At 44.3% G+C, this 261,150-nt stretch overlaps 14 protein-coding genes across 17 annotated transcripts; 7 read left to right on the plus strand and 7 right to left on the minus strand.

The window, feature by feature from the left end:
- Window positions 1-36,728: 36,728 nt before the first annotated feature.
- FERMT1 (FERM domain containing kindlin 1) lies at window positions 36,729-54,972 on the plus strand (the record flags this gene model as incomplete). Its single annotated transcript, XM_079532680.1, has 14 exons — window positions 36,729-36,888; window positions 38,092-38,325; window positions 40,090-40,236; window positions 40,814-41,027; window positions 42,039-42,141; window positions 43,687-43,794; window positions 44,700-44,831; window positions 44,978-45,027; window positions 47,540-47,664; window positions 48,975-49,081; window positions 49,707-49,928; window positions 51,455-51,579; window positions 53,505-53,646; window positions 54,799-54,972. The coding sequence occupies exons 1-14, from the start codon at window positions 36,738-36,740 to the stop codon at window positions 54,970-54,972; spliced, it is 2,034 nt and encodes a 677-aa protein (XP_079388806.1). The 5' UTR covers window positions 36,729-36,737.
- A 6,281-nt stretch (window positions 54,973-61,253) lies between these two features.
- On the plus strand, window positions 61,254-67,276 carry LRRN4 (leucine rich repeat neuronal 4; the record flags this gene model as incomplete). Its single annotated transcript, XM_079550427.1, has 4 exons — window positions 61,254-61,968; window positions 63,478-63,679; window positions 64,744-64,878; window positions 65,950-67,276. Exons 1-4 carry the CDS (start codon window positions 61,281-61,283, stop codon window positions 67,274-67,276), a joined length of 2,352 nt encoding a protein of 783 aa, XP_079406553.1. The 5' UTR covers window positions 61,254-61,280.
- Window positions 67,277-76,867: 9,591 nt separating this feature from the next.
- CCT4 (chaperonin containing TCP1 subunit 4) lies at window positions 76,868-83,472 on the plus strand (the record flags this gene model as incomplete). Its single annotated transcript, XM_079550120.1, has 14 exons — window positions 76,868-76,985; window positions 77,360-77,412; window positions 77,685-77,774; window positions 78,515-78,623; window positions 79,056-79,198; window positions 80,068-80,189; window positions 80,277-80,409; window positions 80,772-80,911; window positions 81,191-81,287; window positions 81,615-81,725; window positions 81,963-82,093; window positions 82,192-82,426; window positions 83,030-83,143; window positions 83,447-83,472. The coding sequence occupies 14 exons, from the start codon at window positions 76,868-76,870 to the stop codon at window positions 83,459-83,461; spliced, it is 1,611 nt and encodes a 536-aa protein (XP_079406246.1). The 3' UTR covers window positions 83,462-83,472.
- A 451-nt stretch (window positions 83,473-83,923) lies between these two features.
- Window positions 83,924-90,663, plus strand: FAM161A (FAM161 centrosomal protein A; the record flags this gene model as incomplete). The annotated part of the gene is made up of 8 exons (XM_079532794.1): window positions 83,924-83,968; window positions 84,029-84,334; window positions 84,818-85,068; window positions 85,487-86,668; window positions 87,100-87,267; window positions 88,441-88,540; window positions 89,465-89,607; window positions 90,183-90,663. The coding sequence occupies 8 exons, from the start codon at window positions 83,924-83,926 to the stop codon at window positions 90,661-90,663; spliced, it is 2,676 nt and encodes an 891-aa protein (XP_079388920.1).
- A 7,118-nt stretch (window positions 90,664-97,781) lies between these two features.
- DTD1 (D-aminoacyl-tRNA deacylase 1) lies at window positions 97,782-108,505 on the minus strand (the record flags this gene model as incomplete). Its single annotated transcript, XM_079550834.1, has 5 exons — window positions 97,782-97,937; window positions 102,333-102,430; window positions 104,494-104,729; window positions 106,879-106,969; window positions 108,463-108,505. 5 exons carry the CDS (start codon window positions 108,503-108,505, stop codon window positions 97,782-97,784), a joined length of 624 nt encoding a protein of 207 aa, XP_079406960.1.
- A 2,420-nt stretch (window positions 108,506-110,925) lies between these two features.
- Window positions 110,926-126,272, minus strand: SEC23B (SEC23 homolog B, COPII coat complex component; the record flags this gene model as incomplete). 2 transcript variants are annotated; one of them, XM_079532807.1, is made up of 19 exons in its annotated part: window positions 110,926-111,015; window positions 112,140-112,205; window positions 113,448-113,603; window positions 114,905-114,991; window positions 115,807-115,968; window positions 116,229-116,306; window positions 117,388-117,541; window positions 117,720-117,826; window positions 118,198-118,287; window positions 118,578-118,658; window positions 119,041-119,164; window positions 119,973-120,088; window positions 120,922-121,080; window positions 121,631-121,775; window positions 122,566-122,651; window positions 123,033-123,212; window positions 123,471-123,557; window positions 124,185-124,242; window positions 126,052-126,272. In XM_079532807.1, 19 exons carry the CDS (start codon window positions 126,270-126,272, stop codon window positions 110,926-110,928), a joined length of 2,247 nt encoding a protein of 748 aa, XP_079388933.1. The 2 variants fall into 2 exon arrangements, with proteins under 2 accessions (XP_079388933.1, XP_079388932.1); XM_079532806.1 differs by having other exon boundaries at window positions 123,033-123,269.
- A 4,370-nt stretch (window positions 126,273-130,642) lies between these two features.
- POLR3F (RNA polymerase III subunit F) lies at window positions 130,643-137,673 on the minus strand (the record flags this gene model as incomplete). Of its 2 annotated transcripts, XM_079550038.1 has the most annotated exons (9): window positions 130,643-130,720; window positions 131,353-131,544; window positions 132,132-132,239; window positions 133,038-133,181; window positions 134,439-134,551; window positions 135,250-135,317; window positions 136,308-136,375; window positions 137,146-137,263; window positions 137,618-137,673. In XM_079550038.1, 9 exons carry the CDS (start codon window positions 137,671-137,673, stop codon window positions 130,643-130,645), a joined length of 945 nt encoding a protein of 314 aa, XP_079406164.1. The 2 variants fall into 2 exon arrangements, with proteins under 2 accessions (XP_079406164.1, XP_079406165.1); XM_079550039.1 differs by lacking the exon at window positions 133,038-133,181.
- A 223-nt stretch (window positions 137,674-137,896) lies between these two features.
- Window positions 137,897-156,808, plus strand: DZANK1 (double zinc ribbon and ankyrin repeat domains 1; the record flags this gene model as incomplete). The annotated part of the gene is made up of 20 exons (XM_079550488.1): window positions 137,897-138,005; window positions 138,615-138,735; window positions 138,923-139,040; window positions 139,410-139,506; window positions 140,231-140,352; window positions 140,857-140,939; window positions 141,333-141,450; window positions 142,365-142,478; window positions 143,602-143,694; window positions 145,420-145,542; window positions 147,315-147,479; window positions 148,035-148,263; window positions 149,940-150,043; window positions 152,086-152,160; window positions 153,047-153,140; window positions 154,055-154,143; window positions 155,311-155,391; window positions 155,938-156,065; window positions 156,333-156,407; window positions 156,643-156,808. The coding sequence occupies 20 exons, from the start codon at window positions 137,897-137,899 to the stop codon at window positions 156,806-156,808; spliced, it is 2,304 nt and encodes a 767-aa protein (XP_079406614.1).
- Window positions 156,809-157,701: 893 nt separating this feature from the next.
- Window positions 157,702-158,484, minus strand: BIRC5 (baculoviral IAP repeat containing 5; the record flags this gene model as incomplete). The annotated part of the gene is made up of 4 exons (XM_079532430.1): window positions 157,702-157,785; window positions 157,966-158,083; window positions 158,168-158,277; window positions 158,368-158,484. 4 exons carry the CDS (start codon window positions 158,482-158,484, stop codon window positions 157,702-157,704), a joined length of 429 nt encoding a protein of 142 aa, XP_079388556.1.
- Window positions 158,485-161,584: 3,100 nt separating this feature from the next.
- Window positions 161,585-177,005, minus strand: KAT14 (lysine acetyltransferase 14; the record flags this gene model as incomplete). Of its 2 annotated transcripts, none has more annotated exons than XM_079550496.1 (10): window positions 161,585-161,758; window positions 164,343-164,533; window positions 167,325-167,500; window positions 168,016-168,152; window positions 168,679-169,247; window positions 170,140-170,556; window positions 171,037-171,218; window positions 172,772-172,893; window positions 174,882-175,000; window positions 176,750-177,005. In XM_079550496.1, 10 exons carry the CDS (start codon window positions 177,003-177,005, stop codon window positions 161,585-161,587), a joined length of 2,343 nt encoding a protein of 780 aa, XP_079406622.1. The 2 variants fall into 2 exon arrangements, with proteins under 2 accessions (XP_079406622.1, XP_079406621.1); XM_079550495.1 differs by having other exon boundaries at window positions 170,140-170,559.
- Window positions 177,006-177,281: 276 nt separating this feature from the next.
- On the minus strand, window positions 177,282-178,576 carry PET117 (PET117 cytochrome c oxidase chaperone; the record flags this gene model as incomplete). The annotated part of the gene is made up of 2 exons (XM_079532438.1): window positions 177,282-177,431; window positions 178,481-178,576. The coding sequence occupies 2 exons, from the start codon at window positions 178,574-178,576 to the stop codon at window positions 177,282-177,284; spliced, it is 246 nt and encodes an 81-aa protein (XP_079388564.1).
- Window positions 178,577-188,461: 9,885 nt separating this feature from the next.
- OVOL2 (ovo like zinc finger 2) lies at window positions 188,462-194,136 on the plus strand (the record flags this gene model as incomplete). Its single annotated transcript, XM_079550828.1, is given in 6 exon segments — window positions 188,462-188,627; window positions 188,630-188,661; window positions 188,663-188,804; window positions 189,199-189,386; window positions 190,947-191,136; window positions 193,826-194,136. Coding segments are annotated over 6 exon segments (1,029 nt in total).
- A 4,564-nt stretch (window positions 194,137-198,700) lies between these two features.
- On the minus strand, window positions 198,701-202,279 carry MGME1 (mitochondrial genome maintenance exonuclease 1; the record flags this gene model as incomplete). Its single annotated transcript, XM_079532525.1, has 4 exons — window positions 198,701-198,835; window positions 199,759-199,891; window positions 200,325-200,547; window positions 201,742-202,279. 4 exons carry the CDS (start codon window positions 202,277-202,279, stop codon window positions 198,701-198,703), a joined length of 1,029 nt encoding a protein of 342 aa, XP_079388651.1.
- Window positions 202,280-204,312: 2,033 nt separating this feature from the next.
- SNX5 (sorting nexin 5) lies at window positions 204,313-220,442 on the plus strand (the record flags this gene model as incomplete). The annotated part of the gene is made up of 13 exons (XM_079550468.1): window positions 204,313-204,345; window positions 212,827-212,931; window positions 213,434-213,544; window positions 214,081-214,202; window positions 214,516-214,639; window positions 215,221-215,316; window positions 216,125-216,230; window positions 216,321-216,396; window positions 217,081-217,120; window positions 217,216-217,302; window positions 218,464-218,623; window positions 219,338-219,423; window positions 220,395-220,442. 13 exons carry the CDS (start codon window positions 204,313-204,315, stop codon window positions 220,440-220,442), a joined length of 1,194 nt encoding a protein of 397 aa, XP_079406594.1.
- Window positions 220,443-261,150: the final 40,708 nt, after the last annotated feature.

Genomic DNA, 261,150 nt, shown 5'->3' on the forward strand with positions numbered 1-261,150 from the left:
AGGGACTGCTGGAGAATAAACAGAACCTTTTGAGCCTGATTTTTTTTTTTTTTTTAAAAAAAAAGTACTGCATACCTATTGCAGTTTCTAACACCCTTGCTTAGAAATGAAGGTGCCCTATAGGTCTAATAGGGTCACCCCGTATGGAGAATATTTAGATTCCACAATTACTCACACTGCCAAGTCGGAAGTTTTTTCAGGATGCAGCATCTCTGATTGCTTATGTTTTCAGTCTTAGGATAACTTCCTACAACTTCTTTTTCTCCACAGCACTGATCCACTTGCTGAACTCTAACGTTTGACTGGGTAGTTTCTGTACACGGAATACAGATTCTTTTTCGTATAAACCTTCAAAAACAAGTCTTAAGTTTCAGCTTGGCCTTTAGAGATGTATAAAAGCTTTCATGGACCAAGGGTGTATTTTTAAAGGGAGGCAATAGAAAGGATTGGGTTTTTTTCCCCATCTTAACTGACCACAGACTCTAACGTTACTCAAGCTGATAATTGAGAAAGTAAACTAATTAGCATGCACGTCCAGAACCTGCTCTCAGCATTACTACCCAATATCATCACATTGCAACTTCTTTTCCACATTTTCCCAAAACTCAGTTCTGTGAATCAAAGATGCTCCCAAATCTGCCACATTTAGCCATGGCAAAAATCAGCCTGACACCTGGGTAGTGCTTTCAGAGCATCTGTTGTCTTTGCTAAAAAGCATTTTCATCACAAAAGTCAAGAAATAACAATTTCAAGAAGTTCCTGAAACCTCTATTCTAAGTCCCTTAAGTTGTAGGCTCAAGGAAGGAAACGCTTTTGTGACAGCACAGCTGTAGATTAAAAAGATTCCCAGGGCCTCCTGGCTATTCTGACTCTTGGTCTTTAGAATTATATGAATATAGGCTTAAGACCACCCAAACTCCTTCTCCCCCCCCCCCACCCCCTTTTTTTTCCCCCCCTTTTTTGTGGAGCAGAAGGAGAACACACAAGCATGTGAAAGAGGGACCATCACCCTCACAGTGAACAACTGGAATTTTACAGTAACAAAGATCTGACAGACATATCGACCTGTGACAGCAGCTGTATTTATGTTATAGTCTAAAAGGGAAAGCGTGCTTAAGGGGAAGGTACACATACTGTGTGACACAGCAGCCTCTGCTGAGATGCTTTAACTCACACGTACAGAATGACGTTGTGGGAACCTAAGCTCCCCTCCAAAGCCCACCCAGGGGGGCAACTGACTTCTGCCTCCTGCTTAGTAAGCAAGGGGATGATTTTGCACCTAAATCTCAGAAGAGAAATATTTCAAATGCTGCAATTTAGTACCTTATTCAAGATAGTCTTCCTAGGCAGTTCTGGAAGTGAGGAATTCCTCTGAAGATGATTCAGAGCTGGAGCCCCCCACCTATCCACTGATGGTACAGCAAGTAAAGGGGCACAAGAGGGCACCTGAGGGCCAGGGGCTGCACCTTTCATCCAGGCTGAAAGTAATCTGCTGGTACTGAGCCTATTCCAAACCAAAATTCACTACAACCTTTTGACAATATTTCTAATTGATTTAGGCTTTTTAGCCTGATGTCATGATACAGAACCTAAATAAAGAGAAACAATCAAATACCCACTTTTTTAACAGGAAAAAAAAATCATGACATGACTCCATTTCTTGCCCTATAGCTCAGCTGTGTTGCTCCCTCAAAGATGAACTGTACTTCCTTCCCATCATGGGCTCTAGGACAGCAAAGAAAACCAGCCCATTTGAAGATCAAAGGTTGGCTGAGAAATCAAATTAAAACCAGTGATTGTATTTGCAGCAGTACATTCAACTAAAATAATAATCACCAGTATCATTATTTATATTGTGGCTTCACATCAGGTATCAAGTAGCTCACAGCCCTGCTAAGCCAGCACATCAAATGGAAAGGAAACGGCTATCATGGGCATATGGAAAGCATACCTGGCCAGTATATTCAGGTGCTGAAGCTTTAAGCATATGCACATGTCCCACTGGTTCCTTTATTACCAGCTGCTTCTAATCACCTGCCCAAAGCAGGTGCTTACATAAATCCCCAAATAACAGATGTATTACGTGCATGCTGAACCAGGGTGCAAGAGTCAAGGTGTGATGGGCAGATGGGACAGGATGACAGAAAAGATGCAAGGCCAAAGTTCAAAGTTAGAGGAAGATCAAGTATACACTTGTCACATGGAAGACTCCAGCCAACAATTCTCAGTAGCAGCAGCTCCGAATCACAACACGTGGACATAACATTTTCAACAAAATTCCAGTCTGTAGGACTTGAGTAAAGTCATCAGTGGTCAGAGGAAGAACGCGTGACAACCTTGGTTCATGGTTGTTTTTTTTTTTTTTTTTTTTTTTTTTTTTTTTTTTTTTTTTTTTTATTTTATTTGCCACAAGCTTTCCTCCAGCTTGGCTCTAATCACTTAGCCTCTCACTGCCTCAACCCCACAACACTGAGATCAGGCTACCAACACCAACTCCTTGCTCATGGGCTTGCAGCAGTACAGGCATGGATGGTCAGCAGTACTCAGGTCACCTGGCACTTGAGGTTAAGGCTCACTCAGAAGGAAACAGCTACCACTGTAAGCCCCTGGGAAAGAGAATAATTAATCCAAAACCCTATGAAAGCCCTTTTCTGCTTATTCAAATGCAATCACAGATTTATTTCATAAATCAAAGATGCTCATTTTTGAATATGGAAGGATAACCTGTGCTAATTATGAAATTATTCTTTAAAACTGCATGCTTCATAGTCCAGCATCTTATTTTCCTAAAAAAAAAATAAATACAGAATATATTTGTTCACTAAACTCTTATGCAAAAACTCAAATATTTATTAGTGCAAAATTTGAGGTTTTGGCTAACACCATTTGTTTCTACAGTGTATGGAAAAGTATGTCATCCTCATTGTTACAGGAGCTTTTCTTTGCTTCTGAAACAGTCGAGGCCAGCCCTACAGAGTCGGCTATGCACCAAGTTGTCACACATACAATTTAAAGAATGACTTCATGCTACATCTGCCCATCTTCCACAGCACTCACCTCAAAGAACCTATGGAATTTTTTTCCCCTTATCCAACACTATACAGCTCCATTGCACTGGTCCCTCTACAGATACCTGTCACAAAATCAAATTGTGCAATTCTAGTAAAAGTAAAACAAAAGCATAGGTTAAAATGGCAGTAATGATTTATGAGCTCAAAGGCCAAATTCTTGTTTCAAGTCTACTAGCAAAAGCCACCAAGTTAGTATGCACTGATTCACAACAACTCTTCCTCCCATATCTGCACTCTCCTCTCACACATACAAGAGGCTGGTTACACAGACGAGACCAAGAGAACTCAAGCTTGCATCTGAACAACAATAAAAGCAGTCTTCCAGCAAGGTTCTATCAATCTTCATCTGGAGAAACACAGGCTGCATTCTGTAAACTCAGAGAAAGCTTAAAGAAGAGAAACAGGGTGCAGCTCTGTCACTGATGTAGGTCAACATCAGAAAGATGCTGCCAGAAAGAACTATTTCAGGGACCCCTTTCCACGATACTGGAAATTCCTTCAAAACTCCTATCTCTGACGTGCTGCCCTTGTGTGAAATATCCACAGTGTTTGCAAAGAAGTGAGTATGAATAACTGACCGGCCATATGTATATTTCAAGAAAACTTGGGAACAACTTTGTTGGATTTGAAAACGCGTTGACAAGCTGAGGGTAAGCTGGCAGGGAAGATTCACTGTGCAAAGTTCCCTAATAACAGAGGGTCTGTAGTGCCACCTACTGTTTCACTGTTGACTTTAACTTCTGAGTTTAAGAAAATAAATAAATAAAGATGAGACACGCCACCATGGAGCAAAGCCAAACTCAGACACTCACCTCCAACCTGACAACAATTCACAACAGGTCCCTCAAAAGATACACGAACACTACCAAACAACGACCAAATAGCTAATCCCATCTCAGCAGCACAAGATCTTGTCAGGTATTGTGTGTGAACTGTCACTAGGTTTACAGCTTCCCATTTGCAAAGAATTTAAAAAGAAGCTAAGAAATCTAAAAGCAAACTTGTCTTGTATTTATCTTGAACTGCCTACTCAAACATGACTGATTCTTGAATACATTTCAATTTTCCTAAAGACAAACTCACAGAATTTGTTTTCTATATAGCATCATCTATTTCTCCTGGATTACAAGTCACAGACCAGAAAACAAAATATCAAAATATACAAAGGGAAGGTTGCTCTTCTCTGGTTAACAGTAAGTGTCAAAAGTAGAATTTGCTACAGCACGTTATCAAAATCACCATAGAAAATATATTCATATGCTTATGAATTTGGTCTCAATTATATATACAAGTATGATTATGCCTGTATGCATGTCTAGTCCAGTATGGAATCCATTAGTTTGGTCCTTGATATATCAGTTCCTTAAAGGCAAATTAAGCATGCCCATTAAACATTAAATACAGGTGCCCAAAGGAATATATAGTTAAACAACTGCAAGTGGTTATCACTGAAAGTTTAAACAAGTGATTATTCCTCCTCTTCAAAGATGAAGTTAAAGGTTGGACTAGATGACCTACAGAGACCCTTTTCAACCTAAACTGCTCTATGTTCAGGCACTTACAGGCTCAGAGATAGACAACCCTGTTCTGACTAGGACTTGACAGAGTTCATACTAAGAATGCTTAATGCAACAGGTATTAGGAGACCTTGGTCAACAGCCTGAGAAGCATTTAAGCGAGCAACTGCAACAACATCAGCAGGACCTGAGTTCCTACATAGTGAGAGAAGGCAGGAATTGGATGAGGTCTCGTACAAGCTTCCAAACTGTAGACCTATCAACTAAGTTCAGAGGCACCAAATTGACTGCAGCCTCAGTGTAATGAGTTGGAGCTCCCAGTCACCTAGTGCATGGAACACCAGAAATGACATAACCTCATGATGCCTGGCAAGCTCCTAGCTGCCACAACACACTTTTCACCAATGATGGATTAACTCTACTGGAGGGAATTTTAACAGCTAGTTTACAGAAAGTCACTAGCTTGATTACAGCATAACTATACTCTGTAAATCTGACCCAATTCCCCCTCGCACCGAATACAAGAGTCCTCCTACACAGATTAAAGGGATTTTACTCTGGCTGATAGGAAGTGTTCTCCAGAAAAGGTTCACAGGAATCTTACAAGCTGGTACAAATACCTGACAGGAAACGATAAATAAGAGAGACAGGCTCTTCGCACTGTTGTCCAGTGACAGGACAAGAAGCAATGGACACAGATTGAATCACATGAAACTCTATCTGATCAGAAAAAAATAGTTTCGTACAATGAGAATGTTAAAACCTCTCTGCCAAAACAATCATGTCGTACTAAATGACCAAGACCTCCCTTTCCAATGAGTGTGATGGGAAATCCCTGATGAGGGTGTCTAAAACATGTTCATGCTTTCTTCGTAAATTCATTCAGTGGAACAGCAATACTCAGACATAACTTGTACTGCAAAATAGTTTTGAAGAAAGAAAAAGAAATGTTTGTAGTTATCTATTTTAAAAGATTATTTTTAAATGTAAATTCATAGTAAGAAATTATATACTTAGTACATACAGAATAAACTTCTCAAAAGAAGAGATCCAAATTGAATAATCCCCAACTAAAATGTCACTGCAGAAACTGGACATACCTATTTCAATTGCAGGTACTCAGACAAACAGATATTGTAGGCTTAAAAATAAATTAAAAAAAAAATCAAATACATGAACTTCTCCATTTAATTCCCTTCATATAATTCTTTCGTGCAAAATGCCTGAATTTTACAGCAAAGTTTCTAGAGCAGAACATTTAATATACGTAAAAGCATCTTACTGCTGTGCAACAACTAAATTTGATTCTACATCTATTTAAGAAATTGGCAGGATATAGTAATTATTTCCTCAAGAACAAGGTTTGGTCAACTGTCTTCACTACCTCTGTATAACCAAGCTGTAAGCAAGTCTGCACTATGTAGGCAACAGCACACGTAAGTCAGCAAGTAATACTTAAAAAGTGCAGCATCAATTCACAGTACTTAGCAAACTGCCATGGTTTCTGTGGTAGTTATAAGGAATTTGCTTTTGAATCTGCATTAAATAGCAAATTTTCCACATCCTGTTAGATGCAGTTTAGAAAGCATCTGTTTTGTTTAACTTGAAATCAGCACAGCACGTTAACATTTGAGAGGAAATTAGGTTCACTTAATATGGATTTTAAGGGTACGTTCCCCTTGCTCTACTGATATCAGAAAGAGCTTTGTATTTAGAAGTTGTGCTTCTACAGTGCCTAGCAATGGCAGAAGCAGAGTTATCTGAGACTAGAGCAAGATATGCTGAGCCAAGATATGCCTTGATTTGATTGCCTGAGTGGATAATAAATAATTCAAGGGAGAAATTGGTCAGATGAAAATGTGTGACCAGTGGATTAAATCCTGCAGGATAGAGAAGGGAATTCTAAATAGAATCCTAAGTGGTGCAGTTACTTCTTTCCTAGTTTCCTTTACAAAAGCACAGAACAGTAGGAAACTTCACAAACTGCTGCTCATGAGCTCAGGGAAAGGCATGATCCAAGACAGTTCTGAGAAGAAAAAGAAACAAGGAAGCTTCTTGGACTCTGTAAAAATCTCTAAATTAGACAGCTTTTCAAATACATCCACTGGAATGCAACAAGCTGAAAGCTGTGTCATTTCCACAGAAAAGCTTTTTTTTTTTTTTTTTTTTTTTATTACTGGATGAGGAAAAAAGATGACGACTAAAACTAGCACCAAACCCATCTGAAAACACTGCTTCAGTATTCCAGGTCTTGTAATTCACTTCCTTGCATTCTTATACTCCCTTATATGCAGCTATCTCTGGTTTGATGATAGTTCAAGAGGTTCCACCACTTTCTCCCCAGAGTACAGGACAGTCAACTTTGGAGATCTTCAAGCCTGGCTCACTACAAACATTTGGTTAGGCAAACTTGCCCAATAGGGGATTGAAACAAATTCTTAAGGTGCTTAAGACAATTAGCAAAAATCTAAATAGTATAGATGCACCAGTGTCCACATTTACACAAAATCTTCAGAAGGTTTTGATTATATAAAGAAAATACAGTACAGAGAGTATTGCAAGCACAGCTTAGAAGGTAGGGTCTAAAGCAAATGCTCAGTAACACACATCTGCATCAAAATTACGCTTTGATCCCCCATTTTCTCAGACTGTTCTCATTTTTACCTATTGGATGGTAGCAAACTTCTGCTGTTAAGATTTTTCAGAGCAGCTTAAAATTATGAAAGCGTTCCAATAAAATTTGTGGCAGAGTTCCCTGAGGTTGTTTTTAAAAAAAAAAAAATAAAAAAAAAAACCCTCTTCCATCTTTGTTCAGTTTCCTGCCAGGAGGACTAACAGATCACGTGCTTCTCCACACAAGGTCCAGCTCCAGCTCAGCAGACAGCACTTTGTGTTGCTGTACATGTTGCTGCAGTAATGATGGCCTGTCTGAGTTCTCTGATGAAGCTTAGCAGTTGGTGACATTTCTAGGGCTTGAGCTTCTTACTGTTGCAATCATAGTGAGGCAATTTTGCAAACCTCAGTTTCATATTTCCCCACTTATTTAAAAAAAAAAAAAAAAAAAAAAAAAAACACACATCTAGTTTTCAACACAGCTCTAATGATATCTTCAAAAACTCTGCGGCTTCTCTTTGTAGATCACTTAAGTATTTTGTCTCAAGTTGCTCTGCAGCTCTACTACGTCAGGTCCAGATGAATCCAAGAAATCTCAAAGCAAAAGCTGTTTGAAACTGGTAACACTTTTCTGGATCTCAGAGGAGCCACCAATTTTGCCTGACGAGGTTCACTCACAGGACTTCATTGACTTCAGCAATTCTTTCAACATGAAGGCCAGGAGTTTAAAGTTCCTAATGAGCCATGAAACCAGGCAACTTTCACACGAGCTTTCTGAGAATTCTTTCCTTAATTCTAGCTTCACATCATATAACAATTTTGCCACCAAGCTCATGATGCACAACACCCAAGGGAGAGCTGTACAAGCTGTTGACAAAAGCTACATATAGTAGAATATACAGCAGGCCCAAAGAGTCCAGAAGTTGTTCTCCATCTTGTAAACCTGAGCCACAAGTGCAACACAGGGAGCAAGACGGGTACTGTTCAGAGCAACACTTCATCTCCTGTAACAAATAAGAACTTTTTTCTATTTTAAACCGTTTTTTTGTTGCATATTGATGATTCATTATTACTAACAACCATGAGCCTTTTTTAGATTCAGAATAGGATGCTCTGGGTGAAGAGAGGGACTCAAAGTTGTCATGTATTCTCCATCATGCTTCTAAACTAGCTTTTAAGCTCACCTATTTCAGAAGAATTGAAGGTGATAAAAAAAAAATAATTCAGCTATTGAAATAGAGGATCACTGTGCACTCTCATATTGTTCCTACACAACTTAGTCTCCCCAAGCTTGATTTTTTTTTCGTTTTCAAAGCAGCTGACACCTTCTATATTGAAGAGACACTATAAAATCCAAATGAGTCTAACCAAGGCTATCAAAAAACATACTGCTGGCTACCGGTCATCACTTGTACTTTGGGAGAAGTTGGAGGCTTGATCAGTTTGAAATCAGGCTTCAGTTTATTCCTGTGCTCCATCCTATAAAGATGGGAAGTAAGAGCAGAGTAAAGATAGCCTTATGTTCATTTTGACTCCAGAATACACATCAGCTACTTGTGGAAGCTACATCCCAGCAGTGAAAGAGCAATCATTTCCGTTTCAAAGTAAACAAAAAGAACTGAATAGATACTTCTGCAATCGAGCTTGGAGAGGTCAGTTTGGCTGAAGACCTGCTAAAGAAATGTTACTCACCATTTGCCTTGTGTGCAAATAAAAATTTGCTGTAGCTCTCAACAGTAACAGCATTAGCTTAGCTCTTCTGCTTATTGATACAGCAACTCCAAAGCCCAGTTCCTCCTCACTACTCAGATCAGGACTGATCTTATGCTCTCTTTTTAGATCAAACAATCTAACCTGCATTCTTTTCTAGAAGAATTTTTAAAGAAACAGCCATCTATATAACAGATACATAGAAAAGTGAAGTCTTACCTTGGTGTACGTTAAAAGGAATAGAGAGGACAAAGATTAGAAGTATCTCAGTGAAGCAGACTGGAGTCAATTAAGACAAAATATTCTGTGTGCATTCTCTGCTCAAGGCAATGTCCGCAGCTAGTATGTAATGCAAACCGTGCCAAGCAGCTACGTCTAGCCTGATCTTTGTCCAGCTACCAAGCATTCTAACTGAATTTCACTAGACAGAAGTGTGCAGGTTTGGTTGTGTTTTTTTTTTTTTTTTGTCATTATAAAACACCCAGGGAAGTAGCAAACAAAATGCTTCCTGCTGTTGTTAAATGCAGGAGGTTGTGACTGCAGCTCATTCATCTGCACTCCACAAGTATTTGAGTGTTCTGGTAGCATAAACCCCCCCAACAGTAGCAGAGGCTTTTTCTCTAAATGGTCCAAGGCATTTTCATGTTTGCATTTGGCAGCTATTGACAATAAACTGTACGAGAGGGCATCTCTAATGCCTCTCCTGATTAATGAAAACATCTAGAAGGCTTAAATATAGACTTTCCTGCTTCAGTTTTTAGGGAGGTTAATTGAGATCAGATACTTAAAACTGAACTTAACAGCAGAGTAAACACAGCTATGGGGAAAAAAAGCATGTTACAAAATACTTGGAATAGTTAGATGCATCTACATGATAACTTCAGTGCACTTAAACAAAATGAAGGATCAAACCAATTCTAATTGCTATTAGAGTGCTCACCAAAGACACACATGGCATTTAGGAAGCCAGAGAAGAGCAAGCATAATTTTACTTCATTTTTAATATACCGAGAACATTCAGAAACATTTAGCCCATCCTATATAACTGATGATAACCCCTACAGTACAAAATAACTTATATATGTGCAGCTGAACAAACAACAATCCTCCCTTTACATGAGTAGCAGTGCACAGTATGTAAAGAGATGTCACAGCCAAGCAAGGCATTAAGTACTGCCCTCACAACACAGCTCCTCAAAAAAAAAAAAAAAAAAAAAAAAAGGAAAAACATGGTCTTTGTGAACCATGTTAATCCTTCTGTGACAACAAGAGACAGTATTCACCAGGATCTGCATCTTCCCACATCTACAGTGGGTGCAACGGTATCCTGAATTTTAAGTGCTTTTGGCAGACATTTGGAGAACAATAAATCAACAGGAATAACAGCAAATTTTAGCAAATAAGAACATTCAGATAGCAGAGAGAAGGAAAAAAGGACATCCTTCGGGATACCAAATATGGATAAGACAGAGATAAATGGTTTTTTCCTCATCAGGATAGGAGTAAGGGACTTAAAAAGAAGTAGAATTAAGTTGAGAAGTCAAAAAGATTTTCTTCCTTTTAAAAAAGATAAAGTTTCTCAGAGAGACTGTGAAATCACCCATCAGGGATTTACAGAAATTCAGGTACAGTAGTTTAGGTTGTTTATTTGTTTACCCTCTAGCCCTAGTACATCCACATGCTTTATAGTATATCCATGTGCTTTAGCATCTCTTCTTACCCCTACTGCCCCTGACATCCCTGACATTTTTGTTTCCTCCTTGCCCCACAGCCTCCACTTCACTCCATTGCCTCCCCCTATTCTACAACAGAGAAATCAGATGATGGGTCTTCCTTCCACACATATCTGTGACTCTAAAATAAAAGGCACATTTATAGTAAGTGCAAATGCTTACTTGAAATTGTTAAAGGAACTAAAATTCCCAATAGAATTTCAGTGAGATATCTGTAAACATTCTCCAAAATTCCTGCTTAGGAAAATAATTAGACAAACCGCACAGAAGTCATAGCAGGAACTGGATACATAGTGGAAAAGGTTTCTGCAAACATCCCAAAATGTAGCAAGCACTCAGAAGAAAACAGGTACTGCTTATTGACACTAGAAATAACTTCAAACATTACCCCACTGGATCAAATTTTTCACCATTAAAGACCTACTAATAATCATTTTTGTTGCCGTATTTCCACTATGATCTCACTTTGTTTTAAGGCAAAACAGACCATACAGATTTCAGTAGCATGTGCATTTGCTGGCTGCTAATAAGTTCATCTGATATTAGGTTTTCCAAAAGTTTGTGATTTTTTCAGTTCTAACACCTGCAGTACAACCAGCCCTTTTTAAACACCATGTTCTCGCCTCACCTGGGCAAAGCCATGCAAAACAGTAAGGACTTAGCCTAAAATCCCAGCAAAGGTAATGCCATTCCACTGCCACTGGTTTTGCTTCCTTATGTCCACAAAACTCACTTGCTAGTCCAAATGCAGCACAAGTCTCTTGCATTCAGCACCTCACAGTAGCATGGAATAAGCAGACCCTTACCACCCTAAGCAGCCGAGAGCTCTGAAGCCAACGGAAGATTCCCACCGACTTCACATATCTCAGACTTCATGTTTTTCAGTTTTTATCTGTACAGTGGTGATCTCCTGCACTAGGGTTATTTATTTGGCTTCCATTCCAACATCTGTTTTCAAGAGTCATGAATACCTTAAAAAAGCATACATTTTGTCTGTAACTTCCTAGGCATACGGTAGAATTCTTAGGGACATAACAGCACCTGCACTGTGCAGTTTCCATGCTTTGTTTCCATTTGGGTCAAAAAACAGCATCACTGATATGATCCTATACTTAGAACCTATATGATAATAATGTATGTGCACAAGGCAGGAGAATAAAGCGTAGGTCTGAATGTGGCATTTCTTACCTCACAGTGCCTAGCCATATCTCTAATGCTCTATTACCATCAGCTCTTGTTATGATATTTTTTTTCAAAACAAACCTACAAACAGCATGTGTAACAAATGATATCTATTGCATTTTATTATTCATCTTTATCCACATATTGACATCTGAGATGTAACCTGGGACTTTATGTAGAGTATGTCTGGCAGAAGTGGTGTGTACTGATTAATGTCCTCTCAGTGCTGATATGAAACACATGGGTTATATTAGCAAAGCAATGTATGAAATGATACATTGAAAATTACTTACCTATTCCATGAACATGACTTACCAAAGTCAAGAATGTTCTACAGATTAACTCTTACAAATGCATGTGAATTAAACCACTTCTTTCTGGGAATATGGCAGCACTATCAAATACCAATGGGCTGTAATGAGTCAACCCTGAAATCTAATATAAGTAAATGGCAGTGATGGTACAGTAACAAAACTGCACACTCTGACAACTAATAAACTTTAAAAATAAAAAAAAAAAGAGGTGGCATTATTATTCCTGCCCACATCCACAATTTGAAGTTTCTTCTTCAAATTTAGGCTAGGACTGAAAAAAGAATCCCTGTAAGAGTTCTTAGGCATATGCCTAACTCCTATTAAAATCAACAGCCCACTGAAACCGGTTAAGCACATGCTCAAATGTTTTACTGAATCCGGCCAGTGGGTCCTTACTTGCCAAGGTTCTATTTTCTTTATTGATAAAGTATTAACTTCACTATGCTGTGGACACAAATATTAGCCAAAATTATTAACAACTTCTGGATTTCTTGACCTTTTTAAAAAGACTGGTCTGGCTAGAAGATTGTCTTATCATTAAACCAACATATTAAATTTCTCTGACAGTAAAATTTATCTATAGACATACAGTAACAACAAATTAACCTCAATCTGACATGAATGAAAACAGTTCTTAAGTGGTTATAGTTCCTAAAACAGAATCTATATGCAATAAATATAATTATTTCACTGAAATTGTTAGCACATGTCTGTTGCAGAAGACAGACATGTTTGCCGTACCATCTTTGTTGTACTGATATGTTTTTTAGTAGCCTATTCTGTGCCTTTACCCTTGATTTAAATTTATCATGACACATTTTTAAACAATAGCAGGAAACCTCACTTATGACTTTAATTATAAAATGGTGTTATAAAATTATAACCACATTTTACTTCTGGCAGTTGGCAATCCCCATTTAACATAAATAACCCTTCTTGGCCTCAACAGTTCTCTTTGGTAGATTTCAATGCTTACTGTATGTAATTGATATAAAAACACAAGGTTTAGGAAGCAGTTATTGGAACTTGTTAAAAGAAGTAGTCAAGTTCATAAACGCAGTCATTTTGCTATGTTACATGCCAACAGAATTAATAATATACCTTTGGGAATAAGGCAGAAATTCTGGCTTTTTAAAGAAAGACTGATGTAACTACAGTATTCCACTCCTATGTTAATTGTTTGGCTCTCAAATCCACAGCTTTGTTTCTCTTCCACCCACAGCTGCTTCCAATAACCTTCTGAAAGCCGACACATCCACACACATCCACACACATTCACATTTTATGCAGGCACACTTTTTTTTTTTTTTTTTTTTACTACGCATACACACAAATACCCAAATAATTCTGTTGTTCTGTTTTAAAGAGCAAGAGCAAACACATTAACTTTGCTGTGTAAAGAAAATAAGACAACAACCACGTTAGAAGAAAGCGTCCTCAGGAGACCGAAGTTTAGCAGTACTGGAGGTGAAGCTACTTCAAGTCATTTCCTGAAGGGAATTCCCAAGCAGTTTGCACAAAGGGGCTGATTTTCAAGCAATGATTCCTGAAGTTGTACAAAGTCATTTTTGTCTCTCTTACTTTTGCAGTATGACAGCACTGGCACATAAACAGATGAGTTATCAGTTCACACGCGCAATGTAGCAACTCCAAAATCAAATCCTCTAACACACGATGGCCACACAGGAGTAGGAAAAAATCACCTGTACGTAATTCAGAGATAGAATGCCATTGGAAAAACTGCAGCTTAACATTAACACACAACATTTTCTCCACTTCTATTTGAAGATCACATATCGTTACCAACAGGATTAAAGATAAGCATATATTTAAAAGACCTTGATGAACCAGAATCAAAACCAACAGTGCTGAGCTCTCCACAATTTTCACTGAGCTGATGGAAGCCACTACTAGTCCTTCGCTTTTTGCATACAAATCACTTCAGTTAGGCTCCATTTCAAGTTTTGCGATCTGCCATTTAAGGACCCAACCTCTACAGTTTTACATAACTTAAATTTATGAGAAAGAACTCCAAAACATTGTTTTCTTAAGCTTCCATTTGGCTGGTTTACTTCACATCCAAAACAAATGTAACAGCAAAAGTAGGCATTGAGCTTTTTGCATTAGGATCCAGCACCTTAGACCATATCAGTAGTGCACCCTGCAAGCAAAATCACACAATAGGACATAGCTGTAGCACAAGACAATATTAGGGGAGAGCTCAAGATCTATGATGGCATAGCTTGCACTAACAAATGCCAGATGTGGCTGGCTGGAGGATGCAGCAGCTGGGGAATTCTGAGGAAAGCTGAGATGCTTCAAATGTATGTGCTGCCAGTATGGACAGAAGGGCCACATGTGCAAGTCTCACACAAAAAGACTACATAAACCTGCAAGAGAAAGCTAAAGAAAATAAACAATCATTCAGTTATGAGCCACTGTCTTGAGATACACACCCAGAAATATGAAAGGAGTGAATATTTTTCCTGCCTCCTCTGCAGCTGTTTTTAGATATCTGAAATACAGCATAGCTAGTACTTGCTTACTCAGGGCATAAGTACCTAAGTACCTATCCATCAGTCATATATAAGCCAGGCTCTTTGGTTCTATCAATAACCAAAGTGTCTCCTACCTCCTTCTAGTGAACAGGGCAAATACACCCTGACCACAACTCAATTTTTGTGACATAATAAAATTCACTAAGAAAATGAATCCCTGGATTTTTGATTAGTCATCAATGAATTATAACATCCTTTTCAACCTCTTAAACTTAATAGAATCACTTAAGTTGGAAGAGACCTTAAAGATCACCAAGCTTCAACCCCCAGCCATGGGCAGGGCTGCCCCCCACCAGCTCAGGCTGCCCAGGACCTCATCCAACCTGGCCTGGAGCACCTCCAGGGATCGCACATCACAACTCTGGGCAGCTGCGCCAGAGCCTCACCACCCTCTGAGTAAAGAGCTTCCTCCAACATCTAACCTTAATTTCCCCCTCCTTTATTTTAAAGCTATTCCCCCTTGTCCAATTACTATCAGACCATGTAGAAAGTCAGTCACCCTCCTGTTCAGAAGCTCCCTTCAAGTACTGAAAGGTCGCAGTGAGGTCTCCTCTCCTCCAGATTGAGGAAGCCCAGCTCTCTCAACCTGCCTTCATAGGAGAGATGCTGCAACCTTTTGATGATTTTTGTGATACTCCTCTGGTTCTGCTCCAAGAGCTCCCACAGATTTCTCGTGCTTGGAGGCCTTGGATTCAGTACTCCAGATGGGGCATCAAAAGGTCAGAAAAGAGGGACAATCCCCTTCCTCTCCCTCCTGGCCACCCCTCTTTTGACACAGCCCAGGATAACGTTGGCCTTCTGGGCTGCAAGCACACACTGCTGGCTCATGTCCAGCTTTTCATCAACCAAGACCCAAACTTGTCCCTAGTCACCTGAGATCTCATGGGAGTCAACAGGGTGCTGCTCAAGAGACAGATCAGCCCTGCTACCCATAGAACGCATGAAGTCATGAACCCAGCAGCTCCCACCTTAAAAATCAGAAAGCAGCAACTGCCAGTTCTTGGCTTTAAGTAATCTTGACTGCCTTCTTTATTCCTTGAGCATCATCAGGTTTGTGCATGTCAGCTACACTCCTCATTTAAAAGCAGATTCCATGCAAATTGAGGAGAAAAACAAAGAAAGTAGCATTACAGCCGAGAAATGTAGGTTTCCTGACTTCACCAGCAACTGAAATCAAAACCTTAAGTCACATCCTCAGCTAACACAAGTATGGCACAACTAAGGCTGGATAGAGCAAGGCCTGTTGAATACTTCCCAGTCCCACTGTAATCCTTTTCAACAGCACTGACGCAAATCTACTTTCCAAATGTACCAAAGAAAAGCACCGCTCTGTTTGCACACATGGGACAGGAGGCCACAGTTCAGGAGCTGCAGTGGCAGCAGGGTGTGCTTGCATTTGAGTACTCATCATAAAGTAACAGTGGATGGTAGGCATTAGAAGTGCTGAGAGAGAAGCAGCACAAGCAGTATGCTCCTTGGCACACAATCAGAGAGCTCAGTTCTCACTGTTAGTCCAACACAGTCTCAGAAAGTAAGCATTTCAACTGAAGTCAACTTAAATCCTTCCCCCATCATAACTTTGCAACTTAAGAGCAACTCAAAGAATTGTTCAACTACAGCGTGCATTAGAAATGTATGAAACATCAAGTATTTGTCATTTTCAGTGTAATTTTTAGAAAATAAGGTGAACAACAATAAAAATTTGTATAACCACACAGAAGGGCTGCTCTGAAAGTAACGCCTCTTCTTTCGTAATGTTGGCCCACAGTGTCAGGTGCAGTGATGGTACGGCAGCAGAGGTTGAACCTTCCCACCAATATCCCGTTACATGTTGCTGTACAACAGATGGCAGCACAGGGACAGTCTGACTAAATAGCATCTGACACAGAAGTGTGTGTACATATATATTATATAAGTCGCTCCATGTTTACCCTCAGAAGTGGCTTGGGGTTCTAAGCATTTGCTTTACTTTTGAGAAATAAGAGACTTATGCCCTTTAAGTGCTTCCCAAATTGAAGTGAACCACCTCCTAGAGAAGACACTTCACTGGTCAGATGTTACCAGTTCAGAGCACAGCTACCTGAGCATCATTAAGGACTACCCTCCAGGCTCATCAACACTTTGGAGCTCCCACACTACCGTATGCATGACTTAAAGCTACTCAGTCTATCAGGACTCCCATTTCTGCTGCTGGCCCAAAAAAGAAGGATTCCTTCACATTAAAAGGCTGATTCTCTTTAAATGTTCCCTAGATTGTGCCTCCACACCACATATAGGCGAATGGCTGAACAAATGCAAACTTTCTGAACTTTGTGGCAGCATTTGTGCAGTGCTGCCATTGGGCAGTAGCCTCAGACAAAGGTACATATTAATTCATCTTTCTTGAAAGCCATCAGTTTTAAATTCCTCCTTAATTTCAATTCCTGCCAAAATTTGTTTGCCCCTATTGTCTCCCTTATGTTGAGCAGAGGGCAAAAACCTCTCCAATTTGACTTCGGCTGCCACAGCCCAGTCAAATTTTGTTACACCCCCTTCCTCCCCACAAACTGACTGGGCATTTATTCTTCTGTAAACTTTCCTAAGTAGCCTTTATCAGCTGCTTGCAGAACACATACACCAGGGCTGTCCTCTACAACACCAGCACAGGTTATCCGCAGAAGTGCTCAAATAAAGGAGGTAAGGCCACCCCATCCTCAACCACTGCATGCATACACGCAGAAAACAGCCAGGCCTGCATCACCTACCCTATAGTACCTTGCTGCCACTTGATATGAAGTCTTCTCCACTTTTCTCAATCTGGCCACTCCACAAGCCAGCTCCTAACAAAATACGGCTACTGCTATCAGCTCCATCTTAGTAATTAGTGCAGCTGGGTGGCTAAGATTTATGCTTAATGCTTTTCCTAAATCTTTCTCCCATTTTTCTCATCCATTTATGTTTCTGGGGATTTAGACTGCAAAGCCAAATTTCTTGAGCAGCAGTGTCCTCTGCTGGTAAGAATCGGACTCAATTTATAACACTGACTGAATTACATCTTCCATGACTGCAGGGACATGATCACGAATAAGTCATTAAATTGTTTTAAAGGGAAGTCAAAAATAGAAGAAAAATCAATCAACATTGTTCCCCTCAGCCTTACCACTAGTCCTCTGTATGTTCTCAGGAAAATGATGTTTCCTCCACCTATTGAAACTCAGAAGCATCAGAAGAGTAAACGTGTGTCCAACTAGATCTTACCACAGGAAGAAAAAAAAAAAAAAAAAAAAAAAAAAAAAATCAGAGGTTCAGGCTGATTCAATAGTTCCCATACACTTGCATACAGGAACTACTGACTCACAGCCTGAACCTCCGATTGATCACCTGAGGCAAGCAATGAGTCAGCCACGGGAGCAAGGTGAAGACAATTCACCTGTGTGACCAGAAGGTGTGGAGCCTGGCTGCATCTCTCTTAGACCCCATTTAAGGGCTGACTGAGCAATCTGGAGATCGCTCCTCTTGCAGTCTTTTTCCATCGGCCCAGGACACAGGTAAGCTTTTTCATTCGTTTCTGATTATCCCTTTTCAACGTGATAATCTTTCCAGCTATATGCTCTCTACAGACCAGCCTAACTTCTCTGTATACCTGTTGATTAAACATCTATACACTCGTTGAATACACAGCAAGCGACTGGGGAATGCAAGATTTATTTACAGGAGTTAACACATGCTAAAGACTCAATTTTCAGAGCATCCAGGTTCCAAGAGAGCCCCTTCTGATCTGGGTTATCCCCCAGAGCTCTAGTAACAACACAACTCCAATTAATCCTCAAGGAGCTGACAGTTAATTTGTTGGGCTCCACCATGCCCCTAAATGCTGATTAGGAGGAGCATGTGTTTCAGTAACACTTCCCTAAACACCTGCTCAATTCTTAACATGAAGACCAGTGTGACCAAGTTCATATCTACCATACTAGACTGCTTCTGGAAAGCGTCTGTTTCCATCCTTAGCAAACAGCTGATTGCTGTCCCTTATACTCCTTTTATGCCTCAGAAGTGCAGTCACACCTATCATGTATGAAACAAACCTCTTGCATCCTAATTGCCATCATAAGAGAAAATAAGCAGTGTTTTTTCATTCTAGTTAGTTACAGGATTCATCCGTAATCTTAACAGCACACCACACACTTTCGCCATTCATGGAGCTTAACAATTCTGTTGAAATCAGGAAAGATTAAAAAAAATCCAACATATTTAGAATGACTAAGAAGGCTTTTGGGTTCAGGCTCACTTTGTCACATCCCTTGAAATTCTACATTTGTTTGCTCTTTCTTCCCAGCAATGCAAGCTGGTCTAAGAAAAAGCCATTACCTCTCCCAGTAAATTTTGTTTCCTTGATACCCTTGGAGTACTGCATTTACAGCACCACTACTGCAAAGGTTTTTCCAACTTACTTCAGCAGCCAATGGAAGAAACCAGTGAAAGGAACCTCCAACACCTGCAAAATGACTACTTTGTTACTTAAGAAAACTGGGCTTAGGATAAGAGGACTGTGAATCAGTGCAATGCTTCAGAATTGGAAGATTTTAAGTGTCACAATGACACTATCTTGGCGAGGAACAGAAAACCATGCTGTAAGTTTGATCTCCTTGTCTCATACAAAATAAAGTGAGCAAGTTTCATAGAAAATAAAAGCAGAGCTGTTTCTAATGATCCTTTACCTTTCTATTTATATGCTTTAAGGGACTGCAAATATTTGTTATCCTCTCTCAGGACACAAACACACACAAAAAAAGAGTTTTTTCAGTTTCTATATAAAGAAGTCATTTTGGACAGATCAAAACCATAAAGGCACAAAACTCCTGGATGACAGATGCCAGGATGTTAGTAACCATAAATGGTTTTCAAATATGGCCCCATCACCATCCCCCACAGTAGCCCTTTCAAGTGGGAATTACAAATTGCTTACTCGGAGAGGAAATTTCAAACAGGCCACTTATCAAAAAGTGCCAAATAAACCTGTCATTGGGATAGAAGTTACAAACCATTCCTAAACTCTGCAGACATTTCCTGAGCCTGTGAACTCTGATCTTGGCTTCTAATAAACATGACATCAGTTCCCCAGTACTGCAGACACAAGACACATGACCCACCACTATGTTATCGCTTCCTCTGCAGTTTCTTCTAGGATCTGTTCTAAAACACAACATCAATGGAAGACTTTCCACTTATTTCAAAATTGGTTTTGGATCAGGTCCTTAAAAGGGAGGACAGAACAAGCACAGCATGGTATCAGTATGTGAGGTACAAATATTATTGCAAGTATCCACTTAAAAGCAATACTGATTCTGAGTCATTTGAGTTTTCCAGGTACTGAATTAGTAAGTGGGTTAAGATAAGACTTCTGTCGCTATCTAAGATTTATTAACTGTTAACTCCTCATCCTAGAAATGTAACTGAGCCCTTAAAAACTCTGACTAAGTGTTTATATACTAGATGGCTACCAAGCAGCTTCTCAAAACATGTTAAGAATCATTTTGATATGCCAAAAGATTTCAAGCACTGGAATGACAGTCACCTTACTTTCCAGAAAAATAAGAGGGGAGCTAAAGCACCACAGTGTACTTTATCCATGTAGGTACCTTCTTTGTATCTATGGCGGGGGAGTAGGGAGGTCGCTTTTTCATGTTGGGGGTTTTGCTTTTTATTATTATTAAAGTTGAAAAAACAGTTCATAAAAGTTCCTCTTCATCTCTGGACTGGAAAATTGCCTAAGACCCTTACCTCACACACCAAGCAAAATGGGCCACCAGCTCAATAAGCTAAGGTGTCAGTCTGCATAGAACTAGAGCTCTTGGGAATGTAACACAATATATATGGATAGAACAAAGTAAGACATTCATAAAGACTACTGAACACTGACTTAGAAATGGAGCCTCTACTCCTGCCTAAAGATCAGAAGCCTCCCTTATGCTTGGATATTCCTAAAACAACTCTAGATCAAACACAGGTCATAGCTGACAAGTTGCTACATGCAGTGAGTAAGAAATTCTCATTGAAAAGCTTCAGGATTAACACATGAGTTTTGCTGCAGAGAACATCCACGACCTACAAAGAATCCACATCAAGTTAAAATGGACAAATACAGAAAGCTCTCCAGAGTCCTGAGAGCATCAGCCATTTCTACATTTTCCTCTTCCATCCTCATCCAGTCTCTAAAACAAGGAAAACCCAATTGATCACAAACATCTCTAGCTAAGCTTATAGTAGTTTTGTGCAAATAGTATTTCAGCATTAAGCTGCTAAGCCATCTCCAAGTCATGGCAGCCTTGATACACAGCTGCTGGCTACATCACAAATATTTCATTCTCCTCTTAGGTAGGATACCAGCTGTCTTTCACTGGGACATTAAGAGGAGGTCACAGTGCAACAGATACACAAGGAAACATACGCATGTGCTGCTACCACAGGATCGAGCAGGTCCACAAGAAACTGCAAAGCCCTACTGCAGGAAAAAAGAAGCTTGTACTGGCTTCTGAAATGGACAAGAAATATTTCTGTTCCAGGTCTATGGATGTCACTCCAAGGATCTTCACTATGAATGGAAAAGAAACCCAAGATTCCTGGCCTGTTTCTGTACACTAACAATCAAAATTATCCAGTTTATATTACCTGAGGATTTAGCCTTCTAGATTCAAAGATGTAGAAATACATGGATGTGCTCAGAAATATCAAGGATAGGCTATTTTATACCAAATCAACAAAGCTGCAGCAAAAATGCAAGGAGAAACCAATGAAACCAAATTGCCAGGGAGTAGACTAGATGGGGCAGAAGCATACTGGAGACAAGGGTTAGTCAGAACAGCCAGGCAAAGCCATGCTCTTGCTAAGGGAGCCAAGTGATCTGTAACAACCAGGAAAAGTTCAATGCTTTGGTTTTAATGACTCATGGAGCAGTGCAGCACCTCCTACCAACATGCTGCAGCATTCATACCCCGAAGGAAGTGTGTCAGCTACTGAGTCATGCAGCTCTGAAGGACTGGCTCCTGCCAACCTAAATACAAACTATGCCCTGCCCTGTTCAGTCCTGACATTACTGTAGCCCAAGGTTAAGCTCATCTCCCAAGAGCTTTCTAAAATAAAAACCTTTCTGGTTATAAACGAAACGCGATTTCCAAACCCGGGCTACAGGGACCACGTTTGAAAGCCCAGCAACTTTCCTGCACACACATTCAATCTTCTGACATCAAGAGCCAGCAACAACCTGCTGAAGGGACTAAAAGCAAAGCTGATTGGCCACTTCGGAGCAAGCTTTAATATACAAATGAGACTTGTGTTTTTTACACTACTGATCTACCTTTGCAAATCACTGGCGGTAATTTAGACCAGCCCATAGAAAGGAAGAGCTATAAAGCCAGTTATATTGTTATGCAATAGAAAGCACAGCTGCACTGAACACCAATCCACAAAAAGAAGAGCAAACAAAAGCCATGAAGTTCCATGCAGGCAAAGCTAATACATTTCAACTAACAAAAGGTGACTTTTAATTAACTTGTTCACATTGAGTGCAGACATAATTAAATTACAGAAACCACCACATTAGCGTAATCAGTTTAGAAGAACCCACAAACACAGACAAAGGAAAAAAAAACCACTTCATTCAAATTGCTTTCATTCTTTCTTTTTCACATGTGCTCATGCTTCTTTTTAAAGGAAAGAAGATCCTAACTCCAGTTCAGTTTAATCAAATCCTTGAAAGGCTACCACAACTTCTGACCCAATCTTCAGATATTTTCTCAGATCACTGTTGTTATATTTATGCAATTACTCAGGAATCTCACCTTTCACTTCTGCCAGGTATGTCTCCTATCCATTTGGCTGTTCAGCTAGGCCATAAAGACTAACAATATGACCTGAATGCATAACAAGGGCTCAAAATGTCAAATAAGCAAGCAAACCAAATAACAAACTAGCTCTGCCTAGTTTTGTTACAGCCAGGATAATGGTGTGCAAGTTAATTTTCGGAAGGATGCAATTCATGAGTTGAGATCTTCAGGGCTTTATAACAGGTGCTTTCCCAATCACTTGAAAAGTTCACGTATTTATTAAGATTAGCTTATCTTTATCAAATCAGGACAGATCTGCACAGCATGAATTGCAGTGCCAGCCCAGTAAAAACTCATGGTTTGATTAGTGAATTTCCAGCAAAGAGTTCCTATCAAAGTACAACAGAACACTTTCAATGGGACAGTTCATATCGTTAAGTATTTGCTGAAGTGCTTCACAAAACTGACCCCAAATACCTCGATCATACCCTTCAGAAAAATAAACTTTGCATCAGGAGGAGCTCATGCAAGGAAAAGTGCATCCACTGATGGTGTCCTCCTCAAGGTCTACCCAAACACCAGCTACAGGTGCTCACAGCACCTCTAAGAGCAGCCAGAAAAGCTCTGCACACCCCTGCATGGATGGGTGACAGGACACAACAGGAAGGAGGTACTTTCCATTTACAGCAATAGAATTACTTTGGATTGCTAGACTAGCATTTGCAAGCTTGTAATAGCCCTTAATGAACTCCACACAACAACACATATGACATAGATGCGACACCACCACATCCTTCCTGCACCCACATCTTTCAGCCCTCAAGTTCTCCTGCCATCTGTAATACGCAGCTGCACTGGTTCTTATTTCAGACACCCTCACTGCATGGCCTTCTCCCAGCAACCAAAGGTCTGTCCTGGGGATAGGTTTTGTAGAACTTTCTGCTGATGCATTTCAACTTCAGAGATACTTTTTAAATAGATAATGGCCCATACAAATTTCACAGTCAAGTGGATTTTATACACGTACATACATATGTAAAATGGAGCTACGACAAAAGCCACGCAGCTTCCACTATTTGCTTTTCTTTAAAGATAAGCAAAGCAAACAAGAATGCAAAAATATTATTGTATATAACCTACTTTCAATTAAATGTTTCAACGTCAGATCTTTTCTCCCTAATACAATTCAATTTTTAAAAAAAGCTAAATAGAGCTTTGTAGGTTTCTGAAGAATAAGGTTCTTCTCCCCCATGCATGTTTTACTTCCTCAGCTCATGTTATTTCACAAACACGTACTAGCCAGTGTTTACCAAATCCTGAAAGTCACGTCAAGTAGAAACATTCTGTGCTTGCTGAGCACAAAGCTGTAGTTATCTGGAAAGCATTATCATCATTTGTACTTCTCTGGTGGGGGGGAAGCAGACATACCATCATGGATTTCACTTCCAGCAGAGGGCAAGTGCAAGCAGGAAACCCGAACAGGACAAGCAAGCTTTCTACAGAATCCAAAACTAGGAAGCATGCTATCTGCCTTAAGAATTAATCACACACGCATATACCTAAGGCTGTTTTACCCCATGCCTGTCCCACACTCCTTTAGCATCAAGAGGCATGGCACGTGCTGTCATCAGCGAACACGACCAAGGCAGCCATTTGATGTCCCCTTCGGATGCTGACCTCAGCTCTCTCCACGCTGCAGTTACGTTCCCCACCGCGGTGCCCCCTGTTACTAAGCCTGCAGTGGCATCTACTGGTCAGAGCCCAGCGAGGCAGGTGGTACTTTCCTCAGCTTGAGAAGTTTTTCTGTATGACATAAGAGCATGAATTGTACAGGATTCTTTCACAGTTTTCCTTATTTATCCTTGCTGCTCTTAAGTTGCTTTGGAGATTTTTTTTAAAGTACAGATAAGCAACCAAGTGCAGTGTCACAATAATTCACATGAACATATTTTGATGCTTATCCAAAGTGACTTTAATTCCTAAAAGCCTCCATTAGAATAAAAAAAGTCACCGGCTTACCCTCAGTTCTTCCATCCTCCACAGAAGAGACAATTCCAAGTATATTCAGCCCTGAATAGCAAATTTGGCAGAAACTTAAAAAAAAAAAAAAAAAAAAAAAAAAAAAAAAAAAAAAAAACCACCCTCATTGAAATTCTTTAGTCATCAAGTAGTCAGTCCCTGCTCCCCCCAAGTCAAAGGTTTAACAGTTTGTTTCTGGCTTGTCAAAGTGCATGCACTTTTATATGGCCACAGAAATACAGACACCTAGCTTTTCCACCGACAAATTACTTTGACTCTTATACCAACCTTTCTGCTGGGAAGCATGGCTGTAGTATGACTCTCCACTGTTCTCCTTGCTTTCTACAAACCTCAGTTCCCTAGGCAAGGCACACGTACAGTGCTGCACCACAACCAGTACTCACTTGATCCAATCACACTTTCTCACGTTGAGCACAGAATATTAGTGGAGATATGGCACCAACCTCCTACCAAAGAGCACCCCCATATTTAAAATACGTACACCATATGAATGGTCCAACCCATACAACACAACACTGTAAGGCACGTATTTAGAAAAGTTAGAGTTGAGCTCCAATCAGTGTGAAAAACCTTCCTGGACTTTCTACGAAAGGGGGAAAAAAAAGCCAGTTCAACAAACTGAGTCAAGTTCTGTGGATCTGCAAGATGGGGGAAGAGTCAGCACACAGCTGTTTTCCTGCTGACTGTTGCTGATAAGGAGAGAAACTCCACATGAATGTACCACCCCAACCAACCCACAGTTAGCGTGCATCCCACTAGCAGTACAACAGGGGTCAGTGCTGTTCAGCGTCCAGGTTAGCAGGGCAGCTGAGGCCAACAGGGCCAATCATTTTCAGCACCTGAACTGGGACATTTGGACCTCCCTTAGCATTTACCTTTAACAAACTGCAATATTTGCATTTCTTCAGGTACTAAGAACGATCAGCACGAGAGAGAGAGGATGAGATGTGGCTACAGGTAATATGAAAAGCAGAACTCGGGCTGGAATGAGTGATGAAATGAGATTGTGTACAAGCATGACTGGTGCACGTGTCCAAAAGAGCAGTTCACCATTACAGAGTTTCTTTTCAATCAGTACCCACTCTACCTGCAGAGAGAAACTGAATAAGGGCCAAGTTTTAAGAATGTGGTTACATACTGTACCATAGCTCTCTGTTTGGAAATTCAATTATCCAACACTCACTTGATCTTACAAAGAAATCAGTTTTCTTCTGTCACCTGGAATAAAAATAATAACTGGTCCAACCCCAAGCACAAGCACAGGCAAGAAAGTAAACTTTGGGTTAGGGCCAGAAAACAGAAGAGCTGCAAGTAACCCAGCCATCATGACAATCTCTGCTTTAGTCATCTTCAAAGAAATGAAAGAAATACTCAAAGCAGCACTTTGAGGTTTGAAAACTTTGCCAGTTTTTAAGACAGCCATACCCCCAGTGAGATATTTTCTTAATCAGTTTTTAAATAAGCAATACACTTCTTGCTCTTTAGTTTTAAACGTGCTTGAATTATCTTTTCAAGTTTTCTCTACTGTTCTTTAAGTCTAGCTTGCTCTCCCAGATGGAGCTCTGAGAAACATGAATTAACACAAGGGTAACAGTGAAATCAATGAGTTGGTAATTCAGACAGACTGGGAGGATGTGGTTATATATATTATACATATGTATCTTCCTCCTCAGGTGAATAAACCCATGGTATGAATTTCAAAGAGTTTTAACTAAAACATGTTTTCAAGGGTCCATCATAACCCTGTATGTTGCTCAGCCCTCTGGAAAATCCCAATGCTTATTTAGATGCCAGAATATAGAAAGGTAAATCTTAATTAAACCTCCTGTTTTTAAAGTCCGGGTTTAGTATTAAAAAAAAAGTTGCACATTTAGATGGGAAAACCAAGTAAAGCAACACGGTATTCACAATGCCTTCATCAGGAATTATTTGTCCAAGTTGCACAGCTCCCTTTCACAGAAGCACTATTCCATGCCAAGTAGTATGGCCCAGGGAAAAGTCTCGTGACTTGAAACCCTCCAGTGACGGCCTGTGAGCCTAAGCCAGCCAAGTGAGCACATCTCTGTGGCCCCAAGAAGAGGCTGAGTTGGTACAGTTTTACTCTCTCCAGAGACTTGGCCAGGCAATAAACAGGAGCAGCTCACAGGACAGGAGCTCCTTGGCATCTTATCACGAGACTCTGGTGCCTGAGCCAGCAGTGCTCCCACAAGCATGACCTGAAGCCGAAGCTCTATGAGACCTCCCAGACTGCAGCCAGGAAACACATGTACAACCCTGCCTCTACCACCTGTTGCTCAGAAACCTGATTTACAGCTGAACCACTCCACATCCTCCAGGCATTTTTTTTCTTTGTAGAAATGAAGCAAATGAAGCAAGGACAACTGAGGTCCCCCTGTTGCAGCTCCGGTCTCCTTGGGGCAAAAGACAGTCTTTACTCAATCTGGATAGACATATAAAGTTCAATTTCATTCTGATCTTGTAAGTACAGCTGTAATATTTAGTGTTTAGAAAGAATGAAGAATGACTCAAGGTAGTATTAATATGAACAATTTTAAAATAAAGGTCAAACAAAGGTAAGCCTATTTATCTTAAAAGCCTTCATCCAAACAGCCCTAATGCAGCTCCTGATAATATCTCAGAATGTCACTCCAACTGAGCAACAGTACCCTAAAGAAAACAGTTATAACAAGACTATGCAACCAAACAATTATTTTGAACCCAGTCTTTCATGTTTTCCCTTTGGTAGGAGTAGTACCAACTCCTGTGTTTGCCTTCAGAACTGTTTCTTCACCTGCTCCTAGAGCTAAGAGTAGAACAGCAGACATGAGACAGTACATTGACAACACAGTCCAGCAGCACACCACGGGATGATACAGCATGGTTTTGCTTACCCTAGGATCTCAAAATAATTTTTAGACATTAATGAACACTATAATCAAAAACTGCAGGATGGAAGGAAGTTATTTGTTTGGTAAGCCATAGTCCCCAAACCAGCACATGTAAACCAATCCCACGCACAGCTCTGTAGGATACAGCCCATTTTTACTGCAAACAGCCATGTTACTGAATGGCCATTACAAACAGAAGGCCTTGAAGTATTAGCTTTGTATACAAGTACTAAAGACTGTAGCCTATCAGCTAAAGCTCTGAACTTGACATCAGCATTTTAGCTTTAGTTCTATTCTCTAAAAGCCATATAATTTAGTACAGACTTGTAACTGTTAAAAGCTGATATGAAATCTACAAGAAACACAACACAGTTGGAATGCAGACTAAGTCCTCTGGCCAACATCTCGTACAACGCTCTATCCCATAACCTACAGTATCTATGTACACATAGTCAGGCACAGTAACTTTTAACTTTAACAACTCTACAGTAGTTCTCCAGACTCTAAGGATGGAGGAGGAGGTATTTCTTTTTCATTAACCATGCAGATAAGTATTTTAAAGGCAAAACTGTGAAAAATCAATCCACATTTACTAGGCACCATCTCTTCACAGCCCTGACTTCATTAAGGCACAAAAAAGGCAACACCAAGAATTTCTGGAAGCCTGACAACACCTAGCACATTTGAAAACCAGGCCATCTATAATTGGCAGGGGGTGCTGAGAGGCAAGGGAGTGTGAGGTAAAAGACTGAATGGTTGGCTTAAAGGATTAGCTCAATTTCAGTCACCAAAAAGTCCTACATGTGACTAAAGCTTTGTAAATCTTCACAGCTTCAGCTAAAAGCAGTATGACACAGGTCTGACTCATTAAATCAGCTGCCTGGGGAAAATACGCGTTGTTATGGTCCACTTCAGACTTTGTCATCCTTGATCTGTTCTGTGTAACAACTGCCCCCGCTCACCCCTCACTGTTCCTTATATTCAAGGATATTCTAATAGCACTGTTCAATGACTCAGCTTTTGTGCTAGACATGCCAGTGCTCTATCACCATCTGCTTTTCAAGCATGAGACAGTCAGAGATAGAGACAACTTTAAACCCATCAGAAACACCTGTGCCCAGAGGGTAGCAAGCTTGATTCATTATGGATCATGGCTGTCTGCTCTGCACCCTAGGAAACCCAAGTCACATCAACTTCAGATCCCAGTTCAGATCTGCAATAGAAGCTTGAACTCTTCTAAACAGAGAACAAGACAAGCAATTTATATATATTTTTTTCCTCCTTTTTAAACTCAGCATAGCAAGCATCCATAGCAATCTTACCTTCAAGACTTCATGAAGACCAAAAGGTGCCAGATACCTACAAGGCCATCTGTCAGTATTTTACAGAAGTTTTATGCAACTTCTACCTCAAAGGCTACATTCAGCATTCATCTCCTGCCCTTCAAACTCAGGGAACTCTGTCATGACTTGAGAAAAGCTGAAGTGAGTAAGCATCTAAGAAGAAGTGAGGAAAATCCACGCTTGCAATGAGTTGACAATTTCCCACACCCTGCCCCCTGTGGTTCTCCGGATCCACATTTGACTCAGCCTGACACAATTCTGTTGGGAAAGTTTGTTTACAGAGAGGAAGGAAGTATTTGATCCATGGCATCACTGCAGTCTAAACTTTTCTTGACTAAAGCAGGTGCAGTGAGCATGTCAATGAGAAAGAGATGCTATTTTCCCTTCACCTGCAAGTCATGCTTCTGCTATTCACGACTTTCTCCTGCAGTGTATTCACTTGGTACTCATCCACATACCTACCAGTAACAAACTGCAGCATTAGCTGTGATCACTCACTCACAGCACTGCACATTCATGCTAACATATTAACATCAACCTCAAACAGCTAACATAGCTTAGACTACATTACAATTATATAGTCACAGTGGGGAAAAAAACTGACCTTCTTGCAGCTAACAGAAGCTCTGCCTTCATTAGCTTCAATTGCACAAAGTCGCACTACTGAAGTTAATCACAGGTCACTAACACTGACTGGAAAACAGATCCCACACCAGCTGTATGCAAACACTGCCACCACACACACAGCCTACTACACAAAGCTTCATGTAATTACAGAGATTCACAAGAGGAACAACACAGAAAACTAACTGAGCTCCAAGTACTTTTGGAAGCATCAGGCAACATGCTAGCTCACCTACCTCCACAACAACCAATTCTTTTGTATCCTTAGGCACTTAAATGGAGGATGCAATAATGATTTAAAGTACGGCTGGCTGGAACGTAACATGAATTTGAAGACCAGATGCATCCGTGAACTGAAGTGGCCCGAACTGTGTTTGAAGCTTGATACTGAGCAAGTTTTCTTCCCATAATTAAGATAAAAGCATGATGAATATACAGAGACCCACCAAGAGAAAAGGTTATTCCGTGCCTTGTGTTCGTTAAGGGGAACATAAACACAAGAAATAATGATTCCAGGAGACTAAAGAGCAAGTCTTATATGTCTGCTTGGTGGTAACTTAAAACATTGGCCTAATAAAAGTAAAAAGGATCTGTAAAAAGTGTACCAAAAGAAATACATTTAGAAAAGCTATAATACACATTTTTCTGTTTGTCTCACGTTACCTTCCCATGCTTTCAAAATACACATTTATCCACTAAGAGACTTTACTACAGACATTAATAGATCCTAAAGGAAGAGAGTTCAAACTTGGAACTAAATGAGCTGACTCTAAATCAACAGGTGAAGATACAGGTACTGCCTCTAGTAAGCCCCATTATTGGCTGCTGGGGATTTTAGCATGTAAACTGATAAAGAAGGTAGAGGATGCAAACCGAGGCTTCCTATGATTTTCTACAAGAACTACAGTAGAGAACAGCTGTTGCTCAATTACAGTCTTCCCCATTCACTATTCTGAAAGGACAAATCGCACTTCTCCAAAACTGATTTACTCAGCCTCCTGTGAGATAGCTGAAAATGAGCACTCTGCCCCCAAAACATACTTTAACTCTGCAACTTTTCAGAAGTAAAGCATCACTGCCTTTTGTAGTGCAGGTATTGTTCAATGCTGACTGAAAAAAAAGAAAAAAAAAAAAAAAACTTTTTTCCTGATACCTACATCTTGTAAAAGTTCATATTAGACTCAAGAACTTACCCAGACTTCGTTGTCTTCTGGCTTTTTCCAGATCTCTTCTTCATCCAGCTTCTCCAGTGTACAGTAAATGCATTTTCTTTTTAATCTGATCTGGTGGATGGGTTACAGAATTATCTCCAGCAATCTTACAGCACTCCAGGAAGAACATGCCTCATAGCACCTTGCACAGCAGAACATTGATATCAGCCTCTACATTCTCTTCCCTCAGCTCAGTTATTCATAAAGAACTGAAAAACAAACAAACAAAATAAATAGCACTTGAACTTAGGAGACATCAAGACTCACACCGGCTTGGAGATTAAATTCAGTGTTCATTTATACTCTGGGCTTAGCAGTCACCATTGTTTATATCTCATTAATTATCAGCTGAGGTTTTTTTGTTTGTTTGTTTTGCCTTCTTTAATCAAGGGCTTGCAGTTTTACCCCCCAAGAGAAAAACTTGGTGTTTTTTTTTTTTTTAAACAATACAACATATTTCTTCCAAGCCAGTCACAACCCAGCACCTTACAAGTTTCTTTAGATCTCTGCATCTTACCTCTTTGTAGTCACCATTGGTGACACCACACCTTGAATGTTGCATTCAGGGCTGAGCCCCTCATTACAGAGACTGAGGCCCTAGAGCAAGTCCAAAGAAGGGCAATGAAGCTACAAAGGGTCTGCAGCACAAGTCTTATGGGGAGCAACCACCAAGGGAACCAGGATGTTTCAGTCTAACTACTGAAAATAACTTAGCTCTGAGTTTCAAATCTCTCAAAGGCATTTTCTGGGAAAAGTTATTTGCTCAACCGTATACATATCCATACTCAAAAAACAAATAGATAACTTACCCAACTGCACTGTGAAGATCTAACAGCCAGCCAACTGCTGAATTAAGCCACTCCTAAGAAGCAACAGGAGTGCAAGGAAGAACAAAGCAAAGTAGCCCCTTCAGTGCCACAATCACCTAAGGCACCACCACCAGTGTCACTCACACAGAGACTGAAAACCTAAATCCAAGCTCAACAGTTGCTACTGGGTTCATAAGCAGGAGCCAGGAGGGCTCAGGTGAGGCTGGTTAGGGCAATTAAAGGTCCATCAGTGCTTCCAAGTGACTGAATCTAGAAAGGCATTTGTTTTCAAGTTTTTGAGTTAAAGGATGTTTGATGTTTACATGTTTCTGGTGTGCTTGCAATCTAAAAAGATCAGTGTTGCCTGAGCAGTTCAGTGGCTGAATCTATGGCAGCAATAAAGGGACCAAAGGTCGTGTGATTTTATCTGTGGTTCAGTTACTTCACATCTGCTTTTTCTAATGAGAGTAACTGTTTGCTCCCAATGAAGTTTCAGAGATGCATCCCTTCTACCTCTCCAGCCTCTGGGGACTCATTTTCCAGGATAAGAGTTCAATAAGAAAGAACATTTTCCTTGATTTTCTCTGTTTTCCTTCTGTCGATTTTTCTTCCTTGTTCTGTTGTACCCAGTCACTACACACGCTACGCAGGTCAAAAGTTTGCGGGGAGAAAGGTTTTCTGTGGGAATTTGCCTTTTAGAGAAGCACTTATCCTCTTCCAGTCAATCAAACTCACTTTGCTCATCATAATGCATCCCTACACTGCAAATGCGTTTCTACTCTCTGGCATTTTACCCTCAGAACTGAACTCTCCAATGACCACTGATGTCAAGCTCCTCAACAGCATCCTGAAAGCAGTAACTCTGTATTTCCCCACGCATACAGGCCCCGGGTTTGGCCCTGGGGACGTTGGGCTGTCCCACCTCCCAGCTCCACACCCGACATCCAGCTCACACAGGAAGCCTTCCAGGACAAAAGGAAAGCCTTTATCTGCAGTCACTTCAAAGCAGCTTTTATCTGCGTAGCTACGTTCGCAAACAGTAACTGGATATGGAGTCAAAGCTTTTTAAAAGTTACTCTGACGTTAAATATTAACTTCTACATCATATTTATGGTTTCTTCGCAGCAGCCTTCACTTCCTAATGGTGAGATAGGGAGCATTCCCGACATGGCTTCCAGCTCCGCGCTCACGAGGGCGGCTCTCAACTTCCCCGCGGCAGCCTTCCTCACGGCCCAGCCACCTCGACCGCAACAGCCAACCTCCCCCGGACACCGACAGTACAATAAGCAGAGCCAGGTTCCGTCCCCGGCTGTCACTCGGACTTGTCGGTGCTCCGTATTTTGAAGAGCAAAGAGTTAACGTGGGCACGTCGGTTGCTTGCCAGGCGTTCTCTGGACACCTGCAAACGAGAGGCGGCCCCTCGGCACTCACGGCGCGAGGAGACGCGAGCAGGGCACAGCCCCGCGCGGAGCACAGCGGCCCCCCGCCGGGGCAGCACGAGAGCCGCGCTCCGGCTTGTCGCTGCCCGCCGGGCGCCGGGACGGGGGCGGAGGGCAGGGCAGGCCGGGGCAGGGACGCGTTGCCCGGCCCCGGGGTGCCGCCGGCTGGCTGTCGCGGAGAGAGGGGGCGGGAGCGGGGCCGCTCCCTAAGCGGTGCAGCCCCCGGGGCCCCGCCGCGGCGCGGGTAGGGCCGGGCAGGGCGCCGCTCCTCCTCCCGGCGCTGAGACGCCAGGTGCGGGCGAAGGGAGCAGGAGCCGGGCGGGGAAGCGAGGGACGGCCGGGCCGGGCCCGAGTGAGTGAGCGAGCGAGCGAGAGCGGGGAGCGGCGCGGGCTGGGGGCGGCGGGGCAATCCTTGCCGGGCGAGGGGCGCGGAGCGGCGGCGAGCGTGGGGTCGGCTGAGTTTGTTGCTGTTATCTGGGGAGCTGTTTTAATCGCTGCGGTGCGAGTCGAGCCCACCCGAGGCCCGTCCAGGAAATCTCCTCGCTGGGGTGTCAGCAGCCGGGCACTTCCTCAAAGGCCTGCGCTCCGTGAGGAATGCGCTCCTCGCCGTCGCCTTCTGAGGACGGCTGCCCGGCCCGCGAGCGCGCGGGGCGATCGGCGGCACGCTGCGCGTTTTCCCCGCTTAACCTGAAGGTGAACGCGTGCCTGCGCAGACAAGGTCACGTCCTTCTGTATTTCCACACGAAGTTCGAAGCTTGGGGCTAAAATCTGCGCCGAGCTCCGTGCGGGTGTAACGGCTGCACTGGAGGTTTGCGTTGGCCAACAGGCTGTGCCGTGACGCTGCCCCAGCGGCACATGCAGAGCCCACCTGAAGTTTAAGGCACGGGACGTGCGCGGCCCCTCTTGGCAGTTCGGGCCGTTTCTTTTGTTTTCCGTGCTCAACAGTCAGTTGTCCACGTTGCGTGGTTTGCCGCTTTTTTGAGACCGGGCTTTGTTCTGTGATGGATTTACTGGTGGTTGTGTTTTCTTATCATCAAACTAAAACCTCTCGAGGAGGAAGTGGGGAGGAGAGCAGCTTCAGGGAATGACAGAGTGCCAGAATTAGCTGCTCTCAGGCCATGGTTTTCCAGCTGGGCCCTGCAAGCCGCAGTGCGAGTGAGGCTCTCCCAGCCCTCGGGCTGCTCGTTTTCACCCACATCAGCACAAGCGTTTGTACACAGAATTGGATTGGCAAGCTAACGTGCATTTAAAAAGAAGTTACCTATACGGTTTTGCTGGATGGATGATAATAATTCAGTAATAATACTGCCTCACGATAGACAGAAGTGTAGGCAGAAGTTACGGCTCTGCCAGATTTCATACCTGCACTTGAACTGAAATCACATGTTCCTCATGCTTAGTCAGCTGTCGATTTTTATGTATTTTGATGCTGTTATGGATGCTCAGGAGTGTGATTGGTGGCGTTCTGACTTTCCTGTTGCTGTGAATAAAGTGCAATGGTAACAACTGATCTCCTGCATGCTGTATTCCCCTTCTGCTGAATTCTGATGCGCCGGGATTCAGGAGCTCTTGAACACTGCCTCCACGAGAGGCACAGTGCCCTGTTCTAAAGCATACTAAGCTAGTAAATCCGTATAGTGCACAGCAGCACAAATGCAAAATCCCAGCTCTATCCCAGAAGCAGTACAGCTGTAGTGTTGTCCAGTGTACAGCGTGATGCCTTTATCTACCAAGACAAAACAGACTTCTTGGTTAAGTACCAGCCCTTGTTAGTTTTTAGTTCAGTAACTATTTGGTGAAAAGGTGTAGGCTGACACATGCAGGAACATAACAGCATTTGTTCCTCCGTGTAAATTGGCCTTTTGGTGTTCTGAGTTAGAGCTCTCTGTTCTAAGTCACGATTTTAGCCATTCAGGGCAGACTCCCAGCACTGTTCCAATGAAACTCCTTTTAGGGGAAAACCACTGCATCAATGATGGCTTTGAGCCGGACAGGTCGTTTCCTTTATGTTATCATTCATTTTCTTTTGGCATAAATCAAATCTTAACACATACATTTTCATTGCCTTTACATTTGGAATCATTCTTTCTTAGTAGTAGATTTGTCATTGCCACCATATTTGTATTATCCCTTAGATATCCAATTTTATATCAGTAGGATTGCCACAAAGTATGGCCTCAACCCAAAGGAGTTAGAAACCAAGAAACCAGAAACAGTGGTATTCTGAGAACAGATTTTCAAAGAACTTGACTGAAATGCTTAGACGACTTTATACTATACTCCATAGTACAAATACTACATATTATTGTAATGTAAATTACATGTAACATTACATGTACATTACATAAAATGTAAATTACATGTAATTTAACAAAAAATCAGAAGTCTTCCTATTGAAATTTTTAAGCTGTAAGAAGTTAGGAAGAACATTTGAAAGTCTGGAGAAGATTAAGCAGTAACAGGTTGGCTGTTGAGCCTCTTTGTGCCTCTGGAAAGGAACCTCTGAACATTGAACTCGGCTCTGCCTTCAAATAGTATCTTTTGGCACATAAACCCTCCTTTGTTATCTAATCAGTAACATAAAGCTGTATTATTATGAATTTGGTGCATAGGTGGAATAAAAACTAGAAAACCCTGTTTCTAGGCATGAAGTGCTTAACCCTTAGCTTCATTTTACATTCATATAACCTAAACAAGTCTGCTTTTGTCCTGTGATCAGTCCTGTGTTCATTCCTTCTGCCACTCCTCACCTGTGAGAATGGGCCTTGATCTTATATTTTGACCTAACTTAGGCTAAATGATTTAACTGCTAAATGTTGTTTTTTTTAAGGATCTACAGAAGTCTGTTAGCATTGCTGTGTCCCTTCTAGCCTTCTTTGTAAACAAGTACTAGTTGATTTATATGTTCAAGCAGTCTGTGTACAGCACCATAGGCAAAGTCTTTGTGACTTGAATTCTCAGATGTCGCTGAATGTCTGCGTTAAATGGAAGTCATCCACTCTATGGCCTACACTTCCACTGTAAAGGTTTGTTTCTTAGGGTTCAGTTTGATGGGACCCTGAGTGATAATCTGCTGTCTTCTTTCACTGGGTAAATATCCCAAATGCTTCATGGAGCGTCAGGCACTGTGTGCCTACAAGCTCCTTCTTCACTAATTATCAAAACTCTACTGATGATGACCTGCTTTGCTTCTACTGTGAGCATCTCTTCTAGTCTGGCTTGGCATGATTACTATGTACCTGTCCTGGCAGGAGCCTGGTGGAATCTCAGGTGATTCACCGTGCTGAGACAGGATACATGCTTTCATCCCTGCAGAAGCAGACAGTCAGCTGGAACTGCTGCTACGTGCCTTGATGTTGCTGGCAAAGAGCCACTAAAGTTGTTTGTACACTCCCACACACACATACCCTAATAGGTAAAATACTCTGGTAGAACTCTTCTGCCTTTTGCTCTAAATGTAAACTTTTATTTGCAGTGAAAATTACAGCCGTGAGTGTAAAAGTCAACAAAATTCCTCTCTTCACTGGATAGACTGCCAGAACAGATTCCACCTACAACTATTTGCAGTGTCCCTGGCATTGGGGAAACCGGAATGAAATTGGGCTCTTTCTACCCTATGAGTGACACTTGAGTTAGGGAAAAAAAATAGAATTTAAAAAAATCCCACTCTGTCTTGCAAGAGTAATCACAAGAACAGAGTTTAGTTCAGGGGTAACAAGATAACAAATCTGAATTTCCTACTAAGGCTACTCTGAAATCTTGGCAGTATGGATATGTTTTGAGACTGTGAAGATATCCATTAGTTTCAAAGAGTAGAGGAAAAAATAAGGAAAAAATACCCTTTTTGTTTGGTTTTTGCAGAGCTTGCACAGATCTTTGGAAAATGATTTCCTCAAGTGCTTACGGGTCTAACACCTGGGAGCTCTTGGTGATAGTTGATCATCAGTGTGAAGAAGAGCAAAAGGAATTTACACTGCGGGTCACAGGGGACCTTCATATTGGAGGAGTGATGCTGAAATTAGTGGAACAAATCAGTGAGTAAAGACCGTTTCATTTGTATGGTGTTATTAAAATAATATGTGAAGCTTTCCTTTAATCCATTTAATTGCAGAAGTCCCATGGAATTAAGAGCAGCAGTGTTTGGTCTCTTTCCTTAATCAATGTATGTGCTTTTCAATCTCATTTAGTCAAGGTTTTGTCATCTTTCATGTCAGGATAGCTAAGGGCTCAAAACTAATCAGACTAAAGCTATTGTTCACCCTTCCAAAATCCTCCATGGAACTCACAAAGTCTTCTATCTCCTATCTCGATTCAGAGCTTTTCTTCGTCTGCATAGTTTTCAAAGTAGAAAGGACCCCAACATTTTTATTTAATCAAAACACATGCAAGTCCATATTAGTGAAACAAGACAGTTATCTTTTGGCAGCTGTCTTTTCACTGAGATGCTTTTGTAGTCAACCGTTGGCTGTCCTCGGTCAGCCTCATCAGTCTGCTCTTCTGCAGAGACCATTGAAAGATTTATTTGTACCACATCACAGCATATTGACTCTACCTCCCTTACAAGTTTGTACTTCTCTTGTAAGTTTCTTTATCCTGTGTGGTAGAGGCCATCTTATTTGTTAGAGCTTGTTAACGCTCTCCTGATTGGTACAGGGCTTACTGCCAACACAGTAAATCTTGTTCTTGTGAGCATCCTGATTAACTTTAACTGTGCAGTCAACGAGGAAAACTGAATGACTGAAAGAGACTTTTGCTGCATGTCACCAAAACCTCGAGGAACTCACTGCTGGTTCTTAAGGCTAAAGAGATGATCTGTTCAGCAGTGCTTTGCAGGAGACCATGGAACAACTTGTGCCCATCTGCGTGTGCACGAGGTATTTTGAGCTCACGCTGTTGAGTTGCAAAGTGGGTCCCCTTATTATTATTCCACATCCCAGCACAATCCAAGTGGTGTTGGACCATGCACAGCACCATATTCAGATGTGCTTTCCCTGTGGATATCTGCAAGATTAAGACAGTGCCACAGTCAGCATCTAGCTTAATTCTTCAAGGAAAACAAAGTTAAATCCCAGCACCTGTAACAAGTATTCAGCAAATGAGGTCTAGGTCTGAGGAACTGGAACTATAATTTTAATGTAAATTCTCCCATATGCAGAGTACTGTTTCCAAAGCCGATTTGTCAGTATGTTAGTTACTGGACTTATTAAGAACCATATTGTTTTTGTTTTTTTTTCTAGAGGTGTCACAAGATTGGTCAGACTATGCCCTTTGGTGGGAGCAAAAAAAGTGCTGGCTACTGAAAACCCACTGGACTCTTGATAAATGCGGGGTACAGGCAGATGCTAAGCTGCTCTTTACTACTCAGCACAAAATGCTGCGGCTTCGCTTGCCAAACATGAAGACGGTGAGACTGAAAGTCAGCTTTTCTTCTGTGGTATTCAAAGCTGTCAGTGACATCTGCAAAATTCTCAGTAAGTAAAGCTAAATCTCATCTGGCAGCTAAACTGGAGCATTTTATTGAGCAACTTTATTTTCAGGTAAAATCCTTACTCCCTGCTAGCTCAAGAAGTTGTTTCATTGAGTTGAGGTAGGATTGAGTTTCATTGAGGTTTCATTGAGTTGAGAAAAGACAGTTGTTCTGGTTTTTGTGCATGCCAGTGGTTCCCATTGTGCTGAAAACAGTGTCAGAAATGAGCTGCAAGAGTACTGGATGGTTGAAGTCCTGCTGATGGTGCGCTCAAGAAAGTGGGCACACGAAAACCTAATGAGGTTTAACTAGGCCAAACGCATGGTGTTGAACTTGGGTCGAGGCAGTCCCAAATACAAGTGTAGACTGGGAGAAGAACTCATTGAAAGCAGCCCTGCAGAAAGAACTTGGGGATCCTGATGGACAAAAAGCTGTACGTGAGTCAGCAGCACGGGCTTGCAGCCTGGAGGACCAGCAGTATCCTGGGCTGCATCAACAGAGGGGTGGCAGCAGGGAGAGGGAGAGGATTGGTCACCCTCTGCTCTCCTCTTGCGAGGCCCCACCTGGAGTACTGCATCCAGGTCTGGGGCCCTGAGTACAAGAAGGATGCAGAGCTGTTGGAGTGGGTCCAGAGGAGGCAACAAAGGGCTGGAGCACCTCAGAAAGGCTCTGGGGAGACCTCTTTGTAGCCTTCCAGTACTTGAAGGAGCTTATAAGCAGGAGGGGATCTGAGTTTTTACACGATCTGACAGTGATAGGACAGTGGGGGATGGCTTTAAACTAAAAGAGGGGAGATTTAGGTTGGATGTTAGAAAGAAGTTTTTTACTTGGAGGATGGTGAAGTACTGGAACAGCAGATTGCCCAGAGAGGTTGTGGATATGCCAACCCAGCAGACTCAGGGCGGGGTTGGATGGGGCCCTGAGCAGCCTGATCTAGCAGCTGGCAACGCTGGCAGGGGTTTGGAACTAGATGATCTCGAAGGTCCCCTCCAACCTAAGCTATTCTATGATACACTGACCACAATATAGCTTTCAATTTCTTCTAGCAGTGGACTGTGCATTTATTACATCTAACAACTCTGATAAAAGTGCCATAATTGCTCAACTGACATTTGGCCTAATTAAATATTTCTATCCGTGTTTTTCGCTCAGATTAAATCTTCTAACTCTTCTCATACGTGAACAGAGCTTAAAATGTCTTTGCTTACCCAACATGGAAGTATTTTGCACGTTTTTTAGATTTGCAACTGATAATACATGTCTGAATCAGTACTGCAGTAGGGAACAATATCAACAAGACGGGTATAGAATAGAACAGAATATCAACAAGGTAAAATAAGAAATTTTTAAGCAAAAAAAAAAAAAAACAAAGGAGTGAATTTCAAATACAGCATTTCCATTTCCGTTCTTGCTTATTCTTAAATCATACATTTAATTGAGTTTGTGCTCACAGGTTACTGCGGAGCCTTTAGGGACAGAGTTTTTATCCTCATATTCTAAGGCATAGTGACACTTGCTAGGAAAGCAGGACTAGATGCTTGCAAAACTCACCCTCACTGCCCATCCTCTGGCCTTGTCGCTGAATTACTAGATTTTCTATTTTTCTATTTCTATTACTAGATTTTCTTTTCAAACTGCTGAAATTCAGGTTCAGAGAGAAATATGGAGCTTCCCCAGACGTTGTTACTAATCATGGGGCTTTTTTTGGATGTAGTCTTCTAAGTTTCCTATGTTTCATGTTCCTTCATTTCCCAAATTGCCATTGTAGATATCAGACGGTCAGAAGAGCTCTCTTTGTTGAAACAGTCAGAAGATACACTCAGAAAGAAGAAGAAAAAAGATAAGAATAGCAAAGAAGTGGTTACAGAGGACATTTTAAACTTGTGCAACTCTCCGACAAGTTCTGGATTGTCAGGTAATGAGAAGCTAGTAAGATTTTCTTCTTCTGACTGAAAGAAAAAAGAGGAAGGAATTCTGTTATGCAATTAAACCCAAGGAGAGCAGTTCAGTGTAGGGTTGTAGTTAGAGACATAGCTGAGTTTATATTAGTAGCTTCAAAAAATCCCCAGTATATTTATATTCTTCTATTGTGTAAATGTTTTACTTTCCATTGTTGTTTGAAAGGCAGTAGCACAAAACAGGTGATCAGCTGTGGCCCTGCACACAGGATGTGCTGCTGCTCTTTAAAAATGTGAGATCAGACTTTTAAAAAAATGGACAGTTTTGGCAATCTGCAAGGAAAAAGTGAAATGAAAAAATGAGAAAGCGTTTCCTGTATCTAACACAAATGAGATATACCTCACAGAAGAAGGAAAAGCACTTTTATCCCTTAAGGCACTTGGTCTGTAAAAAGACAAGGGTTCTGCAAACAGCAGAGATAGTAGTGTCTCAAAAGACAGAGGTTAGCTAGTCTTTTGCAATGGGAAATGGTAGACTACCTAAGTCTGAAGGCAGTTTTCCTTGGAATAATACTTTACTGCTTTAACTTGCAGCGAGTCCAGGTTTATACAGTAAAACCATGACGCCCACTTACGATCCCATCAGTGGGACACCAGCTTCTTCTACAATCACCTGGTTCAGTGATAGTCCCTTGACTGAGCAGAACTGCAGCATCCTTGCCTTCAGTCATCCCAACTGTTCTCCAGAAGCACTAGCAGAGATGTACCAGCCTCGGACTTTAGCTGACAAAGCCAAACTCAATGCAGGGTAAGACGGCTCTCTGACTTCTTTAAAAGCTGGCTGAACAGAGATGGCATTAATGGCCAAAAATTCAAAATTCAGCTTACTAAAGGCAAAGTAGACCTTGAAAATAAAACCTTGATAAATGGCTGTATTTATACTTACAAATGTGCTTTGATCGAGGGTTTGTTTTGAAAATACTTAAGACTATTTTTGACGTTCTTTCCTTCTTCAAGATCAGATGATCTTGTTTTAGAGTGATGAATGATACAACTGTGCAGGTTTCGGACTAAATTCTGTTAGATGAAAGTAAATCCAGTAAAGTGAGTAGCACTGAGTATAGCAAAAGACTGGTTAGCAAACTCTGAAGACTTTAAAGGAACAGTAGAGATACACATGTGGATAAATTCAGTAAGTTCTGATGAATTAAGACTATGTGAGTTCTTGCATTTTGCAAAAGCAAGCACTGCTTACTGGACAGCACAGAAGAATACAGCGTGCTAGGGGGTTTAGGTATGCAAGTGTGTGAGAAGATTGTCTCTCTAGCCTTAGATTGTCCTGTTTGAGATCTGTGGGGCATTTAACAGTAACTTTAATATGTCCCTGGATTTTACGAAAGGACAAAAGTAGCTGGAATTATAAAACAGCAAATACTGAAATTAAAAGCAAGAGTTCTAAAGATAACATGGCCTGAATTAAATTCTCATTTCTGGAGGTCAGTTAACAACAATTTTACTGGCATAGCCAAGTCAATGATTACTTACTGCCCAGTTTCTGGCATCTAGTCCTGATGTTTTGAGTAGTAGCTGAGAAAAAAAAAAAAAGAGGAAGATTTTAGGTACTGTGTTCATACAATGAGAATTGGAAATCTATATGAATATTCCACTTACTCAAGTTATGACTTGAAACGTGAATTTTTCCCTGACTTGCAAGACTTAGAGCTGTTCATTACCATTTCTGTTTCATAACAACACTGCAGCTTTGCAGGTGTGACAGTTTTCCCATACAAATGAATTTGAGAGTTGTTTTCTTCCACAGCTGGCTAGATTCATCTCGATCACTTATGGAACAAGGCATTCTGGAGGATGACCAGCTTCTTCTACGCTTTAAATATTACACTTTCTTTGATTTGAATCCAAAAGTAAGAACTTTGTCTTTATTGTTGCTCACTATTTGGCTGCTTTCATGTCAAGAAGCTGTAGCACAAAGATACTGAATTTTAGCTAGGATTTGTCACAGACCTTTAAGAGATCAAAATCTAATTCTTCCCCTCAGCTATAGCTGCACTTTTCCCCTCTAGACACAGAATTACCATTGTGATAAGATCTTGAGTGTAAAGATGAGATCTGAAGAGCACCAGAAACAGTATCTGTAGAGGACAGTTTACTTTCCATTTCACTTCTAACAAGAAAAATTAAGGGAAAAACTGAACCTAAATGATCTAGAAGTATAAGCCCTATTTTTAAAAATAGGAGAGAAAGTGACATTAATGTTCTGCTGCCCTTCAAGGAATATTCAGCTTTTCTGGACTCAAGCCTTCTGAAGCTCCAAGGCATTTAAATTAATTTCAATGTATCTGGATGATTAAAAACTTCTGGAAAGCTCAGTAAAAGTATTTGAGTCCCATTTGAAAGCAAGACTTAGTCTTCTCAGTCTTATGTGGTTTTTTGCCTCTTACTGTGTTTAATTCCAATAAAAGTCAGTCAGACACTGTGGTTTCATTAAGCCAAAGTTTTTAAGGGCCTGGCTGGTACACTGAAAGAAATTAAACTCTGATTATTGACCAGCATAAATCAAGAGTTAAATGTGAAAGGGGTTTGGCTTTCATATCATTATTTTCCGTAAATTCTGTGAACCTGTTTTCTTTCAGGCACCTCAGCTAAATAGAAGGGCATTTTTTAGTTCAGGTCATAATGTTTTAGGTGAAATACCATTCCCACTAAAAATCAAATAGGAGCCTCAGCTTCAGCAGCCCTGACATTTCCACTCTTTGCCATAGCCATGAAATAAGCTAAGATAGCAATGAGCTATTAGGTAGCCTGAAGCTATTGAAAGACAGAGGTCATGCTCCCAGCTTCATCATCCCGTCAGCTGCCTTCCACCAGCTCTGGAGCTTGCGTATCCATGACTCACTTCAGCTTACTAACCAAACAAATTTAAACTAATCCACACTGAAAAAATGGAGAGTGAATTAAAGCGGTTCACAGCAGGATCTGACAAACGTCAAGCCAGTGAAAGAGGAGAGCAAAAACCAAAAAAGCCAAAAGCAAAAGAGAGGAAGTAAGGTCTAAGAATTTCTGTCTTTTGGCGGTGGCAAGCTATTGAATATCATATTCCTGTCAGCCATGTGGTGTTATTTTCACTTTCAGTGTGGTTCCACATTTGGTGAAAGCCAGTCCAAAACCTGCTACCACAAAAAGGGAAGTCTCAGACTTTCCTTCTACTTCAGCCACAAAGTCCTCATTAATTTTCTGTTGGATCAGCAAGTCACTGTGCGATTGCAGTCATGCGAGCTTGTATAAGAGAAGGATGGGAACATACAGCAGGGCAGAAGTTGGGGAGAGGAAGGAAACAACTTTTATGGCTTCAGTCCAATGTTGGATCATCAATTAGATTAGCTGCAGCTGATCGTGAATCTGTACCTTGATTGCCATCAATGACCAGTGTTGTTCTTTTTCTGCTACAGTATGATGCCGTGCGAATAAACCAAATATATGAGCAAGCCCGTTGGGCCATCCTCTTAGAAGAAATTGACTGTACAGAGGAAGAAATGTTGATCTTTGCTGCGCTACAGGCATGTACTTGATCCAAGCTGCAAAACCTGTTTTCTTGAAGCAGGCACAAGCTAGGACAGAAACTCAACAGAGCCCAGGCCAATAGGTCTCCTTGGTCTGGGGGCCTCCTATTTGAGTGAGAAACAGTAAGGAGCATCAACTAACTAAAACAAATAAATTTGGTGGCAGCATATCATTACTCAGATTGACACATACACTTCATGGAACCATTTACTAGCACTACCTAAAGCTAACCATACACAAGATATTACTTTGATACCAGTCTATTCTGAAGGGGATTACTATGAAGTGTTGCTTCTCATACCAGCTACCACCCTTTCATTTGTTCTTCATGGAAATCTAATACACGAATGAATACGTTCACAACAGCCAAAAATAAAGAAACCTTATAATACAGTGTGAAGACTGAAATGCAATGGAGTACATATAAATTTAACGTGATTTATCGTGGCCTGGTCCCTTACTGTGCGTAATAAGGCAGAACAATTCATTAGTAATAAATTCCTTGTAAATTTAAATGAAGTTGCCAAAAATTCACAGCCTGCCACTATAGAATACCACAGAACTCATCTGTCAAATTTCCACCTTGTGTGGATGGCACTTACAAGTCACAGTGCTACGAATGTAAATGTTAGCAGAGTCAACCTCACAGAATGCAGAATGGATACACAGTGAAGTAATACAAATCTTGACATTAAAGTGGGAAACTTTTGTCAGCAGTTGCAGTGGAAATGACACAGGACTTACAGTTTCCCTTTAAGAGGTTCTGCATTGCAGTACTTTACACAGTTCACCAAGACCCAGAAAACCAAAGGGCATTTTCATATGTTGTGATTCTATGTTGCTAATCACTATTTGAAATAAATTTGCCCATTCAAATCTGATTCTTGATGATTTATTTTAGTATCACGTAAGCAAGTTGTCATCATCATCAGAGACACAAGATTTCACCAATGAATCAGAAGTAGATGAAGTAGAAGCTGCACTTTCTAATCTGGAGGTGACACTGGAAGGTGGAAAATCAAGTAACATTTTGGTATGTCTTTTTGCATCCCAGAATTGCTTTCACCAAATCAAATGTATTGGCTCTGATGAGCCTTCCCGGTTCCCAGTTTCTTAACAGAATTAACAGACAATAACAAAGTGTATTGTACTAAAATTATTCCTGATTATTCCTGATAGGAGGACATCACAGACATCCCGAAACTTGCTGATTATCTCAGGCTAGTTAGGTGAGTTATTAAAACTAATAATAACAAAAAGCTTACCATACAAGAGATCCCTTGAATATTGCATTCTAATCTTACAGTAGATCCTAAGGTTATAAGTGAGCAAATACACCAGCTAGCTCTAACTAGCCTAATGTTGCCCTATTCAAATCTTTCTTTTACTGCTTCTGAGCCAGATTCTCATCAAATCTTTCTAACTTCTGGAGCGCTGTGGCATCTGTATTTATGCTTGTTAAAAGTCTAGGCTCTTTATATTTCTCTGTAATTTCCTAGCATTCATCAGTCATTGTCTCTAAATAATTTACAGTTTTGTTCTCAATCACACTTCACTGTGATTCATTTCTGCCAATGAGAAACATGGAAAAGAACTTTTGGCTTTCCCTGAGAAGGGTTTCTGAAGGCAACCTTGCAGATTTTTTCCTTTTCAAACAAAACAAACATATTACCCCTTTCTCACCAGATGTGGAATCTGTTTTTTCTAACATCAAAATGAATTTCAAGTTGGAGTAAAAGTAAAAGTAAACCAACTCAGTAATACCTCACCTGAACAAGAAAACTGAGGAAAGTACAGTTCTGAAGTCCCATTATAATATCTTGATTTAAAGGTTATACAAATGACTACGCTGACCTCAAGTCTACAGTATCTTTCATCAAAGCAGTCTTTAGGTTTTAGAAGGATAAAGATTTCTGTTACAGGAATATCTGTTAGATTCATTCTGTTTACAGGTCATATTTTTAATCAGCAAACTGAAAATTACACTTGAAAATGCTTAACTGTTGTTAACTGCTAAATATTATTAATTTCCAATTAAGAAATTGTGTTTGACATGCACATTACAAAGGTGGCTTAGGATTAAAGGGAATTTAAGAATTTGAAGGGCCATCAGCTACTTGCCTCTAACAATACATTGTTTATTTTTTCTCAGCAGTTGAATGGTTTGCTTTAAAAACATTCAGTGGTTATTTTTCATCATCAAACATTTCCTGTGGACATGGTTAATTGCTTACTAAATCTAAGGCATTGTAGAAATTTGTTTAAGTTGTAGAACATTTTTTCAAGGAACAACAGCATTTTGGGAGTAAAATTATGTGCTCAGTTATAAATCTAAATGCAAACTTCTGCATGTCATATACATATGTATTCACATAAATGTAACTATAATAAATACATAATTTTTTTTTTTATAATGTATAATCTATAATAAAGTAGAAGTAAACTTTTACTCAAAATTATGTTAGCACACTAGTAAATATAGCTTTCAGGTGGGTGATGATATTATGGAGAAGTATAGTTTTGTTTCAAAAAGAAAAATGGTAACAAGCTTTGAAAAAAGTGCTCATTAACTTCTTGTGATAGAATTCTGTCAGTCTAAGAAAATGTCAGAGCCTTAGTCCTGGGGGGGCGAAAAAAATTGACCCTGTATTGGAAAACTGAAAGCCAAAGCAGTTGGCAGTTTTGAAAATTATGTTTGGAATTGAAACCTAAAGATCTGAATTTTCTAGAAAGGACTGAAGTAGGACTTTTAGAAAGGTGCTAGAGAAGGCAAGAGTAGGTAACAAATCACTGTTGTGCAGCTGTGTAGCATTTATGCCATCATCTCAGATGTAAAGGCGAGTACTAAAGAGAGCAGAATTCCACAAAGACAGCGCAAAGACTTCTGTTTTTCTCTCTTGCACTGTACTGAATCTGAGGTTTTTTTCCCCATGGTTTTGCTGGAGTATTCATAGTGGGATTATGATTTTTAGTGGGATTATGATTCCTGGAACTGGCACAACCATTAAGTTTAATTGTTAGTATCCATCAGTTAATTCACAGTTCCAAAGTTGATATTTTTCTGCCTACTGTTAGAAAGAAATTAGTTTGCTTTAGCAAAGCACCAAAATGAAGGAAGTAAAATAATTTATAATGAGGATTAACTCATGTATATACATGTGTGAAGAGTTGAGTAAGATGGTTTCAACTATTACCACTTCTTGGAGTGCTACAGAACCTCTGAAACTTAGACAAGGATTAAAATTTTGTTGTGCTAGATATTATTCAGATAAAGCCAAAAAGATGGTCTCTACTCCATTACAATTCAGTGCACACAGGTTAGTTTGATGGGTGCAAATTTCCTAGCTAAGGAAAAGCTGGAAAGTTTCTCTTGCATAAGAACAAACTATACATACATGCACACATATATATTCTTTGTTGGAAGAGAATGGCTACACAAGAAAGGAAGAAAAAAAAAAGAGAAATAACATAGGAGTGGGGGGAATAAAAGGAGGGAAAGAAATTACAGATAAGATTCAGCTGGAGTCTAGGATAAAAAACACATACACAGCTGGGACAACCTGGGTGTTGTGCTGGTTCCAGGAATGTGCTATCCCCCTCAATGACACAAGTGTGAGTTCCCCAACTGAAGCCATGTGTAGGTAACCTCTAGGCAGTCTGAGCTGTACAGTAGTAGTGGTGAGTGAACTAGCACTTTGTACCTTTCAGTATCAACAAATGTAATTGCTTTTTTTCTTCTAGGCCTAGGAGACTGTCAATCAAAACTATCAAGCCATATTGGTTTGTCTTTAAAGACACTTCCATATCTTATTTTAAAAACAAAGAATCTGGACAGGGAGAACCTATAGAGAAACTAAACCTAAAAGGTAGGGATTTTCTTCTCATTTCTTTCCTCTTTTATATTGCATTAATGAACTGAAAACATCAAGAGATCTCTGCAAGACTCAAGGCATGCACAGTTTAGTCCTGAAACTACTTGTTCAGTTACTGACACTCCTGAGCAGGCAGGCTGAATCTTCAGAAGGCTGAACAGAAAGCATTCAGTAATTTAGCACAAGATTATCTGGACCTGGCTTGTAAAATTGCACATACCCCTGAGTTCACTTAAAGATGAATCAGAGAGAGAATGTGATCTCTGAGTGATACTTTTATTACCAAATAGTTCTCTTCTCTGTTAGGTGGCAGTACTCACCTCTGTAGTAGTAGAGGTATGGACGATGCGATGATCCAGAATGCTGTACCTGTACACCTCTGTGCAGCAACACCTCCAAGAAGTTCTCTGTGCCTTGTTTGTTTCACACAAGGGGATTTCCATAGCTGCAGCCAGCTTTAGGTGCTTCTGGAAGAGAAACGTTGCATGTACACGGCACACACCAACATTTTATGTAGCTTCCACCTACATGTACTCCTGCAGGAACACCATATATTCAGCAGCAGGGAATGGGTGATGCCCAGGATTCCTCCTAAAAGAAACTTTTGAAAAAGAAAGCAGATTGACACCTGTGAACAGATGGCTCTGCATACCGATCTGCACATCCTCAGTAGGTCAGATAAATGGATGGTTAAACTAGTCAGGGTGACTGGAACCTCACCAAGTAGCTCACAGCTCTGGTGTCCCTTGACACAAAGGTAACTCTAGTCATTCTTGACACCTGCTGGGTCCACAAAGCCTTTAGTAGCACCATCAACATGAAATACTGAGTTCTAGAGATCGCTGGGATCCTTGGAATGACCAGCTCTGTTGCAGATGTCACCTGTGTCCCATTTGCACTATTAAGTTGCTTCTGAAAATAAGTTGCTTAGGGTAAAATAGAGGAAAAAAAGTCTTTTCAGGTAAAATGCTCTGTCTCATCAACTCCACTCCATTTTAAATGTTGAGCATTTCCTAAGAGCAGGCTGAAGCTTGAAAGCACCACATCTGGTCTCTTCCATAGTGAATACATGCTCTCTGAGCTCAGAGCATTCATATCCGTGGCAAGCCAGGCCAGGCAGTGAACTAGAACAGAAAGCTTTCATTAGGCTTAATCTTTGAAAGTCTTGGACCTCAATTTTAAAGCAAAGCAACAATTAAGTGCAGTTTTTCAGTATTTAAGTACTAATTAATACTGAAAAACTGCACTTAAGTTAGCGAGATAGTAATCAAATAAATCCATTTTTCTCATTTTCTGTGATCTAGGGTGTGAAGTTGTACCAGATGTAAATGTTGCAGCAAAGAAGTTTGGAATCAAGTTGCTAATTCCTGTTGCTGCTGGCATGAATGAAGTATACTTAAGATGTGACAACGTGAGTAACACAACAAGGGAAAGTTCATATTCTTGATTTATTAGCAGATGTCTAGAAGACCCACAGTCCAGTTCTAGAATTTGTGTAGAGAAATAGGAATGCTGTGGGGAGTTCATTATTTACATGTTCAGTAAATTTAAGACTGATGTGGTGGTCTAACAAAAATCTAATGGCTGATGGGAGGAAAGGACATTAATTCTGCCTTTATCATCCATTTCCAAGTAGACTTGCTGGGAAAAATAAAATACTGTGCTATCAAAAATATCAAAGAAGTTACAAAATTCTGTACAGTTTTTTTAGAACAAGTTCTTGTTTTTGTTCTCTTTCTTAATTAGAACTCCCTACGTACGGATAAAGATTGGGATCTCACATTTGCTTTCAATTTAAATGTATTTGGTTTGCATTGGAATGCATCAATGCAAGACAAAGGGTTTTCAAACTTTAAAACCTAACTGTTGTGCAGGTTGATTCTGTAGACAGAACTCACCCAGTCAGGGAAGAACAGCAGTACTATTGTAACTACATATCCATATGTACTAAGTACAGTGGCTTTACTGTACAAAGATGTGTGAGCCATCTTCATAAATGCTTTGTCCAGAAATACCAACATGTGTATTTGTTGCAGGAGAATCAGTATGCCCGCTGGATGGCTGCTTCTGTTTTAGCCTCAAAAGGCAAAACAATGGCTGACAGCTCTTATCATCCTGAGGTTCACAAGATCCTTTCATTTCTCAAGATGAAGAACTGGACTATGTCTCCCCAGGCTGCCTCTGATCCAGAAAGCATAGATATGAAACCAGAATGCTTTGTCTCACTACGTTACACAAAAAAATACAAGTCTAAGCAGGTATACTGAGCATGGCTTTACAGTTGGAAATGGGTTGTTCCAAACACCAAGCAGACGACTGCTTAAGGATGAGACTGGTTCCAAGCAGCATTTGGAAACCAGGTGGCTATGCACTAGAATCATCTTGCATTGCTCATTTGTCCCTTTGACACTCAGTGAGAGGTCTCTTTTTTTTAAAATTGAGCCTGGGACAGCTCTCTCAGCTCCTCTTCCAAGTAGAAGAAGTAGCTCTTCTTCCAATCTGCCTGCCTCCTCAGTCACTCATCGCATACTCCTGATGGTGCTGTCCCTGAAAGTCTCTTCAGAGTGAGAAAGGAAGGGAAGATTCTGCCTGCATTTTAAACCGAGTACCCCTCCTCCTTCCTCTCCATTTAATTATTTGTGCCTTTGAGTCAAGAGTTCAGCCCACCTGAGCACAGGATGCGGTCTCCAAGCAGAGTAATAGCGTACGTGCTACTCAGCATTGTCCATAAAATCCCGTCACCTAATCAGAGGGGCTGACTGCACATTTCAGTCTGCTTTCAGGTCTAGATAAACGGCACAGTAATTAGAGCAGCTACATAAGGAAGGGGACTTCTGTTGCTGTGAATATATTTGTATTTAGCCTGTGCATGGCAGCTTAAGCTTATAAGATGCCTAAATGAGTAACAAATGGTACACTAGTAAGAAATCCCGAGGGGTTTGCTGAGCTCCTTCCTTCCCTCATTGCCTTCAGTTGCGAGCGTGTCCCAGGCACCTGGAGAGTGGTGAGAGTTCATTGCCAGGTGTGTGGAACTGCTCCTTAACAGTGCATTTAACATTCTAGCAAGACTGCTTTCCAGAGGTATTCCATCTATTCCATCAATTCCTGGATTGATGGAGTCAATCCAGAGCAAGTACACTAAGGCCCATGTTGCCAGAGAAGAAATACAAGGCAAGAATAATGAAAAAATTGGCTAAAAAAAGTTCTGGCATGGGACACTGCAGGTTCTGAATGAGAACAAACTGTTACTCCAGGATAGTTGAATTTGGAGAACCTATTAAAAATGAACATGCAATTCAGATGTTTGCCTTCTGCAACTGCCTTGGCCAGCAGGGAGCCCTGGGCCAGAATTTCACTAGTAATGCAAGCTACCCTGTAGCAGTCTGTTTTGGCAGTGCTATAACACTATGAATCACTAATAATACCATCTCATACTTTTGCCCAGTGGAGAAGACACAGACAGCAGAGGGAACTGAACGGAGGCTTCCTCCCTGTTTGCCAGCAGGCTCCCAGTACAGAACGGGCCTGTGGGCAGCAAACAAGGGCAAGATCATTTTGTGGCATGCTGGAAGTAGTCTGAGTGCAGCACAAACCCAAATACTGAGACCTTCCTGTGCTGTTCTGCCCTTATAGCTCTAAGTCTATCCCCAGGTTCTCTCTGCAGTATGACTGCATGAACAGTGACCACTAAATAACTTGACATCAGAGCTAATGCTGTTTGATTTAGTGAAAACATGTATATTTTTGTTCAATTGAAATCTTTCTCTCTTGCTGTGTTTCCCAGTTGGCAGCTCGTATTCTGGAAGCTCACCAGAATGTATCCCAGATGCCCTTAGTGGAAGCAAAGCTGCGTTTTATCCAAGCATGGCAGTCCCTCCCCGAGTTTGGCTTATCCTACTACATTGTGAGGTAATCGCACTGCTGCAGCGATGTCAGGCTGTTCACAGTCACTGATTTTCAGGAATTTATTTGATTCCTTGTTATAGAAACTTTCTCTTAGTATTTTTTTTTCCCCACAGACCTTTATTAATTGTAGTAACTTCCATGCTGCTGATTTTTCTATAGCTGTAGCACTCAGTAATTCCACTCCTGGAATGAGAGTCTCCACTATGCTCTTATACTTGCTTTTATACAAACCTGCTGGGTTTTGCCTGAAATAACATCAGTAAGATTAAACCCTTCCTGGCATAAAATCTCTACAATTAAAAAAAAAAATTAAAAAAAAAAACAAAACAAAAAAAAACAGGGAAATCTTGTTGATGTTCTCAGGTTTGCCTTATATTTTTTTCATTCCATTTCTCAGTTGTTAGAATACAAAAGCATGCTTTTTGCTGAGCATAATTTCTTTGGCATTTCTTTAAGAAAATAGCAAACAAAATCCCACTTTTAGGTTAGTTTGGAAGAGCAGTGAGCACAAGAAAGGTCCTGCTGTCTTCGCAGCAATTTCCCCAGGTGCTTCCCTTGAATATGGCATAGCTCTGCAAAAGTATCTGACCTGCATCCTCTTCTCTTGACAAAACAGCAAAAGAATGAAGAGTACTGACACAGTCATACTCGGAGGCACACTCCTTAATTTCTTACTACCTCCCCTAGTGCTACTTAAGAATCATCTGCAGTATAAACTGAGCAAGCTGGTAACCGTACTCTAGCATAGAGGCCAGCTGGCATAGAAGAGCAAACATCCATACTATTAAACTCTCCTGTTTCCCCAACCCCAGTAGTTGGGTGTGAACCACCAGTACAGCATGAGCTAGTAGTGAACACAGAGCTGGTAAACACAAGCTAAGCCTGGACGTTCCAGCTCCTCAGCCATCCCTGGGAGCCACATGGGAGAGTGCTGCTTGCTTGCAGCCAGAACTGTGCCCGGGGCTCCTCTAGCAGTTGAACAGAACAGACACTTGAGTTCAGTGCCCAGGAATGTTCCCTGTCAGTATTTAATTAACTAACATAGAGATGTTTTGCCCCATCTGTCAACACTAATTCTGTAACAACAACAACAAGAACCTTAAATTTTATAGGATGGGCAAAACATCTTGTGCCTTATTTCTGCAAGCTGATGGACAGTATCTCAGTGGAAGAGTTAATTAAGATGCTATTTGTGGTCCAGGTCACGTTACCTCCCTCAGACCTGTTTAAACAAAAGACAGAAAATTCAAAAGCAGAATGAAAATCATAGAAAATATAGCAGCAGCCAGGTTAGACTTTTTCCAGCTTTTGTGAATGGTATTTTTTTATCTGCTTAGTCTTTCCCTTGTTTTGTTCAGCTCAGAAACTTCTGTTTGCAAGAAATTCTGATACCATTGTATTTCATTTTCGCCTCAAGTTAGAAGACAGATGAGACATCTCAATATTTTGTGATGTTATCACTACTCGGAGATGTGCATATTTTGCTAACTCAGTTGTTTTGATAAGTTAATGGTTATACACAAAATAGTTTCTTTTATATGTTTATATAATTTAAATGAGAATATGTGCAAGAATATATTTCAGCAATGTTGAAACAAGGAAAAATAATATCGACACTTTTCCAATACAAATGCAATCAAATTCATGCATTTTGGCAGAACAGTGCTTTTTAAACAGACAACAACAAATCGGAAAGACTTCAGCCACATCTACCTGCCCTGTTGTTTTACCTGGTTCACCAGGCCACATCTTTGCTTTCTTACAAATGCTGTCTTAAAGAAGAATCCAAGCTCTAGTCCAGCCCAGGCTGTTGTGCATTTTCCCACCCTTTTTTTGCACTTTTGCAGAAGGGCACATTAAATGCATCTTTAGACAAGAATTATTGCAGACTAAATCTGCTCAAAAGTTGGCTGTGGTTTTCTTTTCAGGTTTAAAGGAAGCAAGAAGGAAGATGTGCTTGGGGTGTCCTACAACAGGCTGATAAGAATAGATATAGCCACAGGAGACCCTATTACAACATGGAGGTTCTCCACCATGAAGCAGTGGAATGTGAACTGGGAAATACGCCAGGTAAAACAGGAACAGCTCACAGCATTCAGCCATTACATTTCAGGCAATGGAAATCTTTTTAAACTTCATAGTGAGGTTTAAAAAAGGAAATTTTAAACGTGTTCTGATGTGTTATTAAATAACATAGGGCTTTTTCTTAATTGAGTCTGTAGTGAAAGTTCAGGAAACTATAAGGTCTCCAAGTTTAAAATCTACCTACCAAGATTATTCAAGTTGCTTTTGATTTTAGTGGGATGAAGTACAGAGACTTGAAGGTAAATTTCTCCTCATTATCTTTGTAAGAACGCCTCCTATTCATGTGTCATCCTCTAAATTGCAGTAGTTCAGTCTCTGTTACAGGCTGAGGATGCAAGGACCCAATGTGTTTTTCAAACCCCAGTCTGAGGTTGCAAACTCTCCTATGCCCGTACAGATGCTCCGTTGTGCATTTTATAGCAAGGTGCTTCTGCTCCTGGATGCCCTGTGCAACCATCTGTTGCCCAGCAGCCTACTAGATTTCAAACTTTGAAGCCACCTTTGAAATTGCACATTATTGGTGTGGAACTAGTGTAAGCTGATATAAATACAAGCAGCCTTGAAATTGTTCCTGCTTATACCATTTTCCATATCCATCTGAAAGAGCCAGGAGAGATCAAATTCAATACCTGTTGCTCTCCCCCCGTCGCTGCACACCCTCTCAGGCAAAAGCCAGTTACTAACTAACACCACTTTGCTGGATTCTAGAACTGACAGTTGGAAATCAAAACCTGGCCCCCAGAGCAGATTTTAAAGTCAGCACATAACAACAAATGGTATTAAACATAGTTGGTTAAACGTGCAAAGAGTCAGGAGTGCCACTTCTGCTCTTCTCAGTGTTCTCACTTAATACACCGCTAGAAAAAAAATCATTGGAAACTTTTTGTTGCCTGCCAAAAAGGCCTTTGACCACAAGAGGGCCCTGAAGAACAGAACAGTTACAAACAAGAAGCCAGAGACCTGCAACGTACTGCAGACCTAGAAATCAAATCTACAGCTCTTGGTTAGCAGAGACAGGTGCTGCTTTGTCACAGTATTTCTGGTCCAGCTGTGCTCTCACACTCACTCTTGACGCTGAAGCAGAAAAATGATGCAGTTTATCTCCATTCCTTCTTTTTCTGTATGCATTTTCTCTAGGTTGGAATTGAGTTTGATCAGAACGTGTCTATTGCTTTCACATGTCTGAGCGCAGACTGCAAAATCATCCATGAGCATATTGGGGGCTACATCTTCTTGTCAACCCGCTCCAAAGACCACAATGAATCTCTGGATGAAGAACTGTTCCACAAACTAACTGGAGGTCAGGAATGAGGTGAAGTAAGCTCTGCCTGCTTCTCCCCACTGCTTAAGAGAACAAGAGATAAAGAAAAATACATCTCTGATGGTTAATTACTGAATAATAAATAAATTGTACAGGAACTCGAGGACATTGTACAGTGAATTTCCTCTGTTACAGCTGTGTAATTCCCACTGTCAAACCAGCCCCTGTTAAACAGGCCATCCTTTAATAGAATGAGTGCTGAATAAATATGTTTTAAAGCTATATCACCTGTCTAACACTTGTGCTGGGAACAGAAAACATTCAGGCAGTGTTCCAAAGCCCTAGAGGCTGAGCTGTCATGACTCAAGCAGTGATTACACAGCTCAAAACTACCATGGTGCTGTGTCTACCTTCACCCATATAAATAGCTCCCATAAGGCCAGTGGAGCTACTGCATACCAAGAACAAAGCATTTATCTCGACAGAATTGGAGTCGGGATGTTAATGTTTTGAGGAACTCTGCCAGTTTCCAGATTGAAAAAATGCGTTAGGTATTATTTTAAATTATTTACTTGTTAAAAAGGCCTTTGAGCATGGGCCTTCTTTTTGTCTTCTGTCCTTGTTACTCTGTTTTGTGCTAACATCTAACTCTAAGCTTGTTCAGGAGTTCCGAGCTGAAGTGCCAGTAGAAATTATCTTGCTCATGCACGTAATGCAGAATAGAAAAAGCTTACTCTAAAACATTGTGCCTAAGGAGCTGCAACTGTAGCAGCCCGCTGGAGAGAGCCACACACATCCACTTTTCTGAAAGAACTGTGGTTCTGCCCTACAATGTGTAGAAAGGCACAGGAGAAGAGAGTTAGGAGGATTCATAAAACTGCTGGACAAACCAAAACTGGTTTCAGGTATCTAAAGAAATTGAAGGGACAAGTGTTACCATATCACCAGGAGATGTTGCAGAAATGACTATATGATTTCCAAATGTCACAGGCTGGACAGCCCTCATTCTTCTGTCACATCCTGTGCTTTTCTGCTGTGCCCGCAAGAAGGCTGTTGAAGAATGACTCAATTTAAAGAAACTGTGACTTTATATTTTGCAAAAGACTGAGCAGATACAGCCTACTTCCCAGCCCACTGTGACTCTTTCTCCTCAGCACGTTCTACACAGGGGCCAAGGCACCATCCAGTTTTACTTCAACTGAGGACTGACTTGTTTCTCATTTGCTTGACACAAGCCAGGTATTTTCCTCGGAGTCTCAGAACCACAGATAGTAACAGACAGTCCAAGTCCAGACACTTGCAGGATTTACAACCTGCCCTGGGGAGCTACAAGAGAGCTGAACACAGATGTCAGTGCCACAGGTGCCCTCTGCCAGGCAGCCTCCATGTCAGCTACTGACTTCCAGTCAGGATCATGGCCATGTCTGTGCTGAAGCCCTGCATTTGGCGACAGCAGGCTCCTTCACATTGATCACCAGGAAGCACAGCTCTGTGCTTGTCACTCAGCACACAGCTTGTCACACAGCCATCGCATGGAACACCTGCAGTTGCCACCTGTTGTTTAAATTATCTGAATATGAAAATCCAGACACTTTGAACACAGTTCCCACTAGCACAGCACGTGACTCCAACAGTGCTTAGCTAACACGCGTTCTTCCAGTCAAGGATGCCTTGGCTGAAATTCCAGTGAAACTACCAAATCTTTCCGTTCTTTACCACCCCTCCCTCCGTCTTACGCTGGTGCGTCACTGCCTTTCTCAGAAAGCCTTCCTGCTGCTACACAAGCAGCTTTGCCAGCTCATTCAGGCTGGCACGTAAGCCCCACCATCTGCCATGCTTCCTTGCCCCTGCCCTGTCCCCATGGTTTTTGAGATCACTGTTTCTTCTTGTACCACCCAACATACAAGGCTCTTGGATGAGAAGTAAAGAACACAGAGAGGAATCTGTTCTTATCCATTTGCCTTCAGTGCTGCATGGGGCAGTGGCTGCAGGTCCTGTAGGCAGCCTAGGGGTAGCACAGGGCACTCTGCACCTCACAACCGCAGGCTGAGCAGCCTGCTCTGCCTGGGCCTGCACACAGCCCTGCTCAGGGCCAGCTGCTCAACTTCCATCCCACCCATGGCACCAAGCATGTCACAGCCAGACTCAGACCTTCCTCTTCATGCACACCAGATACCACACCCTTACTCATGCAATAACCTGATTTAACTTTGCTTTTGCTGTTTGTACCACCAATGCAGCAATCTATAGTAACAAAGTTACTAACTGCACAGTCCCAGGACTACCTGAGGAATACTTCACAGGGAAAGTAGCTTCCCTTCACAGGGAAAGTAGCTGCAGAAATAGAGCATCTTCTGTCTGTGCAATGCACAAAGTCCCAGACAGGATCGTTGTTTAAATTAAATCAAAAACCTTTAGCAAACTAATACATTGGCCCAACCGTGACCGTATTCTATGTCGAGCTTAATTAAACCGATGTCAGGTCAGGGTAAAATGCTACCAATGTCAGATGGCTGCTGTCTGTCCTTACCCACAAGATTCCGTAGGGCGTTTCACAGCTGCCTTCAGACTGCACTACTGTAACAGACAACACACACACCCCACAGTTTTCTGAAACCTTGGGCTAGATAATCCTCTCCCCCTAATGGCTGTAGGAAAACATCTTGCTAGTGCTTGCTCTGTGGAGTGACCAATAAAGTATTTCTTCTGTTGGCTTTAAAAGCCATTCTCCAAATTTTTCAGGATACTTTCATTCTTAGCCATCACTTGGACCAAAGCCAGTAAGAAACACTCATCTCTTAAACTTTACAGCCTGGTACCATTCTCACCTTCTCCTTTTCTCCCCGTGGCTCTGCTTATCGCTGTGTCACTGAGGAATGCAGGGCCCATCCCCAGCATTCCTGCAGGCAAGGAGGTTTTGTGCAGCACTGAATCAGCCCTAAGGAGGGGGTGTCTGGTTTAGCTCTTTGTGCCTCATAGATCATCCGTGTGAAAAAGAAGCTAACAAAAATGCCTGCCTTGACTGAGCATTCCCTCAGATTGACACCAAAACTCCCAGAAAAGCAGAATAAGGAGATCAATAACCTGAAGAAACAGCAACTTGAGACCAGGTCGAAGTGACACACCGGGAGAAAGGAAATCTGCCTGCTGCCATCAGATGATTTCCAAGAAACTGGTGAGAGAAGGCTGCTGTCTGCCTTGGGAAATCTCCACCACACCTGGGCACTCTCTGAGATATACCAGAGCTATAATACTCCAAATGATTAGAGAATTTGCAGCTTGGCTAAAGAATGGGGAAAATGTAATGCCTGCCCCAAAACCGTGCATCCAAAAACCAGAGACAAACGTGAAAAAGAAATGTAACAAAAGCTCATTTTCCTTGGCTTCTCTACTTTGTGTAAGAGCTTCTCACAGCCACTCAGAATCAAGCTTCTCAAAAAGGAGCTTTACAGCTAAGAAGCTGCAAAGGCAAAGAGAAGGTAAGGTTCCCACTAGTCTGGTTGAGACCAGACTTTGCTCCTACCACTCCTGTAGCAAATGCTTCAGAATCTTTTTTACCTGCTCCAATTTGCCCTTTGAACCTGGCAGATCCCCAGAGCTACCTGTAGGCATATGAGCACCTGGCCTGTGTGCTCCCCTAAGCACAGGCCTGACAGCTGCTCCACCAACATTAATCCATGGGATTAGCCCTTCATTTAGGAAACTATTTGTCTTGCCCGACAGCCGTTCCGTGCAGAACAACATGTACGTTGCACCCAGCCTCCAAAAGAACCACAAGGGCTCCAGAGAGTCCTACTCAAAGCCAGTATCTCGACCCGGGGATGTTCTGGTGTTTTTCAAGGTCCTCTCCCCACATAGATAATGAATGACATAGAAGATAAGGTCTGCATACATGCAGAGTCAAGGATTTTGTGAAAGCAAGACCTTTATCTGCACTTTAGCACCAAAGCCCACAGGCCTGTTCTGCCTTCCACGTCATAATCTCTTTTGTCACCTTGACAAATGAAAAGCACTGACTACTGTTCTCCCTGAAAATGTTAACAACTGTCTTATAGCAGCAACTGAGCAGCCACATTCTTGCTTTAGCTTTGGAACCACCTCTTTTAATACATTCCTTTCAAGTTCCTGCTCTTCATCTTAGCCCTTGACCTGATGGTTTCAACTGTGACACAGCCAATAGCCCTAGCTCAGAGCAGTCCCTTGGCTTTACACCACTGCTCTTACACCAGCAAAGAAAGAACAAAGGAGCAGGAAGGGAACCTTCCCCAGCTGCACACCACAGCAGATGCAGCACATAGATGAGAAGCCCCACACAGCAGGCTTGGGAGCCGGTCACGCGGCCATGTGATGCTGCAGGCCTCTCCCCAGCTGAAGGGATTCTGCAGGAGCAGCAGGTGGGTGGAAGCTTTCCTGCGGTATGTCCCAGGGGCCTCCTCGGCTCTGAGAGATGCCATCTGTCCTGGGAGAGCAGTCCTGAGAGTTACTCCCAAGTGCAAGTGTCTTACAGAGAAATGTAAATACTTTAAGCCTTTTATTGGTGCGCAGAGTTATCAACACCCTTGTCAGCAGATGGAGCAGAGCTCCACATCGTTACAGTCCGTCCACAGAAAAAAATCCAGAAGAATTCCTCTCCCCTCCCAAGCTCCCTCCGTCCGCGGAAGATGCGATGGGTGGGACTGGAGGCACCTCTCCGTCGCCTTTACGCCCGTGCTCAGCAGAAGACGGAGGCAGCAGGCCTGCCTGGGGAACGGCGCTGAGAAACGGCAGCCCTCCCACCCTGCGAGGGGGGAACGCTGCGGAGCCAGCCCCTCTCCAGGCAGGGGGAGCGAGCCTGGAACAAACGTCGCCTGCGTCGTGGGCAGAGCCGCGAGCAGGGGAAGCCGGGAACAGAACACAGACCTTACACGCTCCTCGGCTGAGTCACCAGAGTGTATAAAACAGAGCCCGGCAGCTCGCGCTGCGCGAAAGGGGAGGCACGAGGCATCGGGACTCTCGGGCAGGTACGTGCGAGCGGCCGCGGTTTAGATCTGGGGGCTACGGGTGAATGTAAGAGCAGGATCCAGCCGTCCCGCTGCTCCCTTCCTCCCGCTGCCATGTGCCGCGGAGCAGGGAAGCCAGCAGCCCCGGGGACCGGGAGATCGTGAGGCTGCTCTGCTCTAGTGCGGCTCCAGACGCCGGAAAGGACTCAGGTGACCAAAGCACACTGGCTGGTCCCTACCTCAAACCTGAGATGGGAGCAATAGACGATGGTCTGTCCAATACCTAGCACTTCTCAGGGAACAGCAAGTAGCTAATAAGATGAAGAGAGAGCCCGAAACAACAGATTAATAAGTAAAGCACTAGTTCAGGGCTATGGTTAATTCATTCCTCTGACACAGAACTACTTGCACAGCCTTGGGCAAGTCACTTAGGACTTGTATTTTTCAAAGGGGTCTTCAGGTTCCTGCTGAGCTTTTGAATTTCTCAGAGGAGTGATGCAGAAACTTTGGTAGGAGTCTCATGGATGTTGTGTATTTTTCAAAGTGTTTGTCTATCAAAAATGTCTCTCATCACCCATCTCATAGAGGACTGGGATGAATGAACCAGAGGCTGTGATACCCACACAAACCTAGCTGGGGCTGGACAAGGACGGAGCACAGAGGGAACCATAACACTGAATAAAGTGCATCTCAGAACCCAAGCTTTTGAGGCCCTGATCCAGGAGCACACACTCAGACCTGCCCACTTGAACAAAAACACGGATCAGCAGCTACATTACCAGCAGCTCCCTTTGCCTTTGGAACTGGAGCACATAATATCTCTCCCACAGCAGAGCCACAGCCACACCTGCCCCCAGCCCCATTGCCTGAGTACCTCCCCAGCAGGCAGCTCTTCCCAGAAAAGACACTGCGCTCTGTGGGGTTGTCCTGCTGCAATACACAACCAGGCACAAAAGGAAAGTCATATAACATGGCAAGATCCCTCTCCTGCAGGTTGTGCTGTCCCAGCACATGTTGCTGCAATGTCAACCAGTCAAGCAGCTCACCTCCCATGCAGCTGCTGCTCCAATGTGCAATACTGCTCGGTTGCTTTCTGCATGAAAAACTGTTGGCAAACTTGTACTAAGATCACATGATAATTCAGACAGAATGTCCCAAGGGGCTCCTTTTTGCTTAGGCTTAATTATAGAAGAGACGTTAATTATCCCTTACACTGTCTGGATGCAACAGGAAAACAATTGTATGTGTTTCACTTTTAAATACCTTGTAGCTACCTGGACATATTTTAATTTGGTTTGTAATGCTGATTTATGTTTTCCTTTCCCTGAAACAAAAAACAAACAGATCTTGCAACTAACTGCAAGCCATCTAGCAGGAAGATGCTCTCCTTCTTGCTCATCATTTGTCTGCTGGCAAGAATCACAGCATCAGGCCTGGTGAGCAGAGCAGAGCCTGCAGCATCCAGGGATGTCACCACCTTATTCCAGCTGGCTCTGGGAAACCGCTGGGAGAATGTTAATTTCACCAGCATGTCCTGCGAGGATTGGAAGAACAGGACATGGATCACCCTGCAGCTGACCAACAGCAGCCTGACGGCTTTCCCCATCTGCCTGCCAGAGGCCCTGCAGACCTTGGATCTCAGCAACAACCTCTTAGAAGAGGTGAATGGCACAGAAATAGCAAATCTCCCACAGCTGCGCATCCTTGTACTGAGGCAGAACCTTCTCCAGGCAGTCAGGTGGGGGTCGGAAACCTTCAGCAGCCTTCATTTACTGGACTTAAGCTTTAACAAGCTGTCCTCTGTGCCATCGTGCCACACCTCTTCCATGCCTAACCTGAGGTGGCTGTCCTTGGCTGGAAATCCACTGATTGAAATCCAGCCACTGGCTTTTTCCTGTTACCCCCAGCTACAGTTCCTGAACCTCTCCACAACTCTGCTTGGGCAGGAAGGCAGAAGGGGAATTCAGGAGTCTGCTTTTGCCATCAGTCTCTCCCCTGGCGATGCTCTGCACAGTCCCAAGAACACCATCAGCGTGCTTGATCTGAGCGGGACCTTTCTCGAGAGAAGTAAGTTTATGGATTTCTCATGGTAAACATGGGGCCTGACCTTATTTACAGCCAACGTGAGCGTGTGAGGCACTCTCCAGCATCACATAATCCTGGAGAGAGGCCCTGGCACAGAGCAGCCTCCTCGAGGGAGGGCAAGGACAGCACTAAGCATGACTGCCCATCGCTGCAGCACCTTGCCTCCCTCCTAATCCCGCAGCATGCCACTGCCAGCCCCAGGATTAGCTTTGGGAAGCACAGAAGGAAATTCATTTCTCTTTCCAGATAAATGGCCAAAATCTTTCACTGTCTATCCCCATGCTTATACCCTGCTTTACACTGCTGCATTGAAGTAGCACAGAGAATATGGCAACTAAAACCAGCCCAACACTTCTGCACAGTGAGACTTCCCAGCTTGGAGCGACTGGCGGCACAACTTTTCTTTTTGTACATCTCCTGTCAGCCTACTTGTAACTGAGGTGCTGAGGCGGGGAGATGCTGAACGCTTTGCCCAGCTGGGGCAGAGCCAAGGCTTGGCTCCAGTTCTCCCACACACCACGCCACTGCTTCCCTGGCCTCCCTACGCATTTCCGTCTCGCTTCATAGCAGTTTTATTCATCTAAAACAATCCTACTCTCACAGGGGCTCTCAGTGAGGCGTCACCATGCATTATTGGTCAGCACTGGTACAAGAAGCACAGCATGGAGTCACAGCAGTGATTCTCTCCAGAACAGGGCAGCAGTAGCTCTAGCCCACGGCAGGGAGCAAAAGGAAGGCAGCACTGAGGGATTCTTCCCATCTGTACTGGCCCCAGTTCCAGCAGGCAGCAGTAGAGACTTCCCTAGGTCACCTCACTAAGCACTGAGCAGTACACCACTAAATTTCTAACATCTCTTGTGGTAGTGAGTTACATGATTCAGTCCTGGGATGGAAAAGCACTTTTGTATAAGACCTGTTCCTCCATAGTTTCATATCTCAGCTTCTTCTTGTGCTAGGAGAAATGGGATGGCATTTGCCTTTCTCACACCACTCAGGACTTTGTAGACCTCTCTCATTGCCCTCCAGCCATCACTTCTTGAGAATCCATTTAATCTCATCCAATAGGAAAACTGTTCCATCTCTCTGGTTGCCTTTATTACCTTTCCCTCTATGTTTCCTTCTTCTCCCCTGCCCCATAAAGGCATGGTCAGATCTGTAACATTATAAAAATTATTGTTCCAGTGTTTATATGCCTGTGTACTGATTTTTGTTTGTATTCCTTTCCCCACGGGGAATAGCTACAGAAAACCACAGAGATATTTTACATCACTATGAATTCAGAACTTTTATCTGGCGATTCTCTAGCTAAGTTACTAATAAATCCATGTGCTTCACAAAGAGAGGGTTCCATCTTTTCTGTGTGCTGCTTGGCAAAATCTCACTAACATCTGTCAAATGGGCCAGCATCTCAGTCTGCTTCTTTTTTCCTAGGCAGAAATCCACAGCAATGCACTATTTATGCAACAAATAAAAATCTCTTTTCTGTTTCAGTTCAAGTTGAGTGGACCAGAGACTTGCCCAACCTCAGATTTCTTCACCTGACAAAGATGCCAAAATTACAAAGTCTTGATACCGACTTCAGGTCTATGCCTCACCTCAGAGAGCTGAACTGCCGTGACTCCCATTCTCTGGGTTTTGTGAGAACAGAGATGTTTGAAAGCACACCTAACCTAAGCCATCTCTCCTTTCAAAAGTGAGTTGTTTTCTTCTCTGTTGTTCTTCATCAGTCATTGCCTTTGTCTCCCAGAACAACCGTGTGTGGAGCTGACTTTTATGCAAAGGTTGTTTGTCATTACATATGTGGAAAAGAGGTATGGGTTTGTGTGTCATGGAGAAACACTTTGCACCCAGGTATGCCACATAAAGCCTGTGCTGTAGCAGCAGGACTAATACAGCAGGAGAACCGATAAAGCTCAGAGCTGCTGTGAGACTTGCAGCAATAGCATAGTTACCATTTATCTGAGATAACATCCATCCTGCTGCCACGCCACTAGAAGGCTTCACCCAGTGTTGATGAGATCAGCACAGATGCGCTGAAGCCTACTTTTGGTAGCTGATCACGCTTCCAAAGTCTACATTGCTTTACAAAGGATGAAAGCTGATAGTTTCCTAAATTTACACAACATTTTACAACATATGCAGAAATATCAGTTCTAAGTGATAAAAATCAGGACCCAAACTCAAAGAGAAGAAAGGAATAACAATTAAAGTCGCAGAGATTAGACAGCACCTTCTGAACACTCAGGTTGAGCACTTTTTCTGTGGCTAGGGCAGTTTAACAGTAAAGGCAAGCAAGGTCTTCCTAGATCAGTTATTTGATTTAGTAGCCGAGGGATATGGTCTAAGAGAGGTAATTAACATGAAGGGGATGACTGGCATAAGTCAAGCCACTAGAAGCACACTGAGAAAGAAGCTGAAGAAATGACATAACGTCAAAGTGCAGCTGAATGCATGATGGCAGAGATAACCTTCTCCTTTCCAGATGCAATCTCTAAGGGTGCAATCCACTTACAGCACTTTAGCTATATAGAGACATATATACTAGAGACAGCAGCCACATTGTGCAGTTTAGAGAGATGGGCAGATAGCAACCTGGACTTTCAAATGCAGAATGGGAGTGTTGGTAATATGGTATTTCCAAGGCAACTGGCAATTTGGCATTGTATCTTACACAGGATGGGATACTAAAGCCTGCTCCAATTCTTCAAAGGTGAGCTCAGCACTAACTAATTACTTTATTTATTTGTCATCTTTTAGCTGTAACCTGAGTTCCTTTAATTCTTGGAATACCAATTCCTCAGACAGTATCATCATCAACTTGCATGGAAATCCTCTGCTATGTGACTGTAGGCTCTCCTGGCTGCTCTCCACGCCCAAGATTGTGCTGCAAAAGTAAGTGTTTTCAAGGAGATGAAGTAATCCTCTTCATACACAACTTAAATATGCAAGTTATTTGAAGACCAAATAGTCATTACCCTACAAGATGCTCACATTCCTTGCATGTTCCTCATTTCCACAAGAGGTAGAAGTGTAAAATAAAGTCTTTTTTTTAGGAAGAAGCTATGGCTGAATTACACTTGGAAGTGGACAAATACAGTGAGCATATGTAGAAAAGCATGAAGTGATATTAGCTGTGGATTCTGAGAATAGTTCATTTTCCCTCTCGGTTCATATTTCTCTATTTGCTGGAGATAAAAAATGAGCTAGCTAGGTGGCCTTGATTGGCAAGCACTGGGAGCATGGCTGGAAGACTTTACAAGTACTTTTGTTCACCATTTCCTCCTTGCTCTGGCATTCCCAAAGCCAGAGGCGGTGAACAAACTTGCAAAAAGTACCATTTATCCTCAATTGTTTTCATGCTTTCCAAGAGTTTTACAGAAGAAGCACTTTGCATATGCATAATCTGACTTCCTCTGGAGGGGTAACCAAGATTTCACCACCCAAAACTAAGAAATCAGGGAAGTATACTGTTAAAATCAGATTGCTGCTCTTCATGAAGGACTTAGCATTTGCATTCTTTAAAAAAGCCTGCAGGGACTGGGTAAAGAAAGAAACTGAGCTCAAACACTGGATGTGCTTTAGCATGGCTCTTGCAGTCTGAGACAGCCAAGTTTAAGGATCCTGGGGACCCCATTACAACTCTGTATGTGTTTCCTTCTGAAGTGCAGCATTAAAGTCTGAACCTTTAACACAATCTGCCTTGAACCCAGACATTCTTGCCAAAGTCCACAGAGTACCAAAGCATGCTTTGTCTCAGGCACCTTACAAAAGCCAAGAGCTAGTCAGCTATGCTCACAGTGCTATGGAAAGTCATCTGTTTAGCACAGGACTATCGTTAACACAACCTAGCTCTGGTGTAGGCCTCACCTCTTTAATATGAAGAATGGTTTGGGATAAAAAGGCTCAGAGGAGCCTGTTAATGCTCTTGTGGAATTGGTCTTTTCTAACTTGTCCTCTCTACAGGGTTTTGGACACTTTTTGCTCCACGTCCCAAGAAAATGGGGACAGGCCTTCAGTTTCTTTTTCACTGCAAGATCTCTACAATAAATGCCAGGCTGAGGAGGATATCTCACTGCCCGATTCAAACACACCCTCCAGCCAAGGAGACGCTTTCAGCCTTGCCAGCTACTACACCACGACTGCAGCAATGACAACAGACTCTGCTCCGCTAACCAAAGACGCTTACATTCGTCTGAATGAGGAAGCCAGTGTAATGAGCACAACCTCAGCCAACCCAGCTGAGCTGATGCTCACGAAAGCCAACAGTTCCTCCCCCGAGGACGAGGCAGTTTCCGAATCCATGAGCCATCCCCCTTTCCTTGCATCTCTAACCACCTCCCCCGGTTTTCTCAGAGAGCTCTACAGCCAGACCACGGATTATGGCTCTGTGAGTCAAACTGAAACACTGAAGCAGCTCCAGGGAGAGCTCAGAAAAACTCACATGGCATTTCCCCAGGAACGCCTGTTCAGCCAGCCCACTAGCGAGCATTCTACTCCAGCAACAGGAAAACCAGATGCCATTCCCCATTACATTCACTCCTTTGCTGTGGAAAGGACACCACAAACAAATCTACGGCAGCCAAACTCCACAAAGTCCAGCACTCAGTCAGCATCCACACCCACTCGGCCACGGATCCACTATGTAGATGACTACGAATACAGCGAGGAGACAACGGAACCCCCTGTGCAACAAATGTACACCTCCTGTGACTACAACCCATGCAGACACCTTCAGAAGCCGTGCAGCGAACTTCAGAGAGCATCCCCATGCTTATGTCCTGGCATGTCAACAGAAAATGAAATTCCAGACCCGCCGAGGCTCAGAGAGGTGTCTGAAGTCACAGACAGCTCTGCACAGATACACTGGTGCGCCCCAAACTCTGTTGTTCGTACCTATCAGTTGATGCTCCGTGACCAAGGTGATGAGGAAGGACAGCTTGTCCTGGAGAACATTTACTCCACAGCAAGGCAGTACACCCTGTATAACCTCTCCCCATACACCACTTACCACGTTTGTGTGACTGCTTCCAACAGCGCAGGGTTAAGCCACACAGTAAACCAAGGAATTGCAGGCAATTCATGCGCCAGGTTCAGGACAAAGCCCAGCTACAAGTCTGTCTTTGCTGCTCTGTCTGCAGCAAGTGGACTCTTTCTCATTTCCACAATTATTTTGTCCATCTGCCTGTGCAAGGCACGTAAGAAGCCTCACAGTGAGCAGTACAGTACGCATCTAGTCTCCTACAAAAACCCAGCATTTGATTACCCATTAAAGTTACAAAGTGCAGATTAGCGCTAGGTATCGTTCTACACATTCCAAGGTCGCTATCTCTATCACTTTGGTATGTTTTCCTTTATCAAAAAGTCCTTCAGCAAAAAAAAAAAAAAAAAAGGAAATACCTGACATCATTGCCACTGTGCTTCTAGAGAAGAAAAAAAAAAATTTTTTTTTTTTAAAAGGCAGCCAAACAAAAAAATAAAGCCTTTGGTTCTTGTTCACATGCTAAGTGTGGACATTAATCTTGAGAAGTTAGTTTTATGCTCAGCTACAAATATACTAATGTACATTTCACACCATGAGATGGATCCTTGTCAGCTGTCACCAATACAGTCCATGCAGAGTGGGAATGTAGAATGCATTTTACTAAGCACAACAGATACTGCTCTTACTCACGTGAGTGAGGCTGAGCTTTCATTTTTGAAAGAGCATTACTGAAAAGAGCATGAAACAGACCTCCTTGAGTTCAGTGGCAGGGTGCTGTATGCATCCAACTCCAGTAAATAACTGGTGACCAAAAGTGCTCAGCTCTACATCTGGTCAGGAAAAAGAAACACGAAGGTGAACTGCCAAAAGGAAGAGCAAGACACTGTGGGATCATCACAGCCAGGACAATTGCTTTGTTCTGACTTTGTGTGACATCTTCTGCAACTGAAGCTTCCGAGTGCAACCACAATAGCAACCACAGGCAGTGCAGGGTTTGGAATACAAGTTCCTCGGAGAAAGGGTGGGAGGGAGCACATCAGCATTTACTTCACAGTTGACTTTAAACAAGAGATTACTACTCAGTTCCATCTGCAGATTGAGTGGGCTGATGACTTACCTCATACAGAGGCATAGAGCCAAGCAAAGAAAGAATTGAATGTGTATGTTGCTGAGACTTGAAAAACTGAAATCCTGTACACTAGCAACAGCAGGGATTTATGCAGACATTTTTCACACCTACTTCAGGGTACTCATTTCTGCTATACTAATAACAACAGATGCTGACAATTCCCATTCTTCAGCAGCTTAGAGAGATCTTTTCATTCGAAGTTTTTTGTTTGTTTGTTTTAATAAGAGGCAGCATTTGTCCTGGTCAAACATTTCCCTCTAACAACCACTGTTCAGAGAGCAAGGTATATTTCTACTGTTGTATAGATACAGTACATCAAACCCCCCAGGCTTGGAGAATGAAGGGTGCTGTATGCTGCAAGAGTCTCTTTTCTCTCCATGTTTTTTTTAACGTTCTTTGTATTAATGGAAATAAAAGCTACAGACTGGTAGTCCTTTGTTAAAGACAGATCTCTGAGTTACGTTTACCAGCTACAGTGTTTAGCCAGAAGAGTGAACACCAATATTTCATTAGTTTGGAACCTTCATGTATACAGTTAAAGAACATTTTCATTAAGATAAATCTGTGCTATCTGATGTCAAGAGAATTTTATTTTGTATGTGCCACATGCCTCTAAGGGCCTGCAAGCAACACTTCCATGCCAATTTACTCCTCCCCCTATGGCAGCACTGGAGATGAGAGCAGCTCTGGACAGCTGCTCCCTGCACCCGTCCTGAGCTGCTGAGCTTGGTGACTCAGAAAAGAGGTGAAGTGCAGATGGAGAAACCAGGATGGCATCAGCTCTCACTTGGAAAACTTCAACTGCTTTCCCATTCTGGTAGTTCAGAGATATGAATGTAGTTTCTCATGTTTATTTCAGGCCTGTTTTTTCCTGTGTTTTCTGGAAGGTCCAGTAAACAGGAGCAGATGATACTTCATTTGAAATGAGCAAGAGCACTCAGCCTTTGATTCACATTACCCCATATTGGGGCAGGGATCACATACTCCCCTGTGCATGTAAAATACCACTTGAAAAGACCTTGCCTAGGGTTCTTCAGTATCACCAGAAACAAAGTGGAACAAAGTGAGAGATTTATGAATAGCCACATATATATTCTTGAAGATAGTTCTAGAGGGGAAGAACAGAAAAGATACTGCAACTGGAAATAAAATTAGTTGTTCCACTTCAACTATGAGTAAGCCCAAAGGAACACGATGCATAAAATGAGATTGAGAGGATGCATCTTAGCAATCCTTCCCCACATTACAAATCAAAAAACACTGCAACACCTATGGCAATGCTCAGCAGCGGAAGGTCTCCAGGCAGCAGAAATTCGACCTTGTTGAGGGTCAATGAGCAGGGGACACGGCAACCTGCAGCTACCCACAAGCAAAACGGCCGTTAGCCACAGCAGGCAGAAGGGCTGGCACTGACATCCACCCTGGCCACTCACAGCAGCCTTGTGCTGAGACGTGGGAGCGCCTGCAAGTTCTACATGTTGTCATAACTGAGCACAGCGGCCGTTTCTCCTCACAGCTGCTACTCCAAGCCGTGCACAAGGACCAAGTCAGTGTTCATTATGTAGCCCTCCTGAAATCCCTCAGAGAGCAAATCACACCCAGGGTTCAGAGAAGCCCAAGCTATCATCTTTCATCCAAGCTCATCAGTGTAAACATACCCTGCGGCTTTCCCAGAAGACTGATGACCTCTCATAGCAGCCTAGACACTTTGCAGGCTACTTTTTCATCTTCTTTTGTTTTCATAGCCCTGAAAAGGCAATGCCTAACACAAAAACTGTCCTTTGGGCTTGACCAGTTTTTCCCAGCACACAGCCCTCGGGTAGGAGACCCCCTTGTGCCAGAAAGCCCTGGCTGCAGACCTGCACACCCCTCAATTCCTGCTCCCCGACCCCACAGGGGCACAGAGGCAGGCACACAGCCAAGGCCCTTCCCACCTGCTGCCAAAAAATACCCACCTTCCTCTGGAATGTTTTGCAGACATCAGCGAGAGCTTCATTGGTTTCAGCTACCAAAGCACCAAAGACTTGCACAACACTTCGAGACCTCTTACAACAAACAAAATGCTTAAACTCTTCCCCTTACCACCCTTCTAGGAAAATATGTTGCAAAGAACAAACTACAGGAGAAGTATGTGAATCATGCAGTACAGTAGTAGAGGTTCTTCTAAAACTCACATGTACCACTTGCAGAAGTTATTATATCTCACTGGTAATGCAGATTCCTTTCCCTTCAGGGAAACTAACTAGTTCCTTCTAAGAATATCTGAAAAAGTATCTTGGACTTGTTTAAAGACCCAAAGCCACTAGTTATGATCATCCAAGGAAGATCTCTGTTAAAGGAAGTAGGAATGCAAAAGTACAGGAGGACAGAAGAATTGGAATCTTACAGTGCTCACTGAGCCCATTTTGTCTTCATTCCTTACAAACCAGGAAGATACAGCTGTTCAGAGAGACAGTATTATTTAATAGACTCCTTGTGATGAAGTTCTGTATCACATGTTTTACTAAAGGCCATTATTTCTCCATGCAAACCTGACCTTGCTCATCATCAGCTTTACTACCTGTAAAGTAACAACCTGAAATACAGACATTGTCATATCGTGTGTTGGTTGAGCCAGACCAGATAGTCCTAATGAACTGGATCTTCTGGTGTGCATTATCAAAGACCTGAAGGTCACAGGTAGATTATAAATATATTGATAGAGTTGATGTTGTAGCACATGATATACTCTTCATTTTCTGTACATATCACAAGTGTAGCCAGCATTATTATAATGATGTATATGTGTAAAACAAGGGAAAATTTCCTCTCTAGCTTCCTCTTTGCAAAACCACGTTTACCCCCCTTTACATGTGTATTTCTGTATCTGCTGTAACCTCACTATTTCTCTTCTCATTACAAAAAGCAGTAAAACAGCACACTTTCCTGCACAACCTACTCTAGGTTACAACCTAGCTAGGTTTAGCACAAGGTTGGACTGGATGATCTCCAGAGGTCCCTTCCAACCCTGATTCTGCAGTAACAGGTTGAGCAGAAATGTAAACTGCAAGCAAAACCAAGACAAATACTCAAAGCCTCACAAATACTGTGAGATATAACATGATGGAAAAGCCTTCCATGACATAGATCACAGCCATGATGAGGCTGATAAAAACAGCAGCATCTTGCAGAGGCAGGTAAAGCAGGCTCAGTTTTCAGACTACAGAAACCTCATTCCCCACCAACACACAACAGTGCTCTGTTGCCTATGCAAATTGCACTCTTTTAAGCCAGGTGCTGCCTCATAATTTCTCTTCAACCTCAGTTCCTCACATCTTATCCAGCACAAGATGCAGGTTCATCACAACCAACTCCTCCAGCCAGTTCTCACTCCTGCCTCTTGTGCCTTTTCACAGGCCTTCTCTCTGCCCTCACACCATAATCCTACAGCCTGAAATCATTTTCAAGTTAGGGAAGCTAATGGCTTTATTCTGCTGTACTTCAAAAAGTTCCAACCTGTGTACAAGCAGTATTCCCACCCAGTATGTGTATTTTAAGTAACTGCTGCAGCCCAAGAACAGATAAAATGTCAATTGTTCAAAATTCACTTGAACAAGCACAACACTTACAAAGCATTTCTTTGAAAAACACTGATATTGCTATTGTTTCAAACTACTGAATACTTCCAGAAAACGTAAATCACTACAAGATCCATTCTAGAAGTTCAATTGTAGCTGCACCTACCAATTTCAAAAGTAAACCCTAAAAAGCAAGGTTGAACGTTTTCTTGAAGCTTATTTTATAGCTTCTACGCAATCCAAGTACATGCAATTGCAGAAAAATATTACTCAGTACCATTCCTATCCCCCAACTCCCAAAAGCAGAGCTGTCATTCCTGTAAACAGGAGCAGTAACTAGCTTGGACATTTCCTTTTGTTTCAGTGCTGCAGACAGACACAGGCAGCTGAGCGACCTCCCCCCAGTGCTGGCTGGAGCCAGGGCAGCGAGGAGAGCAATCAGGGGACAAAACGCCAACTTCTCCATCTGCGGGTGGAGTCAGACAGCTGCTGTTCTCCCAGCTCTGCTCCGCCTGGTTGTTCCTCCCTAGATTCCTCTTTTGGTCCAATCCTGCTTTGTAGCTCCAAATGCTAAAACAAACCTTTGGATGTATGACAAAGGTACACCCATACATGTCTCTGAAACAATCTTAAAAGCCAACTGGCTACCAGAAAGTGATCAGTAGTAAATCCACTTACCATGTAGCAGCTCAACTTGCTGTACTGTTTATCCCATCCCTCTCATGAAAGGAAGATCAGCTGGGAGAAGCACACTGAGCGCTAACAGTGCTTTCTCAAAAGCTTATGTCAATTTTTTCCCTGGCTTTTCTCTTCAAGGAAAAAATAAAATAAAATGTTACATGCGTTCCTAAGATCCTTTTCCACTCACTTGGCAAAGTTTTTGTTCTTTCTAGAGGTCCAAGTTCAAGCAAAGGAAGGCCAGAACAACCAGCAGTGTGTGTGAGTGCATCCCCTGAGCATTGCAGCAGAGGCGCGTGCTGTTCCCTCTCCTCGCTCTGTACTTCAGAATCAGTCACCAAGTTCTCACGGAGTCATTTACACAGAAGAAACTCTCCAAAAAAAAGAGAGATGATCCCTGAAAAGGCCTCCACTCAGAAGAAAAGCCGTTCTCTTCAAGGCTCAGACACCACACAGCTTTGTGGGCTGTATGGGAATTGAGAGACCACATAGTCTTCAGTGCAACAGATGCCATTTCGAGCAGCAGTTCCTCAGAGCCCTTGTGTCGGCACAAGCAGGAGAGTGAGGAAGCCCAGCAGAGCAGAGCAGCAGCAAAAGGTACGTTGCCCTGCACCACTCTACTACAAAGGGCAGCCTTCTTTGGAGAGCTGCCCCTGGAATCACTGCAACTGGAGGTAGGGAGTCCACATCGCACTGCTGCCTTGAACAGCCTCTTCTGCACAGGACGCAAAATTAAACCACCACACTTGCTCAGCAAGCACTGCACTGGCACAGACGTGCTCCTTCACAGTCACCTCCAAAAAAATTACATCCATCTGGAGGTAGGAATGAGGATCCTCTGTGGGCTCAATCTCGTTTGCCAAGAAGGATCTGGTTCACGCTTTACCTGTGAAATACAGAGATATTTATCACAGGTGAGAACATGCTTCGTGTCCACGGAAACGAACATTCATAAAAGAAAAAAAAATTGTTTAAACTCCTGGTACTTTTTTTTTTATCAGCTGTCCAAAGGATGTAGTTTGTTCTGAAACAGGGCAGCATATCAAGAGTAATTTCAACCTCTTTAAAACATAATCAAGCAAGACAATAAATAGCAGCTTTTATTTATTTTTTAATAGATTCAGGAAATAACCCCTTAGAGCAAGACTGATGTTCTGCTGTCACCTAGAGGGAGAGGATGGAATCATCCTGGGTACTATTCCACGTGGAAATACTTTACCAAAGAACTAGAGCCTGCACTGGTGCTACTGGACCCTTAAGGAAGCTGTAACTCTTCAAAGACTCAATAGCATTTATCTCAACATTCCGTCAGGATTCAGCCTCCAGCAATTGCTTTTCTCCACCTTAACCCTCTCTAGAGGCAACAAATCCCTCCAGAGAGTTGGTGAAGGAAAGGAGGGACTTCAGTCTGAGTAAGTGCAACTGCAGCTTCAGTTTCTAGAGACACAGAAAAACAGACGTCCTTTGTGTTGCTGTTCACCCAACTCTTTGTTTTGTATTGAGGTGCTCGTCTGTTTTCAGTTCAGTAAGTAGAAGTGATGAGGATTATCAGGAGGGACAGTCCCTGTCCCACACTGCCTTTCAGCAGTGTATCTGCTCTTTACCTTTTCGTGTAGCATTATGACCAGGAAGAAATTTGCCAATCTGACCGAGTAGAAAAGAACCACGGACTTCTAAAGATCAAGAAGGGGACTGCTCTCTGGGAAAATCAAAACTAGTAAATCAGTCTAAAAGAACAGTAAGATTTCTTGAATTCGTAGATTTTGGAAACAGAGATCAGAGCACATTCATTGCACTTAGACTTTGCTGCCTCTACTGAGCAAAATAAAACCTTGAAAGTCACAGAAACAGCATGCCATGGACAAGCAGGAGTCATTCTGCTGTTCCCTGTGCACCACGTAGCTGTGCTTGCCCAGGTGGAAGGAGCCCCAAAGGAGAGTCCACTGTGTTGATGGTGGAGAAAGCAGTTGTCTTCCTCATCCTCCTTCCCACCTGCCCACACCTTGTTGTCTGTCCCACTCCCGCATGGATCCCCAGGTATCCCTAAAGGGCTGAGCTTCATTCTTCAGAAGCCACTAACTGAACACCCCTCCTCTGTACAGCTCAATATACACACAGACAGTGTAACGCTCCTACCACATTCAGTCAAAACTGGTGACAGGTCCAAGTCCCACCTGAAGGACAGAGAACTTCTTCAAAAAAATAAGTGGAAAAAAAAATATAAGACCAGGATCATGTGTATACATGTTTACTGTATGATTTACCATCACCTTCCTCACCACTACCTGGAAATTCTGGAGAACAGAACAGTCAGAAATGACGATAAGAGGGAAAGAAGAACAAGATAATGTGCAGGCATCCCCTGATCTAAATCCAGCTCTCAAACAAGTCTGGAAATTTCTGTACATGCTGGCTCTAAGCACAACCTAACACAAACACTGTCCCTTGGGCCTGACCAGTTTTATGCATCCACCTCAGATCCTACCCTCGCATGTAACAACTGCATTAAATACACACTAACAATTTATATAACTCAGACCAAGTACAACTTCTACCAGATGTGAAACCAAACACAAGGAAACAGATCTCAATAGTGTCAGCCTACAATTACTGAGGCAAGTGCTGATGAACCTAAGACAAACCCAGGCATTCTGGCAGCAGTTAGCGGGAATCCCAGTGCAAAACTCAAAATTAGCCAAAAACCCAGACCAAACCCCAGGAAAACTAAATAGGAGTTCTCGTAGGTAGCCTCCTGAAGAGTATGGAGATCCTAAACCTACTCACCGGATCCTCCCAGTCCCTCCATCTGCACCTGCTCACAAGTCCATCCTACTTCAAACTTTAGCCTTCACTCCAATAGGAGACTAAACTTTAACAGCAAAGTTTTATGTTTAGTCAGCTCAGACAAATCTTCCACAAGCAATATTAAATCACAGGTTTAATGCTGTAATGCAACTGAAAGCACAGCAATGACAGCATAGTAACAAAGTCCTAGGCTGCAGCAAGTGGAGATATGCTCAAATGCAACAGCTGTAGGCACAGAAACAAAAGAAAGAGTCCGCTTACTCTTGGAAAGCCTCAGATACACAGGAATCTCCAGTGAGATGCTCTCAGTTCTACTGCCAACCCATAAATGAGGTCTGGAAAGGGGTGGATCCTGACTCCAGTCCTTCCAATCACTCAGATACGTTGCATGCACCTGAGCTCCCCTGGTTTGGCCCTGCCTTCCCACCAGGTGCTCAATCACTGGTTCAGGCTGTTATTTAGCACTTCTACTATAATGGGCATCGATGAAATGTCTATACATAGCCCACTGTCCAGACCAACTTTAACAACCTTTACGCAAGCCCAACAACTCCACAGTCACACATACCAGCACTCACTAAGCCCTCAATCCTAGCGCTGCTCTGAAGACCAGCTCTAGAGAAGCAACCCTGCCAAACCAAAATTGCCTGTAAGATGAAAGCCAATGACCACAGAAACCCTAAACTTAGATCAGCAGCTTGCTTCATACCCAGTAAAAACACAGGTTCTCCAGCCTGCAATGGAGCAAGCAGCAAGCCTCAACCCTAAGTTACCTTTAATATTGAGAGGCTTTTGTTTTAACCAAACACAGCTACGTATAACAAGGTGACTGTGAGAGCAAGTTTCAGCCTTTATTTCCTCTAGAATCCTGAGGAAAAAACACCCAATCACTGCCATGGCTCCTAACCCTAGCGCCGTAAGTGCAGTGCTGAGCACTGTGCTCACTGCTAGCAGTATTTCCTACCAGAAAACCATACTGTATGCGCCATATTGTAGCATTACTCAACCCAAAGCCCAGCCCAGCACACAAGAAAAAATACCTGCCCAAATGTATTCCACTCACTGTGTGCGCAAAGGAAACTAAGAGCCTGGCCTGGAGGCTGCAAGGCGACCAGCTGCAGCTCTACACACAGCTCAGCACTTCTCAGCTCCTCCTGCTGAGTAACAGCGCTTTATCATGGCGGTAGCGTTCAGCCAGGTTTTAGCGCTGCTGCTATCACAGCTGGCAGCACCACACTATGCGTTAGAGACCCCAACCAGCCCGGGCATTTAGGATTGCTCTGTGCCGACGATGCTGAAGGCGATACTGATCCAGGCCAGGACTATCGCTATGGCACACCCTCTGCCCACGGCCTGGATACGTCTCTGCTCTTAGACTGCCTTCTTAGCCATCAGAAAAGGAACACAAAAAGACAAACACCAGCCACTCCCAGGCAACTCCACCACACAGCCAACTGCAGGGCAGCCAGGACCCCGCGCGGCCCGCTCTAGAAGCGCCAGAGCGCCTTTAGGTGTCCGCGCAACTCGCCTGCAGGGCGGGAATTCCTGGCTCCCAGCGCGACGGCGCGGCGCGGCCACCCATCGGCGTGACGTCACGCGCGGCGCCGGCCGGCAGGACCCGGGCGCGCCCAGCGGGTTGTGGCGGCGTCTTCTGGAAGGTTCGCGGCTCCGTGAGCGGGGTTCATCCGCCTCCATCTGCCGTCACCGGGCGTCTGTCGGCGGCGAGCGGCGATGCCGGAGAACGCGGGACCCAAAACCCACGGCGGCGCCGGGAATCGGGCCAAGGGCACGTACCAGGACCGGGACAAGCCCTCGCAGATCCGCTTCAGCAATATCTCCGCCGGCAAAGGTGAGGTGAGGGCCGGCGGGGCTCCGGCGCTGCGTGCGGGAGCGTTCCGGGCTGCTCCCGGGGCCGTGGCGCTCGGGGGAGAAAGCCGCGGGGTGGGGGCTGCGGGAGGCTGCGCTGGGCGGGCGGTGCGAGCCCTCGGCGGGTTACGGCACGAGCTGTTTGCTCCTGCCGCGGTAAAGCGGGAGGTTGTACCCGCTTCAGAGAAAAGCTGCGAAATGGGCGTGTTTTATTATTACCGTGTTGCTGCTGAGAATGACTCCATGGTGGTAAAACGGGGCGGGGGCTGCTTCGGAGTGGGAGACGCTGCTCAGAATCGAGTACGAGTGGCTGTAGCTCTTGAGATCAGCTTGTGAGTGCCTTTCTTCTCTTTCCAGCTGTCGCTGATGCTATCAGAACGAGCCTTGGACCAAAAGGAATGGATAAAATGGTAAACCTTTTACTGAACATATGAAGGCAGTGAGATTGCTGAAGAGACTGCAGTGTCTTATGTAAATCAAGTCAACGTGCTCTTTTGTCTTAAGCTGCTTTTCCAGACTTAAAATACTTCTTGTTTTTATGATCTAACGTTATTTGTAGTAAAGCGTACATTAAATACTTACCTAAGTTTTCCTGACAGGGTTATTTGTCACTGTCTGATACTGAACATCAAGATAAACGTTTGTAGTTCCAATCAGTGTTGTTTCTTTTTTTCCCTCTCAGATTCAGGATGCTAAAGGAGATGTGACAATCACTAACGATGGTGCTACTATCCTGAAACAAATGCAGGTTTTGCACCCTGCAGCCAAAATGGTAAAGTCTTCTTTCATTGCTTACACAGTGATACTTGTTGGAGGTTCATTTCTGGGACAAAAGAACATTGATTGTAATGTCTCGTGCGGATTCAATGAGTGTAACTCATTAGTGATAAAGCAAGAGACTTTCTGCTGAGTGCTGCAGTCCTACTCACATTGATTGTAAGATGTTAAAGAATTCCAGGTCTTTGTTTCTTACTGCTTAGGAATATTTTTTTCTGGATATGTGTGAAGATACAAAAGATTTTAGCCCAAATCCTCTATCTGAAAAAGAAAAGTTGGTGATGTCTCAAACCAGTAGGACAAAAGAGAGTCAAAGAATAAAATAAATGACATTATGGTCTGATGGCCCTAGGATACAATAGTCCAGTCTTGTGAGAAATTGAATGTAGCCCTCTTTGATTTGGTTGAGATGGAAATGAGCATTCTGGGACCCTTCTAAAGGAAAGGGGAAAGATTCACTTGTTAGATAGGTGAGATCAGCTCCCTCTTAGCTTGGGAGAAAAGCTGCTTGATTTCTGTGGCTTTTATTTTGTTGGAGGCTTTTGTTATCGCTTCAGCCAGCGGATGAGAAGCTGCAAATTAGAAAAGAGAAGTCCTGGTACTGTGGGTACTTTTGGTAGTGCTGTGTTCTTTACTACCTCTCTTTTTTCTTTTTTTTTTTTCTTTTTTTTGTAATTGTCAGAGTTTTCAGTTAAGTAGCATTATATTTAAACTCTTTTATAACTCATCATTTAGTTGGTAGAGCTGTCAAAAGCACAAGACATTGAAGCTGGGGATGGCACTACATCTGTTGTTGTCATTGCCGGAGCTCTTCTGGATGCCTGTTCCAGACTTCTTCAGAAAGGCAAGCATATTTATTTTACATATAAATATACATATGAGGCCTATTATACATGAAAGTCTTGGCTACAAAAGCTGGTAAGTACCACATACAGCTTTGTGTGTGTCACAAAGCTTAAAGCAGCTGTTAAATGAGAAGATAACATGAAAAGGTAACTTGAGGCTTTGCTCATGTCCCACTTCTGAATAAGATTCTTCGCTTTTATTTTGAGCTAATTGCAGCACCGTCAATACTGAAAATAGTAACTAAATGAGATGGTAAATGTTGCCTTATAAAAACTCACCCAGATTATACTTCTTATGGACAGAGAGTTAAGATGATAAACTAAACTTTAAGCGGGTGATTCTGTAGTTGAGTAATAAGACTGGTTTGGGGAGAGGGGGAAAGACCATTGGTTTGCAAGGATGACCTAACAACCTTCTGTATCATTCACAGGAATTCACCCCACCATCATTTCAGAGTCATTCCAGAAAGCTTTGGAGAAAGGTATTGAAGTATTGACCAACATGGCACAGCCAGTTGAACTGAGCGACAGGGAAACCCTGCTGAACAGTGCAACTACTTCACTGAACTCAAAGGTATGGCTGATGTGAACTTGATGCCTCCAGACAAGCTGACCCTTTCAGCTTTTCCCAGTTTGTGCTGCTGTTTACTTACTAAGAATCCTGCACATCTCAAATCTACTTGCTTTTGAGACAGTGGCTGCATTATGTTAAACTGACTTCTTAAAAAGCTATGGCTGATCAAGATTGAGTTGACACACTGAAGCTGTATTTCAGTTTGAAACAGTTGGTGATTCCAAACATTAACTGCCAAGTGTAAACTACATACACAAACTTAAGGTGAAAACAGTAACAGAAAGAACAGGTGGGATAGGGAGAGCTTTCACCAGCTTTTCATGTAGGCAGTTTTTAATTGTGAGACAGAAGTTCCTAAAGCAGCATCAAAAAGTGGAGATAAATTGTTTGTTTGTTTGAAGGTTTTGAAAGTTTGAACAAACTTTGATCCTGGAATGCCTGTGTTTCAGAGCTCTTGATTTTCCCTAGGGAGGCGATAGCTCTGAAACAAGCAGAAATTGTTCTCTTCTCCATAAAATTCCTTTGCACTGTACAATCTTTTCTTTACAATTGCGTTTTCATTCTGGCAGAACTCTCGACAGGATTATTTTAAGAGTTACAGAAATAAAGTCACATTTGTTTCCCAAAGTCCATGAGCTTATTTCTTTCCAGCAGTGAAGCTGCTGTTAATGTTTCCATGTAGAGGAAAGAAGATACCATGTTGAGGTACCTGGCTGATGGACAGGGAGGAAAAAGACAAAATTTTGTTTTTCTAAAATTATCAAGTCAAACTAAAATACAGTGAGAAACTCCTCCCTGTTGATGGTAAGTGTTAAATCACACATCACTGATTATTTTTTTTTCCTCCCTTCCATCATCAAATCTCTTAGGTTGTGTGTCAGTATTCCAGTTTACTTTCTCCCATGAGTGTGGATGCAGTGATGAAGGTGATTGACCCATCTACAGCGAGCAGCGTGGACCTCAGAGATATTAAAATTGTGAAGAAGTTGGGGTAAGAAACAATTTGCAATTATAGGCCTATGTGTTTATGGAATTTGCTTCCCAAAGTACTGGAGTTACGGATTGTTTTTGCTTGCAGAGGAACAATTGATGATTGTGAGCTGGTGGAAGGACTAGTCCTGACTCAGAAGGTGGCAAACACAGGTGTAACTAGAGTGGAAAAAGCCAAAATTGGCCTAATTCAGTTCTGCCTCTCTGCTCCAAAGACAGATGTAAGTTTAACTGGAACTAAAGTGGGAACTTTTGCTGTAATTCTTGGAAAATGTAAATGTAACGACAAAACACATATCTTGTTTAAGATATAGTAATGTCAGCTCAATTCCACAGCTATAGTGAAAGCCTGCTAGTAAAGAGCTCATATTACTCATAACTCTTAAATATAAAGAATTTGTAGTTGGCTTAAGAAAGAATAGTTCAGAAGTCCAGTACTTCTCATAAAACAGTTTCTGATAGTACATTTTACTGTAATCTGTTTGTACTTTAAATCACAGGCTGTTAAAGAACATACAGAACATATCCTGATGCTTGTAAAATGAGCAGTTGTTCATGATGCTTGATGTTTCTTTTTTAATAGATGGACAACCAAATTGTTGTTTCTGATTACGCTCAAATGGACAGAGTACTGCGTGAAGAGAGAGCTTACATTCTAAACTTAGTTAAGCAAATTAAGAAGGCTGGATGCAATGTGCTGCTGATTCAGAAGTCTATTCTGCGGTACGTCAGTGCTGGTTTGCTCACCTGCTGTGGTCATTTGGGGAACAGCTGGAATTGTTTGCAGTCCTGGAAAGTGGAAGTCAAACATCAGCAATTGCGTTGATGCAGAGTGACAGATTGTGTCTGTCACTCACAACCAATGCTAGTGCTGTCACAAATATATTTTGGATTTAATTATATCCCTGTGAGATAGACTGAAGAACTTGAGCATTACTGCTAATGCAGTTCACCCAGTTATTACAATAAGTTTGGACTGAGTACTCACCTCTTTGTTTTTAGGGATGCTCTTAGTGACCTCGCCCTACACTTTCTGAACAAAATGAAGATCATGGTGGTTAAAGACATAGAAAGAGAAGACATTGAGTTTATATGTAAGGTAAAGTGAATTACATAAATTTACTAAGTTTACTAAAGTAACAGTTGTGTATAAAACAACACCAAAACTGGAGTACCCAGCCAGTGCCAGTTTTTTCACACTTCAACAACTCTCACATTCTGAATGTAGTGTAAAGGCAGACAAGATGTTTTACTGAAAGATGCTCCAGTTCTGTTGAGCTGTCCCACTTTTGGAAAGAGAAGGGGTGGATGTAAGAGCAGCAGTTGTTACTGAGTTTTACTGAGGTACAACTGTAGAGCATGCCTGCTGACACTGCAGTTCAGATTAAGTGTACTTAGATTTCTTTTTCTACTGTTACTTTTCCAGACCATTGGAACTAAGCCTGTTGCTCATATTGACCAGTTTACTCCTGACATGCTGGGCTCTGCTGAGCTGGCAGAAGAAGTCAACTTGAACGGTTCTGGAAAACTAATAAAGGTGAGTGAGCGACAGATTAATTCCTTCTTAACCCTTGCCAATTCTTTTAATAACAACTGCTAACTTAAAAGTAAGAACATAAGTACTAAGAGGCCTTAAAGTACCTGCTTGTCATCCCTGCCTAGCCTCTGGCTTGCGAAGCATGGTGGTTTTGCTCTGCAGACCTCAGTACTGTTACTGAAGTCGCACAGCAGATGAAGGCTTTTCTCTCATTTCTGTTGCTTGGCTCTGTTCTAGATTACGGGCTGTACAAACCCTGGAAAAACAGTGACCATTGTGGTACGCGGATCCAACAAACTTGTTCTAGAAGAAGCTGAGCGCTCAATTCACGATGCCCTGTGTGTCATTAGATGCTTAGTTAAGAAAAGGTAACGTGTTCATTTGGCTGGAATAATTTAGTATGTTAATGTGGAAAGCTCTTTCGTGCTTACGTACCTTGAGAGTTGACTTCAGTTTCTGTCTCCAGAGCTTTAATTGCAGGAGGTGGAGCACCAGAGATAGAGCTGGCACTGCGCCTCAATGAGTACGCCCGCACGTTGAGGGGCATGGACTCGTACTGCGTGCGTGCCTATGGGGATGCACTGGAAGTCATACCATCTACACTGGCTGAAAACGCAGGTCTCAATCCTATCTCAACAGTAACAGAGCTGAGGAACAGACACGCTCAAGGAGAGAAAACAGCTGGCATTAATGTCAGAAAGGTAATGAGGAAGCTGAATATAGAACTCCATAGCTTAAATAAATAGGGTATTAAAAGGAAAACATCCTGCCTAAGTCTAAAATGCAGAGAACAAAATTCTTACTAGAACTGGTGTTGAGAGAAATAACAGCTTGCTGTCTGAGCCTGCAGCAGCTTATCCTGAGTACTGGTAATAGCAGATTCTTCTGCATCCATGGCATTCAAGTACCTACAGGTATCTCTTCAAAAGCATTTTTCCAGCTGAAGTCTTTCACAGTGAACTTACAGACAACAAGTCTGGTTAGAAGGGTCGTGGGGTAGTGTCTGCAGGGGAAGGTGCTCACACATCAGGAGTAGCACAGTGGGATAGCTTTGTGTTTGTGCATTGTCACTACATTTGAACTGATAACAGCTATGGGTGGTTTTTCTCTTGGCTCATTTTGAGTGGATATCTCAAATACTCAGCAGCAGCAGACCTTTACAGTAATATTCCTGTTAGGAACCAAGGAGCGCAGACTAGTTGGTAGTCTAGCTTAGCACAACATCACTTTCAGGATTCTGTTAAAAGCTGTTAAATGTAGTTGCAGGCTCAATTGCACAAAGTGAAAGCAGCTTTCTGTTGCAGGGTGGCATCTCCAACATCCTGGAGGAATTGGTAGTCCAGCCACTGCTTGTGTCTGTGAGTGCACTGACTCTGGCAACAGAAACTGTGCGCAGTATTCTTAAGATTGATGATGTGGTGAGTAGTGTTGGTGTTTATTTTTAATAAATGCAAGAATATGTGGAAACACAGATTACGTGATCACCTATTTCATTCTATTTCCTCCTTACTTTACATGCTATTTATACCATTTGGTTCTCTCATAAGGGCTTAGGAGAAAGTGAAGCTGCTGTTGGTATAAAGCAGTACTTTAAAGCAAGATGTTACAGTGACTAACAATTACTTTTTTGCTTATATATTTAATGTACTTGTGTTGGTGTATTTAATGTGCTTGTATATTTAATGTGTGGACCTCTTACGTGTGTTGTTGTGCTCTTGCAGGTGAACACGCGGTAAGCTGAATCAAGGAAGCTGGGACTGTGGTCTGGAGCTCCTCAGCTGTAGTCTGAGCTGCAGCTTCCTCACCAAAAGCGCCTGTGTGAATTGTCTTAAAAAGTCCACAAGGCTCATGTACTTTTGTCACGTTAATTTAATACAGTTCCTGGTTTCAAAAAGGAAATGCAGTTTATCAATAAACAGGCACTAGTCTACTTGAGTCTTTGTTTTATGATTCACTAGAAAGTAGATCAACTTCTGTAGTTTGAATTACACTAGCATTTAGATTAGCATTCCATATCACTGACAATTCATACAGCAGCTTACTACAGCCATGCTCCATCTTTCATAATTCCTCAGCCCCCAGCTGTTAGCTGATCTGGGCTTTCCTTCCAGTTACAGTGTGTTCATCCCCCCCTTCAGGCCCTGGCCCGGCCCTGCCCGCTCCCCTCCAGCTGTTTCGTTCCACGTGCACGCCAGCCCATGGCGCTATCCGGGCCCAGTGCTCAGCGATGCCTCCTCGGAGAGGTGGCAGACCACTCCCGACCCCAGTGTACCCGTACTCATTAATCCCCCGTTCATCTCGAGCACAAACGCTTTAGAAAGGGAGGTGACCGACGGGCGGAACCAGCCGCGTCCCTTCTCACCGCCACCGCCCCCTCCTCCAGCGTGCTGCGGTACCGGGCCCTGAGGTTCCGGGCCGAGCGGCCCCGCCTCTCCCCGCCCGACGCGGTCCGGCCCCGCCTCTCCACCCTCCGCCGGCGGCAGCGCGCGGCCATGGAGGCTCCGCACGGCGCGGGGCCGTTGCCCACCGCCCGCCTCCGCGCTGCCGTGCAGCCGCACTGCCGGCCGCCCTCTGCCCGATCCCAGCGGGGGTCGCCGCACGGCGCACAGGTACGGAGGGAGCGGCGGGACCGGGCCGGGCGGGTTGCGGAGCAGATGGGCCGGCCGCAGAGCCGTAAGGAGCTTACGCAGAGCAGCTAAGGGCTTCACTTTACAGTGGCTATGGAAACGGGCGGCGGAGAACCGTGGCGGAGGGGGGGCGGTTTAGGCTGTTCTACAGCTGCGTTCTAAGCAAGATCAGGTTTTTTTCCTTCCAAAAAATCCTTTTGGATCTTATTTCCCGATACAAGCATAAGGGCTTACAGGGAAAAACTTTTGTTATTTAACTCCCTTTAAACAGCAGTCTCAAGCCATAAATCACTGTGCAGGAAGACTGTTCCATGCAATGTGCATTACAGCCTGCACATAGGTAATAGGTATGAAATTCAGCGGTAGTGTTTCATTCATGAGACAATTAAATGAAGCAGCGCTAAAAACCTCATTCCCCTTTCCTCTGAGTCAGAAAGCTTGACACTAATCCCTCCTCTGTCCTAGGGGGAGCTGGGTGCAGAGCCGGGCCCTGGCAGCGAGCAGCCCCTCACCCCAGGCTGTGACACACAGACGGGCTGCTCCAAGCTGGGCAGCTCAAACCAGGAGTATTACCTGAAACTGGAAGAGTTGAAGAATGCCCACTTGGAGACAATGGCAAAATTAGAAAGCATGTATCGGAACAAGCTGTATTTACAAGGAGTACAGCCCTTGGAGAGGAACAATGCTAACAGTGCTACTTCCAAGGTCTGCTGTAGGTAAGTTTTGCGGTACCTTTGGTCTGGAGGATCTTTGCAGACAGCGGTAGGCAGGGATGTACTGCAGCTGGGAACTGCTGCTCTCCCCCTTTCCTGTAAATAGATAATTACAAAAAAGTTCCTTCAGTTTTAATAATGCTTATTCACCTTGCTAGTATGCTGTCAGACTAACAAGCGTGCAAACCTCAGAAATATGGTCAGTGTGTTCAGTAGAGCACAGTGCCTTGCCTTGTTCTCAGCCTGGATTTCCTTTGTAACTGTGATCTGGTGTCTGCACCATCTGGTGTCTTCTCCTCTTACCCTCCAAGTGCTCTTCATCTTTCTCCCTCTAGTGAGGGCATTGAAAATAGATTACTGCCTTTGAATCAATCTTGGAATGGATTCAAGCCTACTTCTCTTTTTCCCCCCCTTTCTAAAGGCCAACCTGGGAGAAGAGTGCATATCAGCCTCTAAATTTGCCCAGATCCTTCTCTGACTCCAGCATAAGCGATCCCTTAGGCTCGGCTGTGTCTGGTGGGTCCGACAGAGAACTATCATCTGAGGACAGCTGTAGTGAAACCGGATCATTACTATTTGCTAAGGAACGGATTGCAAGGATGTGGGATGGCTTCTCAGTGGATGACTACCTTCCTCCCAGGAAGCACAGCCTGCCCATTGCAGCAGCTTCCAGGACAGCACGGAAGCAGAAGGCATGGTCACCAAAAATCACTGTGCCCAAGCCCTTCCAGATGACAATTAGAGAAGCCAGAAAAAAAGAACAGAATGTCAAATCCAAGTCACAGATTGAAATGGAAAATAACCTACTGAAGAAGCAGCTGGAGGAAGAAGCAGAGTGTCAGAAAAAGTTCCGAGCCACTCCAGTGCCCGCTGCAGTCTTCCTGCCACTCTACCATGAAATTGTGCAAAGGAATGAGGAGCGCAGGAAGTCTGTGAAGGAGAGGAGCAAACTCAGGCTCTTGGCTTCTCAGAAGCCATTTAAGTTCATTGAAAGAGAGAAGCAAAGGGATGAAATTAGAAAAATGCAATTAAGAGACCTTTCCACACCTGAAAAGAAAACAAAACCATTCAAAGCAAAACCAGTTCCCAGATATGTTTATAGCCCATCGGTTAGAGACAAGCTACAGGAGGAAGAGCTCTACAGAGAAATCCGGATTAGAATGAGGGCTGAGGAGCTGCTGCGAAATGCATCTCTGCCCACCAGCAGGCTGGCTCCCAAGGATGTCAACAAGAAGAAGAAACACAAGTGTGCCGATCCAAAGGAAATGGAGCACAAACCCAAGATCCAACCCAGAGTTCCAGATTTTGACCGACTACACCAGAAGTTTCAGAAACGGCTCCGGCAGAAGCAGCAGGTGAAACACCTCACAGTCTGCGAGCCGTTCCATCTCCGCACTCCGTACATTGCCTCGAACAAGGGGAAGGTTTTGAGAGACATTCAAGAGGATGAAGAAAGGCTAAAAGAAACACGCTGGCCATACGCCTCTCCAAGGCGCAAACCCCAAACCAGACAGTCAAGTGCAAATTCACCTCTCTTGGGATCTGGAGAATCCAAGTCGCCAAGAGTCACACAAGCCTCACAACGAAGGCTGCAGGCCCTAAGGTGACTGCTGCAGTGATATTCTGTGTTCTAGAAATACCTAGAGAGAATTCTTTTGTCCTTCTACAGGTGTAGTTAATTCTTTCATGCGGTGAATATGGGACTTAATATATTCAGTTGTATACTATCCTTAAGTCCTTAGACTAAATGCAGGACTTTACTGATGGATTTTCCTAGAAGCAGTAATGCACATTTCTGCACACATCCATAGGAAAGGGAGAAATGGACGCAGTTTCTCAGGTTATGTCCCAATCCCTTACAATGGCACATATTACCCATTTATACCAATGCCATTTTCATCCCCCCTCCCTGTTCCTCCATTTTTTTTTTTTTTTTTTTTTTTTTTTTAATTCCAATTTCCTTTGCCAAAGCTTCCTTTGAAACCTTGTGCTTGATTTCAAACAAATTCAGCCTTAGTTTATTTTTCCACCCAGGAATTCACATGAGGAAAAGAGAAGGCTGGAAGAACAACAGAAAAGAAACAGAACAAAGCAGAAACAAAGAACAAAAAAACTGCAGAAAATTGTAATGACTCGGGCTGAGGCCAATGACCCCCATCAGAGCCTCGCTCAGGTCTCTGAATCCAAACTAAAGGCATTCAGGTATTTCATTGCATTCCCTGAATCCTGAACCTCTCTGGCTTCATTGTATGTTAAGCATACAATGTTAAAGAAAAAAAAAACAGAGTCTGAGCTTATATAGTTACATCCCTGATACACTGCACGAACAGGTAGTTACAAATAAGTGTGGCCAAATCTCAGCTGGGAATCGTTGCCCATTCTAACACCTCTCAGTACATGATTCCCTGCTCCATGTGTGGAACACAAACACTAAATTGACAAATGAACTGAAGAAGAAAATAAGATTAAAAAACAGCACAGAAGGAGGATAGAGGAATTACCAAACATCTTTGCAGGGTGAGACTAGCAGGTGTTGGTATGGCTTCGCACAACTTTCTTCTTCCACAGAATCATTTGAGATGGATTTAAGTTCATTCAAGAGCAAACCTCACATCACAGTATCTGATCAGATTTTAGGAACATAGTAAAACACTTGCAATTAATTATTCTCTGCATATAGTATTACACTATTACAAAGCACAACTACTTCCCTAGTGCTGATGGTTTAAGGATGGCATAAGTGCTCAACTTGACAATGCTTACTGCAGCACAGGCTGGGTAATGAGGTACATGAACGTAAGGGCTCTTCTGAGAGAACAAACAAATAATAGTGAAGTTCACTCCCTCAGAATGGTGAGTGGCCTGCCATAATGCACAGCCCTACTGTAGAAACTCAGACAATGTGGGAAGAAGTGGGGAAGGCAGAAATGTGAAAATTAAGAACGTAAGTTAAGAAACTAAACTCAGGCAGCCCCTGTTGGCTTCACTGGGCAGGACAACTTCAGAAATAGCTTTGTCCATCAGTATTCCAAGCAAGCTAATGTTCTGGTGGTGAGGGCCTGGCACAGCTGCCCATACATCTGCCCATACACACCCTGGAGGTGCTCAAGGCCAGGTTGAATGGGGCCCCAAGCAGCCTGAGCTGGGGGAAACAGCCCTGCCCATGGCTGGGGCTGGGTGGGCTTTCAGGCACCTTCCAAATCATTCTATCATTCCATAAAAATGAGACAGTAAACCTAATTCCACCATAAGATAATATATCTTATGTATTTTTAACCAGGACCATACTTGTCATGAGCAATTCAACTTTTCGCTGTAAGAAAGTACTTCTTGTACTATAGACAACTGATTTCTGTTGTACTGTGTTTACTTTAGGAACTCTTCAAAGCAGAGAATGCAGGAGTATTGGCAAGAGTTGCAAGAAATGGAAGAAAGAGTAAAGCAAAGGCCATTGCTCTTGGAAAGAGTAACTCAGGTTATCTTGTTTGTTTCTTAATCTCATCTCCAATTACTGTATAGGGAACTTTTAGTCAAACGCTGTTAGAAGTTATTTGACGTTATTTAGGCTAGTATTTGTCCATTTTAATTTCTACTGCTCCATCTCCCCATAAATTACTTCTCTGTGTCTAAGCATTCATGGCATGTTTGCACAGGGAAATCAGATGTTTAAGACATCCTCTGGTTCAATTATAATACATACACATAGCACTGAGTCAAACAAATTTACAGCAAAAATGAGAGGTTTAAACTGGGAGAAAAACTAGAAGAACTCAAGCATTCCTCATGACTGCTATAAAGTTGAGACAGAATTTTCATCTCTGTGTCTCCCTGACTGCTTTTGGAATAGAGAGGCAGCAGGACATAGATGGCCCATTCCTCCCAGTTCTCTCATCCCTTCTGGGTGGGTTTCTTGGCCCACTGCAGGGCAGGAGCACGCATGAAGGCTGGAGGGCAAGGCCTCCTCACCCAGCTGTTACTCGGAGGAGCAGAGCTTACCGCTCAGCTTCACAGAGAGATTCAGATTCATGCAGTGCGTCAAACAGTGCTGTAAGAGAGTAAATCAATGTCATGTTTCAGAGCAGCAGCTCCCACGGAGAGAAACAGCCCTAGGAAGAACACAGTTGATGTTTCAGGTCTGCATCTTCCCCCCGCTCCCTCAATAGCAGTATACAGTATCCGCAGATCTTTGTTACCAGTGGATGTAGGGAGCAAACTGTATTTGAACCAGTACAGAAAAGGGAGGAAGATCTGCTATAAAATTCTCAAGTAGTTTTGCCATTCTTAGATGCAGTGAATAATTTAACTTCTCACATGCAAATAATGAAACAGTATTAATACAAGCAAAAGTATCTGAAGATAGGCATTTAGCTCATACTTAACCCTTGTGTTTTTCCTACAGACTAATGCCAGAATAGCTGCAGAAAAATATTATTCTAACAGACTGAGAGCTCTGGGGGTATGCCCAGACTTTGTTTCAAAGAAAGGACAAACAACTAACTTGCTAGAGTGCTACACTGCTGAAGATTTTGATGCCAAAGAAAGGTAGAGATCACAGAAGGTTTTTGGTTTTGCCACTGCATACCTAGTAATTAGAGCCATTTTTAATGCTGAGAAAGTTATTTGCATTATTCCCAAGTAAATATTTTAATGTGTGTGCTTAGCTTTCCCGCACTGTTTTTTCCTGAATTAACTATTGTTTCGTAAGTCAGAGAAGAGCACTGGATATGTTATACACCATGCACTTCAAAGAACAATTAAGAGTAACATTTTTAATTTGTTCCCTTAACCAAGATTTCAGGAAGGTTGCTAAGAAATCATTTCATTCTGCATTACCTTTTTTTTTTTTTTTTTTTTTTTTTTTATAATACAAGCCTTAAAAAATACTTCTCAATATCCATTTGGTATTATGATAGGAAGGAAATGGAAAAAAATATATATATATGCAGTACGGTTACTTTCTATCATAAAAGCAGAGTCCAGTGTTCCCTCTTTCCCAGTTTTACCTCAGCCAAGACTGCCAGGATTGGCCGTAGGTTACCTGAGCACGTAAGTCTTTTAAAACCTACTGGAAAACATTCCACCTGAGAATAAAAATCATATACAAATTGTTTTTACAGAGCCATCAAGGGTATAGTGGAAGAAAGGGAATTATTTGAGGAAGCAGACAGCATCAGTCCTCAATCTGAGCAATCCTTTGAGGAAGAGAAGAGAACAGGCATCAGAACCCCCAGCTGGGATGCTGAATCCGCTGAGAGGGAGGAAGAGGAAGAGACACAAGCCAGCCCTCAAGTTCAGCAACCTCATTGTGCAGAGGAGACCAGGTCCAGCCCCACCTCCAACCAGCACTGTGAAGAAGAGCAGAAAGAGGAAGAGGAGGAGAAGGAAGCAAAGGCAGGCGTTCTGCTTGGACATTCCCTAGAGGAAGAGAATGAAGAGGAGGAGGATGGGTCAAGACCCAGCTCTCAGTCTGATCAGTCCCATGAGCAGCAAGAGGAGAGTCAGTCTGACCCTGAAGCTGAGGGTGCTTTCCAATATGAGGATGAGGAATATGAAAGTGATGATTCTGAAGAGAAGCCCAATGATGACGAGGCTGACTGAAGGGAAGGCAGATAGATTCCACAGCACCAGGCTGCCCTATTTCATTGCTGGCATTGAAATAGACACCAAAACCATGTCTTTTTGCTACCAATATTAAAAACTGTGAATTTAAAACTCTTAGCTTAACAGTCTTTCCAGCACAGAAGCTGTGTTGATTTTCCAATATGAAAGATTAAGTTATTCATTGCTACCAAGAAAAAAAAAAATCAGGTATTTTACATTCCTCTTCTTTATTCTGGACTTCAGTGACACTCATGCACTTCTGTTCCTAAAATGAACAGCAACCAGCGTTTAAAAATGCCTTGTGTGCTGTGTTGTTAAGTACTGAGGTCTCAGCACATCCAGGAGTAACTTGCTCTTGCCTCCCAGTTTCAAACACTGGGGCCCTTTCAGGTTCTGTTCCTGCAGTATCGTCAAGGATGGCAATGAAGCAACAAGGGTTTGTTGTGCAAGACCTCAGGTTGTGTTTAGTAGAGCAGCTACAAGAAAGACACCCGCAGTCAGACAAAATGGCCAAGTTCACCTGTTTGGCTCCTCCCTCCTGTTCACTCCCACCAGCAAGCTGGATTGGCTCAGCAATAGTCCAGGAGAGCACCAGGGTCAGAAAAGTAGGAGGTGACTGCTTTTGGAAGAAACAAACTGTTACGTGGGTCACTGTGAATGTTTTGTGCACCTAATACAGGAATAATATTACTGTTAGTGAAGGCTTGGCATGTAGAGGAGAAAAAAATGCACTAGAATATATTGAGAACCATCATTTTTAGTTTTCACTGAGCTCTAACAATGACAGACAAGTGGGGTAGAATAAAGTCAGTAGAATATCTTGAGGAAAAAAAAAGCATCATTCTGCAGATTGCTACCCAACCGAGATAGGAAGTTGTGCTCTTTCACCCGTTTTGATCCGAAGAGCTCTTTTGCAATCATGTAAATCTACCATTAACATAACAAGTGCTGACATTAACCTTCACACCTCCTTGTAGAGACAGTCAAGGGATACTGTGAAAAGAGAGCCTTATAACTTCACATAAACTCATACCCCTACTCAGGGCTTCAGGTACTACTCCACAAAGAACACAGACTGGTTTGTTTCTGCCCTTGCTATTTATATCCCCAGTAGCTTCTCCTGCTCTTAGAGAGCTTTCCTGCTAACCTGTCATAGGCAATGTTAGGAGAGAAAACAACAAAACTTCCATAACAAACAGTAGAGAGCAGAGCAGAGCATAACGTGGCATCACACAGGCTGTAAATAGCGAGCACAGTATTTGTTGAAGTGATCACACCTGCACAAGCAGCTGCAACAGCCAAGAGTATACATTTGGTGTTTCTGCGTTTGCTCTACTCAGGTTTCCTTCCACACTGTACCTGTTATTATTTATTCCTCCTGACTTTGAGAATCTGTGTCTCACTGTTTAGATTTTAATTTATTTTTCACGTGTGGCATAACTAATACAAATTTGAACCTGTTGTTTTGTTGTCGTTTTTTTGTTGGTTTTTTTGTTTTTTTTTTTAACTCAAAATCTCCATCCCACATCTCTCTTACTAAAATATTAATCACTGCTTCACAATGAAAATCATAGTTTACAATCTTGACAACCCACAATACAAATGAGGTTTGTTTGCTTGTGGAAGTCATTAGACTTTAGTTCTTGAAAGTCGTACAATAAGTTACTGAGTCAGGTATTACTGACACACAATCACACATTACTGCTGCAGTTTTTACTGAACCAGTTTTTGAGTTGTCTTGAAAGAAGGCAGAAAAGCTTTAGATTGTGTTTTCTCATACAGAAACTATTTGAAGAATTTTCAAATCCAAGACATTCAAACCAGTTTTTAAAACCTGATAGCACTTGAATTTTGAGTTTTCTAAAGAATATAACTATATAATCAAGCCATTAGGATAGAGTATAAGAAACATTACCAAAAACCTCCCTTCAACTAGGAGGTAGAAAGAACAACTTTAAGATGAGTAGATTTGAAGAATGCACAGATAAGTGGGATAACAAGAAAGAGTCAAAACAGTTTTGAAGGTTACACCTCAGTTTTCCTAGCATTTCTAAAGCAGCCAAGCAGAACTATATAATCAAATGTGATCCAGCTGAGATGTTTTACCTAAGTTTCCAAGGTGTACCGAACAATCTGCTATCAATGGATCTTAAGTAAAATAAATCCCACTACAAAAGAAGAACAGTACTCATGAATTAGTTACTTGAGCCATAGGAAAAGATCAATTTTACTGCCCATCACCAGGGTCTGGTGACCAGAGAGGAGGCAAAGAGGCACGAAGAAGGGAGCTTAGGAGCTTCCCAGGGACATGCTGACCAGACCAAGGAAGAAGCAGCCACCTGGCACCTACTGAAGGCCTGCTCCAGGAGGCACAGCTGGAGAAGCATGAGGGGATGCAGAACAAGAGCATCACAAATAGAAACTATATGCTTGTAAAGGAGAAGCAGGAATAAATCTACTGATCCAACACAGCAATTTAACAAAGACTTAACGAGATCCAAAATGGCAAAGCACATTATTTACTGCACAGAGAGTAGCATTAAGCACTTATCCAAGAAGCTTTCATGTGGAATCATAAGGTTCAGAGTTGATCTTCTTGCTTTCTGCACACCTTCTCAAAGGAGCAATGTAGCTATCTATTTGGTATCTAAACTGAACATTTGCAAAATGCCTTTTGAAATAGGATATTATCGTAATAATTCTTATCCTCTCTGGTTACAGCAGTGTTACAGTCGGTACTACAGCTGGAAAGGTTATCACAGTGAAAACAGAAAAACAAAGAAACAAGGAAGGAACGCTCACCTCTATTGGAAGATGTAGGTTCACAGAAAAGACTCCACAGAGGAAGGATCTCTTGCTAGAGATCCTTCCCCAGTGCCTGTCAGCCCTTAAATGGGATCTAAGAGAGGTGCAGCCAGGCTCCGCTCCTGCTCACACAGCTGAATTGCCTTCACCTGTGCTCCCAGGGCAAACCGGTCCTTTCCCCAGGTGCTCAATCAGTGGTTCAGGCCATAACTCAACAATTCCATACCAGCAAACAATGAAAATCAGCAGTACATTTTCAAAGGACTCACAGTGTAAATTCCAGTTATCACAGGGTTTTCTGTTGAGAATATGCTGTCAAAAAGAAAACAAGACCTATAGCATACAGAGTAACTATTTTGATTTTGACAGAATGATCAGCAGGCATTCCCTGTTAGCTACTTCTTTAAACCAGAAGTTACAGAGAATATTTGTATCCAGATTTGTATTCTCTCCCAGATACCTGCTGGGAAATTCAAATTTTCAATTTCAATTAAAAAAAACAATGCAATGTTCCTCAGACTTCTCTCACACAGAAACACTACCAGGTGTTTGCAGAAATCATACCAAGGATATTTAATGTACTTTCACATGTGTATTTGTTGTGAAGGCAGAATTGCGTGCTAAAGTATGAGCAGCTTATAAGTCTACAGAAGCTGTAAAAAACACATCAAACTGTAAATAACCAAAGCCACGCCAGAATGAGGTGGATCCTGTGCCTTGAAGTCTGTAACACTGACTGCCCCTTGTTTGGCATCTTCATAATTTTCACAGCACTCTGAGGTTCCGCACTGATGATGATGTTTTTCACCTGACCTCACATCACAATACAGTGCAAGGCAAAGAAAGCAGCACCAGCACAGGTGAAAACAGAAAAGAATCTGTAAGACTCCATCAGCATCTGTGAAGCATTATCACCAGAACAAACAGCTGTAGGCCATTTGATTTTGGGGTTCTCCCCAAAATATCCAGGCTCTACCTGCAGGTCTTTGGCCCGAGGGCAGTCAGCATACAGCTGGAGATCAGTCATTGCAGGGTCCCTGGAAGAAGAGCTGCTTTATTATAATTAGCAAAAACTGTCCACAGACCTCTTGGATGATCATCTTCTGACTTTAGCCCATAAATCACATGAAAGCGAACACCGGTAAAACTCCCTGCTTTGTGAATCAGGACAGGAAAATGAAGACTGTAAGTCTAAATCTGTAGAAAAGGGAACAACAAGCAGAAACTTATCATTCATGACTTTGTCCCTGAACGTTTATATGAAATAAACATGCTTTTTTGTTAATCAGGTCATTTTCAGCATTTTGGGGGGGAGGGGGAGGAAAAAACCAAATAATATTCCTTCCAACTAAGATGTTAATCTATTTCACAAACAGCCAACAAAAACTCACCATGGCACTAGAAACCAAGCAAGCCCCCAAACCACAGGAATGTTTTTTGCTTACAGCTTGCTATAAGCAAGAAGAAAAAAATGGAACAGATAGTGAGTATCCAAGTCACATAATACAGCATCACAAATACTTCTCAAGGGAGGCAAGCTCCAGCTTTGTTTAAGCAGAGAGAAAGTGATGGCTGTTAGCCAGGGCAGTGGGGACCTGCTGCTTGGCTCCCTGCGTTCCCTGAATGAATAGACCACGTGGTCTCCTCGTACTTCTCCAATCAGCTATTATCAGTGAGTTGACCTCAAAATCTTTTAAGGAGCTGTACAGCAAGCATCCTGCTCATGGCAGGGGGCTTGGGAAGATGATAGGACTAAAACAGCCCTAGAGATTGCACTTTATAAAAGGTACTACAGCCTCTGAAAGAGAAAGATATTCCTCCTCACAGACTTTTGTATTCTCTGCCTCAGTTTGGTAACTCCCTTGACTTTTAATACCTGAAGGAGAATAACTTCACAGCCTGCCACATCCTGACTCATTTGCTGACAGCTTCCAAAAGCTGTTCTGCCCTTATTAACAGGACATAAATACAAACAGTTGCACAATGCAGCATACGGAGCAGCTGCCGACGGATTTTCACGATCACCATGAAGGATCAAAAGGACTTACTGCATTGCAAAGAGCAAACATTTTAGGGCAGCAACCTGACTTCCAAGCTTCCAAATGACAGGTGAATGAGTTGCACTAAGAGGTGTTACTTTTGCTGTGTCATTCATGCCACACGTTGCAATATCTTAGGGATGCAATATACAAAGACCAACAGGCACTCAGCTAGCATCATTTGTTTAATAAAGTCTTTTCTGTATTTAAAAAAGTTTACAAGACAGATGTGTTTCGCATGATAAACAACTAGCGCCTGATCTTCCCTTTTAATAACTTAATCCATGCAGAAAGACTAGACTGCCTAACTTGGTGATACACAGCAATTGAACAATATGCCAAAATATACACAGACCTTCATGCTGAGATGGAAACAGATAGCACATGACATCATAGAGCTGCAATCAAAGTACAAGCTTGCTCGAATGACTTTTAGAATTCAAGTGTAAGTTTAAGGAAAAACCCTGATTTATTTTTGAAATGTAGCTTATGTACCAAGAGTGAATGTTCTGCTACAATCTGCCTACAGCCATCCTTCATTCGGCAGTCATGTGAAAACACATACACAGAAATGTTACAAGTCCTTTTTACTACTGGTACTACACATTAACAACTGAATCTGATAGCACTGCTTTGGTTGTTTCAATACAGAATGATGTAATTTTCTATTGTCTTAGCTCTGCTTTTCCATTTTTATCCAAAGTCCTCAAAGAGTGGTGTTGAGGTGAATGTCTTTTAGGTCTCTCCTCAAGGATCCAGTGCAGCTTTTGTATGAGAAACTGTGGAAGGCAAAAAACAGAAACATGACTGGAGACTCAGCATAAAAGTACAGGATTCCTTCTACCTACATAGAGAAAAGTATCTTGATTCACTGTCACAGCACATAAATTTAATGCTACGTTATAACTTTTTAGGAATGTTCAGCAATCTGGATTTTCAAATGCTATTGGAAAGCTCAGCCAGATTAGAGCGCTCTAGAGTGCAAATTCCTGCCCTCTAAAATGTTCCTCTATCAACATAAAACCCAGAAACAGGAGGTGAAAGCTTGTATTCCTGTAGCACAGCTGTAAGGCCAACAGCTGCTGAGAAACAGTACATTTTTGCTTAATTTCTTAAGAAAATTTTCTCCTTTCCAATGTGACCATCATCTCCACTATCGAAACAGGTGCACCAGCATAAAGCCCAAGAGAGCAGAACCCATGTGATTTCAGTTATGGTATTTACATGACAATCCAGTATTATCTGCATTCTAATGAACGAAACCATTTCACACCACTCTTTAAGCTGTTCTCCATGAGGCCAGAGGAAAAATAATAATAATAATAATAATCTGGATTTGAAAGTTTCTTTGATTCTTTTTCCAGGTCAATCCAAAACAATAGTGTATTTCCAGAAATCTACTCAACATGCCTTATTCAAATTAATTCAAATTACTATCGTACAGGTAATAATATGGACTTCTATAAAGCAGACATCACGCCTCAGTCTTACCACTCCAGAAGTTTGAGAAGAGGGGAGGGGAGAGGAAAGATCTGAGTGATGTGTGATATTGAAGAGTATAAAACATATGCACCCTAGGGATAGGAAAATGAGGGAAAGGCTAGATCTAAACTTTGCAGTGTTGTTCCCACTTAAACTGCCAAGTGAGGGCTCCATTATGCAGATGAGGGAAATAATGCTTTCCTGGGTTCTTGGAAGCTCAAAATCAGCAACACAGCACATTTATTTAAGAAATATAAAAATAATTAAGAAAAGGAAAGCTGCAGCTTCCAGTTCTGGCCTATTTCCAATTTTGCACCTTCATTATTGGAGATTATTTATTTATTAGGGTATTACAAATAGTGGAGGCTGTTCCACAACGACCAGGCTGTTAGGTGTAGACAAAAGAAATCATGCATCTCAGCTCTGAAGGATACAAAGTGGGATTCTAAGTTAAGTTACTGCTGTGCTGTAAGACCAACATTTAGAATTGCAGCCTCAGCCTGAAAACAGTTGCAGCTGGGCCAGACTCAGGATGCACACTTCCAGCCAAACACACAGCTGGGAAGCAGTTTTCACCCACATCTCCATTCTGGCAGGCCAACTGCAGATCAAAAAGGAGGTTACCCACCAGTAACATTATTGGGATTCCACCTTTCAACACTTCTAATGCAACTCTCAGCAGAATCCAGGTACTGCTTCAGTAAAGCACCCAGGGTTTGAGACTGCCAAATGGGAGGACAAGACTTCACAGGAATGAAAAAGCCATACCTGAGGCCTGTTTTGGATGAGCTACGGCTCCCTTTCCGAAGACACATCTCCTTCAGCTCCACTGCTTGCACTGGGGTCATCTTTGTTACGGGGGGCATTTCTTTCTCTACTTGATTCAGAGGGTACCTTGGTTCTGGTCTTCTCTTTTCTTTGTTGTTGCTTTTCAAGTTTTGCCAGCTACTCACAAAGCAAGGACAGTGAGGAAACACTTCTGAAATAATCTGATTTCAGAAGACAGTATGTCTAAAAAACTGTAAATGAGCATTTGCAGCACACTTGTATCTCAATTCATAATACGTATGCATGGATCAGCAAGACAGAAAAGGCAAAACAATAATAAAAAACAAGAAACAAACAAACAACCCAACAAGGCGTGGATTGCCAGATATTTGGAGAAAACAGTGAACTACCATGCAACAACATGATCACCTCCCTAAGTGAATTGACTTCCCTCTGCTTTCCAGAGCTTCTTTCCTGCTCACCAGAACATGCCAACATGAGAAAGAATAAAACACAAGGACCAAAAGGGGGAGCTGAATTCCACCAAGCTCCTGTTGTGTCTGGGTGGCAGTTTTGAAGTTGCCAGGTTTCTAATAACAGAATAGCTCAAGTTCAGTCACCCAGTACACAAGAAGACTTATATTTATAATAACAGAAAAAGAGATATCCGAATCTTAGCATTACACAGGACATAGAGTAACCATTTCAGATCAGCTTGGACAAAACCTTCAGCTAGCACTGCCTTGCTACCTCCCTTATTAATGTTTTCAGTGCTCCCGGTAGAGTCAAACTAAGCTGGTATTATTTTTACATCTCTCCCATTTTTCAGAGAAGCAGGCTACAGTAAGTTTTGGGGACACTACAAACTGAGAGTCACTTACATCACTATGGACACGCTGTGTAGTTCATCAGTTTGGTTAATTTCCATCATTTTCTGATTTTCTCAAGTGCTTCCATGACAATTCCCCCAAGATAAATCATACTAGTCATAGAATCAATTCAGTTAAGTATGTGTGCTGATTATGAACTAGACTGGCTTGTGGAAGATGCATAAGGTGTAAATCTGAGCTGTGAGTCAGTATGAGCTTTGAGGACAGAAGGAGGAGCCTCAAGAGGACGTACAGCATCCCCTTGTATCTTATCCCACACACACACCATCCTTACACACCTGTACACATGTACTTCCAAGCTGACACAGGATATCTTTAATTAGTTTTATCAGTAATTACAGAGTACCCCCCAGCACAAAGCCAAATCAGTCAAACCTAGAAACAGCTGTTGCAGTGTGTACCCCATACTTTCACTGCAGCACCAGGCTGCTAGCAGTGATCTTTACTAACGGTGCAGAAAATGATGTCTGATAGCATGTTGGTCTGTAATTTATCTCCACATTAAATTTCATAGTTTCTGTAAACTACATGATTACTAATTAACACAGAAATCCACTCTTCTCTAAGTAGTATCCTTCTCTCTCTTATTAATGGAAAGAAAGAAAAAACAAAAAGCCTCATGTTACGGGACACAAACCCACATACATGATATATACTTGTTCATACAAATTACAGAGAGGCAGAAAGGGCTCAATATATGACAGCTTTACCAACAGCATGCCAGTATCGATAGCATGCATTACCAATTCAAACATGCCTACGCTGGCCATCTTCCAAGATGGTCTTGAGGGCAAACAGCACAACTTCTGAAATATATGCAGTTATATATGTACATATTGTCTTATGCACAAAGCGACCGTACGCTCTGCTAAAATCTCTGTAGTATTCATATTCTAGAGTAAAGAGTAAGCAACAGATTGTCTCTAAGGTTGCTACGAGAGACCTCAGAAACTACATAGCTCTGTAACTAGTTTAGCAGGACAAGGAGAAATGGCTTTAAGTTGAGGGAGGGAAGATTTAGGTTGGATGTCAGGGGGAAGTTCTTTACAGAGAGAGTGGTGAGGTGCTGGCACAGGCTGCCCAGAGAGGTTGTGGATGCCCCGTTCCTGGAGGTGTTCAAGGACAGGTTGGATGGGGCCCTGGGCAGCCTGGTCTAGGATTAAATGGGGAAGTTGGTGGCCCTGCATGTGGCAGGGGGGTCGGAGATTCGTGATCCTTGAGGTCCCTTCCAACCCTGGCCATTCTGTGATTCTGTGATAGTTTGAGAACAACGCAGTGCAGAAACACAGATGGCAAACAGAACGGCAGATGTTCAGACGTAAATCCAGATCTGTGCCCTGTAGGATCCCCAAGGCTCTAAGCATGACTACTCAATCTCTCCCTCAGAGGGCAACATCTTTAACAGTAGAAGAGAAAAACAGGAGCTGTAATAACCTTGAATATTTAGGACAACACCCATGTGGGCATGAGCTGACCAAAGAAAAATGACACAAGTTCATTTATACGAGAGAGGAAGATCATTTGATAAGCTATATTAATCCTTGTCTTATTATGAATGGAATTTAATTCCTTCTGTTAAACTATAACAAAAGTAAAATTCTTAAGTGTAGTTTCATCCATCTGAAACTCAAATAATATTGAAATGAATAAAGATTCGTGCACATCTCCATGTGTGTTCTCCACTGTGTCCATGCAGCACAATCAGTCTGTGCACTACAGATCAGATTAAATATAAACATTACTACAGAGATTAAATATACAGTTCTTTGTACTCACAAAATACAGACTCATCTTTATTATGCAGGCAATAAAAGAATTACCCATCTCTTAATTTTTTTCATTTCCTTGCTTATGGAGAGCTTGTGTAATTTAAGAGGACACTGTAAGAGCACTCTGTCAGAAAAGAGCAGACTGCACACTGAAAAAAAACCAGGGCAGCTAACTTTTTGGTATTACAATGAAGAAAACTTCAGGCAGGCAACTCCAGTTCAATGTAACCAATGCTTTTCACACAAATACAGAGCATGCTGACACCCATCTCATCTGAAGAACTATCGTGAGCTACTTGTGTCTACTGAGTTGCCGGAATGCAATCAGAGAAGAGCAATCAAGCTGGTGAAGGGACCAGAAAACAGAACACACGAGGAGAGGCTGAGGGAAATGGTTAGTCTAAAGAAGAGGAGCCTGAAGGTAGAGCTCATTGCTCTCTACAATTACCTGAAAGGAGGCTGCAGTGAAGATGCTGCTGGTCTCTGTTCTGAGATGATAAGTGATATGATGTGAGGAAACAGCCTTAAGTTGTGCCAGCGGAGGTTTAGAGTGAATATCAGGAAGAATTTTTTCAGGGAAAGACTGGTTAAGTAATGGAATGGGCTGTGCAGAAAGCCAGTGGAGTACCCATCCCAGGGGATATTTAAGCAATAAGTGGAGATGGCACTTATGGCCATGGTTTAGTGATGGATTTCATAGCGTTAGGTGATGGTAGGCTTGACAGTCTCTATTGTCCTTCCCAACCTAAATGATTCAGTGATTCTATGTGCAGCGTAGCTATGTCTGCAGAAGCAATGAAAAGTTCAACACTGTAACATAAGATCAGACATCTTCTATCTTGAGCTTTGACATGCAGTTACACTAAAGACAAAAAATGTGCACAGGATTAGAATCAGCAGCTCTCACCCTCTTATGACAGTCTTAACTGCAGACATAGCAGGACTAACATGGAAAACAATTTCATATGTAAGCCTGCAAATGCTGACCCTTTTATCTAAAAAACACCAACCAAGATCAGTTGTTCAGAAACTGCTGGCCCTCTGCCAGCAGTCAGTACCTGTGCTACCCTTCTGTGGGGATCAGTATCTCGTCTGACCCAACTTCTGTATTGCTGAAGCATGGAAGAAAGCAGAAATGTCTTGGAATATTTCAAGTGTTTGAGATTATATTCCTTGTGACAATACACAAAAATGCAAGAGTCCTCAGAGCACAGAAAGTCACTTTTCTTTCCTGCCCCTGGACCATGGATATTTTACATTGCTGAGACACTGCCAATAAACATAAACAAATTTCAAACTGTGTCGACACTGCTCTGCTCTGAATGAATTGCCCAAAACACAGAATAATAGTTTTAACAGAGGTGAACGTTTACATTAGATTGACAGCTCTTAAGCTCAAAGTAGAGCTTTCTTCTCTGCCATCCAGATTTTTACACGCTATTTCCTGGGCAAATCAGCAGCAGCTCAATTCCTCTGAGAGGGGATGTGAGTGCTTATATCCACACGCAGCTGTTAATCCACATACAGAGCTGCTGCTGTTAATTATGTACAGCTTGGGCTGATAACACTTTGTGCTAAGCTGTGAGATTTCAGACAGACAGGGAACAGGTGAGTTCCTCCTCTAGGCAAAACATCACAAAAGGATGCAGAATAGAATTTGAAGGTAAAACAAAACCAACTCCAAAGCAAGATACTTCAGCCACTATGCAATTATTTTACTTTTCAGAGGCTGCATGGAAAGCATAAAATCCTCATGTTCAAGGGAAGCTGTACTGCTTCATAACAGGAATGCTTCCCTGGGATAATGCAATGGTTTCACATATTTGTGTCACATAAAGGCAGACGTACACCTCTGCAGTGAAGGCATAACCTGGACACCCATTTCTTGCAGACAGTCTCTCTGGTTTGCTTACCTGTTTAGGGTCAACAGCAGCAGCTGGGGACTCCAGTTCTATTGTTACAGGCCCATCATTCTGGATGTGTACCTGCATGTAGGCGCCAAACTTGCCATCTGAAGAGGGAAGAAAAGGAAGTGGTGAAAGAATAACATTTACCAAAATCCTTCCCAAATGTGCTACTGGAGGAAAGGAAGAGGAAAGACAGAGGAAATAACAGCCAACTAATAAAGTGCAAAAAAAAACACTAAAAAAAAAGTCTCCACGCACTTAGCTCTGTGCTCTGATCCAGTGACAATAAATGCACAGCTAAGTACAAAGATGTCCACATGCTCACAAAACAGAATTACCTGCAGATAATCATGGTGCTCACAGTTTAGGATAGGCAGGATAGCTCTCTCAGGTAGGAGCTAAAATTGTAAAGGATGTAGCAGATAAGTCTAGGGCTCTAGTCCAGCTAGCCAGGCTGATGGTTTGAAGAAATCTTATATATGGACAAAGGACTGAAAAAAGAAAGAAGCTTTTGAAACACTTGACATTGACTACTCTGGAACAGAGAACACTGGTTTGCAGGTTGATCCCAATCTGACAGAGCAACTCCTGCGTTCCTGTCCGCAATGTAGGCTTTGTCAGAATTTGGTAACATGGGGAGATGTTCCAGACCCAACCCTGTCCTGTAAGTCTGCCAGAAGTTTGGTATTTACTTAAAAGTAAAAAGGAAGAAGGCTTGTTTGGGCCATATCCAAACAGATCTACTACTCAACTGCTTTTCCAAAGGCTGCATGCCACAAGTCACTGTGACCCAGAGAGACAAGCTTTGGGGTAAGCCAAGCACTGCAGCACCACAGAAGAGATTGCTGGCAGCCCAGCAGCTGAGGAAAAGGTTCCTGGGCCTTTGGCTCATTATTCATCAAAAAGATTAAAAAGCTACTGTCAAAATACAAGATGTTTGAAAGCATATCAGAAACAGAGCATTTTCCAAGTCTCAAGAAGAAAGATGTAAATATTTAGAGATAAGTCCATTTTTATGGCCCTCTTTTTGGTGAAAGCAGTCTCATGCTTGCTTTTAACTTTACCTGGACATAAACGTCCAAATCGACCAAATCTTAGCAGAGCAAATCTTATTCCCACTGACTTCTCAGGAAAGTTAAAATTCAAAAAGCACTTGGTCTAATGAATTCAGAGCATAAGTTGTATAGTACGGACCAAAAGGGATGCATAGAAGGGGTATGAGAAGTGCATTCCTTCTCACCAACAAATGTTAACTGGAGGAATACACCAAGCCATTGGAAGGCTGACACCAGACAAGCATCTGACACATGCACCTCACTGTGCCTCATTGGAAAGCACTGCATAATAAGGCTGGGTACCTGGGATAATTATCTGTCACCAATAGTCAAAGTGAAGCTGAATACCCAAAGCTTTCTCTAGCTAGTTTTCTTCCTCCCAGTTTTTCCACTTCAGTCTGTTAATAATCCATTTAAACACACACACACACACTTCTAGATTCTTGTCTTTTGGACAATTGTACCAAAAATTTAAGTTTAAATCTGCAAATGGCCAGAAATCAAACAGAAAAGATTAAGGGTGGATAGAAAACAAAAGGACAGGGAAGCCAGGTGTTTTCTGGTGAAGAGAAAACTTGCATAAATGGCACACATTTGAGAAAAGATAGTCTAAATGAAATCCTGTTTTCAAGTACCACATTACAGTTCCCATTATCATCATTATCACTTATCAAAATGTAAAAATAAAGTGCCAGATTGAGATGCACTGCTCACCACACAGTGGCGACGCCTTCGAGCCTGCCTAACAACCTAAGTCTCAGAAGAAATGTTCTGGGTTATTCTAGAACAAAGATATCCAGCCTTTGAGCAAGCCTGGCATCACAGCTTATTCTCACAGTCACAGCCTCTCTGGGTTACACCATCATTCCTGTTGAACAATTGCTGACATGAGAACATCTAAACGTCAAGGCGTTCCGGAGGAATGCCAGGAAATGGTGTGGCTACAGGAAGGCCAGATGGATCACCTAACATCCCCTCGCTTACTGCTGCATAAAGACACCTCCTTTGCAGCACAGACAGAAACTCACCAAACAAAGCAGCGATCACAGAAAAGCACGTACACACAAAGTCCACTGGTCACAGCAAGGACATTACCAACCTTTTGCCCTTACCTTTAATAAGCTCTGGTTTGTAGGCTTTTCTTAGCTGCTCTAGGAAGTTATTATAAAAACTCTCCGCCTGCTCTGTGGGCATTGCCATGTGGTAGTCAGGTTTGTTTCCCTTAAGGATGCACTGGAGAGTGAATTGGCTCACACACAACACTTCGTACTGTTTATCCATCACACTTTTGGACCAGTGCTTCCCACTTTCATCTTCAAACACTCGCAAGTTTAAGATCTTCCGAACCCTGGGAGAAGAAAAAGACTTCTGAAGTTTCTCAGTTGACCCATTAAGGATCAACAGGTGCAGGTAATACCTGCCACACTGGAAGAGATAAAAGGGATGGCAGACACACATTCATTCTGCCACCACATAACACATTTCCCTCGTCCCTTCCCTCCTAAATCACAGACATCTCCTCACATTAGGCAGAGCCATAACTAGCCATTGGTTGTACTTCATGTTTTTATAGAGCACAAGATCGGGACGCAACAACTGCACATTACAGAGTGTCATAAAGATGGTGCAGTAAGTAAAAAAGCTTACTCTTCACTCTCTGATTTTATATGTCACAACATTACTTAACGTGCACAGATTCGGAAATTTTAATCCTCCTACTGCACTGTCAAATCACACTCAGCATGACTGAAATGAAATGAGATCATCTTAAATGATATTTGTTTCCAAACACGATTCACATCTCCTCCTCCGTCTCCTCCTCGCACGCTTCCCAGACTGACCCACAACCCAGATGACAACAGCACTTTTTCATCAGGATGACAAGGAAGGCAGTCAGCAGTGCAGAACTACAGGTGGCAGCAAAGCAGGGACTGGAACTTGTCCTTAGGGCTGGTTCCTTAGGGCTGGAGGTAGCGGCTGGAAGTGACTGGCTTGAACTAAGACAACAAGGATCAGGGGACTTTCACAAACGCAGTCTTGCAACCTCACCTATGGTTCAACTCTGATACCATGAGTGTATGCTTGTCACTCTCCATTCTTCTGTTTACTCTTTTAGCTTCACATCTTCAGCACCTACCAACAATTAAGTGCAATGAGTGCAAAGCAATTCAATTGCAGCCATGAGCCAGATCTTTTACACTGCACCAGAAGTGAGGCACTTCGCATAAAACAAAGCTGCGACTTTACTATGAGCCAGCTTCAGGCTTTTCCATCATTAAGGTACAGTCAAATTATATACATATATATTCTTGCCAATTTTTGCATGCCAAAGACAAACAGAAATGAAGTAAGTGGATGGTTAAAAGTTTTGAAAGGCCTGGTACACAGACTTCGTTCATCATCACTGCTGTGTTTTAATGACAAAGTTGTCTGCTGTTTCATTATTGAAGTTTCCCTTGATAGCATGTGAGACGGCTTAAGCTGATTTCTTCTTATTTGTTGTTTTCAGATATCAGGTTCCCATCTTTTCTGTGTCAGCTTTCCAAACATCCTGGTGCTGTGAGCACAGTTGTTATTGATCACACCCTCGGAATATTCAGAAGCATCTTTCATATGACAAAGTAGTAATGAGAAACAACAAGAGAGCCAATGTTACACACTGAAGAGACAAACAGTAAGACATGGGAGATCGTCTTAATAAAAGTGTCTTCAGCTTCACTACCATTTTCTACAAGTTTCACATGTGAGATCCCTACAGATCTTTAATTCACACCCTCACTCTACTTTCTCTTTCACATCCAGGAGACGTTTCACCCTCATTCACATTCTTGTCTCTTCACCGCTTGAAGGAGCACGTCCTCTTTTTGAATAGGTCTTTGTCTCTACTACCTGTTTCTTCTTTGCCTTCGTAAGAATTAAGATCAGTCCCTGAACAATAAAAAGCCTGAAGAAATAGAACAACTGCCTGGAGAGCTCTCCCCTGCACGTGTTTGGTGGTAGAACTGCAATACTTTGTGGCCATAGAAAGGATGGCAGAGTCAGACCTCTAGGCTGCCCAAATTATCTTTATAGAAAAGTAACTGATGAGATTACCCAGCCTTTCGGAAGAACAGAACTTCTCACATGCAAACTAATGTGAGAAGTCCAAGGTTTCTGATATATCTCAAACATGAAGAGTGAAGGCCTTTAGGGTAAACCCTTATAGAAAAAGGGCAGATATTCAAATAACAGAGATCAGAAATAAAAACGTGTTGATTCTTCCTCCTTGAGACTTTCTGTGATAAAAACCACATAGGAAATAGAAAACTGCTTGGCATAGAAAGCAAACTCTAATTAAATATTAGCTCCCCAAGTAAAATCCGAACAGGAATTAACGCAGGCTAACCCACATATTCCAACAGAAAGAGTGCCTCATTTCCTTAGCTACAGAATAGGTATCACCAAATCAAAAATGCTCAGGCAAAAGAAGAGAAAGTGAAAGGAAATATGTGACTTACATGTGCTCCAGCTCTCTTTGTGTATCTTCTAAAGAAATGCCCAGCAGCACACAGAGGCCTCGTCCTATTGAACTTATCTGTTCACCACCCACTGGGAAAGGGGAGGAAAAAAAAGTAAGACGAAATCACAGAATCACAACCAGATCAGAGCACCGTCCAGCCTGACCTTGAATGTTTCCAAGGACGGGGCATCCACCTCCTCTCTGGGCAACCTGTGCCAATGCCTCACCATTCTTACTAGAAAAGCTTCTTACTTACATCAAACATGAATCTCCCCTTTCAGTTTGAAACCATTTCCCCTTGTCCTATCACAACAGATCCTACTAAAGAGTCTGTTCCCTTCTTTCTTACAGCCCTCCTCTGGATACTGAAAGGCCACACTCAGGTCTCCCTGGAGCCTTGTCTTCTCCATGCTGAACAGCCCCAGCTCTCAGCCCATCCTCGTGGGAGAGGTGTTCCATTTCTTGGCTCATTTTTGTGGTCCTCCTCTAAATACACTCCAACAGATCTACACCTCTCCTGTACTGAGGACTCCACATCTGGACACAGCACTCCAGGTGAGGTCTCACAACACAGAGCAGAGGGGTGAGATCATCTTCCTTGCCCTCCTGGCCACGCTTCTTTTGATGTAGCCCAGGATACAGTTGGCCTTCTAGGCCGCGGGGGCAAAAGCTGGCTCATGTCCAGCTTGCCATCTACCTGTGCCCACAGGTCCCTTTCAGCAAGGCTGTGCTCTACGCATACACCCCCCACTTGTACTGATAGTGGGAGTTGCAATGACCCAGTTACAAGACCTTGGCACCTGAGTCTGTTGAACCTCATGAGGTTTACTTGGGCCCCATGTCGGAGCCCAGGTCCCTCTGAATGGCATCTCATTCCTCAGGCTTGTCAACCACACCACGCAGCTTGGCGTCATGCACAAACTTGCTGATGCCTGATAATGGTCCCACTGCTGATGCCTGATAATGATATTTCAGAGTACCAGTCCCAGCAGCGTCCCCTAAGAGACACCACTTGCCACTGATCTCCTCTCCATTGACCACCACTCTCCACATTCGATATGAAGAATTTTGCCTACAATTGGACCAGCAGCGCTAAGCACAGCAGTAGCACAACACTCTCCCACCTTAGGAAAAATGACCCGACTGAATTCAGTAAGCATTCTTCATTTCCGTGCCGCACCACCCCCAGCAGCTGCGAGAAAGTCACGCCTGTTCGGGCCTCTTACTCCTCATCTGAAATAAGACTTCGATCAACGCCCAGCTCTGACCCTCCCGCTGAGAACAGAGCTCCTTAACGGCGGTGAAAATAGAAGGCAAGAGACCGCAGGCGGCACGGAAAGGCCACTCGGGCAGCGCGGGAAGCACAGCGCCGGGACACCCGAAAGCCACGCGCCAACCATGGCGAAGCAAGGGGGGCTCTGAGGGACCGCGCCGAGAGGAGCGCGGATGGGGGCCCGGCCGCGGGGCGGGGGGAAGGAGGCGGGGGCGGGCGGAGCAACGCTTCAGCAACGCTCCGCCCGCCCCCGCCTCCTCTCCCCCCGCCCCTCTGGCTCCGGTGTCCCTCCCGGTGCCGCGCACTGACCTGTAACACTGGCCTGGGCCACCCGCTGGACGATGGCCTTCATGGCGGCGCGGCGCGGGCCCGGCGCGGGGAGGTGGCGGCGCTAGGCGGCGGCGGCCGCCCCCTGCTGGCCCGCGCAGCGCAGCGCCCCCTGGCGGATGGGAGGTACCGCCGCAGGGCTGGAGCGGCGGGCCTTCGCCGGTACGGGCGGTGCCTGTAGAGGCAGCCTCTACGGAAACGGGGCTGCGTACAGACCGAATTCGTACAGAATGGTGCAGAGGGGCTCCTTTCCTCTGAAGGTGGAGCCTTTCAATTTCTTTTTTAATGATTTTTTCAGCAGTGCCTATAGAAAAAACAACTGGAGGTACCAGCGCACCCATACCATTCCCTTCCACAGGAATGAGGCGTCCAGAGGTACCATGGAAACTGGCAGCTTCCTTCTGAAGGGAGGCAGCGCCTGCAGGGACTGGGAGAAGCCCCTGAAAAGGAAGTATGTCCACAAAGACTGGGGGAAACCGTATAGAAAGGAAGGCTACAGTCACAGCAGGGAGACGGCACCCTAGAAGGGGAGGCAGCATGTATTACAATCTTATAAAGCGACAGCAGCTCCAAGAGCAGCTACAGAAAGGAGATTTAGCAAACTGAGGGGAAGGGGGTATAAGGATAGTAGCCATGCATCAGGGGACAAAGCTGTATACCCTGTCTGCTTCTTTTTGAAGGATGACAACAACTCTTACACCTCAAAGATTAAACTGCATTCCTTGCCGCTTAATAATTCTTTAATGTTTTATTTTTATTCTCAACCAATGAGTTGAGAAAGCAGCTCATGCACAGCAGCCCCTATGCTGGGAAACCTTCACAAAGTGAAGGGCACCTGGCAGCCCCCTGAGCAGCACTCCAGCTCACCACCATCTCACAAGACTCCACAGAACTTAGTTTACATTTAATAATTTGAGTACATGTGCAAAGAACAGCATTGATGTGAAGAGGCAAGAAAGCCTGCGAGTTTTGCAAAGGAATTTCGGACAGGGATCTGTTGTTTTGTTTCAACAATGAGACAGACCGACAGCCGACAGCATGGTGCCAGATGACAGGACCACATCCTCAGGATCTCCTGCACAGCACAACGTTCCTCGTTCCGCGTCCCTGACGGCTCAGTTCTCAGAGGGGGGAGGACTACTGCTGGGAGTGAAATACGCTGTCATACGCCGGAGCAGCCGCGTGAGAGGAGGCAATTCCTTGTGGTACGTCATTACCGTGGTGACGTTTAACCCCATGGGTTTACTTGCAATCACCACATCTCTAGAGTACTCTTCGTTCGTCTTATCATCACTTTCATCTTCTAACGAACGGGGAAAGAAAACGAAACGAAACGAAACGAAAGAACTTCGCATTAAAAGGGGCCATCCTTTCCTCGGGCCAACGCAGCAGCCACAGATACGACCAGACTCCCCGCCATCTTCTCCGCCCAGCGTGCCCGCCCACCTCAGCCAGGCCCCGCCCCCTGCCGGCCCCTCAGCCCAGCTCTCCCCTCCCGCCCCAGCCCCGCCCCGCGGTGGCGATTTGAGGCGCCATGCTCGGGCTCAGAGGGCCGCAGCGGCCCCGTACCGTGCCCGCCGCCGCTGCTGTAGCTGTAGTGCAGCACGCCCCCCAGCACGGTCCAGCCGCCTATCGAGTACAGCAGCGCCGAGCGCATGTTCCACAGCGCCGCCCGCATCGCCCCCATTAACTCCCGTGCGCGGGGCAGCCGCTACGCGCATGCACCCTGGCTGGGGGGGAAGGGGAGGGGCGGAAAGATGACGGTGGTGTGCGCGCGCAGCCGCGCACGCGCTAAAGCTGAGGGGCGGGAGCGGAAGATGGCGGCGCGCGGAGACCTCGGCCTTACCGGGAACCAGAAGGTGCCCGCCGGCACGGTGCAGCACGCCGACCTCCAGCCCCGCTGCTCTGCCTCAGAAGTGTTCCGCACCGTATTTTCTTCACGTCCCTCTTTGTTTCCACGTGAAACTTCAGATCCGCAACTGAAACCATGTGTTAGAGAGCAGCGAGTGGCATTATTCGTAGTAGTTGGTACCTCCCCTGGTGGTGTGTTTTCAAAAACGCACATACAGCTCAATGGGGGTCAGCACTCAGTATTAATGCTTTTCTTATCCAGTTTTATTTTCCATTAATTCAGCCCCTGGTTGCCTAAAGCCACCACTTCAGACCACAGATCATTACATATTAAGCTAAGGCTGCAAAGATCTACACCGGATAAAACATACTTTGGCTCCCGATACAGTATGAGAAAATAGCATAAACAATAGAGGTAAAAAGGAGTACAAATAAATTAATATCTAGAAGGGCAAAGTACTAAGCTCTCCCCACGTATTTATTTCATTTAATACTTAAAAACCTTAGTCTAAAAGGAAATGCAAATAAATCGTTCCGCTTCCATCGTCACCGTGATGTATGTCACCGCCGTTTGTGCTGCTGGGTTCAATCAAGTCACGCTGCACTGGAGACCGCCAGCTTCTTGAGGTGGTCCATGAACACCTGCAGACTGACGTCATCCGTCAGGATTGGGGCTCCTGATTCCTGCAAAGAAATTAAGGAAATAAATAATGAGCATGAAATAGCGCTGCTGGCCCTGGGGACTAAGCAAGCAAAGCAAATGTCAGCACTAAGCTAATTGCCTGCTAAACCTTTTCCCCTTGAAGGGTAGTCTGGTAGTTGACAATATCTTTGAGTGCCACCTGCACTGTTGCAGAAAAGTCTCTTCCTTCTAACGCATTAGGAAGGTTTCTGCTCAAGGCTCTATGGAAACAAGGCAGAAGACATTAAAAACTATTATTGATAGAAAAATCAGATCTATACGTATCTGTATGCTAGTTACAGAAAACTAAATACACTAACTGTGGACTAAGAGCTTTTACATCAGATTTGTAGCAGAAGGCAAATATAATTTCCACATCAGCTCATCTAAAACCTGTAAGAGTTTCTCTATCAGCTGCTTCCATCAGTAGCAGCCACAAAATACATTCTCCTTGTCTACCTGTGCACTACTTAGGTAACTCGGTTACAGGAAAGATGACAGAGACAAAAGCACTCCTGCTGGAAACCACTGATCTCCTGCTGTCATCAGGCTGCTGAGGTACTGGGCTGTTCTGCAGCACCTCTACTAGGACAGCCACCCTTTAGAAAAAGCAAAAAAAAAACCATATCACAATATGCTGAAAACCTGGGGGAAATTCCATCCAAGAACAGAAGCAGACATTTCATCATGTCCAGGCTTGAAAACTTTATTCTGAACATAGTGTAACCTAGTGCTCACCACCAGAACTCTTTATCTTGATAACCATGGACTTCAATTATCAGGATGAGTAAGAATCTGAGCTGCCTAAGAGACAAACCTATCCACTCGGTTGTCTTTTAAAATGCTACAGCTATTACAATGTCACACAGTAATTTCATCACAGATCAACTGGTGCACAGAAATAACCTTGTTTCCTTGTATTCCAAAGCACTATTTCAAAGTTTTTCAAAGCCAACCATGTATGTCTTGCAAAAAGCTGTTAGATAAGAAGAGCAGGACAAATACAACACACTCCCAGTCTGAGGCCAAATACTATGAGATAAAATGGGACACCAACTATGCAGACAATTATTTGAATGTACGTTTTACCGTATTCCCAAACACAAGTGGCTCTTCCATTGCTTACCTGTCCCCATGCATAGAGGTTATTGTGGGTCTGAGAAGGGTTCACTTTAGACAACAGGAATCGAGCCTACAAAGACAAAATGTGGGGAAAATATTTTTGCAGTATGATAGAAATGTCAGCTCCCCTAACACTTATCTCCTCAGACACATGACTGGTGATGTTCGCCTGCTTTTACAAGGAAAGAACTTCTTTAACTGAAACAATTTTCTGAGTTCAGAAAGAGCTTTGTTTCATAAACAATTTCACCGGACTTAAAAACAAGAATCTGCTTACTTTTAATGGCAATACTCTGAAAGGATAAATGTTTGGGAAAGATTTTACCACACAGCTGTGACTCCCATGGAACAGACAACAGTACTACTGCAATGTGTTACAGTTTTACAAACTGTTTTGAAAGAAATAACGTTAAGGAATATCACATAGCAGAATGAGATTGAGGAAGAAACCTGGGAGAAGGAAAAGGAGGAATCAAGTTAAAAAAGTCAGGGTATGCTGCTGTTATCTCAAAAAGAGAGAAAGAATCTGAATGCATTCCTTTCCCTGCTGTTATTCTTGAGTTAGTTGGTGGTGGCAGATTTCTATGAGAAAACTCTCTGCCCTCCATTTCAAAACGGTAACATCACCTTTTAAGTTTCTCCAGGTGCTCTCCTATAGCAAGCAATGCTTGTCAAGCAGGGCAGCTCTAGTTTCATGTAACATGGACATGGCATCAGCAATTTCACTTTTATAGTAAACCCTTTTCCTTACATCAGAAAAGTGGTTAGTTGAGAATCAGGGCAACATGCTTACATTAATAGTTTAGTTTTGGAGCACCAATTCCTGCCTCCCCACTTCTACAAACAACAGGCTAGCAATAGACACACACTGAACTACTGTAATTCCAGGAAGAGTCAAAATAGAGACCATTTTATATTCTCACCTGGCATCTAAGAATAAAAGAGCACATGTTCAAACATTCAGCATGACTGACTGCCCTTGCCAACTAACTGCACTCCCTGTCTCAGGAAGCTTAGGTACACAGCAAAACTATTCACTTCCCACCACTCAAGGAATATAAAGATATTTACACCGGGTTTTTTTTTCCCCTTCTCTTTCCATCCTCAGAAGTCAAAAACACATGCAAGGAGCAATTGGCCTATTAAAAGACATGGATGCATTAAGAACTCATGGGAAAATATACAAACTCTTACTTTTAAGAGCTAAATAACCTCTGTGTTTAACTTACAGAACTGTTTACTTAGAGTAAAGCAAGAAAAGACAGATATTTGCATTGCTCAACAGAGAAGGTTTTTGGATAAACCTCCTTACCTGGCTGCCCCCATGTTCAGTGTGGACATAACGTGGCATTGGGAATCTGGTCTGCAAGATTTCCTGGGCATCATCCAATGGAGCCTGCAGTAGGTGCTTGAAGTTTTCATATTCAGGCATGTCTTGGTAACCAGCTTTCTGCCACTGTGCAATAGTCTGCTCACAGGGACAGGGAGGAAATGAAGAGATTGCAGAGATGTCGACAGGCCAACCCTTAACCAGCACATCTTAAGGTAGCAGAACATTACGTGCATTTCTGCTTACATAGAGCGGGACAAACACATGCTTTCACTATTCTGTCAATAGTATTGTTTAGTTTCTGTCTATTCCTTAAGAACATGCACTAAACACAGAATTGGGTAGCAGGCTGTGCAGTACAAGAGCCGATTGTTCAAAGTGAACTTCAAGCCATTATGCTTCTGCCTACCTCAATTTAAAAGCGTAAAGCATTTATAAATCAGTGACATTCCAAACCTGATTTGGTCTTAAGTGGAACAGTCTTTGCCTTACATTCTTTTCAAGGTCCACACATAGTTTATAGTTTCATTTGCAGTTCATATATTTAAATTTCCACTGTCTAATTTTACCCAGTTGAGTCTCTTGCTTCCCAACAGTTGAGGTAGGTAGGCACTGCTTAAAGTAACCTATGAAGGCTTATTGTCACTACTGACTCCACCATACAACTCCTGCTTGTGTGGACTGTGCATCACCACAGGCCACCATGCCAAACTTTAAGCATTCTAGTAACAGTCATAAAAAGTCAGTAGCTCAGTTCAAAAATAAAGAGAAGAGTTAAAACAGCTCTCCAAAAAAATCACTAACAGGAAGGTGAGACCATAAGCCAAGCTGAGCTTATTTAAATTTCAATTTGATGTCATGTTTAGGTAGAAAAAAATTGCATGAAAGGTACTCCCCAGACAAGACTGAAAAGAATCTGAGAGGGAAAAAAAGCATCAAATAAAAGGGATATTTCTAGAGAAGAAAAAGAGAAGCAAGTCAGCTTCACCCTCCTCTACATCATAACTTCTTTAGAGTGTGAGATGTTTCTATCATCCAGCTGCAGTAGCTTAGCGCTCCCTTACAAAACCGGTTGGATTCCAACACAGATCTACAGGTCTTCATACTGAAAAGGCACTGGAAAGCCAAGGCTTTAGATATTGATCTAAATATCTATGCACGGGCACAGCTGTAAAGAACAGCCAGTACTTAAAAAGCAGAAGCTTTTAGTTTCTTTTAACTTTTTCAGTTTGCAAGCTAACTCGATGGCTATTTCTCACAGCAGAACATATGCTTAACTACTCCAGTAGGATTTTTATCCATTACAAATGCATGGGAACAGGCATACGATGCCATTATGCCAAGGGTAAGCTTTGCAAGTGGTTCACTGCATACTAACAGTAGCATTATTTGCATGCATGGCAGGAGGAAGAGAGTTCAGAGAATACATCTCACCGTACCTCACCAAGGTAGATAACTATCTGGAAGAAAGTGTCCATCAGTAGGATTCTGTCAGGAAGAATGCTGCTGCTGTCCAAAAGCACTGGCTATGGAAAATAAAGGTCAATCATTAAAACCTCAAAATTGTATTAACCTTACAATTCAGCTGTAAGGAGGAATGTTGTGTCTGTCAAGAGCTGCTGTTCATGTGAATGTTTCAGAGAACCACCAGCCTCCTATGGCATCACTGAATCAAGCAGCAGGTCCCCAGCTACTGTATGAAATGCAGTATGTGAGAAAGCAATTTCTATGGCTTTCAAGTTTAATGATCTTGAGAAGCCAAGAAAAATAAGAAATTTAATACATACACTCAGGCAAATGCTGCCAGAAAGGTTTTGAAGTGTTTCTGCAGCAGCTTCTGCGTTTCTTTCCTGCCAGATGCACTGCAGTCAACATACATTAATAAAGTCTGTATAGCAGTTGAATGTTGCTGCTTAAACAGCTGAAAACAAGCAGCTGGACTCATTCAATCTCTAGAGGCCCCTTCCAACCCCTACAATGCTGTGCTAATGACCTGGAAGGGCAGAGGCTTGCTGACTTATGTGGTGGAGATGGCAGCCACTGGCAGAGAAGCAGCAGCACTGCTGAACTGCCAAGATGCCAGATATGGCATTAGCTTTTTGGGGCTTCTTTTTTTTAGGCATGTATGTGTTTTTTAAAAGCCCAGCTGAAAGTATAATTTACATGCTAAGAGTAAGTCTACTGAAAATATAACTTGTATTGTACAGTGCCCCATCTCACCCCTTAGTAATTACTTTAACTAAGAAAAACAAAGTAAGAAGCTTTTTAATGAACTACTGTTATCCCAACTGCATGCTCTTTACTTTGCATTGATTCACCTCTCTGTTAAACACAGACTTACCTCAGGAGGTCCGTGGAAAGAATAAGCATAAAGGATGGGCTGAATCATAATGAGAGACTGAGTGAGATCTTGCCTAGCAAAGTGGTGACGGTAATAAGAAGATTCATCTGGACTGTTATTGAAGACCTGCAGGAATGGGGAGCGTCGCAAATGGAACATGAACTGCATCAGAAAGATGAGTGAGAAGTGTCAGTGAGTTGCCAAAGCTTCTGCACCTTGCAAACAGCAAATCCCCTGAAAAAAGTCTCCCAGTGAACTCCTCAGAGTTCTTAACTTACCAGCTTTTTCTAACACTGAACTACAGGACCACCCGACAAATTCAAAAAGCACCTGCTCCTTCCCTCACGAATCCCATTGATGGTACAAGGTGCTTTACCATCATTCACCCTTGCAAACTTTTCCCATAGCTGCAAGGTTCTTACCTGGGGATACAAAGAAAATGATTCCGACAATCTGAAGGAGTTGGGATCATCTTTGTTGTATTGTCCAAATTTCTGACACTGTTGGAAGCAAAATGCAAACTTCGTTTATATCTCCCTGAGAATCAACTTTTTTTTTTGAATGAGTTTTGTATGTTTTTAAACAGAGCAAACAGATCATGAACGTGGCAGCAAGAACTTAACAGGTCAGTAGCTTCTGTATCTTACTGGAGTGACAATGACAATTCAATCATCTTATCATTTTAGGTATATAAAAATCTTCTATTTTGAATCCAGATTCAAAGTTATTTAAGAATGAAATAAATAGTGCTTCCAGTACCACCCATTTTTTTCCACTGGATCATCATCATACTTAATGTTCTTTGTACACTATGAAACACTTCTGTACCATCTCCTATTTCCTTCTAAAGCAACAGCACTAGATGCTTCACTGAAAGCAAGCAGTTTGTCAATGGCTTATGGGCTGTTTTGGCCTGGTTCCATGACCAGCAGGGTGCTCTTTATCAATTTCCTTACAAACTTAAAAAATTTGTATCAACCACAAATGAGTCCACAAGCATTTCAGGATGCAGTACACCCACGTGTGTTTCAGTGCTCAAATTTTTATTTGATATTGTCTCTCTTTTTCCAGCATCTGATGTGCCTGTGTGATGTTATGCTCTGTATAGTTACCTAGCACATAACTGAAGAAACTGGAATTCTGACAGGATATAAAAAATAATAATAGTAAATCACAGTAATTGTGATCAAATGTTGGAACAGGCTACCAAGAAACAAGACAAATTCCATCTGTGGAGATCACACAAACTCACCTGAACAAGACCCACAGCATCTACCTGTAATATGAAACTAGCCCTGCTTACACAGAGTGTTGAGACCTGCAGAGGTCCCTTCCCACCTGTGTGATCATTTTACTATCATGTCTTCAATCTCAAGTTTAACTCTTTCACCATGATGGGATGCTTACCTATCCCATCACCAACTCACTGATCATACAGCCTTCATAGTTATCACATACTATGAGACCACAATCAGAGCACAAATGGAGTGAGTCAGACTGGAAAAAGAATGGTGTTTTCATCCCAAGAGATCGTTTTAACTGAAAATAAGACTGCTGCTGAGTGCACTCCATCAGTCTTACCAGTCTGATCAGCTGTCTGTCCAGCCATCGCAGCACATCAGGCCCCTCCTCAGACTCAGCTCTGTACACTCCCAGCCGTGCCATCAGTACAGCAGCTGCTTCCTGGTCAAATGCAGCTTCTATGTGCTGGAGCTGACTTTGTGCATCTGCCCAGCTAAAGGATTAGTAAAGGGTTAGTGCAAAATCTGTCATCAGCAAAACCCAATCCACATTTTTCCCCCATGCCAAATATTCTGTGGCCAATGAATGTAATAAAAAGCTAAAACAATACCAGCACAGAGAGTGGCTTCCATTTCTGCAATTCTGCCAAAGAACCAGCACGAGGTACTTACTTTCTGGCTATGGTGGTGACACGAATGCGTTTCTGTGTGCTGGAGTGTTGATACTGGGTGACAAACTGTACTGCCCCTCGGCCTCCCTGAGGTATTGGTGCATTGTGCTGCAAATTAAACAAGGAAAGCCTTCAACATAGGCTGGCTTTGTATACAACAGAGACAAATCCAGGGCATCTGCTGAACAGAGTTAAGTTCAAGCTTGAAACGGACCATGGAGGAGACACGCTTCTGTTAATGTTGTGTTTTATAAAAGCCTTCAAAGCCAAGTGGTTCTGGGTGCATTTTTAATTCCATACCTGACACTTATCAGCTTACAAATATGCAAACAACCCCTACGAATATTACTTTGGCACAAAACACTTACCTACTCTGCAACTACCCATTCACAGCACAAGAGATGCCTTGGACTTCCTGGTCCTGTTACAAACAGTTGGTATATAAAAATGAAGACAAAAAAAGAAAAGCCAGGGCTGACCTGATTTACCACTTCAAAGTAAATGGCCAGAGTTGTGCAGGGATCCAGACCACAAATTTTCCACTGAGATGTTCCTCCAATTCCAAGTTCCTGCATAGAATTGAAAAGAAAACAGCGCTTCAGTACTTGGCAGTAGTTAAGGTCAGCTCATGTTAAATTCTGATCAGATACACGAGGCAACCTTCCAGCATTTCTTATCTTCAGGATGTGGATTAAGTTACTGAGGGTAATACAGTTAGAAGGCAGCTTTATGGGACAAGAGCTCAGTCCAACAAGCTCTGCCTTTTTTCACATTCTATCTAATCTCTAGGTTTCGACAGAAATTTTGCACCCTTTGTTTCCTACTTAACATAGTTGTCCTTTTCATGTTGAAAACGTACATTTTCAGAAACACACGGTCCTTTCACATTCAGGGATACACATGGTCCAATAGCACCTGCAATTTTCAGCTCTCTGGATGTCTAGAACAAGACAAAAACAGTTCTTAAAAAAATATATCAAGTTAGTCAAATAGAACACACAGACTAAATCAGATGCTCAGCTTTGATCAGAAAGCGATTATACAAGGCTGCCAAAGAAAGCATCCTTGAGTACATTTTCAAGGTAACCTACTGCCTTAGTTGGTGAACGTAAGCTCAGTTGTTGGTTTTTTTAAACCACAAATTTAATAAACTTTTAAATAAAAAATGCCTTCACTCATTCCAGTATGATGCTTTTTCCAAAGAAGGCAATACAGCTGACCTCAAAGGCGCAGAATTTTCTACACAGATACCTAGAAAACTTTTCCAATCAGCAGCACTCGCACTTCTAAGTTAATGTCAGCTAATTAAACTAATCTCTCACCTTCACTTCCAAATTTGCACCAAAAGCCATCCGAAATTCCCCACTGAGCCCTTTGTTGAATACCCGCTGGAAGGTCTGCTTGAAGAGAGAAGTGTTGAAGGAATCTCCCATCACCATGTGTCCTCTGAGAAGGAAAAAAAAACCCACACAAGGTAACTGAAACAATTGAGAACTAGAAGCATATCACAAGGACGCAACCCCTCCAACTCTCATGCATGCAAATACAGGCAGAAACTGTTTTGAAGCATGCCGTTGCATAGGTAGAATTCGCATTAGGGAATGTAGATTCATGGATGCCTCCAAAGCCAGACAAGTTAGTGCTCCATTTCTGCCAGCTTGCTTTCTCAACTATATTTCTTGTCATCCTTTCAGCTGCCTTAAAAATGCTCCTGTTTCCACTGGTTACAAACACCCTTACCCAAAAGAGAGCATTGCTCAGCCTACTTCCCCTAAGAAAGCAAAATGAGCTGTTAAGCATGAGAAAATCTGGCCAACACAGTGAAAGCAACTACCCACCATGCCTGAAGCTCTGCTACTCCGATGGCGCTTCAGTCACGCACACACCACAACAGAGGGGATCTATGTCCCACCAGCTCTGCAAAGGGTACTTGCTACCTCCCAGGGCATTTGAAGGTGACAGAAGGCATTTGCAAGACATGTTGCATCATGCTTTAGAATACCTTTCTCCAAAGCAGGACACTGAGTTTTCTACCAGCAGTGTTAACTCTTACGCTACTTTGAGGCTTCAGAAATGCGGACTGGGATCAGGGGAGGTTTGCCATGTAACTCCTGGCAAATTCAAACCACAATTTAGAATAAATGACAAAAATCTCACCCTTTTGCACTCATAGAAAACTAACTGCTTTTCAAACTGTTCTCCCCCTCCAAAAAAAATAGAAGTACCACCTTTGTGTTTCCTGTTACAGACATACCCAGTGAGGTTTGCACAACATTTCATTTCTAGCAGTCCAGTCTGATCCAGGGCGCAGGCGTAGATATCGATGCAGTGACCATTGGTGGCAGTGCGACTGGCCAGAGTCTCATAGTGCTGGGGAGAACAGACAACACACACAATATTTAGGAATATTTAGGATGCTGCATCAGGCAATTTTTCCTCTGCTCTCCAGCTGAAGTCAACACACTGATGCACAAAGCACAAATGAAGCCGTTGCCAGTGCTGCCAAAGTAAGGAGCTGTCTGCTTGAACAGAATTCTTCCTCCTAGGATGTTTGCCTATGGATAAACTTGAGCTGCAAGTTGCAAGTGTAGAGAAGACACGAATTGCTACCATCATACAAGCACAGGCTCTTTGTGATAGAAACCTAAAGATTTCTAGGTGATAGTTAAGAGGACAGGTATCACAGTACTTCCTCTATGCTAACAGGCACATTTCATACCTAATATTTTAACTATTCTTTCACATGTCAAGAGAAAAAGGAGCCTTTCTGGAAATCACCAGTTCTTGGAGTACAGGCTTGTTTTTTTCCCCTTTCCTGAATGAGCCAAAAGGACCTCTACTCACCATCAGCTGGACGAGAGCACTGAAATACTTCCGTCTCTGAGAAGGCACAAGACCATACTTGGAGAAGCAACTAACAGTAGGACTCATCCGTCCTTTGACCATTCCCATAGCTTAACACACAGAAAGGCTCATGCATGAGCAGCTATGCAAATATCTGGACAGACTGATTCTATACCAAGAAAATAAGACTTCTGTTACCTACAGCAGAATACTGGAAGCTGCCTACATAGGCTCAGTCATCTCCTTCCTCCCATCCCCACTCTGTATTCCAACACTCACATTTCTTTAAACAGCCCTTGCCACACAACAAACCTAAGCTGTTCTGAGTGCTTTCGCCTCCAGCTGACACCGGCACCTACCTTGGTGGCCTTCTTCATGAACCTCGCGTTGTCCTTCTCTATGTCATGCCAAGAACGAATGGGTGTTTTCAATTCATCTCCCACCACCATGCCTGGTCCTTGCGTTGGTGGACCGCCTGTGAATAGCATTATTCTCGCTCCTGTGTTTGGAAATGTGCCCTGAAATAAAAATACAGTCTTATATTAGAACTCAGGGAAAAGATGTTTAAAAGAACAACGTTTTCTTCAGAGAGGAATCTGTACATTATTCTGCAATACCATCAGGGACCTGTCTCTGTTACAGGCAGACCTGAAGAACAGCAACACGTTTCCTGACAGGCACCCTCTAGTTTAGACTCAAACTACAACAATCTTCACTACAGGAAGTAGTATTCTTTTTACTTCTACCTTAGATGACCCTTGCAAAAACAAACAAACAAAAAGAATCAGAGTACATACAACCACCTTCACATGGCAATATACGTAAGGATCAGAAGCCTTTAAACACCTGCACCTTTTACACAGTTTACAGTTAAATACAAATTCCTAGCTCACTCAACATCAGCTGGAACTCATGCCGGACATCAAGCAAAGACAAAATGCACCACTGCACTTCAATGTGACTGGGCTGCAAACCAATCTGCACTGAAACCTGTATACGTCTCAGCACGTACTGCCAGGTGCTTGCTTTGCCCAGCTCATCCCTAACAAGCAGGTGCAATAAAAGTACCTCTAGCAAGCCAACAGCAATCGAAAGAGCTACTCCAGTGGAACGTAAAGGCCTCTTTCCCTGGGTCACTGGCCACGGGTCCCTTTGAAGTTCTCCAAGGAGATCTGTCAAATTCATATCAATCTTCTGTACTGGCTGCAGGAACCTGAAAAATTGAAATGAAATGTTTTCCCACTATCAGTGTGCCTCTGTTCCTAGCACACTTTAATTACACTGGAAGAGTTATCAGAAGCAAAATATTACACAACACATTCCTTTATGTCCAGACTTTCCAAGCTAAGAGGCCAGTGCAAAGTAACAAAATTGATCAAAGGAACCAACAGGAACTGACAAGAAGGCAAAATCACTCAAAGCACAGGAAAGGACTTTAGTACTGATTTAGTCTACCAAAAGGTAAATGAGCTGCCATGGAAAAAGAGGAGCTGAGAATAAAAACAAACAACTGTATCCAACAGAGGCAAATACGGCTTCACAGTTCAGGGGTCACTGCCTGCCTACCAACTGTTGCATTTTGTGTCTGGTTTCTGGTTGTTTTTTTTGACTCATTCAAGCAAGGGCTCAAAGGATTGTTACTCGTAAACAAGGGCCCCATTAGGTGCTCAACCAAAAAGGCTCCTGCTCTAAACGCGTTCGACCCCTGAACAACATGCTTTCCAAAGACAGCTATGCTGTACTTTTCAAGGAGAAATCCAGTCTGAATGGCAATTACGTTCCTGTAACTGCAAAATCAAGACGCTAGAGAAGGCTAAGAAATTGCTCTAGTAAATCTCACCCACTTGTATCACTTGATGCAGGGAAATATCTCTGCCAAGACAATACCATTTGTGTTTTCCTACAAAAACACCTCTTGGAAAAGCTAGGTTTAGAAGTGTGATCCTGAAGGGTATAAAGCACCCACCCTGCTCTGCTGCTGGTTATGTTTATGTAGCACTCACCTGCTTGAAATAACAGGCTGTTCTGGAGCTTGAAGAGGCCTTCCCTGTTGAATGGGGACAGCTGGCCTTGAAAGACCAAGCATATCCTACGGAAAAGAAAAAAAAGGAGGCAGAGGAGACTTCAAAATCAAACACTAGACATTGTTTGCTTTCAAGCAATATAGCCTAAAGCCTGCAACCCTGTAGCATTAAAGAAATTAAAAACTGAAATAATGAATATCTGCACTCTCATTAGGAAGACATCAATGGTTCTATTATGTGAGATATAAAAAACTATCTTGAGCACGTTTTCAAAAAATTTACAGCAGCAAACAGACAGGAGAGGTGTTGAGAGTGAAATAGCATAAAAATAATTAAGAGCACTGAACCTCCTTTCCTCCCCAAATGCCTGGTGCTTGAAATACCAGCAGTGGTGGCAACAGAGCTAAGAGGAACAAACCACTGGCCTAACAGATGGCAGGACATACCTGTATTTGCTTAGCTGTCAGGTCTTTAGTGCCTCTAAACACGTAGCTCTTAGAAATCCCTTCACAGCTCAGCTCGTGAACCTGGATCATTCTGCCAAATGTGATAAGCCCCACTAGAGCGTCAGCAGGCAGCAGACTTAGGGACATCTGGAGGGACTCCTTCAGTGCCTGCAAGTCCTCCTCTTCCAAGCACGTGTCGACAACATACAGGAAGATCAATGGCGTCTGCGGGCCTCGCTATATGGAGAGAGATGGATTTATGAGGCTCGTACATAAGCTAGGTGACACTGTCCAATGACTCCAGACAAAGAATAAAATGAGCCCTATCTCAGGCATCTTACATGAGTGTTACTTATTTCTATTATCCTAAGTACAACAAATACGTACAGAAGATACCACAGAATACAATTCTGGAGACCACAAACTACGAATCATTACCTGCACTATATATTCAATTGTTGAAAACTGAGGCATAAGTTCAGCTGGTTGGTTGACTTCAGATATGCCTGCGTATGCTGGAGGAAACTGAAAAACAGGACCAAAAATTAGGACAAGGTGCAGGGCAGAAATGTAGGGCTCTCCTCTGTAGTACAGTCTTATGATGCGTTTATTCGATTCTTTATTTACTACCAACCACACCAACCTGGTTAACCCATCAGAGACCTGTGCTGCTGCTTTGCTAAGCGCACACAACAGTGGCCAGAACTACTGACAGTTACTCAGCCCAGTGTAAGTTAAGAACAGGACTAAAGCAGCAGCCACATTAGCCAAAACTTGCTTAGTTTTGTCGTTTTAGCCGTGTGACTGTTTCTGATGGTACAAGTCTACCCAAATCTAATAAACGTCATACTCAGGAAGAACAGTAAATGTCATGTACCAAAAACCACAATGGAAGCACACGTGATAAAATGGCTTTTTATCTATTTTCTATGTTCTCCGTGCTATTAAAGTCACTGGCAAAGCAACTGAAAATAAGCAAGATTTCATATATAACAGACTCATTAGCAAGCACTCTGGCCTGGGTTCAGCAAGAGAAAAGGCTACAAGATGAAATCTAGAGAGGCGAAATTTCTGTTTCCTGTAACATCCTTTGCACAGTAAGGTCATCAATAAAATGCTTTCTGAAAAGATGAAAATGCTGCTTCAACGTACCTGATTTCTCTGAAAACAGAAATTGCAAGCCCAGAGCTTGGCCCGATAGTCAACTTGGCTGCAAGGGAAAGGTGAGGCATTAGTATAGGTATAGGAACAATTTCACAACCTAGCTTCACAGTTGTCTATGCTGATGAGGAAGAATCAGAAAACCAGACGCTTCAACGTTATGGATAGTTTTAGGGATTCTGACTTTTGTTCCAATGCCAGAAAGCCTATTAGCTCAGGCAGTCCTGCTGCTTCCAGGCTTGTTATTGTGAGTGATCACCAACAGACCATCGAAGCTTAGGATGCAGTAAGCAGGTTTGCATCTAATCACTCCTTCACTACGTTGAAGCTTATCTCAGTCATCTTACTGTTCGTACAGCTACAGCACACGAGTGCTCCAGTCATAGAGCAGCAGAAGCCATTCACTCACATCCTGTCCAAACACAGAACAAATTAGCTGTTCTCTGCCCCAATGAGTTTCCTCTCCTCAACTCATTATGACATACTACATTGACTGCTAGTACAGTGAAGCCTGACCTTATTCTTCCTTCATGGGTTTGACCTCTTCCTACTTCCTCTTGCTAGTCATTCTGTTTTTTTTTCAGCCCAAAGCTAAGCTCTAAGGAAGTATGATAGTAACATGACTTCATGACAAGATTATTCTCTTACTTTCTCAGCAAAACTCCAGAGAAAATTGATACTCATACTGGAGCTGGCCTATAAAAAAGGGGATGTATAGAAAGCAGAAAATCAAATGAACACCACAGCCCAAAGGATAACACCAGTATAAACAGCATCTTTATTTAAGTTTCACCATTCACCATAACATTCTCTAGGATGATAACAGGATTGCCCATTTCCATATTATCTCCAGCTGAACAGCCTCCCTGAGGACACATCTCTCATCTCAGGCTCTGGCAGCTCAGCAGAGGGTGCCATTAAACACATCTCACCAGGCATGCAATGCTTTCAACATACTCACTATATCTAAAAGAGGCTACCAAGCACCATACTGAGAAAAAAAGGGGAATTAGGAATAACCATAATTATTAAGGTTGGAAAAGATCTCTACAATCACTGTGTCCAACCATCAACCCACCTCCCCCACGCCCACGAACCATGTCTCTCATTGCCTCTCCACTGTTCTTGAACATCTCTAGGGATGGTGATCCTACCACCTTCCTGGGCAGCCTGTGCCAGTGTCTCATTGCTCTTTCTGAGAAGAAATTTTTTCCTATATCCAACCTGAACTTTCCCTGATGCAACCTGAGGCCATTCCCTCTCATCCTATCACCGTTACCTGGGAAAAGAGGCCAATTCAGCATACCCTCCTTTCAGGTAGTTACAGAGTGCAATAAGGTCTTCCCCGAGCCACCTCTTTTTCAGACTGAACAACCTCAGTTCCCTCAGCTGCTCCCCATTAGACTCATCTCCAGACCCTTGACAGCTTCACTGCCCTTCTCTGGACATGCTTCAGAGTCTCATTGCCTTTCTTGCAGCGAGGAGCCCAGCACTGAACGCAGCACTCGATGCACAGCCTCATCAGAGCTGAGTACAGAGGGACGATGCCCTCCCTGCTCCAGCTGGCTGCATTGTTGCCGATACAAGTCAGGATGCCATTGACATACTTTGCCAGCTGGGCACACCGCTGCTCGTGTTCAGCCAGCTGTCAGCTCACATCCCCACATCCTTTCCCTCCATGCAGCCCTTCAGCCACTCTGCCCCGAGCCTGTAGCGATGCCAAAACACAGGCACCCGGTCATGCTGAACATCACCCAATTGTCCTCAGCCCATCCGCCCAGCCTAGAGACATCAGGCACACCGAAATGCAAACCAGACGCTCCCCAGACTCCCCGCCCCCCAGCTCAGAGCTGCATACCAGAGCGGGTTGAGCACGGCCTTGCAGGTGGCCCTGCTGCAGAGCACGGGCTCGTACTGCACGGGCGGCAGGTCCGGGCGCTCCCGCAGCGGGGTCAGCAGGCAGGCCAGAGGCACGACCATCCGCGTAGCCTCCAGCCTGCTGGACGGCCACACGTTCCAGCTGAAGCGCACGCCGTCGCGCTCCTCATTCTGCTGAATGAACTCCAGGTAGGTCGCCATGGGGCCGCGGCAGCTCCGAGCGCAGAGGGGAAGCTGAACTCCGACACGCCGCAAATACCAGCCCGCCCTCCTCACGGAACGAAAGGCTGACAAAAGGCTCCAGCGACGTCAGGCCAGTCTGCGAACGGCGCCGTGCCGCAGCTCGCAGCCGATGTTCCCGCTCTTTCCGTCAGGAGCAGCTCGCCCTCCGCACCCGAGCCCCGGCAGCACTCACCCGCCCGCACAGCCGCCACTCTCTCCCGGCAGGCCCCGCGCGGCCAGCAACGCCAGCTCAGCGCTATGGGGCTGCCCTCACACAAGATGGCGGCACCCGCACGACCCGCCTCCCGCGCTTCCACCGCCATCTTGATTAAGGGCATTCCGCGCGCCGTCCTATATGACACTAACAAACGTGGCGGCGCAGCTTCAGGGAAGCCACGTTAGCTATGGGCGAATGGAGAGAAAAGGCGCCCCTACCAGACATGGCGGGGAGGCTTCAGCTGGTGGAAGTGGAAGAGGCGGGGATGACGTGTCTGCCGTCGCGGCTGCGTGCAATGGCGCCGCGCCGGAAGCGTGCTCAGAGTGGCGGGCTCGTGCTAGCTCACGTAATGGTGTGTGTGCGGTGTGGTACATTGGCTAAGCGCGGCCCTGCGAACAGCGACAAATAGGCGTGCTTCCCGTCTGGATGAAGGGATTTAAGAACGGGTTTCAAGGCTTCCAAAAATTGATGATTTGGGAGTATATTTTCGACATAAATACATCACTTGCAAATTCTCAAATGGAACGTCAGACATTCAACTCACAAATCTGACTGTGGCTCTCTACCACACCTTCATAACCCCTCCTCACCAGAGAGAAATACCCCTCCCTTCACAGTCACACCTTACCCTGTCACCGCTTTCTGGCAGTAAGCACAACCACGAGCAGCTGTCAAGGGTGAAGCACAGGAATTATTTCATCCAAAATCTCTGACCAACACCTGAGTCAGAACTCACTGAGAACTGCAACCCCTGCCACCAAACCCCCCTGCTGTGTCCGTGTCACAAAAAAAGTCACGTATCTCACTGGCGCTCATTTTTTTTCCATGTTCTTATAAAAAATATATAGTTAAAAGTTTTGTTGCTTATATACACATAAGTATATAAGCACTGAAAGTAATGCCTCCCATTTATTTCCATGAAAACTACAAGAGCACAATGACGCTATTTAATAGAGCAAATCCTCAGCTACATAACACTATTTTTCAACATAGTCACCTCCATTAGCTGCATCACACAGTGATGCCAGCTGATGTCACTGTCACCACTGCTGCAATGCACCACCCACCGCCTCACTGTGCTCACATCCACTGTCTGGTCTCCTGAAATGCTCAACAAGTATCAATGAATATCAATGGGTACCATTTTCTCCACGTACAGGCATTCAGTTCCACACCTTTGCTCCATATGCACTTCCATAACACATGCCATTGTGTCAGACTGCCCTTGTGCTGCCATCACACAGCAACAACATGTAATGGGATACTGATGGGAAGGTTCAACCTCTACCACCATAACATCATCTGCCTCTGATTTTGTGGACCAAAATATAAGACAGGAGGCATTACATTCAGAGCAATCCTCATATTTTATATGCAGCCCTAGACAACTCCCCTTCCCTCCACGAGGCCCAGGCAAGCTAACTGGTTGGACACCCATAGCCTAAGAGGTCTCTTTTCAGAGTCTCAGAACAGCCATACCCGGGTGAGGCAGAAGATGGCACTCAAACAGCATCAGGTAAACAACCACTGCTCCACCAGTCCCACAGAGGTAAGAGGTGTAAGCAGACTAAAATGAAAAAAACAAAAAAGGGAAATCTAAATAGCCAATCAACCAGAGTTTTCACTATCAAAGCTTTAAGTTTGCCATTAACGTCTTAAACTTTGGACTGCAAAGGCTAGGCACGTTAAACAGTACCTGCGAGCTGTACTTTCTCTCCATTCACAGTACAGCCTGACACTGCAGTTAATGCTCCTGGAAACATTAAACATTTACATTTCATACCACATCGTAAAGGGGGCGGCTTTGCCAGGTAGAAAAGAAAACTGAAGGAAGTCAGGAAGGAAAAAAAGATTGAACTTATTAATGTTACCATAAAAAGGTATTATGTATATATTATATATTATATTATATATTATATTTATTCCCTTTTTGAACAAGGTGATAGGCCACGGAGGTTCATGAAGATCCAGAATGACAGAAAGATCGTCCCTCTCAATGAAACAGATCATACAAGCTCCTATTTTACAAATAGCAAAGAGAAATTGCTTCACTTTTCCCTATAGGTAGATTTTTTTTCTAAATTTAAGACATCTTGTTACAGGTGCAACACTGTGAAATAACTTTGTGGACCACAAAGGTGAGGCCATCTAAACCAGATGAAGCCAGTACAAATGAAACAGAATTGAGAGGGCTTAATAGGCCAGCTCTCCACTCCTTACAGCCATTCCCAGAGAATAGGCAATAGGCCCTGTCTCCTTTTTCTCACTGCCAGTAAATATGGCCATACTGCATGAAGTGACACACTTGCATCATGTATCATTTCCACGAAAGCTGTCTTCTAGCTGAGGCAGAGCACAAACAATTTGCATTATTTCTGCTGCTGCAGGATGCAGACTGTTGTGTTAGGTTGCCTTCATAAGAGGCAATCCCAGCCTCACACCTCAGTGAAATTATCTTTGGCCACATAACAGATGCCTGAAGCTGAGGTTAGGGTCAGTGTAGCAAGCAGCAGTTTTCTCAGGCTTCAGTGTGCTACATGGTTAAAGGCAGCAGAGAAAGAACAAACACCTCATAATTTCACTCCCCACTTTGTGACAACACTTCTTTCTCTGTAGAAAGAGATGTATCCCCGTCACCTCAAGAAACAATGCTGCCAACAAAAGAAACAGCCAGCTGTGGGTGCACACACTAGCTAACACCACCAAACTTGTTCCCATTCGAGGCTGCACCTCGAGTGCTGTGTTCAGTTTTGGTCCCCTCACTACAAGAAAGACATTAAGGCACTGGAATGTGTCCAGAGAAGGGCAACAAAACCGGTGAGGAGTCTGGAGCACAAGTCTTATGAGGAGCAGCTGAGGGAGCTGAGATTGTTCAGTCTGGAGGAGGCTCAGGGGAGACCTCACTGCACTCTACAACTTCTGAAGGGAGGTTGTGGTGAGGAGGGGTTTGGCCTCTTCTCCCAGGCAACGAGCAGGACATGGGGAAATGGCCACAAGTTGTGCCAGAGGAGGTTTAGGTTGGACGTGAGGAGAAACTTTTTCTCTCAGAGAGTGGTCAGGCACTGGAATGGCTGCCCAGGGAGATGGTGGAGCCGCCGTCCCTGGCAGTGTTCAAGAGGCGCCTGGAGGAGGAGCTGTGAGATCTGGTTTAGTAGCAGTGGTAATGGGATGACGGTTGGACTAGATGATCTTTAAGTCCTTTCCAATCTTGTGATTCTCTGATTCTATGAAATCGGCTCTACATCACAGGAAGATAACACTATGCTTTTTGATGGTATGCCACTATCATGCCTTCTTCAGATCACAAACCGTATTTTCGTACAAACAGCTGTCACTGGTACTTTTTGTAATCCTCAGGGCATAAAGACAGCCTATAAAATTTTTCACTGTACCTGGTTACCAGGACAGAAGAGCCGTTTCTCATTTGGAAAACACATCTTCCCAGAATACTTACATTCAGAATTTCAGCTGACATTTATGTCCACGATGCAGCTGCCAGAACACAGAGCACTGATTAGATAATCCTGTAGCTGTCACACAGTAAATGCAACAGAAATATCACCAGACCCTGACAGCAGTGGAGAAAATGAAGCACAAAAATAGATAAGAAAAAAAAAATCAAATACAGTTTTAATCATAAATTATAGCAGGTAAGAATGATGGTAAAGAATCATTGATTTCTATTTTACATAGGGAAAAAAGTGTCAGCTTTAGGACTTAAGCTCCCACCAGCGCTGTCTGAAAGCAAAGTTCAGGATCTAATTCTTGGCAATGCTCAACAGCAAATTTTTCTGATCAGCCGATGACTTATTTTCTTTCAAAGTGCCTGTTGAGTACTCAACACAATCCTTAAGTGTGATGCAGCACCACACAGCTGTTCTGTGGCACTTCTCAAGTCACGCACCCGCATTTTGTACAAGATGGGATCTATGTTTTCACTTCAGCCTTGATCTTCGGTGCTGGTTTGATTTTCAGTCCATTTACAGGACTGCTCACACAAACTAATGATGCAGCATTAAGTTTACTTTAAAAAGGCAAAGGAACTTCACATCTTGAAGTTGCTCACGAATTTAGAAGCTGCTTTGTCATCTTAGCTGTGAAGAATGGATCGAGTTTACAGATTTCTTTCACTCTAAAACTCCAGCCATTCTGTCATATAAATACAGTTAGATGGAGAAATCTCACCACCTTCATGGCAATCATCAAAAACCTGGGAAAGAAAGACCTGTGTCAGTACAGTAACTGTATACAGCAAGCATGAGTTCACTACAAGTAGCACACCTCATGACTCTCTATTCTAAGTAGAAAAGCAGTAGTCTAGCTAAGAACAAAGTCTAGGAAGTTCAGTGCCAGCTCTGAGGAAGAGCAACGTGAGCACAAGAAAGCAAAACAGATCCCACTGTCATAAATGATGCAACAGACACATCTGGCAAATTTTACCTATGAATCAAAACTCATGATCTTTGCAGAAGAGGCCAAATGCTAGACAGATGTAAGTTAGCTTTTAAAAAAAAAGACATAAATAGGCAAAGAACACAAGGTCAGATAATAAAAAGTTATATTTTAGAACAGGCTGAATTTGAAAGCACTCTGTAACACAGTAAAGGAAAGAGTCAGCATGTAAGTGGGAAATCATAGACATGGCCTGGGCCAAAGGCTCTGCCCTGTACACCATAGTTAAAGCATCACCAATGATGCTCATGAGCATCACGAGCATACTTGGCTTGGAAACCCACAAGAATCACTCACAGGCATAACCTTCATTCACACCAGCTGCACGTTCTGGATACAGCCCTTCAGATGGTCACGCACCACTATTCATGTACAGAATTTGTTACTTACTGGACAGAGTCCGCAGGGCGTCCTGACTAATCCAGTGGGTTGTATGAGAGGACTAACAGCTCTGTACAACTTCATCTGTCCGTCCACACTGCCTACTGTCCCTTCCTTGGCAGCAATAATAGTCATCTCCACTTTTCCATCGTATATTAGTGTATTTAAAATGGTTTCAATGTCTTCCATAGACAATTCTACCTAAGAAACAATTAAATATAGGGAAGACATATGCCACTAAGTTCTGTGATGGGGAAACAAGAGCAAACCCCCACAAGTAACAAATGCTTAGAGGAGCCCTTCTAATTTGTCCCAGATGCAGGTACAGCTCTTACTGGGCACCTGATCAGGTTGTGTAGATACAAAAAGAAAAGCAAACAAACGCCTTCCCTCCCAAGACTTTTTGGGTTGCATTAGCCTTGACTAGCCCAAAAGAACTTTCCTATGCACCTCAGGCATCTACATTATCTTAGCATGATGTATTTCTCATCCTACAACAAAAAAGTTGTGGAAAAAAAAAAGACAAGAATACCAAAGCCTGTTGGTGGTGACCAACAATGGCCTCAGGCTGTGAAAGCTCTGACATGTCTTTGAAAACCCACATGTACGGGCTATCCTCGAATCCCATACAGCACCACTGGCAATCCTGAAGAAGCAAAAAAGCAGCCAAGTCCACCTCCACTGCAGTAACTGCAGGGAACTGGAGCACTCACCAAACTTGCAGAACCTAGCTCCTATAGCTAGTCATATACTGACAATTCTGGGCAGAAAGATTAATTTATGCTGACCTTACTGATACCCAGCTCACAGATGTATTTCCACACCTCATGGGAGGAGGCGAATGAGCTGTTCCTCTGTATCATGGGGTTCTGTTTGCTCTCTCGAGCTGCTTCTGCCTGAGGGAAAAAACACAAAGACAAGTTGTAGTCAGCACTCACTGCCAGGGCTTTCTTCACAGCTCAGTTCTGGGCAGAGAGCAAAGCGTTGTTTTGCAAACCATTTCTGAGACATGTTGGTTGTTTTTTTTTTTTAAATCATTTAAAATTATGTCTTCAGGACTGATGTAAGCGAGATAACAAAGTGCACATCCAAACATAACTTTACACTGAATATGACACAAAATTTACACAGTAAAATTACTTTTTTTTAATTGATATTAATTATATTAATATATTAATATATATTATTGATATGAAGGAATATCTGCATTTTTGTTCTCTTGGCAAAAAAAAAAAAAGTGTTTCTGCTGTAGCTGGTGTTGCTTAAAATATTTTTAATGAAACAGAAAAATGCTGCCATCTGTTTAGTGTAGAACAGATTTAGGTAGTAAATCTGTGTAAATAGTCAATCTAGTAAATAATGTAGAGGGCTTTTCCCTCAGCCATACTAGAGGAGATTGTCTTCCAGGCAGAGCTGACTGCCTGGTGCCTTTTACCCTCTCAGAAATGAGAGCTTTGAGAAAAAAAAAGAAAGTGACTTTTGCTGTTGTTTTTTCTTTTGGTCCTGTGCCTTTGCTGCCTAGCTTGTCACTGCAGTTTGGAGAAGGAAGATTCCACCCACTGTAAAGGGTACAAAACAGTGTAACGCTTACAGAAAGCACTATGGGAAACTTAAGCCTCGTCTGTCACTGACTTTAGAAATAAAAGAATTACTTGCAAATACAGATGGAGGATCGATTTAGTAGTGGCTCTCACCTTACTCTGTAGAAATTTAAAACACTGTTGATTTAACACCTCCACAAATTCAGACTCAAAGTCTTGGTCACTGTACCAGGCCCCACCGGTCACTGATCGGTCAGGCTGCAGGTTATACAGCATATACACCTTCTTCTTGGATGCCTGGTAGAGAAAGCACACAGCTCTGAATAGATGAAAGTAAAATCTAAGACACAGTAATGATAGCTTGAGTCACCTGGATTGATGTGTTCAACTCCTAGATAAGATGGACATACAGAGAATGGACATACATTGCTAGTATGCAACAGGCTCTGCAACAAGACAGGACCTGAGCTGAAAACCAGAAGAGTGCCCAAATAATATGCACATGCCAATGATTTGCAATTAAGCAGGTAAGGCAGAGCAGGATGCTGCATAAGCATTACAACAGAATGACAAAAGTACTGAAAAGAATAGCCCTGTTCTGGTATGTGGACTATTTGCATGTAAGATATGAAAGTGCTTGAGTAACTGGAACAAAATAGAACAACCAAGACTAAGAATCAAATGTTTTAACACCTTTCAGACAACAGATGTCCAGTATCGATCAGATAACTGAAGGCTGCTCAGGGATCTTCAGAGAAGAACCACCTTACAATGGCACCTGCGGGTATGTAACTGTATCACTGCTACCATACACAGCTACAAATGCTTAAGTATTGGTTTAAGAGATACCACCTTCTGGTATAAACATAGCAAAACTGGGACCCAGGGAGACAAAGTACTCATAAGCAGGTTGCTGATTTAGATGGAAACAGTGGATGAAGATGGTAGGTAGATGGTAGAAAACCCAGTCAAGAAACAGAAAAGAATTCAGTACAAACACAAGTCAGCAATCAACAGAGGGAGGATGTGCAGATGGCAGGAGTGTGGATGCCTGCAGACAGCAGAGCTGCTGACCTATAAACCTAAAAGCCCACTGGGATGCTGGAAGCAAAAGTTTCAAACAACCCAGGCTCTTGAGTAGGTTTTATGTCCTCAAGAATGCATATGGAATAGCAGAGAAAAGGGAACAGAACCATGACAACAGTTTCGTCTAATTAAGAGCACTGAAGCTGTTGATTTGATAATAATGGTATGTCATTAACTGTAGTGTGAACAGTAATAGAGCAGTATATTAGTAGTGATGTATTTATTACTTACATTATTAATTCTTTTGCTAGTAGTATGTTTATTATTTATTAAAAATTAAAGCCTCTTGGATCTGGCACACCTCAAACATACATTGTAAGTGTTAAGAGTGAAGTGCTGGTACACGTGCAGCGACAAAGCTGGAAGCAGAACAAGGTTTCTCTGCTCCCTGTTTCACATTCAAACAAATACAGCATGTAGCAAACATTTGAAAATGTTATAAAAAACAACAAGTCACAAACTACTCACTGCCACAGATTTAACTGCTTTAATTAGTTTCTTGCTTTCCAAGTTTTTCAGTATCTTGTTGATCTCCGTTAAAGGCAAATTACTTTTGTATCTAATGTCCCTGCTCCAAATACCTGTTTAAGAAGCAGAAATGAACAGAAATGAATTATGAGAAGCAGGTATTTTTTTCTCTCAGCCAAAGGATGCATCTCCAATCCTACCACCCTCAGCAAAAGGGAGGGAAGGGGAAAAAGAGGACGAAATAAAAATCACCTGATAAAACAGAAGAAAAAGCTCACCACAGTCACCATCTCCACCTCTGGGAGCTCTTATACATACACCTCATTTGGCCTCACAGAATTGTTCTTGCACATTTAGTATCCATGCTCGCTTTAAACATTACAGCTACTTCTACCAGCTCTCTCTCGACAGAAGTGCAGAGATTCCTAAGAAAGCCTTGTTGCTAGCAGTGGTTTCTGCTGTTAGTGCAGTTACTAAATCCAGCAGAGATATAATGTTGTCTTTTAACTAGTGAGTGTTTGTACAGATTCCTCTGTTTCACAGTCCCATAAATAAGCCATAATTCATATTCTAAAACTTCATATTTTGAAAGAGGTCCCAAAAGGTCAGACCAGAGAATTTGTTGTTTTAATAGAAAAATATGTCTTCCTTTGTTTTTAATAAGCAGACACATGGAACATCAGCTACAGAGTTGTTAAGTGTACTCTTTATTTTATATCTGTACTGCCTGGACAAGAATTTAAAAGTTTGGATGGAGAAAGTTCCATAAACAAAGTTACTACCATTCACCATTATAGTTTATTTAAACTACCTTTGTTGCCTGCATCTTCTATAATTTGGTAAACCAGCTTCTCCTGATTGTCAGAGCCTTTCATTTTACTGTGGAGTAGAACAGACAACGGGATTTTTTTTTAAAGTTTGAAAGAGGGTGGATTTATTTTAAAGCAAAAACAAATTCAATGAAAAAAACCACAACACACAAAGGCAGAAAGAAGCCCTACACAATAAACCAGCCACTAGCAAATAAAATACATGACACCAAATCTCTCTGGATCATTCTGAGCTTGCCAGTGAGAAGCCACAGTAAAGAGAAAACAGCACAGTTGAAAAAAAAATAATATTAGTAATTAAAAATGAGGGTAAGCAGGATTCACTCAACTTCTCTTAACAATGAGAAGTTTGGAGTCATATATTAACACAACTGCACAATGCCAAACACTCAGCGCATAATTCAGGATCAACTGTCCTAACAAGGGGACAGCAGAGTGCTCCAAGCTCCACAACATGCCTTTTCACTGGCCTGAGACTTCACTAAGCCTGAACTCAGGAATCTTTTTCTACTGCATTGGAAAGAGAAGTTGAGGTGCGTGCACAGAAGATAATTTTGAAGGCCGTTTCCTTCTAGAAGTAAATCCTGACATCTACTCAGATTCACATAGGCATCACAAAACATGACTTTTTTGAAGGTACATTTTAATAAATCAAATAAAGAGCATCAACAACAGATCAAGTGGTCTTCTGGAACTGCTGCAAGTGCTGAGGAAGACCACAGAACTACAGTTGTAGATGCTGTGGCCAAGCTGCAGCTGGGTTTCATGTGAGCATACACATCTGCTCACACAGATCGCTTTGCCAGATGAAGAATTCTGCTAGTAATTTACAGCTGGAGCCTCACGGTAGCCTCTGTGCAGCAGAAATCATAGAACAGTTTTCAGGATTGACTCAGGGGAATTAAGCGTATCAAGCAATTAAAGTCTGTAACCTCCTTATCATAGAGCCCATGTTAAATTCCTTACTGCACTCCCAACAATGCTGCATGTCAGTTGCACAACTGTGTCCAAGTATTTATTCCATAAGCACAAGGCTTACCTTGCATTTTGAGACTCTTTGATTCTATACAGGAGACCTGAACTGCTCCTGAGAAGGTCCAGTTGCCCCTGTGGGAAATAGGCGCAGCACATTAACTTTCCTTCTAACTGCTTGTTTTCAGAACGTGGCAAAAAATCTCAACTTGCAAAGAAAATACATTTACTTTCTATCAGCTGAATAAAGAAAAGAGAAAAACAACACTTCTAACTGCTAGACACAACAGTATCCTTGAGGATATTATCTTTCCCCTATGACCATCCATTTATCATTAGCTATCAGAAATAACAAATACAGTTCCAGCCTCTTCCCACAACACTGGCACTTCCCATTGTTTCTCCTAACTTTCACCTTGTACAGGGGACATCGAGCTCTTGTATACTTCCCACCAAAGCGCTCATTTACACCCAGATATCAAGTGAGAGCTCTACTGGACAGGAACATTAAACAATTCTGATTTCCAGTGGAAGAGATGGGGGTTCTTATTTTGTTTGTTATGTTCTCAGTTTTGTAGAGATCACCAGAAAACTGCCAGCCAGGTTTGAGAATGCCTCACAGAGGCCAATTATTCACACAACAGATGTTAACTTTGTATTACAGGATGGAATCAGTACGTTCTGAGATATATTTTAACAGGTTATGGTGAGCACTACAAGTGGTCACGGTGATCACAAGTGGTTACGAGAACCAAAATTAAGCTGCGAAAACTGCCAATTACGGCAAATGACACAAAATCCAAGATGAACTTCCTAGTCCTGCCGGGCTGGGTGCTACCATGCAGCCCACTCACATCGAGAGAGCCTCAGGCTGAAGCAACGCGAGGGAGTGGGGAGCACCCTACCATGGAGAGCAGCCTGTTGATGGCCATGGCTCGCTGCTGGGCCTCCATGTGGGGCATGTCATTTTGGATCACCTGGTCCGTGATGCCGTGAGGGAACTGGTGGCACAGCTCGATGATCCTGGGGAAGGAGAGAAGCAGTTTGGGAACCAAAGACTGTTGCGCCTCAAACCAGTCCCTTGAAAGGTTATCAGAGCCGGGACGGAAGGAAAAGAAAAGAACAGCCCAGAAGAAGTAAGGACGAACCGCTTCTCAGCCACTGCCAATGAGGACACACAGCGCCCGGCCCCGCTTCCTACCAAGACGCCTCTCCATCTCATGGAGAAACGGCCTCAGCTCTTCCTGACAGCGCTGCTGCTCCACTTAACTTTTAGCCTCTTCTCAACAGCAACGCACCGAGCCCCGCCGCTCCCCGCTTCCCCAGCACCACGAAGCCTCTCCCGAGCACAGAGGGCCGGGGCCCGGCCCAGCGCACCTGCTCTCTATGTCCACGGGGTCGGGAACCTCCGGCTTCACCTTTACCTCCGCCATGACGGCGGACTCGGCTTGCGCGGGGAGATGACGTCATCGGGGCGCGGCGAGGACCCGTTGCCGAGCGGCGGGTCGCGGCGGCGCGTTGAGATGACGTCACTTGCGCGCGACGGTGCCGGTTGCCGAGCAGCGGGACGCGTAGGCTCAGACCGCACTGTTGTCAAGAAAAATCATCGTCTGCTTTTCTGTTGTCGTTCCGGTTTAGAGATCACCACTGAGAAGGATGACGGCGGGCTCTGTGTCGGTGCCGCAGGTCATACCCCTTCGGAGCCCTCTTCCAGGGCGGGCCAAGCACCGGATAGACACCAGCACTCGGCTAGAAATAAAGTCAGGTACGAACTGCAGCTTTGCCTCCGTAGAACCTTTTGTTATGCGATCGTTTGAACCTTAATCTCCATGCCGTTGTTTGCAGATGATTGTGGTCTTTGCGATCTTTATCATAGGATCACAGAATGGCCTGTATTGAAAAGAACCACAATGATCATCCAGTTCCACCCCCTGCTGTGTGCAGGTCGCCAACCAGCAGACCAGGCTGCCCAAAACCACATCCAGCCTGGCCTTGGATGCCTCCAGGGATGGGGCATCCACAGCCTCCTTGGGCAGCCTGTTGCAGTTTATGATCTTCCTTAAGTACCCTGCAATATTACCTATTTGGGTACACCCAATATACTTGCACCAGCATTTTTTTTTTACATGCAAACAATATTACTGACCCAGGGTTATTTTAGTATATTAGTGCTCTCAACAGCTAGTCTTAGGACAGTTTTGTTCTCAACTTTTATGTAATTGCTTCATTATGTGAAAAAATCAAGCACGGTACTGGATATTTCCAGAGTTGTAGAGATGATGTTTGGTTTTTTTTCCAGTTCCTGCACAGTTTGGCTAATTACTTTTTCTGTGTTGTTCAGATACACCTGAGGTCTCTATTTATTACACTTTAGATGGAAGTAAACCAGAACTTTTTAGGAAACCTGGCTATGGAGAGCATAACACTTTTAAGTATAACAGTCCTATCACGTTACCAGTTGGGAAAATAACAGTCAAGGCTCTTGCAGTTACCAAGTAAGTATCCTGGTCTAATTTATTTCTGTTCTGGATGGGACAAAAAGCAGCAGTGGCTTGAAGCCATGCCGTTTAATGAAGTTTGTACTTAGCAAACAAGAGGCAGCAATCTCCCTGGCCAGGAGATTTCTGGGTTGCTTTCTCATAATGCTTTTTATTCATTAATAGTTTATTCATTGACTTTCAGGGACTGCAGGGAGAGTGCTGTTGTAACAAAGGTGTTTCGAGTAGAGTACAAGCAACCAAACATCCTCTTCTCTATGGAAGACGATGACAAGAAGTTCCTAAAAGATGTCACAACACAGGCAAGTTTTAGCAATTGTAATCTCTTGTCTGGATATAGAAAGTTTGATGTATGATAGTGCAGAGATTAAACCTTGGCTGCCTGTATTTTTTACATATTTTATTTTCCCTGTTGCTCATCTTTGCAGCCTCAATCCTTTTTATAAAATGAAATTTATAAAATGAAATGTTTTTTTCTCTTCTCACTGTTCTGTCATGACCAATTTGGGTTAAATATACTTAAAATATATTTATCCTCTAAATTTTTCAAATGCTTACAATGAAAATAAATACTTTAATTATATGCCTTTAAAATCATAACAAATAACTACAGCAAGGATTAGAACAAAAAGCAACCAATCCTAAGTATTCCAAATGAAATCACTTCTTAGGAGAAGGAAGATGAAATGTTTACTACAAAACTAAAGAAAAATGGTCTGGATGTGGAAATCAAGCCTGCCTGGAGTGAATCACCCCGGGAATTTCAAGGTATGGTATTGCTGCAGGAAATCAGAATAGACTTTTTTTTCTCTTAGCTGAAAATACAGTGCAAGATTTTCACCTAATGTCATCGTTAAAATATAGATAATTCTAAAAAACATCCCAGTGGACAAAACATCTTCTGAGAAATCCAATTTCCATTTCTCAACACTGCACATAGGGAACAAAAATTGCCTTCTATACATACCAGGTTGCTTATTAAAAAGAAAAAAAATGTGATTCATTTCTGAGCAACATAAAAAGGCTCAATCTTGTACAAGAAAATGACATTAAATTGACGGGATTGCAAATTTATTTGCAGTAAGATTTTAAATAAATCCACAAAGCAGAAATGAAAGCTTGATGGATTTTTATACATAAAGGCTGTTAGCCTGTGCTAACAACAATGGAAGTGTTCAAGAGCAGGGAATCACATTAATGTTTGTGCATTTTACTCTTGGTTTTTGAAATGCAGGAAGGAAAAAAAAACTAAATTGAGGAAAATATAAAAGGAAGCTCTTTTGGAAAGGAAAGAGGTTTCTTCTAGTTTAATTTCCTGTAATTCCACACAGTTTGTTTTAACCCAGAATATGGATGTGAAAATCAGGTATGAATGACTAGAAATATGCTTGCCTATTGAAATTTAAAATTTGAGAATATGAAATAGTCATATTGACATATACGTTAACCGTATGAAGTGAATACCAGTAGAATAATAAGTCTTTGATTTTAGACTTGGAGACAGAAAGAAAGATTGAGCACAAGCCCCTGCAAGGACCACAGCTCCTGAGCAGCCCTTTGGGAACAGCAGGGTATGGAGAGGATTCCTCAGCACTACCAACAGAGTCCTTACAGGCAAGGAAAGGGGCATGGAGGAAAACTGCACAAGTCTGTCCAGAAAAGAGAAAGATGTGAAAATCTGTGATCATTTTTATACAACCTCTCAGAAACTAGTGCCTTTGGCTGCACTGTACAGTACTGATTTAAAGTTATGGGTAAAGGCACACTTCAGTAGGAAAGCAGTTATCAGTACAGACAAAACCAAGCATGACAAATTACCAATGCCTGCACTGTTACAAATCCCTTTCTAATACATTACTGAAACTGCAATTAACAAATGTTTAAAACCTAAGATTTAAACATCCTGTCTTGGATGTGACAATTTATTTTTTTTTTAAGAATCTCTGGGTCACCAATACAGCTAATGGGAAATGTATTAGATATTCCTTAAAGCAGTATGTTTCAATGCACTTTGTCTCAAATCACATGTCTTTAGCTGTATTAGCTAGATGCATTTATGTGCATTCTGTATGCATTTGGCAAACATTAATTAATGCAAAAGAATTACCTCTATTTCAGTTTGCCAGTTCTGCAGTGCCCAGCCGGAAGAGCCTAGCAAGCACACAGGTGGCAAGGATCCAGAGAGAGAGAGATTTTCTCAGGTGAATGACTTCCATTGACATCTTTGTCCTTAGAAAGAAACAGAGCAATTGCTTCCAACATCCAAGTTGATGATGCTGTGAGACTCTACTATAAATTAGAAAAGCAAAACAGATACAGTAGGTGACACAGCTCAGGTATCAGTAGACCTTATATGGTGAGTAAAAATCATGAAACTTTGTAGCAGCAGCCAGAGAGCTTCCACCTTGCAAAGCTCTTCATTGTTCAGCCTCCTGCAAAAGACACTGGGGAACGGCCTGGTGAGCCACCATAGACTAGGAGCCACAATTTACAAATCAGTGGCCCAAGTCCAGACACAAATGGTTCCAGATTTTTCACTGTTACGCACCAGTACGTCACCAAAACAAGATCAGCCAGCTTGCTGTTGTTTTCAGATGTGCATACTGCTCTGCACCTCGCCTGTCTGACCCCTCGGCTCACTTCTGCCAGGAATGTGGCTCTCCTATCCCACCCATGACAGTGCGCCGCTTCCCATCCCCTGAAGGAGCACAGGTCAGCAAAACATCGTAACACAATGCATCCTCTGTGGAGGAACTTCCTCAGCAAATTACATGTTCGTTGTTTAGTCACTCTTTCATTGGAGAAGTTCTTTTTCTCATTTTGTTTGGAAATTTCAGCAGTGGGACCAAAGTAGTTATTCAATGGAGGGCAAAATTGACTGGATTGCTGCAGGTGCCACATATTTTAATAAGGACAACTTTATAAAAGTAAATTGTATTTTATTCACTTGTGCCAGGAAACATCACCAAATTCAGATTCCTCCTCGTCCTGCAACAACGACTGCATCTTCAGGAGCTGCATATGCATCTTATTTCAGTGCTAACTAGTGAGGTTAGTTAGCTAGTAGCTAGTGTCTATGCCACAGCTGTAGAAGATCCATCTAATATGCCTGAAGATTTGAACAGTGGTGTGTATGTCAGAACACTCTGAGTTTTTGCAGTTATGTCTATAACTGTATTCCATAAGCTCTTCCCAGGAGATAATAATCCTATCTAATGAGTCAATGGTGTTTTTTTCCTCCTGTATCCTCAGAAAGATGTCTTGTCTGAGACAATGCTGTAGTTTCAAGAGATGACTGAAAATATTGAGCACCTCTGTAGTTCATAGTTACAATGACTTGAGCTGCCTACACACATTATGATAGCACTTAAATTGACTGTGAAGTAACTTAGCACCTTTCTGGCACACGTATCAGTAAAGCATTCTCTATGATCAATGTCAACTTTTGTTTTTTGCTGTCAGTCCACTGACTTTGCTGCTGATAGAAACTCTAATGAGCAAGATATAGAAAATACAATATTGTGACATTAATGACAATATTGTGGCAAACTGTCACAGTATCATTAATGATCTCATGATAACATTAATGATCTCCTTAATAAGATGTGATACATTTTTTCTTTCAGATGGCACCATGTCTTGAATGCAAACATCTCGTGCCAATGAATACGCCCACCTGCATTGTGTGTGAGTCACCAATAGATCCACAACTGCAGCCCCAAACCAACACCTGCTTTAAGGTAACTGAGAATAAATATAACAACTCAGTAATTTAACTCCTGGCATGCACTTCTTTAACAGGTGACAACTCTATGAATATTTTGAATCTAACGTGAAATACCTTAAAGCAGCATTAAGAGTTAGTAGGGTTAAAAAAGCTTGAATGGGAATAATTATTAAAGACAAAAACACATCAGCTCAGGAAAGCACGCTGAAGAGCACCTGAGGTAGAAGCCCCAATGACAGGAATGCATGGAACTGTATTTAGTATGGATCATCTTATCAATAAAGTGTATTAAGTATATTCTGATTACTCTGCTTACCTCATGTGATTGTGAGTGGTCAGTAGAGGTCAGCTGGAAGGATCAGGGCGGTCTTGGTCAGTGATCTGAAAGTACTGATAGCTTTAACTGGACAAAATTGGCCCTACAAAATACTCCCCACGTGCGGGCATGTGGACCATGGGAACCTTCCTCAGTCGTGCTGCTGAGGGAATAGGTTGTGAAGTGGGGACTGATATTACACATCAGCAATTGGTTGTGGAGCTATTGACAAAAAGGCTTTAGTTTCTATGATTACAGGACCTTGCTTGAGGATCAACATTTCCTTAAAAGAAATGGGATCCACCTCATTAAACAGGGCAAGGGTATCTTGGCTAGCAAAATATCTTTATCAGGCTGACCAGATAAGGAGGGCTTTAAGCTAAGAATAAAGTGGAATAAAAGTTCCTAGCAGCCCTGTGAAGCAGCCCCTGAGGCAGGGCTGACAAGCACAGGAACACACAATCGACAAAACAAGGTTTTTGTTTTTTCCTTGCAAATATGGCTGCCTCTGTTGTGCATGAGTGCAGTGACTGAACAAGCTGACACTAATGATTTGAAGGGTCTGCAGGTATTGATACTGGATTTCGAGTGTCTTGTACCGTAGATTAAATAAAATAAAACTGGCACAAAGATATGCAGATGTGTGACAATCAGGCAATACAGCTTAACAAAAATCTGAAGCCCACAGCACAGACTTAGTCTCTCTTCTACTTGCAGAGCTGAATAAGCACAGCAATTTCTAAGATAAAGTCCTCTTGCTATGATTGTTGTTCACTGTTTTCAAATACTGTATGAAATGTATTCTTTCTTTATTTAAAAGGGCAAAGTAATTTGTCAGGCATGTGGTACAGGAAATCCTCTTCACCTTAAACATTGCGTGACCTGTGAAAGCAAACTGCCTGAAACACAGATGGTAAGGCTTGTATCGGCTGCGGTAGCATTACTGAAATCAAACCATAAAATTATTTGCTTTTCAAAGCAGAAGTTCATGTCCCTGTGTGCCTATGTTACAAAGGCAGAGGATCCCACCCACATGCCATATTGTGGATCAGTACTCCCACAGATGCACCATCACAAAGGACAAGCTCAGCATTATGCAAATGTATCCTATACTTTCAAATTTCTCCTGTGGAAATCAGGACTGGAAATGCCATTGTCAAAACTCAGGATGCTCTTTAAAAACAGGTAGCTGTGACTCCATGGGAGTCCTGCTGGTATTCAAATTATTTTTAATTGCAATAGAGAACTAGAAGAAGATCGTTCTCAGTGATTTAAGTTACTTTGTGAAAACAAAATCGCCTTTTACATTATTTTTCTTATCTCCATTTGCTGCTGCCCCTATGTAGATGAAGTTCCCATGTTTGTATTTGGTGCTGACTCTGCACACAAAAAAAAGAAAAGTAACTGTTCCCTCTAAAATTGATGTTTGCTTCAGGTCTCATTTTAGATTGCTTATTGAATACCTTGGAAGAATTTTAGTTTTACTTTGGAAGAGAGAAATATTGTATGAAAAGCTTAGGATATATTTCACTTCTTCAGATTCTCAAGTAGAAACGAGAGAACAAACAATTTGCAAGTAAAAATCTGATCGTTATGGCAACATCCTGAGTTTTAAAACCATCAGTAGCTAGATGCAAAGGTCTCTGGTACAGCCAGTGAGGTGTCACTTCAAAGTGAACTTCAGTAGGAATCTGTACTTACTTACCTAAGATCATGTGTTTAACTGCTTCACTGAATGTAGGCATTAATGTGTAACTTCATAAAGTTGGGCATGTGACTTGAACAATGAGCTCTGTAATAGCCAAGAAAGAAAGTTAAATGCTCATTTAATCATCAATGTTCTACAAACTTTACTGTTAATATTGATTGGTGATAACCAAGAGTAATTCCTGAATAACTGATTAACTGATCATTAGTAATAATACTGATATTGCTATTTATGATTGTTAAATAATTTAGATGTAGAACATGTTTAGACTTGTTAGTTCCCTGAAGCAAAACCTAATAAAACATTTTATGCCTATTTGTCCTAGTTAGGATCTATGTTCAGCCTCTGGAAGTTTCAGATGAAAAAAAAAAATCTTTCTTTTGCATACCGTGTAAGTAAATTGTAGTTGAAAAAGTAGGTAATATATAACTTGTATGAGGTAAATGTGTGCAAAAAAATATCCACGTGGCAGATATCAGCTGAGTGAAAATTCGCTGTCTGAACACACTTTCCTAACATACTCCAAGAAAGCTTTTAAAAGGTATTGAGAAAAATAACTCTTGTGTTTTGGATTTCAAAGTACATGTTTACCAGGAGAGAAACCTCCTTGTCGATTCCAAATATACTTATGCATGGGGCCATATAATAAGCATGCACTGTAAAAGAACAAGATTGCAAAAGATTTTTTTTTGCACTATTTTGTACTAAAACAAACAGTAAATTAATTAATACATTTTATTGTGGCTTTGCAAATAAAAAAGTGGCAAGTTAGAGCAAAGTCAGTCTGTTGCTTATTCTATGTTGAAATAATTCCTTTAGGCTGAATTTTATGTTATCAACACAGCTTGCTTTCCTGTTTCACCTTATTTAGCCATTGAACTTTTCTTTGTAAGAACTGTTTTCTACCTAATGCTTACCTTGTTTTATTAGCCCACGTTGGGAAGAGATCCTCCCCCACCTTACACCAGTCAGCAAGGGAAGACAGTATTCTGCTCAAAATGCAATCGTGTGAACCACTGTGATGCACGTTTCTGTGACTGGTGTGGAGCCAAGGTACGCTGGTCTTTTTGTTGACAAATCTGTTTTCGCTCATCTGTGAGCTGCAGCAATTACAATTTTCTCTTTGCAAAGCTCTTGTCAGATAGCACATAGTTACTACTATCAAAACGCTTAAAGCACACAGGATAAAGAAAAAATAAAGGCTGAGGTTATATCTTGACTCCACTTTAGTCAATGACTAAAGAGTTTAGAGATGTAAATAAATTGCCATGGATCAGCGAGCATCACCTTACTCCCTCTGTTGAGATGCAGTAGCCACGCACTCTGCCAAAGTAACTTATTCATTAAGAGTTAAAGCATACACTAAAATAACTCAAGTTCTCCTACATCCTGGGCTATGATCATCTGTCTATTCAGGCAGCTACCAGAGATGAGATGATGCATGCAACTGTTTTGGCTGAAGGCCTTAAGTAAAGAGAAATACATTCTCAATGAATGCTCAGTAAAATTTTTGCATGGTACAATCAATATGAACAGTTTCTTTCAGCGTGTATTTTATTAATATAGCATTTCAAGGTAAGATTATTTTCCCAGAGTATAATACTTTTTTGTTTGTTTCTGTGAGCTGAGTCTACATAAAACTGAAAACATTCCCCTATATGCAAACACAGGGGGTCAGTACCAGGACCACTACTCTTTAATATCTTCATCAGTGACATCAACAGTGGGATCAAGTGCATCCTCAGCAAATTTGTGTATGACACCAAGCTGTGTGATATAGTTGACAGACCCAAAGAATGAGATGCCATTCAGAGAAACTCAGATGGGCTCTGGCAGTTGGCCCAGGAAAACCTCATGAAATTCAACAAGGTCAAGGTCTTGCACCTGGGCCATGGCAACCCCTACTATCAGCACAAGCTGAGGGATGTAAGGATAGAGTGCAGCTCTGTTGAAAAGGAACTGGGGCATTCTGGTGGGTTGCAGCTGAACAGGAGCCCACAATGTGCCCACACAGCCCAGAAAGTCAACTGTATCCTGGGCTGCATCAAAAGAAGTGTGCCCAGCAGGGTGAGGGAGGTGATCCTGCCCCTCTGCTCTGAGCTGTGAGACCTCACCTGGAGTGCTGTGTCCAGATGTGGAGTCCTCAGCACAGGAGAGATGTGGATCTGTTGGAGCACATCCACAGGAGGGCCACACAAACGATCCAAGAAATGGAACACCCTTAACACAAGGATGGGCTGAGAGCTAGGGCTGTTCAGCCTGAGGAAGAAAGAGAAGGCTCCAGGTAGACCTGAGAGCGGTCTTTCGGTAGCCGAAGGAGGGCTGTAAGAAAGAAGAGGCCAGGCTCTTCAGCAGAGTCTGTTGTGATAGGTTTCAAACTAAAAGGAGGGAGATTGGATATAAGAAAGAAGTTGTTTTTTTTTTGTTTTTTTTTTTTTGTTTTTTTTTTTTTTACAGTAAGGGTGGTGAGGCAGAAGAACAAGTTCCCCAGAGAGGTGGTGGAAGTCCTATCCCTGCAAACATTCAAGGTCAGGGTGTACAGGGCTCTGTGCAACCTGACCTACCTGTAGGTGTCCCTGTTCATTGCAGGGGAGTTGGACTAGATCTGTCGGAAAACACGTTTCTCTCCATATGGTGGCGCTGAGATTGCTGAAGAGTCAGTCTTGTATCTACCAGCGTTAGTCATCTGGTATCTTGGTTAATGTTTCTAATCTAATAGCTTTAGATAGTGTTATTTTACTGCCTTTTAATTCACGTAATAGCTCTCCTCTCCCAAACTGTGTGTTGTATTTCTGTAGTCACAAGTGTCTCGTTAAACTTTCCAGCCTGACCCTCTGCCATGCTACTTTACTTGTTACAAGTGTGGTACAAAAACTCGTCCATACGCTCGGTTCTGTGGGTCCTGTGGTGTTTACATAGAGCCCCCATCAAGGTTGAGTTCTCAAAATGGAGTTCTCATGGATTCTGGAGACTCGCTGAGATTTTCTGAGGTAAGACACACAGAAATTCAAAGCCAGGCTTGAATATGGCTAAAAGACGTACTGATCTACACCAACAGCAGACTAACCTAACTCTATGCACTTCCTTTTTGAGATGTTGTGCTCTGTGAGCACGCCGAGAGCAAAACCAACCATATTTCTACTGATAACTATCTTCTTCATAAATGTGGACTTAGCCAAAGGCTTTAATCCAGTCTTATTTAAATATCAAAATGAGAAACAAGCAGCTTTTCAAAAGTCTTTTATCTTAGTACTTGTAAATTATTTGCGTCCTGCTAATATAAGGCACTGCTTCATGAATGTGTGACTCTGCCTTGAAAATCAGCAAGGCCAACTAAGTGACCTGATTCTGCTGACAGTCACAAAGAGTTTTTCTTTCTCGAATATTTGTGATAAATTGCATCATTGTTACTGACTGATAACTGTAACCAACAATTGTTAATAACTCTCCCTTCTAGCTTTGTCATTCTTTTACAATTTTTATACTGTTTTAGCTGTAAGCTATCTAATTACATTAGACTTTTTCTTCCTCTCCACCCTGTACAGCCTAAATCACTTCAAGCTCAAATTGCCTGGCAGCCTCTTCCTACTTCCTTCTCCAAATCAAGAACAGAACTAAAAGAAACAGAAGATAAAGGAACCCAAACCGTTGGACTTTTTTACCCATCTAGCAAACTGCTGGAAAAGAAGGAACTTGAGCTGGTTTTACACAAAGAAAAGCTGCAAAAGATGAGTGATCGTAAGCCTCTCCTGACAGCTATAAGTCCTGGAAAAGGTTAGCAAGAGCTTTGATTTTATGTGATCGTGAACAACAACTCTTATTCAAAACAAAGCCCTGACATATGACTTTGTTTTAATTCAATAGCTGACAGTCTATGCCATGGGCCATCACTGACTGACATCCTTACAAGTCTGTCTTCCAACCAGTCTCTTGTAAATCAATCCAATCACCAATCGCCATAATAGCTAAAAGAAAGCGTGTCAGCAATAATAAAATTGTAGCTAATGAGCCCGGAGCAGTCTTCCTAGTGCTAATAGTTTGATTACCTCAGATCCTAAAAGACTAGGGACAAATGTGCCCTGTATCTGGGCTGGAAACCAGTGAACAAATCCTATTCCACGGTGAAAGATAGGTTCAAGGAGTACAGCAATGGAGCCTGTTAGGAATGTTACTGAACAGAATTCTGAGGCACTGAGGGTTAGTTCTTGAAAAATATGATATGAGGCTTGTCTATGTGAAGAATTTGTGTGGAATGGTGTTGTGAAATAAACAGACATTTTAGAAGAAAAATAAACTAAACTAGGGAAAGAGACTCTTAAAAGCATTACAAAGATCGGGTTGGTAAAAACATTGAGAGCTCTAGCAGTCTCCATCTTACAGCCCCGAGGTATCAGTACATCACTCATTGCAGAGACTGTCCATACAGACACTGCTGTATCAGTACTGCAGCTTCCTTACGCTTTGGCTCTAAAATGTGACATTTTATCTTGGTGACATCACTGTAGGAAAGACAGCATCTGACTTAACTCAGCATGTCAGAGAGCTTAATTTAATCAGAGATAATAAAGGACTGGCCATTAGTGGTGCAGCTTTTGACTCGTGAGAGAACAACTTTCACTAGGAAAGATTGAGAAGAAATTCTGAACTGCTTTTGAGCAACCCCAGATTTGCTAATTTTTATCTGACTTTAGAACAGACAGCTGTGTTAAAGCTACATTCTCCATTAGAGCCTGCCAAGGGCTGAGGAATGTATTTCATTCTGAAAAAATCAATGTCTGTCACATCAACTTTTTATGCTGTTCTTTTACCTTGGTGGTAAGCTTAATGAATGAAGGGCTTGAAAGTACATGCATCAACGGGACTATATGCTGTCACCCAGTGAAAGCTTCCTTATATAGACCAAATATGTTCTAGAGATTTGGAGAGGCAAAAAAAATGGGAATGCTTAAGCTTTTCATACACTCTCCCATACATAATTGAAATGCATGTATTTGGAGATTGAGTTACATAGAGCAGGATGCCATTTAGGCTCCATTACTACGTCTGCAGCTTTCAGATTTGTCTTATTGTTAGCTGTCAGTGACCTCAAATCAACTAAAAATCCGTTCAAAAACGTTGCTAGTTGTACTATTGTACTTTCATCCTGAAATCAAAAGTTTCTTCTTTGCACAGGGCCAGTCTTGATTCCAAAGAACTCTGAGACATGATTTTGTTGTGAAAAGAGCTGCCCTAAGAATGAATTATATCTTATGGATGAGACAGTATTCCACCTTTTTTTTTTTTTTAAAGAGTATAACTTACTTGATCAGTTACATCTTCTGAAGAAAAATTCAGTCCTTTTTTATGTTTCTGTGAAAATCTTCTATATTTAAAATAAATTATCAGATGAGTAGAAGAAATACTAATCATAATGTCAGGGATGTTTCTCCTGCTTAACTCTCTCTCATCAGGCTACTGGAGAAAACAGCTGGATCACATTTGTGCTCACCTTAGAAGCTATGCTCAGAACAACCTTGAATTCAGAGCACTGGTTGGAGAACCTCGAATGGGAAAGGTAGGAGTAATATCTTCCAATCCAAAGCATCATGAAAAGATTATTCTGGCTGCTAGACAAACACTGGAGTAAGCATCTCAGTTTTCTTTAGACCTTGACCCGTTTCTATGTGGAGATTGTTTTTGTTGTTCCATTTTTCACTTAGTCTGTCACTGAATGTTTATTTCTGCCTATAGCAGTCTCTTTTCAGTTAGAGAAGTGACAGAAGCCAGAAGGCTCTTGCTCAGCTGCTTTTACAGAATCCCAGAGCAGGCAATCAAGAAGAGACCACAGACATCTCTGTAGTTGTTCAGTTAAATGAGCCCTACTAGAAACAGCATTTAGGTGATATGCTTGCCCCTGCTCAAAGCTGCATTACACCAGCAGATAGCAGTAATTCTCTGTGGTTATATAGCCTACTTTGAGGATAAACTGTATCAGCAGTGGAACGGTGAATTCTTTTCATACCAGAGATAGGGCCTTCAGTGCACCCAAGTGCATTAAAATGATTAGATTGTAACAGCAAGAAAGTAGAAATTGGAGGCTCTTCCTAAAGAGTCCTAGACAACACAGCTTGAATGGCAGAGACCACTTGGTCCCTGTCCTGAGGGAGGTTCAACTCTGTCTAAACTTTGCCTGACAGATGTTTGTTTTGAAGCTTTTAAAACTCACCAACAATGGAGATTTCACAATTGCCCGAGGCGGTCCTTTTCTGCAGTCAATTATCCTTTGCAGTTCAGCTGTGGTGCTGTATTGCTTTCTTTGGCAGTTCCTGCTGGATTAAGGAGTTGCTTCCTCCCTGAATGAAGGCTTTCCTAGGTGAAGCCAACACAACTGCTCCTAGGTGATGCCAGCACAAGTGGTAATGACAATGTCCCGTGGACTGGATCAACAAAGTGACCTAGGCTAAAACTATCTGGGAAGAAAAAACATCAGTACTAATATAAAAGAAAGTTGGCAGCAAGCAGATGGAGGTGGGATGAAGGCAGAGGTATGGTTAGGAATTCCTTAAACTGGCACAGCTACCGGAAAACTTTTCTGTGTCTGACCTTGTTCCAGTTCAAACTCAATGCATCTTGTCCTGTCCTGACTGATATATGACACAAAAATGAAGAAAACAAGTATAGCACATAGAAATTGCTATAAAAAAGCTCATGAATACTGAAGTGAGAAATCTTGTTATTTGGCAAGAGTTCCTTTTTTGGAAGGTTTAGCAACCTATCAGATATTTTGTACCTGAGCTGTATACCCACTGAGACATATTTGGTAGACCAACATGTTCAGAAACTGTAATGCAACTATAAATATAAAAGATGTGTTTGATAAAGGTGGTACAGCAGGTGAGGTAGAGATCCACTGCAACTTGTTTCCTTTGCTAGTGACATCAGAAAGCCCTAGTTGCCTACTGCTGCTTTCCTGGGCTTTTGTCATTCTAATATGTTGAAACCACTGTCCCCAAAAATAACAGAAGTTATACAAAGTAGATGCCAACTATCTGAGCCTCTTTCTCAGTTGTAATGAAGATTGGAAACATAACCAACCTTATCTTAAAATTCTCAGTCTGCTGCAATATTACCGTATCACATTCATTTCAATTCTTTACAATCCCCTGTGAGCTTACATATAAGTGACTTCAAGACCTTTTTGTAAGCAGTACCCTCTCAACTTTTTTTTTTTTTTTTTTTCAAAGTTGCCAATGTTTTGTGACAGATGGCACTTCTACAGACTGATACAACTAAAGCAGCAGTCATTTCTCTTGGCATAAAGAATCTTAACAACACGACCTTCCATGCAACTGCAAAATCTAGGTTGAAATTGACTGTACTCTTACGGAACACAGACATTTGGCATTTCAGTCATTCTGACGTTCCCAGCTACTCAAAATATTACCTTTTCTTTGCTCAGTTAAATAGGAAGCATTCATATTGTATTAGAAACAGATAAAAGTAATGTGTGATTTTATGTATTGGCTCCACAGTAGATACTGACAGCCCATTGCCATGACTCGTTATGTATCTTTTGTAAGAGATATTAACAGTTGCCTGGTTGCTCTTTCCCTGCAGATTACTTCTGCTACCATCCATGAGAACGACCATCAAGTCACTATTACGTTAAATTATGCTCTTGCTATTAACAAGGTCAGTTTGGGGGATGAGGCCTGTCATCAGGCAGCTGGTGTAAAGTTGTTGCTAGAGCAGTCAGGGTAACATTGATATATTTTAAATTCAGGTCTAAACAAGGTATTATTTTGTTCAGAGGATGTTAATTCTTCACCTCAGAGAAAGGAATCTTCTTTGTTTTCTTTTGAAGCTGGTTCAACAGGTATCTTTATCTGATAAAGCCAGACTTCACAGTCGTGTTGCTATCATTTTGCATTTTGTTAGTTTACTATTAATATTTACATTTTTCTTCCTAGTGACGATATTCAGTCATTCTAGCACCTCTTAGCACCTTATCTTAGAACCTTCTTCCATCTACATATTGTGCTCTTCAGCAACACAGTTAATAATAATGTTCAGTAGTTTGGAGATTTACCAGATCTCCTATAATACTATTCAAACACTCAAAATCCCTACCTCCAGAATCACCGCGTTACAAAAACCAGCTTTTCAAAGATGGAAATCTGCCATCTCAAAGATTCAAAATTCAGACTCTGTCTCCTGTGTAGAATCTTCAAGAGCTCAGCCTGAGAAGCTGTATCACAGCATTTCACAAGTGAGGAATGAATCAGATCTTTCAGCTGGCAGAGGCACTTTCATTTGGACAAGAATCTTCATTTCAATAAGTGAAGTTGTATAGCTTTTTTTTTTTTTAAATCAGAAGACACTATCACATAGTTTAGAAAGAAACAGTGCATTATCTTGCCAGAAAACAGTTCAATTCCAGATAATCATGTAATCTGAGACTGATATTGAAAGCCTACTTGTTTGCTGTTTTTTTCAAATGTGCAACACCACTGTTTTTGTGCTACAAAGTTTGTAATAGCATAATCTGATTAACTTCCTGCATTTGATCATTCTACAGGGTGTTTATACCAAACCAGTCAAGTTCAATAATCATTACCTGACCAGCGTAACAGAGGGCAGAGATGAACAGGATGGCAGTCAGCCTAGTTCTGGTAAGAATCTTTACTCCTGTCATTGTGATATAAATATTGCAGTCAAGAATAAGGAACTGCTGCTTAGAATAGAATTCTATTAGAATTCTATTCTAATAGAATAGAATAGATTCTGGGACAGGCAAACATACATAAGGTGCACATTCTGTACCTTAATTTGATCTTCAAGTGTCAAATTCTGTTTGAGTTGTGATTTCAGCAATGGAGACTGTCAAAAGCTCACAGGTCTGCCTCATAGCCAGAGAACAGCTGGAAAGGCCAATGAACTGTGGCCACAGCAATGTTTTTATTCTAGTGATGAAAACTGCAGCTGCTTTGTGTATTGTTTTCCAATAGGAGCCAATATATCTCTACATTTGAGCTCTGCCAGGGACTTCAGCCTTGGTATGTTTGGCAAACATAAGAAATGAAATACATTAACTATAGACCTAGTTTTCAGAGACACTTAACTTCCATCTTCCAATGCCCTCCTGCACAGAGGCATATATATTTTAAAAACACTGGATGTACATATATATTCTCAATGTCCTCTAGTCTTGTTCTCAAGTATTTGGGAACTAAAAAGCATTGAAAGAATTGTTAAGGCTTTTAGTCAAAACAATTAATCCGAGTCAAACTCAATGAATAGCTGCAGCTAGCTAAGAGATTCAAACACTCCAACTCCATATTTCACTGAATCTTCATTTCAAAACAGCAAGTTTTTAAGTCTGCTCGAGTGCAAACCTTTTGTTAAAACCAGTCTGATCTGCAACAAACGTTTCATCACTTTCTCTTGTAGAAAACTGATAAATATCACTTTCATTTCAGCACAAAATGAAATATTTTTGGATCAATTATTTCCAGACTTTTTCCCTGAGTTCTTGTTAGGATACTGACTCTGTTTTGAATTGTTTGCTCATTTCCCTTTCTGGTAGGCAAAGAAGATCATAATCTTTCATATTCAAGAGGCAAAATAAAGAGAACAAAATCAAGAACACTCACAGAAAAAGAAGATAATCTCCTGGTACGTATCTTCTGCTGGTACAGGAAAAACTAGATATGGAGCAGCACTAACAAGAAAAAGGGCACCCAAGGATAAAAATAGAAAGCTGACATGGGGAAATGGAGTTGGCAGGAAGGAGACAGAAGTCTAACTTAATTCAAAAGCTGAAAATTGATGGCTGACCTTTATTTCAAAACTGAAAATGGTCAAGCTGTCTTCCTACCAAAAGCTTAATGAGACTATTCCTGGTTTTGGATTCATTCTGTCTTAATGACACAGTGGTAAATACTGTTGCAGAATGATTTCTTATAGGTTTTTCTAAAAAGCAACATCTGATGGAGGCATTACCATCTTCCCTCGATGTTGCCTCCAGGTTCTGACCCTACAGAACATCCCCTGTGCTGTAGCTGCTGTATGAAGTCTAACTGCAAACAAGACATGTTACGTAACCTATGCAACAAGTTTTAAATTAGTTCAGTTTTCCCATCAAGCTGAGATGCCAGATGGCTAAGGCATTCTCTAATGCAAAAAGCAAACCTCTATTTCCACTAGAGACCAAGCACTCAGGAAGCACTGCCTACTCTTATATTCATTATTTCAAGAGGGAAATGTGCAGTTATCTGTGCTTGGATCACTCAGCCTACTCAATAGGTGGAAGATGTAAAGCTTTGCGATGTGAGTCCAGAGATGAAAATGGTTTGTCAAGTGCGTGGGCTTTTGAAAAGGGGGGAAGAAAGTGAAAGGGTGGAAAGAAAATGAAAAAGGTGTCGGTATTGTTAAATATTTAGTTAAATAAGTTCTGTAACATTTTGTAAGTAACATGCTCCCACAAGTTCTGGAAGCTTCAGACTTTGATTCTATAGGAAAGAACTAATGCTGTGTTTAATTTGACTGTTATGAGAAAGTCTCTGTCCAGCTCTGGACAGGTGTATTGATGTAAAGCTAATCATTTGCAGATCTGTTTACAATCAAGACTTGAGTAGTGAGATATTAGCCTGGGTTATCCAACATTTGTTCAGAGTCAGAAAGAAATTCCCACAGAAGGGTCTGAGGTAATGCAGGCTCAGCTATACTGCAGTCTTCCCTCAACAACATTTTGCGTGCATTTCCCAATCATCATCCAAATGCAGATATCCTACTTGTATTTCCACTATGTGAAACGTAAGGGAGTTTCCTGTGTTTCCGCAGCCAGAGTCCCAGCAACTACTGGATGAATTGGGTACAAATGGGAAAGGAAGAATCACCTTGATAGAACAGTTGCTTAGTGAAGTAAGTTACCATTCCACCTTATAAATCTTTGGCCACTTACTGCATGAATATTAGCCTGGCACATGATTTCAACTTCACACTTAGGAGGTGCTTCCTCACAGTACAACCATCGTCAGGAACATTTTAAATGAGAAACGTCTACTTTACATTTATATTATTTGTCCCCAGATTTCTATTTAGCGGGTTCGTAAGGCATTCTCCTCTAGGTTTCACCAGGCCACATAGAAAGAAAAAATGAGTGTTGGAGGTAGAGTCCTTTACGCAGAAAAGAAACAAAGCACACATCCTCTGCTTTTTGGCTGTAGAGTAAGTGCAGCTTGACTGCAGGAATCTGTTTGGACTGCCCTTGTTGCATACACGTACTCTGGTTCTGAGCTAGGAGACGACAGTTTTCAGACAGAACATGAAGAGTCAATAATACAATTTGGATATTCTGTCCTGAAAATAGAGACCACTTGCCAGTATAAATTGATGTAACATATTAATGTGAAAGCCCAGTGGAAAAATACGGCTTGTAACAGCTTACCTTCCTCCTGCACGTTCTAGGGAGCTGACCCAAACTGCACCAACACTGAGGACCGACCTGCTCTGACGGTGGCTGTCCTTAACAGGCATGCAGAAGTGATCTCTCTTCTTGTACAGAAAGGTGCTGACATTGACCAGCAGTCAGGACTGTAAGTGAGCTGTGGCTCTCTGCCTTGGGTCTTTAGCAAAAATGTACCTGTATCGTTTCAATTAGAAAATCTACTGTTCTATTTAATTTCTTTCCCATCAACTTCAACTTAATACACTAAACCACATCGAAGCACACAAAAGAAATCAGTGCAACTTCTTGTATATTCTATTCCTATTAATTTTCCTTAGTTTAATCTGTTGTAACATTTCCTTGCATACCAGGGTTTCCTTAGCAAAGAAGTACATTGCTGACTCCTTCCCTGCAGGCACAACAACACCGCTCTGCATGAGGCAGTTCTGCTTGGACTGGAGGGAAAGGAATGTATCCAAGCCCTGTTACGGTAAGTGCTGCAGCTGGGCATCCACCCAGTGTACCTGCACAGATCTAGCAGCAGTGGTGATGGACAAGAGCCTGCCCAACACTCAGTGCTGCCCCCTCACAGCTGGCCTTGCAGGAAGAGGCATCCAGAAAGTCTAAGCGACTCCACGTCAGTGCCTACATAGAAGCAACTCAGCTAATTCCAGTAACTTGGAATGAATTTAAGTAGTTTAAAACAATCTGTTCTTTACTTACAGCTGCAATGCAAGTATTAAAAAGAAGAATACAAGAGGACAATCAGCATATGATTTGGCTGTTACAGCTGGAAGTAATGAAATTATTTCATTGTTTGCAAGTGAGCTTGGACAGGGAATGTTGGATAGCCTCACAAAACCAGGGGACATTGGTCTTGTCAGCATTTGATTACAACTGCCTTTTCTCCAAGATGGAGCTCAAGGTTCTCCAAATTCAAGAGAACTTAAAACTTGCACATCCAGTTCAGTTTGGCCTGCAGACTTTGCTGAATCATACAATAAACTGATTATTTTGTAAAATATTCTCCCACTTACTCCCAGCAGTTCAGAACATAATTCTTCACTGTCTGTGCACTGGTGAAATTTCCTTCCCTAACACAAAGAGAATGACCAACCTTGTCTTACAAGGCACAGCAACATTTCAAGGCAACCTGGTGAATGCTACTAAAGACAGTCTGATACCTGAGCAACAGCACTGCAAACTGGGCTTTGATACCATTATTTTTCCATTGTGAGGTTAAAACTGCATTCAGTTTGCTGCATTGCCTTCCTCTTTTACTTATAAATGCTTCTACATGAGACAACAGCCAAGTCTAACAAAAACTTGTAAGGATACTAAGCACACTATGGTTTGGTATTACTAGACATTATTTGACACCACAATCATATGTCCCTAAAGGAGTTTCAATCCTTTTTATTTCTAAAAGTAACCATAAGTACCAGTAGCATTCAGTACAAAAATGGAAAGGTCTGCTAGCTCTCACAAGTTTTTGCAGCAGGGCTACCAGCACTTCTCAAATGGGAAGAACTGAGTTTACAAAACAGAATTTAAAAAAGAACAAATAAAAGCACCAGTAACGGAAGAATAAAAGAATCCCTGCTGAAAAAGACAATCTATGCAATGCACCACATCCCAGGTACTTCTCAGACAGACTCAGATAAGTAAAGAAGAATTCAGCGCTGTTTTGCTACTCAGAGGTGTGGCCATTGCAGAAGTGGTCCCAGGAAACAGCTTTTCAGACAGCATGGCAGTGTCAAGGCACATACACCCAGCACAGGAGCCTAAGGGCCCATGTTCTCTATCGTGTGCCGCACGTCCTTGGCTACATCTTCGATATCAGTCTCCTTCTGAGAAATCGCTTTTTTCTGCAAGTGAAAACAAAGCCTTATGCTGCCTTACTGCACGGGGCACCAGTCGGTACCAGGGCCCCATAAGGGCTGGAAGCAGGGCAGGGCAGGGCGGCAGCAGGGAGCCGGGGCTGGAAAGCAAACAGCTCTTCCAGCCTCGGCGGTAAGGGAAACAGCACGCTGCCGAGGGGTACGTACAATTACGTTTTTGGCCCGCTTTTTATCCAGCTTCAAGAACTCCTGCACTGTCAGCTTAGCGGGATCTTTCTGAAGAGCGGCAAAAGCGCAGCCCGCGGAGTGCTTTTTGTGTTCCTCCCTAAAAAAAACACAAAAACAACGCCCAACAAGTTCGTAACGGCGCCCGCTCCCTTCCCCGGCCCGGCCCCGCCCCCCCACTCACAGCGGGTCGTCGTCGGGCTCCCAGCCCTCCAGCTCTTTGAGGCAGAAGAAGCACTGCACCACGTCGGGGCTGTTCTCGCTAGGGCAATGCACGAAGCCCGCCGCCGCCATCTGCGGGCACAGCCAAGGCCGTCAGCGCCACCCGGACCCCGCCGCCCCCCTCCCACCCCCATCCCTCCGCTTCCGCCCGGGAAGGCTCACCCGCTCGGGCGTGCAGGCGCAGCCCTCGGTGAAGGGCCAGTTGCGGAAGGTGGCGGCGCGGGTGGAGACGAGGTAGACCAGCCATTCCTCGGGCAGCGCTTCAGCGTAAGCCGCCATTTTTCAAACGGCGGCTGTTGGCCGCGCGGGGCAGGGCGGGAACGGAGCGGCGCGGGGGCTGCTGGGAGATGTAGTCCGCGTCGGGGCGGCAGCCACCTTGCCGGCGTGGCTTAGGGCGGAGCGAAACTTAACGCCCACCCAGCGCTGAGGAACGGGCAGGACAAGCTGATCTCTAGCAGCTCCCCGATTGCGAAGCATCAAAGCACACACAAGCGCTTGGAGAGGTCTGGGCTTCGCTGTGCTCAGCCTCCGCTCCCACGTAACAGCAATATGTCAAGAGGCACAAATGACATCTGGTGCTCAGCTTTGCTGCAGCTGCTTTACAGCTGCGTCAAAAGCTCCCTCATCCTGGTGCTCATCAAGCGAGGGCAGGCAGAGCTCTCTGTCAGCCCTGGTGTGTTTTCACAGGGCTACCAGCCCGTATGTGAGCACACACCTGATCTCACGCAGTGCCTGTTAAGAGTCTGGCCCCATCATCTCACCCTCAGAAGACTCATGCTGAAAGCAAGGGGTGAATTTCTGCTCAAATAGTACCTCCTTAGCGTGCTGTGCTCACCCACACAGCCAGCAGAGTAGATATCATCTGTAACAGACATCTTGAGCATCCAAGATATGCCCCACCTGCATTCTGAACAGGTACTGCCAGCTTCATCAGTGCCCTTCAGATCTGGTTTGCTGGGATCCCTTCACCAGTCACAAATGCCTTTTTAGATCATCGCCATTTGTTTTTGCCCAAACTACCAGCAACACAATCTTTAAGACAGCTGCACTTTCTTCTCACTAAAGCCATTAGGATCAACAGGAAAGGACTTCATAGGGAACAGTTCAAAGCCATTTGAGACTTTCACAGGCAACACTAAGGAACAGGGTACAGTTTCCCAGAACACGTTAAAATAATACCAAGGGATCAAAACTAAAGGCTACAGTCCCACAGATGTGGAATGCAACAAATACAACAGGCAAGTGGCTGATTTTTCAAGAAATAGAGGCAAATAAGCATGAAACAAGTCATCTCCTCCTTCAAGCTGCAGAGCAATTTCTTGCTCCTCAGCCTGCAGAACAGCGATAGCTATCTCCAGCCCCTATAACCTTTACTGAGTCCATTCCAGAAGCTCCTCAAACTCTTAAAAGCCACCTTTGAGAATGTGGTGCAGAACTGTTCTTCTACAGATAATCTTTTATGCCTGCTCTGGCCAGCAAGGATAGAGCCTGCTAGGTCCTGAATGCACGGCCTCTGAGTGGATGCCCAAGTAGCTGCAGGGGAATCCTGCCAGCGCTCCTGTGGAATTTTGCCTTAGAGAAGCAGGAGGCATCCCTCTATTTGCCATAATTTGGTTTGCCAAGTGCAGAAAGACAACAGAAAGTCAGCTTAGCAAACAGGATAACTACAGATAGGCTCTTTCAAGGGAAGGGCTTTACTTTAATTCCATTCAAAAAGACATTTTTTTCCTTTCCAAGTACAGCTAATTCCTAACACCAGTAACATGGAAAATTTTCACAGTCATCAAGCAGGCTGAAATGTGCATGGATGTTAGGTCACAGTTCTTGGATGGGTTCTTATTTCCTCCCACTAACACTGTTTTTGATTGGATGGAGATACACATCGGCTACACAAAAGCATACTACATGTCCACCTTCCTGCTGCTACCAACATGAAGAGTCCATTAAGGCAATACAATAGCCAAGTACCTAAAAGGTATACACAGTAGATTTAAAACATATATTTGTCGTGCAGCTCTCTGTGGGTCTTGATGCAAAAGGAACAAGGCAGAGAATATGATTCATACTTAAAACACACTGACAGCCTTCAGTCAGAAAGCAGAGAGAAGTGCCAACTTCCTGCTCTTCTGCAGTAAAAAAAAAAAAAAAAAAAAGAAAAAAATCAGAGAGAAAGCTGCTGCTGAAGTGTATAAAAGGGCTGGTATACCCTGGTATCTGACTAACTGTTGTATTTTGTTTTTCCTTAAATTCTTGGCTATTATTTTTTATTCTTTGCTCTCCTCTTTACTTTGAGCCATGAAAACAGAGTCTAAACACTTCAGTGAACTGGAACCAGCTCACCTCTGCTCTCTCTCTCCAAGCTACAAACAGGTTGCTTCTACAAACCAGAGCCTGAATTTCAAACTTAACCACTGACTTTTGCTCCTGCTTTCTTCTAGCCAGAGTGTCTACAGCAGGAGGAGGCAGATACTGGCTGGAGCCTGTGAGGCTGGCTCTGTGGTTAGAGGTGAGCCCAAAAGGCTGATCTTCAGTATCAAGAACTGGCAGATAGGCTGTAAGATCTCAAAGAGCTCGTGTAGCAGCTACTGTATTCTATCTCACCTAGCTACAAACCCACCTGACATCTTGTTCCTGAACTCAAAACACTGCGTGTTACAAGAACTTCACAATGAGCACAGAGTCAACAAGGGTGAAGAAGGCCACAGGCAAGGAGCAGAACAAAGACATCTCCTCTGGGTCTTCTACTTAGGATCACGCAAGTTCACACACACTTCATTATTCTAAAACACAGCCTCAGTATTGCTATTCTGGCCCATGCAGAGCTTTCCTAAAGTCAGAATCCAACTATGTCACTGATATTGGATTCCCCTTCATGGATTCAAGACGTGGCTCCTAACAGAGCAATCAAATCACAGAAACACTGTAGATGACTTAAGTTTAGATGTTCATTTTCCATAAACAAAACATAAACAAAAACCCTGTAACTTGGGATAGGTTTCAAAATTTGAAATCCATGGGGCTCCTCTGAAGTGACAAGTTCTGGTGTTTTTGTTTTTTGGGGTTTTTTTTTTTTCCTCCCTTTTTCTCCAGTGGCAATCTCCACAGCGTCAGGAAAACTGCATAAGAATCTCTGTCTTTCAGTGGCTTCAGCATGTTTCTGTTGGCATTTCTGGGCCTGTCCCTCAGAGAGTGTGAATCAATCCTCTTGGATTGCACTTGCAGCACACAACATAGCACTGTGGATATTAGAAGTCCTATCAAAAAAGGCCAATGTGCATTCCAGCTCTCATGTGACAGCCAGCATCCTCTGCTGAAAGCCACAGTCATACCTTGCTCGACAGGCTGGGCTTTTCACAGATCCCCCAGTGGCTCTGGTAGATCAGCGCCGCAGTCTGAGAAAGAATGCATGCTTGCACTCCTTACTGTCCAAGGGATAATATTTGTCATAAAAATCCAAAATGTATTCTTCAGTCTTAAATCCAAATTTTTGGTAGAGCAGCATGGCGGGGTTGCTTGCAGAGACGTGAAGGGTTACATCTTTGCCCATGCAGGTCTGGCAGGGGAGGAGAAAAAAAAAAAAAAAAAAAAGCATCACAGCAAGAGAATGAAAAGCCTCTGGGGAAATGCGGAGGTGAAGAGATTCATCAGCTTTGGTATTTAAGTTACTGAGAAAGTGTGAGAAAAATCCTAGGCCTCAACACAGACATTTTCACACATAGCACCAGCTGAAACATGAAGGCAATACTGCTCTTCCTCAAAGCCTTTGTTTCTGGGAAACACGGACTCTGACAATGAATTCAAAGCTTTGGATTCTCATCTGTAAGCTTCCCATTGTCAATTTCTAAGTAATTGTTAATTAAAAATAATCTCAGTGTACTGCACTAATCTCAAATACTTAGTGACAACAGCCTGAAGAAAAGACAAAACATGCCAAAGGATCAAGTGCTGTGCTCCTCCCCATTAGCAAACAGGGCTGAACTCTCTGGGACTGTGCTATAACGCCAGTGCACCTCTGGGCTGTCACACTGGAATTCCTCCACATAACACCCAGCTTCTCTCCCATCCTGCAGGGCATGGCACGCATCTCCTGAGAAGACAGGAGAATTCAGTTCTGACAGCAATTGGCATTGCTGAAGTTACCATAAAGATCCAAGGTCATACTGGGCACCTTTCTCTCTGATAAACTAATAATATCACAATGTTTCCTGCTTTCCTTTAGTGCTTTAATAGCATCCTATATATGTTGAACATGTGGTAACTTTAAGTAGTAACAGCACTCAAAGAATTCTACACAGCATATCATTCCAAGTGAAAAGCTCTCATCAGGATTTAAGGAAAAGAAAAAAAACAACAAACTGAAATACTCAGGAACCACCTTGGGGAAAAAGAGGCTGAGATCATCAAGAAGATATACTTTGGCACTCTGGGCCAGATGCATTAGAAGGTGATTTCTGAAAACAAGTCCATCATCAAAGCACTATTTGCTTCAAAGCATTTTTTGTTAGATTATGCTGTTCCCAATAAATCATCCCCAAAATAAGCACATTGATCTTTACCTGCAGAGAATGAAACACTACCCTCCATCCAAACAGTGCACAAAGGTGGCCTTAGCTACAGAGAACAGCCACTGGTGTCAGCCCATGCTGTCTACCACTGACAAATGTGCAGCAATGCAAAAATAAATCTAACATGAGCCAAACGCACAACAGTGATGTCTCATTGCTAGTGAGTCCAATCAGCCTCAGCCCTACTTGGCTCTCCTCAACACGATAAGCTTTTTTGCTAGTTCACCTGAAAGTAGAATTAGAATTAACTGGCTGCGATGGGTCCTAAAAATATTTGTGGTGATTTTGCACAGCTGACTTGCAAACACATCCCAGCCAGGAAAGAGTCCAGCTGCTGGATCCCTGCAAACCTCAGCTCACCTCCCATGCCTGTTCCCACTGGGAGTTGACATCTCACATCAGCTGTCTACAGTTCACAGCAATTTAGTTAAACGCTTTAAGGTGGAGATGTTCAGGAAAGGCAAGGGGTGAATTTAAAATAGACTGCCCTATGTGCTGACACAATCTAACAACCAGTGAGAGGTGGGCACTGCAGAAAGCTTTGCTGGTAGAATTACCCATGGGTGGCCAAGAAGAGCTACTCGCAGTAGAAACTGCTTTTCTGAGGTACAAATCACTGTTTCTACAGATCTGCTAGAGCTCATTCTCTCTTTAACCAAATAAACATTAGTGAAAGCAGTTTCAATGGTGAGCTCTTGCTAGTGCAACTTAACTAAACCAAGTTAAGGAACACTTCACAACAGCAGCTCTGCCAAGAGAGCTCAGGGAGTGCTAAAACTGGGTCCTGAGGAAGTACAGCTGGGCTCTGATAAGGACATCTGTCTGTACCCTTACTCAAAATTACACTGGCTTTCATGCAATTCAATTCAAGAAAGTAACGGAATTAAGGACACCTTAATAAGAGCATTCATTCAGTGGTTTCATGAAGCTTAACTCCTTTAACTTTTAAGGAGTTGTCCTTAGTTAGCTCAGATTAATTTTCCCAAGTGTCCTTGTGCAACAAAGCCTGGTACAAGCTGGTCTGAACAAATATGAATGAGGTTGCAAACACTTATTCTTTATCTTCAGCTCCGCTGGATTTTATCCAGCATATTAGAAGTGAAGGAGAACGACTAGGACCAGTTAAGTGATTTAACACAACTGCACTGGTCATGGAATAAGCTTCCAGGTGTAGATAAGAAAAAAATGCCATATATACCAACTGCAATATTAGCACTATTTTTCCCTTCCGTTCCCAAATTTACAAGATTGCTGTTATGGGAACTACTGACCACTGGAATAAGCACAGCTAATCCCAAAAGACCCCATCACCTCACTAATTCCGAGGACCTTAGCACCACAGTTAGTCTTCTAAGCACATTTCAGTTTCTGCTTTTCAAGTAACTTCCCCCCATAAATCTTCCTACATGCTGACAATCTGTGCAGCTATATGAGCAAACAAAGGGCAAGGGGAAAGGGGGAACACAGCACTACCTACTCTTGAACATGTGCACACGTACATACCAGGAAGAAGGGAGAGCTGGTGCTTTAGCAAAGACATGGGATTCTTTTTGTTTTTGTTTTTTTAATTACCTGGATAAGATGATAAATCATGAAGGTTGCAATTCCAGCTCTTCTCCACTCAGGGTGAACAAACAGAAAAGAGATGTAAGCTTCATTGTATTTCACATCTGGCACCATAAAGCCAAAGGCAATGATAACTTTTTTGTAAAGGACAACAACACTGAAGTCTGGATACTGTAGGCATTCTGACAAATCAATTCCTACAAAAAAAGAAATAAACAGTTGAAAGCACTACAAACCAAATGGAAAGCAGGGCTACACTGTCACACTTGCATGGAAATTTAGATTTTTAAGCCCAGTTACTTGATTTCTTCCTCTTATCCATTTCCAAGCCCTGTGATTGACAGATGTTTCAACCAAACACTTAAACAAGATGAGACTTTTGCCACTGGTAACAATGGACACAGCAGTTAGAATGCACAAGGGGGAAAAACCTGCTTACCTGTTCTGGAGAAATAAACTAAAGCCAAATTAGCTAAAGGTAAAACTCAAAATCAAAAAAGGAATGGTTTAAAAAATATTTTAAAAATTAATAACAATCTCAGTACCCAATTAATCTTTCCTTGGTTTGTATCCTGAGCCGTATCAGCAGTCTGTTGGATCCAGTCCTAAACACGTATATGGATTAAGACACTTGCACATATGCAAATATTTTCTGGATCAGGTCCCAGTAAATCTGGGATCCCCTTTGCCTACAGCTCTTGGGGCCGCAGTAACACTGAAGGACAAGGGCTTACTTCACCCATCTGTGCCTGCCAGCACCAGGCAGACACACACCGTTACTACCGCAACCGGCAAATGCCAAAGGACCTGTCTGCAAGCAAAGGGGAGCAACACAGAGTGCACCAGCTGGCTTCTGTGTGGAGTTTGTAACCTTACCCAATCACATGGCTGGTGCAGCCTAAGAGCATCTAGACAGCATGCCAGGGCCAAGCATTTAGCTCACAGCACAGAGAAGTGCTCGGTAATTTGTCTGCATAGACAGGCCCTACACGAGGTGCAGGATCACACTGTCTATTTCAGCCTCACATAGGCAATCTGAAATATTCCTGTAACAGGGGGTAACAAAACAGCAGAGTACGTTCTGCAGTAATGTTTATCACTCATAATGAGATGTGAGACTTCAGAAAGCGCTAGGCTTAAAAAAGTGGGTGAATTATTTTCTTGCTCGAGAGTAAGACGGGTGGAGTAAGACGTAGGAGGAATTGATTGGCAATAGGGAGCAGCGTTAATTATCTCAAGGCTGCAATTGACTGTGAAGTGCCTCAGAGCATGTCTGTACAGGAACACTACTGCCCTGAGTGCTCTGGTGGTGGTGCAGCAGTGCCGTACCCGCAGGAGGACGCTTAGCTCAGTACAGTTTACCACTCGTCTGCTCAGGAGATGTTTCCCGTTGGGGCATGAAGGCACAAGATACCATGAGAGACAACAAAGAGGAATCTTGCTTCACTTCAGCTCATTTGAGGTAACTACTCCTCAGCTTGTTTCTGCCTTGAGATAAACAAGAAAAGTTTTGACAGGAAGGACTTAGAGATGTGTAAGAACTAAGGTCTGGACTCACCCCACCTGGGGAAGTGCCTGTGACTAAAGAACTCAGTCGGCAAGACAGTGTCACTACTAGAAGGCACTGAGTGCACTGAAGCGCACTAAACACAGTTCAATGACAGTGCACCTGATAGGTCAAGTTGACAGCTGGCCTTCATGATCTTGTAAAGTCTTTTCCAATCTAAATGATTCTATTTCTCTGAACACCACTGCTATGACATCCCCCCAGCCGTGCATCCCATCCCCAGCTAATCAGCTGCACCAGCCCAGCGTAAACTAAACCTCTGGTGCCCACACAGACACTGTGCTTTACATCTCCTGCTAAAACAGATCAAGGTGCAATAATATTATAGCCCCAGCCTCAGAAAATTTACACCTTGGAAAAGATTTTGAATTTTAGAGACTGGGAGTGTCAGCTTTCTGATTTAATGATGCACAGTCCCTAGTAGGGTGGAACACACCCATGCTCCTTATGTTAAATAAGACAAGGTGAGTCCTGAAAAGCTTGATGAATGCGCAACCCAACTTGGCCAGAACTTCAAATGCATTATCAAAAGAGGATAGACTATGACAAAAGGGTTCTGTCTCTGTCAGGACTGCCGTATCTTGTGAGCTCCCAACTTGGCATATCTTGCCTTTCACAAGCCATCTTCCCCTGGAATGTACAGTTTGAACAATAAGTAGCACAAAGAGCTCTGATCCTGACTGCAGCTTAGGAGCACAGCTGAACTACAACCAACGTTGAATCATTATCTGCAAATCAAAATGTAAAGCAAACAGTTATTTGGAATAAAGGCGTGGACTGTTTACACTGGGCTTTTCCAAATTACTCTGCAGTGTTGACTTCTAATCAGAAGCTTCACTGCTGTTATTTCACAAGAGTTAGAGGCTACAGTCTAACTGTTGCCCCAACTCCACCCAATAAAGGGCAGCCACTGCCCCAGGGATCTTACAATTAAAGAGATGATACATAAAAATCAATATTCAAACTCTCTCATACATTGCAAATATCAAGCCTTGAAGAAATAAACACAACACTGAAACTTGTAGTAGTGTGATTCCTAGATTTCACTTCAATGAGCATTAGACCTATGGTATAAAATTGTTTACATTCAGCCCACTCCCAAACCTCCACAGCAAAAGGTTCAACTGGTTCCTTTATTTTAGTAACTGACTATTTCTACTGGCATCAGTGATGTTACTCAAAATAACCTATTTCTTTAAGTGCTGTGCTAATTGGGGCCTAATTGCCCAGTTCTAAATGATCTCAAAAGACAAAGACACCAAACCCACGTCTCCATCTCAACCACATTCCTATGATGTCAGATAATGGTTTTTTAAGAACTGAGCCAGACACCAACTGAAGAAAAGTTTGGCCCCAGAATGCTTTCTTTTCTGAACAAAACCACTTCCTTCTTAGAAAACCAAGCATCGAAGGAATCTTACCAGGCCAGAAGAATTCGTGGCACATAGAGTTTATAGTAGGGATGTGATTAGGGCGAACGTAGCAGTAATCAATGGGTGCTTCTGGCTCAGCCTTCCAGCTGAGATCATTCCTGTGTGGATACGCCCAGATTTGTGCCAGCAGCTTCAGTTTGGGGGGCTTTGTCTCATAATCACGCCTGCCAATTAACATGAAAAGCAAACACAGAAGGCAAATGAGGAACAATGCCACTGCAGTCCATAAAATATTTTCTGACATGCTCTACTTGGAACAAAAGAACAGTCTTCCATTCATGTGGGAACACAGCATATTGCTCAGCAATAGCACTGTTGTGTCAGAGATCAGAACACTTCGATCCAAAGCACATTGAGGCAGACTTTATGGCAGCACCAAGGATATTATGGGTCTGACCCAAGAGCAGGCACAACTTGCACCTAAGAACCATGGTTCCTCCTCTGCCCTGCCCCCTCTTCCCTTGGAGACTCCCCTTTCTAATGCCAGTTTAATTATTCAGCTAAACAAAACTATCTTTCCAAAGTTACCACAGGATACTGAATTGTACAGCAGTGAGCGAGGATGGCTGCCCAGAAGAAAAGCACCCTCTCCCTCAAGAACACCTCTTGCTCAGAGGCCACAAAAGGTAGGCTGTTGTTTCCAAAGCGAAGAGCAAATTCAACCTCTGGCCACCTGTACCTGATGTACGGTTTCAGGACACGAGATGTGTAAGGACTGACAATGCTGTGGTCTGGCAGCAGGTCTTCTGACCCTACCAGTCGATACAGGAACTTTGTTGTCTGCTGTCGATATCCCTTCATGGCAGGCAGCACTGTCTGCACATACAAAAAAAATTCAGAACATTTCAGGAAAACTAGTCAATGACTTAACACAAGGGAATCATAATAACAGAAAGAAAAAGGGCCTCTCATTACAACAGGATGATCTGGCCCCCGGGATGACTGTCCCACCTCAGAGGAACTGCAATGCACTCACAGATTCAGCAGCCGTAGCTCGAGCTGCACTTACTGCACAGCGAAGCACTCCAGGTAACCTCTTTCCTACATGGCATGAAAGAATAGTTGGGTACCACCATGGTTTATTGGGCAGGACTGGAGTACAAATACATAGAAATCTGTGGTACTTATACTGACAGACAGCTGTGCTGACTGAGCATTTCCTGAGAAAAAAATGGAGCTTGTGAAATAATCAGCAGGTACACAGCTCCAAGTCATAGTAAGCCTTGTTCACATACATCTTTCAACTTCCCAGGCCAGATATTCAAAAGGTGATGCTGCTGCTTGCAGCAAAAACTCTAAAACAACCAGAGTCAAAGGATCGCTTAGATTTAATGGCACTCACTTGGTATCTGTCCAAGATCCTGAAGTCTTGACTCGTAGTTCTGTAGGTCGCTTGCCCTACTGGGGACCTGGAAACACCTTCTTTGGCTCCATAAATCCCATCAACCAAGAGCAGTGCAGCATTCACGACCTGGTCCAAGTCAAAAAGCGGCAGCCCCCTTTCCCTCTTGGCTTGCCTGACTATCAGCTTGCGCCTCAGCCTCCGGGCCTCTGGGGTCATGCTCAGGGCATTGGGACAGGCTTCCAGTCTCTTCAGCAGCAGCTTCTCCTCATAGATGCTAACAGAGGTATGCTTGGGAGCTCTGGGTTTGGCATCCTTCTCCAGCTGTGGTTTCCTCTTGTCTCTTCCCCTCAACTGCAGAGGCGTGTTTGACTCTTCAGGATCTTCACTGTCACCTTCCATCCTTTCTGTTTTTTCTTCTTCACTCTCCACTTCTTGCTTGATCTGCTCAGCTGTCTTCACTTTTTTTCTACTTGCTATCATGGTCCCAGCACCAGCAGTCCCACTCGGGGGAGGCACATACTCTATTCCCGGGTCTATGACTCCATCTCCTTCCATCTCCTCATCATCTGCTCAAAACACCATAATAATCCAGGAAGAAAAACGTGAACATACAAATCCCATTGCAAAAGGGGCTCTTGCAGAACTTTTCTGCTAAGGAACAATACTGTAGGATACCCAATAGACTCAATTTTCTGTATACTCCAGGCCTCCAGATTTGGGACAGAGAATGCATTAAGGAGTCCAATTTCGGGACACAGAATTGATCCTTCTAAGATACCTTGCAATTTGGCATCCAAAAACATCACACACACTGAGCTGTAAAGCTCAAATATTAAGTTGCTGAAAATTCCTGAACACAATCAAATGGTGAACTGATGAGCTCTATCTTTAGCTAGCATACCCTGGAGAAGCTTTGTTTAAAGCGATGTAACAATTACAAGTCACAAACGAACAGCATTTGTTGCTCTGCAGAATGTGATTCAATGAGTCATGAGGGAATCACCTGAAGTTGATCCAGGGGAGGTTGAGGTTGGATATAAAGAAAAATTTCTTCTCCAAAAGAGTGGTCAAGCACTAGAACTGGCTGCCAAGGCAGGTGATGGAGTCACCGTCCTTGGAGGTGTTTGAGAAACATTCAGTGTTGTACTAAGGAACATGATTTAGTGGGGAAATACTGGCGGTAGGTGGATGGTTGGACTAGATAATCTTGGAGGACTTTCCCAAGCTTGGTGATTCTATGACTACCTTCCTTCCAACAATACGTGATTTACTCTCTATCTTCTAGATTAGAATGAGGTCTGGCTCCCCAAGGAACTGCCAGCATTCGCTATGTATCACTAGTCTGCAACCATCTTAACTTTAAAAAATCCTGCAGTTTTGAGAGCTCCTTTTTTTAACGTCTCCTTCTTGACAACTATGTGCGGCTTATTATTAAGAGAAAAATACAGCAGCTCTTACCATGAAACAGGGCCTGTGGTGGCATGACATCAGGGATGAGATCTGCTTCTGAGAGAAGGCTAGGAGTAGCTGAATGAGAGGCTGGCGTGCCAGGAGCAGAGAAGTCCAGAGATGGGGAAGGAGAAGGGCTTGTCAGAGGAGTGCGGTCTGAAGAGCTCAAAGAAGAAAAGTCAATCACCTCTCCTTTCTCAAGGACAATATCGGGACGACGGCCTCGACTGGAGAATTTAACAGGAGTGGAGGAAGTGCTACGGTCCAGGAAGCCGGCTGCCTCCTTCTGGGCTCTCCGAATATCCTTGGCTTCCTGAGTGCGAGACCTCTTCTCCTTCAGCTCCATGGCCGATTCAACTGGATTGCGGCTCACCCGTTTCCTGAGACCTTCCACAGTAATGATGGGATCCAGAGGTGGCTTTGAAGCTGCTGAAGAAGTAGCTTGCTTATTCTAACATACACTTAGCTCCTGCAATCACTGTATACGTACTATATAGTGATAAGAACACACTGCCTTGAAACTTGAGAGGATCCGTTTTCAAGATATACATGAAATTTACTTCAAGGCATGTAGCAAAGTCAGTGCATCATTAAAACCTCACTTAAACCCTGTTCTTGCTCCTCTACACTGAAGGGAATTTGCATTTAGTGTGAACAAAATGAAAATAAAACAAAACATTCCCTTGGGTAAAGAAGAACAGAAGAATCACAGATTTCAGTTGCAAAGAAAAAAAACACCACCAAAAAAGCCCACACAGATCTCAAAAGCCTTTAAATCAGTTAGCACACTGCAAAAAGGAAACAAAATATAAAAGGCTTTTCTTTTAAGCAAACTTTTGTCATGTTTTCCAGCTCTGTCAGCTCTGGCCCAGCTAGGAATCTATATCCCATCTGGGAAACAGTTACCTTTCGCCTTTAGTGTGGATGCAGACAGCTTTTCCCCTTCAGGTTTCATTGTTGGGGGTTTGTTATGAACCAGTTTCCACCACCCTGGTTCTCCAAATTCCTGGGCTCCTGAGCGGAAATACAAGGGGCTCCCCACAGAGAGACAGCCAGCAACTGTGCTCCACCATGTCGAGGTCTTTTTCCTACAGTGGGAGATATGGAAACAAGCGTTAGGTCCCTACTCACCAGCTGTGCCTTCACCCCTAAGCCTCCCCACTGCTCAGAGATGGTAAGGGCAGAGGGCTTCAGGCACTGACTGACACAGCAGGGATTACGTACTCCCTCAATTCCAGTCCTCCAGCAGAGAAAGGATTAAAGAATTTCTTCTCAGAAAAAGGACAACCTACAATCAACAGGCTCTGACAAAGTGCTGCATACCTACGTTCCATAAACGCCAGACAAATTGAGCACAGCGAGATGTTATTTTTCTTCTTGTGACAGTGAGTTGCGATACACGTATCTGATGGAGGACAGGCTAATTCTGCCACTAGCACCCCTGCAGTGCCCTTTAAACCTGGGAGATTAACATCAAATGTCCCAGTTCAGAGTCTGGAGCGACTAGATCTGGCAAGTATGAACACCACAGCGGTTCCTGAACTGTCACACATATGGTTTAGCTGTCCCTGCTCCACCAGAGGCTAATCCAGGCAAAGAAGGGAACCAACAGACTCGAGCCAGTACTCATTTCATCTGAAATCAATCGGAGCAGGGACTACCTCGCCCATAAGGCAGGTCTCAGGAGGCAGCAGCAAACACTGAGAGGCAAGGCTCCCTGAGAGAGGGACAACTGGCCATCAGCTCCCCTCCTGCCAGGGTCCCATTGGTTTCCAGAGGGGGACTAACATTGCTGGGTACAGAGCAAGGAGGCACAGGCATGCAATGAAAGCAAACAACAAATCTGGATAGGGAGAAAGGCCAGATCTCACAACAGAGAAATCCTTGAAGCCAGGAGGAAGTCTGTGAAACCAATAAGTACACAACTTCATAGGCTTGCTCAATTCTTTTCCTGCCTCCATAGCACATGCATTAACAGTGACATTTGATTTTGACAGTGGCAGTATGCTTAGAAAATAACACAACATTCACTTATGCAAGGCACAAGACACTGTCACAAGTTACCATTTATGAGAAGGGTTCTCATTCTAACAGCTTCCTCCTCAGTACACACTGACTGAGAAAGAATTTACCATACTGTGCAATACCTATTAAGAGCTATTTTATTAAGATCCAAAACAAACTAGAAGACAAAGCCCAGCTTCCCTTTGTCGTGAACTTGATCATACAAACTTTGGAGCTGAAGAACAAAGTACTTTGCTGAAGCTCTTTCTTTCAAGTCCAGACAGATGACATCAGGATTAGCCCATCCCCTGTGAAAATTTAGTCAGACTGAAAAGCTTTGTGGGTTCATACAGTATCTAAATGAAGATAAGAAATAATTCCAAAACATATGCAGCTACACTGCTACATTTTTTATTTTGCTTTTTTTCCCCTTCACATTGAGAAATGCTTATTTTTTCTCAAGATTGCCCCTCATGCCTATATTCAGGTTCTTAGTACTAAATACTTCAATTTTCTGGCTAGCTAGACTCAACAGAGACATCCCTAACTAACCAGGGCTCACGTTGCCCACCCGTATACCAGTTTTTAATTCATTCAGCTCACCAACCAAAGCTTCCAGGACACAGCATATCTTTACCTGTTTCCTAATAAGAAAGTCCAGTGTTTCTCAATAAAAGCACAAATATCTTCTTTCCATCTGAAGTACCCCTGACGGCCAGTTCCTTCCAGAGACAAATTGTACATTGCCAGCATGACAACCTGGAACAGAAAGCAGTGGAAACCAGTGCACCTTTTCTGCTTCTCCTGGTGAGCTGCCACCCAACTGTGTGACGCTATGCGCACAAATCTTTGCAGCCTCATAGATATCTTATTTTGCAATATCTCTCAGGCAATTTCTGCAGTCTTTCTTTCATGCTGCCTTTTCTCATCTCTCTATTGTTAGATGAACATTCTTCTGTCTTTCCCCCCCCCCCCAGAGATTTCACCACCCTAGGGGAATAAAAGCTGCTTAATTATGCAGGTTTATGAAGAAACACAAACTTCTGCAGTGGGATAAATCAGTCATATGGCAACTGGGATCTGAATGCAGTGTGCAAGTATGAAGAGTCTTTTTCAAAAGACAAAAAGAATTGCGACAAGCAATCCCACTACCTTATTCATCAGAAACATAGCAGAGTCTTCCCAGATATTTACTGTTGCATATTAAACTGAACGCAGGCTAAACTATGTAAAAAAATCACATAACATCTTCTAATATTTCTTGGTATGCAAAATTAAGTTTGTCTCCAAATCACAGAATGGCTTGGGTTGGAAGGAACCCCAAAGATCTCCAAGTTCCAAGTACTTTGTCACAGGCACAGGCTGCCACTAAGTCAAATACTAGATCAGGTTGCCCAGGCCACACCTACAAGGACAAGGCATCCACATCATCTCTGGGCAGTCTGCTCCAGCACCTCACCAAACTCTCAGGAAAAAACCTCCCCCTGACATCTAATCTAAACCTCCCCTCCTTCAGTTTAAAACCACTCCCCCTTTTCCTATCACTATCTACCCATGTAAAGTTGATTTCCAACACATTCATCAACTCCCTTCAAATGCTGGAAGGCCACAACGAGGTCTCTTCTCCGCTTTCTCTTCACCAAATTGAACGAGTTCAGTTCCTTCACCCAGTCTCCATAGGAAAGGTGCTCCAGCTCTCTGAGCATCTTCGTGGCCCTCCTCTGGAGAGAAGGCTCCAAAAGCTGCACTTCTTTCCCATGTTGGGGCCACAGAACTCCAGATGGGGCCTCACAAGGGCACAATAGATGGGGACAGTCGCCTCCCTGTCCCTGCCTAGGGAGACTTTCCTCTTCACCAGTTCTGATTCCATCTCTCCCTCTGACATGCCACCCTCCTTCCATTCTGCTGAAGAGGGCAGAGCATAATGCTGCTGACTTTGCTCTCTGGTGCACAGTTGGCAACACTGACTTTTTCACCTTGCAGCCCTACACAGGATGCCAGCAGAAAGCACTGCAGAAGTTACACCTGATGTTTGAAATGATCTATTATGAGACAGCACACGACTTCCGTCACAAAGAGCAGAAAGATGTCTTGTATACACCTCCGAGTGCTCAGCATTTGGAAGCACTTAATGCTGAGCAGTAGCTACCACTTGATCAAATCTATTTATGCAAAAGCAACTGGCACTTCCTGCGTGCCCCTCAAAGTAAATCTGCACTTTACTGGGAGCAAGACATGCATCACCCTATCCACACAGTGGTTGCTGTCTAATGCAGAATATTTTGACTGCTCAGGTGTATAAGTGACTGAACTTGCAGAATCCAGCAAGAACTGTTAGTAAGCAAGCAGCCAAGTTAGAGCTTTGCATTCAGGGAACTGGCAAGCTTTGTGTTTGTGTGCTGCCACCTCACTAGTTTTATATTTGCTTGTATATACAAAAAACTGTTCATGCCTAGAAGCCAAGTTGCATTTTGCTTTTCCAAATTTGCCTGAAGCCATGAAATCCACGTGCAACATGAGTGAGGAGGGAAAAAGAGGAGGAATGTGGTTTGTGTGATTATCTTGCAACTTACTTGCCAAATACTCAAATTCTAATCTGCAGGCAATCCTCTACTAATTAATTTCTGCAGTTCACTCATATGTTTGTCATCTGTACCCAATCCTCCTTTTCTAGGTAATACATACATAACAAACAACAATTCTCTCAAGTGCTGTGGTCGTTCTCCTGGCACAGACATTGTACTTACTTGTTGCCAAGTTAATCTCAGCCGCTCAAATTGTTCTTTCCCATCTTCTGAGCAATCTGAGCAAGTAAATCTGAAAAAGTTATCTCCTTTGAGATAGCTGAGCTGTTCTCTCAGTTGACCTAAAATCAATAGGCAAAAGATCACACTTTCAGTCCTTCCATACAAAGAAAAGCTGCAAAAAAGATCTGGATTCCCTACAACATCAGGCAGAAAAGCACTTTTGCCTTTTCCTAGAGTCCAAAGACCCAAGCAGTACCCAACAAGTGCTGGCACAAGCTGTAATGTCAGGTATGGGTTCATTTTACAGTTGCAGCAGCCAGCAGTGACTATCAAAAAAGTACAGGCGTTAGAAAGTCTCATTCTACTTCGCAGCTGAACACAGCCAAAGGACTTCCTCCACATTTTTCATTAGTTTTTGCTTCCCAAGAATAATCTATATATTGCAATAAATAGCCATTTTTCCCATTCTACGTGATAACAAATAACAAAAAAACAGCTGATCTGCTAACCCTGCAAGAAGTTTGAATAAATGTCATCTACTGGGGTAGAGACAAATACAAAGTAGCATGCATTAAAAGCTAAATGTTCTAATTCTGTTTCAACAGCAAACAACAAACAAACAAACAAATCAGGATCCCTAAACTCAACAGAGATGAAAGAAAGCAAAATCAGAAGAGAGGGAAACAGAGGATTATGGCATTTCTGAAATACACAGGAAAGGTCTGCCTCTAAAAGCGTTCCATCTCTTTCATTACTGCTCTTGGGATCTGTTCCACAGCAACAAGAGGAACATCCATCTTTGTAAAACAGAGCAAACTGAGTGTTAAATTGAGCGCCCTGAGATCTCATGCTACCTTTAATTCTATTCCTTTTTATTATTATTATTATTAATACATTTCAAGCTAATATGTCCCACTGTCTGCACAGCATCATTTTAACAGTACTATGCTGGCTCCACCACATTATTAGCAATGCTTACACCATGCCTTGAGGGATTTCTACACTAGACTCGTGGCAAGTTCTAGGATATTAATAAGGGCAGCTCTGATACAGCTGTGAAATAGGTGTCACAATGAAGAGTTCCATAATGCTAATCACAGAAATAATAAAAACACAACAACTAGGTAACAAAACAACAACAAAAAACAGTGCTTAGCAATACCTAGGTTTTGGATCTAATAATAAAACCAACTGTTTAGAATTCCTAATGTAAAGCCTGCTATTTTGGTAGCAGGATACACCTTATGTCAAGCAGCAACAGCAAAGGGATCTAGTTATCTAGCTTGCTCCAAGCACCCCCCAAAGCTAGACACACTTCTGCAAAAGCTAAATTGAATTCACATTATGAGAAAATCATTAGTGCTGAGATTTACCCATATGCTGCACATATGCAGCAAGCTAACTAGGGAAGAAAACAATAAAAAAGAGAAGTGGCTCCACATCCAAAGGGTTCCTCCACAGACCTTTGCAGAAAGAGTTCTTTCTTTGAGAGGAGTGAGAGGACAACTCACTTGGCCAAAGTCCCTTGGCATGCCAGTGACAGGCCTCAGGGCAGCATGTGCATTTCTGATGTCCTATCCTTGTTTGGCAGTAATTAGAGCAGACAGCCCCCCTTCTTGCAGGGAACGCCAGCTAACAACACCCACACAGCTCATGGGTTGAGGTGCCCAACACACAGAACAAGCAGCATGAGGCAGCTGGGCTCTGTGCTACACCTGGACAGCACTTTCACCCCATCCCCGGGACATAGCTAACCAAAAGTCACACAGAGCATACAGGACAGCACAGACACCTTGTAAATCACAACCCTGGTGATGCCAATTGCACGTGGGAAAGGCTACAAGAAACAGCAAAGCCAGCCCTCTTACTTGCTGGAATCCACTTCTGGCACTTCTCGCAGTAGTAGGACATCTCCTCCATCCAGGACGCATCACCTTCATCACTGTTCAGTGAGTCTCCACTCTGGTCATGGGATAAATCCACCGAGGCCTGGTCCTCAGACTCTACAATCAGGAGGGTTTCCCCTTCCACCTCACCCTCCTCCAAGCCCTCCGAAGTCGAAGTCCTCGTGGCTTCATCGTCATGGCGGCTCAGCAGCCCGCTCATGTGGACGTTATTAGCCATCCTTCATGGCCTACAGCAGGATGGGGTTTGCATGACAAGGAGCCTGTCCTCCCCACATTCACAAGTCCATCCACACTGGATGTGCCAAGTCTCCAATAGTACTGGTGATGGAAGAAATATTTTGTGTGTGCCCTATAGCTTTTGGTACAGGAATACAACGTGTCTGAAAGAAACAGTCTTCCACAGCTGATCTTCGTTTACTGAAATACTTGAAAGTACCTAGAATGCAATCATCCCAAGTGCCTTGAATCAAACCTCTCACAAGTCAGGTCCCACCTAGGACTGCTGGGATCCCTTTTCCATGAGCATCTTCTCTCTTTCTTCTGTAAGCTGCTTTGTCAAAGCAATCTGCTCTTCCAGCAGGCGAATGTTTTCCCTTTTCTGATTTTGTCGCTCCAGATCTCTGAGAACACCACTGTGCAGCCTCTGAAAGCACAAGGGACAGGGTTTATCACAGCCTGTTCGATCGTGAACTTGACCAACCCCACCTGGGCTCCAGTCCATCTTGCAGGGCTGCTCACCGTGCCATACTGCCTCTACAAACCTCCTACAGCCGTAAGGCCCTGCGGTGCACTGGTAGCTCCCACACCGTGCAGGATGGACACAACCTGTAACAGTCGGGTATCTCTGCCCAAAGCCTCTACCCAAAGCCAAGCAATTTCTCCAAAAGTGCTATTCTGCTTGGAGAGAATTGGTGGCAAAATAAATTTAAGGAAAAACCACCATTTTATCTTGATTTGCTTATGTCTCACTCTTTATTTTTTTTAATTATTATTTAAAAAAATAAAGCTAGTAAACTCTCACTGTAAGGCTGGCTAAAGATCCACAGCCCGCTTACGCCAAGCTCTTGAAACAGCAGGGGACTTCATTTGCAGGCTGCACTCTTATCCAGAACATTTGTTATACATGAGACACACGGCACTGATGAGCAGTTTGCACACTGACAGCTAAGTCACCAAGCAGATGTAAACAGCCTTAAGATTGCAGCTACTCTTTTGTTTCCTACTTACGCTTTTCTGTCTCTGCTACCCATAATCACAGAACGGTTTGTGTTGAAAGGGACCTTTAAGACCACCTCGTTCCAACCCCTGCTATGGGCAGGGACATCTCTCCCTAGAGCAGGCTGCTCACAGCCCCATCAGCCTGGCCTGGAATGCCTGCAGGGAGGGGCATCCGCAGCCTCTGGGCAACCTGTGCCGGTATCTGGGAAGGCACCCGGCAGGTTTCTGCCGGGCACCTCTTGAAGCCGTGAGTGAGAAGTGCATTTTGGGAGAGAGAAGCTCACAGCAGCGGCCTCATCAGGTGCCCCAACCAAAGGCACCTGCCATCGGTTAGCAAACGAAGAAACTACAGCACACAGAAGGCGCAAAGAGCTGCGAGCCCCATCCTGACAGCGGCAGAAATACGCGAACGGACGAGAGGGCATCACACCGCTCCGGGCCGGCCGGCCGGCCTGCCTCCCCGCTCCCGCTCACCTCACGCTCCCGCCGCTGCTGGACGTGCACGGCCGCGATGGTGGTGGCGGAGAGGAGCGCGGTGACGACCAGCACCGCCCGAGAGCTCCTCGACATCGCCGGGCACGCGCACGGCCAACAGCCGTTAGCAGCGCCCGCCACAACCGCCTGCCCGCCGCGGGGGAAAGGCGGGACCGGGGGAAGGGGGGGGTGAAACGAGCCCGCCCTGCCGAGCGCCGAGCGCTTCGAACCGCCGCCGCCAGCCCTGAGTAGCGGAGGGCCGAGAAGATCAATGGCATCCTTGCTTGTATCGGCAGCAGTACAGCCAGCAGCAGCAGGGAGGGCATCGTCCCTCTGTACTCAGTTCTGGTGAGGATGTGCCTCGAGTGCTGTGTTCGGTGCTGGGCCCCTCACTACAGGAAAGACACTGAAGTCCTGGAGTGTGTCCAGAGAAGGGCAGTAAAGCTGTGAGGGATCTGGAGCACGAGCCTTAGGGGGAGCAGCTGAGGGAGCTGGGGTGGTTCAGTCTGGAGGAGAGGAGGCTCAGGGGAGACCTTATTGCTCTTACAACTGCCTGAAAAAAGGGTGTGCTGAAGAGGGAGTTGGCCTCTTCTCTCAGGTGACAGCAATAGGATGAGAAGGAATGGCGTCAAGTTGCACCAGGGAAAGTTCAGGTTCAGTATAGGAAATATGAGTGGTGAGGCATAGGCACAGGCTGCCCAGGGAGGTGGTGGATGGAGTCACCATCCCTGGAGGTGTTTGAGGAAAGGGTAGATGTGGTACTGAGGGACATGCTTTAATTGGCAATATTGGTGGGAGGTGGATGGTTGGAACTTAATTCTTTTATAATTCTATGATCACAGGAGGGTTGTGGTCAATGGCTTTATGTCCAGGTAAAGGCTGGCGATGAGTGGTGTCCCCCAGGAGTCTGTTTTGGGACCTGTGCTCTTCAGCATCTTTAACAGTGAGCTCTAAACTAAAAGAGAGGAGATTTAGATTCCATAGTAGGGGGAAATTCTTTACAGTGAGGCCCTGGCACTGCTGCCCAGAGTAACTGTGGGTCCCCTATCCCTGGAGGCACTCCAGGCCAGGTTGGATGGGTCCTGGGCAGTCTGAGCAGTTGGAGGCAGCCCTGCCCATGGCTGGGAGTTGGTGAAGGGGCTTTAAGGTCCCTTCCAACCTGAGCCATTCTATGATTCCATGATTCTGTGTTGAGTTGCTGCTTTCAACTCACAAATTCTTTACCACCAGCAGATGGGAGTTTTATTGTGAGAGGTGGTCTTATCCCTGACTCCTTCCTATGCTTTTTGTCCAAGTATTTGCCAGTGCTGTCTGTCAGGTGGGAACACAAGGATTTTCAGCTCCTCTAAGACAGGCTCGGCTATTTCCAAGTAGAGCATGGAGGTGCTGCACTGTAGTCAGCTTTGATGACACTAGTGGGGACCTTTGCTGTGAGAAGTTGGCCAGGGCACATCCCCTGAGTAGAACAGGAAAACTGAATGCATGAAGCCAATCCTTCCTTGTTATAATCTTCTTCATCTGTCTGCTGAACAAATGTGATTAAAATGAAAGGTAAAATTAGTGGAAATGATAGCATTTCAATTTAGTATAATAGTTTTGCTCACGTTTGTATGTTTACTGTTATTAAGACGTGCATAAGTGCTTGTAGCACAGCCAAGGCCACCGGGTGCCAAGAACAGGGTTGGGCCAGATGTAGAGCGGGTGTGAGCCAAGGCACAGTGCCTTTGGCACCATGGAGGGGCACAGCTTGCCCAGCTGGAAGCCAAGTGCCTCTGTGCGAGCCTGGCATTAATCACTTCAGGGCCCAAAACCCCAGACAGGGAAAGTTGAGGCTGTGGTTTCACAGTGGGGATTTCTGGCTCAAGGTGTTCCCATTTTCCTCCCATCCCTCCTGAGGGCCAAGGGTTGCTGCAGTGCTCACCTTCCCCAGGGTCAGTCTGCTGTGGTCTACCATTCTGGATAGTTGTTGTCTTTCCATGCTCAGAGTAAGCTCATTGAGGAGGTGACCTTTTGGAAAACCAAGCTAGCTGTGGGCTAGACTGGCAACTAGGTCTGGCTTAAAACCCCGCAGCAACTACATGGAAAAGTCCCCCTTTCTTTTTGTGTGAAGCTGCTCTCCAGCTGGATGGTGTGGACAGGCAGTGTGCATACAGCCAGAGGCATGATGCAGGGATGGAGAGCAGGAACGGCATTGGAGGGAGGGAGACTGAAGTGCCCTGCAGTGATACTGCTGGGGAAGCCTTTCAGCTGGAGATTAGCACAAGGGGAAAAAAAGAAGATTTCAGAGTTACCTACAACAAATACAACCTTAACCACCCACGAGCCATTGCAGAGACATCTCACAGGACTTGTGGTGCCACTGGTGGTAGCTTATTGCAAGGAGTCAAGCCACACTGCTGTGGAGCAGAGAGTGAGATGAGATATTGAGCTTGTGCTGAGGGAAATTGGCTCAGAAGAGCCTTTTGGGTTTTTTTTGCTGGCTCACCTGGTTTCTCTCCACTTAGGGTTTCCTCGAATAAACACCTTGGTTTGCTAATAGAGGGTTCCTGGCGTGTTGCGTCTGTGCTATTCTTTGATGTCCTATTTCCTGTGCCTCTGTTCCTCCTTTGCTAGCCTGGGCATAGCAGCATGCATCATCTCCCAGAGAAGGGCTTGCAATTCAGCCAGGAAAGGGTTTATTCGCATGTGAAGGAGGCTGTGAAAAGCTAGAGGCCATTTCCCTCCTGGGCAAACAGCTCAGATCTCTACAGTTATCTTGAATAAGCGTCTGAAGTCAATGCTTAGAGGGCATTTTTATCCCGGTTTCCTAAGAAAACGAAGCTTGTGCAACCTCTGTGCCTCATTCACCCCCTCCCTTCCCCTCTGTTCATGCACAGGCGTCTGCCAGTCTCCCAGATGAGGCCGCGTTGGAGTTTCTGTGTCAGGAAGGTTTCTGTGTTCATCTGCCAGTTCCAGCCCTTTCGATAGGCGTGGAGGAGTTCTTGCTGTGCTGTGTGTGAAGGCGTGGTTACACTGAAGCAGGAGAGCAGGGTGAAGGTAAGGGGTGGCTGCAGCACCTTAATCCATCCACCAGAGAATCCAGCCCACGGGGCTCTCACTTGCAGCTCACCTAGCAGGTCGTCAGCTGCTGCAAATCCCCAGGAAAACCCCATGAGATGTGACAGGGATGGATACAAAATATGAACTGAATCTATTTCCAGGTTTCATTTGCAGCCTGAACACAGCCCCAGTTGTCCCACCTCTCACTCCCAGGGACAAACCAATCTACAAGCACACAAAGCATCATGAGTGAAAACCCTGAAGATGCGTTTCCCTCTTTGCAGAGTCAGCTCTTCCTCCTTATGCAGCATTTGCGCATACCCTCAGCGCCCCACCAAACAGCCAGAAGGAAGGCAGAAGGTTCAGACACCACCCAAAGTATGTATGATCCCCTTCACACGGTAAAGCCCAGCAGGGCTTTCCAGTGCTGCAGGCAGGAATGCACCCCCCAACTGCTGTCCTGTGTGCATGCAGCCAGCAAGAAGGCTCAGGAGGATGGAGATGAGTGAGCAGAGATGTCTGAAAGGGAGAGAGCCTCTCCTACTGCTGTTAGCGCTGATTTTCTTACAGCAGTACTAACAACAGTGACAAAAATTATCATTACTGTGTTGCAGGTATTTTTTTCTCACCGCAATACTGTTTCCCTTCTAAGAAAAGTAAGGATCCCCCCAACAGCTGCAGACCTGATTGCTGCAACGTGGACATTGCTCAGGTGCAGCCTGCCTGGCCAGGCAGCCCTTTTCCCCATTGGATTTGAAGGGCAGGGAGTGTTGCATCATCAATATGAAAAAAAATTCAAAAACAGAGGTGGGAAATGACAGTATATTAAGGGCTTTCTGTCCCTGCTCTGTAGTTAAGAGGGAGGGCAGTCGAGGGCTTCTCTGCGTGCAGACTCCACAGGCAATATGAATGAACGAAATGCACGCACTGAAAGTGTGTTATTTCAGCTGGGTGAGCTCCTCTCCAAACAGACGAACGTGTGCATAACGTGGGCTGGTTTTACTTTCCGCCAGGCACCAATGAAGTGAATGCTACCAGGGTGTCCGTGAGGGGATTCCACGAGCCCCTGCCCCCCTCCCACAGCAGCGCGGATAGGTTGGGCTGCTCATCCCACAGTCTGACGCCGCTAGGATCTGAATGATGAGGAAAAAGAGAACGCCTAGGAGGAAAGCAGCCCGCTCTCTCGACTGCAGCAAAGAGCAGCGCAGGGCTCTCTGTAAAACAGTTACTTCTGATTTTAATTTGCCTGCGCGTTTCCTCCTTCGAGGGGAGGGCAGGCAGGGCAGGCGCCGCTGTAAGCGCTGCCGGATTTACAGCCACCGGCGCACAGGTTGGCCGGCGAGCCCTGCTGCGCCCCAGGTAACCCGCGGCACGGGCCGGGCCGCCGTGTCTCCCTGCTTTACCCAGGGCACGGCTCTCCCGCTCCCTACCCCACCGACTGCAGCGTCGGGGGGCTTTGGGGTGCTGGAGCAGGCGCCCGGATAGGGAGCTCCCCAGGCTCCCGGTGGTGTGGGGAAGGGCGGGTGAAATGCAGGTCGAGGCCAAAGTCTAGCAGCGAGGCGGCAGGAGGAGGATGTGAAAACAGCTCTTTATAATTATATTGGTGGCAATTTCACAGACCCTTGTCCGCAGATGGAGCGAGGCAGGCAGCGCTGCTGGGAGGCTGCTGTGGGCAGGGATGCCAAAAGGCGTGGGTTTTTTTTTTTTTTTTTTTTTTTCTTTTTTAAACTATTTTTTATTTTTGGTCTGGTAAACATTATAAAGGGCATCGGTGATAAAAACCCTTGTGCAAAAAGGAAAAAAAAAAAAAAGAAAAAGAAAAGAAAGAAAGAAAGAAAGAAAAACGTTGTCAAAGCAATTCTGAGAGAAATCACTCCAGAGCTTGCATGACAAAGGTGGCCCTGCTGGAAAAAGATCTCGTCCCATCTGAGGCACCCCCACCACTGCGATTCCCTGAGGACGGGGATCGCTGCTGGGGCCGTGGAGCTGTTTGGAGCCGCCCAAACAAACTGGCTTCAGTGGGAAGCTGGGGAGGGGCAAAGGTGCCCCTGGTTTCCCTGAGCCCTGGCTGAGAGCAGCCCTGCTGGGAGCAGCACCTGGCGCCATTTTCAGGTAGCGGGTGCCCGTGCTGATGGGTAACAGCTCCGGGCATGTTGGAACAGATGCTGTGCCTCAGCACGGGGGAGCAGGAGAGGGAAGGCTCTGGCCCTGACCTGAGGATCAGGCACCTCAACAGCCCCTGGCCCAGTCAGGGGCAGACCAGGCAGTGGGGATCTGTGGTTCTCAGACAACCTCTTTTCTTTCCACTGCTGCAAACACCTCAGGATGTTTCCTGAGCACCTGAGCCCAGCCCAAGACAGTTATTTCTCTCTCCATCTCATCCTCATCTCTCCTTGTTGCTCCTTTGTGTCCACCCGCTTGTGAAGGGAATGTACCCACCGCCCAGCTGCCCGCTCCCAAAGGTCGACACCCACCCATTTGAAATGGTAAAGAAGTGTGACAGGCCCATATGCATACAATGGGTTTTATTGCAGCTGTTCGTCCTGCAGGAATGAGGAAGTATCTCCCTAGCCCCAGAGATGCCATTTGTCCTTTGGGGATGGAGATTTTCTCCCTGAGCTGGAGGGGGATGTTAGATGCGGTCGGCAGGGAGCGCAGCCTGGAGCCTGCCCTGTTATCAGCTGTGCCAGCTGCAGGAAGTGGGGCTCATTATTTTTAGGAAGGGGTTGGCTAGGTCATACCCCAGCCTTCTTCCACTGGCAGCAGCCTTCTTGGGGAGAGCTTCAGGCAAGCAATGCAGGGAAAATGTGGCTTTTGGGGGATATTTCCTAGCGTTCACATGGGTGGCATGCACCATCCAAGCAGAGACGTGGGGACGCAGAACTGCGGTGGTGTGGAGAGCTGAGCAGGATGTGATGAGGGAAAGCATGGTGCTTGAAAGGAAATAAGGAGTACAAGGTTTCCATATGCTACCCTGCCTTGAGCTGCCCCTTCAGCAGAAGCTCTTTGCTCCCATGGGTACTGGCACCTCTGTGCCCAACGGGACCCAAAGCCCACCAGCACTGCTCCTGTGATCAAACCAGCCCTGTACCAAGCAAGAGGAGAGAAGGGACAACACCCCACCTGAGAAGCCATATAGATATATGTCCTGTCTACAGAGCAGGCAACCATCTCCTGGCACCTCGGTGGGTTCTCTGGTGTCTGATGAAAGCTATGCTCTTGGTGAATCCTCGCCCAAGCATGGTGGGAACATGAACAGGAGTGGTTTTCTCCCTTTAGCATGCATGTGTGAGGAGCTCATGGCTGTGTGACGCTTGGCAGCCACACACACACTGCTCCAGGGGCACTTGGAGGCGACAGTGGGAGCAGCTGGGGCTGCTCTGGGTGCCTGAGGGAGCACAGCCACGGCGAGTGGGTGGCAGGGAGACAGCACTGAGCTGGGAGAGCAGCGGACGGATCGGTGTGGAAAGACAGGGAGACGCTGGGAGTGGCAGGGGCTGTGGGAGGCTGGGAGCCAGTGAGTCAGCGCGGCGGGGTGCTTGGAAGCACGGCAGGGCTGCTGCAGGCCCAGCGCCACGTTCTCCTGGCTGGCACCCGCTGCTGCCCTCCTTCATGGCTCAGCCAAGGTGAGCAGATCGCTCTCCTGGTTGGGGAAATGCTGTGGCCTCCTCCTGAGTGTGTGGCACACCTAACTGGGGCAGGCGTGACAATGTGGCCTGGGAGTGGTGCTGCCTGGCGGCCGGGCCATCCCTGTGAGCAGGATGCTGCTGGGGACATCACAGCTGGTGGTGCTGTTCACATCTCCTGCGCCCAAACAGAGGACCATCTGTGCTTTAGGTGACATGTCACATCCACACATTCTCCATCCAGCCTGTTTGGCTCAAAATCTAAAGAAATCACCAGAAAGCACCGTGCATCACTGGCGTGGAGCTCATCCTCTCAGGCTGGTGTCTCTGTATTTCTAGGTGGCATGATGATGGCCACGCTCAAACCTTCTGTCTGCAGATAGACCTGCGCCCTCACCACTCCCTTAACAGCAGACAAATGCCTTTGCTCATACTTATTTGCTTCCTTTCCCATGTATTTCTCCCTCCACTCCTTTCCTCTCTGCCCCCTCCAACCCAGTCCCTCCCCTTACTCTCCAGACCCAGGTCTCAGCTCTTGACCTTGCCTTTCCCACTTCCTTTTGGCATTATATGGACCAGCACGGGGCTGGCAGTGAGGACAGCCCTCTACCAGAGACATGAGCCCATCCCCATGCAGGGCTGCGTGCGGGAGGGATGTGATTGCGACAGCGTCTCATGGCTGCTGTGCAATGTTTGATCCCATCTTTCCCTTTTCATTCCCAGATGATTTGAGTCAAATGAAGCCCATTTTAGTAGTCAAATATGTAAGGGTGGGTCCCATTGTGCTTTGACCCTACGGGGCGTTTTGTACGTTTAATTTGATTTACACCCAAAATGTTAATATGACGTACCGGATTTTCTTCCACACCCAGCTAAGGCTGAAAATTAAGCAAGGTCCCACAGAAAGGTTGGTACCACGCAGTTTCGTTAGCACTGCTATTTGTTAAGCAGTTACAGTGTTCGGGCTCTGCTTGGCTTTTCTCCCACAGCCGACTGGGAAGGACAGCAGCTGCCCGGTGCCACATCCATGGGGCTGCTTTGCTGGGGGGAGGCACAGCCCCAGGGTACTGCTTATGGCACCACATGCATTTGCCTACAATGGTGTTTGCGGGGTCATGCTGAGAGCCTGCTCCCCAGGCTCCTCTGGGTTGAATAACAGCATGAAGAAGCTCGCCCATCACCACCATGGTGCCCTGGTCCTCTTGCCTTGCCAGAAGCTGCAAGACCACCAATGCTGGGCACACTGCAGGCCTGACCACTCATTAGGGCTCCGGAACTGGCCATAATTATAATTCCTGATTTAGCCATGTGAGTGAGTGCACACATGGTGTGGAGCACCCAAAGGGAGCTGAGTATGTCCTCCGGTACCTTACTGAGTGGGGACATCAAAGCAGGGATTGAAAAAGGCGAGGGCATGATGAAGCAGTCCCAGAGAGCTCTTGGTACAGGAGTGCTGTGATTAATGACATTCGCTGCCTCTTTTGGCTTAAAAGACAAGGAGTGGTTAAAATGAAAGAAACCTCAAGTCGAAAGCCTTGCAAAAAATCAATTAAAACCTGTGTAGTTTTATCCTGACCTGGAGCAAAATCTCAGACATAACAGAGAAATCACTTAGCCTTAAAGAGAAGGAAAGGAAGAGCGTTCCTCGTGGTATCGCTGAGGTGCCCTGGGGCACACTGGGTTCCACCTCCCCTGGCACCACATGTCCTGCAGTCCCTGTGTGCTGAGCTGCCCTGGGTGGCTGGGGGGTGACGGTGGCACTGAGGAGAACAAAGCTGGGCACTGTCCCTCAAAGGCAGCTCCTTGAGAGGGCTTCTCAGCTCTTCCCTCTGGGCACTCTCAGCAATGGAGGCTGTGAAGACAGGTGGAGATGCTCTCCTGCCTCACTTCTACCAAACCACAGAATCACAGAATTGTTCAGGTTAGAAAAGACCCAAAGATCACCATGTCTGACAGTCAGCTCATCACCACCACTAACCATGTCCTTCATCTCCACATTTCCAACACCTGCCTGGGCATCCTCTGCTTGTGTTCGATCATGAGAATAAATGTTTCCTAATATCCAATCTGAACCTCCTCTGGTTCAGAGGACCTCTAACTGAAGGCCATCACCTCTTGTCCTACCACTGTTACCTGGGAACCCAGGCCAACACCCACCTGGCCACAGCCTCCTTTCAGGCAGCTGGAGAGAGCAATAAGATCTCTCCTGAGTCTCATCCAGACTGCACCATCCCAAAGAGCAGCTCTCAGCTGGGTGCCTGGTGGGCGGCTCTGCTCCATCCTTAGCCCACAAGGGGCTTCAGTCCCACTGGGGACATGAATTGAACACAGATCTTCAATTTGGACGTTTCATTTGGAGGCACGTCCTTTTCAGAACCTTCAGGTTTGGCTCTCAACACCAAATCCTTACCCTGGTGGAATCAGCAGCAAACCCACCCCGACCCCCCTCCTCCTCCCTCCCATCATCTCCCTGTGGCATTTTGCTCTGGGAGGAACACGGCAACCTTGAAGGAGAGCAATGCCTGGAGGCCCCTTGGCACAGGGCAGCGCCATGGAGATGTGCGGGGAGGAAGGACTGCATGGTGCCAGGCGCAGGGCAGGGAGCACCCAGAACACTGTTCGGTGCTCAAGGACACACCACGCGCGGGGCTTTGCTGCGCTCAGAGGCTCTTCAACGCTGTTTTGTGGGTTTTCTTCTGTTTCTTTTGCTTCCTTCCCCCCAACCCGTCCTCTTTTCTTTTGTTTCGTTTCCACTTCGGGAAGAGGAGAGAGGACAAGAGACAATTAAAAAAAAAAAGGGGGGGGGACGAGGGGCAAGAAGTGAAAAGTCGGAGGCCTTGACACGATTTTACTTTAAATAAATGAATAAAACAGAATAAAGCTTTTCCATCTTTTGTTGTTGTTTCCTTCTCGCTCGCAAAAGGAAAGCCGGTGGTGAAGCTGAGTAACGCCGAGAGCCGCTCTCCTGCCCGCTGTCGCCCCGAGGGCACGGCTGCCCCGCACAGCCCCGCTCTGCTGGCTCTGCCCCGCACCGCCCCGAGCAGCCCCGCACACGGGGCCGGGGGCACCGCCGCTCCGGGCTACGGGAGGGTAACGGCGAGCGGTTCCCCCCCGACTCCTCGTGAGCTTTTTTTATTTTCTTTTCTTAATTTTCAGACGTTAAATTCTTTTGCAAACATTCATGCCTTAGGAAGGGCTGGAACAAAGCTCAGCTGCTCCAACCGGTCGGACAGGTAAGCAGACTTGTTGACACCGTTATGTTTGCAGCACGCATGCTCCTTCCCAAGTTTCCTGGTGCATTTTTCTATTCCACCTTATGAAACTTTCCCCCCCCCCTCCGCCCCCCCACCCTTTCGCAGCCACCCCTCCCCTTCCCCTCCCCGCTCCTCGCGCGGCTCTGCCCCGGTGCGTGCGGTCCCGCGCCCCGCGCACGGCAGCGCTGCGCCCCGCCGGGCTGCGGCCGGCCCGGCCCCGGCAGCGCTCCTGTGCGCCGCACCGATCCGCGTGTGCCACACCGCTCAGCTCAGCTCCGCTCCGCGCCGCGCCCCCCGCCCTCGCCATGCCCAGAGCCTTCCTGGTGAAGCGGCGCAGCCCGCAGCCCGCCGTGCGCAGCTGGGCTGGGCTGCCCGACGACGAGCGCGCCGACACCTACATCCCAGGTAAGGATCCGCCGCTCCGCTCTGAGCCCCTCGGGGCCACGGGACCCCAAATAACGGAGGAGGGCGGCCCCATTTCGCCACCGGGACGCCGCGGGTGGGGAGGGCGGCGGGGGAGGTGGGCGGCGGGGGAAGGGAAGGGAAGGGCCGGGGGTGTCCTCCCGGTCCCCCCCCTTCCCTACTCCTCCTCCTCCTCCCCGCCGCCTGTCCTTGCCCGGGGTATAACGGGAAGGCGGCGGAGCTGCGCCCGTTTGAACTTTGGGACCGTTCGTTGTTTGAGTTTCCGATCGCGGAGAGAACCTCCCCCACCCCCTCAACCCGAGGGCTCTCCCGCGGGTTCAGCGCCGCGGCCGCCCCCGGCCCGCTCCATTTGTCTCCCCATCCTCACCCGCTGCAGGCGGCCTCGGCTGCGCCCCGGGCTACGAAGACAGCTGCAGCCTGGAGAGCAGCGGCAGCAGCGGGACGCGGGACCCCGATCTCGGAGACCCCCCAACGCCGCAGGCGGCCCCGGAGGAGCTGGGCGCGCCCGGGGGGATGCTGCTGGACCTGGCCGTCAGGCGCCCTGCCGTCAGGTCGAAAATCAAGGTAACGGCCCCGCGCACTTTGCCTTCCCGAGCCCTGCCCCGCCGCGCCGCTCCTAGCTCCGGTTCCGCGCGGGTGGGCCCCGCTCCTCGGCACGGAGCCTCCCGCAGAGCCCCGTTCCGGGCGGGGAGCACGGGGCGCTGCGTGGGTCGTCCCGCTCCCCACCTTCCTCTCGGTTTATCGAGAGACGGGCCCTGACCCGGGGCTGCACAGGGCCGTCCGCACCTTAGAGGGGAACCGCGGGCCGGAGAGAAGGAAGCGCTTATCTCCCCGTTAGCTTCGCTGCTGCAGGTAGGAGCGATGATAGGCTCGATCCCGTGGGCAGAGCCGGCGAGGCGAGGCTGCGCTTTCAGTCCCAAGAGAGGTGGTGGGATGTAGGGCACGGGGGGGATGCAGGGTGCGGTGGGATAAGTCGGTATGGAGGGATGCAGAATATGGGATACAGGACATGGCGGGATGCAGGATGCAATGGGATGCGCTGGGCTGAGCGCTGTCCATCCAGGAGCACCCCGGCCGCCCCCGTGCTGGGGCGGAGCTGCGTTACCCAGCGGCCGGTTCTCACGGCGTTAAGCCCTGAGCGCTGCTCTGCAGACCGAGCTGTAAGCATTCCCACAGTCCGTGGGGGGGCTGCGGCGGTTCAGCCATCACTTTATGTTTTTTCACCCCTTACATGCAGCCAGGATGAGGGGGAGCCCCACCTGTTGCCCGCACATGCTTTCCCCTCTGCTGCTCCTCTTGTTTCATAGAAACCCCAAGTGCTTTTTCACAGAAACCCCAGACTGCTCCTCTCGCTTTGACTTGAGCCCATTTCTTACAACTTAGCCTGCACGAATAGCAAAAGATACAGCCCAGTCCACGAGAACAGATCTGTGCTCAGCTCCGTTTCTGCAGCGCTGGGTTTTCTGCAGATGCCACAGAAACTTGCCGGGAGCCCCTGAGTGCTGACAGCGTGTGCGTGCGGTGCTGCTGGCTGGAAGGGCTGGCGGCAGCTGCACTGAGCATAATTAAAATAATGGCCGGGCATTTGCATAGAAACCTTCCTTGTGAGGAACGCTCTTCCTCAGAGCTGAATCATCCGTGTCTCCCTCCGTCAGGTTGGGTTGTGGAGCTGGCACAACAATTTTAGTAGTAGAAAGGCGATTAACCTGTAATAACAGCCTCAAATGAATTAACGAGCGAGGGGGGCTGACAGGAGATCAGGGCCATTGTTGTAGGCTCCGCTGAGTCAGCACAGCCTGACTTTGTCTCACCACATCACCTCTGTGGGCAGAAACACCGCTAACCCCGGGCGCTTCGGTGGGAAATAGCGATGTTTGCAGGGAGACGTCAGCGCACGGGTGCTACTCCGAATGGGACGCCGTGCCGCGTCCCGGCACGTCACAGAATCGTTAAGGTTAGGAAAGACCACTGAGATCATCGAGTCCAGCCCTCAATCCATCACCACCACGCCCGCTAAGCCACGTCCCTCGCTGCCACACGAGCCAGCCCTCCCCTTCCACTTTTGGTTCCGTTCGGGCTTTGCCATGCCCGCAATCCACTCACCCGGTCTCTCCCGTTCCCCAGTTCACCACAGGTACCTGTACCGACGCCGCCGTGCACTCCTGCGAGCTGTGCGGCAAGGGCTTCCGCCTGCAGCGCATGCTGAACAGGCACGTCAAGTGCCACAGCCAGGTGAAGAGGCACCTGTGCACCTTCTGCGGGAAGGGCTTCAACGACACCTTTGATCTGAAACGCCACGTCCGGACCCACACCGGTGAGACGGCGGCGGGATGAGTGCGAGAGGACGGGCCGAGGGTAACCGGCGGGGTGGGAGCTGCGCGGGCGCCGAGTGAAGGCGTTTTGCCCTCTAGAGGAAACGAGCAGCAGTTTCTTCCATCGCGCTGCACCGCCACAGGCTTTTCTGTGGAAAGGGGGCACTCGGGGGTCAGTTTTGGCATCTGGAGGAGGCACCGTGGTGTATGCTGTGCTTCTGGGTTCTTCTGGGAGACCGTGCGATGCATTTGGTGCCTGCTGAGCCCAGCAATGCATGCATGCAACCCATGCATGGCTTCTGCTGCAGAACGCAGCTTGAGCCAACTGGGAGCTCCAAGGCTGTGCTTCAGCCGCAGCCATTCAAACGTCAGGGCTGGGGCCCAGCTGCATTCCAAATGAGCTCAGGTGGAAGCAAACCATTTCAGAGCCTTTTGCTAACCTGGAAGAAGGATGCTCTCTTTTGGTTTCCTTTTCTTCTTCTTTTTTCTTCCTAAGTGAAAGCAATGGCACGAGCACACATCAAGCCCACCTCCACCACATAGGGCACTCTGAAAAGCCAGGCTGCTCACACCAGGAGCCTTTCCATTCCCACCATGGGGCACCTGGTAGAGTCTCTGCCTCTCCCAGGCATGTTCCACCTTTCTGCATTCGCTGCTCCCTCCAGGACTGCTCTGCAATGCCCTTTTCTTTGGCATATAGGATTAGGCAGAATTAAGCAGGTGCATGGCTAGCAGCACAAGTATGTTGGTAGACAGGATTTGTTCCTTATCAGTAGACGTCATGAAAACAACGCTGCCCATTTTGATGAGAGAACGTTGGCCAGGGCCAGCGTTCTGGGCTGGTTTAGGTTTGCCAAGTGGCCAGGAAATCTTCCAACTGAGACCAATGGGCTGTGCCTGAAGGGCAGAGCCAATGCTTCAGGAAGAGGTGGTGTTTTCTACCCAAGTCCTCTTCTTTGGATTCAGAAACCCACCTTGCTTAGGGCAAGGTCTCTCACCAGAAGCCATAGGCATCTGTGCTGTAGCTGGGACAGCTGAACTCAACAGTCAGGATTGAACTGATTTTGTAAAACTGTGGAGGAAGAAGGATCTGGAGTGAACAGAACTGAAACACTACAGTCCACGTCAGGTGACTTACAGTTAAACTGTCCCCAAATTTAATCAGAGAAATCCAGCGTTACCATTTCTCCTCTCCAGCATAAAGCCAGGCTAAGCACAGGCTGTGCTTTTTTCTCTAGGGTTTGCTTTCCTGAATTTGGTGTTCCAGTGGAAATTGCTTGCAGCCAGATGTAACAGTGGGACAGCCAAATGTGCTAAGCCAGGTGCATGGCACATACAGAGTTCAATGTTAAGTAACTCACATGCACAGTAAAATGAAATCGTGAAATGATTCAAAAGTAGTGGAGAAGCACAGACCCTGGTCAGCTGCCTTAAGTGCAGACCCACGCTGATGCTGGTGAGCATAAAACCACACCTAAAATACTGTTTGTAACGGATGCGTTTTTTGTTTGTGAATTCTGAGAAAGATTTGGAGTTTCTCTCCAACTGCAGCTCAGTGTAACTGAAGCCACTGGTGCAGTCTCACAGCAGTAGGTGTTAGGAAATTAACACTTCGAGTTTGACAGTTCTAACACTTTGGAATAAACTCCTTGCCCAAGATTTGCAAAAATGCAATCAAGATGCTTTTGATTGGAACTCCCAATTAGCTGGGATTTCTGGTAACAAGATTCCAGCAAGTTAAATGGCAAACTTAACACAGTTCGATGACTAATTTAACACCATAGGAACATGGCAGCTTTGCTCTTCACCGTTCCTTGCCTATTGCTCACTGATACATACTTTCATCAAAGTGGGCTTGGGATAGCACGTTGTATCAGCTTTAAGGCTGGCCTTAGTACTGAGCTACTCTGTAGTAAGAAAAATCACACACCATGTTTGGGTTTTTCAAGTGTTGATAAACCCCCAGGTGTTCATCCACTGAGCACTGAGGAGCTATTGTTGTTAAATCAGTTGATGGGTGATAAAGTGGATACTCTTCTCTGCTTTTTATAATGAAAGTATTCAGGCATTCAAATCACAAGCCACTTGTGTTCTTCCTCCTCCAAGAGACACACAGAGACTTTTTTTTCATCTCAGTACACTATTTTGTAGAACCCAAGCCTGTAATCACAATAATTAATACTCTATCTTATGAAAACACTCTTGCTCACTGGAAGTGCTGTGATCTCTGTACATCCACGTTTGGCAGCCATCCACTGAAGAGTCACTAAAAGAGGATAATTACTTACCAAGACACAAAATTTCGTTCATTACAAGCAACAAAATGAGCAGTTAGCTAAAACCAACAGCTCTACCTAATCACAGAACTAAAATTTTAAGTCAGGTCTTCAAAGGAATAAGTGTTGCAAGAATAGATAACTGTTTCTTCTTTGGGACCAAAGCTGTGATGGCCACCAGTCAGCTTCAGCTCCTGCTTCCATCTCCTCAAAACACTTATACGCTCCTAAATATATCAAACCACTCGTGATTTTGGCCTAAAAGTAAAATGTTCTATTCACAGTTTCTTGGGCTAGCAGCTACTTAGTGCTAGGTGTCTGCTTGCTATCTAAGAAGACAGCCTTGCTTTCAGCTGATTTCTTGGCTATAATACATGTAAACTAGAAAAATAATGACCCTCTTTTGGCGTTGTAGGAATTCGTCCTTACAAATGTGAGGTTTGCAACAAAGCATTTACCCAGCGGTGTTCCCTGGAATCCCACCTCAAGAAGATTCACGGAGTGCAGCAGCAATACGCCTACAAGCAGAGGCGGGACAAACTGTACGTGTGCGAGGATTGCGGCTACACCGGCCCCACGCAGGAGGACCTGTACCTGCACGTCAGCAGCGTCCACCCCAGCAGTGCCTTCCTGAAAAAAACCTCAAAAAAACTCGCAGCGGTCTTGCAAAACAAACTGAGCCCTGTCCTGCAGAGGAACTCCAAAGATGACGACAAAGATGAGTAACGCGGTGCATTACAATGGTCTGCAGGAATGAAGTTTACACGTAGGACTACATATATATTATTTTTTTAAAAAACTATTTTGAAATAAATCCCTGAAAGAAAAGGGATGCTTTTGTTAATGGGACTCTCTTGATACTGGTAGAACCTCAACTTGAAAGAAATATTCCCACAAATCATACAAACGTCAGACTTTATCTGGTCAAAAAAATGGAAACCCTAACCCTAAGATGGAGTATTTACTGACCCTGGCATTCTGGTAACCTGACTGACATTTCAGCTCTCCTACACATCTGAACAGTGCTGACAAACAAGCTCACCTTTCCCCAGCACATTTCTTCAAGACAGTAACAGTTACCTCCTGCAAAAATTACTTTTGAGGTGTTTGGGTGAAAGGGGCCACGTAAGAGCGGCTCCTAGTATGCTGTTCTGATGTGCAAAGTTAATTAAAATTGGCTTACAAACAGTACAGGGTATTGGTACTTAAGTTTAAATGTGCAAATAACCTTAGCTCTGCCCCCTGTGCAGTAAATGAACAATTTGCAGAGCCGTTATCCAAGATGAGCTGAAACTTTATTTAAAACAACACAGACCTTTTTCCCTCCTAAACTTCCCCTTCCAGCACAGGGACTCGCATTCTAGGGACTTCAAGCTGTGAAATCATTTCAAACCTATTCAGATGTAAGTGTAACGTTAATGCTGACTTTTCTGGACTCCTCATGCTCACTTGGGAATTGTTACCAAATCCTTTTAACGTAAATCAATACCAAGCCAGAAACCCAAAGAAATCCTTTTAACAATTGAAAGATGTGTATTTTCTGTCACGATGGAATGTAACTGTGTGTGTATTTTATGGTGTGCGCGTGCATGTGGGTTGTTTAAATTTTTAGAAATCAGGTGCCTGTTCATTAGTGCAACAAAGCTGTGCAAAGCAGATAAGAGTGTGACATAGGCTGTCTGCCTCATGAGACGAGTGCAAAGCTGTATGCATAACTGCCCCCTAATCACTGTTAGTTTAGATGGCTCCTAGTAAGACTGATGTTACCAGAGAAGGTGGTGTGCTGATGACAAGGGACCAGTACTACGTCCTTGCTTTTAGGACTCCCCTTATATCCAACACTGTAAATCTCTTCAGAAGCTGCTGCAACCCTTACTGGGCACTCAGGTGTCTAAGTTAGGAAAGACAGGGTGGGGTGGTAACTTCCTCAGCAACAATCCAAGTTACACCAGTCCAAGCACATTTATTCATGTCTCATATCTTAATGGCCACAGCTGCTAAACACAGTTTAGATTAATTTAAATGCTAAACAATTAATGGTTTTCGTTGGTAATTTTCCCAATATTTATTTTGGGCTCAAAATAGAAGTATATTTTTGGAAAAATATATCCCACTCTGTACACATTGAAACAAATGCTCTGTATGAGCAATGAACTGTAACTCACCTGGCCAGGACCTTCATAACCATTACCACTTAAATTGTAAGGTTCTGAGTATCTACGTAGGAATCAAAAAAATAAAAAACAAAATCAAACCTCAAGATACCTCAGTCTTGTACAGACATCTCCTTGGGTTCTCACAGGGAAGAGCTTTCAGCAGTTTTCCTGGCGGTATTAGTATTTGATCCAGCACAAATCTACGTGCTTGAGGTACTGAAAATGATGATAATAAAGTGATGCTACTATGTTAAGAACAAACTTCACTGCTATGTAACAGGAAAGTTTGAAAAATACTTTAATAAACAGTAAACCTAAGGAAGAAAAAGCATCTGAAGTATTTAGAAGATACTTTGCAAAAACTGCTAAGGCTCATGCGCTAATCTCAGCTCTTCTGAGATGGTGCCATTATAACTGAACAGTGTAGTAATACAGATGTCACTTCCCTTAACCCTCACAGTCCAGCCCCAGGCATGACTTGAGTTCAGCTATTGGGAGGGAGTGTCAGCAGAGGCCACCTGAGCAAGTGAGTAGAATTCACCTAACCACAAAGGATCCGTATGCTTAGCTCTGCTGAAACAGCAGCCCTTGGAGCAGCGGCGTAGCAGCTAAAACCATTCCCACCTATTTTAACTGGATGGGGAATTTGTGGTGCTGTGTGTGAGGAGGAGGTAGGTGCTCTTCCCACTGTAGGACCCAATGCTTTTGACTTCCTTCCGTTACCACTGCCAAATGATACCTTTGCCAAAGAACGAGAGGTGGGTCATCTATGTGATTTTAGACAAAGAAAGCATTCACAGCAAAAGAATAACGTAGCGTGTAACAGTACACAGAAACAAAACTGCCCTGGATGGATAGCAAAGTTCCAACAGACTTGACACTACAGTTGCAGTAACTGCCCTGAACTGTCTGACAGGTTTTTCTACAGAGGACAGATACTCCCTGTAGCAGACGCCTTGGGCATGTCAATTTAACAGTCTGAAAAGCAATGCTAAACTGGTGACAAAGTGGGTCTGAGTTTGCATGGGACTGGCAATATCTTGTTATGGGACAAAACTGGCAACACCTTTACCTCTTTAGTAGTTTGAGAACTCCTATGGGGATGCCTGAGGCAGCCAGGCTTTCAGAAGTGCTAGACATGAGTAACTTCCACTGATACTGTCTACCTTCCCCTGACTCTCTGATGTTACAAATTAATCCAAGACTTAAAAATAGGTTTACAAACTGGCACTGCTAATGAAGTTGGCAACCTTCCTCAGAAAGGCTTTTGTAATAAACAAATGAACACAGATGAAGCCAACAGATGCCTATGCTGCCCAGGCTCAACTAGGCCTCATTCAGTAGGAAGCAGGGTGAGGATGAAAACTTACAAAGCTCAGGGACATCTAATGGCTGTCTGATGCACTGATGCAGGAGGCAATCCCATCCCAATGTTGCTCAATTTTATTTATCCAATCCTAATCAACACAAAGAGTTCAGAACATTTTATCACCGCCTACTTCAGCCCGAAGCATCGTCTCTCTCACTTATGCTGCCCTTCTTTGCATCCACAGAGCTGTCTAACTGACCATCTCCAATGGCCACTTGCTCAAATTCTGTGATGTGGAGATGTACTTGCCAAACAGGTAGAACTGAGTATTCACACTGCTTCGTTACAATTAGTCATCTATGAACCCAGTTTCTCAGTCTCCATGTTTGTCTCCTTAGAAATCTAATTAAGCTCAGAGTAATCACACCGTCACCACATCGTGGTTTGAATAAGCACGGACCGGCACAACCAGCAAAGCTTTATTGCGCAAGTGTTCACAGTTCAGTACTCTACAAGAGTCGAGTATCAAACACAACACAGGCTTACATTCCTTCTGCAGCAAGCTTGCTCATTATTTTTTTAGGTATGGTTCTGGCTGATTTTCTTGAAGCCTGTAAGTCAGTTGTATTTCTATATGTAATCTGCAGCGATATTATGAAAACTCGTGCATGTAAATCAGAGAAAATAAAGAGAATGAGGAAAAGTTTTTCCAGATGTAACACACAAAGTGTTGTCACCTGACATCATGACTTATTCTATGTCTGTAAACTTGACTGTATGAAACAAGCTTCAAATTAACTCCTCTGTTTTAGAACATTTATTCCTCATGTTATTTTAAACAACAAAACAAAGGCAATTTTTTAAAAAAAGTGCTTTTCAGAATGCCCAGCTTCAAAGTCACAGAAATCTGTGACTGCAAAGAAGTCCACTTGCACTGGAAAATGCTTAAACCTGTCACTAGAAATAGTTCTGCACGGGTAGGCTCCTTGTCTGCTCAGACTCACAAGAAAGTCAGGAAAGCTGAAAATAGTTGCAGACTTGCCCTGCGCAGTGTCCATTATCAGCCCACCACCAAAGGCACGTAGCCCATCTACATTTTCACATTTCTTTTCCTTAGCCCATGGGTTTTTTACACAGCCTGTTTTGGAACCTGCAAGAGCTACCAGAAGTAATAAAACTTCCTGTCTTTTAAAACACCTGCTAGAAATTTCTATGTGTATCAGTTACAATTCTGCTCCTCTGCTCCTAAGCCACTTCTGTTAAACAATCAACTTTTTTTGTAATATTTAAAATAAGTACTTATGTGAGCTTTGGTTGTAGTTCATAGTACAAGTTTTGCATTTGTTGCTGTAAGAAAAAACACAAATAGTAACAGGCCTGTTAACAGATATCTTTGAAATGGGCAAGATCTAACTTGACTGAAACCCAGTCAACAATATTCATTTACTTTTCATTCTCAGAGTCTCAGCTTTTTCTTGAAAACAAAAGGAGGATGATTGAACAGTTTTTACTTCATCTAGCTAACTGACTGTATAAACCTTCCTATCAACTTCAAATTGTATAGACCGGGAGGGAAAGATATAGGGATGATGCAGGTTCTACTCTGTCTTGCCACGTCCACTGAAGTCTCCTACAACTTAGACAAGTGTGCATTTCCCATTCTGATTTTTCTTCTTTCTTTCTTTTTTTTTTTTTTTTAAGGGGAAAAAATGATAGATGTTAACTTGAGTTACTAAGAACAGAATTACTAAATAAAGACTTAAACAAAAGATTTGTGCTTCGGCTCTGTGCTCAGATCACTTGCCTCTGCATAGCTTAGTTTGGGTCAGTTTCTGTCCATGTATTCTTCAAGACGCAAAAGCCACTTATTCCAGTACTGTGAGCAAAGATCTGGATCCATGAAATGTGGATGTGCGGGGCAGCCATCCTTATAGGCAACCACAATGAGTCCACAATGAACCTACAGTTAAAAGCAGAGGGCTGTTAGAGATCGAACATTAATATGCAACTTCAATCAGTAGTTTTAGCAATAGGATCTCACTGCAAAATACCAGCTTAGATCTTAACATCTCAGAATGGTTAGAGTTGGAAGCCACCTCCGGGTCTGCCTGCTCCAGCAGGGACACCCAGAGCTGGGTGCTCAGAACCACATCTGAGGGATTCCAAGGAGGAGCCTTCACAACTTCTCCGGGCAGCCCATGCCAGTGCTCTGGCACCTGTACAGTGAACTGCTTTCTGATATCTTAAATAAGAAACATTTAATTTGTAAGAAATATGTTCTGAAATACTTCATACTTGACAAACAGCTGTAATATCCAAACCTTAAGGAAAGTGGTAGTGGTAGGAATCAGAATAACAGAATCCTCGAATTACCTCCTATACTGCACTTTAAGGATCTGCTTCACATTTTGCCCCTTCAAAGCTTTGGGTCAAGCAGGCCTGGCTACAATTACCTTTGGAGTCTTAAGAGCATCACATGACATGAGCAATACGTTCCCATCCCATTTCCCTGTTTGCATGCTCTTTTGTTTTATTTCTTCTTTCTTTTCCTAGTCCTGACACAAGATAAAACTACACAGAACAAAGCACCAAGGACTCACAAAACACCAATCACTACAGCTTTACTGGACCTTCTAGGACACAATTGTTCCCACTGAACAGGGCTTTCCTTAGAATCAGACAATATACTATGGACAAGCCATGGCAGCAGGAAGAATAGTAGAATTATTTTGCAGTAAAGTTGTACGTCAGTTTAGCCTGACCTAAGACAGGACTGTTTGGTTACAAATCCTAACAACAGTTCATGCTAAAAGCAGTAAGAGGGGAGAAATGAAAGTAACACAGGCACTGCTGCTTGTCTTGGCTGGCAGCAGACTTACTGACCTGGAAGTCATAATTGGCATCATGATTTATGGCTCCAATATATGCTGCAACTTGCAGTGGGTTGTCAAAAGTATTCTGCAGAAATGGCTTTGGTTTCTCTGATGTCTTCCAATCAATCACACATAACTGTCCTCTGCATAAGACAAGAGAGAATATATCAGCTTAACTTCACTCACAGCAGGAAACAAGGTATAGCACAGCAAAAGAAGTCATATCACTGTCAACCCATTTCCACCCGAAGTCATGCTGCTCATTATTACTTCCAAGCTAAGAAAATCTTCCCCTTGCTGGTGGTTTAGATCTCAAAAAAAGACTTCCTGCAATTCCTGGTAACTGCCCTGCTCACACTCTGGTCAAAAACAAATCCTCCACAAGGCACTATAACAATTCTGTCAGCAGATTCACCTCTGAGTCCTTCCATTTCACCCTTCTTGAATATCCTTCTAGCTCCCCCTCTGTAGCTCACCAACACACCTGCTCCATCACAGGACACAGCTCCCCACATGCCACGTAACACCACACAGCAGCTGGACATTATTTGGCTTCTTAGAGAACCAGCACCTCACCGATACTTAGCCACGCAGTCTACCAGGCCCAGATACTGAAGAGTTTCATGCTGAACTGCACTTTCCAGAGCTTTAACTTCACTGATATCTTTTAGGACATGTTGCACGCTTGATAGGTAGCCAGAAACAGCAGAGTCTTCTCCTTGCTCCTTAACAGCCATCTCTTCAGGCAGAAATATAGATTCCAAAGCTGCATGAAAAAGCTCTCCCTGGAGGAAAAGATCTAGGAAAGATGCAACATTTTAGGCACTATACATAATATGTGGCAAGCATGCATAATAGATATTACACATAGTAACTCTTAAACTAGCCACCTTTTAATACTGAAGGCTTAAGGATGTAGGGCAGGGAATACAGTAAGACAGCAAAATAACTATCAAGAGAAATTCTCTCTCATATTAATGCTTACTTTACTTTGTTTTGGTTTCATTAATTCTGCAGAAAGAAAATAAGAACTTCACTGTTTAGTCAGTGGCATTATTTTACTGTGTATTCCAAATGAGAACTTCTGTAAATTTAAAAACATTATTCTATGTTTCTCGTCACATTTGCTTTCTATGTTGTACAGGTTCACTTGAATTGAACAAATCTGAAGTGGATGGGCATTGTTCTGTACAGTAAGGGCTTATCTCAGAAATGTTGCACAGAAGAATAATTTTAAATAGCTGTATCAGGTTTGTGTCTGTTTTACCTAGTAAGCTTATTCAGTCAAGTGCTTAGTAACTCAGAAGAGCATAAAGAAAGATATACAGTTTTCCAAAGAATAACTGTTCAAGTAAGGAGCACTAGAGGGTATTTACCAGCCTTTCTGCAAAAGGCATTATCCTTCATGCCTCCTCAGACTGTCTTCAGCCCTACAGTTTGAGGGAAGTCATTTTTGTATGCGACTTCACTAAATGAGAACCTCTAAAACCTCTGAACTTCATGGAAGAAGCTGTATATACCATATATACACAGTTTCTGATGAACTTCAGCATATACAGCAATATGTGCAGTCTTCTGAACAATCAGGACGACATAATTTCAGAATGCTTCTTTTCACCTAGTTATAAAATACCTTTGTATCTCCAAACAGGCTGAATAAATTCAGCTGGAAAACATATATTTGTAAAGAGAAAGTAGCAAACAGAGAAACAGCAGAGGCAGATAGGATAGAGCAAAGGAGTCTACAGTCTAATTCTATTTTCCCCACTCATTTCCGGATCAGTTTTAATGGTCCTCAAACAAAGATTAGAGCTTACACTGACAACATGTGCCCTCATAATATACTCTGACCTCTGAAATTGAAACAACTTAATGGATTTTCAAAACACTCAACTTCTAGAACCAGACATTCCAGCAATGCTAGTCTGGACAGTTGTCACCATTGGGACATACCATTGCTTCTGCTTTGTCACCACACCGTGATAAGACTTACTTTTAGTATACTCTTCAAAACCATCTTTCCCAAGTTCCAGTATCATTTTTTGCTTCCATCTTTCTAGATAAAAGGCCTGCTGCGGAGAGATGGTCTGCTGAAGAATACGGGTAACACTGGGTATTTTGTTTTTCTGTAAAGCAATTTTCATGGGGCGGTTTGAATTGCTGCTCACAAGCGGAATTGTCTTTTTGGGATTTATTAGAGAAACCCAATTCTTAGGAGTTTTTGTTTCAACATTATTTGAAGATTTACGTTTAAGCGGTTGTCCATATAATAAATTGTCTTCTTCAAATATTGTCTCTGGTGTTTGAGCACTGGCTTTGTAAGATGTAACAGAGCATACCAAGCTTTTGTATTTTTCTTGGTCAACTTGTTCATAACTGTTCGCTTTTTTCTTCTTGCTATAAAGATGAGCAGAGGTAGCCAGACACATATATGGAAACTGCTTTTGGTAAAATCGTGGCTGAAAAAGCATTTCCAGTTTCTCAGATTTCCGAGCCAGTAGCTGTAGGAATTTCATTCTGATGAGAAGCATTTGTGAGCAACTATAGTTTTCTTCCTTCTGTTAGGACTGGTCTGTAGGCTATCATAATTTCCCCCTGTAGAAAAATAAATTTGTTATTTCCAAAGTAATAAAACACATAACCATCAACCTATTTTTGCCTTTTGCCAAATAAAAATCTGCTATGGTGCCTTCATACACTTAATGCCATCAAAACTCCTTTAGATTACTAACACAATAACAGAAAGAACACATTAGCAATGAAACAGAAAACAATTCTGAAAAGAACCAGTGCTGGCTGGCAGAACTGGAATCAGCAAACATAAAGATGTTTCCAGTACCAAAAGGAGCAAAAGAGGATGCTCTTACAGCAACAATATCGTGAAACTCAACAATGATTTGAAACAAACAGTCCTAAAAGGGGCAGGGGAAAACAACACAAATATGCCTATAAACATAGCTAAAATAAATACTTGAATTGTGTAATTTAAATCAATACTACGTAATTGCAGAATCGATTCTCCCACTCAAAGTTATGTGATTACCACCACAAAGAACTCTGCCATCTATCCTCTGCAAACAAAGAATACAAGCAACATTAGCATCTTGCTTTAAAACTTTTATTTCACCAAACTTCTTATACAGCACTACATACAGCACCCAAACCGTGGGCAACACAGACAGCAAAAAATATGACAGGAGGAGTTGTTTTGCATGGACAGATCCTGAACTCATGTGGAACTGCAGGGGCAGCAAAGTGTGGGTGCAGGAATCTGTTGCACAGAACAGCTTGCAAAAAAAATGGGGCTATACCAGCTGCAGCTGTTTAGATCAAGGAATCTTGTAACAAAAGGATGAGACCTTGGACTCCGTTCCCATAAATACTGTTCTCGATCTACAAAGGACAAGACCTTCCAGCTGTAGAAGCTTAATCAGGAGTAAGTAGACACACTGTAGTTTTTCTTCACTGGCTTCACTTTTTCACACTGATTCTGTATGGTTTAGGCAAATAATAACTGATCTAACAAAAAGCTAACATAAAACATCAAGGTTGCAAACAGCATGTGACCTGATGCAAAATTAACTTGCCAAAAGCAAATTTAAACCTGGACAATTCCATAAGATTAATCAGAACTTTGTGTCACGTAGTGGCATTTCTGACCCAGGACCAGGAGCACTACAGCTAGCTTTGCAGCACAAACTCAACCCAAGACAATAAAAAACAAACCAGCGCAATAGCATCTCAACTCGTAGATTCTCAGAATATTGTTTGATGACCATTACTCTGCTCACTCAAGCCTATCGATCAGAACAGAATAAACAATGGATCAACGACTGCGTACTTCTTATGCTAGTCAGCGCATAAAAAATAATTTACCAGCCTGGAAATACAAAGCAGAGGGAAAAAAAAAAAAAAAGGCTTAAAGTAAAGAAAAAAGCTTCCTTGAGCAATCCCAGTTACAGCACCGAATCCCCAAAAGGATGGCACAGCAGCCATTCAACCGCTCTCCCTCAGCGAACCCCATGAGAGCCTTCTTCCCTCGCTACCGACCCCCGCACAGCCTCACCCCGCTTCCCCCGCGCTGCGGAGCGCGGCGTGCGCGCGCTAAGGCCCCCAGCCCGTCCTCGTTTCCTCAGAACGAAGCGCCAACCGCCGCTACCTGCGCGCCACGCTTCCCGCCGCAGCCTGCGCGCATGCGCGGCAGCAGCCTCCCTCAGCGCCCACGCGCCTGCGCTTCGCGGCTTGTCCAATTCGTAGTTCTTCCCCGCCGCCAGCCCTTTCCCACCGTACCGGAGACACTCGGCGATAAATCCCACGGATTCTGTTCTATCTTCCTCTCTGTTGGGTTTTTGTTGCTTTTGTAAAGCTCCCCAAATCGTGAAAAAAAAAAAAAAAAAAAAAAGTTAAGCACTACGCCGCCATCTTAGATGAAGGCAAACAGCACGCTGCCCTCACCTAAGATGGCCGCCGCGCCGAGGGGCCGGGCGCAGCGGCCCCGCCCCGCGCTATATGAGGGGCGGCGGCGGCCGTGAGGCGGCAGGCGGGCGGCTGGTAGTACCGAGATATGGCTCTGCTTCGGGACGGCGTGCAAAGCAAGGTGAGGGGGCAGCGCCGGGCCGTGCCAGGAGCTGGGCCGCAGTGCGCTTGGCCTGCTCCGCTGGGCTGCCAGCGTTGTGAGGTGCGGTCCCAGGCGGTGGCCTGCGCTGAGGGGCTGTCAGCTGTCACTGGGCTGTGCCTGCCTCCCTCCCTCCCGCTCCAGCTGTTGTGTCGGGCACCGACTTAGTTTTGCGTTCCGTGAGGTGCTGCCTTGGGTCGTCGAAGCCTTGACCGAGTGCTCAGGTCTCGGCGCTGAATATGTGTGGGATGGTTTGCTGCGTTCGGTTGCTGTTTCAGAGGAAGTGCAGCTTAAAGGCTGAGACGGGAACTTCGTGAGGTGTTTAATGGGAGTGCGTGCAGGCAGTGCTTAAAGATGCCTCTTTTACCAAGTGGTCTGCCTGGTTTAGTCTGTATGCCTTAATAGCTGCTAGCAACACCCCGGGTGGAAGGGAAGGCAGCCTTCCAGCAGGGGTCAGCTGCCTGGCCAGCCTCTGTAATCTGGATCTGAATATAGTTTGCATCATGCCTACGCTGAACTCTGGAAGATGAATTGTGCTTCAGGCTGTTTGTGCTGCTTGAGGGTTGTCTTCTCAGTGTCCTCTCCAACCTTCTGGGAGGTGCCTTGAAAGACTTGAAAGGCTAGAAATGCCCCCTCTAAAAGAGGGGAGACTTAGATATAAAGAGGAAAGAGGATCTTTTTACTTAAAGATAGTGAGGTTCTAGTGCAGCTGCCCATAGAGGCTGTGGTGCCCCATCCCTGGAGATGCTCAAGGCCAGGTTGGATGGGTCCTGGGCAGCCTGAGCTGGTGGGAGGCAGCCCTGCCCATGTCTGAGGGTTGGAACTGGATTGATTGGTCTCTTCCAGATGTAAAAAATACATCTGCCTTGAACAATCTTGTTAAATAACCTCTTTCCTTCCATCTGCTTCCACAGAACATGAAACTTTTAAAACAAACTTGACCTATTGAACTGACAGAATCTTAAGTGTCTTGCCTTCTAGTTCTTCACTTTGAATTGTGAATCAGCTGCTACTTCTTTCTGCTATGCATTAAATGACAAGCATTAGATAAAGTATCTGTCACTTGAGAGTAGTGAGTGAAAGCCTTTGTAGGCTGCAGAACCTGCAAGTGAGAAGGTAAAACATCAGCTGTCTTGCAGCAATGAGTAACTGTGTATTAATCTGCCTTTCTAACATAATGGGAAGGAGCACTGAAGGGAGGGGAAAATGTTCCCACTAAGGGTTCAAGTAGCTTTAAACTCCAGCAGTAAATGACCAAAGATTAACTAGCTATTCAGGTAGTAAGGCTGTCTTGGGATTCCAGCAGTTGCAGTGAAGATAGAAACATAGCTATCTTGTCTGTTCCTGTTTAGGTATGTGGGCAGTAGATTAAGTTTCTGGCTGTGAAGGAAACATCATTGTGTGCTAACCTTGAGTAAGAATTGTTGGTGTGTATAAACTAAAAACTGACCCTGAGTAGGTAAAGCAGAAGTGGCAAGATATATAGGAAGAGGAAGGGAGGGACGGTAGGATAAGGGGGATTGGAAGTGCAGTGGGAAAGATAGTGTCCTGGAGAGGAAAAGGCACTTCAGAAAGTGAAGCAAGCAGTGGGACTGCCAAGCAAAGCTTGTGTGAATGTACTGGATTTGTTTAAATGCTTGATTATTCAACTGCAGACTTAAGTGTTCAAAATACCGTTATAGATCAAAATAGTGAGAGTGAGTGTTGTGGCTGCTCTTCTTCACAATGGTCAGTGAAAGATGAAATATTATGTTTCTAGGCTTTTGCTGGGAACCTGCTGTTAGCACTTCTGAACGGCAGTTCTCTGTTCTAGCCAACTTCTACTAGATGCTCTGGAAAGGAGTTGCCTACTAGGTCTTTTGCTCTGCAAGAAAACACTTTATAGGGAGATGAACTACTAGCAAGGTGAAAGTTACTGAATAGGAATAGTGTGCTGTCCAGTCTGTAGGAGTCTATAAAGCTGGCCTAGTGGTTTGGACTGCTGACAGAATCTCAGATCCACGGGAGATGAAGATTGCATGTGTTGCAGAGTCCCTTTTACTGTTTCTGGCTTCACTGTGGGAGGTTGGCAAAACATTCTTGGAAATGCTGAGTATAGATTAGGGGCTTTCTTCTGTTGCACAATTTCCATCTTAGCTGGGTGTACTTCATGTTATAGATGAAATATAGACTTGGAAGTACTTTGCCTCAGGCTGTGCTCTGCAGGCAAATTGCTATGGCAGGGTAGATTTGGCCTGTGTTGCCGAAGATGGTGCTTGATTCCTGGAGCACAGGGAGTTCCTATGTGCTGCTACTTGGAGCAAAGTGAGTTAGAGGCTTTGGCTTGAAATATGGGAACCCTGAATGGTGGCAGTATCCTTCCTACAGCTCCTTTCCTCTGTAGAGAGCTGTTTGACCACTTGAGAGAAGAGCAAGTCTGGGATCCCTTTTACAGGAGAGCAGAATGATCAGGGAGCTTATTGCGCAGCCAGTGGCAACAGGTGCTGTAGCCATAGAGCCTGCTTTCACAGGATTGCAGAATGGCTTGGATTGGAAGGGACCTCAAGGATCATCAAGCTCCAATCCTCCTGCTGCTGGCAGGGTCACCAGTCCCCATATCTAATCCTAGACCAGGCTGCCCAGAGCCCCATCCAACCTGTCCTTGAACACCTCCAGGGACGGGGCATCCTCAACCTCTCCAGGCAGCCTGTTCCAGCACCTCACCACTCTCACAGTAAAGAACTTTCCCCTGAAATCCAACCTAAATCTTCCCTCCTTCAACTTAAAACCATTTCCCTTGTCCTGCCTTTCTGCCTGATTGGAAAGCTCTGCACTCAGTGAGGAATAGCATCTCACTGGGAATAAACTAAGCTGCTACTTTGCTCAAAACAAAGATTAAGAGGGAATAATGAAATAATTCCGCCACTGGAGTTGTGTGGTACAAAAATCACAGATTTGGGAGAGTTTTCTGTAGTGTAAGTAGCAAGGTAAAGACTGCATACAAGAAGCCTGCTTCAGTTTTCCTGGTTATGTGTAACTTGGACAACTTCAGGACTATTTCAACTAAATGCCAGAGAAATAATAGCAGTTCTGTCCCAAAGGCTGTGAAATCAAAGCTTCTCATCTACTGTGTTGGCTCTGCTATGTGGATGCAGTGTACTTTCAGACATATTTTTAGTATCTTGATTAAGGGGAATCTTAAGCTACTTGTGCTGAATATGACTGAAATGCGATTCTAGGAAGTAATACTGAATGTGTGCTGGCCACTTGAAGGGCTGCTGGTTAACTCCTGGGTGTTGAAACGAGACATTCTGTAACTGAAAGCTCTATAGAAACTGCCAGAAAATGTCATAATATTCTAGTGGCCTTGAAGAGCACTTAAACTGGTTTAACTAAACTACTCTGTTTTGGGTTGGGGGGGGGGAGTGGCTGCTGGGTAGTGGCAGATGTAATTACTTCTGTCCTATTTGTGGCTGCAGGTTGACTGACAACAAGGAGGCAATCAGCAAGAGGGGAGCTGGCTGCAGCTGATAATTGGTAGAAGGTTCTCTGAAGTGTAAGCTCTCACTGAAGTGTTACTTGTTCCTTCTGGAAGCCAAGTTATGTTGCAAACCCGTGGATTAATCTGACATTAAGAATGAATATGGATACTTATTTCACTACCAATCAAATGTTGTATGCGGTTGCTTGCGCTAGCAGATTCTTTTGTTAGAATGGAGAAGTGACTGAGTCACTTCAGGAAAACTGATGCTAAATTGCAAAGAATGTGACTCTAAAGCTTGGGACACTTGCCAGAACCAGGCAGCTTCTGTGGCTGAGGAGCTCCACTGGGAGCTTGCGAGTATGAAGATGTGCTTGTGCTGAGTGAGGCCTGGTCAGAAACTTGCCAAGTTGAAGCCTGAGTAGGTGATGATCAGCGCTGGATTGTACTTAGGTGGTCCAACTTTCTCCTTTAAGCAGTAGAAAAACTGCTGTAAAATTCTGCCTGTATTGGTCAGTGATATTCTCCTTGCTATCTTTTCTCTTTAGTGTCGAGATTGAGTGATTTATCACAGTGTTCTCATTAGTACCATAATATGTGTTCTGAAGCTTGAAGCAATCAATGTGATGATTATCTGTTTTTCTGGAGAGCTCTGTGTGGTGTCGTGCTCTAATTGCCAAGTCAGGCTAAGTAGGAGCTATGGTGATTGATATCTCTACTGAACAGGGATCAGATTTTCTTGAATCCACCTGAAGTCCTGAGGGTCCCACTATAAGTTGGTAAAGAGGCATGAGATGCTGAAGGCATCAGTACTGTAAAAGTTGCTGCAAACCATAAACTTCTAAAATCATCCTGCAGAAGGGAAATAAAAGGTGGCAGTAGGGATGCTGTGCCCTGCTAGTTGGAGTGTTCAAGTTTCCAACCCAATTCAGCTGCTTCCCTGCTGTGCTGCTAAAGGAGCTACCATCCTTAGCACCTCTGTGCTGTAAGGGAGGCATGCTTTCACCAGCTGCTGAGCTCTGGTCTTATCCCCCAGCACTGAGGATGTGAGGAAGAACAGACTAGATTCTGGTTGCTGAGATGGGGAATCTTAGTTCTGCTCATTGTAGGGAGGAAGCAGTGATGTTCTAGCTGCGAAATGCGTCCTGATGGAGAAGAGTTGTTAGGCATGGCAGTCTGGGGGGGTCAACTAGGGTAGTTTCCCAGGGAGATCTTGGGCTGGGTGCCTGATATGGTAAAGGAATAAGCCTTGGGGCCTGGAGATGAAAAAAGGCTCTGCACAGCCTGCTTGTGACTGTAAGCACGTTTTTTTCTCATTGCTGCTTATGGGATGGGTGAAAGAGGAGTGATAGCAAACATCCTGAAAGATGAACTGCTGGTGCTGCCAGGGCAGGTGATTGTGTCAAGACCAGGCATTAGTGTAGAACATCTGCTCTGGCTGCTCACTGGGTTAGTGCCTTGTAGAGCTCATAAGTTTGGGTGGGCAGAGGAGGAGGTGGGGGGGAGGGAAGAGCTCCTTGGTTCCAATTCAGTGGAAAAATGCTATGGGGGATCAGTGCTCTGCACAAAGCTGGGCTGTGTGAATGCTCTCTTTGTAGTGTGAGCCTTTCTGCCATGATTGTGTAATCTGAAAGGTCTCTGGCCTGGAGTTAGAAGCCACAGTGACCTTCATAGGGCTAGAATAGACCGGTGGCTTTCTGATCCTCAGTTTCATATTCCTGAAAGAACTCATGCTAAGGCTTGGGATAGAGTTGATAATCCTGTGCTACTCTACAACAATGAAATGTTTCAGCCTGCAGTGATCTTTATGCATAGGCTAGATAGTCATGTGTTTACTGTAGATGTTTAGGGCAGGAGAAAGTGCAAGACTTCTTCAGCAGTTCTTGATTATTGTTCTGGTTTTTGGACCCTCCTGTTGTGGGCTGTTTGTCTTTACGTACTGCTCTGAGTTGTGCTGCTGCTGACTCCTAGCTGTTCTTTGTAAATGAGGCCCTGCTAGAGCACTAAGCTCTGCTTAAGTAGCATTACTGGGGAGTTATGAAGTTGTAGGTTGCATGTTCTTGCCAAATTGTTTTAATCTGACAAAGCAGTACCATCTTACATTCATACATTTATCTCTACCTCCTGAGCAGGCAACTACTAGGATGGAGAGCTGAGGATGGCATCTAATCACAGGTTACTTCCTCTGTGACGCTTAAGAAATCTCCCAAGTTGAGGACTGGCTGGTTTGTGTAACCTTTCCTGTAGTTTAGCTGAGAGGAGGCAGTTTCCTTTAGCTTATCATGCTTTTCACAGACTCAGCGGTTTGTATTGTTAGTTCTGCTGATCCTGTTTGGACAGTGGAGATAAGTAAGCAGGATGCAAAACACAGTAAGAGGGGCTGCATCTCACTGCTTTGGCTGCTGGTGTTATCTGGCATGAAAGCAGCTGGGAAATTCTGAAAGTTGCCTTTCATTCAGATGGCAACAAACTTCAAGCTCTGCTCCTTGTGAAACTATTCCTCGAATGGTGGCCTTCTACCTAGCCTGCCTCTAGTACTTGAGTGGAGTGGTGTGGCTGCTGTTGGAGATGTTTGAACCACACCTCTGTGTTGTGATGCTTCATCTGTGCCTTCCTAGGGAGAGCTGTGTGCATGTAGGAGAGTGTGATTAGCAGCCTCACTCTGTGGCTGGGTCCCCATGGTGCCAGGAGTATCATACATTCAGACCTAAGCGGTGTCTGGGCTGCTAGGGCTGCCCTTACAGGATACACTCTGGAAGCACATTTTTTGGGGTATCCCTCTCTTAGGTGTGGGGACCTGAGTGTATTTGCTAACAGTAACTATTAGTGATAGCTGGAATCTAGCCAGCAGCAGCCTGGCTAGAGGCAGCTGCGTGCCACCCTGGCAGCTGTGTCCTCTGCAGGCTAGTGGGGAAGCTTGCTGTCTGCCAGAATTTCAGTTCACAGATGGCCAGATGAGGGGGGGGGAGAGGTTTCCAAAGCTCCTGCAAATAAAGCTTTCACCTTAGAAGGGACAACCCCTCATCAGTTCTTATGCAGCTTTACACAGAAGCTTAAAGCAGGATTCGAGCAATGTGTTGTATGATGGCCTTGCTCAGATGCTGTCTAGTGCTATTTACTTGTGGGTTTGCTGCTGGATCTTGTGGTTAGCAGGTGGTATGTGCAGGCTCCTGGCTTCTGTTAGCCAATATGCTGTAGGGTGGTGAAGTGGTACCGCCTCAGCCCAGCTCTTGAGCTTTTTTTCTGGTAATGTATTCAAAATAATCTCTAAAGGATGGCTTTGGGATTTGGCCTGGCTCTGACAGTTGCTCTTCAGCAAACTTCCTGTGTTGTGACCTTGATCAGCAGTTTCTCCCTTACGCAGGAAATAAGAATGATTTGTTAGACTGCAGTGCTGGGGGAAGAGCCTCTTACGAGACAAGACTTGTAATGCAAGAACCACCGTAATGTAGGCTGGGGCTATTGCTGGCTTCTAGAATAGATGTCTGGAATTGGCAGCAACTTGTTCTTAATAGCAATAGCTTGTATTTCTTGATATCTAGATCACTGGATCTACTTGATGTAGGAATTGGATGCATGTATCGATAATCATCAGTTATCTATGCTACATATGCCTAAAATCCTTTGCTTCCTTCTGAGGTCATGTAGCTGTCTGTGGCTGTTTGCCCTGAACATTTAGGTACAAGCAGTGTAGTACTAATCATTGAAGGATGCTCAATTCATAAACAAGAGGGAGAAAATGAGTAAAGCTTGTGTTGTAAAGCAGTAAGGTTCAGCATAACCTGGCCACTGCCCTGGTATCCCAGATACCTTGACTTAAGCTGTTGGAAAGAAGTGTCTCCTGCTAAGGAAGGCACTGGATCTGCTTAAAGCTCCTGTCTGAATCAGTGTGAGGGTCTGGTGTGTCTGGTTTTTGAACCTGATATGCTCTGTGATCTCTGGTTAACGGTTTATTTGGAGCACATCCACATAGCATGTTCAGAAACCTCTTCATAGGTGTTCCAATAGAAGCAAATAGCACTAAAATGTTGCCAGGCAAAGGCTCTGTCTAGGTAAGGTAAGACTTGAATTCAGGAGAGGTAGAGGCTTGTAGTTACAAGTATAAATAGCTTTCATTAAGCAAAGTTCAGGTATCTCTGAAACTAGTTCTCATTCTATCTCATAGGGGCTTTCTTTAAATAGCACGTGTGCATTCCAGCAGCTATTAACTTGATGCCAGGTACTTTGAAAATAGGATTATACTGATGCAGGGTTAGTACTCCAGTATTCTTGGGTTCTCGTCTTGTTTCTGGCAGACACTTGGATCTTAGATTTGTAGGAGTCTAAGGAGGTTTTAGGCATCTGCTCCATTTTTCCCTGGGGGCAAAGAAACCTTCACAGCTGTTAGAACAGTTAGTAGAAGTGCCACTGTGGAACCTAACTTTGTGTGCAGTAGTCTTGGGAGATCAGAGTGGCAGCAGTGACCAATCTGAGCCAGAAGAGGAAGAGCCTAGTTTTTGTTTATGGGTTGCCCTTTATGGTGGATAAAAATCACTTAATTCTTGTGCCAAAGCAGTTGTCTGATGTAAAGATAAGGAAACAGGTCACATGACTAGGCTCTTAAGAGCTGTTCTTCCATATATTGTGGAGTTAGAAATTGAGGAGAACTATTAGTGCTGTTACTCCCTTCAAAATGATTTAATAGTCTTTGGCTGGATGTGCTTAAGTAAATAAAGCTGAAGAAGTACTGGAGGGAAGATGCTTCTTTCTAGGAATACTTCACTAATACCCTGAGTTGTTCCTAGACAGTTGGGTCTGTGGGCTCTTAAGTAACACTCTTATTTTATGCGCTTGGAAGAGAGGGTTGTGTTGGGGCTGTTAGACCCCTGTGTGTGCTGCTCCTTGAGGCAGCAGTCTGCTGCAGTGTGGTTCTTGTTGACAATGCCACTGACTGCTTTAGCTTCACTAAGCCTACTCGATGCTTGACCAGAGCTTGTTTTGTGATCTTGTCAATTCCGTTGCAGCTGAGGTCTGTATCTGTAGACCTGAATGTTGATCCTTCTCTTCAAATTGATATACCTGATGCTCTGAGTGAAAAGGACAAAGTGAAGTTCACGGTACATACTAAGGTAAGGTAAGGGGGCTAGAAAGTGCTCTTTGTAGATATGATGGAAGTAATCTATGTATCTGTAATGAGCATACCTGCAAAAGTGGGTTTGGCAGTGAGGAAAATGTAATTAAATGGAGCTTTTCCACTTAAAGGTGGCCTGAGGGTATAAAGGCAGAAACTTTTACATTTAAGACTTGAACGCTCCCTTTAAGACAAGGTAACTGATACACTAGGTTGGATTTACTTTTAAATAAATAAATAAATAAAGTAGCTTGAGACTGGGAAGGCTGGGGGGAAGGCAGCTACTGTTAAGTGCCACTAAATAAACTGTATGAATGCTGTTCTACAGCAGTGCCTTTTCTTCAAATAATGTTCTTAGTAAGGCTCTCATTTGAGTGCCAGCTCAGCTGAAAAGGAGTAGGCAAGGCTCTTACTAGGCAAAATAGCTTCCTTTGAAAATAGAACTGTTTCTAAAAGCACTCATTTACAAAACAGTGAGGCTTCCTTATCTTCTCTTCCAGACTACGCTGCCAGCTTTTCAAAGTCCTGAGTTTTCAGTTACAAGGCAGCATGAAGATTTTGTGTGGCTGCATGACACACTCAGTGAAACTGAGGAGTATGCAGGACTCATTGTAAGTAGTTCCTGAAAACGTGATTCTAAACAGAATTCTGTGGTAATTTAATGTGGAAATTAGTAAAGACACAAAGTCTGCTTTTTTACTACTGCTGTTAGTATTTCATGACATGGGTATTCCTTATGCTTTCTTCTTACTCGCTCAAGTGGTATAGCTCTAGCGTTAACTTTCCCTATAGGTTGGCTGGGAGCAGCAAAACAGCCACAGGCGTCAGTCCCTGACACCACAGTGGGACTAGTATCTGCCCGAAGGTGGATCCATTAAGTCGTCTCTCTTGTCTTAAGGTTATTCAACTGCCACAGCAGGCAGCTGGCTATGTAGTGTGTAGTAGAGGTATTTTTCTCTTGTTTGGCTTCTAAGTGCACAGAGCTGGAGGGAAGATGAGAGATTTAAGCATCTGAACTTCCTGGTTGCAGAGCCTTGCTGGCTTGACACGACCCTGCAAAAAGACTGTCTCCTACAGATTGCTAGAAGTAACTTTGTAAAGCTTAGGATTGTTACTGTTTATCCCTAACCAATTATTTCTTTGCTAGATACCTCCAGCCCCTTCCAAGCCTGACTTTGATGGTCCCAGAGAGAAGATGCAGAAACTAGGGGAAGGAGAAGTATCTATGACCAAAGAAGAGTTTGCCAAAATGAAGCAAGAGCTAGAAGCGTAAGTAGGATGAATGTATCTATCAGAATGCTGCTAAGGGCTGAATGTAAAGATGCCTTCTGGGAGAGCAATATATTTAATGGTAACTGATGTTGAAGGTGCTGCTCCCTGATATTCTGTAAAATCCTGGAATTTGGGAGTACATTAAGCTTCTCTCAAACCTGGAAAATTTCCTGGTTACAGACTGAAAGTAGCTTCTTAATTGCTAGCTGGCTATTTCAGAGGCACACTGAATACTTTTACTGGAAAACTTGAAGCAATTCTTTGTGCAGTGGAGTTGCAGATGGATCTCAGGCTTTTTTTTTTCTTTCAGTGAATACCTCGCTGTCTTCAAGAAGACTGTGTCATCACATGAAATCTTCCTTCAGCGGATTTCTTCTCACCCTGTGCTCAGCAAAGATCACAATTTTTGTGTTTTCTTGGAGTATGACCAGGATGTAAGACACCTTCTACTTTGCATGTGAGGCAAGGTGTTAGAAGTGCTGCCACTCTTCTGTGTGGTTAGGTTAGAATGTTATATAAATCTACCCACAGTGTCACAGTAGTAGTAGTGGTTGAAAGATAAAGGCCTGTCTTTAGGTCACTTTGCTGCATTTCTTAACTGTAATCAAGTTAGGAAGCCAACTTGATGTGTCCTTGGATCTTAGGAGCAAATATTGTGCAGGTGTGTTTCTGCTGTCTCTTTCATGATCCTTTAAAATGAAGAATATCGGTGTGCTGAAGTTGGTACTGTGTCTGTTTTGTACCTCATGAGTGGTGGATGCTGATTGATGTTACCTATGCAGAAGCTGAGCTGTTCCTGGGAATGAGAAAAATCTGTTGTGGAGTAGTTGAACTGCTAGTAAAGCTATTTGTACTCTTATAGAACTTACAGGGGTGTTAAGGAGAGCTTGTAGAGCAGGCTGCTCTGTCATACGTTAAACATAAGTGATGTTAATATTCTGTTAACATTAAAGTAGTCATCTTTTCCCTGCATCCATCCTGGATTAATTTGAAGCTGTCTTGGCCTCTCTTCTAGCTGAGTGTTCGGAGGAAAAACACGAAAGAGATGCTTGGTTTCCTTCTAAAAAGTGTGGTAAAGAGTGCAGATGAAATCCTCTTGTCTGGAGTCAAGGTAAGGTAGTTGGTTTGCCTCCTATTTGCTTTATTCTTTATGGCTTCTTATTTCTTAAGGGACATTACTTGTGTGCTTTAGGCTTAGTGTATGTGAGGCTTAGATTTACTACTGCAAACCTTACTGCTGTCCCAAGATGTGCCTTTTGATTTTAAATAAATAAAAAAAGACACTGAGGGTATAGACTGCTGAAAACTTGAGTGTATTTCAAGAATCTGATGTGCAAGAGTTGCCCTAACACCTGATCCTGCTGGGAAAGAGGGAATCTTCCCTTCAGCAAACATGCTTTTGTCTACTTCAGAGGTCTGAATAAAACAAGTTATGGTTTCTGCTCCTACTGGTGAAAATAAAATATCAGGCTCCTGTAAGTGGTTCAACTTCAGCTTTTCTATCTTGTTGCCTCTTTCTAATAGACTTGCTATCCTAAACACCATGTCATGAAGATGGTGTTACAATAGATATGTTTTGTATGGATTTTAAATAAGCTTGTAAACTGCTTAATATTCAACTACTGTGCTGTTAAAGGTCTGGGAAATTGTAACAGCTGTTAGCTTTGAGGGCTCTCTGGTTACTTCAGCCTGCAGCACTGAGTAGTTGTGTGTCAAATCCATCTTTGCTTCAATGTGTAACAAAAAAAAAAATCAAATATTTAGAAATTCTCAGGGTCTTTTCTTGAACTCTACTTTTCAATAGAGATTGACAGGCATAAAACTCAGGTAGCTAATGGTGTTTGTTTAGACCCTTCCTTAAATAGAAAAATGCCTGTGCTCTGTGGTAAAGTAACTTAACAGGTTATACTCTCTTTCAGGAAGTAGATGACTTTTTTGAGCAAGAGAAGACTTTTCTTGTAAACTACCACAACAGAATCAAGGATGCATGTGCAAAAGCAGATAAGATGACAAGATCTCGTAAAAGTGAATCTTTTCAAAGACCTTTCTAAAGACCTGCAGTCTCACTGGATTTAGTGATTTCTGTAGCCTGAAAACCTTCTCTTGTTCTTGCAGATATTGCAGATGACTATATTTATACTTCAGCTTGCTTGAACAGCCTGGCATTAGAAGAACCTACAGTTATCAAAAAGTAAGCAATGCTAGTTGCTCAGAACATTCTGAGTTTTCAGAAATTCAGGGGGTTGAATCATAGCTAGTTTGAGTTTCTTGAATTGTACACAAATGGCATTGAAACTTTCTTTCACCTGGTGCATCAGAGGAAAGAATATCAGCTGCATTGGTTACTTACCTAACTGATCTCATGCCACTTGTGTGGCAGAGCTGAACTGTACTGCTCAAATCTTCTTCAGTATAGAAGCCCTGAATTTTATTCATATCACAAACTCAGAGAATATAGGAAGAGTTACACCCTTGTGTTCTGATGTATTAAATACATTTACAGCCTACACTAGAACCTCTGAAGTTCCAAAATAGTTTTTTTTTTCCACTGTGGAAGCCTGGTCATTCTAAGATAAATTATCTTGATAACAATGTACTGAGCTTTGCTAATGCAGTTTACAGCTGGAAAAAAAACCAACAAAAAACAACACCAACAAAATAGTCTGTCACTCTTGGAGAGTAGCAGTGGGAAATTCTTCACAGGATTGTTAATGCTACTTGTTTATTATTTTAAATGGTGCCTAGTTGCTCAACTCTGTTAAAAAGGAATCCAGCACCTCTTGCATTAAATCTTTTGTCCATGTTTCTACCTAGACCATCTTTTGAATCTCTTGTCTGCATCTATATCTAATGCTTATGCTTTTTCCTCCCCGAGGTACTTGCTGAAAGTTGCTGAACTCTTTGAGAAACTCAGGGTAAGAGAAGCTTTAGGAAAAGTAAAAATAACACAAATCTGTAAGTCTGGATGACAATGTCCTGTTACATGCAGATTCTATAATCTCTTCTGCAGAAGGTGGAGAGTAGAGTTTCATCTGATGAAGACTTAAAGCTCTCTGAACTGTTGAGGTACTACATGCTCAATATAGATGCTGCTAAGGTGAGAACTGTCGTCTTTGTGAAGCTTGTTTTTGTGGAATTGTGACTCAGTTATCTCTGTGCTTTGAGAAGATAGGAAGGTGGACCCTTGTCTCACTTAAGAAACCCGGCACTTTTGAATGACAGCAGAATATAGAAACTATGTATGGCACTACTGTCTAGTCCACTTCTGAAACAGTTAAGACATCTGGCCAGTTTCTTTGGCATGTAGAGGTAAAAAAAAAAAAAAAAAAAAAAAAAAACAACTCAGAATCACAGAATTGTAGGAGTTGGAAGGGACATCTAGAGATAGAGTCCAACCTATGTAAGTTGGGACCTGTTTTAGCGTGCTGCACAGGTTAGTGTCCAGACAAGTCTTGAATATCTCCAGAGAAGAAGACTTGACAACCTCTCTAGGCAGCTGGTTTCAGTTCTTTGTCACTCTGACAGTAAAGAAGCTCTATGGGAGATGCTCCAGGCCCTTAATTGTCTTTGTCTCTGTCCACTAGACTCCTAGGAGATCTCTGGCTTTCTTGAACTGGGGAGCCCAGAATTGGAGACAGTACTCCAGTGTGTCCTCACCTAGGATAGAGTAGTGTGGGAAGAGAACCTCCTTCTATTTGCTGGCCATGTTCTTTTTTTAATGTACCTCAGGATACTGTTGGCCTTCTTTGGCCACAACTCAATGGAATCTTGTGAGTTAGAGTCAATTGAGTTTCAGTTCGCAGTACTCTGATACTTCCAGTGTTTATAACCCATTAAAAATGCTGATGACAAATTAAAAAATCCTTAAGTAAATCCTAAGTACTGGAGCCCTTTCACATAGTTATGTGTTAAACGTGTGACAACTACTGGAGTCTGGACTTCCAACAGGTAGTGTTATTACTACTTGGTGGGGAGGCCCACCTTACAGAAGGATGAAACTGTTTTAAAGGGAGTAATTATAACTAAAATAGCCCTCAAACTTCCTTGATTAAGACATAAATCACTGTCTTGAGCATGTGATACTGTACAGGTGAAACACTTCTGCTACTTTGCTAAGAGTAAAGAGTGTTAGAACAGTTTGTTAGAAAAAGCATAATCTAGTGCTGGCAGAAGTGAAACCTCCTGCTAAAGTAGTTTGTATCTCAATTTGACTGCAGTCCTCTTAAGATTTTTACATGTTATTCCTGTCTGCTTTCAGGATCTTCTGTACAGACGTGCAAGGGCTCTTGTTGGTTATGAAAATTCAAACAAAGCTTTAGACAAAGCCAGGCTAAAGAGCAAGGATGTCAATCTGGCTGAGGCACATCAACAGGATTGTTACCAGAAGTTTGAAAAGATTTCAGAATCTGCAAAACAAGGTGAAAAAGACTTTGCTGTACTTATCTTCAAGGGAGATTTTAATGCAGTTGTGGTTTCAATGTTACCTTGGACAGCTGTAGTCTTCTGAACACTCTCCTGTAGCAGGTAGTCTGAAATTCTTAGGGACTGTGTAAATGTATGTAAAAATTTATGCAACTGTATCTTCAGAAGAATGATTGTCTGAAGCTGAGCCATGTCTGCACTAGACCAACCTTAAATATAAGCCCTCATTTGCTTTCTAGACTGAGCTCTTGTTCTTAGCTTCCACACCAAACAACTGTGGAATCAGGCTTTTTCTCTGTCCTCTTGCTGCTGAGTGCCTGATACCAAATCTCAAATGCTGCTTCTTAGTTGTATGCTTTTGGCCAGTATTAAAGAGAAACATACCTTCAGGTTGCACACAACTTCCTTCCTATTCCTGGTTTCCAAATGCTCCAGCCTCTCCCAGAGCTTATGTGGCTCACTATTTTATTCATGTTGTTTTCCTACAAAGCCCTTCTGTTTCAGAGCAGATAGGCAACTTGTCTACTAAGATAACACTACTATGTGATTCAGTGCATATTCTGGCTAGAAACAGTGAGACTTAGCTCTTAAATCTTTTTGTGGTCAAACTCTGAACTAGAGTTGCACAGTATGAAACACAAAGGGCATTACTGAAACTTCAGTCATTACTTTGTACATCTCTCATCTGTGCTTATGCTTTCTTCCTACAGAATTGATAAGCTTCAAACAGAAGAGAATAACAGCCTTCCGCAAAAACCTAATTGAAATGGCAGAACTGGAAATAAAACATGCAAAGGTGTGTTCTTTAGAATTTAACAGAGGTAGCTTGAGATAAGTAAATAATGTGCAACCTACAACTTGCTGGGTTTCCATTTAAGTAATTGTAAAATAGAACAGTCAGGTTCTCTGAGATCTAGAGAAGAGGAGGAAAAGGAATTGAAAGTCTGTAAGTATTTGAATATACAGTGAACAAGTGCTGGCAGTCTCAGACTGTCTTATGGGACAAAGGCTTTCAGCCTGTCATTCCTAGGGCACTGGCCTGTTGCCCTGTGAGTAAGAATTTTCAGTTTAGCATGTAGCAGGCTGCCCTTTCATTTAAACTTCCTGTGAAGCCACTTCATCTATGGGATTTGACCCCTCCTGAATATGCCTGATAGTGGGCAGCTGTGGATGCGTTACTGAGAGCTGTGGGCACGTTCTGCAGCTTGTGATCCAGCTGTCGACTCTTTTTGGCTTTGTGAAGGGAGGCTCTGTGCTGAGGAAACTTGATGGAAGATGGAGAGGCCATTTTGTGTGTTGTAATCTTAATGTAGGAATGCATATACTAATTGTAGGGTCTGCTAATTTAGAGAACAAAGTGGAAAGCCTGAAGAAGTAACTCTAGCCTCTTTTGGGAAATCTAAAGAGTCTAATTTTCCATTCCTTGGACTTCATTATGGGTAGCTACTTCAGTGCTGTGTTTAAATTAGATATAAGAAAGGCTCTGTTCGGCCCACTTTAAAAAAAAAAAAAAATAAATTCTAGTCTCCTGTCCTTTTCCTCCTTCCCACAGACAAGGTCACAGTTGCAGGTTTACAGAGAGGAGCAGACCACTGACTGCTTCTGACAGTGCTTGAATACTTGTTTCTGCAGTACAGTCTCTTAATTGACTGTCACAAGCTACAAAATCTGGGGATGGACCTGAGATCTTGAAAGCTCCTTCATTGTTGAAAACCTGATTTACACAATCAGTCTGACTCACCTGAAACTAATTATCTTCCTTTCCAGAATAACGTCTCTCTCCTGCAAAGCTGTATTGACTTGCTCAAGAACTAAGGAGCCTTATTCTGAAAATGTGAAGGAATTAAAAAAAAAAAAAAAAAAAAAATCAATTGCACTCAATGGCTGGGGTAACTTATTGGCTCAATTTCATAAGCTTAAAATAAATATTGTCACTGAGGTTATTTGACTAGTACTTAAATATGTTGATAGTGATGTATTGACTTCCTTGGTATAAATGAGAGCAGAACTGCGTATGAGTTTTCTGGATGTAGCTACATCCTGTTGACTGATAACTCAAAATGAGTCAAATGTTGGGGGGGAAAAATTAATTTGCTGTTGACTGATTCTTCATCTAGTGGAAAATCTTTTTGGAGAAGAATTCCTATTTTCCAGGATCGCAAAGCAGTCTGTTGTTGTAGACTTGATATTTGAAAGTTGCAAGTGGGAATAACTTATGTGTAGAAATTTTATAAAGTAAATACCTTTAACATTCCATTTCCCAGATGGATTTCTACTACAGTATATTTTGAATTTGTATAACTACATTCAGTATTTGTACACTTGGGTGATACAGCAAATAAAGATATCTGACTAAACAAGCTGTTGCTCTATGGCAAGACTTTGTGTGGGATCTAAGTGGCATAATGGGGCTTCCAGGTACAGAATTATCGCATTACTCATCACCTGGAGCTTTTCATTCTGTGCACTGGAGATGTATATTTGGCTCAGTAGGAATGATCTTGAAATGGATGTTGATGTGAAATATGGGGAGTTGAAATCATGCTGCTGCTTGAGAAGTGTTCTTAAACTGTTGGTTGCTATATGCCAAGGAAACTAAACCTAGGTCTGGATGGCTTGGACTCCTTCAAACTGCTTTGCAGCGCTTCATTTGTGTTTTGCTGATCTTGACGACACCTGTTAGTATCAAGAGGTTGTTTGAAACTTCAACGGTGCTGCAAGCACAGCCCTTGTCAGTCTTCTGTGTAAGCTATAAGTCTTTACATTTTATGTGGTCAACTGGGTATTCACTACCATAATCTAGGTACTCCAATGTGGCATGGCAGTGTAGCTGTCATTTGGCGTGTGAGGATACGGGTCAGCTACCCGTGTCCTAGAGACAGCTTTCTGTAGAGTAGAAGAGAAACTTGAGCGTATGTTTTTTTGTTTGAACTTCTAATTGTGCTGAAAGCAGACTACATAGCTATGCTCTGATCAGACTGTTTGAAGCAGTTTCAGCTAGACAAGCTCGTTCAATTGCTTACTCTTCCATAGCCCACTGCTTATTTATTTGGACTCCACTGTGCTGCTCTTGGCAACCACATCTTACAGAGTTGTTAGGTAGGTTGCATTGTCTGTAATGAGGAAACTCTGCTTGCTTGTCCTGGGGTGTTCAAGCAGGCAAACTTTCCTTAAAAACTGTGCACTGCACCTTCTGCCATTACTTTGGCTCCTTCATTCAGAGGAAAGAGCAGGCTGAGGTTTCCTGGGGTCAATTAGTATGCTAGCTGTGTCGTGATGAACGTGGCTGTGACTCACAGCAACTGTGGTTGCTTCATGTCCTTTTGCACCTATTTGTACCTATTGCATGTTTTATGGGGAAAGTAATATTGCCTTGCTTATGGTGCTTGACAGCAAAATGCTGTTTATATAATGGATCTTCTGAACCCAGCTGTAGAATTTGGGCTGTCTGTGGCTTTTTTCAAACTTTTCATTGAGTTTGGTTTTAGGGAAGTTTGATGCAGTATTTTAAGTAAAGTGGATTTCATCAGATTTAAACATTCAGAAGATTTTGTAATTACAGTTTTATACAAACGCTGTAGTCAGCAAATTCACAATAACTGCAAGCGAAGCAGCTATAAAGCAGTCTTTGTCAGTGACACGGTTGCTTTGCAGGAAGCTGCCTTCTTCTAGCTGTGCCGGTAGAGTGCGTCAGTTTGCTTCAATGCCTGAAGCACGTTTACTTGGAAAAATACCACTCAGCACAGATTGTGTTCCTGGAGGCCAGTGGGTGGCAGTCTGGGACAGCCGGTAACTAATAACACCACGTTTGCTTTCAGGTAGAGTTGTGATGGAAGTACTGGAAAACTGCTGCATACCCTAGTTTCCTATCCAACAGCTAGACATATGTTGAGACTTATAAGAAATTGACTGCGTATTCTGCTGATAAGGACCAGTAAGAGTTTAACGTAATATGACTTGACATGTAGCATGGCCTTGAATAGAGCCTTGGAGCAAAGAAAAGAGTGTGCAAGTTGGTGTGATAAGACAGTTGATCATCAATATGACATCAAGTGTTTAAAAAATATTGCTGAGACTCAGTTTGAAAGGCTGTCTGGGGAGGGCAAGAGCAGAATTTCACAGATGCCTGAAACGGGGATTGGCTTTTCAGTATATACTCCCCCATCACATCTACTAAGCAGTTTACTTTCACAGCCTTGTTGCTCTGATCTAAGCGTTGTGAATGGACTTTGGAGGAGAGGCACAAGCTTCACCATTGTTGTGGTTACTATGGTATGTGGCTTTTGCTTGAAGTTAGAGGGAAAACTAATGTTTGCTGAAGTTTGCTCAGGTTTGTTAGACTTCCAGCTCTAATGTTAATGATGGAGACTGTCAGCACTGTGACCAGGAGGTAAGCGTACTACTGACCTGCAGCACAGGTCTGTTCCAGCAGTTACCTCTAAGAGTTAAAATAACAGGTCTCTATACTGATCCAGCTTGCCCTGCCTGGGTAGGGATTGGGCCAGGGATTCTCCTAGAAGCAGCTCAGCAGATAATAATCTCTAGTCATGTACGTATTCTGTTAACAGCTGAGTGCAGAAGCACATCTTGTACATTGCATCTTAGTGCAGTGCTATGGCTTGGGTTACAGGAGATAGCATAGAGAAACTGTCCTCCATCAGGGAGAATGTTTCTACTAGCATAAAGCTTCTGGGCTGCATAGGGTTTGTAGAAGGGAGCACTGTATTCTACAAACATGGTAAGTTAGGAGTCTAGTTTTTCTATTCTGTTTGACAAAGAGCAGATAGTTTTCATCCTTCCAAGGGAAGTGTGGATCCTGAGGAATCCAGCACCTACTCAATATTAGAGAGAAAGAGGGTGATTCACGTCCTTGAACAGAGTAGTGTATCTCTACTTACAGAGAAGTGAAGATGACTGTTGGGATGGTGAGAGTGAAATAGGATAGAATGAATGAATGGGTGCTGCAGGTATCTGGCTGAGTGTTTTTTGGTGGAGCAGAGCTGAAAATAAGCACAGAGCAGTGGGTCTGATTGAGAGTGCACACCCAAAAGGGACTAGTAGCAGGGCAGCTGGATGCAGAAGGCTGTAGTCCTGGTATGGTGAGTTTGCAGTGAGTCAGTCATATTAAAATAAGAGCATTTTAGGGCTGGATGAAACAGGTGGCAATTGTGCTTAGGGAGTATGTAGCATCTGGGTATTGGAAAACTGCAGATGAGAACCAACCTGGTCAAATATGATAAGCTGATAAATATGTCCTGTTGTGTGAGATTGTATCAGTTGAAATAGCAAGAAACAAAGGATTCAGTAAAATAGGGTTTTGTATCTGCAGAAAGGGAATGATTAAGGGTCAAATGTGCTTGTAGAAGAAGGTACTATTTTGCTGTGATTTTTAAGAGGGTGTGTCACTGATGCTGAGGGTGGTAATCCAGGCAGGGAACAGTTCCTGTGCCTTTGGAATACAGAAGGCCCTGACTGACTATGCATGGACTTGATGCAACAGCTTGTTTATTCTATAATGCAAAGAATACTGCAGAGTTCCCGTTCTTGAGTGTAGCTCTCAGTAATTTGCTGCTATCTCAGTGCTGAATGAGGAGTTATTTCAACTTGCACTCCTGAGAAACACCTCTGTCACTGCATGGTGGCTGTGGAAATCTGAATTGGATTTGAAATTTGTCCATTTGCAGCTCACTGGTCTCCAGTGAATGATTACAGGCACTGGTGATTCATTTTAATCCCCCGGGTCACTGACTGGTTCTAGCTGTACAGCAGCAGCTTGCTGTTTTTGGGAAATGTGCTTCATCTGCTATCAAATGCTGTCCAGTGGCTGGGCTCTGGTGTGGGTTCAGCCTTGCTTTTTGTTTACTTCTTACATTACAGAGCCAAAGAGAAGGCCCAGCTGAGATCAGAGTCCAGCTCAGCTGGGTTTTTGTGCTGGTGTGCTAAAAATAATCCCTGCTAGGGCAGCTTTATAATTTGAACAGACAAGCAAGAACAGTGCCCCTTTTGCAGGAGAAGGGATTCAAGCAGAGTATGGAAAAGGTGACTTGCCTGTTTTTCCACAGGGAATTTGTGGCAGAGACAGAAATTTAACTTGGATCTGAAATTCTACTCCAGGACTCTTGCTGTCTCAATCCGCTGCTGCTGGAAGCAGTCAAATGAGTGTTTGTGTTGGTTTTTTTTTTTTTGGTTTGACTGTCCCTTGGCTGCAATTTACTGCTCTTCTGTGGAAGTGTGGTAACTGCTGCTGTGACTTTCCGTGTCCACTCCAGTGCAGTGAAATGTGTCAGTTTAAATGTTCTCGTTTGTGGGTCTGTTTTACTGGCAGTGGAATTGTGAGGTCACTTTTTGCAGAGAGGGTGGAGGAGTACTTGCTACTTGGAAAAGAATTGTGAGTGCTGCTCTGATGATGCTTTAGCTGCATATTAACACTCAGAGGGAGAGTGTTGTGGCCAGACCATGTGCATTTAGTGCTTACAGCATTTTAACTTCTGGGTATGGATGCAGAAGGTTTCCCTATCAGCTAGAGGGTTTCTTTTGTTTCTTTTGTTTCACGTTGCTTTGTTGTTATTTAACAACTTTCCTAAGCCTGTTCTGTATGGAATATGTCTTTGAGAGTCCAGTTCACTGGTAAAAGAAGAGCAGTGAAAGGTAGTTTAAGGTTCCTTTTCAGTAAGAATCTCCTGCCTGCTTAGAAAACAGTTCACCGTTTCGTGTCTAAGTTTGGATCAAGTTTGTTTCTATCCTCTGGAGGATGGGGGGGGGGGGGGGGGGGGGGGGGGGGGAAGACAAGGCGGCACAGGTTTAGTATGCACTCATGGCTTAGCCCATGTCTTATTTGTCTTATTTGGGTTTAGCATAGTTTAGTCAGTCTTGAGCTCTTTCTTGTACTGCTTCTTCTTGAAGGTGTTGCTCAAAAACCTTTTCTCTAGGTTAAAAAAAAAAAAAGTTTAGCAGGTGAGCAGAGATGTGCTAATGAAGTAGTTTAATTTAAACTTGGACAGTGAAAGGTGTTGTTTCATCACCAGCTTGCTGCTGCTGGAAGGGGATGGCCTCGCTTCTCCTCCTGTTTTGTTTCTACTGCTTCCCTTGGGCTGGTCCTGATGTTCTCGTGGCCTTGTGCCAAGCTGATGTAACTCACTAAAATGGCATGAGATGGGCCAAAATGGAGATGGGCCAGACCAAAGTCAGGCTTTTTGCCAAGTCAGTGTACTGAATCTGTTCTTGGAGCAGAGGCACGTGGGCCTGTGCGGGGCAGGCGGAGGGGGTTGCTGAAGGTGATGGTGGTTGGTGCCTTCTGTGCAAAGGTGTAGGCATCTGAGATGGGGCAGCACTGCGCTGGGCTCATGGCCGCTCACAAGTGGTGCTGGACTGTGGGTGTGGAAAAGGTCAGCGAGCTGAAGCTCTGAGCTAACGGGCAGTGCCACTTTAAAATTTTTCATTCTGCTGTGGAGATTACTGGCACGGCCTCCTTCAGTAAATGCAAGGTTGTTGCCATGGAGGACAGGAAATCCCTCGTCTGCACGGAGAAGGAAAACATTGGAAACTGTCCTACTGTAAAGCACAGCTGCCTCTGTGCTGGGAGAGGGGTGCTTGCTTGTGCAGAGTGTTTTCCAAAGGTCTCCTTTTTGTCTGCAGATCTTTATGCCTTTGCTCTGTTTCTTAGAATGCTTTTTGCGTGTTTGAAGAGCGATGGACAAAGGAAGTGGGAGCAGCTGGCTGGGACTAGCTTTAAGTGCCCTGATTATCATGAGAAGCAGAAGGGATTTTCGCTTGGGAGTAAGATACTTAACAAATTTACAGTATCTGCTTCATCCTTTAAATCCACAGCTCCTCTTCTTCCTCTTTCGTCTACTGTTTGCAGAGGAACATCTCTGCCTTTTCTTCCATTGGACCTCCAAAAATAGGAGGCCTTTCTGCTGCTAATGCCTGGATGGGGAGAACTGCCCTATCCCTGTAGGATGGGGAAGAAGTGAGATTTGAGGATGATCTTTCAGGATGTGTTGACCCCACCTTTCCACTGCAGGCTCTGCAAGAGGACTTGGTTCCTGTAAGAGCTGAAATCAGATAAGCATGTGGGGAGGCTAATTAGTTCTGCCAAGCTTTTTAATGCCATCAAGTTGCATAAAGGTTGGGATGCTTGGCTGCTGCTGGGCAATGCTTGTCTGTCTTCTCCATGGTCTGTTCCAGAGGTCAGACGTGCAGGTTATCATTGATGTGCACTAACAGTTATTGGTGGTCTGTAGATGGATGTCTGGATCAGGGTTTTCCCTGCCTTCAGAAAGAGGTTTGTCAGTTTTCTAGTTCAGCTCAGGTTCTGTCCTGTCTGCCCACACTGGTGAAGTCCTGAGCTTGCTAGGTACTGAACAGAAGCAGGTAGGGGAAGTCTTGTCTGACTCATTGAGCTTTAACCTCTGCTTAGTAATGTTTTCTGGGCCAAGTGCTTGTGCTAACACTCATGAAGCTGAACTTACTGTTGCAAGACTCTGGAGGATGTTCCTGCATTGTAGACCATGGTGTTATAGAAGGTGTCTTGGCTGCAGAGGGAAGGGAGCTTGTGCTTTTCAGCTTCTCAGTATGTACTTGTGGGTACTGCTTTTAACATGCTGTGTTTCAATGAGCTGTGTGGTTCCTAGTGCTGTGCATTGTTGAAGTGGCAGCAAGCCTATGGGATACCTCTTGGGAGTTGCTGACAGGGATGGTGGGGGGAGGCTGTGGTACCTTTGACAAGCATTGTGGTGGGAACAGCATGAGAACAGAGGGCTCTGGTTGAGGGGTGAAACTCCCCTCTTCCTTAAAGGGACTCCAGGATTTCCCTGGCAACTGTTTCTGGACCTGCCTCAGGTTGTTTTTTTTTGGTTTTTTTTTTTGGTTTTTTTTTTGGTTTTTTTTGCAGTTCAGATGATGTAATCCTTGTACAAGCAGCCCTCTTGCATGGTTTCTTCTCATCCTGGGAAAGGAGGCTGGAGTGTCTTCTGATGTAAGCTGGCCTTGTGTTGACTAGCATGAATGCAAGGCTGATTTATGCTACTGGGGTTCCACAGCCATGTTTGCCTAGTTCTGAACACAGTTGGTTTTGACGTCTGTCTGGAGTCAATATGCAATACCTGATTCATGTTTTCCTTTATGAATGACTGCAAAGCACCACCTCCTCCTTTCCGTATCAGCCCTCCCTAGGTATATTTGCGCAAGTCAAGCCCTACTTTTTGTGTTGCCTTATTTTCCCATTGATAAGTGACGCAGGGTTCTTCAGATGTCTGCATTTTGACATAATTCCTCTGCTCTGATGGGAGACCAGACTTTTTAGGCTTAGCTGAATAGCTCTGTCTATTTGAGAGTTTTTCTGGCATGGCCTTCTAGGTTGGGGCTGGCACCATTTGGTGCAGGGCCTGGCTCAGTTTCTTTAAGACTATCTGATCCTTATGGAGTCCCAGCCCTGTGCCTTGTAAAACATGCCAGGAAATTGAGAAGTTGGTCACTGGACATGAGACAACATGGAAAAGCTCTACCTCATATATGTGTGGAGAGAAACAAAAGGTAGGAATTTAAGGCAGTAAATGGAGATGATGAAGCCTATCTTCAACTTAGTTGTCAGTAACAGCCTTTCTGGCAACTGTTTGTAGTATGGAGCTCTCCTTTTATTTTCTAGAGGCCACCCCTTGGTTAGAAGGAAAGAGGAAGAAGCATGGATCTAGGGAGGGTGAAGGAATCATGTCTCACTCACATCAGACCCCAGGGCAATGTATTCCACGTTCTGTGGCAAGTATTGGTAAGAATGTAGCCAGAGTGAGCGTTTGCACAGGATGGTGTGGGGAGGTATCGCTAATGGTACAAAGCAAGGCTGATGGCTGTGCTTCTGCCCCGTTGTTTGGTGCACGCACCAATGAGCCCCCCTCCATTAGACACTTCCAGAGGCTCTGGAGAGAGCGACTTCTGCAAAATCCCTTGGCTTGCATTACAGCAGAGGGCAGTGAGGACCTGGAACTGCTGCCCATAGAAGCTGTGGTGCCCCATCCCTGGAGGCACTCAAGGCCAGGTTGCAAGGGGAGCCCTGGGCAGCCTAAGCTGGTGCGGGAGCAGCCCTGCCTACAGTGGGTGTTGGAACTGGGTGGGCTTTGAGGCCCCTTCCAACTACCCAGTTTTGTGATTCATCAAACATAAAGCGTAGCGTGGGGCCTGGATGTTGCAAGTGGCTCAGAAGAGGGAAGAGGGAAAATGCAGCGCTGACCTGCTGTCCTTAGAACTGCGCATATAATGTTTGCTCAAGTGAAATTGTAAGCTAGAGGATGTATGCTGAAGGAAGAAAGGGGACAGTTGGCTGAAAAGCTTTCCTCAGGCAGGATAACTTGGTTTACAAAAATGGTTTAATTGTAGAAGCCGTGTGGTATGTGGGTATGCAAGTCTTCAGCCACCAGAACTCCCTTGGTGCACACATCAACCAGAGGGAGGTACAGCGAAAACAGGGAGCCCTCTGTGGGAGACAAGCAACTCTGTGTCTCAATGGGGAAATCTTTGTAAATAAACCACCTGGCCATGTTTGATTACAGCAGAGCTATAAAAGGAGCAAGGACACTGAGTGGAGTGCATCCCTGACTGGTGACTGATGAGATGGATGAGTTTAGCGAGAGATGAAGGTAGGGACAGCTTCCTCCCTGATCTTTATCCATGGCAGGAAGGATGTAGGAATCTCGTTGTCGTTTAAGTGTCGTGCTGCTGAGAACTCCTTGTCTGCTAACCTGCTGTAAGGTGGGTTATGCAGCATAAGCGTGGAGAGTGAAGTGGATGGGCTGTTTCCGTGCTTCTTAGTGTTCTGTTCAAGGCAATGTGGAGCAATGGGCCATGGTCTCCTGTCAGCTCCCATGTGGAATGGAGAGATGTATCACTTTCGGGGAACCTGCAGGACCTTCACAAATGGATTGCTTCTCTTGAGCACAACAAAGAGGGGAAGATAAGAGGATAGAGGGCAGCCCCTGCCCTCTGTAAGCCGTAGACAGAAGGGGCTAATGTGCAGCACTGGGTTTTGGTTCCTCCCAAGTTTGTGGTTGTGCTCTCCAGCAGTGTTGCAATGTGTGTTGTACTGTAGCAAGCATGCATCCTGACTACCCTGGTGTCACTTTCTCTTCCAGCAGTGTCAGCTGCAAGCTGCTCGAGGCAGGCCATGGTCTTTACTGGTGTTAGTGTAATACCTTGTGCAGAGGAGTTATGATCCCAGCCCTGAGTTATTGCCTGGAAGCAGGTGTTTCTCAGCCCTCTGCACGCTCCTTGCTGCAGGACCCTGTGGCCAGGTACGTGCTGAGTGGCAGAGAACAGAGGGGGCTGCAGCAGGTTTCCAGCTGCCTGCAGACAGTCTCTGTGCTGGTAGTGGGACAGACTTCTGCGGAGACGGGCCAGAGAAAACAGGTTTATTTCCTTGGCCTGGACTCACAGTGAGGCTTAAAGGAGAAGAATTGCAGTCGTACCGTGAATGAAGGCAGATTGAAGAAGGCAGCCCACACCACTAGAATGAGCTGAGGGCTCATGGTTGCGGAACTGGAGTGTCTTAGTCCTTGCATCAAAGTATTTAGAGGTGGATGTCTCAGTATCTGTGTCTGTCGGTCACTGAGAGCATCCTTGTGCCAGATGCTTGCTGCCCATATGGAGCCCAAGCTTGTGTTGCCTGATGGGAGCAGAGGAGTAGAGGGAGCCTTTTCTCTGATCTAAGTGTCCCCTGCAGCTTCAGCACAGCCTTTGTCCCTGTGTGGCTGCTCAGCCAGGTCTCTGTGTTGCTCCTGCTAGGCTATGTGAGATGTGTTCTCACCATATGGTTTTTGTTGCCACAAGTGAGTGAAGCCAGAAATCTGATATGTGAAAGCAATATCACGGCTGATTTCCTGGGGCTGGTAAGTACAGGAATTATAAAAACACTTTGGCATGTTTCAGCGAGGTGCTTCTTGTAGCGTAGCACTAGGCTGGGGAATGAAAGGCAGAAAGCAGAGGTTGATCAGCTGTGACAAGGACAAACAGCAGGTGGGTGAAGCTTTTATAACAGGAGTGCTTCTGTACTTCAGGGTCCTGCTCTAAATTCAGGAAGAAAGTGCTCCTTTGCTGAGGGGAAGCTGGGTGTAATTCTCCCTGTTAAACATCAAAAGCAGGCTCTGCTTCCCTGGCCATCATTTCTCTTGTCCCACAGCTTGCTTTCCAGCCTTGGAAAAAAGGAAAAACCCCAAGAAAGTGGCTTGGGCTTGAGGCTTTGGATGTCTGCAAAGGTCAGATCAAAAAGGAATTCATGCAGGAAAAATGGAATGAAAAGACATCTGCTTGCCCCAGGGTGCCTGTCCTTAGGTCTCCAAGTGGAGGAACAAGAATGCAGGGGGCACATTTCCACAAGTAAGCATGCAAGAGTGTTCTGTGGCGCAGCAGGCAGGGCTTGGCTGAGTCCATGTGTTATTAAATTGCCTCCAAAGCAGGGCAGGCACGTCCATGCTGCCTGCTGGGAAAGCTGTCTGACCCACTGTGCCCTAAACGTGGAATATCTGCAGACTGAAGCTACAAGGACTATTCTAACAGCTGCATTTCCAATTCCTAGCAATGTTTCCTGGTTAAAGGCCTCCTGCCTTTGTTATGGCACCATGCTGATTGGTCCTTGCTGGTGCACACCACATGGTGATGTTTCTGCTCTAGAACTTGAGGCTGAATGTATTTCATGAGGGCCCTTTTGGCATTTTGCAGTGGATGGGAAGTAATGGTGGGATTCTTGTGGTTGCCTTTCCTACTGATGTCTGGCACCAGGTGTTGTGGTGATGGATCCTGCCTTTGGATCCAAGCAGGTGAGTCCACAGCTGTGTCCTGATCAGCAAGTCAGCTTTAAACCCAATGCCTTGAAGTAAGCCCAAGGAAAGTGATGTGTTGCCAAACCTGAGATTTGATGCATCTGTGCCTGTGGCAGGCACCCTGGCAGCTCAGCAGCACCCACAGGCACAACGTCTGGCAGAGCTCCCGCCTTTGCCTTGTCTGTAAATATTTGCATCCTTTCCTTGCCATCAGTAGTCTGGCATTTGCTCAGAGAGAAGGTAACAGATGTTCAGGGAAGTCATTTTCTGGATGGCCAGGTCGTGGGAGCTGTGTAGGAAGGCTTCCTGGGGGGGTGGGAGAACCATGGTGCAGCAGTGCTTCCTTCTGCTGCAGCGCATTCTCCTTGTGATTTGTGGAGCGCTGTGCATATCTAGCTACTGCCTGCAAAGCAGGAGGCATTCTCAGCTTGGAGCACTGGTGTTTGGCAGGTGGTTGTATTCAAGAGGAATGAAGAGGGCTGTTGGTAAACCTGCATGTCTAATCTCTCATCTTTTAATGCTTTCCTGAGTCAGCCAGTTCAGTGGTTACTGATTTACTGTTTCTTCTTCCTGAGGCTTGAAGGGAGTTCATGTTGGCTTTTCCAGAGGCAAGATGTGGTCTCATGAGGGCAATGCTTTCTCATGGTCCTCAGTCTCTCTGTTGTGGGCTTGATTGATCAGTGCTGCTTCACCTCCTCAGGGACATCACCTGCTGGAATCCTGCCCAACGTAACCCATCAACATCTGTGCGCTGACCTGGAGCAGTATCTGCTTTGGCACTGCAGGTGGTAATTAATAGGATGTATAGCTTCACTGCCAGCTAGAGAAAAGCCAGACATGGAAAGTGCTTAGGCTTATTCCTTCATTTCTTCACCTGCTGCAGTCACTGCAGAAGAAACCTTTGGGAACCATTTGCCAAATGTTTCTCTTTGAAGCAATCCAGGTTGAAGCAATGCTTGTGATTCCTGCCTCCCTGCTTGTTTACAATGCTGCTCTGTGGGACTGGGAGTAAAACAGCAGTGGACTGACCCAGGCCGGAAGTAACCTAGTAGAAATGATGGCTTGGGTGCTGCTGCTAACATGATGCTAACTGAGAAACCATGCTCATGGTCAGAATTCAGTGGACTTTAGAGGTCTGCAGTAGGTCTTCTGGTAAAGGCATGTTTTGCTGATAATGAAGAATGGTTCTTAGGAATATGTTCTCTCCGTTGGCATGTTTATTCCTGCAGGAGATAACAGCATCTTTCAGAGGAAGAGAGCCCCAAACCCTCAGTCTCACCCAGAGGATGCTGAAGTGAGTGTGGATGATGCACTGGCCTGTGTCTCATTCTCTGAGTTCTGGAGATGTTTGCCCTTGTTAGAGTGGTAACATTTGCATGGAGTCAAAACTCTGCTTTGATCTGTTAGAAGGGAAGTGAATGAAGAGAGCAATTAGCCAGTGTTAGCACCTGTCAAGGCAGGAGGCAGCTGGTGCTTCTGTGGGTAAGTCTCTGCCAGCCCACCTGCCCGCTCTCATGCTGCATATTCTCCAGGAAGGGCCCAGGCTCTTCAGGAAGGAATTAGGTCCATGGCAGTCCTGTGAGGGGCTCAGGGGGACACCAGCCTGCTGTAACGTGGTGTAGCTGTGCCTTGGCTGGAGACTGGTTGGTACCCAGCCTCACTTTATTTAGGATTGTAGCAAAAATGCTAAGTCATGGCTTGAACCAGTGATAGAGCAACTGGTAGGAAGGCAGGGCCAACCCTCGGATGCTCAGGTGCATGCAGTGCTCCTGAGTGACCAGCAGAGGTGGAGCCACGATCCACCCCTTGCCGATCCACCCCTTGCCAGACCTCATTTAATGGTTGGCAGTGGAGGCAAAGCTATCTTGCTGTACATCCCTGCATACCTGAGGCCTTCTAAATATAAGCAGCTTCTTTCCTTTATTTCTGTGCCTGTTGCATGTGAGCAAATCTTCACTTGCTACAGCCTAGGACCTTGCTGTTCTGCCATCATTGCTGTGCTTTCTGTCACATTACAAGGATCAAAGGAAGCATGAAAACTCCTGGGTAGAGCTGGGAGTGCTGTCACCATTTGCTGGCAGGTTTTCCTTTTCCAGAGGAGGTAGTCTTAGAGTATACTCCCAGAAGGGGCTGGGACTTCACAAAGAACAGGAGGGAATTAGGAATGCAGTGTCTGCCCTTGGCTCCTCAGGGTGTTGCAAACTGCTCCCAGTCCTTCCAACTGTGTCTGGGATCCCCACAGCACTATTCCAGTGCTGGGCAGAGAAACCTCATGTCAACAGCTGCTGTGCTCCGCTCTCCTCCAAAGACTCCCAATTAATTTTTTTAAAACACAGCCCATCTGTTCTCAGCCTGCAGGCTGCTTGAGATAGGGGCTGTCTTTTCTGTGTGTATTAGAACAGCGCTGCAGAAAGGGGTCCTGGCCTTGGGCGCGGTGACAAGCAGAACATTTAACTTTGTGTGAAGTGGCTGTGTGTTCTGGCACAGCCCTAGGCTGATGAAGTTGTCAAGGGAAATGCCATATTTTTGTTTTCTTGGTCATGTGCAGAAACCATCATGAATACAGAAGTGCGTCTGCTTGGTCTGGAGATTTTTACTATCCCCTTGTGCAGCTGCTTCTTTAATGTCATGGGTACTACTGAGCCATGTTGTTCTCCCAGATCTTTTTCTTTCATGCTATTTTATTCTGAGTTTTGTTTTTCTGGAAGCATGGTGGAGGAGCTGAGGTTGTCTCTGTGGTCTTCTCTTTGCTAGATCTCCAGGCTTGTGCTCCGGAGCTCAGTAAGACAAGCGTGCTGCTGAGCACGTGGCATCCTATGCTGCCTCCTGCCCTTTGTGGTGCTTCTGCCCTGGGCTGGAGGCTGTGTCCTCAGGGCTCCTGATAACCACATCAAAACGGGCCTGACCCTGTGACTGAGCCAAGGCTCTAATTACCAATGCAAACTCATTTTTATGGTTCAGATTTGTTAAAGATTTTTGGCAGGCTGACTGGAGAGCCTTGTGCCACATCAGGAGCTGCTGGTGTCCAAGTGCTGCACGTTGGACTATATACTGCCTGTTTTTCCTGCACAGAGATAGCATAAAATCCACAACCATGACTAATGGGGTAGAAATTAGATGTTTTGCTCATGCAAAACCTCGACCAAATGTGTGCTGCTCAGAGGTCTGGTGCACAGATGCTATGTTACTGAGCATGGAAATGCAGCTGGAGCACTCAGGTATTCTCCTTGTGTCACTGTGCAGCCTGCAGGACAAGAGCCTGGCTGTCATCCTGCCTTGGGGTGGGCAGTGCTGCTCCATCACTTGCTCTTCTCCACTGCTCAGGGTGCAGGTGGCTGCATAGCTCAGCTGGGATGTGGTTAAAAATTACACCTAAAGGTCAGCTTACTTAAAATCATTTGGGGGAACGTTTTAATTTAAAAAAGCATTCAAAAAAGAATTAGTGTATGTGATAGTAAAAATGTGATTGCTTTTCCTCACTGAGTGGTGACAGTGAGAACCTGTGGTTTGCGTTCATCTTTCTTGTCTGTGCCTACATGGATCAGGATCACATAACCTGCTTTCAAGCACTAGCAAAAGTGACTCCAGCCACCTCCTGTGCATGCTCAAAACTGGAGTCCCAAAGCTGACACTGACTGTGCCCTGCAGCCCAGTGGGGGTGTGAGAAAGAGGACAGGCTGGGGCATTTCTTCATGCTGTTCCGGCTGTCAGGAAGGCACTCCCTGCAGCCAAGCTTACAGCAGCAAGCTGCTTGCCCAGCTGTGTGGGCAGGCTCAACACATAGGTCATGTGGCATGGATGCAGATTTTTAGTGCACTTGAAAACTGAGCTAAGCTGGAGGGTTGTGCAATAAGCCCGGGAGACAGCTGTTGTGGCAGTGGATAAATGACCAGGAAGCAAAAAAACACTATTTCCCTGTTTCAGAGACAGAAGAATCTCTTTTCTGCATGTTAAGGTTTTAGGTCCAGATGGGAGCAATGGCCTTAGCTGCAGCCCAGAAAGGGTGGTTGAGCCCACACCTTTGCATCTGGGTGGGCAATGAGTATGGATTCCTGGCTCTTGATCCACTGCTGTGGGAGGAACCACTGAGGGACGCTTTGGTATTGAAGGGTTAAGCAGTGTGGATGCAAGGAATGAGCTGCGGTGCTCCTTTTGTGAGTCAGAGGGAAAAATGTGCCCTCCCTCTCAGATGTTTCCCTCTGTCCAAAAATGGCTAAATGGGCTCAGTGAAAAAAGCAAGGAGGCATTCCTCATATTCTCTGGAGTAATTAGATTTAAAAGCCCGTACTTAAAGGGGTAGCTTGCAGCAAATTAAATATGACTCTGGCAGGAATTCTGCAGGAAGGCAGGCTGTGTCTTGGGTACTATAGAGCAGGCTGGGCACTGGCTGGGGAAAAACAAGGCTGTCAGAGATGGACATTAACGAGCAGTCTGTTAGTCAGCATGGATTATTAAACACAGGAGGTCAGTCTGTCTTCTTTATTTTATTAGGGATGGCTGACACGCAGCAATAACCACAGGACTCAACTGGGCTTGCTTCTGAGCGCACAGGTTAAATAGTATCAACCCCATCCAAAAGCCATTCGTGTCAACAGGAGTCTTTCCTCCAACTTTCAAAGTGATTTGGAGCATGACCAAAGTTAGTTTAATAGGCTTTTTTAATATATATCCTGTGATCTTCCTGCAGCCAAACAGCCTGCGTTGTCTTCTCTGGAGCAGGATTGCAGGCACTTACTACATCATTTGCTGGTGGCAGTCTGCCTGTGCTGAAGCACACGTGAGGGCTGGTCTGCAGCAAACATCTCTGTGCAGAGAAATACCATCTTTGCCTCCAGACCTCCCGGGGCCCCTCTTCTGCCTTGTGAGGGTTTGTGGAGGCTGTTGGTCTGAGGCCTGTATGATGGGGGGCGGAAAGCAAAGCTTAAAAAGAGAGGGAAATGAAGAGAAAAGGAGGAACATTAGCTTGTCTGTGTTGTAGCCCACCCTTCCTGCCTCCAGTCAGCTGGAGAGCTAGCACTGGGCAAGACTTTGGTGTAGGAGAATTGCTGCCGCCACCTCCTCTCTGGCCCAGAGATGGAGAGATGTCTGCCTTGCTGTCCAAAAGTAGGGTTTCACAGAGGCCGAGGCTATGAACAGTGCCACCTTTGTCCTGAATAAGTGGAAAAATCTCCAGGTCTCTTCTCTTGGGGAAAAAGCAAGTCTATGCCAGCCCTGGAGAGACCTGGTGGGGCTGTGCCATTTGAGCTGTCTGTCCTAGTGCGTGCCCAGTACAGGACTGTTCCAGCAGACTCCATGTGTGTAGGTCCTTGTGGTGGGGTGAGAGAAGCATCAAGGGGAGAGGTCCCAAGAGCACCTCAGACAGGCTGCTTGTGCCAGCAGTGTAAGGTCTGCTGAGCTGCGGGATGGATGTTGGATGTGTTTCCTAAGACCTTCTGACCCTGCAGGCTCATGTTTAAAAACTGTTTCTTCTTCAGGTGGGTTTTCCCACTCCTGTAAGGATGCCTGACCTGCCGAAGAGGTCCTGGTTGGCCAGAATGTCCCTAGTGAGAATGCTTTAGAACTATAAGAATTGTGAGAGAAAATAGAGGAAGAAGAAAAGAGGAGGCGGAAGAGGTTTCTTCAGGGTGTTTTGGTCACTGGATGAGAATTTCCTTTTTTTTTTTTTTTTGTTTTGTTCCTTCTGGGCAGAATGAATTTCTGGGATGGAGAACAGTTACTTCATCTCCAGTGTCAGGATGGACTTTGCTTTGTGGCTTGTCTGGTTGAGAGATCGTGTCTGGGCTGGGTATCCTGAGCAAAGATGGAGGTTTTTCCTTCCATGACTGATAATCTCCTTTATGGGATAAGGCTTCAGCTCTCTTCAGTGGCATCTGCAAATACCAAGCCTGGGCAACTCACTGGAAGTGTTCTCATTTTGCCTGGACAGAAATGTTGCAGTTTCTCAGTATCGAGCTCACATCAGTTGGTGGCTTTTACTCTGTAAAAGTTGATCACATGTAGAGGAAGCCAAACCCAGGGCTTCTGAGTTGCAGGTCCTTCTGCAAGCTGAGCTTTTCTTTGCAAGGAAATTCCATTTAAGGGGAGCACTGAGTGAAGTGAAGTGCTGAGATCTTGTGCAGAGGTGAGCATTTCAACAAGGCAGCTTAGCATAGGTGAGGATTCAGCTCGTTCTTCCCTTGCCCAAATGCCCACAACACATGCAAATACTGTTTTGCCAAAGACACTTCAATGTCGAATCCCATCTGTGTCTGTCTGAAGCTCTCCAGTGTGGATGTGTGGGATTTGTTTCTGCCTGGTATAGATGGAGGGGCTAACCCCATGCTTTATCGCATCATGCACAGTGGTGGGATGTGTGTTCCCAGCTTGAGCTTTGGATAAAACCCACAGAGACAGTTGGGACCACTGAGCCAAGCTACTTCACCATGTTTCCTTCCCATTGTGCTTCAATGCCCTGGTATATTGTGTACTGTATGGGCAGTGTCCTGCTGGGAGGAGGGGGGGCCTCTGGCCCTTGGAAATCAAAGGAAAGTCTGGTTGAAAATAGTTCATTTGCTAAAGCTCATTCTTATCCAGCTCTGTGCAACCAGCTGTCTGCTTGATTTAAGCTCTCAGAATGATGCTGAAGTGATGCTGGCTGAGCCTCTGTACCCAGGATGCCTTGAATAACCTGAAAGAGAAAGGAAGAAGAAAGGCAAGGTTCAAGGTTGAGAAGACAGAAAGTACACTGAGAGAATGAATTCCTGTGTGCATCGGTTCTTTTTTTTTTTTTTTTTTTTTTTTTTTTTTTTTATTTGCGGGAGCACAAGTTGTTTTCTTCAACCTAAAATGGCAATTTCTAAGCCAAACGAGACTGGTCGGGGGCATTTAGGAACATGACTTCGACTTCACAACAAGTGCCCTGTGCTCCCAGCTATTCAGCTTGCATATGACCAAGTGCAGGTGAGGTACTTGACGGCTTTTTTTTTTTTTTTTTTTTTTTTTTTTGCCTAAAGTCTTCTATTTCCCTCAATTTTAAATCCACCGTTGTTCTCTGCTGCTGGCACCCATTTCTTAGTAGCATGTGTACCAGCACTGCAGACATAAGCAGGGGTAAGGGGTCAGCATCATGCTTAGCAGCCCCCCCATTTTCCTGTTTTCTGAACAGGACCCTTTCCTCAGCATGTTCTGCCTTTTTATCATTTCTTTTTCTTACTGGTAAGTATCAAGAGCTGGTAGGCTGAAATCATGGTGTGCATCTCCAGCTGTTCTCTCTGCCTGCTAGTAGCTTGGATCAGATGCCTGGAGTAGGCTCATGTCTCCATTTGCCATTAGGGAATGGGGCTGCACTTTTCCAGGCAGCTGAAGAGAACCATCACTTTGATCCTATTAAAGCTTCTGTTCCATGAGCATCTCTTTGCTGCCAGATCGATGTAAAAAGAAAAAAGAGGGAATTGAAAGTATAAAAATGCTTCAAGAAATGGAAAATTGCTGAAACCTGCTTTTTACAGTTCTTTTTCCCCTCTGTGACCTGACAGGGTTGAAGTTTTGTGTCTATTGTATGCATGCTGCTTGGGTGAAAGCTGGCATTCCTTTGCTGTCGTGACTTTTGTTTAAGGGAGAAGCCTCCACCAGATACCATAAGAGCCACGAGCATCGCTTGCTGGAAACTATCTCCCATTTTCTCTCCCTGACCTTGTAAAGGGAGGCTGATTGAAAACCTTACTTCTTCTTTTATATCAGAAAAGAGATTTGAAAGGGTTTTGTGGCAGCAGAAGAAAACCCAGCTTGCACATGGCCTTTCCACATGGCTACAGACATGGGTATCTTCCACAGGGTTTCCTGTTTGGTAGAGCACCTGTGGCTCTGGCACAGAAAAATATCTGGAGGCAAACATTCTGCCTTCTGCAGCACTTTTTGGAGCTATGGGCTGCAGGTGGTTTGGCGGTGCTGTGGGTGAGGCCTGTATGCTTCTCAGTAGTTTCCTCTTGCTCTCAGCTGCTGAAGCATCTCCTGGGCTGGCAGCCCCGTGTCTGTGGGATGACTCAGTGCCTGGCAGAGGCAGGGAAGGCCAGCAGCCCCCAGCCCGTGCCCGAACAGACCTGGCTTTGTGCTGCCTGGCTTAAAGGAGCTTTATGGCTCTTCTAGGCCCCGCACAGGACCTGCTTTGTGGGGTGCTGCAGGGCAGGGCTGTGCTCACATGGCTCTACTGAGCTTGTGCTGTCCTGAAGGCTGTGTCACCAGCCCCAAGCCAGCATCGTGGGTCTCATAACTGACTATGGAGTGTTTAGTAACAATCTCCTTGCCAAGGGTCTCCTAATCATGTGTAAACATATGAAATCTCAGCTCTGTGAGGCTTTTTGTTCACGCTTCTGCTGCTCAGTTTCATGTTGAAACCCCCTCTGCAGCTGCAGTCTCTCAGTTGCAGGGCAACCATATGGTTTGACTCTAAGACCAAAATAGTGGGGTTTTTTTATATGCTAGGATGGAACAGGTGTTTGATAAATTACCACAAACCTGTCCCAGTGTGGAAGGATCCTTTTAAAGCTCCTTCTCATATTCTCAACTGGGATTAAATCTTAAAATGTTGTATTGAAATGAAAAAAGTTCTGGCACCTTGGTTTTCAAGTGAAAAGCTTTGATATCAAAAGGTATTTATTTATTTATTTATTTTGTCAGAATGGTTCATTGGTTGTGGCATGAGTCTGCAAACACTTCTCCTTCAGCTGGAGCTGCATGTTTTGGCAACAGGAATTAGTCACCTGAATAATTGCACCAGCTCTGTTTGCTGTTCTTGCCCAGTGTATCCCACCTGCTTGAGTGTTCCCAGCGCAGTTTCTGGGGATGCTTCTCCTTCTTTCACCCACTTACTGCAGGTAATGGGCAGGCAGTGAGGGTTCTCCCATCACCTCTTCCTGCCCACTGGCATTGTGTCATGTCCTCCATGAAACCAAGTCACATTTCTTGTAAAATCTCTGTCACTGCATGGTGCTACAGAAGCTGTAAAGGCTGGGATTTGTGCTGCTGCTTGTGTTGCACAATGTTGGCTGGCTCCTCTCCTTTCCCTAAGGGCTGGACCTTGCCTCTTGCTACTGGGGTTATTGCAGTGTTCTGCTGGAAACATTTCTTCTTGCAGTGTGGCTGCAGCTTATGTCTAGTTTTGCCTGAATTCCATCAAGCTCTGCAAGAAATCACACTCAGGAATGTGAAAGGATTTTAAAGAACTGTTTTGCAAACAGCTTTTAGAATCATGAAGTCATTTAGTTTGGAAAAGATCTGTAAGATCATGATGTCCAACTGTCAACCTGACCTACTAAATCCTGTCACTAAACCAGGTTGTCAGTGCTGTGTCCACCCATCTCTTAAATACCTCCAGGCCTGGGAAGTGCACCACTGCCCTGGGCAGCCCATTTTGAGGTCTGACCCCTATCTCCAAAAGGAACTTCTTCCTGGTGTTCAATCTGAACCTTCCTTGGCAAACTTGAGGCCATTGTATTATTGAAGTTTTAGAGCTCAATCACTTTTCCAGTGTTACCCATCAGCTGCTGGGCATTTGCGCAGCAGAAAGCCTGGAATAACACAAGGTGAACCTGGCCTTAAGCATACATAGAAACAGGTTGTGCAGTTTTTCTTATAGGTAAGCTGCCAAGCCTGAAGAGGGAACTGTCAAATGCTGTGGCAATGCTCATACAATAATCCCAGTGTTGCTAGCAGGAAATTCTTAAGATGACATGCTGAATTTTGCTACCAAACTCTGGTGGTCCATAGGTTGCATCAGTCCTGCTCTAAAGTCCCAGTGCTGCAAGCAGATCTCTTGTCCTTACCATGCCTGGGGCTGGGCACAGTGGTCCTTGCAGCGCCTTCCTGAGCCTGTGCTTTCCCCCAAAGGTTGGGTTACCAGCCCTTTTCCCTCCAAGCCCCTGTGGAGTTGTGGAACAATCTACATTGGAAAATACTTTCAAATAATGGTGTCCTACCATCAGCTAATCTACTCTACTTCACTAAGCCATGTCCTTCAGTGCTGTGTCCACGTGGTTTTTTTTCCCCTACTGGTGCAGACCTTGCCATCACTGGAACCCCAGGATGTTGAAGGAAGGGAAGGTAAATGGTCACAAACCAACAGTGTTCCCTTGAATGTTGTGTGGTTTTTCTGGACATGTCTGTGTGCATGAGGAAGCCATCCCAAGGAAGCAATTCTGTATTGTGCGGGTGCAAGCTGTTAGTGAGGTAATGGAGATTCCTCCATGGGGACCTTCAGAAGCCACCTGGACATGGGCCTGGGAACCCTCCTCTGGGTATTTCTGCTGGGCAGGGCCTGCAGCAGATGGACAAGTGTAGAGGTGCCTTCCCACCTCTGCCATCTTGCTATCTGTGACCACCCAGCACGTGGGCTGTAACCTTGAGGGGAACTCCCTGGGATGTGTCTCTGTCCAGAAACCTGCACAGCTGCAGAGCAAGGAGGAACCAGAGCACCTGAAACTGCTGCAGAAGGGCATTATGCTATTTTTTTTTTTTTAAGTGCAACCTTCACCGCACATCACAAGCTAAGATTTAAACTGAAAGAAAAAAGGTAATGCATCTCTTTAACATGGGAAATAGCTTGCTAGCAAATAGGGACAGTGAAGTCAGGCTGACAGGTGAATTAACACTATTACTAAGCCGCTCTTTTAGTTCTTGAAAGTAGAAGAGCATATTTTTAGCAACAGGGTTTTAAGTGTTTTAGGCCTGAAACAGCCTTGGAGGCTGAAAGTCAAGCCTGCTCTGCCAACCTGTGCAGCTGCTTGAAAAAGGAAAGGATGCGTAGGGGGAGAATTCAAACCAAATCTGCTGTGAGCCCTGGCTTTCTGGTGCAGATGGGGAGGTGGACCTCAGCCGTGACCAGAGAGAAAACTGTTGCTGAGACATGTTGCTGCTCCTTCAACTCCCTGCTTGGGGCTTAGGGGGATTTAGTGACAGTAAACACCCAGTTCCTGTAGCAACAGGGGTTGCAGCCCACCATGGTCAGTGCCATCTTGTACTGAAGAGCTCGGGGGTCAGACAGTGCGTGGTGTCTGGATGATGAAACCTGAGCCCTTGAGAAAGGAGGGGAGTTTTAATGAGATAGCATGAAATGGCTTGCCTTTGCTAAACGATTTGGGAGAAATAGCTGATTTTTGAGTAAGAGGGAGATTTGTAAAAAGATCTGTCCTGTAGATTTCTCTTTCTGGGGCTCTTGGCTTTCTGTGCTGCCTCTGTCTGTGGCACAGATTTCAGCTGAACTAATCCTGTAAAAATGCTGCAACATCCCCTTAATTCCCTCTAAACCAGGCTTTCCTCGGGATAACCACAGCAGAGCCCTGAATTAGTGCAGCCGGTGTTTAGGCCTGGAATCTCAGCTTGGATGAGCTGAGCTGAGATGCTGGGCAGGGAGCTGGGAGGGCTGGTGGAGCTCATGCTCTCCTGCCATACTTTGATGGGGCAGTACCTCTGTCTAGAGGACCTGTGGGATGGCTGAGCTTATCTTTGTATATAAAAACATGGTGGGGGGGGGAGGGGGGAGGAAGCAATCCTAAAGCTTTTTCCTCTGCTCATCTTTCTATAGAAATGATAAGTAACATAAGTCCTAGTAAAGCAGTCACTTGGAGCTTAGGAAGGTGGTCCATCTAGATTTCCTGAGTCTGGAGATGAGACACAGACTATGTCCCACCAAGTCTCAGATTTCATCTTTTTCATGTCATGAAAAGCATTTCCTTCGATGGGAAAACTATGTTGTGCAATTTGCAGACCTCTTGCAAAAAAAAAAAAAAATAAAAAAAAGAAAAGGAAAAAAGTTTCTGGAATCATGATGGAATGAAAGGTCTAAACCCAAAGATCTATTCCTGTGATTGAAACGATCAATGTCAGTGTAACTGAAAGCTAGCAAGCATGTCAAAACCTTCTTCCTGACATCCTATGAGCAGTCACATGCATCAGCAGAGCAGGGCCACTGCCTCATGAGCAAACTTCTGTCCCTCTCCCATGTGGACCAGAGCTTTCACCCAGAGCTAGGGCCTGATGCTCACAGCTGGTTACCCTGCTCTGCTGGGAGAATGTCAGAGGATGGCCCTCAATGTCCTTCAGATGTTTTAAGGAGTTGGGCTGAACCTCATCAGGTATGGAAAGAGAAGTTGGGGGAAGATGGGCAGTTATGTTTCTGGTAACCATCTCCACGGTGGTAAATCTTACAGACTCAAGTGTTAAGATTTGAGCCCCCAGCAGAAGGTGGGCTGGGAAGGGAAGGCTGTGTAGAAGAGCTCAGGAGGAACCTGGGTCTTCTGCCTGCAGAAGAGAGAGATGATAGCAGCGTTGTAGATAAATTACTTTGTCTCTAGCTAATTGATGGTGCTGATTCCTGCTCGCTGAGCCCAGATAGGCTTTTCAGGGAAAGTCTAAACATTAACAAAACAAGTGGTGTGCACACAGTGGAGCAGCTCAAACGCAGCGTGGGTGGTATGCTGGAGGGCATTCACACACAGGCACAAGGGAGGGGGTCCTCCTGATTCTGGAGCTGGAGTGTTCAAGGCTGCCTTCTATCGATTCGTCAAATATTTGCTTGCGTCTGCAACCTTCTGACATTCCCATAACGGGTAATTTCAGCTGCAGGTGCACTAGTGGTGACTTTGAGTGACAGAAGGGGCTTGGGAGCAGGGCAGCACACTGGAGATCCCCACAGGTGAAGTTCCTCTGTAAGGAAAGAACAGCAGTTCTCAGTGCTGGGCCTTGCTGAAGTTCACTGGTGCCTTGGGGCAAGGCTCTCACAAACACTCTTTTCAGAAAGGTTCTTCTGAGCAAAGATGGTGCCACGATGTTCATATGTTCCAATCTTGGCCATCCACACAGTGCTGTCCAGTGGAAATCATTGTTCCTCCAGACATTGGTGGAGAGCACCTGCAGCAGGTGCAGATCTTGCTTTCTCCATGCAAGGAGAGGGCAGGCTTCCCAGTGTGGGAACAGCATTCCTGTGTTGCTGTATGGGCAGGTGAACACATCTCCTCCCTTTGGAGATTTTGCCCTGAGGGAGGATTTGGGCTAAGCAGCTGTTCAGCTGTTATGGTAAAGGTCCTCTCAGTCACACCTAGGAAAAAGGCATCCAAAAGGCTGTCTTCTCCTTGCTAAGTTGTTTGTACCTTTAGAAACCAAGCTTCAGACTTTCACATTTCAGAGATATGTCCTCAGCAGTGAGGTACAGGACAGGCTTTTCTCGGCAGCGATTTCTCTTAGGAGTTGATTGCTTTTAGTGTGAGTGTGCCCAGTTCATTTTGTGTTTACTGGATGTGATCTGTGGTATTTATTAACCTGCAATTATTATTAATTGTGCAATATTCCTTCCTGCTCATAGATATTTCCTGTGTATGGGCAGAACCATTTTTGCACTTTTTATTTGCTTTGTTGCTAATTATGAACACTTTTTCCAGGTTTCTGAGGAAGCTTCCCCTCACCCTAGACCTTTCTCCATTTTTTCTCAGGACTTCCTTCTCCTTCCTGCCTTGCTTTTGCTCTTGGAGGATATCTCAGCTCTTTTGTAGGGTGTTGATATGGTGACCTACTGGCTTGCCTGAGCTTAGCCACATCTGTCTTGGACTCTCTTGTGACACAGGAAGGGAAAAAGCTCTGTACCTCATAATGATTGCCCACAGAGCCTGTAGGTGCCCCATCTTTGGAGGTGCTCCAAGCAGTCGGATGGGGCCCTGGGCAGATTGAGCTGATGGGAGGCAGCCCTGCCCATGGCAGCGGGTTAGGGCTGTGTGGGCTTTAAGATCCCTCCCAACCCATGATATTCTATGATTCCATAGCTGCAGATAACATGAGTGATGTAGTTCTTGTTTTGGGTGCTGTTTCCTCTTTCCAGAAAGGCAAGTTGCTGTTGCTGGGCTGTCAGTGAGCATGGGCAGAGGCAAATAGTTGAAAGCAGGTCCCTGGATAGTGCAAGCACCTTACAAAAAATTTGATGAAAGCATTTTTGATTCAATTATATCACACCTTTCAGGAATTGCAAGGTAGGTGCCTTCTCCAGATGGCTGAATCCCTCTGGACAACATCTTCCATGCAGTACTTTGCTTTTGTCTCTAGAAAAGATGAAACGTGACCATAAAGTCATCTGCAGGAGTTCAGTCAGGGAGGTGAAGTTTCTCTGTGAAGAACTGAGATATGCAAGCATCAAAACATGCATCTTGTAGGTCACTTTTTGTGGTATGTTTTGAAACTATCTACCTTGGCGCTTCAGCTAAAGTGGATTTTGAGATTATTCTTTTCCCATTAAGAAACGCCAAAAACACTGCAAAGTGACAGTTTTCATAAAAGCATATACAAAGTGTAAATTTGGTATAAAATTCACTTTTCCTAGTCTTCATAGCAGATTTGAACAGTTCCAGTGGGTTACAGACTGTGCCCTGTTAGAAGTCACTCATGACAGGCTATACCTGATAAAAGGCAATGTGAACTTCACACTCTTCAGACCACACTGAGCTAAGGGACCAGCTGATCTCTAGCTGTACCTCCGTGTCCCCAGCATTTTACAGAAAAGTCTGTGGAAGAAATGAGCAGGAAGAGTGGCAGAGAAACAGCTCCTTGCAGAGTGGCTCCAGGAACCTCTGGCTTTGCTCCTGGCCCCTCTGAAAGACCAGGCATTTGTTAGATCCCTGCCCATCCATCCAGTGTGTGGTTGTTGTGGGGAGGCCAGGTGGCATCAGCATCTGAAGACACAGCAAGCCCTTGCTTTCTGCTGGCAGTCACCAGAACATTTCTTGCACCTGGGCCTTGAGGAGCAGCAAGGCCATGTACCGTCTTGCGATCTGCTGCCAGTACCTGTATCATTTTCCTGTTCTCCATCAAGTAGGTTGTAGCTTGCTATCTTGTGCCTCTCAAGCCATGAGGAAGTGCTATTGGCACAATAGATTAGCAGTGAGATGGAATTAGACTTTCTCTACATTAAGTCCTGCCTGAAGTCTTGCACCATTATGTCTATGTTGCCCTTTCTGCAGACCTCCTGGCCAGTGTTTTGTGGGCAGGAGCAAGGACCTGTTCTGTGTGGCAGGATCTGCTCTGAGCCTTGTGCAGCTGTGTCCTGCCACACCTGCAGGTCAGGGTGTTTCTTGCTCAGCTCTCTGGCTATTCTCACCCAGAACATATTGCAGAGGGCTCCACTTTCAGGACTGGTGCTGCAGTTTCAGTTTCAGTGTCGGCTTGTGAAGTGAAATCCAAGGTAAAAAATGAACTTGGTAGTGTTCAGGGAGATACAAAAAGAATGGAGTCTGGAAAAAGCCTGTGAGAAACAGGGTGTTGGTGCACCCGTCTTGCACACAACTCTGGCACTGTGTTGTCCGGCAAACCCTCTCTGCTTTTTGTTTGCTTTCCAAATGCCTTCTATGACTATGCTTTTCTGGGGTTGAGGCTCTGCATGTTTCACCCTGCACACAATATTGCTCTTCCCAGAGAGTCATCATCCTGAAGCAGGATGGAGATATCCGCTGCCCCATGGTGCTGGGTTCACTCTGAGTTTTCCCTCTGTCCTGTTGCTGTATTTTTGACACAACAGGGGAGACGGATAGGCTCATGTCTGCTCCTATAACCTGTAGAGATAAAGGGCTGAGTTATTTTCAGTAGAATCTATTCTTGGGCTAAACGCCCATTACTTCTGTTTTTTGCTTCTGTGGCCCCTGACACCATGACATTGCTTCATATTTAGCTCTATGTTACATGAATCAACTGCACAGAACAGAACAGAGATGGTACTAACTGGAAGTTTCTTGACTACTGGGTCCATCACCTGGAGGAATAGGAGGCTCAAAGGGTCCCTTGCTCTTCTCCTAGTTGAAATTTGTTGGAAAAGCAAATAAAACACCATGGAGCAGGCAGAATCAGTGTTTTACTGCAAGCTCTTCTTGGCTAGTCAGGAGTTTCCCAAGACCTACTTTACACTGCTATCATTTTTTTTGTTCAGTGGGAAATTCATGAGGCAAGCAGAGACCTGTGGAATGGGAATCTCTGGAGTCATCCCATCCACTGTCCATCACAGGAGCTGGTCTGAGCTGTTCATGCTGGAAGGAGGTGGTGTCTTTCTCAACTTATTCCAGAAGTCCTAAAATATCTTGGGAAAATCTGAGTGTGACAGAGCACTCATGTTGCCTGATGCTCCTCAAGTGGCAGAAGTTCTTGGGGCTGGTCCATTTTCTGTCTTGTATCTAAAAGATAGGCACTTGCCAAATGTGGATTTGCCTGGCATCCCTCTGTCTTTGTTTTAAATTACACTGAGTGAGATTTGCTGAGTTTTGCCTTGCAAGAATAATTAGCCGTGTGATGTTAGGCTTGGTGTGTTTTCCTGGTTCCTGCCAAAGACCTGCAAAAACACTGAGGCTCTTAATGCCTGGGCTCTTGGCAAAACCCCCAGGCAGTGGTGTGGGCAGGGAAGGTGACTTGTTGTTGCTGTTTTGAAGTCTGTCCTTCATGTCCTGTGTGTCTGACAGGGACGTAGTGAACCTTCCTTACCAGATGTCTTTTCCTATTATATAGATTTTCCTTCTGATCTTCCTCTCAGTGTAAATGGACACTCCTAGGTTTTGAGCTGCCCAATAATGGGGAAAAAGTATTTGAATATAGGGAAAGCTACTTGATGCTTCCAAGTGCTATGCTGAAGAGTAAGAAAATAAGGGAACCAGGTCTTCCTCTGGTATGAGGTGACCTGGTTGACGAGCAGAAGCACATCAGCTTTCAGAGAGACAGAGGTATATCTGCAGGTGATCTGGTTTAAGAACTTCCAACAGCAGCTGGTGTGGTTTTCCAAAACAAAACAAAACAACTTTGTTTTTAAGCACAAATATGCTCAAAAAGCAAGCCTTAGAAAGTGGGCAGTGTCGTTCCTTACCTCTCCTGGTAGACCAGACATCCAGCAAGGATGGCAAAGGAGGCAAAGAAAATATCATGCTCACTTCTTCTTCCAAGTAGTTGCAGTAACCTCCTTCAGGGGGAAAGGGATAGAGCCTCTGGCTTTTGATTTCCAGAGAAAGGAAGTTTTAGCAGGCACTTGATCTGAGACACTATAGAGATGTGAGATTCAAAGAGCCTTGCACTTGCCCACCTGGATTGATACAGAGTTGTCTCTGGCTGGGTAATAGTGAGCTGAACTGAGTGTGGGAGACAGCTGGCCTGACAAAGTGATCATCTGTCTTCTAATTTCTAATGTCTGTTTCTTCTGGGCCATCCCCAGTGTTTGTGCCAGCCTCATGCCTGGTGCATGGATCTGTGCCTGGCAACGGCTTCTTTCATATCTGATGATGGCTGAGCTCATCTCCAGCCTTGTTTTGTGGGAACTCTTCTCTGCCTCTCTCCTGTCCTCAGAAAACTTGTGGGCACTTGTTATTTTCAGGAGCTCACACTCTCTGCAACACTTGTTAGAAGTGCCTCGGTGGAGGCGAGTGCTGAGCAGATGCAACTCTTGCTTAAATTTCGGGACCTTAGGAAACTATGCTTAAACCACATTAAGGAAACAGAGTTGTTTCCAGGAAAAGTTTTCCAAAGTCTCCATGCCAGCCGTGTCCTGGTACTGAGTGGTCCCACCTGGGAGCCAGCTCAGTGCAGCTGCTGGATTGAAGCACATTTCTTTCCTAGATGTCATTCTGGGCTTTGCCCCAACTCCTCTGGATTTCCAGGGTGCTTGGACTCATTGCTGACTGTGGTATTGCTGATGTGGATGGGCTGGGCTGCATATTTGGGATCTGATTCAAAGCCCACTGAAGGCACCAGCAATTTGCTGCTGATGTCAGTGGTCTCTCTGGAGCAGACACTGCGCCACTGGTATTTTTTATATAGACAATCACCTCTAAGGGAAATGAAGGGAAAAAGCAACATTTCATTTAGAAAGTGAATAAATGAGGTGTGATTCTTCTGAATTCTCCCTAGCACACGAGCATCTGGGATCCCTCCCAAACCACGCTCTTATTTCTGGGGCCTTTAGCAACTGGCTTGCAGCATGCAGATGTCCCCTTTCTTTCAGCCTTTTCTGCCTGCTGTCTGAAGGCGGTCAGCATAGGTCAGATCTGCAGAACTTTACAAAGGACATTTCTCCTGTCACACCCAAACTCTTGCTTTGCAACCCTATGCTGAACCTCATGGCCATGTGGATGGGAAACTGGAGCAACCTGATCCTGGTGGGATGCAACCAGCCCAAGGCAGGGGTGTTGGATCATCATCTTTGAGGTCCTTTCCTCCCCCAGCCATTCTGTGATCCTGTGATTCTGACCAGAGAAGCTGTGGATGTCCCGCCCTTGGAGGTGTTCGAGGCCAGCTTGGATGGGAACCTGGACAACCTGATCTGGTGCCTGGTTTAGTGGTTGACAAACTTGTCTGCAGCAGAGGTTGAAAGTAAGTGATCTTTGAGGTCCCTTCCAACCTAAGCCATGATTCTATGATTCATTGCAAACCTGATGGCAGGGTTCCCCCCAGAATCTGTGCAGCCATTCCTTGGGGAAGCTGATGACTGCCTGTCTGGTCGTGTTTGGTATCTTTCAAAATCTTCAGCTGTCCCCAAGGACAAGTCAAGAAGGAATGCTAAAGTCAAGAAGGAATGCTATAGAGCCTTGTGATAAAGGCACTGACACCAGAGAGCTGCCAGGAGAGCAAGACACAGGAGCAGTTTACAAAGGAAAAAATGGGTGCACGTGTAACCCTCAGTGCAAATGGCCAGTGTGGGGTGAAGTTATGGGTCAGGAGCTGCCAGGGGAGGTGTGGGGGATCTGGGTGGGTATTTAACTGGGCAGAGTTAGTGAGTCATCGAGACTGCATCGCTTATTTGACTTTCCTTGGGCTTTATCCAAAGCCTGCTAAAGCTAATGTGATTTTTTCCACTGACTTCCATGGGCTTTGGAATGGGATCTTTGTGCCTACAGGGTTATCTCTGTTTCCTGGAACCCATTCACTGTTTGAATTTGCTAAGTATATTTACTGCCAGACTCCTTTTTTCTTTCACTCCTGATGTCGGATTGCAAAAAGTTCCCAGCAGTGGCCAGTTGTGGGGGCTGTGCTGCTGTCGTGCAATAGGCCGTGGGTGTCCTCTTCCCTGTCTAGCTTTGTGCATCTCTTACAAAGTCACACCTGTGATGAGTGTGCCACTTGCAGGGGTCCGAAGCATTTGGAGTAGCTAAACAGAACTCAAGAGTATTAGAAATAATTATTGTTGTTTTTCTTTTGACCCTCTTTCCCCATGATGAGGCTGTGCTTGTTCTGAGCTCGTTCCCCATGCCATCATTCATCCATCCAACCTTCGTCATACCATTGCCTGCCTGCTGTGCCCATGTGAGCCTGCACCCTCTTATGGGCCCTGCGGGAGACAGGTTCCTTACAGGCCCTCCTTGAGCTTGTGAAGGACTGTACAAGGACAAACAAAGAGCCACGGGGTTGGGGAGCAGAGGCTGTGACTGAACCTCTCAGCTGGGAGATGCTGATGGTTGAGCAGAGCTTTGAGAACCATACCTGAATCACTACCAACACACATTTAATCCAGGCAGTGTCCCAAAACCTTTGGTCTGTTCTTTGGAACAAAGCGCCCTCAGTAACAGCTATGGGCTCACAGACAGTGTGTAACTTGTTTTCCCACTTGGATTAGGGCAGGTCCGCAGATGTTTATTATCCATTTTTTAGGTGCTGATGAAAATCTGACTCTTTCAGGAAAATATGTTTGTTTTTCATCCATGGGTCAAGGTAGTCCTTCCATTTTGGAAACTGGAAGAAAAAAAAAAAAAAAGGGCTGCTTTTAAACCAGCCCTCCCACCCCCTGCTCATGAGACATAAGCATCTATGAGCCCTCTGGGTAGACCTGGACTCCTAGGCAGTGACAGCTCTTGCGTGTATGACATCTATTTCTTGGAGAAGGTTTGAACGCCTGGCTGTCTGGCCCTGGACTACCATTTTTGCTGGGCTTGGAGTCTAATTTGAGCTTCATTCATTTATTTTTAACTTGTGATTTGCATTTCAAAGGTTGATGAGTTAGTCTACAATAAGGAGCAGAGGTAGATTTGCAGACAACCTTTACATTGTCGCTCTTAAGGTAAATATTTCCCTTGAGCACACAGAGTCAAAGTACAGCTTGCACGTATATAAAACCAGGGACAAACTACAGTGCGTGTGCTCTGTTCTGGGTCAGTGCTACCCCGTCCTCTGCTGACAGGGTGTCGGGACCTCCCTTAGCCCTCTGCTCAAAGCTGCTCCCTCGGCATCATGCGGGTGTGAGATTGCAGCCACAATCACAACCAGGTGTGTGCCTATCCCTCACCTGGGTGGCTGGGAAAAAGCCTGGGAACTGTGACCCCTTTCCCTGTGCTAAGATTTAAACCTGTAGTGCTGAGTCAATAGGATCCAAAATGTATTGTTTGAAGGGATTCAGCCGTTGCCTTTTTTTTTTTTTTTTTTTTTTGACTACATTGGCATGTGTGCTGCATTGTGATGCTTGAGATTTACAACATGTTCTTTACAAGCGACTTCCACAGCTCAATTATGTCGTGTGAAGAGATTAATTAACTTTACGAGAGTCACAGCCTCTGGCAGTGGAAACAGGAACCGCTTCTGCTGGCTGGGCTGGATCCACGCTGATCCTGCACAAAGCCTTTGGCCGAGCAAATCCCTCCTCCCTGGCAGTGCACGAGCCTGGGGCGTGGGGCTGCAGCAGGCAGGCAGGCACCCAGACTGTGCTGCTCAGTGTGCCCAGCTCCAGCGGGCAGGGCAGTGCTTTAGACAGGGGTTTTCCCACTGTTGAGCACCCTGTGATGCCTCAGGGTGCTGCTGCTGGGTGCTGGGGGGAGCGCAGGTGGATTGGTGCTGTGTCAGAGCTCTTCAAACTGACTAATGTCGTGATGACCTTACTCCCCGGCTTCCCCACGTCCAGCATTCGTGTGGCCTGCTTTTATTTCTAGGACTCTGGACAAAGACCGAATGCTGCTTCCCTTCGTCCAAGGCGATTGCTGGCCAAAAGCCCACAGTGTTGCCTCTCTACTCACCGCTCACCCGTAGCTGGCCCAAGCCCTGCAGTCTGGGTGCGTACTCAGAGAGCTCTGGTTTGTTTGCTGCTGTAAAGCCCCTGAGCACAAGGTGTTGTTTTAAGGCTGAATGGTGAGTACAGCATGTTCTCAGACGGCAGCATGCAGGTACGCGCTGCTGCCCTAAGAGGAGCAATTCAGGGCTGGGATTTACCTTGGCATTACTCGGTGCCACCTCGCACACAGGTCTAACTTCTCCCAAGGCCTGAGGTTCCCTACTGTATATTTTGGAAGGAAAACTGCTTAACATTCATTTCTTTCCTTTTTTTTTTTTTTTTCCTTCTTCTCTTTTCTCTCTCTTTTTCTTCTTCTACTTCTTTGTCTTCTACTTGGAACAGCCTGCCCAGGGAGGTAGGTGGTGGAGTCACCATCCTTAGAGGTGTTCAAGGAACATGGAGATGTGTCACTGAGGGACATTGTTAGTGGGCATGGTGGGGATGGGTTGATGGTTGGACGTGGTGATCTTAGTGGTCTCTCCAACCTTAATGATTCTATGATACTGTGCAGGATTTGGTTCAGGGGTGTTGTTATGAAGGCAGCGTGCTCAGAGCATTCCTCTGATGGCTGCTCTGCTTCTCTGGATAAAGAACTACTCTGAGGTGTGCCCATTTCAGGGAGGTTTGGATGCATTTCTGTGCTGATGTGGCAGATTCCAGGACCTCTCCAGAAAGTTTTTCCTGCACACATCGCAATAGTGGGCATGTTGGATGCCTTAACTGTCCAACGATGGTGTGTGTGGAGAGGAGAGCTCCGTATTCAAAGCAGGAATTTTCCTTGTCCAGAAAAAATATGCCCCTTATGGGGTGTATTTGTTTTATATGAGTGACAAACGTGGTTTTCTAAAAGGAAGCATTCTGCATCAACAGCTACAAATGGAGGGATGACCTCGTGCTCAGAGGGGAGCCAGCACATTTTAGGACATGGGAGATGTTTCCACCACGCAGTAGAGACCCAGGAGAGGCTGTCCTCTTCCTGCCTGAACTTCCCTGAAAGGTGGGGTTGTTGCTGCTGCCCTTCTCTCCGAAGTACTTTACAGTCACTTGGAGTGACATACTGGAAATAGTGCATACAGCATGCATGTGGATGTAGCATCGAGGGACGTGGTTTAGTGGGCACAGTGGTGATGGGCTGACAGTTGGACATGGTGATTCCAACTTTTTCCAACTTAAAGATCCTATGATTCTTTGATTCTATGATCACCTCTGCCGAGTGCCTATGCCCACAATTTCTTGGTGTCACTACCCAGACAGCCATTCTCTATATATTGGGCCATGCAATGGGAGTTCTCATAGCTGGGAGCTGTGTTGCGGGCTTGTTTAGATCCTTGCTGGGTTCTTTTCAGCTGGTTACAATTTCCAGATGTTGAGTCAATCAATTGACACAACTTCTTATAAGATGGGAAGTGAGGAAAAACTCTGGTTTCCCCATTACAACCTGGTGGCAGTGGAAGAAGAGAAGTTTGTGTGGCTCTGTACCATCTCACCAGATTTTGTATGTCCTGAAGCATTTGGTGCTTCTTATTAAGGAGCGTCTCTTAAAGTCACATGGACTTCTGTCCAGACAGACTTTCAAGAGGGCCATACAGTTACCTGGACCAGAAAGCAGTCTGAGGATAGGGAGAGGGAGTGCTCTCCCACGCTGAATGTCCCATCCTGAGGATGCAGAAGGCCCTGTGCCTTTTCCAGGCACCTTTTCCTTGCCTGGATGTGAATGCCCTTCCTTCCAAGCTGTGCAAAGCCCTAACCGTGCCGCCTGGTAAAGCATTAGGTAATTTCCTTCCCTCCTCCTCTGGAAGGTGTTTTGATTAGCGTAACCATTGTGTTCCCAAATTAGCTTGTGTTCCCGGCTTTGCCTTTTGGCTGGATTTTCCTGTCACAAGTGTGCTCTGGCACAGTGACACAGCTTTCTACATGCCAGCGTGTTGCCTATGTCCCAGCCACCCAGGTGGCACCAGAGATGCACCAGGGCAAGGCAAGGTCCTAACCCTGATAAATCCGAGCGCTGAAGATGATTGACATGGAGATATGATCAGCTTGGTGCTTATCATAGGACCACAGGATGGCCAGAGTGGGAAGGAACCTCTGGAGTTTACCTGGTCCGGCCTCTGCTTAGGTAGGGCTTGTGCCTCTATTGCCTTGATTATTCACTGAGTCCTCATGTGAGCCTGGTGGAAACGCGGCGAGTCAGCCCCACTGCATGGAAGTTGGACAAGATGACCTTTATATGTCCCTCCCAACTCAAATGATTCTATGATCTGCGGGACTGTGTCTGCTCACGTGGCTCACATGCCACTGGTGCTGGAGATGGGAGAACACTTGCTCACCATGGGATGTTGCAGTTGCACAGCCCTCCCTCTGCTAAGCCTTCAAGTAAATTCTGTGTCAGAACAAGCTTAAGAATGGTCTGCTTAAAACATCTCCAAAGAGGAAGGAGGAACTGATGAACCACGCGGATATTTGACCTTGCTCCCTGCTAAAGCATGTGCTGTCATGCCTTTGGATGGCCTGAAGCAATCTGATGCCAGATTTCGGCTGGACTCAGCGGGAGCCCCAGTATGGCCATGGGGAGAAGAAAGGATGCCACAGGGATGTGATGTTTTTGATGAGGTCAGTGGGCAAAGTGAGAAGTAGCTGGGGAAGAAAGAAAGAGATTATCTTCTCAAAAACTTTGTCAGCTAATTTAACACCCAGATCCTCATCAGTGCTATCTGCTTCTGTGTGAACTGTCACTCATTCCAAGCATAAAGTCACTGAGCTTTTGGCTTCTGGTTGCCATTTCTGCATGCTGGTGTGCTTGGAAAGGTGATGGAAAGAAAAGCTAAAGTACAGATGTGCTCCTTGTGATTGGGTGTAGGTGCCCATACAGATGCGCTACAGATGAGCAGGAGCTGGCCAAGAGCTGAGGAGTCACCTCAGCAGGGACAGCTGCACTGGGATATCCTTGTCATAAAGCCTCTTGCTCCATCAGAGCTGTGTTTTGGGACTGTGTGCTCGTGCTCCCTGTGAGCAAGCCCTGCCAGGAGCCTTTTCTTATAGGCTGAAAAGCTATGGTGTGGTACACGCTTGTTTCTTTGCAAGCATGGCCTCTTAACTCCTGATGTAACAATTTGCTCTTCCTAGCATGTTTCCCATCCTGCTCCCTCTCAGCCTGCATTGTGCTCGTCTGAAGATCTCAGCTCTTGATTCCTTCAGGACCTGGGGAGCCCCATGCAGAGTCCCCTCACCCGCAGTAGGGCTTGTTTGAGGAGCTAAATATATCCCAGCCACAGCTATGAATTTAGGATAACTAATACATCTAACGGAAAGATTTGGAGCTGCTCCAGGGCCAAACAACATTTTCTTCCCCAACAGCCAAAGACTTGTGGATGCAAAAATAACTAGGGACTAAAACTTGAGTTGGAGCAGGGGATTTTCAGACTGAACCCAAGAAAAACTTTCTAGCAGTGAGGATGACCGTGGATGATTGCCAGCATTTTGGTTGTTTTAACACCAGGGTACAGAGCGCTGTGGAGGGGTTGGGCTGGGGTTGGATGCTGCCTTGGGATGAGTTCAGCCCCCCAGCCCCATTCCTGGGCTGTGATGCCTTAAAAAGGGGAGGATAGACAAACCATAGGCACTGGGATGAGGTTTGAACCACCTTGGTGTTGGTGAGCAGAGGACGAGCGAGGGCTTCAGGCAGCTGAGGAATTAATACACGAGGAGCCTGAGGGCATGTCTGTGCCAGTGTGGTCTACATGCCTGATCTGTCTATTTCAGGTCCCTGTGCAGAAGCCATGTTGTCATAATTAGCTGAAATGTTTCTTCGCTAGCATTTCTTTTCCCTCTCATTTTCTCACATTTGTCTGCATGAAACAGTCACTTATTGTCCTGCCATTGTGTTGAGATGTACCAGGCTGTGGACGGGACCTGCTGCTGATCTCAGTTGGCCTCAATAGCACAGCTTGTTCTGTGCTATTGATGGTGATGGTGCAGCAGCAACTGGTGTGAGTCCTAGTGACACCGCTAAGAGCAGCCCCAGTGGCCACTCCATGAGAGGCTCTGGCCACTGAAATGTACTAATGCGTTTTTAACCCCTTTTCTCTTCAATCACATGAAGTATCATTCTGCTCAAATGCTTGATGTTCCCTGAGACCCAGCTCTATGCCCCTATGAAAAGGTCAGATTATCCCTCCTTCCCAGCTACTTCTGTAACAAATGCATTTCTATCTATGATCAATGCCTAATGAGCTCAAAAGCTACTGAGTGCTCCATAACAGAGCCAAAGTGGAGCAGAAAAGGGAGAGAGATGGCTTTGGGCTTGGCTGAAGGTGTGGAGACACAGGAGTTGTCCCCACCAGAGCCCAGACTTTGGATGCAGCTTTGGGTGAAAAGGATAGCTCATGCAATCTTGGGTTACGCAGTAGGCAGCAAACCTCTATTGTTGCCCTTTTGCTGCTCTTTGGCTGATGGTTCCTGCTTGGTTGGGTGGTTGGTTGGTTTGTTGGCTTTCTTTTTTTTTCAGGTAGCTGGTTGGGTTATTTGTTGGTTCGTTCGTTGTTTGGTTTTTTTTGGATGGATGGTTGGTTGGGTGGTTTGCTGGGTGGTTGTTTGAGCAGGTGGTTGATTTTTTGGGTGATTTTGGAGATACAGCCTCATGGAGTTTGGCCTTTGGTCATACTCGAGATGGGTCTCTTATGGTACAGATTGCCAGGTGACAGCATCTCCCAAAGGGCGTCCTGGCTCCTCTCCATCACTTCAGCCATGGTTGCTCCGTTCCATTGTGAATGGAGTCCCTTCAAGTCCTTTCTAAGATATTGAAGCATTTACTTAATTTCCAGCTAGTTAACCCTCTCTGGTGCAAATAGACGCTTGAGTAGTACACCCCGTTTCCTTTTTGTCCCACACAGGACCTCAGTCAGGCCAGGAGGCACACATACCCCTGTGCCCACCACGCCAGGTGTCACTGCACACCGAGAGCGGCTCTGGGCAAGGTTCTGCCTCAGCTCCGGAACCCGAGGCTTATCAGGCTCTGCTCTAAGAGCACGGAGCGCATCGTGCTGATCCCAGCAGCTTCCCGGGCAATCAAACCCTCTTTCTTCCCCGCAAACAGCACTCGGCCAAAGGTCTGCAGAGCTGCACACCACGGGCCGACCTGCTCAGGAACGGCTCGCAAGCCTTTACGTCTGAGTCGGAGCCAGCCAACCCCTCGGAAGCTCCTTTCCCCCTCGCTAACACAGCCAGCTCCGAGCCCGGCTTTCCCCGTACCGGGGCCTACAGCCCCCAGGAGGCGGCGCGCCCGGCCCGCCCCCCGATCTGAGTGGCCCCGCGGTGCGGAGCGGGGCGGGCCCGGCGCGCCCGGCGAGCGAGCGGCAGAAAGTGCCACGACTCCAGACGGGCGCGCGGCGAGCGGGGAGCGACCCGGACGGGTAGGCGGTGGCGGGGCCGGGTCGGGCGGGGGGCGCCGCTTCGCTCGGAGCCGCGGGGGCTCTGCCGGGGACCCCCTCTCTGCACGCACCCCCGGCTGCCGGCTGGGTCCCCGGGGCGCGGCGAGAGGAATTCCCGCACTCCCCCGCGGCGCTGCCGGGGGACCCCGCTCCGGGCTCGGCAGCCCCCGGCCGGCTGTCAGCGCTCCGAGGGGTCCTCTCCGCGCCTCCACGTGCTGGGGGGTCCCGCTGCGAGGGGTCCCGGTCCGTGCCTCTCCGTCCCCCCGGGGGGGTGTCCGGCCGGGATGAATGGCCCGCGGCGTGCAGGGCGGTGCGGAATGGCGACGTGTGCAGGCGGCCGGGGAGGGGCCCGCACCGCCGGATGATGGACGCGGCTACGCCGCCTCTTCCTCCCCCGACCGACCCCTCCTGCGCTCCCCGGACACCCCCGGGGCTCCGTGCCGCGGCCCCGGCTGTCCCGGCCGCATTCCTGTACCCGCAGCTCGACGGGATCCCGTAAGCTGATTACCCGCGGTTACGGAAGGTCACGGCTATGAGACGATCGTGCTTTTTCCGTTCATCGCGCTAGAAAAAAAGACCTCGGGATGTCCTCCTCCTGTTGCAGCGGGGTGCGGGGAGAAACTTCAGGAGCTGCTGGCGGTTTCGTGCTTGGGAAGAAGCTGAAATCTCAGCTCGGAGTCTCGTGTGCTGGGCCGGGCAGCTGCTGGGGGAAGGCAGAGGGAGAGCACCGCTCTGCGGGCTGCACGGAGCCCGGCTCGCTACCCTACGGCCCCACGCACCTCTGCACCTCCTGACTCCAGCGGGAGGTGCTGCTGCGATGCTACAGCCAAGCACAGACCTTGGGTGGCAGCGCGGGAGCTGCAGGGAGCATCTTTCCCTGTCTGCTGCGCTCTTCCAGGGCAGGGCAGCCAACGCGTTCTCCTTTGACTGCGTGGGGAAATGAGATCTCTGTGGCTCCTGTGTGACCTGCTGAGCTCCGTGTGTGTGATGATGGGGCTGCGCACTGCTCTGTGCTTACATCTAGCAGGGCCGAGCGTTCCCAGCTCCGCTTCCATGAACTAATGCTTGGGATAAACAGGAGTGGCTGTGTGAGGAGGGTTTCCTGGGCTGTTATCTGAGATTTGGGGAAGTTTGGCTAGCGAGCAAAAGGCACGCTGAAGAGTTAAAATGTGGATTCATGTGGGTTTTTGCAATGTGAGCTCTGTTTTTTGAATGTGGAAGGCTGGTCGTGTCTGTGCACCGCAGTGTGGGCAGTGGGCTGTAAAAGGCCCTTGCAGGAGAAAACAGTGTGCCCCTCTCCTCTGCTCTGTGTGTAAGGACAGGTATAGGGGACTGCTGTGGGCACAGCTGGTGGGACGACCCAAGTGCAGACTGTGGCTGCCAGGACCTGCGTCATCTTGGGTGTGAGGTTTTGGCCAGGCTCTGGAAAGGTGTTCTGGTGCCAGACTGGGGTTTGCACTGTTTCTTCTTTTTCCCTCCTTGGCTCCACGCAGCTGCTTAGCTGCTTTTGGATGTGGTGACAGCAGCTGGTGGGGTTGGGTGGTGGTTGCCAGGAGTTGGCAGTAAGCCTTCCCTAAGCTGGAGCACCAAATTTGCTCTAAACGTGTATATGTGATAGTATGGGGTTGAGGAGGGTTTATTCTTACCAACATAGGTCACTTTGTTCCGTCTTCTGACAGCTGATGGATGCTTTGGTGTAACTCTAAAACCAGCATTAGATCATGGATATGTGTTCTTCAGCCTTACTTTCTATTTGCTGTGGGGAAGTCCTCCCTTTTCCCCAGTAGGTTGGAACACGTTGCCCAGAAAAGCTGTGGTATCCCATCCCTGGTGACACTCAAAGCCAGGTTGGATGGGACCCTGGGCAACCTGAGCTGGTGGGAAACAGTCTTTCCTGTGGAACTGGATGATCTTCAAGGTCCCCTCCTACCTGTGCCATTCTGTGAGGCTGCCCATCCTGGTGGAGAAGATCCCAAAGCACTCTCCCTGCAGCAAAGACACCTAGCACACTGGGGCAGGGTCTGTGTTATCCGTTGGGAGCTCGGGCAGTGCCTGTTCAGTGCAGGGTGGCTGGGTCCAGCTGGCACAGAGCCTCCTGTTCACTTCAGACAGGGCTGTGAGTTCCCTGCTCCAGCTGTTGGAAAGGAAGAGCCTCCCAGGTCTCTGCCTTCAGGCACTGAGGTTTTGCAAAGATGCTGATCTCCTTAGCTTTATTCTTCTTTTTGCCTCCTCCCCTCCCAGCACCTCCTTCCCTCCCTCCTCCTCAACCCACAACCCATTATACAGAGGAAATTTGATAATGTTTACAGTTAAGTGTGGGGATGGGAACTCCTGATAACTGGGGGCGTTCTGCATTTTTCTGATTATATTTTGAGACAGGATGGTCAGAAACCACATTTTGGCATGTCCTGGAAAGCACTCCTTTGCAGATGAATGGCCCAATTCAGTATCCCAGTCGGGGTTAATGAGCCAGCTTAGGGCCACGTGGAGGTTGTGCCCTGATAGGAAGAACCTGAGTGGGACCTGGTGGGGAAATGATGGTCTTAGGAGTTTGGGACAAGATCTGATTAGGAACTGAGCAGAGTGGAGATGGCAGCACCTTGCAGTGGCTGCTCTCTGCCTGTCCAGTCTCAGCATCCAATGCTGCTTGTGGTGTTTGAGTGGACAAACTGAGCCCCTCTTGCCTGCCAGCTGATAGCAGAGGTGGAAGGAGAAGTGCCACATCCAGAGCTCCCTCCACTCACAAGTCTCACTCACTTCTTCCTGCTGGCATCTGTTGGGGAGATGAGATAATTTATGACTGTGACTCTTTTTCTTTTTTTTTTTTTATTTAATTTTTTTTTTTTTTTTTTAGCACGAGCTTCTGACTTTTATTGCTATTTGCATTTCAAGGAAATGGTTGGAACTTGGTTCTCTACATGGCGTACGTGCGCACAGCCTCGGTGCTGGGTTTTCTCCCCAAGAGCAGCGATCTGGCAGAGTGTGATCACGGCACGTCCATGCTGCAAGAGCTGTTGCAGGGTGGTTGTTTTTGCATTTGGAAGCAAATAAGGAAAGCTGCCCTGTACATGCTTTCATCCTGTTTGTTAGAAGTGCCACAGGTATCGCCCTACAGTCATGCTAAAGCCATCTCAGAGGGCATGCAACAGGTGGTTGCTAGTGCCTGTGATTGCATCCCTCTTCTTCTCTTTCCAACTTTTTTCTTCTGGAGATTGCTACCAGTGAAATTAGTTGCAGCAGTATAACTGGATCACTGAATAGACAGCGTAGTGGAGGAG

Source organism: Tetrao urogallus (genome assembly GCF_951394365.1).
Source record: "Tetrao urogallus genome assembly, chromosome: 2".
Taxonomy (NCBI): Eukaryota; Metazoa; Chordata; class Aves; order Galliformes; family Phasianidae; genus Tetrao; species Tetrao urogallus.